Genomic DNA, 254,276 nt, shown 5'->3' with positions numbered 1-254,276 from the left:
AGTCGTTACAAACTAAAAGAGCCACCTTGTGCAGCAGTAATGCTGCATTCTGACAAGGTGGCTCTTTTAGTTCTGGGTGCTGTAACTAGAGAAATAATCAGTTTTATAATTTGTCAGAAATACCTGGTCTTCAGTCAAGGAGGCCGGAGTTTCCCCCCTGCTTCAGACGCCACACAGCCGTCACTCACATCCTGGTGCAGGCGCAGTGAGCACTGCCCGTCTTTCCTCATATGCAGCCCAGCTGACTGCGCCTGCGCGGCCGCCCTGCCTGTGATTCCCAGCCCCCCAGTGACTTATGATTTATTCACACTGCAGGGCTGGGAATCACAGGCAGGGCGGCCGCGCAGGCGCAGTCAGCTGGGCTGCATATGAGGACAGACGGGCAGCGCTCACTGCGCCTGCACCAGGCAGGGAATAAGAGCGCAGGCGCCGGCTATTTTCAAAACAGCGGAGAGGAGGAGGCGGCGCCAAGAAGATGTGAGTGACAGCTGTGTGGCGTCTGAAGCGGGGGGGTAAACGCCGGCCTCCTTGACTGAAGACCAGGTATTTCTGACAAATTATAAAACTGATTATTTCTCTAGTTACAGCACCCAGAACTAAAAGAGCCACCTTGTCAGAATGCAGCATTACTGCTGCACAAGGTGGCTCTTTTAGTTTGAAACGACTGGGGGGGGTGACAGGTTCCCTTTAACGACTGCCGATACGCCTTTTAAGGCCGGGGTCACACATGCGAGTGTGATGCGAGAAACTCATGTGAGTCTCTCGCATCAATAGCCGGCGCTGCACTCGGCAACGGAGCGTTCAGCTGCATAGAAATACAGGCAGCCGCATACTCCGGTCCAGAGTGCCGGCTAGTGATGCAAGTTTCTCGCATTGTACTCGCAAGTGGGACATTGGCCTAACAGTGCTGAGGAATAAGAGTGTAGCACCCCCCAGCGACGGAAAATCTCCGGGGTCTCGGCTACCACGAGTGCAATAAAGATATTTAAAAGAAAATCTCAATCTTTCTCATATAAGATAAATTAGTGACATACAGATGGAAAAATGGCCCCACAGACCAGAAGTGGATGATTTATTCATTTTATTTCAAGAATCTGGGCTTAGACTAGAATCACTTACAAACACCATTGAGCGCAGCAGTTTGCAGTAACACTGAAGTCTTTCCATCGCACATACAGGTCCTTCTCAAAAAATTAGCATATAGTGTTAAATTTCATTATTTACCATAATGTAATGATTACAATTAAACTTTCATATATTATAGATTCATTATCCACCAACTGAAATTTGTCAGGTCTTTTATTGTTTTAATACTGATGTTTTTGGCCTACAACTCCTGATAACCCAAAAAACCTGTCTCAATAAATTAGCATATTTCAACCGTCCAATCAAATAAAAGTGTTTTTTAATAACAAACAAAAAAACCATCAAATAATAATGTTCAGTTATGCACTCAATACTTGGTCGGGAATCCTTTGGCAGAAATGACTGCTTCAATGCGGCGTGGCATGGAGGCAATCAGCCTGTGACACTGCTGAGATGTTATGGAGGCCCAGGATGCTTCAATAGCGGCCTTAAGCTCATCCAGAGTGTTGGGTCTTGCGTCTCTCAACTTTCTCTTCACAATATCCCCCAGATTCTCTATGGGGTTCAGGTCAGGAGAGTTGGCAGGCCAATTGAGCACAGTAATACCATGGTCAGTAAACCATTTACCAGTGGTTTTGGCACTGTGAGCAGGTGCCAGGAAGCATGAAGTGCTCCAAAATCTCCTGATAGCTAGCTGCATTGACCCTGCCCTTGATGAAACACAGTGGACCAACACCAGCAGCTGACATGGCACCCCACACCATCACTGACTGTGGGTACTTGACACTGGACTTCAGGCATTTTGGCATTTCCTTCTCCCCAGTCTTCCTCCAGACTCTGGCACCTTGATTTCCGAATGACATGCAAAATTTGCTTTCATCAGAAAAAAGTACTTGGGACCACTTAGCAACAGTCCAGTGCTGCTTCTCTGTAGCCCAGGTCAGGCGCTTCTGCCGCTGTTTATGGTTCAAAAGTGGCTTTACCTGGGGAATGCGGCACCTGTAGCCCATTTCCTGCACACGCCTGTGCACGGTGGCTCTGGATGTTTCCACACCAGACTCAGTCCACTGCTTCCTCAGGTTCCCCAAGGTCTGGAATCGGTCCTTCTCCACAATCTTCCTCAGGGTCCGGTCACCTCTTCTCGTTGTACAGCGTTTTCTGCCACATTGTTTCCTTCCAACAGACTTACCATTGAGGTGCCTTGATACAGCACTCTGGGAACAGCCTATTTGTTGAGAAATTTCTTTCTGGGTCTTACCCTCTTGCTTGAGGGTGTCAATGATGGCCTTCTTGACATCTGTCAGGTCGCTAGTCTTACCCATGATGGGGGTTTTGAGTAATGAACCAGGCAGGGAGTTTTTAAAAGCCTCAGGTATCTTTTGCATGTGTTTAGAGTTAATTAGTTGATTCAGAAGATTAGGGTAATAGGTCGTTTAGGCTGGTTTCACACTTGCGTTTTTGTCTGCAGCGTTTTTTGCACAAAAAACGCATGCGTTTTTTTTCCTATATTTAACATTGAAAACGCATGCGTTTTTTTGCACATGCGTTTGGTCGCGTTTTCAAACGCATGCGTTTTTGGTCTGCATGCGTTCATTTTCAAAAATGCTACCTGCAGTATTTTCTTGCGCGTTTTTTTGCCGCGAAAAAACGCATGCGTTTTTTCGCGGCAAAAAAATGCATTGCTGTCTATGTAAACGCATGCGTTTTTAAGCACATGCGTTTGTTTGCGCTAAAAACGCATGCGTTTTTATAGAAAAAAACCAGAAAACACACTGAAAAGCCACCCACCACCATCAAGGTGATAAAGGGATCCTAACCCTAACTCTACCCCTAACCTCACCCCTAACCGTTTAATGAACATTTTCTGACAGTCATATTGCCACGTATTTAAGTGCCACGTATCACGTATTTCAGTGCCACGTATGCCACGTATTTAAGTGCCACGTATTTAAGTGCCACGTGCCACGTATTTAAGTGCCACGTGCCACGTATTAAAGTGCCACGTGCCACGTATTAAAGTGCCACGTGGCACATATTTAAGTGCCACGTATTTAAGTGCCACGTGCCACGTATTTAAGTGCCACATGCCACGTATTTAAGTGCCACGTATTTAAGTGGCACGTATTTAAGTGCCACGTATTTCAGTTGCACGTATTTCAGTGCCACATATTTCAGTCACGGTTAGGGTTAGGGTTAGGGTTTTCTTGTTTTTTCTTGTGTTTTCTTGTGTTTTTCTATAAAAACGCATGCGTCTAAAAAACGCATGCGTTTTACCGCGTTTACATGCGTTTTTCACACATGCGTTTTTTTTTTTAAACGCATGCAGATAAAAACGCAAGTGTGAAACCAGCCTTAGAGAACCTTTTCTTGATATGCTAATTTATTGAGACAGGTTTTTTGGGTTATCAGGAGTTGTAGGCCAAAATCATCAGTATTAAAACAATAAAAGACCTGACAAATTTCAGTTGGTGGATAATGAATCTATAATATATGAAAGTTTAATTGTAATCATTACATTATGGTAAATAATGAAATTTAACACTATATGCTAATTTTTTGAGAAGGACCTGTAGATGCTTATTCTCCCCTGTGGCTGCAGCAATAGTGCAATATGTATTGCAATCTACAACATATTCTTTTTTTTTTTTTTTATAGAACCCAAAAAATATAGATCGGTTGTAAAAAAAATATATATTTTCCCTGCAATATACGCCATACGTCTCATCAGATACGAACAGGTTAATGAGAAGGAAATGTGATGGTGAAATAGTAGATTTGATGCACACTATCCCTTCTCTTAGTACGGGTTCACATTAGCACATGTGTGAGCAGCGTATGATCCGCATGCGTCCATATCTTTAACATGGTGTATGCAGGGACATGTGTTTGCATGCGGCTGCGTCGTTTCGCAGTGTGCAGCGGTGTCAGTGAATGCAACATGTTGGTTTTTTTGAGGCATCAAATATTGCGCAATCATGCGCATGCGGAGGAGTGCTTAAAAAAAACACATTACTGTCTACGGGAACGCATTGGTACACAAGGACATGCGTTCAATGCAAGTGCGTACTTCAGACTGCGCACGTCCAGGAAATAATTTCATCACCTCCACCATGCGCATAAAAAACGCAAACGCATGCCAAAACACATTTATATGCATGCACACGCAACAGGTTTTTTTTGCGTCATGTGTAAGATGATGCAGAGGCGTAAGCATGCGTTTTGGCATGCAGATACGCTGCGCACAGAAACACTAGTGTGAACCTAGCCTTACCAGGGATACAATGTGCGGCACAATCTCCGCAGAATGTACGTTATGTAATACCAGGTGCTGCCACCCTGTGGAGATATTTGGGAACAGCACTCAGCTACTATTACTAGAGGCAAGCAGGCCTAACATGCAAATAAAATTATTAAAATGTAAATGGAAGCTGAGAGGACACTGGTGGCTTTACATCGCCCAGTAGAAGGGCGCACAGAGCATCTAGGCGGCAGCAAATGGTATCTGTAATCTGCTGTTGGTGTAGTGGTGGCTACTCCTGAACAAATTCTCTCTGCATTTTTGCTTCTCCTCCCCCATCCCTAGCTATGTTTCGGATAAAAGTTTTCTACCCTTGCCGTTATTTTGTCCTTACTTGAGGCCGTGGTCACACCGTCTTTTTCTTGCAATCAAAAACATGACATTTTAAAGCAGAAGCTTAAAAGAAAACTTTCCTTTTCTCCAGAGTTTTGTAAACCTGAAGCTAGTAGGCAAACTCGAAGCTATGTTTTTATTGTTATTGTCTGAACAGTTATTTTCCTGTCATTTCCCAGATTATTTGAACTCAAGCAATTAAGAAAACATTTTTTTCCCAGTGAAAACACTTTTCAAAATAGGCAAATAATGCCCAAGAATCAATCTTTTTAGCCTTCTATTATTATAGAACCATTTATGCCACGGCGCATTACATGTGAAACGGGGTGTGTATAATAAAAAACAAGGACAATAATCTTAAACAATACAAGTCATGACTGGTTCATGAGGATTCTGCCCACGAGGGCTCACAATGTACTTCTATTATAAGCATTTATACTACTTACATAGCGCCATTAATTTCCACTGGGCTTTATAGACATCATTGTCCCCACTGGGGCTCAAAGTGTATATTGCCTATCACCATGTCTTGGAATGTGGGAGGAAACCGGAGAACATACAATCTCCTTGTAGGTGTCTTGTGGTGGGATTTGAACCCAGGACTCCAGTATTTCTCATAGGTGCCCATGTGCTGTTCTAGTAAGTCAATAAATTAATGGACAAGTAAATAACTTTTCAGTGTTAAAATTTTTATTACAAAGCATGTAATAATTTATAACTTCACATAATGACATCAGATATAATAATAAAAAAAAAGAAAAAAAAAATAAAAAATAGGGAAAACATTCCAGGACAGATGAAGCTGGAGATTTTTTATTTTTTTTAACGAGCATCAAAAACAACCACTGAAAATTCATTAAGGAAAAGTAAACTAATAAAGGACAAAACAGAAATAGCTACAAGTTGTGGTGCCACCTCCACCCAAAAACTCCCCCAGTGCGCATAATACGGCATCATCAAATAGAGGTTTACTAGGCTGCAGAATTTACCATCAAATTAATGGCCGCTGTTCTTGCAGCTAAGGCTATATTCACACAGTTTTTTGGGGAATCAGATTAGATTCAAAATCCTTTTCAAAATCATTTGGTAAACTCTTCCTATTTATGTCTATGGGAAATCTACTATGTTGATTATATGATGAGGTTTTTTTCCCCCCAAAAAAAAGGTTTTGAGAAAAAAAAAAAAAAGTGGACGTCACTGAAAGAAACCTCTCCAAACTAGGCACTGTCCAATGAAGAGGCTGTGGAGAATGCTTCAGGATTAAAAAAAAAACCCTCCATAAACTAAGTAATTCCTATTTGGGTTTTTTTATTGCTTAAAAAAATATATCAGTGTGAACATAGCTGAAAATTGTGGTACTAACCGCAAAGTAGTGTAGCCAATTAACACTCCATCTATAAAAAAAACTACTACGACTGGGGGAGATTTCTTACCCATTGTACCTTATATACACCAAACAAAGGAGTTGTCCACTACACAGGCAACCTATATTCCCCATTATAAAATAGTCACAGCTATATTCACCTCCGCTGCAGGCGCTATTCCAGCAATGACTGCACAAGCTCTCTCAGGGGGTCGCATGGTGCCGTTTTGCCCCACAATCTCTGCAGCCTCTTTTGTGGCAAAACAGCATCACGCAAGCTCCAGGGAGCCAAAGCTGACATGGACGATACTAACACCAAAGGCTAGAATAGGCTGTTATCTTACAATGGGGAATATAGCAATTTACAGTAATCAGAGTAGTAGACAAGCCCTTTAAAAAAAAACATATATATATATTTTTATTTTTTTTTATTTAATTTTTTTTCTTCTCTCCAATGACCTGTGGGAAAATCAATCTGACTGGATTAAGAAGACCATTGTTTATAAAAAAAAACAAAAAAACACAACAACAAAAAAAAAAAAAATCAGGCGAATCAAGCCTGCAAACTGACTGTGCATCGCAAACGGGTGTAGGAGCTGCCTGGATCACGTGAACCATTACACTGAACTGCATTGTAAAAGGATACACCTCTTTGTTCTTTTCTTATACATAATTCTGTAGCCACATTCTCGACATCTGATTGGATCTCTGGCTTTTATTTCATTTTCTGTGTGACATTCTAATAGAAAAAAGGAAATAGCAGAAAGAAAATAATTTAAAAAAAAAAAAAGCATCAGCAATCAGATACAAGTACACAGCAAAACCAATCTCTGAGGCAAAGGAATCCATGTAGGATTGATTTTGACATAAGTATTAAAAACAAATTCAAAAACATAAAACTATGAAAATCGACATGGACACAATAACGTGTTGTCTGTGATTGTCCTCATGTCCTCCCACCCCTCCTCTTTTCTAATACCTGGGTAAAAACATGCAAATCATCAAACACCAAACGTGGGACTGTGAGAATTGTGTCTTTCCCAAGATATAGACTTCATGGAGCTACTATTTAAAGTGCTTGTGTCTCAAATGTTTCGGAAATATTAATAGCTAAGAAGAAAATGCGCACCCCCCACTACACTGACTGTCTATAGACTGCTGGAGAAAGCCTCACACTGCTCTCTGGGTAATCACCAGCCAGGTCAGTAATCTGTGACTGCTGCATGTGAGCCCTGAAAGGCTCATCTCCCAGCTCTTTTGTGTAGTTGGGAGGTAAGGAGATTTGTGTGGTTCCCATCCAGCGGTCACAGATTACGGACCTGGCCAATGGGCTGGAGTCCTGCAAATAGATTCTCCCATCTGTACTAATAAACCTTTGTAACCATTAAATATATAGACACATTTATTAGTCCCTTCTCATTGTGTAAAAAAATGTACATGACACGTCAAGTGTGGTTGCATGCAGCAGGGGCTCAGGAGCCAATTTGTACAACCGTCACTTGCCTCTAACGATAGAGACCCGAGCTAACTCAATTCTCTGATGTTTAACTGCTTAAAAAGGACGGTCCGCATAGAATGACTGATCAAACCAAGCACGGGCGCTCAGTGCACCCTGGAGAGGCCAATCATTTATATACTCCTTCCCATCTATCTCCACCTTTCTCTGTCTTTATGAAGCCAGAGCTGTCAAAGAAAAGGAGTGTGCTAGAAGGAAAACCAAGGAGGCGGGAAGGTGTATAGGAATGCTTGGCCCAGCCATGATGCACAGATCCTGTGCTTGGTTTGAACAGTCTGTGCTGACTGGGTCCCTTTAAAAATATTTTGTCAATCTCTGACAGCAGCAATTAAAGGGATTTTCTGGTTAAAAAACAAACAAAAAAAAAAAAAAACTGTTCCCCCAACTGCAGTTTAAAAAAATAAATATACTGTACTTTACTCACCCTCGCCAGGTCCAGCTCTCATTCTCAATTCCTGCTTCCGGTGTCTGTTCTGGCGTCACCTGAACAGGTCTGCTCATTGTGGAAACTTGCCTTAAAAGTGACTGTTGACAGTCACTGACTGGCTGCAGAGCTGTTGACATGACATCAGCACTGCAGAAAATACACCGGTAGCAGAAATCTGTGCTGGACCCAGGGAGATTAAACCAAAGTGCAACTAGGAGACATAGGGCTTTCTAAAATTGCAAAACCCCAGAAATGGAGAGATCACGTCACACGACTGCTCCCAAAGCGTCTGCAGGATGCCAAGGTGTTGCCGTAGGCTTTATACGACAGTGACATTACTAAGGCCCCTAGCAGTACTGACAACGAGTGACACAAGCCCCTGCAGGGACTCATACAAAAAATGTATATTTGTATCAAAAGTTCTGGAAAAGGGAAGATGAAGCTGAAAGAAAAAAAAGAAAACTTCAGTGATGAAGGGGTTAATACCCCAGGCTAAATGACGTCATTTCATCGTGCCCCCCCCCATAAACATGTAGACAAATGATCCCGGGAGAGCCCCCACTTCTCACCTCCACATATGTAGATCATAGGCTGCTGCTTCGGTGGCGGGGCGTCCTTCTGGGCCTCCATCTCTAGCCTACAATACGACAACAAGAAGGGTCGTCCACCATACTGACGAGACACGGACCACAAGATGTACAACACGGGACAAAGCGACATAAACACTGGGCCTACCGGAGACCACGGCGCTCACAGCCCAACGTGCGCTCCAAGAGGACTCGGTCGCAAAGTTATGACGTACTCGGTAATGGACACTGTACAGGGCGCGCTCATCACTGACGTCACTGTTTGGGCGGAAGTGCCGCGGTGGCCATTTTTATTGTGGGTAGAAATAAGTTTGTACTGGAAACTTTATTTTAAGGGTGTTGAGAATTCACTGGACGTTGGTCAGCAAGTGTGTGCGTTTATTACGTAGCAGTGTACAGACTGTGCGGCTCACAAGTACACGTAGTTTTCTATTTACAGCATGTGGCTGTAAACTGTAAGAAAGGCTTAGAGGTCCTGAGATCATAAAACTGTCTAACAGAAACCCGGTTGCCCATAGCAACCAATGACAGTTCAGCTTTCATTCTCTGCTGTGCTTTTAAAAAATAAAAGCTGTGCTGTGATTGGTTGCAAAATAAACCTAATATATGACTATAACACCTCAACGGTAGCCGGAGCACCTTCATATACAGTGCGTACTTTTAAGGCAAGTTTCCACAATGAGTCTTTGACCCTAAGTATTTTCACTGAGCAAAAAAAAAACAAAAACGCAGCGACTTACTGTTCCCGCAAAGTGTATGGGATTTATAGAAATCTCCTTCCCACTGTGCGTACACTGACCCGCGGTGCGCGTTTCACATCTGTAATATGTCAATCTCTTATGCTGCATAGGATATTCAAGATGCCGACAATTCCACACTCCTCCAAAATCAGGCAAGGGAATCACAGAGTTCAGAAGAGTTGCATACTTTATTCAGGGCTATACAACTACGCGTTTCGTGGACGTCCTGTGCACTTCATTGGCTATGTACCTGAGGAAGTGGACAGGACATTCACGAAAAGCGTAGTTGTATAGCCCTGAATAAAGTATGCAACTCTTCTGAACTCTGTGATTCCCTTGCCTGATTTTGGAGGAGCGCGGAATTGTCGGCATCTGGAATATCCTATCCAGAATTTTTTGAAGATCCTTCGCGGGTGCAGTGCCATCTGCAGCCCTCCTATCATACTTACTATATGTGTTGTGCATATTCACAACGTGTAAAGGTGAGAATTTTACCTTGCAGTAAACTAATTGTTATTTTGGTAACTGCGCCCCTCTCTTTACCGTTTCTAATCTCTTATGCTGTTACTCTTGAGTTTTGTCGGTAAATTTTCCCACAGAATTGCACTAACTGCAGAAAATCCACAGGTAAAAAAAAAAAAGTATGCATTTTTAGTGCGTTTCCACTGTGGAAGCACAATAAAACAGCATGTAATCCACACATGAACCGTTCGTCATGAATTTAGTCAGCTGGTTTGCTAAAATTAGGCAAAAAGAGAAAGCCATAAACTCTCAAAATTTTAACACAGTTTCACATTGCACCAAAATTTTGCAACTTTTCAAAGCTTTTTACGGGAGTAATCGGGACCTGTGTGTTAAAAAGATCTTTGGGGGTGCATTTTAACACATTCTTGTTATTGCTAATTTTCAATTGGGGTTGATACATTAACCCAAGTTACAGGAGAATTTCAGCTTCCTGCCTGCATAGCAGAAGTGTCTGGGTCTGACACTGCAGCCAATGCTCTTTTCCTACACCCTGCAATATTATGACCACTGGGTCAGAAGAATAATCTGTATACACAAGCACTGGTTCCGCTCTGTGCATACAGACATCGAGGAGGTAAACACGGTAAGGCTACTTTCACACTAGCGTCGTACTCGGCCCGTCGCAGTGCGTCGGGCCGACGTACCGACGCTAGCAGTGAATGCGCCGCACAACGGGGGCAGCGGATGCATTTTTCCAGCACATCCGCCGCCCCATTGTGAGGTGCGGGGAGGTGGGGGCGGAGTTCCGGCCGTGCATGCGCGGTCGGAAATGGCGGTCTGTCAGCAGCAAAAACGTTACATGTAACGTTTTTTGCAGCCAACGGTCCGCCACAACATGGACGTGTGGCAAAGCGTCGCAATGCGACGCTAATGCAAATCAATGGTGAAAAAACGCATCCTGCAAGCACTTTTGCAGGATGCGTTTTTTCAACCAAACGACGCATAGCGACGTGCAGTGCACGACTCTAGTGTGAAAGAAGCCTAATAAACCATGTTTCCACTCTCCGAGTTGTCTGTCAGAGTCTGACAGCTGCTCCATCTTGTACCAGATGATTACACTGCATTGACGTTTTAGAACATCAATGCAGGGCAATGTATGGACCGCTCAGATGTTGAGCAGTTTAGAAGTAGTCAGGCTACGTTCACATTAGCGTTAAGCTAATGTGCGTCGGGTTTGCGTCGGCGACGCAGCGGCGACGCATGCGTCATGCGCCCCCTATACTTAACATGGGGGACGCATGCGTTTTTTTTTTGTTGCGTTGTGCCACACATGCGTCTTTTTTGCCGCAAGCGTCGGACCAAGAAAACGCAACAAGTTGCATTTTTCTTGCGTCCGATTTTCGGCAAAAACCGACGCATGCGTCGCAAAACGCAGCGTTTTTGCGTGCGTTTTGCCGCGTTTTTGCGTGCGTTGTGCGTTGCGTCGCCGACGCAGCGGCGCACAACGCTAGTGTGAACTTAGCCTCAATCGGTGGGGGATCAGACTGATAAGACTCGCACCCGATCTGCAGAACAAGGTTCTTTTATCCCTTAAAGGGCTCATACTCGCCAGCGAGAAACTCGGATGAGTCTCGCATGTCAATACCCGACACTGCACCCAACACTCAGGAGCGGAGCGTGTGGCCGCATAGCTGAAGCAATGGCCAGGGGACCACCACGGTGCAGGAAGACTACTGTACACAAGATGAGGTGCAAACAACAAAGGGTAGATTTATTGGAAGGCAAGGAACGAAGTGAATGAGGAAGATGCAAACAAGGGTATACAATGGTAAAAGACAATTTACAACAGTTATAAATGTTATCTTTCCCGTAAAATAGCACGGTGCTCCAACTATTACAGACTCAAAATATGTCTAACCAGCAAATGTAAACAATAAACAAGTGATGATGCTACTCTACATATAACCTCCCTGGCCTTTACTAAGCAGGCCACACGGCTCCCGTGTAATGACTATTGAAGCCTACACTAGGCCCTAACAGGTGCACCAAACAGGAACAGACTCACGGTGATGTTGGAGAATCAGCTCCAGTCCCAGGGGGCCCCCAGCAGTCTAATATGGTGGTGCGCACGGCTTTCTGTCAGCTCTGTGAAACGTGGTCTTCTCCTTACTTCTGCATCCTAGGGATGCTCCTGGTAACTGTAAATCCCTTTCTCTGTATCTTCGTGGCTCTCTTGCAGCTATGTCAGGACACAGTTCTTCTCTCTTTCAGCTATCAGCACAAAAAGTCCTCTCTGCAGCAGCCTCAGTTTACACACGCTGCTCCAGCTCCACACCTGCACTCTGCCAAACTAGTTCATCACACCGACTTTTGCAGGGGAAAAGCAGAACATTCCATCACGCCTGACAAGGGGGTGCAGCCTCTTAAAGTGACAGCGTGTTCCTTACTGTCCATAACAGCACCACCCTCTTACATAGCAATACATGCAGCCGCACGCTACGCTCCTGAGTGCTGGGTACAGTGGCGGGTATTGACGTGCGAGACTCGGCCGTGTTTCTCGCATGTGTGATCCAGGCCTTAGGCTGGAGCAGCAGTGAGCATGTCCGACTGCCGCTCCATTCATTCCCTATAGGTTGCTGAGCTCTGTGATCGGCCTTTTCCAGCAGCCCTGTACAGAATGATTAGAACAGCAGTGAACATCTCACCTATCGCTTCATATTGTAACAGCTATAAGTACCCCCATCAAAAATAAAACAAATATCCACTTCTGCCGATCCGTGTCAGATCCCAGCAGTTAGACCTCCACCAGTCAGTAAAAAAAAAGGTTGTCCGGTGACCTCAAGTTAAGATGTTTCTGTGATTATCCTAAAAAAAAAAAAAAAAACTTTCTGTATTTGGTGAGTTTTTGATCTTGCAGATTTTCTACACAGATTGTGGAAATGAGGTTACTTGTGTTTTTGTTTCTTTTTGACATGTCATGTCTTAAATAAAGCTGCATTGTTTTTGATACTTCCTTGTATATAGCTTTGACAAAAAACTTTATTAATACAGTCAAATGATGATAATTTGTGGCTTGTCTGCATCTAATTCTATTCTATGGGGAAAAACATCTAAAGCCAGTCTCACACGTCCAGATAATTCCGGTACCGGAAAAATCGGTACCGGAGTTATCCGTGTCCTTGTGTCCGTGTGCTCACGTGGCACATCAGTGTGGCACACGTGCGGCAGCCGTGTGCCGCCCGTGTGCCGACTGGGTACCACACGGACCATGCAGGAGACAGCGCTAGAAATAAGCGCTGTCCCCTGCATCCGGTGCTGAAGCCGGAATTCATTCCTTCTTCCCAGCAGCGTTCGCTGGAGAGAAGGAATGAAAAATCATTTATTTTATTTGTTTTTGTGTTTAAAATAAAGATCCTTGTCACCACCCCCCTCCCACCCCCTGTGCGCCCGCCCGCTGGAAATAAAATACCCGGCTCCCTCGATGCTTCCTCTCAGCGCCGCAGCTTCTTCCTGTATGAGCGGTCACGCTATGGGAGGTGGAGCCGCATATTCATCACTGTAATGAGCGGCACCATGTGACCGCTCATATAGGACAAGCTGCGGCGCTGAGAGGAAGCATCGAGGGAGCCGGGTGAGTATTTTATTTCCAGCGGGCGGGCACACAGGGGGTGGGAGGGGGGTTGTGACAAGGATCTTTATTTTATACACAAAAAAAATAAAAAAACATTGATTTTTCATTCCTTCTCTCCAGCGAACGCTGCTGGAGAGAAAAAATGAATGGCGGCTTCAGCACCACAAGCTGGGGGGACAGCGCTTACTGTAGCGCTGTCTCCTGCACGACACACGGACGGCACACGGACAGCATCCGTGTACGGTACATGTTTTACACGGACCCATTGACTATAATGGGTCCGTGTGATACGTGCGCTCCCACGAACACTGACATGTCTCCGTGTTTTTCAAACGGACACACGGTCCGTGAAAACACGCTGACATGTGCAGAGACACATTGATTTTAATGTGTCTACGTGCGTCAGTGTCTCCAGTACGTGAGAAAACTGTCACCACACGTACCGGAGCCACTGACATGTGAAACCGGCCTAAAACTCAGTGTACCAGCAAGAGAGGTGGACGTCTTGCGGATTTGAAACACGCACCACAGATCAGTTTACGCAGCGTAAAAAAAAAAAAGCACAGTGGGCAGGAGATTTCTTTAAATTCAATCCTAAGTAAAACACGACACGTGAAAAACCATAGGAATTTTGCTCAGCATTTTTCCTGCCAACAATCAGCTGTACATACGCTACATGTGCACATACCTTCAGGCTCTGTGCACACAGTGAGTTTTTGACACTGTGCATTTTCCCTGTATGAAAAACGCAGCATCTTACAGTTCCAGCCTAGTGGGTGGGTTTTAGGGCTCATACTAATTTGTGTGAGAAACGGACGAGTGCAATCCGATTAAAAAAAAAAAAAATCGGATTGCACTCGGACCAATGTTATTCAATGGGTGACATCTCATCTGCGATTTTTTTTCTCAGCTGAAATCGGACTGAGAAAAAAACTGCAGCATGCTGCGATTTGCTGCGTATCTTGCACGAGACTCGCCAATGCAAGTCAATAGGTGCGAGAAAAAAAATTGCACGGCATACAGACCATTCGCATGCCGTCCGTTTTTTTCAGATACCTTACTATTCTGTGGCATAGAACACTGTAAATGGTCCTGTAAATGATTGTAGAAAAATACTTGCAGAGAAAAAAATCGCATTGCATACGGATGTCATGTGAGAAAAATCGCATTGTATTCGCATGACACTCGTTAGTTTTTTTCGGTCCAGATTACGGACCGTTTTTTTTTCAAATGGGTATGAGCCCATATAGAAATCTCCTGCCCACTATGCTACTTGTTTGTGGGGGGGGGGTTTTCGCAGCGTAAACGGACCTGAAATCCACAACGTCAATTTTATCTTGTGGGTCCACGGAGTTTTATTTGCAGATTCCTCCCATTGACTTACATTAGGTGCAGAAAATCTAGAGGTAAAAAACACAGTTGCGTTTTTTTGTGCGTTTCTGCAGCAGAAACACATAAAAACTGCATGTAACCAGCACATTACTATTTCAATAAAATTGTCAAAAACAAAACATGACATAACAAGAAGAGTCAAACATGATAAAAAATCATGTAAAAAAAAGCACTAAAAAAAAAAAAAGCAACCAATTTTCAATAATAGATGCAGAAAATCTACAACATCAAAAACTCACTAAGGCCGCAGTAAGGCTGCCGTCACACTAGCAGTATTTGGCCAGTATTTTACATCAGTATTTGTAAGCCAAAACCAGGAGTGGAACAATCAGAGGAAAACTATAATAGAAACATATGCTCCACTTCTGCATTTATCACCCACTCCCGGTTTTGGTTTACAAATACTGATGTAAAATACTGACTGTGTGAATGTTGCCAAAAGCTTATCATGGCAGCGTAGTGCACATTGAGCTGTGGTTTTCTTGTTTTTTTTTCCCCCTTGATTCTTTTCCTGCGTGAGAAGTTTCTGCCTGAAAATAAGCACTGATTTAAAAGAAAAATGATCAAAAACAGTGTAAAGAAAATAAAAAAAAAATAAAAAAAAAAGGACCAAAAATGCTTAACGTTTCTGGTGCAAATGTTTTTTGCTAGAACATTCTTTGCCTTCCATGAACCTACCTTTTCAAGATGCTAAAGTACTAGCTATGGTTCATCCCATCCAAAATAAATCGCCTGCTACTTAAAAAAAGAACAATAAAAAAAACTGCTGAACATCTAGTAGTCTGGAAATAACCAATGGACCTTCCGTACCAAAAGGAAGGCACAGGGGGTCTTGTCATGTGACCTGTGATACTTACAAATGTGAAACCAGGCTAATTAGTAATGCCAGGCTAATTAGTAATTCCAGGTTGTTGATGCATCACTTTTCCTAGATTCTTGGCTCAGGGGTAGATTCTGTTTTATTTGCTGGAGAAGACTTCAGGTGACACAAGGCCTATGGATATGCAGGTCGGCAAACCTCACATTTATATTGTTTGATGGAGTAAATGCAGATGTCTTGGGTGAAAACTGTCCATTTCCATACATTTGATATACATGTGTTGACTTGTTTTCCAGGACTATTTTTTTTTTTTATGCTGGTAAACGAGGTAACGGGAGGTTAGACCCATGATGGTTAAAGACTGATAGCGTCTGCTGAGGACTGGTCATCAGGTTTTTTTAGTCTCAGATTTTTCTCTCATGTACCCTGTAAAAAAGGGACATTACATTTTTGTGAGTACTCTGTGCATGTTTTAATGAATATTTGTTTGTAAAAAAAATCTGTTCTGGCTCATTCAGATGTCCAATTTTCATGGCTAGAACACGTATATTTTATAGGTTCATATAGTTTTATGCTGAAAAACGGACAATAAAAAGAAGGAAATCTGATCCACCGCATTGAAAAGCAGCATCCCCAGCTTGTGTTCACCTTCCTGACCAGTCCAAATCTTACAATTCTGACCACTGTCACTTTGTGGTATAACTACCACATAAATCCTACCGAATCCCAGATTTGTTTTCTTGTGACCTATTGTACTTCATGATAGTGGTAAAAATTTATTCGACATAACTTGTTTTATTTGTGGGGGGGGGGGGGGGGGAAGACATTTTGAAAAAAATTTGAACATTTTGAAATGTATATTTTGTATGCCTTTAAATCGGAGAGATATGTCACACAAAATTGTTAATAAGTAACATTTCCCACATGTCTACTTTACCTCGGAATAATTTTTTAAACATTTTTGTTAGGAAGTTAGAAGGGTTAAAAGTTGACTAGCAATTTTTTTTTTTTTTTTCATGTTTACAAACCATTTTTTTTTTTTTTTTTTTTTTTTTAGGGACCACATTACATTGGAAGTGATTTTGAGGAGTCTATATGACAGAAAATACCCAAAAGTGACACTTTTCTAAAAACTGCACCCCTCAAGACCACATTCTTGATTAAGTTTATTAACCCTTCAGGTGCTTTACGAGAACTAAAGCAATATGGAAGGAAAACATGAACAGTTTACTTTTTTCACAAAATTTTCTACCTTTTTTAAAGTTAAACCATGAAAATAAAAAAATCAAATTTTTCATCAAAAAAAGTTTGTTTTTTAGTCAAAAATTTTGACATTTTCATAAGGGTACAAAGGAAATTGCATCATATAATTTGTTGTGCAATTTCTCCTAAGTACGCTAGTACCCCATATGTGAGGGAAAACTACTATTTTGATGCATGGTAGGGCTCAGAAAGGAAGGAGTAACGTTTTGGAATGCAGACTTTGATGGAATTGAGTGTGGATGTCCTGTTGTGTTTGGAGAGCCCCTGGTGTGTCTAAACAGTGAAAACAGCCATAAGTGACCTCATTTTGGAAACGAAACCCATCATTGAATTTATCTAGATATGTGGTAAGCACTATTGATGAGCGAGTATACTTGTTGCTTGAGTTTTCCCCAGCATGCTCGGGTGGTCTCCGTATTTGTGAGTGCTTGGAGATTTAGTTTTTGGCGACGTATTGCAAGATGTATGGCTGCTAGCCAGCCTGAGTATATGTGGGGGTTGCCTGGTTGCTAGGGATTCCCACATGTATTCTAGCTGTCTAGCAGCTGCAAATCATGCAGTTACAGAGACAGAAACTAAATCTCTGAGCACTCACAAATACTTGGAGACCACCCGAGCATGCTCGGGCAAAACCGAGCAACAAGTATACTCGCTCCTCACTAGTAAGCACCTTAAACCCCCAGGTGGTTCACAGAATTTTACAACATTGATCTGTGAAAATGGGGGAAAAAAAAATATTCCCCACAAAAGTTGTTTTAGCCCCAAGTTTTTTCATTTTCACAAAATCGCAGGAGAAAATGGCCCCAAAATTTGTTGTGCACAACGATACCCCATAGGTAGTTGAAAATAACTTTTGAGGCCGCTTTCACACGTCAGTGGCTCCGGGACGTGTAGTGACAGTTTTCTCACATACCTGAGACACTGACACACGTAGACCCATTCAAATGAATGGGTCTATGCACATGCCTGTGTGTTTTCACGGACTGTGTGTCCGTGTGCAAAACACGGAGACATGTCCATGTTTCTCCGGCAGCACGGTCCGCAAAGCGTCCCGCACACGGAGAACAGTGTGCACTCTCCTCCGTGTGCACGCACCGCCGCATGAGAAACAGCGCTACAGTTAAGCGCTGTCCCCTGCGTGTGGTGCTGAAGCTGGCATTCATCCCTTCTGTCCTGCTCGGCTGAAAGCAGCGCTAGCAGGAGAGAAGGGATGAAAGATCAAGTTTTTTTTTGTTTAAAATAAAGTTTGGGGTCACCTCCCGCATCGCGCCCCATAGGGGTGGAGCCGCATATTCATCACAGTAATGAGCGGTACCACTTGACTGCTCACACAGGACAAGCTGCCGGCGCTGAGAGGAGGCATCGCGGGAGCTGGGTGAGTATTTCTCTGCAAGCGGGCGGACGCAGAGGGGGTGGGACGCGGGAGGTGACCCCAAACTTTATTTTAAACAAAAAAAAACTTGATCTTCCATCCCTTCTCTCCTGCTAGCGCTGCTTTCAGCCGAGCAGGACAGAAGGGATGAATGCCGGCTTCAGCACCACACGCTGGGGACAGCGCTTACTGTAGCGCTGTCTCTCCTGCACAGTCCGTGTGGTCCTCAGGCGGCACACGGCTGCCGCACGTGTGCCACACTGATGTGCCACGTGAGCACACGGACACGGATAACTCCGGTACCGTTTTCTCCGGTACCGGAATTATCTGGACGTGTGAGACTGGCCTTAGGCACAGTGCAAAGCTCAGAAGGGAAGAGGTGCCATATTGGAGTTCAGATTTTGCTTGAATGGTTTGAGGGTGCCATGTCACATTAGCAGAGCCCCTGAGGTGCCAAAACAGTAGAAGCCCCCATATATGACCTTTTTTTTTTTTTTTTTTACAAACTACACTCCCCAATTAATTAATCAAGGGAAGCAGTTAATCATATTGACACTACATGTTCCTCACAGATTTTTATACTATTGGACAGTGAAGAAAGAACAATTACATTTTAAGGGCTAATAGGAAAAAATGGACCTTGGTTTGTTGTAAAAATTTCTCCTGAGTGCGCCAATACCCTACATGTAAACTGGAAATACTTTTCAGGCACAGTGCAAAGCTCAGAAGGGAAGGCGTGCCATTTTATAGTGCAGATTTTACTGTTATGGTTTGTGGATCCTATGACCAACTGGGAGAGCCACTGAGGTGCCAGAGCGGCAGAATTCCTCCTTATAATTGACCTCATTTTACAAAATAGACCTCTTGATGAATTAATTTAGGGTTGCAGTGATCATATTGTCACCAGTAGTGTCACATAATTTTATACCATTGGACTGTGAAGAAAAAATTGCATTTTTACAACAAAGACTTTTTTTTTTTACATGAGTGTCTTCCAGTAGCAAGCAGCAGTGGATGTTACTGAATAATTTGCAAACTGCCATTGTAGTCACTAGCACGTTGTAGTGACCAGTACGTTATGCCCAGCTCATGCATCTGGATACATGATCCTGTAAATTAGGCGGGCTCTCATCGCTACAGAAACGCCAAACACATGGACGCTATATGTGGTTTAGGTACACTGTGGGGCTCAGAAGGAAGGGGGGCATTTTGATTTGGGAATGCTGGATTACTTCTGGGAGGGCGAGGAGCCATATATCTTTTCCAGAGCCTTTGTGCTACCAGTAACATGGAAGCCCCTAGATTTCCGTTAACAGATGACGGATCTGAGCCAGGGTTTGCTTTTTTTTTTTTTTTTTGTGGATTGGGTCGAAGCTTTTATTGGCAACATTTTTACATTATGTTTGGGAATCACATTTATCCGGTGCTCTACGCGGAGCACTTATTTAGGGGTTTCCATTTAAATCTCCAATTGACATAATTCAGAATTCAGATGAAACCCCTGAGGGATCCATTCACTATAATGAGGCAGCACAGTTACTCTGGACTCCATTTGGCCTCTGTTCAGCAGTGTCCTTCTTTTCAGAAGTGCACAAAACTGTGGTCGCAGGCACTTTTATGCACACCTAAAAAGACGCACACCGCTGGAACACAGGTTAGTCCACAGTGCCTCCATCTAACTCTTTATTGGGAATTTTCCACCGTCTGAAATTCCACTGAATTTTCCATCTGAATCGCATATTTCAAAGATTTACACCAAAACCCCGTTGTAAGCGCTCATCGCAGAGAGCAGGATAAATGTGAGCTGAGCCTTAGGCCTTTTTCACATGTCCGTATCTCCAGTACGTGTGGTGACAGTTTTCACATGTACCGGAGACACGTACACACGTAGACCCATTCAAATGAATGGGTCTATGTACATGTTAGTGTGTTTCCACGGACCGTGCGTCCGTGGGCAAAACACGCTGTCGTGTCTGTTTTTTACCGTCAGCACGGACCGCAAAACATCCCGCACACGGAGAACACACTTTGATGTCTTCCGTGTGACATGTATCGGCACCCGGGAAGAAGCGCTACAGTAAGCGCTGAAGCCCACTCTCATCATTCTCCCCTGCTCTGCTGGTGAGCAGAGGAGAATGATGAGCGTTACATTAAAGTCTGAATGACAGCAGGTAGGGGCTTTTGGGACTCTTACCCTCATCATCCAACACCTGCTGTTGCTAATAATTTTTGGGGTCAGTACAATTACAGCAATACCTCATTTTATATATTTTTTTGTTTTGTTGTTTTTTTTTGGTGTGCTTTTACACAGTAAAAACAATTGTATAGATAAAATGACTATTCTTGCATCGCTTTATTCTGAGAACTATAACTTTTTTTTTTTTTTACACTGATGGAGCAGTATGGCAGCTTGTGGTTTTTTGTTGTTTTTTTTTCGCGGGATCAGATGAAGTTTTCAGAGATACCATTTTGTATTTACATTCGTCTTGTTTAACGCGTTTTATTCCTCTTTTTGATTGGCGACATAATGAAAAAGCTTTTGTTTTCCCTTGTGTGTTTATTTTATTTTTTTAACTAGTAGTACAGTTTTTAATAATTATATATTCCTCCCATCAAACTTTTTATCCTTTTAAAGGGAACCTGCCAGCAAGATTGTGCTGAGTAACCTACAGTGTCAGGTTGACGCCGTTATACTAATTAAAATGATACCTTGGTTGATGAAATCCATCTAGTGGTTGTTGTTTATCCTCTTAACGACCAGAGGTATTTCAGTTTTTGCATTTTCGTTTTTTGCTCCCTTTCTTCCCAGAGCCATATACTTTTTTTTTTTTTTTTTTTTTTTTTTCGGTCAAAAGGGCCATTTGACAGCACGTTTTTTGAGGCAAGTTTTACTTTTGAACAACACCATTGGTTTTGTACTGGAAAACAGGAACAAATTTCCAAGTGCGGTGAAATTGCTACAAAAGTGTAATTGCACAGTTTTATGTTGTTGTTTTTTTTTTTTTCCATGTTCACTAAATACTAAAACTGACCTGCCATTATGATTCTCCAGGTCATTACGAGTTTGCAAATACCAAACATGTATAGGTTAAAAAAAAAAAAAAAAAGCTCCATTTTTCATGATCTGGGTCTGGGTAAGGGCCTATTTTTTTGCACGCCAAGCTGACTTTTTTTTTATTTATACTATTTTGGTGTAGAGACGATCTTTTGATCGCCCGTTATTGCGTTTTATTGCAATGTAGCGGTGACCAAAAAAACCGAAGTCTGACGGTTTGATTATTTTTTTTTCTTGTCACCCGGCAAAACCAAATATGTGTATATTTGTGTGTTTTTTTTTTTTTTTTTTTATTTGTTTTATTTTGAATGTGGCGAAAGGGGGGTGATTTGAACTTTTTATATTTTTTGTAATCTTTTTAAAACATTTTTTATTTTTCACTTTTTGCACGCTCCAACAGTCTCCATGGGAGACTAGAAGCTGCCGTACTTTGATCTCCTCTGCTACATAAAGGCGATGATCAGATCGCCTGTGTGTAGCAGAAATGTTTGCTTGCTATGAGCGCCAACCACGGAGTGGCGCTCATAGCAACTCGGCAATGACAAGCATAGAGATCTGTGATTGTCATGCCGACCCATCGGTGACTCGCGATCATGTGACTGGGTTACCGATGGGTGGGATTAGTGACGCGCTTCCAATAAGCGCGAGTGTCCAAGACTGACAGTGGCATTTAACTAGTTACTAGCAGCATGTGGATCGCGATGCGCTGTAGCATGATCGCATCTATAATGTCCATTTAATTATTTCATTTGGTGATATAAATGTATTCAGAAAAAAAAAAAAAGGTCTCTCAATGGAATGCGCAGCTGCATCAATTGGTGATCCGATAGATGCTACTGCGCAGGTGCTGCCGGCGCCATTTTGCTAGAGGAAAAAAAAAAGTTTCCACCAATATGGCGTCGCCAGTACCTGCGCAGTAGCATCTATCAGATCGCCGTTAGATGTTACTGCGCAGGCGTGGCTGGTGCCATTTTGAGAGAATTTTTTTATTTTTTTCTGAATAAATTTATATGGCTAAATAAAATAAAATGCATATTATACATGCACTCATGCTGCAGCACAGGGGCTGACACCTGCCTGCTGAATGATTATTATATATTTTTTTTTACATATATTCAGTATGTAAAATAGGGGGCAGGTCACTGATTGCAATATATTAATAGGATACAAACTTTGGGAGCAGTAATTCTTTAACCCCTTTACGACCTATAGAGATACATCATGGGTCACATCCCACTATTTGGTGAGGCCGCATCTTTCCCAGCACATGACAACTGATTTGATCACCTATCATGTGCCCCTAACAACCTTGGGTGGAATCGCGATCCATCCGTGGCTGTTAACATGTTAACTGCCGCTATCAATCTGACAGTGGCATTTAACATGCGCACACCGGAAGCACTTCACAAATCACACCCATCGGCGCCCCGTCACATGATTGCGGTGTGCCGATGGGTTGACTATCGGGGGTCTGCAGGAGACCTCCGTGGCTGTCATTGCAGATCTGCTATGAGTGGCACCCCATGGCCGCCTTCATAGCAGATGAGCACGACTGAAGCCCTGCTATTTGTAGCACAAGCGATCGGATGATCGTAGCTTCAAGTCTCGTCTAAGGAGACTATTGAAGCCAGTCAAGAGTAAAAAAAAAAAAAAAAAAAACCAAAACACAAACTTTTTTTTTAAATCACTTAATAAAGAACCTAGACATGTTTGGTGTCTATGAACTCGTAATGACCTGGGGAATCATAATGGCAGGTCAGTTGTAGCATTTAGTGAACATGGTTAAAAAAAAGAAATGAATTGCACTTTTTTTGCAATGTCACCACATTTGGAATTTTTTTTTTTTCCATTTTCGAGTACACGATATGGTAAAATCAATGGTGTAGTTCAAAAGTACAACTTGTCCTGCAAAAAACAAGCCCTCACATGGCCATATGGATAGAAAAATAAATAGTTAAAGCTCTGGGAAGAAGGGGAGCAAAAAACGAAAATGCAAAAAAAAAAAACCCCACAGAAAATCCAAGGTGATGAAGGGGTTAATGGTTAATTACTGCAGCTCCGTTTCCACACAGAATCAGGGGTGAGTGGTCTTCATGAATCGCCCCCATACACGTCTGAAAATCAGAGAACAGGCGGCTGGCATCAGTGTGCGGTCTGCGATTAACCCTGTCATGTGAAGGAGAAGCTATAGTTTTCCATGAGAAAATCACTGATGGTACAAGCTGACCAAAACGCCCATGGCTCGAGTCAAAAACCCTGAGGAAACTTGGACTTTTTTTTTTGTTGTTGTTGCATATGAAAAATCACCAAGGTCTTATGGTCTTATTAATGAGCTTTTGTAGGTCTGTGCACACGGATTTGGCGGCTTTGAGGCAAAACTGTTGAAAATCTTCAGAAACGTCTGTGGTAAATCCAGTTTTTGGAGAGTTTCTACTCCAAAAACTCCTCTAACTCCTGTGAAGTAAATATATTGGCGCTTTTGCTTAATGTGACCGTTTTGTCGAAGCTGCTTCAACCTGGCGACGCCAAAAGGCGCAAAACTGATTGCACCATTTCAAAAGTGTTTTTACACTTAACTTAATTTGCTCCTCTCGAAAAATAAAAATCTGCTGCAAAATCTCCATGTTTTGGATGTGGATCTGAAAATAACAAAAAAACACCCTTAAACTTTGTATTTTTTTTTTAAACATTGGCTTGCAACTAATAGTCTGCAGATCCCCAATGATGCGCTATGAGGAGACCTTTCTGAGCCCATGCGCGCCCCCAGTGTGCTGCGCGCTCCCGCGCCTCAGGCGGTGACGGTTGGGAATGGCGGGCGGTTTGAACGTCTGTGAGGGAAAGCTGCCGCTTGTGGCTCGCAGTTCCCATAGAGAGCGCCAGTAGCCACAGCCGCCGGATTGGCGTTGCCATAGGAAGACTGGCATGTGCTTGGGTCATTATTAGTGTGGTGAGGGGGCTGCCGTGTTATTCCTCGGTGTGACAGCGGCGGGCACTGACCGGCTCCAGCTTCTGCCGTCCTCTGTCTGCCACTGCTGTCTGCAGACCATAGGTTATTATGGAGGAGGAGACGCATGAGGCCGGCTGCTGGAGCTTCCTGCCCGGACTGAAGGTGAACGATGGGGGCACAGTCCTGTGTGGAGGGGAAGGATGGGAGTAGTAGTGTCAGGACAGGTGGGGGCTACAGACTGGAGACCCTTCACTGCGGCCGCCATGTCCCTAGCAGCGAGCAAGGCTTATTATGCCTAATACGTATACAGGATCAGTTCTTATTTTGTGTTTTCTTTCTTCAACACACACGCATATAATATATATATTTATTTATACTTTTGGTTGTTTTTTTTTACCATTTGGAATTCTTTAGCATTACCCCGTATATTATAAGGTAAAATGAACTGGGTCTTAAAAAAGAAAAACAAAACGAAATCTGGTACTGCAAAAAAAATTTTTATTTTTTTTCAGTACCAGTTTTCGTTTTGGCTTTTTTTTTTTTTACTACTTGGGGTTTGTGCACACGTTGTGGATTTCCTGCGGATCCGCAGCCTTTTTTTTTTTTTCCGCTCAGATTCGCTGCAAGTGATAAACAGTAGAATGTAAATCAATGGGGGAAAAATGCTGTGCTAATGGTGCGGAAAAATCTGCATGGCAAAATGCAGCAGATTAAAAAAAGACCATGTCCATTCTTTGTGCGTTTCTGCACCCATACCATAATAGAAATCCGCAGGGGCAAAAAAAAGCGCAGATTTTGATCTGCGTTTTCTGCCAAGAAATGCAGAATCTGCACAGAAAATTCCATAGTCTAATCCGCAACGTGTGCACATAGCCTGAAACTTCTTTTTTTTGTGTGTCACCGTTTTCTGAGCTCCATAATGGTGCACCCCCTGCAGCATCCGGCGTTGGATGATGCTGTCAGCGATAGTTGCATTAAATGGGTTAATGGCAACGTTCGGAGCTACAGGAGATCCTGTCACTTCCGTTGGAGGCGGACGTCGGCCAGGAAAGGGTTATAACATTCTCTTCCGTCGTCGTATGAGAACTTGTGTGGCTGTGCGGCAAGTTGTAGTCTTTCTAGTATTTTAGGGTTTAATTTTTTTTGTGATATTTTACTATTTTTACCCTTCACGTTAGGCCGCTTTCACACTTGCTTTGTATGACGTACGTCGCAATGCGTCTATTAGGTCACACTCCTCACATTGGTAAAACTGGTAGCCTGGAGAGGAAGTTAGTTAGTTGCTGGCTGAGCTTCGCTCAGGTAGTTGGTCCCTGATGAGTGGGATCCTGTCAGAGATCGAGGAGAAGGACACGGAGCTGTGCCTGCCCTAAGTGTGGCAGCTTCTAGGAAGAGAGACTGAAGGAGAACTGTATTGCAGAGAGGGTGAGAAGAAGTCATAGCAAAGGAATGGATACCAGGAGGGGAACAGCCCTACACAGGCTGCCTCATTCTGAGGCACAGGATCCCGGTAGCCGGAACACCGAGGGAGCAATGACCCTTTATGCCTTGCTCCAGAGACCGGCAGGACAGCTAATTTCACGTTACCTGCCCGCCCTACACCCAGGAGGCAAGGTGGCACCCCTTAGAGGCTGAGGCATGATAGTCCCTGTAAAACGCCTCAAGCCAGCGGTCATACGGGTTTGTCCTATCCATCTGGGGGACAGAGAGAGAGACATAACATCTACAACATCTGTGAGGACCTTATGAGAAGCTTAGCAGTAAGGGACTACAATACCATGGCGCTAGAGGAAGGCTACTGATTTCCACCTGGATAAGGGGACTCTGGATTTGCCTCCAAACCGGCCAGACTCTGCCTGCCCTGTGATCTGGTGCTCTGGACTGTGGATGCTGAAGCCACCAGTAAAAGGTAAAGAGACTGCAACCTTGTGTCCTCGTTCTTCACTGCGCCTCTCACCATTTAGCATCTACACACTGGGAAGCCCTGGGGATACACTTCACCTGTGGGAAGGTATACCATCTAGCTGCAATAACATCACCCCAGTGGATCCCTTAAGCAGCGTCGGTCACCCTGACCGAATACCACAGGTGGCGTCACGAACATTTCCCCTTTAAAGACCTTTTCCACGGACGTCCCTAGGGCCACGGACCGGGTCAGCCACCGTGACATCCCCCCCCCTGTGAACCGAAGGACCTGGTACCGAGTACCCCACTGCCCTCGGGGGCGCTCCAGAAACATAGTTTTAATACTAGCCAGACAGGTAGGTCCCTGGCAGCTTCCCCCGCTCACTCCCATGCTGACAGTAATTGTCAAGTCTGTCAGCAACCTGTGATCAGGTCACGTGGGTGCCAATTGACTGACATTTATTGGGTTAAACAGCCATGATCTGAGTTGGCTCTATTTATTGATAGTGATGGTTGCTGGCTTTACAGTCAGCACCCATTAGTGTGGAGCCAGCTCATTTCATGAGCCCACATTCATAAGCTGGTACCACTGGCAGACGGACTGAAGAGGCCACCTGTGCAAGAACAGTACGTTGGCCCCTTTGTGTCTCTAACAGATGCTGATTTGGAGATGGCAGTGGTTCACTTTATATATTCTGTTCCCCTGTGAGGTATGTCCGCTCCTGTTTCATACTTGACTTGTGACGTACATGGTTGTCATACGTCGGGAAGGGATGAAGGAAATTGGTATTTAACGTTTGCCTTCCAGGACACACTTGTGCATCCTATCCTAATAAGGTTGCATGCATTTTAATACATCTGACCCAATTTGAAGTTTCCTAAAGAATAGTGACGAGCGGGTTTTCTCAAGCACGCTTGGGTGGTCTCCGAGTATTTGTGACTGCTCGGAGATTTAGTTTTTGTTGACGCAGCTGCATGATTTGCAACTGTTAGCCAGCCTGAGCACATGTGGGGGTTGCCTGGTTGCTAGGGAATCCCCACATGTATTCAAGCTGTCTAGCAGCTGCAAATCATGCAGCTGCGTCAACAAAAACTAAATCTCCGAGCACTAACAAATACTCGGAGACCACCCTAGCAACGAGTATACTCGATCATCACTACTAAAGAAATATAATCGGTGCTGACCTGCCCCCAAAATTGAAGCTCTTTTTGGCTTTTTGATACCTGCATGCATACTGGATTTTATGCCGCCTTTCCATAACGTTTCCACATCAAAATCTGTATAGTACATCTAAATTCTGTAGTGGCTTTCACATTATGCGTTTCAAAAAGGAAATCTGCAGAAAAAAAACTGTCATGCTGTGGATTGAAAAATTTACACCGCAAATATGTTTACAATTTGGAAATTGATAATGGAACAGGCGTTTGAAGATGACCGCGCTGCTAAAGCAAATGAGAGGTTCCGCACTACAAGATTGATGCAAGTGCAGTGCCAGCAAAAAACATAGTTTAAAGCACTGCTCCAGCTCAGTTAAAAAAAAAATAAATAATGCCGAAGTGGTGCTTTAAAGTAGTTCATGCCCCTACTCTTGTACTCGCTCTCCGACATCTACCCTTTTTTTGGTGCTGCGGCGCCATCTTGTGACTGCAGGTTCTGACTGGCTAGATGTCAGAAGCTCCCTCAATGCAAGTCTGAGTGCCAGAACAAGGCTCTTGGTCTTGTATTGAGTTGTGACCTCCAGCTTGCTCCATGAAACACTGGAGCAGCCAGCCGGTCAAAATATGTGGGAAAATGAAAGTGATAAGATGAAGATGCCGTATAGTAACTATAAAACAGGGGATTTAGATTTTAAGCACCACTCCAGCGGTAAAAAAAAATGCTGCTGGAGTTGTTTTAACCCCTTTACCCCCCAAGGGTGGTTTGCACGTTAATGACCGGGTCAATTTTTCCATTTCTGACCACTGTCTCTTTGAGGTTATAACTCTGGAACGCTTCAACAGATCCTGTTGAATCTGACATTTTCTCGTGACATATTGTACTTCATGATAGTGGTAAAATTTCTTTGATATTACCTGCGTTTATATGTGAAAAAAACGGAAATTTGGGGAAAATTTCGCCATTTTCTAAATTTGAATTTTTATGCCCTTAAATCAGAGATGTCACATAAAATACTTAATAAATATCATTTCCCACATGTCTACTTTACATCAGCACAATTTTGGAACCAAAATTCTTTTTTGTTGGGCAGTTATAAGGGTTAAAAGTTGACCAGCAATTTCTAATTTTTACAACTGTTTTTTTTTTTTGTTTGTTTTTTAGGGACCACATCACATTTGAAGTCACTTTGAGGGATCTATATGATAGAAAATACCCAAGTGTGACACCATTCTAAAAACTGCACCCCTCAAGGTGCTCAAAACCATATTCAAGAAGTTTATTAACCCTTCAGGTGTTTCACAGGAGTTTTTGGAATGTTTTAAAAAAAAAAAACTTGAATATTTCACTTTTTTCACACAGAATTTACCGTATTTTCCGGCGTATAAGACGACTGGACGTATAAGACGACCCCCCAACTTTACCAGTTAAAAAATAAAATCTTCTTAAAAGTCGGGGGTCTTCTTATACACCCTATGTCGTCTTGTAGGGCCGGTGAATATGTGCCTTTTGGGGGGGGGGGTGATCCTGATGACGACGAGGGGGCGTCTCACAGGAAAGTGAGTATCCCCCATTACCTTATCATAGCGCTGCAGCGTGGGGTCTCTGTGCTGGGAGCGGCGGCTGTGGTGCGGCGGCTCCTCTTCTGCAGTGTGGGGCCTCTGTGCTGTGGGGTGGCGGCGGCGTATCTTTATGCAGTTGGGGCTCCTCCGGCATCTCATTAAAGCCTGGAGGCCCCGCCGGCAACTCCATCGGTACAATGCGGTGGCCTCCGGGAAAATGGCCGCTGCTCAGATTCAGATCTCGTCCCGAGATCTCGGGAGACGAGATCTGAATCTGAGCAGCGGCCATTTTCCCGGAGGCAGCTCAATAGGTGCGATGCGGTGGCCTCCGGGAAAATGGCCGCTGGGGGCTGCGCATGCTCAGATTCAGATCTCGTCCCGAAATCTCGGGACACGAGATCTGAATCTAAGCAGCGGCCATTTTCCCGGAGGCCACCGCATTACACCGATGGAGTTGCCGGCGGGGCTTCCAGGCTTTGAGATGCCGGAGGAGCCCCGACTGCATGAAGATACGCTGCCACCGCCCCACAGCACCAGAGGCCCCACACTGCAGAAGAGGAGCCGCCGCTCCCAGCACAGAGACCCCACGCTGCAGCGCTATGATAAGGTAATGGGGGATACAAACTTTCCTGTGAGACGCCCCCTCGTCGTCATCAGGACCACCCCCCCCCCCCCACCCACCATATACACCCGGCGTACAAGGCGATTCCCGGCGTACAAGACGACCCCCGACTTTTAAGAAGATTTTCAGGGGTTAAAAAGTCGTCTTGTACGCCGGAAAATACGGTACTTCTGATCCAATTTGTTTTATTTTCCTAAGGGTAACAGAAGAAATTGGACCCCAAAAGTTGTCCTGAGTATGCTGATACCCCATATGTGGAGGTAAACCACTGTTTGGGTGCATGGCAGAGCTCGGAAGGGAAGGAGCGCTGTTTGACTTTTCAATGCAAAATTGACTGGAATTGATAGGACACCATGTCGCGTTTGGAGAGCCTAAACATTGAAACTCCCCACAAGTGACACCATTTTGTGAAGAAGACCCCATAAGGAAATTATCTAGATGTGTTGTGAGAACTTTGAACCTCCATGTGTTTCACTACAGTTTATAACGCAGAGCCATGAAAATAAAAAATCCCTTTTTTTTTCCCACAAAAATTATTTTTTAGCCCCCAGTTTTATATTTTCCCAAGGGTAACAGGAGAAATTGGACCTCAAAAGTTGTTGTCCAATTTGTCTTCAGTACGCTGATACCCCATATGTGGGGGGAACCACCGTTTCGGCACATGGCAGAGCTCGGAAGGGAAGGAGCGCCGTTTGGAATGCAGACTTAGATGGATCGGTCAGCAGGCGTTACATTGCATTTGCAGAGCCACTGATGTACCTAAACAGTAGAACCCCCCCACACACACACACACACACACATACACACACACACGTGACCCCATATTGGAAACTAGACCCCCCAAGGAACTTATCTAGATGTGTTGTGAGAACTTTGAACCCCCAAGTGTATCACTACAGTTTATAACGCAGAGCCGTGAACATAAAATCTTGTTTTTTCCACAAAAATTATGTTTTAGCCCCCGTTTTTGTATTTTTCCAAGGGTAACAGGAGAAATTGGACCACAAAAGTTGTTGTGCAATTTGTCCTGAGTACGCTGATACCCCATATGTTGGGGTAAACCCCTGTTTGGGCGCACGGGAGAGCTCGGAAGGGAAGGAGCACTGTTTTACTTTTTTCAATTCAGAATTGGCTGGAATTGAGATCGGATGCCATGTTGCGTTTGGAGAGCCCCTGATGTGCCTAAAACAGTGGGAACCCTCCCCCCCCCCCCAATTCTAACTGAAACCCTAGCCCAAGCACACCCCTAACTCTAATCCCAACCCTAACCACACCCCTAATCCCAACACGCCCCTAATCCCAACCGTAAATGTAGCCCGAAACTAAGGGGGTGATGAAGGGGGGTTTGATTTACTTTTATAGTGGGTTTTTTAGTGGATTTTTATGATTGGCAGCTGTCACACACTAAAAGACGCTTTTTATTGCGATAGTCAGCTGACACCCGACCGCGATCGGCTGCGCTCCCCCCGTGAGCGCTGCTGATCGCGCTGGACATACTATCCCGTCACTGGGAATTACTAAGTCCCAGGTCACCTCGACGGGATAGTATGTCCTATGGGATTACGGGGTTAAGTTTTCCTTGTTAGACATCCAAAGATTTGCTGATGGACCTACTTAACCCCTTTCCGACATCGGGCGTAATAGTACGCCAATGTTGGACTCCCCGTTTGCTGCGGGCTCCAGCGCTGAGCACGCACATTTCCAGGCACATGACAGCTGATTTATACAGCTGACGTGCCAGAAACAGCTGCGGGTGGAATTGCGATCAACCCGTGGCTGTTAACTAGTTAAATGCTGTCAATCTCTGACAGTGGCATTTAACTTGCGCTTTCCGGAAGCTCGCTGGAAGTCCCACCCATCGGTGACCCCATCGCATTGGCATGACAACCAGAGGTCTCCAGCAGACCTCTTTGGTTGTCTTAGCCGGATTGCTATGAGTGCCGCCCGGTGGTTGGTGCTCATAGCAAGTGAGCATTTCTGCTACATACAGGTGATCTGATCGCCTGTATGTAGCATAGCCGATCAAAGTACTGCAGCTTTTTTTTTCACCATTTTATTAAAGAATCTATACATGTTTTGGTGTCTATGAACTCGTAATGACCTTGAGAATCATAATGGCAGATCAGTTTTAGCATTTGGTGAACATGGTTAAAAAAAAAAAAAAAAATTGTGGGATTGCATTTTTTTGCAATTTCACAGCACTTGGAACTTTTTTACCATTTTCGAGTACACAGCATGGTAAAACCAATGGTGGTGTTAAAAAGTACAACTTGTCCTGCAAAAAACAAGACCTCACATAGCCGTTTTGACAAAAAAATTATGCAAATTGTCTCTTCAGAGAGGAAGAGGACTAGAACTCTAGTGCCACCTATTGGAAGCAGCAATCCTAACAGTCAATGTCGACCCTTTAACGAGCCTTGTCACATGACTTAGGATAAGAGCCAAACCAGATCTCAATTTGCAGACACTGTTTCGGGGTACTGTCCCTCGTCAGTGCAAAGTGGAGATCTGGTTTGGCTGAGAGAGAGGTGTCTGACTGGGATTCAAGAAGTATCGTTTCTCTTTGCGGAGAGTGACTTGTTAAGCACGTCGAGATGAGACTTAAAGCCGCAGTGCTCCTCTGGGAAATACGCAAATTGTCTCTTCAGAGAGGAAGAGGACTAGAAATCTGGTGCCACCTATTGGAAGTAGCAATCCTAACAGTCTCCTTGTTAAATATGCTTATTTCGCACATTTATTTAATAAGGGCTCTTTACCAGATGCAATACTCTTAAAGAAAAATGTCATGATATTTTCATAACAAATGTAGTGGTTTATTGGATTGTCCACAGAAAAAAACACATTGCAGCAAAACATAAAATAGGTGACGTAGTTACAAAGAGATTGTCCATTTGAGATTCTGAATGGTAAATGGTGTCTGTCTTTGTCATGGAGTAGAAGTCATCAAGGCTACCAGCTGTTAATTTCTTCTGTGAGTCTGAAGTCTGTAGAGTGAAGGTGACAGCCCCCACCCTCCTAAAAGCCGTGGATTATATATGTCTCCTAGAACACGTGTTCTCGCTATATGGTGTTAACTTTACTCTGAGCTAAGTATACAGAAATAGCTATTGTAATGTCAGCGAGAGGCAGTGTTCAGTACAGAATTGAGAATAAGATTAATTATTAAATTGAATTATTTAACACTCCTCATCTCAACATGCTTAACATGTCACTCTCCACAAGGAGAAACGATACTTCTTGGATACCGGTCAGACGCATCTCTCTCAGCCAAACCAGATCTCCACTTTGCACTGACGAGGGGAAGTACCCCGGAACAGTGTTCTTCAAATTGAGATCTGGTTTGGCTCTTATCCTAAGTCATGAGACAAGGTTCGTTAAAGGGTCGACTGTTAGGATTGCTGCTTCCAATAAGTGGCACTAGAGTTCTAGTCCTCTTCCTTTCTGAAGAGACAATTTGCATATTTCCCAGAGGAGCATTGCGGCTTTTAAGTCTCCTTATCTCGACATGCTTAACATGTCACTCTCCGCAAGGAGAAACGATACTTCTTGGATCCCGGACAAAAAAATTAAAAAGTTTATGGCTCTGGGAAGAAGATGAGTAAAAAATGAAAATGCAAAAATACCTCTGGTCTTTAAGGGGTTACAGGGAATCTGTCACCAGGTTTTTGCTACCTAATCTGAGAGCAGCATAATGTAGGAAAATAGACCCTGATTCCAGCGATGTGTTACTTAGTTTACTGGGTGCAGCAGTTGTAATAGTTTTTAGATGTATATCTGCCTCATTTCCCTGATTCCATCATAGAAGGAAATTAGATTAGTCTGGCATGCCTTGTTTGCTACAAACCCAAGCTGGCTCTGGTTAATTACCGTATTCTTATCCAACTACTTGCATACATGCTGTTTAATAATTTGTTCAAATATCTCTCCTAGTATAGAAGCAAGGGCTCATTTCCACTTGCGAGAATAACGGACGAGTGCAATCCGACAAAAAAATCGGATTGCACTCGGACCAATGTTTTTCAATAGGTGACATCTCATTTGCGATTTATTTATTTTATTTTTTTTCTCAGCCGAAATCGGACTGAGAAAAAAATTCTCAGCATGCTGCGATTTGCTGCGAGTCTCGGACGAGACTCGCCAATGCAAGTCAATGGGAGCGAGAAAGAAAACGGACGGAATACGGACCATCCGTTTTCTGTTCGTTTTTTACAGATACCTTACCATTCTGTGGCATAGAACACTGTAAATGGTCCTGTAAATGATTTGTCAAAAAATAGTTGCAGAGAAAAAAAACAGATTGTATACGGATGTAAAACGGATGGTGCGATTAAAAATTGCATTGCACTCGCATGACAATCGCATACTTTGCATCCTATTTTTTCGGTCCAGATTATGGACCGTTTTTGTTTTCGCAAGTGGAAATGAGCCCTAAGGCTCACTGTCCTGTAATTTCCTGGCTCCGTCTTCTTTCCTATTTTTGAAGATGGGGACATTTGCCCTTCTCGAATCTTCTGGAACTCCTCCTGTTTTCCAGGATTTTTCAAAGATTCTGGCTAGTGGTTCTGCAATTTCTTCTGCCAACTCTCCGTACCCTAGAATATAGTTCACCTGAACCAGGAGATTTAAATTGGCTAAGTGTTCCCTCACCATCTCTGTTTTATGGATAGTGCGGATTATTTTATTTCCTTGATTTGCTTACACGGATGCAAAATAGGAATGTAAAAATTCAGATTGCTCAACCTCATTTTTGACCACTTTACCGCTTTCATCCTGTAAAAATCCTAAAGCATCTTTTGACTTTTCTTTTGCTTTGGACATACCCCCAAAATAAATATATATATATATATTTCTTTACTGCTTTTGGTCTCCCTTGCAAACCTTACTTCATTTCTGGCTTCAGCTCTTCTAACTCTTGCCTTGCATTCCTGGCAAATAGCATTATATTCTTCTTTAGATATGCCCCCTCTTTCCATTTGATGTATATTTCTATTTTCCTTTTTAGCAAGTGATTAAGTTCTGTGTTCATCCACCCTGGTCTCTGTAAATGCTTCCAATTCTTCCTTCTTTTTGGGTTGGTTACCGATTCTGCAGTGAGAATTTAATTTAGCAAAATCTTTCATCCTTCTTGACATTTCTTTCCTTTAGAACATCCAGCCATTGGACCTTTCCTACCATCTTTCTGAGTCCATTAAAATCTGCCTTTCTGAAGTCCAACCTTTAAAGTCTGACTCCTCGCTGGTCTTCTTCCTCTTGTAATCCAAAATTCGAGGATGGCTTGATCGACCTCCTAATTCCCAGCTACTAGTGATGAGCGGGTGTACTCGTTGCTCAGATTTTCCCAAGCACGCTCGGGTGGTCTCCGAGTATTTGTCTGCTCGGAGATTGTTTTCCTTAGCTCAGCTGGATGATTTGTGGCTACTAGACGGCTTGATTACATGTGGGGATTCCTTAGCAACCAGGCAACCCCCACATGTAGTCAGGCTGGCTAATAGCCGTAAATCATCCAGCTGCGGCAAGGAAAACTAAATACCGAGCAGTCATAACTACTCGGAGACCACCCGAGCAACGAGTATACTCGCTCACTACTACCAGCTACCTTTACTTTCTCAACCATTTTCTCCCTGTTGGAAAGAATTAGGTCAAATATTGCAGATCCTCTTGTTCTCTCTTCTACCTTTTGAAAGATAAAGTTGTCAGCAAGACCAGATAAGAATTTTCTGGACCCAGTACTTTTGCCTGAGAGAGATTCTCAACAAATATATATGGATAGTTAAAATCTCCCGTGGATTGCTTTAGTTCCTTTTTTTTTTTTTTTTTTTTTTTAAACAGAGACAACTGATGTAAAGAGTTCATCCATATCTTCAGTCTGTCTAGGTACCTATAGGAACAAAAAAGCCCTAAAAAATAACTTTTGTTGATATACAGTGCTTTTCCCACATATCATGCTTCAAACATAAAGATACCAAATGTAAATTTTTTGTGAAGAATCAACAAGTAGAACACAATTGTGGAGTTGACCGAAATGTAATGCTTATTTTAAATTTTTGTGGAAATTCAAAAACTGAAAAGTGGGGCGTGCCATATTATTCGGCCCCCTTAACTTAATACTTTGTTGCGCCACCTTTTGCTGCGATTACAGCTGCAAGTCGCTTGGGGTATGTCTCTATCAGTTTTGTACATCGAGAGACTGAAATTCTTTCCCATTCTTCCTTTACAAACCGCTCGAGCTCAGTGAGGTTTGATGGAGATCGTTTGTGAACAGCAGTTTTCAGCTCTTTCCACAGATTCTCGATTGGCTTGAGGTCTGGACTTTGACTTGGCCATTCTAAAACCTGGATACGTTTATTTGTGAACCATTCCATTGTAGATTTTGCTTTATGTTTGGGATCATTGTCTTGTTGAAAGACAAATCTCTGTCCCAGTCTCAGGTCTTTTGCAGACTCCAACAGGTTTTCTTCAAGAATGGTCCTGTATTTGGCTCCATCCATCTTCCCATCAATTTTAACGATCTTCCCTGTCCCTGCTGAAGAAAAGCAGGCCCAAACCATGATGCTGCCACCACCATGTTTGACAGTGGGGATGGTGTGTTCAGGGTGATGAGCTGTGTTGCCTTTACGCCAAACATATCCTTTGGCATTGTTGCCAAAAAGTTTGATTTTTGGTTTCATCTTACCTGAGTACCTTCTTCCACATGTTTGGTGTGTCTCCCAGGTGGCTTGTTGCAAACTTTAAACAACATTTTTTATGGATATCTTTGAGAAATGTCTTTCTTCTTGCCACTCTTCCATAAAGGCCAGATTTGTGCAGTGTACGACTGATTGTTGTCCTATGGACTGACTGTCCCACCTCAGCTGTAGATCTCTGCAGTTCATCCAGAGTGATCATGGGCCTCTTGGCTGCATCTCTGATCAGTCTTCTCCTTGTTAGAGTGAAGTTTTTTTGGGACGGCCGTGTCTTGGTAGATTTGCAGTGGTATGATACTCCTTCCATTTCAATATGATCACTTGCACAGTGCTCCTTGGGATGTTTAAAGTTCTGGAAATCATTTTGTATCCAAATGCGGCTTTAAACTTCTCCACAACAGTTTCACGGACCTGCCTGTTGTGTTCCTTGGTCTTCATGATGCTCTCTGTGCTTCAAACAGAACCCTGAGACTATCGCAGAGCAGGTGCATTTATACGAGACTTGATTACACACAGGTGGATTATATTTATCATCATTAGCCATGTAGGACAACATTGGATCATTTCAGAGATCCACAATGAACTTCTGGAGTGAGTTTGCTGCACTGAAAGTAAAGGGGCCGAATAATATTGCACGCCCCACTTTTCAGTTTTTGAATTTCCACAAAAATTTAAAATAAGCAATAAATTTCGGTCAACTTCACAATTGTGTTCCACTTGTTGTTGATTCTTCACCAATTATTTACATTTGGTTTCTTTGTTTGAAGCATGATATGTGGGAAAAGGTTGGAAAGTTCCAGGGAGCCGAATACTTTCACAAGACACTGTATATTAAGTCTAAAAAAAAAAAAAACATATGTAGGGGGTCCTAGTGAGATTACACTTATCTTAGCATTTTATATTGATAGGTGTTTGGCTTTTTGATTAGGGAATCCTGTAGAGCAGGGGTGGGCAACCTCAGGCCCCAGGGCCATTTACAGCCCTCGATGACCTTTATATCAGGCCCCGAGCAGATTCTCAGGGACCGTATTCTTGGGCAAAGAGCTGTATTTTGATTGCCACAAGCTCATTAATTTCTTCTTGCTCTGTTAGCACACACACACACACACACAAAATGTTCACTACTGAACACTGAAGGGCATGCAATGAAAGATCAAGCCCTGAAAATAGTGCCAGTCAGGATGTACTTTGTGGGAGGAGTTTGTACGGCCGGGTCATTCCATGTCAAGTGAACCAATGATTTTTACCACTATATTTTTAATTCTTTTGAGATTTTGTTATTTGGTAATAGTGTGTCAGAGAATGCAAAATGTGAAGAAAAAAAAAAATTCTAGATATTTTTTTTTTTTTTTTTTATTGATTTTCAAAGTTCGGAAAAAGTGCGAATTTCGGTGTTGCCTGCCTTTACATTTCTCCCCATAACTCAGGCTAGCAAAGAGAGAGAGAAACAAACACAAACACCATTCTACTCAGAACTGTACAGGCTTTCACCAGATATGTCACAAGAGTATCTTTAATATTTTACCTATGCGAACGCAAGAGCAAAACTTTAAAACGCATTTCCGAAAAAAACGTTTAATTTAAAAATTTGAAAAATTGCACATGTGCCTGTTATGCTCCTAGCCACTTCTGCACCAAACTACAAGTTGGGATCTTGATGGGATCATATTTTAAAAAATAAAACTATTACAGAGTCTGTTCAAAAATCTTGATTTCAGGTCTGTTCAGCCTGTGGTGTAGAAGTGTGGGGTCCATATTTACCAAATAATCCATGATTGTTAGATATTCCTGTATTATTTTATTATGTTCGAGCTTAGAAGCAGGAGAGAACAGAGGAGAAAGCTTTGTTAGGGCCCAACCTGAGATTGAACAGGGGTAGACGGTGAATGCAGAGCGGATGACAGGTCGGCAGCTCCAGCCTCCAGAGGCCGTATTCACACCAAATCTGAACACCCAGGCAACTCCTCAAATGGAGGGAGAAAAATACTCTTAACATCCAGTTCATGTATTGTACAAACCAGGACTACGAAGAGGAAGAGGAGAGTTTGTTATAACATAGGTTCTGCTTCCTGTAACCGATCACAGGGACTCAGCAATACCCATGTACATGTCATCCCATGTAGTGGAAATAAAGACAGTGATGTCCATGACGTGGTAGAAGGCGGCACAAGATCGGCCATGGATGACACAACTGGCTATGTGACCTGTGAATATAATTAGCGCTGACGGCTACTGGACTCTCCAAAGATTGTGAAAATGAAGAAGTAGAAGTGACTTTTCTGCACCTTCTGGTCCAGCACCGTCCTTTGTGTATCCAAGAAAACCAGACATTGTAAAAGTGAACAAAAAACAGATATAACTCAGGTGGAGCCGAGCACCATGACAGAGGCACATACTCTGACACAGAAGGAAACGGCCATTGCTAGTGAATGCTTATGGGCAAGATGACATTTCACCCACTAGAAGGGACACATTGATGATAGAAGGCCAGTGTAAAAACCTACTATTGTTTGATTAGTTCATATTTTATAGAAAGAGGATTTAACTACTGGACTATTCTTCTTAAACACTTCAGAAATGACATGTTTAGTGATATAGTAGAAAAAAAATTGTTCCATGTATAAATAGGTGGTAAAAATATTGGTTATTTTAATCTTGTTTTTAACATATAATTAGGATCAGACTGTATTTAGAAAATCACACTTGAGGATATGATCAAGTTTTTTCTTTTGGCTTGTTCAATGAATTCAGGTTGAAAATGCTGAGCAAGTTGTGTTATGATGATTAAGATGTATTTATTCTGGCACTTCGGTATTTGTTTTTTGCGTTTCTTTATTGTTACATATAAATGTTCAATGCAATAAGTTGTAATTTGAAAAGAAAAAGGGAAGAAACTCACACAAACATAAAATCAGATGATTCAAGGCTTAAAAAAAAATACAAATTTGATAGGTCCCAAGTTGAATCCCTGTACAAATATAAACAAGGACACAAGTAAAACACATGCATGTTTTCACAATTTTAAAACATACGTTTTTTTCAGAATTGCGCATCAAAATGTTTAATTTGATTTCACCAAAACAAAATATAAAAAAACAGTCTTGTGACATATCAAATGAAAGCCGGTACCGTTCTGAGAAAAATGATGCCTCTCCCACCTCTATATCTTAATTCTAGCCCGAGATATGATAAAAAATGTAAAGCCATACCAGGCCAAAATCTGCGCTTTTTTAAAACTTTAAAAATCTGTAAAAAATTAACTGATGAAGAAAAAAATTCTAAACTTTTAATTTGTAATTAACTAAAGTTGTACTTCATAAAAACAAAAAATAAAAATAATCTAAAGACGTCGGGTAAAAAAAAATATTCATATTTGGATCACTTGATATGGAATGACCCGGCCCCCGAAGGATGGTATAAATATCTAAATGGCCTTTAGTAGAAAAACGATTCCCCACCCCTGCTGTAGAGGGTCAATAAGGGTCAGTCGACGTGGAGCAGGGGTGCCATTTCGCTTGGGGTGCCATCCTCCGCTGTAAGGAAGTGACAACTATAAAGGGTAAGGCACTATCTATTCTCCCTAGTATATTTCATTGTGCTTGTCAATGTTTGGCGCTTAAACAATATTTTTTTCTTTTTTTTTTTGTTTGTTGACAGCACCGAGACCAGACACCCTGCTATCTATATATCTATATCTCAAAAATATAAATGGAACACTAAAATCCCACATCCTAGATATCACTGAATGAAATATTCCAGTTGTAGATCTTTATTCATTACATAGTGGAATGTGTTGAGAACAATAAAACCTAAAAATGATCAACGTAAGTCACAAATATCCTACGGAGGTCTGGAGTTGGAATGATGCCCAAAATCGAAAAAAGAGAGTTTTTTTCTTGAGCGGCCCTCCAAGGAAATCCCACACCATTACTGCCCCACTGCCAAACTGGTCATGCTGAAGGACGTTGCAGCAGCAGATCGCTCTCCACGGCGTCTCCAGACTCTGTGACGTCTGTCACATGTGCTCAGTGTGAACCTGCTTTCATCTGTGAAGAGCAGAGGGGGCCAGTGGTGAATTTGTCAATCCTGGTGTTCTGTGGCAAATGCCAAGCATCCTGCATGGTGTTGGGCTGTGAGCACAACCCCCATCTGTGGACGTTGGGCACTCAGACCATCCTCATGCATGGAGTCGGTTTCTAACTTTGTGCAGACACATGCACATTTGTGGCCTGGTGGAGGTCTTTTTGCAGGGCTCTGGCAGTGCTCTTCCGGTTCCTCCATGCACAAAGGCTGAGGTAGCGGTCCTGCTGCTGGGTTGTTGCCCAACTACGGCCCCCTCCATGTCTCCTGGTGTACTGGCCTGTCTCCTGGTGTACTGGCCTGTCCCCTGGCAGCGCCTCTGGACACTATGCTGACAGACACAGCAAGCCTTCTTGCCACAGCTCGCATTGATGTGCCATCCTGGATGAGCTGCACTACCTGAGCCACTTGTGTGGGTTGTAGAGTCCGTCTCATGCTACCACAAGTGTGAAAGCACAACCAACTTTCAAGTGGCCAAAACATCAGCCAGAAAGCATTGGTACTGAGATGTGGTCTGTGGTCCCCACCTGCAGAACCACTCCTTTATTGAGGGTGTCGTGATAATTGCCAATAATTTCCATCTGCTGTCTATTCCGTTTGCACAACAGCATGTGAAATTGATTGTCAAGCAGTGTTGCTTCCTAAGTGGACAGTTTGATTTCACAGAAGTTTGATTTATATTTTAAGTGTTCGCCTTATTTTTTTTTTGAGCACACACACACACACACACACACACACACACACACACACACACACACACACTCTCACACACACTCACACTCACACACTTAGGGCTTTTTTTTGTTCCTTTTGGGTTTTTTTGTTTGATAAAAGACCCTGTGAGATCATATTGGTTTTCTAGGTACCTATAGTAAACACCTACAATAGTGTCCTTTCTGTTCTCCCTGAATTCTTACCGAAACAGTTGCCTTGCTTTAGCTCCTGAATCCTCCCTCAGTCTGTACCCTTCCCGAACCCAAGGAAGAGTGAAGTAGTAGTGGACCGTAATACACCAACCAGACTAACAAGATAATGCGAACGGGCATAATGAAAAATACCAAATATACTCAGACAACAGCGGAATGCATTGGGGAGTGGAGGATGGGGTTATACCAAAGTAGGAGAATAATGGGAATTATCACACACTCAAAACCTAGCAACTGTCTTTGATAAATCTATCAAACGTCTTCTCCAATAATAATCACCAACAACCTCCAGCCATGCAGCAAAAGCTTGCTCTGACAATGAGTGCTAGACAGATCCCAGTTTATATAGGAGATGGGAGTGGCTAACAGTGCACAACTGGGAGCCTTAACACTCCAAGAGCTCCCACTGAGCAGATTAACCCCTGCACTGCCAAAAGAAACTTACAGTACACCATTTAATATGTGCTTCTAATCAGTGCAGGAGTAGGAGAAATCAGTCGCTGCCATCTTCTGGCTCCTCTCTGTTGCGGTAAGCTCGTGAAAGATTCCCTTCAAGTATAGAGAAGGCAGTGCTATTCCAGCCTTGCAGTCTCATAATCATAAAGTTATGGCATATCCTATATAGGCATACCCTTTCATGAGGTTTACTACTTTCTACCCAAATATCTACAATGCTGAAAACTATTGTCTTGATCTAAACAATCCTTAATTACCTTATTTTTAAAGAGGTTGTCCACTACTAATACAATTCCTTCTCAATCTGAATGTTTGTCCTAATAAAATAAAACCGCTTATGCTTGTATCCCATGCCAGCGTCTCTTCCAGCGGTGTCTGTACTCATTCTCCCGGGTTTTACATGATGTTATGTTGCATGAGCCCTTCCTTTCTTTTTTTCGGGGCATCTACGGGAGATCGAGTGCCAACGCTGCTAGAATGGCATCGGCACAAGAAGGAAGTGGTTTTTATTTTAACAGTGTCAAACATTCAGATTGAGAAGGGGTTGTACTAGTAGTGGACAACCTCGTTAACACTCCGTTGCATTTATTTTAACAATGTAACCCATAATGGAAGCAAAAACCAAGTTATCAGCTGTCCAATTTCTTTTCTATGACACTGACCGCTTTCAACGCATGCACATATACAGTGTTTTGATAAAGTTTTCATACTCCATGAACTTTTCCACTTTTTTTTTTTTTTGTTACACCCATATACACTCACCGGCCACTTTATTAGGTACACCATGCTAGTAACGGGTTGGACCCCTTTTGCCTTCAGAACTGCCTCAATTCTTCGTGGCATAGATTCAACAAGGTGCTGGAAGCATTCCTCAGAGATTTTGGTCCATATTGACATGATGGCATCACACAGTTGCCGCAGATTTGTCGGCTGCACATCCCAAAGATGCTCCATACAAGGCAGGATGGATCCATGCTTTCATGTTGCTTACGCCAAATTCTGACCCTACCATCCGAATGTCGCAGCAGAAATCGAGACTCATCAGACCAAGCAACGTTTTTCCAATCTTCTACTGTCCAATTTCGATGAGCTTGTACAAATTGTAGCCTCAGTTTCCTGTTCTTAGCTGAAAGGAGTGGTACCCGGTGTGGTCTTCTGCTGCTGTAGCCCATCTGCCTCAAAGTTCGACGCACTGTGCGTTCAGAGATGCTCTTAGGCCTACCTTGGTTGTAACGGGTGGCGATTTGAGTCACTGTTGCCTTTCTATCAGCTCGAACCAGTCTGCCCATTCTCCTCTGACCTCTGGCATCAACAAGGCATTTCCGCCCACAGAACTGCCGCTCACTGGATTTTTTTTCTTTTTCGGGCCATTCTCTGTAAACCCTAGAGATGGTTGTGCGTGAAAATCCCAGTAGATCAGCAGTTTCTGAAATACTCAGACCAGCCCTTCTGGCACCAACAACCATGCCACGTTCAAAGGCACTCAAATCACCTTTCTTCCCCATACTGATGCTCGGTTTGAACTGCAGGAGATTGTCTTGACCATGTCTACATGCCTAAATGCACTGAGTTGCCGCCATGTGATTGGCTGATTTAGAAATTAAGTGTTAACAAGAAGTTGGACAGGTGTACCTAATAAAGTGGCCAGTGAGTGTAAATGCACGTCACAATTTTCCGATTTATATTGAAATATTGAGAAAATCATGTATCATATAATTTTCTTTACACTTCTCAAATACTTGCTACCGTACTTTGTGTTAGTTTTTCCTGTAAAAAAAAAAAAAATATATATATATATATATATATATATATATATATATATATATATATATATATATATATTTTAAATCACCACTCCACGCTCCAGCTGTGGTTTTGTTTAGTTTTTTTATTGCATCGCTGGAGTGGTGCTTTAAATCTAAGTCCCCTGTCTCATACTCGTCTGTCTTCCCCTTTCTTTTCTAGTCCTCCTCCTACAAATAGAGACTTGCCGCAACGCATTGGAGGTCACTGTTCAATACAAGTCTATGGGAGCCTCGTTCTGGCTCTCATGGATTTGTATTGAGTGCTTGTGACATAGCTTCTGACTTCCGAACAGTCAGAAACTGCACTCACAATATGGCGTCGGTAAAAGGTGAAGACCACAGAGGGTGAGTATAAGAACAGGTGAAGGGAGCTTACATTTAAAACGCCACTCCAGCTCTGAAAAACAGAGTTGTGCTTTTAAGTTTAAAGGGTGTAACGTGGAAAAGTTCACAGGGTATGAATACTTTTTCAATGTACTGTACAGACAGCAGAACCCCCTATATCAACACATGCACTTAACTTTCATGTGACTGCCACCGTTATAATTGCTGTAGGTACTGTCCAATGTGTTACACCAATGATCTTAAGTCCATGGTAAGCAGATTTAGTATTTCTTGGCTCAGAAATAACAGATTAGACTTCCCATAGATTGCATGGAAAAAACACACAAATTTCTTATTTATTACATTTAAAAAAAAAAAAAAAAAAGACACCATCCTGTGGGCTGCCTTGCATATATCCGGCACGACTATTGTTTGGCACGTGTGTGTATCCTATGTTGACTGTTATAATGAGCACCATCAATTCCTACTTTAACTGTCTGGATGAAGAAAGTGAAAAGTTGCTTTCAATTGATTGAATTTATCCTCTAGTGCTGCCTCATTTGTTCTTTTGATTACTACACAAAAGGTGAGGGTATTGTCAAATTTGTAAAAAAAAAAATATACACAGAAAAGTTCTTTATACTGTACAACTTCATGGATGTATTTTCCCACAAACCTTTTTCACTTGTTGAAAGAAAAATCGCTGTGATTGAATGGAGCAGTGGTTGGGTATGCTTGCTGCTGTTCATTGTTTCTCTCAATTAGTTCAGACTGTCACAGAGCTTCCATTGAGGGTATGTTCCCACGGTCGGTCAGTAAGCGCTGTGGGTTGGATACTGCATACATCCGCATCATCTAAGGCCTCTTTCACACTTCCGTCTTTCAGCTCCAGTCACAATCCGTCGATTTTTGAGAATGCAGGACCCTGCAAAAAAATTTGCAGGATCCTGCATTTTCCCATAGACTTGTATTAGCGACGGATTGTGACGGATGGCCATCCGTTTCATCCGTCTTTCCATTACGTCCCTCAGGACAGCACTATGGAGGACGTCCTTCCTTGACCTATAGCGGGACAGGATCATAGAGAGGTTAAAAGGACCCTCCACCCTCCAGTGTTTTTTCCTGTCCCTACAGGGACGGACGTATGAGAGGTTGCTCCTAGAGCGAAGATAGGGGGAAGAGAATCCACAGGCTATCAAGTGGTCCGTGGCCGACACCTAACTGGGTAGAGGTCCCTCAGCTACCAGTGCTATACCAGATGGACTCAGAGTTTGGGGGTCTTAACCTTCCCTTTTCCTGGTCAGACGGACCGTGGCCGACTCTTCTTTGAGAGGTTCTTCAGCCAACAGTCAGCCTGTGCAATGGGCTTAGGGGGATTGTGCGGCAGGTCCAATCCTTTCCCCTGTCAAGTAGCCCAGGGTGGAAACTCCCCAGTGGGGAGTCCCTCAGCCCCAGAGACCAGTTGAGCGGATGGGCTCCTGGGTAGAGCCGCTTCCTCCCGGTGGGGGCTCTCGGCTCGGACGCCGACCGGCAAAACACCGCTACTCCCGAAAGTTGTGTGGTGGAGAAGTCCATTGTGCTTCCGGTGACGTCAGAAAGAGGCGCCGGCACATAGGATCGGCGTGCATTCTTTGATGGAACACGGAAGGGGGCACAGGCAGTAATGCAGCATTCCTAATGGGACGCCACTTCCTTCCACGGTAGGCTCTCGGCGTTACCAGCTCCCCCTGTCTTCTAGCAGGTATGGAGCCAGCACAGGTGAGTGCATGGTTTAATGTTGCATTGATGGCCTGGGCCTCTGGGCTGACTCTAGTCTCATGCCTTTGTGCCAAAGCTGTACCTGGAACCCATTTGCAGCTAGGCCTTGGACCTCTAGGCTATGGTAGGGCCATATGTCCAGGCTACATCTCATGACTGGACTTCAGTTAGTTGCAGGTCTTGTCTGCACAGAGCCTTATGATTGGGCTTCAGAGTGACTTTTTGGGAGCATGCTTTCCATTCTGGTTGAATAAGCAAGTGTTTCACTTTTCTTTGCAACCTAACTACTCCATCCAGAGGAGGACACAAGGTGTTAATTCAGCACATTGTCTCCATGAAGACTGCCCTCCAGCTGCTGCTCATTAATTAGCCCCTTCGGGTGGAGTCAGTCTGACAAATGAGATGTACTGTTCAGAGTGGAGATTTATCTGGAACTCTGATAGATGGCTCTTTTGCTTAAAAGTGTAAGTCATACTGCTTCTATGCATCATATTGAGTGCCTCCGTGCATAATACTGCATCATAGCGCCTCTATGCATTATATTGAGTGCCTCCGTGCATAATACTGCATCATAGTGCCTCTATGCATCATATGGAGTGCCTCCGTGCATAATACTGCATCATAGCGCCTCAATGCATTATATTGAGTGCCTCCGTGCATAATACTGCATCATAGTGCCTCTATGCATAATACTGCATCATAGTGCCTCTATGCATCATATTGAGAGCCTCCGTGCATAATATTGCATCATAGTGCCTCTATGCATTATATTGAGTGCCTCCGTGCATAATACTGCATCATACTGCTTATGCATCATATTGCGTGCCTCCGTGCATCATACTGCATCATAGTACCTCTATGTATCATATTGAGTGCCTTTGTGCATCATACTGCATCATAGTACCTCTATGCATCGTATTGAGTGCCTCTATGCATGATACTGCATCATAGTGCCTCTATGCATCATATTGAGGGCCTCTATGGCATCATACTATTTCATATTGCCTTTGTGCATCATATTGCTTCATAGTTCCTATATGCATCATAGCGCTTCATAAGTTGCTTCATGTATCATATTGCATTGTATTGCTTCATGGTTCCTATATGCATCATAGTGCTTCATTGTTCCTATATCATAGTGCTTCATATTGCCTTTGTGCATCATATTGCATCATGGTTCCTTTATGCATCGAGTGCTTCATATTGCCTTTCTGCATCTTATTGCATCATATTGCTTCATGGTTCCTATGTGCATCATAGTGCTCATATTGCCTTTATGCATCATATTGCTTCAAGGTTCATATATGCATCAGTGCTTCATATTGCCTTTGTGCATTATATTACAGCATATTGCTTCATAGCTCCTATATGCATCAGAGTGCTTAATTGTTCCTATATGCACCATAGCGCTTCATAGTTACTTCATGCATCATATTGCATCATACTGCTTCATTATTCCTATGTGCATCATATTGCATCATATTGAATCAGACTAATAGTGCCTTTGGACATCATATTGCATTATATTGCTTCATAGTTCCTATATGCATCATATTGCATCATAGGGTTTCGGTGCCCTTTGCCTCAGGGTGTATTATTAGTGTGTCGGGCTTGGTGCCTTTTTCGCCTCTGGCTGTGAGCCACTGGGTCAGACCTTCTGTCTGGTGCCTTGTTGTGTGGCCGCACATTGTATCATCGGCCTACCACTTCACATTTTTGTCTTGGGCCTCAACTCTGGATATGGAGTCCTTGTGTTTTGGACCCAGATCCAGCTTCTGCTACTTCATTCTTTACAACAGGGCTTAGTCAAGCAAACAGGCTTGAATTGGCTTAGTAAAATCTGCATTTCTTCTGTTTGGAACAGATCTCTCAGGTAGGTTCTACTTTGAGTGCTAAAGGCAAGTCTATTACATAATATTTTCTCTAGCCATGGAATATGGTTACTCCCACAATGGTAGTCTGGGTGTATAAAGATCCCTGAGAAGATTGCCTCTTGGGATATCTATGTGCGTAATATGCATATATGGACAAATAAGTTGACATACTTATAATATTTGGACTAACGACTCGTATAAATGCAGTTCCGAATAATTTCAAGTGTCTGAAGATTTTTACTAGCACCACCCCCACCACCTTCATCGATTCAGAGTCTGGACTCCCTGTGTCTAACATCAGTAAAACAGGAGTGATGATCCACGTTTCTCTTTCAGCGCTTCTAATGAGAAGCCCGACATTGGTAATGGCAGGAGATATTACCTGCCGGATGGTGTATTCCTTAGTTTCAATAATATCCAACCCTTACTTGGGGTTAGACATCTAAGGATTTGGAATAGACGTGATCTCCTGGATGAGTAATGTGCGTACATCCCAATGCTCTGCCATTATCCATGTACTAACTGTTATTGGTTTGATATTCCCGCAGTCCAGGACCTCTGTCCTGCAGGTCTCCTTATAATATGGTAAGCTGGTCTGTAACCAAGACTTAACCTGAGCCCAGAAGGACCAACGAAGGAACAATCCTGGGTTATAAGCACATGCAGCTTATTATTGGTCGGTACAGTCCTCATTGTGTGGTGGCTGTGACTTTCACCATATTTTGCTGGGCAATAAGGTTCTCTAACCCTATTCTGGGGCTGCGATGTCTATAAGTATCTATCACGATAAATAACTTGCTGTGGTTCATTATTGGTATTGGAGTACAATGGGTGTATCACACTCTCTGCTTCTGATGCTTATTACATTTACCACATTCATACTGAAATTGGCCATTATAGATGTATACCAGGCACTCACTACGGTGATTTTCTTTGCGGATCTCTTTAGATATCTTTTTTTTTTCTGATCTTTCAGATCCTTTATATATTTAGTCTGGTTTTTGCCTGGGACTTTGATTCCTGGGCTTCTGTACCCACCCTGGGAGAGTTGCTTTGGTATTCTCCATGGTGCTGTCCTGAGGGACGTAATAGGAAAAAGGGAAATTAGACTTACTGGTAATTCCATTTCCAGGTAGTCCCTCAGGACAGCACCCATAGTTCCCTCCCTTATGTTTCTGTTTTTAGGATTGTTCGGGATTAATCTACCGGCAGATCGTTCGTCCTTTGGGTCACCATGGCTCGAAATTAAGATGAAGCAGTTTAATGATTATTACAGACATGTTTGTAAGGGCACGTTTAGACCATTTATTTCCATCCTTTGGTGGTACTTTGAAAGAACACTGGAGGGTGGAGGTGGGAGGGTCCTTTTAACCTCTCTATGATACTGTCCCGCTATGGGTCAAGGAAGGACGTCCTCCATGGTGCTGTCCTGAGGGACTACCTGGAAATGGAATTACCGGTAAGTCTAATTTCCCTTTTTCACTGGATCCTGCATAAAACAAAAAAACGGTCCGTAGGGCAGAGAAAACGTTCAGAGGAACGTTTTTTTCTGCACGTCGGAAAATCGGTCAGCGACACATCCTGCACTACCCGTCACTGGCTACAATAGTAATAATGATGATGATTTTATTTATATAGCGCCAACATATTCCGCAGCGCTTTACAACTTCTAGAGGGGACTTGTACAGACAATAGACCTTACAGCATAACAGAAATCAGAGTTCAAAACAGATACCAGGAGGAATGAGGGCCCTGCTCGCAAGCTTACAAACTGAGGCCTAGTAGCCTATGGGCGTAGGATGCGTCGCTGCCTGTGGAAAGCAGGAATCCAGCGACGGGTCCCGTCTTTTCAAAGGGCATGCATGGAAGAATTTCCCGTCAGGGAAATTCTCTCTCGTTCGCTCTTTCTCTTTTTACTATTGATGCTGCCTATGCAGCATCAATAGTAACAAGATAGAATGTGAAAAATAATAATAAAAAAAAAAAATCGCAATATCCTCACCTACCGGCGTTCACACGCAGCGATGCTTCCGGCAGCTAGCGTTCATAGTAATATATTGCGAAATCTCGCGAGAAGTCGCGGTCTCGTGAGGTTTCGCAATGTAGTACTAGGAAAGCTAGCTGCCGGGAGCATCACTGCGTGGGAACGCCGGTAGGTGAGAATGCTGCGATTTTTATTTATTTATTTATTATTATTTTTTTAAACCTGGTTTGTGTTGTGTATGCGTTTTCGCAGCGGAAAACCGCTGCGAAAACACATAGACAACAGGTGCACACAGCCTCGACGGGTCCATCAGAAAGACGGGCCCAGTGCACACGTTTTCCACAATCTGCACAGGATCCGTCATTTCAACGTCTTGACGGATCCTGTGCAGATTTGGAAGACGGAAGTGTGAAAGTAGCCTAACCCGTAGCATCCAGATGTTGCAGCATAGTGGATGGGACTTCAAGAAATCCCATGCCCACTATACGTGCACCAACGCCTCCATGTTACCTGTGGAGACAGACATGTGGCGCGTCTCTTCAGACCACAGTATGCCAATTTATGTAGCTGAAACGCTCAGTCTCTGCTGCGTAAATTACCCATACATTTTTTATTAGATGCGGTAAAACCACATTATCTTCCTAGTCACATGTGTATTAAGTGCGGGACCGCAGCTTACTACGCATGTGTACTAATTTAAATAATGGTGAATCTTGTTTTAGCCAGAAGTACACGTACACTGCAATTCTCGCGATCAGCTGATCGTGAGAACTGCAGTGCACGTGACTGCTGAGAGCGGGGTTATCTCTGGTCATCAGCTTCAAGCTCAGCTGTGTTCTGGATGGTGGCATAATACCACCGTTCACCCAAAGGCATCCAGATGTAGCAGAGCTGGACTCTTCATGGGACAGTATGTATATCTTCTCGGCGGACAGGTAAGGAGTATTGTTGCTTTTTTATTTTCATTCCCAGGAGACAAGGGCATCGGTGGAATAGGCGATGCAGTAAGTATGGTTTAACTAAGATCTATTAAAGGAGGCTGTGTCATTATTTCAATTAAAATACTTTATTCTGGGTGTCTGTGTTTACCATATAACTATATGGTTAATAATGGATAGGTGTCTTATAGATGCCTCTCCATTAGTAATCTGTGGGCTTGATGTCACCTGACAATACAAAGGTGACACGAACCCCACTTGCCACCGCTACAGGGCAAGTGGGAATAGCCAGGTAAAGTTCCACAATTGGCACGTCTATGGATGTGCCAATTATGGGGCGGCTGTGGTTTTTTTTTTTTTAGGCTGCTGAGGGCCAAAATCCATGGGCCTCGCCAGCCTGAGAATACCACACCGCATCTGTCTGCTTTTTTCCTTGTTTGGTTAACAAAAATAGGTGGACCCCACACTATTTTATTTATTTTTTAGGGGATCCCATTATTTTTGCTAACCACCCAAGGTAAGCAGACCGCTGCGGCCTGGTATTATCACGCTGGTAAGGTTCATGGATATTGGATCCTTACCAGCCTGAAATACCAGTCCCGGTAGTCTGCTTTACTCTGGCTGGTTAATAAATATAGGGGGACCCCACTATATATAGATAGATATATAATTTTTTTTTATTATTTGTTAAAAGCGGGGAGGACATTTACATTAAACTGACCTCTCTGTGCTTCCCTCCACTTCCTGTCATGTACATCTGGCTGTTTCACAAGATTTACCATTATTTAAATTAGTATATGTAGTAAGCTGCGTTCTCGCACTTAATACGCATGTGATTAGGAAGATTATGCAGTTTGACCACATCTAATGAAAGTCTATGGGTAATTTACACAGCGGAGACTGAGCATCTGCTACGTTAGCATGCTGCGGTCTGGAAAGACGTGCTGCATGTCCGTCGCCACAGGGTGTCGGTGCACGCATAGTGGGCATGGGATTTCTTGAAATTCCTTCCACTATGCTGTAACATCTTGACGCTGCAGATGTACGCAGAGTTCAACCCGCAGCATTTACCGGCGGTGTGCACATACCCCACTATATCTACAGACGGGAAATCACTTTTTCTTCTTTTTTCCCCTCCCAGAAGCCAACTTTCAATTAGCTTTATTTCAAGTGATAAAAAAACACATGTAAAAATGAAGGTGACCTGCCAGTGTCCTCAAATGCAGATTTCACCTGCGTCAAATCCTGAACAAACACTAAGGCCATGTGCACACATTGCGGATTTTACCGCGGATCCGCAGCGTTTTTGATGCTGTGGATCTTCAGCAGTTTCCCATGCAGTTTACAGTACCATGTAAACCTATGGAAAACTCAATCCGCTGTGCACATGCTGCGGAAAAAAGCACGCGGAAACGCAGCGTTTTTTCCACAGCATGTCAATTCTTTGTGCGGATCTGCAGCGTTTCTGCACCCATAGACTTGCATTGAGTCGGGCACATCCGCAGCAAAACCGCAGATGCAAAAAAAAATCTGCGGTTTAGCTGCTGGTGAAATGCTGCAGATCGGTAGGAGGGAATTGTGTGGGCGGTGACTGTGTGCGTGTATGGGTCTGCGGGCTGTCTTTGGGGGTGTGTGTGCGTGCGTGCAGGCATCGTCTGATGGGACTATAAGTCCCATTGGGCTATGCCTGCTACAGTGACAGTGATTGACACATTAGCCAATGATGGGACAGTAGTAGTCCCATCATCAGGCTGTGTTGAATGTAAGAAAAAAAAAAAAAAACACATGCAACATATGACAAGTACATACAACACACAACATATGACATACAGAACATACAACAGTACATACAACGTACATACAACATATGACATACAGTATATATAGCATACAACAGTACATACAGAACTTGCAACAGTACATATACTGTATACAGTACATACAACATACATACAATATATACATACAACATACATATAGACATACAGTACATACATATAGCTACAGTACATACAACATAGAGTACATATTCACCATCACCTTGATCCCCGAAGCCATTGTCACTTGTAAAAAAAATATTAAAATTATAAACAAGCCGTGTACTCCCTGATCTGCAGAAATCCAAATAATACGAGTGTCCCAAGACGATCTCCCGTGGAGAGCAGTCTCATCAGCTGATGCAACCGCTCTCCAGGGGCTCCAGGAATACAATGACTGAAGGTATCCTTCCGCAATGTATTCCCCCGCCGCTGTGAGAAATAGTCCCTATTCTCACTTGTGGCACTGCTGTGTGGGGAAAATTCCCACGCAGCTTTGCCATAAAGTGAGACCCTGAACTCCGGTAACCTCTTCAGTGATGCACTGCAGGAGACATTGTCTCCTGTCAGTTTGTCACTGGAGGTCCTATAGAACAGTGACATCACCTGATGTCACTGTTCTATAGGGGAGATCGTCGTGGGACACTCGTTATTAATTGGACTACGGCGGAAAGTGAGTATACGGTTGGTTTACTTTTAATTTTTTGCAGGCGATCGAGTATGGTGAAATTAAGAATATTAAAATACTTTTTTCTGGCTGTGTCTTTTGTTTAACTCTTTCACTACTATAGGATTAATAATAGATAGGTGTCTTATTGACGCCTCTCCATTATTAACCGGGCTTAATGTCACCTTGCTAATGTAACTGTAAGGTGACATTAACTCCTTATTATCCCATATCCCACCGCTACAGGGGAGTGGGAAGAGAGGGGCTAAGTGCCGGAATTGGCGCATCTTACAGATATCCATGACCCCTCTCTAGGCTATGAATATCAGCCCGCAGCTGTCTGCGTAGCCTTTCTGGCTATAAAATATAGGGGGACCCCACGTCATTTTTTTTTTTTTTTTTTGGGGGGGGGGGTCCCCTTATTTTAATAGCCAGTATAGGCTACACAGACAGCTGCGGGCTGATATTCATAGCCTGGGAAGGGGCCATGGGTATTACCCCATTCCCAGGCTACAAATGTTGGCCTTCCCCCCTCTGGCACAGAAAAGTGCGAGGGAGCCCACGCCATTTTTTTTTTCCTTGTTTAATTAAAAAAAAAAAAAAATGTTCATTAATCAGCATCGGCCTTGCTATTATATATCTATGGATAAATCTATACATCTATAGATGGATATCTATGGATATATCTATAGTTATAACTATGGCTATATCTTTCTATAGATATATTTATAGATAGATATATCTATAGATTAAGTATCTGGCTACTTTCACACATCAGGTTTTTGCCGTCAGGCATAATCCGGCGAGTTTTGGAAAAAAAACGGATTCGTTTTTTTTCCGCTGGATCAGTTTTTTTCTCAGAGTTGTATTAGCGCTGGATTGCGCCTGATGGCCACACGTTTCATCCGTTTTTTGCCAGATCCGTCAAAAAAGCTGTTTCTGGCGGAAGGAGAAAACGTAGAGAGGAAGGTTTTGTGTTTTTTTTCGTTTTTTTCTGTGTGGCGAAAAAAAGCCCAGTGACTGATCCGGCGAAAAACGTATGAAACGGAGATGTGAAATGATGAATCCGGCCTCCGAATCTGGTTTTTCATGCATTTTTCCATTCAAATCATGCACATTTTCCATTTTCTCTCACAAAAAAAACAAAAAAAAAACGGATCAGTTGCATCAGTTTTTCAATATTTGCAACAGATCCCGTTTTTTCAAAAATTCGCCGGATCCTGCCTTATGGAAAAAACTGTGTGAAAGTAGCCTAACTATCCATATATCTATCTACATCTATCCATAGATTTACCTATCCATGCATATATCTATAGGTAGATACATAGATCTGTGTGTGTGTGTGTGTGTGTGTGTGTGTGTGTGTGTGTGTGTGTGTGTGTGTGTGTGATGGAGTGTGAGTTGGACAAATGTAAAAAAGGAGGTTGGACAAGAAATTACGTCACAATTTTTTATTTTTTTTTTTGCTCCATAATACATTATTTATTTAGCTTTCAAAAACGCACATGCGTTTTCTGCCAAGAGCTGCGGATTTAGTGCAGAAAAATCTGCATGCAAATCTGCAACGTGTGCACATACCCTAAGCCATTCCTGATCATCTGCACATACCCTGAGGTGTCAGAATCACCGAGCCCAATACATTGGATGGGTGAAATTTAGCTTGTGGAGACTCGCATCTCAAGATAAATAGACATGCTTGAGGTCTGGAAAGAAGCGCCACATGTCTGTCTCTGCAGGGAAGCCGCGGGTGCTGATGCACGCATAGTGGGCATAGGATTTCTTGAAATACCATCCACTATGCTGTAACATCTGAACACTGTGGATGTGCGCAGCGTCCTATCTGCAGCGTTTACTGACCGTGGGAACATACTCTGAATCCGATAGTTTATCTGAGCTAGTGCTCAGACACTCCTACTTTCACTTGTAGGACACTGATCCCTGTTCTCCTAAAATATGGGGATTTCAACTACGTTGCCCTGAGCACTGACTATTATCACCAATCTGGCACATTTGTGGATCCTTATTATCAAATATCTTCCAAACAATATGGAAAATAAATTATCAATCAATTGATTCATGGGGCAGATTTGAAATCCACAGCATGTCACTTTGTTGCACTTTTTTTTTTTTTTTACTTTTTGCACATGTAATACAGAATATCTTGTAAAAAGTGATACACTTGGCCAGAAGTAGGACTAAAAAAAAAAGAATTTTGTCCCATTGTTTATAAATCCATTTGCTAGAAAGTTGCATAACTTTTTAATATACACTGAGCTTTATATGAAGAAAAATAAATCTAAAGCTACTGAGAAACAAAAAAAAGGCATGGCAAAAACAGTTTACATGTAAGTATATGTTCCATTGTAATTCCGGATACTTCCCTAATGAAGAATATGAATGGAAACTTTCAGTGGATAAAAAGTCTGAATGAGTGGTGTCCGTTATTCTGCCATTATTCCTCCTGCTGGGATAGTTAGCCAACCTGCTGGGATATTTAGCCAATTTTCTTAGGCAGAACTTCCATTCAGAGGTTTCTGTGCAGCGGTGCTGCTTGTACTTGAGCAATACAAGTAAGCACATACTTTATTAGGTCGATTGAAATTTTTACTATTTTCTTTTCTGTACTTGACATATTTTACAACAAATGTAATATTGGTCAAACCTGTTTTACAGGCTTACAGAAGAAAGAAATCAGAAATGGCATACAAAAGATCTGTTTTGGACAGTCCTGCTGTGAATCAAGCAAGTTATGTAGCAGGTTCAAAGAAGCATGTTGACTACAGAAACCGCCTCATGTATTTATCTCAAGATAGTGGATACAATGAATCTCTTAAGGTATTCAGCTCGGACTCTGGAGAAAGGAGCAGTGATTCATTAGTTAGTGGAACTCCATCACAAGACTTGGAAAACTCTGAAAATGTAGATCCTACTTTGGAATGCTCTCCAATACGTAAAATCTTTCTGGAGCCTAGAGCACGCTCAAAGTACAGTAGTCAGGCTACAGATATATATGAAACGCCAAGAGCTGCTAAAAAAGACTTCTCATTGAGACGCAGACTCCTTCTTTCTAAGGCGACATCTGGTGGAAATTTGGATTTTGAAGCTTCAGACAGTTCGGCTGAAATGTTGGAAAAAGAGACAAAATTTCAAAGAGTTCCTAGTTTTGAGGCAGGCCTTTCCAATAACATCTCCCCAAGAGATGTAGCCTACAAACCAATAGCAACAAGCACATTAAAAACGGAAAGTGATTCTAGCATGTCATGTAAAAAGTGGAGACTGTCTTTTGCCCAGCAGAGGAGTTCTACCGTAGATGAATGTAAAGGAGACGCTCTTCCTTTTCCAGAGGTTGAAAACCTGTCTCCAGTTCATCACCCCACAGAATCACCTAACGACAGCATTCTGAGCAGTGATGAAGGAAACATTACAGAATTGCATGTCACACCTTCACGCATCTTAATTTCAGATGCCAAAGAAGCATTTCAGACTCCCATTAGTAACCTTGCTGCAAGTTTTCAATTTAATTTATGTACCCCAACTTGCACGCCAGTAACGGATCTAGAAAATTCGATAACGGAGGACAGCGCTTTTCATTCGCTTAGCCTGGACAAGTCGCAAGACTCTATAAGTGATCATGAAGGCTCTTTTCAGGAGCTTATTCAGAAGCAAAAAGAAGGCCCTAAATCCACTCATAGTAAAATTCGTCTGCGGAAACTAGATCGATGCAGGAGATTATCAACCCTGCGTGAACGAGGCTCTCAGTCAGATGTCGAGGAAGAAATTAAGGAAACTCAGATATTGAGTTCATTGTACAAATCAAAAGTGTCAAGGAACTCTGTAACCGAGGAAAGTGAATTCAGTTTTGACGAGAGCGCAAACAGTTCTCTCCTAAAGGTTGATGATTTAACAGGCACCCCTGCCTTGCGGGTAGTTCGTGATATGCTAGTAAGAAGCACCCGGAAAAGGGCTCAACAGGCCACCGTACAGGAACTTTTGGGCAGTCTGGATTATTCAGATGGATCTGAAGATGAACTGACAAGACTCATTGGCCGGAAAATGGGTTTGGAAGCAATAGATATTTTATCAGAGTTGAAATACAGAAATTTGAAGCATATAATAGCATTTATATTTAAAGTTTTGAACGTGGAGAGTATTTGCAGGTAAATGGGGAGGGAAGGGGGTTTATTTTTAAAATCCTGCATGCAATTGGTACTAAAGTAATTTTATCTAAGTTCTTAAAAAAATGGGCCCCCATTTAGTGCAAAATTCCTTGTATCTCTAGTCACGGTGAAGGGTTGAGCGGAGAAATCCTTTGCAAGGACTGAAGACCTGATTCATCATGAACACTTGATGACGCCACATTCGTTTTTTGCACACTTTACCAATATACAAGAGTATTTTCTTAAATTGAATACTATGTGAGTGAGGCCTCACAGGAGCGAGAAGAGGCGCTTGGACTTGGCCTGCTGGTAGTGCAGATTTGCCTTGCAGACTGATGGCCTTACTGTGAGTTCAACAACTCCTCATTAGTATTGAGAGCTGAGCTCCGCAAACTAGCAGTTCAGCTAGCCCTCTCCCTCTTGCTGCAATCTCACCCTCAAAGCATCCACAATGCACTTGATATATGGCTTCCACCAGTGAACTCGGACCAACTAGGACCCAAGCTGCTGAGGGAAGAGCAAGTAGATCTGTGCACATCACTATTGCATTTTTTTTTTTCTGCTCCGTTTTGTGACAAAACCTGAAGAATTTCCTAGTACCAGTAAAGTAAATGAGATCAATGAAGTCTCATACACACATTGCTTAGCTTTTCTGAGCAGATTTGAAGCAGATTTAAATCTGCAGCATGTTGATTTTCAGTGATTTTGCTGAAGATGGCACACATATTAATGAATGGGAAAATGCTTCAACAGCGCGTGTATTTTATGCTGTTTTGTTTTTCTACTAATACATCAGTATTTGCAGCAAATATTTCTGCTGCGAATAATGAATATATGCACATAACCTTAAACAGCCCTGTGTAGCCCATGGGTGGACTTCCATACTCTTGGTACGGGGCTATTCCATACCCTGGAAGAGAAACCGGTAAGGAAATGGGCAGGACCCAGGATAATGACAGGTAGAAGAATAAGTCTGGAGCACTTTCGTAGACCCCTTTCATCACCTTGGTATTTTCCATTTTTGTGCATTAGGTTTTTGCTCCCCTTCTTCTCAGGGCCATAACCTCTTCTTTTTTTTTTTTTTTTTTTTTTAATTTTTCCATCAATATGGCTGTTGGAAGGTTGGTTTTTGCGGTATGAGTTGTTCTTTTGAATGACCCCATTGATTTTACCATATTGTGTAATGGCACTGGGAGAAAAAAAATCCAAGTGCGGTGAAATTGCAAAATAAAAGCAATTGTTGTTTGGGGTTTTATTAACCATGTTCACCAAATGCTAAAACTAACCTGCAACTATGATTCTCCACAGGGCTGCCACTGGGAATTTTGGGGCCTCATGCTGACAAAATTTTTGGGGCCCCCTTGAAACGCCACCCAGGCTCCACCACAGCCCCGCCTCCACCCCTTGAAATGTCCAGTCCCATCGCTCTCTTGGAAAAACTCCACTTCTAACCAATCAAACATTAACCGTTCCCATCACTAGATCACACAGTGCCTCGCAAAAGTATTTGGCTCCCTGGAACTTTTCAACCTTTTCCCACATATCGTGCTTCAAACATAAATATATCAAATGTAATTTTTTGGTGGTGAAGAATCAACAAGTGGAACACAATTGTGAAGTGGAATGAAATTTATGTGTTATTTTAAATTTTAGTTTTCATCGCCGCAGCTGAAGGATTTACATCTGTTAGCCATCATAAGTACATGTGGGGGTTGCCTGGTTGCTAGGGAATCCCCACATGTAATCAAGCTGGCTAAAAGATGTAAATCATTCAGCTGAGGTGAGGAAAACTAAATCTCCAAGCACTAAAAATTACTCGGAGGACACCCAAGCGTGCTCGGGAAATCTTGAGTAACGAGTATATTCGCTCATCACTAATTACCACCACATAGTGACTGAATACTACAATACTGATCATTAATAAAAAAACAAATACAATACTAATATCACCTTAAGTGGCATTATACACAGTAGAGCTGTAATTAGTACGCAATGTCTGTGTACAGGTAATACAGTGATCACCGGTGACCTCATACACTGGAGCTCTGTATACAGTATAAGTGTACAGGTAATACAGTGATCACCAGTGACAATATACAAAGGAGCTCTGTATATAGTGTCAGTGTACGGATAATACAGTGATCACTAATGACCATATACACAGGAGCTCTGTATATAGTACATAGTGTCAGTGTACAGGTAACACACTGACTCACCAGTGATGTCTCTAGGTGAAGTGCTTCATCTTCGCTTTTCATTTCATCCAGCACGGACCGCCATCACTTCTTCCAGCCAGGACTTGTCTCCACTTGCAGAACACATTACTTATTTTTTTCTCAACTTCTACACTGCAACAGATGAAGAAAAAAGGGCAACATAGTGTCGCTCTGCACAGTAACAGGAACCCCCCCCCCCCCCATTTAAAACAGTATCCTCAAAAAATAAAATAAATACATCACTGCAGTAATATCCTTTAATTTGCCACTATTGTAATAATATGCCCCATCTTGGCTCCTGTGTATCTCATTCCTGGCTCCAGCCAAATGTTCTCCCATCCTGCCCTCATGAGTATCCATTCCACCCCATGTGATCGCCCCATGTGATCTCCCCATCCTGCCCCATGTGATCTACCCCATATGATCTCACCATCCTACCCCATATGATCTCACCATCCTGCCCCATATGATCTCACCATCCTGCCCCATGTGATCTCCCCATCCTGCCCCATGTGATCTACCCCATATGATCTCACCATCCTGCCCCATATGATCTCCCCATCCTGCCCCATGTGATCTACCCCATATGATCTCCCCATCCTGCCCCATATGATCTCCCCATCCTGCCCCATGTGATCTCCCCATCCTGCCCCATGTGATCTACCCCATATGATCTCACCATCCTGCCCCATATGATCTCACCATCCTGCCCCATGTGTCTCCATCCTTCCGACGAAACATATTGCGGCTTGACGCTTTCAATAAAAACTTTCTCCTTACCTGGCCGCGTTCCTGCGGTGATGTTACCTCCAGGCGTTTCAAGCTGACGTTTTTATGCATACCATTGTGGGGTAGATATGATTTTTTGATTGCCTGCTGCATTTTATTGCAATTTTTCAGGGACCACAAAACTGTAACTCTGGCTTCGATTTTTTTTTTTTTCTTTTCTTTATGCAATTTACCATTTGTCTTAAATTTTTTTTAGATTTTGATATCTCATGTTTCTGAACTCAGCAATGCCAAATATGTGTATTTTTTTATATTGTTAGTGTTTTATTTTGAATGGGTCAAAAGGGGGATGATTTGAACTTATATTTTAAATATATATATATTTATATATTTTACTTTTCACTTTCTTCAATAGTCTTATTTCAGTTTAAAAAAAAAAAATTTTTTTATTAAGAATAACATTACAATTGACATGTTACATTCTTGTTTTCAGTAAAGTTTTCCCCCCAAACGAACCCCGCAATCCCAACTTATCCCGCCCCCCCAATAAAACAGCCCAACTTGTTTAATAGCTCCGCACTCAAATCTATAGGATGACTATCCCCTCAGTTAGGACCATAGGTCACGTGTTATGTTTTCACCAATTCAGGGTCTTGATTCACCCGGTCTCTATAACAAACCTATCCCATGACAAGCCACGGAGACCACAGCTTATCGAACATTTCAATTTTCCCTCTTTTCTGATAAAACCCCTTTTCCAGTTTCAGGCCCTGCAGGCCTCAGCAGGAAACCCATCTACTCCAGGCGCCTTCCCATTAGCCATAGACTGTAATGCCCGACCCAGTTCCTCCTCCGTGATAGGAGCCTCCAAGCCCTCTCTATCTGCATCACTCAACCTCGGGAGCTCCAGTCCCTCAAGGAATGCCACTGTGTCTCCCACCGTCCCATCCACCCGAGAGGAATATAGGTCCTCGTAAAAATCCGCAAAAACCTCCAAAATCTCTGGAGTCTCAGAGACACTCATACCACTTCCGGAGACCAGAGAATGGACAAACGAAGTACTTCTCTGGGCAGAAGCCACCAGCGACAGCATGTGACCTACGGTTTCACCCTCCTGATAATAAGCCAGCTTCATGAATTCCCTCTTCCTTTCAGCTTTACCCAGCAAAATTTCTGCCAGATGACTTTGAACTGCCTTTAATCTCTTCCCAGCTTCCGGAGTACCCAGTGTCACCATCTCATCCTCCGCTGCCCTCAACCCATCAATCGCTGCCTTCTCTGCCTCTCTTTACTTCCGCTTACACCTACTAATGTCTCTAAACAGCAGCCCTCTTAAGTACGCCTTCATGGCTTCCCATACAGTAAGAGCATCTACACTCCCATCATTCAGCTCAAAAAATTCCACCAACTCCCTTTTTATCTTATCTAGATCTATACTGTGCAGCCAGTTAGGGTGAATCTTCCACTCTCTCCTGTTCACGGCCCCTGTCCCCATCGGCCGAAACTCCACCTCAATTGGACTATGGTCCGAGATGGCCCTGGCCGAATATCTCAAATCCCCTACCATCGTGTGCAACAGATGGTTGCCCAATGCCAAATCAATTCTGGATAGAGTACCATGAGCCGGTAAATAATATGAATACCCCCTTTCCCCAACATGCCTAACTCTCCATAGATCAGTCATACCCACTTCACGAATATAAGTCCCAAACGTAGTAATGTGTCCCACTGTCCTATTCTGGGAGTTTTTATTTTTATCCCAAAAGTCATCACATATATTATTAAGATCCCCAATAATTAGAAATGGTATCGGGCCCCAGCTTTCCACCCTCTCCAGCACCTCTCTAATTTTCTTACTTGAGTATGGAGGCGGAATATACATTGCCGCTATACACATCAACACTCCGTTTATTTTGCATTGCATCACCACATACTGACCATCCACATCCTCCTGTACCATCACCTCTTCATACTGCACTCCCACAGGTACCAACACCGACACACCCCTAGAGTACGTAGAGAAGGTAGAATGGTATGCCCTCTGTATCCAGCACCTGTTCAATACATCCACCTTTTCCTGCACTAAATGTGTCTCCAGCAGGCATATCATTGAGACCCTCGCCGAGTTTTATCCGCTAGGCCTCTTACATTCCAACTCAATATTTTAATGCGGTCCCCCATCATACGGCTCATCCTTCATAGTATCCACTTTTCCAAGTATGAGCTGTCTAATCCCTCCCACCCCCCCTACCAACTCCCAACTTGCCCCCCTAACCCCCCCCCCCCCAATACAACACATTCTACCTCTCATCAAGAGTTGGGCTCCACCGCCCATTGCAAACACTCCCTTACTTAACCCTCTCCATGCGCCTCTCGCTGCAGTAACAATCTGAATTTCCCACAGTTTTTGTTTTTTCCAACTTAAATAAACATGTAGAGAAATTACCAAACCAATTTGCAGTACCCGGCATAACCCACCTCCCCATACTTATTAATCGTTACTATCCCCTCCGGTCAATCACTCAATATGGCACAGCCGAGCCCTCAACCGCTGTTCAACCCTTTAACCAATGTGCCGTTAAACGCAAATCCCTCCTCCAGCAACAGAGAAACAACTCCCGTCCGGATCTCGCCGAGATGTCTATCGCCCTTTCCTTTAAGTTTTTTCGCATTAGTATCAATCCACTGGGTAGCGTCCTCTGGTGTCAGGAAAAAGTGGGTCTTATCAAAAGCCACCAGTCTCAACTTTGCGGGGAGTATTGCATAGAGTATTGCACTCCTAGTTCCCTCAGTCATCTCTTAACCCCAGTGAATTTCATCCGTTGTTTCTGGACTGCAGCAGAATAATCCGGGTAGATGGCAATCTTTTGACCTCCAGCCGTCAGATCCTCCATTTCTATAGCCTTTTTGAGGATAATGTCTCTGTCCCTGTAGTTCAGTATTTTGGCAAGCATGGTACGGGGATTCTCTCCTAGGGCAGGGGGCTGCGGCGGAACCCTATGAGCTCTTTCAACAGCAAATACTTTTGTCAGCACTGCGCCCCCAATTTTCTCCAGCAGCCAGCTTTCAACAAACTCTGTGGGGTTTCTCCCCTCGGTCTTTTCAGGCAGCCCCACTGTAGGTATATTATTCCTTCTGGATCTATTTTCCAGATCCTCATTCTTGGCAGCGAGCTCTGATATTGCTTGGGCAAACTTTTTCTCAGCTTTTTGCAGTTTAACTATGTGGTCTTCTGCCGTGCTCACCCTCTCCTCCACCTCTCCCATACGTCTGTCCATCTTTTGCAGGGCTGCATTAATCTGTGCTGTGTCCCCTTTTACCTCCTGCATCTGCAGGGCTAGGGAATTCAAGGATTGCTGGCACGAGGATATCAGCACAACAATGTCTCTGAGGGTCGGCTCCTCTTTCTGCATTAAGCCTTCAGGTCCACCCCCTGCCCCCACCATGATGCCTCTCTCTTTCCCCCTCTGTACCTCATGCTTTGCAGCCAGGGCTGTATCCTCCTCCTTATCAGCTCCAGTTCCTTGCTCTGCCTCCTCCACAGCTTTCCACTCTGGCATACTGCTGAAGCTTCGCCACCACCTCCGTACGCCGTTGACATGCGGCGTTCTCCCTGTCAGCTTCTTCTCTGACCTCGGCGCCATCTTGGCTGGCTCCTGCATCGCCAGCACCTGCATCCTTCTGCCTCCGTCTGGTCATTGCCTCTGATGCCGGATCCACCACTCAGCACCGCTTTGCTCCCCAGACCTTCAGCTAACCGGTTTGTGGCAAAAAAGTCTGGTAATCAACGTTTGCACAGGATATTTGTCCCTTTAGCAGCAGGAGCACTCTTCCCTGTGTCCAATCACATGGCCAGCAAGGACACGCCCCCCTTCAATAGTCTCCTTAGGAACCTTAAAGCTGTGATCTCCGGATCGCTTGTGTTACCCATAGCAGAGCTTCAGCCTTGCTATGTGTAGCAGAAATCATCGTCTGCTATGAACGCCGGCTACGATTTTGTGACATGCTTCTGGCACATACATGTTAAATGCAGCTGTGAGATTGACAGTGGCATTTAACATGCTAACAGCCACGGGTGGATCGAGATTTCAACCTGCGGCTGGACAGATCAGCTGTCTTCTCCATGAAAAGATGCGGGCTCAGCGACAGAGCCCACATGAAAGGGAGGCAGGCGATTTATGATGTATAGATAAGTCATAGGTCGTAAAGGGAATCTGTCACCACATTTGATCTATCAAATCTAACCCATTAATATGGGCATATAGGTTATAGACTGCTCATGTATGCCTCATACCAGATGCCTTGTTGAGAAATCTGCTTTTAACCAATTATGTAAATGAGTTCTTCCAGGCTATGGGAAGAACGCTGCCCAGAAACCTTCAAAACTGTTACCATGTTTCAGCGTCACTCTGTTCCTGTGAGGTTGGGTGCACCTGAGGAAATCTTGTGCATGCACATTCCATCACCCAACATTCCTCTTCAGTGTTCTGCGCTCCTATGGGCATAAGCTTCACATTCCTTCTGCGCAGGTGCCAGTCAGTCACGTGTGTTTCCACTCCAACCTTTCTCTAGTGCACTGAAACTTTGCACTACACAAGTACCAGAGACTCGCCCGCACAGAAGGAACATAAAGCCTATGCCCATAGGAGGGTGGAACGCTGGGAGGTGGAATGTGCACGCGTGATATTTCTGGACGAGCACTCAACGTCACAGGAACAGAGTGATGCTCTAGGAGGTGATATGTAGGATAATGAAGTGCGGATGCATTATCTTCTGGGCAATATATTAATATATTAGATTGCTTAAATATGGGGACAGATTCTCGTTAACCCCTACATTGCTCAACATTTCATTATTGAGGGTTTTGGGTCTGCCCTCCCATGTAGCCAATACGATGACTACACTACCAGACTACAGGAAAAAAATACATTTTATGAGCAGTGCTGTCACTTGTCGGCATATCATGGTGTTATCCATTACTTACAATGCCAGTCCTAGCTGAAGACATTTTGAGTAGTGTATAGATGTTTTCAGATTAATTTTTAATGTTGGGATTACAATTTCTCCCTGCTGTTGGAAGTCTGTTTATCCTAATACACAGCTTACTGTTTTATATTTTTTTTTAATGTATATTAAACGTAGTATATGCATTATTTTTTTTTTTTTTTTTTTTTTACCTGTTAGCATTTGGAAAGTTAGTAAGGAATGGCGTGAAATGATAATTCAAGATAAAGATGCTTATCAAAGAAGAATATCGTTCCTGAAGAAGGTCAAAGTCGAAATCGAGGTAATGAATACTTTACCCACCTAATCATCAGAAAACTGGCATAAAACACTTTAATATGTCGCAAAATTTAGCAACTCTTAGTGGTTTCACACCAGTTTTGTCTGACTCCACCAAAATGGGAGGAGCTGTAGAGGGGACAGGACATGGTGACAACCGCTTGCATAAGTCATGACGAGTTGTGGTGTACCTCATGCAACACAATTTTCATCCATAAAATGAATCTGACTCAACCATGCCCCCTCATCAAAGCAAGGCTCACAGAAGCTTTGCTGCTGTGGTGTTTCACTAACCAGTTCCTGCTCCTTCTAGATGGTGCTTTCACCTCCTGTTTGGCAAAAATCCAAACCATATAGTCAAATATTATGTGTATGGGATTTTCCATGTCTGAGCCTCTCTGCTCCCCTACCCCGTTCTCACCGTGGAACTGCGTCTCAAAGAAGCACTCCCAATCCAGTTTATTAGCTTCTCATAAATTCTATTCCGACTCACTGGCTCACACTGGGCTCTGAGGTGGAAGTGGCTTTTACCATGTACGGTAAATCTATGGAGTGTCAGAAGGATGTTCCATAGACTAGCATTGTAAGCAACTTCCGGCTTACACATAGATGTCAGGTGAGAAGAAAACCAAGTTGAACTGAAAAACGGTGATTGGTACTGTAAGTTTCTTACCACACTTACATAGGTGTAGCTACAGCATGGATGACAAATGTCTAAAATTATATAATAAATATATATATTCAACATCTTGAATTTGAAGTCTAATCCTTTGTTCTCAGGGGGACGAGCTGCTGTTAGTGGGGGCAGATTATTGTTACTATTTGTTTGCCGAGAAAAAAAGTGTATAGTGAGGGAGGAGTAGGCCAACAACTAAGATATGTGGCCACCATTTAGCTCAAATTATTGTTCATTTAAGTTAAAGATGCCCATAATATAAGTAACATCACACATCTGCATAATTATTTGAGCTTATTCACTTAAGCTCACTGAGCTCATCTTCACTGCTGCAGATGGTTTTTAGTAGGATATGTTATTATATTCACTAAATATGGTGGGAAAGTGCAATAAATACAATCAACATAGTCCAAACCATTCATCTCCTTTTAATTGTTCTTCACTTTCCTAGCAAGGATGCATTTTCTCCTCTGAAGATTCTGGAACCAGATTAAATCTCCTTAACAGATCCGCTCTGAAATCAGTTCAAGCACAAGCTGGATCTGTATTTCACACCCCAATTTCTTGTGGGATTTTCACACCAAAAGACACTGCTCCCATTCTTCAGTCTGCAAGCAAACAACAAGAATATGTAAAGGTCAGTGGTTTTGCTGGTTGGTACTCAAGGTGTTTGTTCTGTGCATGTACTAGTTATACACACCACAACATTGAAACTACAACACCAAGAAGGAAACGTGGAATTATGGAAATCACAGGATGGATAGACATGTTAATGATATGCAAATTGTGGAGAAAAAAAACCAAAACCTTTCATAACCGATTAATTCAGTATACTGTAAAGTATGAACGCCAAATGCAGAAGTCACTGCACTTACCAACTTTGGCTGCTATCACTGAGGTTACTAATGGTTGTCTGAGAAATGTTCTGAATGGACTTGAGCAAATCATCAAGATATGCTGCTGGCAGCTCCATTTGCAATTGGCGAGCGGTAACATCCCAGATAATAAAATACGAAGACACTGCAGGCCATGGTAGCACGTTAAGACCTTGCAGACTGCTCACAGTAACAAGAAACGTGACCTGTCGTCTTGTGACACTTTGGAGAAATCCATAAACTCTTGGATAGCAGCCAAGGCGTGTATTTCTGCAAGTGGCGCTCATGCTTGAGTACCGTCACACAGTGCAATTTTGATCGCTACGACGGCACGATTCGTGACGTTCTAGCGATATCGTTACGATCTCGCAGTGTCTGACACGCTACTGCGATCAGGGACCCTGCTGAGAATCGTACGTCGTAGCAGATCGTTTGAAACTTTCTTTCGTCGCTGGATCTCCCGCTGTCATCGCTGGATCGTTGTGTGTGACAGCGATCCAGCGATGCGTTCGCTGTTAACCAGGGTAAACATCGGGTTACTAAGCGCAGGGCCGCGCTTAGTAACCCGATATTTACCGTGGTTACCAGCGTAAAAGTAAAAAAAAAAAAAACCGTACATACTCACCATCTGATGTCCGTCAGGTCCCTTGCCGTCCGCTTCCCACTCTGACTGTCTGCCGGCCGGAAAGTGAGAGCAGAGCACAGCGGTGACGTCACTGCTGTGCTGTGCTCTCACTGTACGGCGGCACTCAGTCAGAGCAGGAAGCAGACGGCAAGGGACCTGACGGACATCAGATGGTGAGTATGTACGGTTTGTTTTTTTTTTACTTTTACGCTGGTAACCACGGTAAACATCGGGTTACTAAGCGCGGCCCTGCGCTTAGTAACCCGATGTTTACCCTGGTTACCTGGGGACTTCGGCATCGCTCCAGCGCCGTGATTGCAAAGTGTGACAGCAGTCTACGACGCTGGAGCGATAATCATACGACGCTGCAACGTCACGAATCGTGCCATCGTAGCGATCAAAATTGCACTGTGTGACGGTACCCTAAGTCGAGATGTTTTAAAAATTCTGATTCCATTGTTTTCATTATTTGCATATCAATAACAGATCTATCCATTCTACAATTTTAGCAGAGTATATGTACTTCTAAACTTACCTATCATTTTATAATGGTCTCCCTGATGACCACATTAAGTTATGAGGCATACTGATCTCTGTACTACGTCAGATGATTGTCGAAGGACAAATGTTGTCCCTATCTTCAAAAAATGAAAGAAGATGAAGCCAGGAAACTACAGGCTAGTGAGCCTTACTTGTATACCAGGAAATATCTTTGAACAAATTATTAAACAGCATGCATGTATAATTTAAACCAGAAGTTTACATACACTATATAAAAAGACACATATGCATGTTTTTCTCAATATCTGACATGAAATCAGAATAAACCTTTCCCGTTTTAAGTCAATTAGGATTACCATAATTATTAATATTTGCCAAATGCCAGAATAATGAGAGAATGTTTTAAAGCATTTTTATTACTTACTGCAAAGTCAAAAGTTTACATATAATTACTATGCCTTTAAACAATTCTGGACTCGGTTTCTTTAGAAACTCACTTTGGCACCTCTTTAAGGACACAATAGGTTTTCATGATAAAAACACACTCCAAACTATCTGCTAACAAATGAAGTAATTCGGCAGGAGTGAAATGCAAGCACCACACACAAACTACCGACACAGAAAGGCGGTACAGCAGGCCTATTCCCTAGTGGAGATGACCGGCAGTCGGCGATACCACTCAGTGCAAGAAGGTTTCTTGTCACTTAGGTTCATTGCACTCTCACTTCTCATGAACCAAAGTACAGTCAAAATTTCAGTACGGCCGACAGTCTTTTAGAAGTTACAGCTATCTTTCCAGTTAAAGAAGCAACTGAAGCTCCCCTTAGAACTTGCAGGTTATTTGGTGCTGGGCTGTGAGGTAGAAGGACAATGTGCTCATCTATAAAAGCTTGTCTTCACCCACCACAGACTTGCTGCTGCTTTATATCCATGTCTATGCACAGTGAGAAGCTGTCAAGCAAAACCCTATCTCTGAGGTTACACTCCTGTCAAACCATATTATCTCTTTGCTTTTTTTAAGAAAAACTAAAGGTACCGTTACACTAAACGACTTGCCAACGATCACGACCAGCGATACGACCTGGCCGTGATCGTTGGTAAGTCGTTGTGTGGTCGCTGGGGAGCTGTCACACAGACAGCTCTCTCCAGCGACCCAACGATCAGGGGAACGACTTTGGCATCGTTGAAACTGTCTTCAACGATGCCGAAGTCCCCCTGCAGCACCCGGGTAACCAGGGTAAAATCGGGTTACTAAGTGCAGGGCCGCGATCTGTAGCATCGCTTGGAAAACTGACTGACAGGTTGGTCACACTTGTGAAACAGTGTCTGACAAGTGTGACCAACTTTTTACTATAGATGCTGCCTATGCAGCATCAATAGTAAAAGATAGAATATTTAAAAATAATAAAAAAAATGGTTATACTCACCTGCAGACAGCCGATCTCCTCAGCGGCGTCCATTCCTATAGATGGTGTGTGTGTGTGCAGGACCTTCGATGACGTCGCGGTCACGCGACCAATCACAAGACCGCGACGTCATCGCAGGTCCTGCACACACACACACCATCTATAGGAACGGAAGCGGCAGCGTGCACCGATGAGAGGCGGGAAGACTCCGGGGCCATCAGAGGGTGAGTATATGACTATTTTTTATTTTAATTCTTTTTTTTTTTACCAATTATATTGTGCCCAGTCTGTGGAGGAGAGTCTCCTCTCCTCCACCCTGGGTACCAGCCGCACATGATCTGCTTACTTCCCGCATGTTGGGCATAGCCACATGCGGAAAGTAAGCAGATCAATGCATTCCTAGGTGTGCGGAATCCCCGCAATTCCGCAAATTTAATGAACATGTTGCTTTTTTTTCCGCGATGCATTTTTTTCTGCGAAAAAATCGCAACATTTGCACAAGAAATGCGGAAAACACTTAAAATAATGGGAGGCATATGTAAGCGGTTTTTATGCGTGTTTTTCCGCATTTTTATCACATTTTTATAGCGAAAAAACGCGGAAAATACTGAACGTGTGCACATGGCCTAACTTGTATTCTCCACTGTGGTTTCTGACAGAAAATCTGTCTGTTACATGATCTCGTTTTATCCCTGATTTTATGCTATGTGCACACGTTGCGGATTTACTGCGGATCCGCAGCGGGGTTTTTTCTGCGCAGAAACGCTGCAGATCCGCAAGTGATTTACAGTACAATGTAAGTCAATGGAAAAAATAAATGCTGTGCTAATAGTGCGGAAAATTCTGCACGGAAAACGCTGCGGATTAAAAGGAGCATGTCATTTATTTGTGCGGATCAGCAGCGTTTTTGTTCCCATTCCATTCCGTTACCCCGCAGGGGTAAAACGCATTAAATCCGCATAAAAAACACATCAAATCTGCACCTGTGTTTTCTGCCAAGAGATGCAGAATCCGCACGAAAAATTCCAGAGGCAAATCCACAACATGTGCACATAGCCTTAATATAGGTCCTTCTATATCAGAGGCCCACAACCTGCAGCTCACTGATTTTTCTCCCCTTTTTTCCAAGAGCAATTTTATTTGTCCGTCATCTTACCCATGTGATGGCTTGGATTTTTTTCTTGCAGGACGATTTGTAGTTTTGAATGACATGTGATAGTTCCCCAATGACCTTTTAAATGGTGCTGTCAGTGATTCATGTCTAAATTAAGGAATATGCCATTTATTTCTACATCGGATAGCCTCCACACAATCTGCCCAGAAACTTTTTAATGCATACCTTGGAGATGGACTTAGAACTTGCTCACACATTTCATGTTGATTCTGTTCTCAGGGGTGACTACCTGAAATTTAGAATTTGCGTGACTACTATTTTAAATGTTATTTTTTTCTGCAGATTGCCAAAACCTTATTCACAGATGAAGCTTTGAAACCATGTCCACAGTGTCAGTTCCCTGCAAAGTATCAGCCTCTCAAGAAGCGAGGGAAATGCAGCAAAAAAGACTGTGGGTTTGACTTTTGCATCCTTTGCTTGTGTGCTTTTCATGGCTCTAAAGAATGTAGTGGAGGATCAGGGAAGAGAGTCCATAAAAAAGATGTACTCCCTGGAAGTGCCCAGAGCAAGCGCAATTTGAAAAGACTCTAAACAATTTTATTTTTTATTTCTTTGGTAGTACCAGTTTTTCTTGTGTGGGTGGTTTTATGCCCTTTTAAATCTTGTCCAGCAATGTTTGCTTATTTTGCACATCCACATGGCTATTGTAAGAATTAAAGAAAGTTCATGTGGTTGGGAAGATTGCTGCACAACAGGGCAAAATGTATCACACACCGGAAATGTGTTGCAACTGTAGGTAGCACTTACTGCCGCTGTTTTGTATTTAGATTTCTTAAGTGTTACATGACATTCTAAGGTGAATGTTTGTTTTTTATTGTGTATACATTTTCTTCATATGCAGATGTTTTTCTAACTTATTTTTTAATTTATTCTTGTTACAATTTTTTGTTTTGATGCAATTTTTAAATAAAATTTTAAAAACCTCCATATTTTATTGTTACCTGTACATTACTAATCTGTACAATATTATACTCTGTGTGTCTTTCTTTTGTTGCTGCATTATTTCGCACATTAAATCCATGTTTATAGGTACCATACGGACCAGGTTTCTGTTTCCTGTGTGTGAATGATTTTTTTTTTTTTTATATAATGTAGTTCCAGATATGCGATCACCTGTCTAATATTCTGAATTTCACCAGTAAGTAAATTCAGAATTGTACTTTGTTCACAGCAGATAAAGATGCAGTTATAGTCCCTTCATGTGGGAGTGCCTGGATACCTGATAACACCTATAACTGAGCACCAATCAATGACGAAAGGAAAGGAAGCAGCTCTTGGGTGTTACTTTATTATTTAATGATCTAGTCATGCTCTGTTTACAGTGCTAAGTGGTAGTACATCGGCTCAAAGGACACGTAATATGGCATCTAATGTGCAAGATGTTCTGTCACAAGATAATTAATTACTTTGCTGTCCCAATAAAAAAGCACCCCTTACCCTATATATTTAATAACTATCGTGCTATTTAAGCAGCACAGGAACTTACTGTATGTCTTAGAAGGATATATTTATTTCATACCATGAGGAGCATGGTATTGCTGTAATATAATAGTGTTTTATGGTTAGGATTTTCTGCCCAAATAATATACACTGTGTCCTGCTATCTCCTCCCCATATACCAATCTTCGGCACATATAGACAAACACCCCAGAATAGATCACTTATTGTCACCACATTTGACAATATAAATTCCATACATTATTTAAAGGATTCGTTCTGTACCTAAAATATCCTTTTTATATATCTATCTTTACACCATAATCCATTTTCTAATTGGCTCTATTATTAAATAACCTACACTTTTCCCTAGCCTGCTAATTTGCTAAATGAGTTTTAATTTACTTCACTTCCTGTGACGCTTTGAGACGAGTGTCAAACATGATGTCAGAAGAGTCTGGCGCTGCACTCATTTCCTTGCATTTCTATCGCCTGCCCTGTAACAGCACCATCAGTTTCTACAGTTTCTTGCATTTACTCACTCTGAAGACGTTTTGATTTCACAAAGCTGACAAGCTGTGGGAGAGGTGAGTGCAGCTCCAGCACTCTGCTTCTAACTGTGAAGGAAGACCTAATCAGGAACCGGAGATGGAATCAGTGATTGACAACAGTGCTGCCTCACAGCTTCTAGCGCTGCCCTCAAAGGAATCACCATCAGGGAGCTGTTATAGAAGCAGTGAGTGACACCAGCGCTGCCCCCTAATGACTACTTGTTTGAGGGCAACACTGCTGTCCACTTACTACTTCTATCTCTGCCCCCTGACGACATTTTGCTTTACAGTTAGTCGACACTGCACTCTCCTCTCCCGCAGCTTCTATCAGCACTGTCAGAGGGCAGCGATGCAAGTGAGTGCCGCCCTAGCCTTCTGTGACATAATTTTTGTGACTCTTCTCAAATGAAACGTCACAAGAAGTGAAGTAGAAAAAAATATTTTATAATAATGTTAATTACAAAAGTGCTTAGGGTGTAAAGATAGATATTTAGAAAGGACATTTTAGGTACTGGACCAACCCATTAAGGATTCTTCCCAGAATTTTACTAGTCAGCTCTCTCCATTCCCTATGAGCTGCTGGAGACTGCACAGTACAGCGCTGTATTTCTAGCAGTGTGAAAATTAATTAAAAGAGCAGCTGAGGTCAAACATATGTTCAACTCCATATGCACAGCTCCATTTTTCCACATTACTGGGGTTTTTAGAAGTTGGACCTCTGTAATCAAGAAGTTATCTCCTATGCTACAAATAGGGAACAACTTGCAGTTCTAAGAATAAGGCCGGGGTTACACTTGCAACTGCAATGCGAGAAACTCGCGCCTCAATACCCGGCACTTGAGACCAGAGTGTGCGGCTGCATGTATTTCTATGCAGTCACATACTCTGGTCCCGAGTGCCGGGTTTTGAGGCGAGTTTCTCGCATTGCAGTTACAAATATGACACAAGCCTAATCCTTTTAACCACTAGATGACACAGACATTTCTGTGCTGTTGGTTTTCATACTTTCTAAGAGCTATAATTTTTCTTATTTTCTGTTGGCATAGCTTTTGTGTGCGTGCGTGCGTGCGCATACAATGACCCAAAGCACACAGCTAAAATAACAAAGGAGCGGCTTCAGAACAACTCTGTGACCATTCTTGACTGACCCAGCCAGAGCCCTGACCTAAACCCAATTGAGCATCTCTGAAGAGACCTGAAAATAGCTGTCCACCAACGTTCACCATCCAACCTGACGGAACTAGAGAGGCTCTGCAAGGAAGAATGTCAGAGAATCCCCCAATCCAGGAGTGAAAAAGTTGCACCATTCCCAAGAAGACTCATGGCTGTACTAGCTCAAAAGGTGCTTCTACTCAATACTGAGCAAAGGGTCTGAATACTTATGACCATGCGATATTTCAGTTTTTATTTTTTAATATGCAAAAATTTCTACATTTCTGTTTTGGGTTTTTTTTTCAAGATGGGGTACAGCGTGTAAATTAATGAGAAAAAAAATCAACTTTTTTGAATTTACCAAACGGCTGCAATGAAACAGCGTGAAAAAGGGGTCTGAATACTTTCCGTACCCACTGTATATATGTAATCAGTTGTAGCTTTGAATTCGGCCATTCATTTTAATATTTAATGTACTGAAAAACGTTCACAAAATCCAAGCTAATGAAATAAAAAAAAAATAAAAAAACAATTCTGCCATTGTCATTTTGGTCTCTGTTTTTATGAAATTCACTTTGCAGTAAAAATGGGCTGGTAAATTTGTGGTGGACAGTGCCTTTATGTGGGGCTGTATGGATGCTGCTGGTGTCAGGGAGCTACATTTCATTGATGGGTATAATCAGGGCCGGACTGGCCATAGGGCAGTTCTGGCAAATGCCAGAAGGGCCGATGGCAGTAGTGGGCCGCTTGAGTGTGCCGCTGTCGGCACTCTTCCCCCCGCTGTTGCGGCACACTCCCGGCCCCGCATTCAACTATACCACAGTTGAATGCAATGATGGAGGAGAGTGCGTCTGCTGACGCCCCCTCTCCCATCATTCCCCGCTCTGCCTGCCACTGACACTGCGGGTGCGCGATGACGTCATATCATCGCGCACCTGCAGTGTGACCGGGCGCCGGGCAGACTGCAGCTGCTGAGACCGGAGCCAGAGGAGAGCAGCGCGGGGCACGAGGAGAGAGGTGAGTAGAGTGTTTTGGGTTTTTTTAACAAAGAGTGATGAGTGGATTGTGGAGCTATTGGGGGGGGGGGACTGCCTGCCTGCCTGCATTCCATTCTATGGGGGCTGCCTGCCTGCATTCCATTCTATGGGGGCTGCCTGCCTGCATTCCATTCTATGGGGGCTGCCTGCCTGCAGTACATTCTATGGGGGCTGCCTGCCTGCAGTACATTCTATGGGGGCTGCCTGCCTGCAGTACATTCTGTGGGGGCTGCCTGCATTACATTCTATGGGGGCTGTGCTGCATTATATTGTATGGTGGCTGCCTGCATTACATTCTATGGGGCTGGCTGCATTATATTCTATGGGGCTGGCTGCATTCCATTCCATGGGCATGTGCTGCATTATATTCTATGGGGCTGGCTGCATTCCATTCCATGGGCCTGTGCTGCATTATATTCTATGGGGCTGGCTGCATTCCATGGGCCTGTGCTGCATTATATTCTATGGGGCTGGCTGCATTATATTCTATGGGGCTGGCTGCATTCCATTCTATGGGCCTGTGCTGCATTATATTCTATGGGGTTGGCTGCATTCCATTCTATTGGAGCTGTGCTGCATTATATTCTATGGGGCTGTGCTGCATTATATTCTATGGGGCTGTGCTGCATTACATTCTATGGGGCTGTGCTGCATTATATTGTATGGTAGCTGCCTGCATTATATTCTATGGGGCTGGCTGCATTCCATTCCATGGGCATGTGCTGCATTATATTCTAGGGGGCTGGCTGCATTCCATTCTATGGGAGCTGTGCTGCATTATATTCTATGGGGCTGTGCTGCATTATATTCTATGGGGGCTGTGCTGCATTAAATTATATGGGGCTGGCTGCATTCCATTCCATGGGCCTGTGCTGCATTATATTCTATGGGGCTGGCTGCATTCCATGGGCCTGTGCTGCATTACATTCTATGGGGCTGGCTGCATTCCATTCTATGGGCCTGTGCTGCATTATATTCTATGGGGCTGGCTGCATTCCATTCTATGGGAGCTGTGCTGCATTATATTCTATGGGGTTGTGCTGCATTATATTCTATGGGGCTGTGCTGCATTGCATTCTATGGGGGCTGTGCTGCATTAAATTCTATGGGGCTGGCTGCATTACATTCTATGGGGGCTGTGCTGTATTACATTCTATGGGGGCTGTGCTGCATTACATTCTATGGGGGCTGTGCTGTATTACATTCTATGGGACTGGGCTGCATTGCATTCTATGGGTGCTGTGCTGTATTACATTCTATGGGGCTGTGCTGTATTATAGTCTATGGGGGCTGAGCTGTATTACATTCTATGGGGCTGTGCTGTATTACATTCTATGGGGGTTGTGCTGTATTACATTCTATAGGGACTGTGCTGCATTACATTCTATGGGGGCTGTGCTGCATTACATTCTATGGGGGGCTGGGCTGCATTACATTCTATGGGGGCTGTGCTGCATTAAATTCTATGGGGCTGTGCTGTATTACATTCTATGGGGGCTGTGCTGTATTACATTCTATGGGGGCTGTGCTGCATTACATTCTATGGGGGCTGTGCTGTATTACATTCTATGGGACTGGGCTGCATTGCATTCTATGGGTGCTGTGCTGTATTACATTCTATGGGGCTGTGCTGTATTATAGTCTATGGGGGCTGAGCTGTATTACATTCTATGGGGCTGTGCTGTATTATAGTCTATGGGGGCTGAGCTGTATTACATTCTATGGGGTTGTGCTGTATTATAGTCTATGGGGGCTGAGCTGTATTACATTCTATGGGGCTGTGCTGTATTACATTCTATGGGGGTTGTGCTGTATTACATTCTATAGGGACTGTGCTGCATTACATTCTATGGGGGCTGAGCTGTATTATAGTCTATGGGGGCTGAGCTGTAATGTTGGATACAGCTGTAATTATATGTTATATAGTTGTGTTACACTCCCCTCACTTCTTGTAGCCTACAAGTGTACAAAGATATTATACAGTCACCATGCGACAAGTGGGCCTGTGTGACTTCAAATGCCAGGGCTGAATTTTAGTCCCAGTCCGGCCCTGGGTATAATGAACTCACAGATGATCTGCTCCGTATTGAAAGAATATGCTCCCATCACGCTGTGCTCTTAGATGTGTACTTTTCCAACACAACAATGATCCAAAACACATCTAAGAATACTTGTAGAGAGGGGGAGATAGCTCACTGTGTTCCAGGCACCTGGAAAGGAATGAAGTCCACGCTCAGAGCTTCCCTGGTCCTGGGCGTTTCTTGGAACAGAAATGGAGAAGGAGATTCTCCAGCACAGCAAGGAAGGTAAAACTTGACGTTGTACTTGTTAAAAAGACATGTTGGGTATACCAGTAAAAAATCCCAGGAATGCAGGACCGACGCATTTTGACTAGATAGTCCTAGTTATTCGCTGGAGAATCTCCTTTTCCATTTCTGATCTAAGGATGCCGTTGCATTTCTGAAGAACAGGGTGGAAGTGATTCACTGGCCAAATCTGTCTCCTGATCTGAACCCAACCGAACACCTTTTCTGTGGCCTCCCTGCTAACACCCTTGCACCTCTCCAGTCCATCCTTAACTCTACTGCCCGACTAATTCATCTCTCTCCTCCGCAAATCTCCTCACTGGCTCCCATTCCCTCAACGTATCCAGTTCAGATGACTAATACTGACCTACAAAGCCATCCATAACCTGTCTCCTCCATATATCTCTGAACTAATCCCCCAATATCTTCCCTCACGTATTCTCCGGTCCTCCCAAGACTTCTCTCGTCCACACTTATTCATTCCTCACCCAACCGCCTCCAAGACTTCCCCCGAATATCCCCCATCCTCTGGAATTCTTTGCCCCAACACGTCCGACTATCAACCACATTCGGATCCTTCAGACGGAACCCGAAAACCCACCTCTTCAGGAAAGCCTACAGCCTGCACTGACCCCTCTGCCTCCTCACCGCTACTGGAGCTACCGCCTCACCAACACCGGAGCTACCGCCTCATCACTATCGAAGCTACCGCCTCACCAACACCGGGGCTCCCGCAACCCCCGACCTACTGTCTCCTTCCCCACCATCCTGTAGAATGTAAGCCCGCAAGGGCAGGGTCCTCGCCCCTCTGTATCAGTCTGTCATTGTTAGTTTGATTACTGTAAGTGATATCTGTAACTTGTATGTAACCCCGTCTCATGTACAGCACCATGGAATCAATGGTGCTATATAAATAAATAATAATAATAATGAGGAATCCTGAAGAGCTAAGTTGACAATCGCTCTCCTTCCAGGCTCTAAAAGAGGAAAGAATGGGAATACATTAACTTTTCACTGCGTCGCCAACCTATTCATTCAATGTCCCGAAGATTTTGTGTTGTCTGCATTGAAAAATTGAGAACTGTGAATAGTCCCATATGTACCTGTGTGATGTCACACAGACTACCACCATATATGCGCAATCTTCACTTATAGAGGAAATGACTAAAATAGCAAATGTACTGTGATAATGCTCTATAGAGCTAGCACAATTTTTTTTAACAGTTAAGATGCCTCAACTTTCTTAAAATACTTTTGTAAAAGTTACTAATTGCTGACGTGAAGAGCTATGCCCGCAGGCAGTGGTCATGGATAAATTGTATAAACACATTGGAACATGAGGACAACCTTTAATGTCAGGCCTCATCACAATGACCATTGCTGCCAAGAAAATATTGCACCAGTCCTTACACATGTGCATTGTTTGGCTTCACCAGAGACACAGTATAAGGCCTCAGTAAAACATCTGTTGCTCATGCAGCGCCCCAGAGTCCTGGTCGTTGCAGTACTGTTGCTCCGCCACTAAGGGGGGCTATGGTACGTCTGATGGCACTGAAGGAGTTCATCTGACCAGGTATCACATACACCAATACATTTCACAGTCTGGCCTCCAGGGGGAGCTATTAGGCCACTCCTCACAGTCTGGTAAAACTGGGGGTTAGATAGATAGTTAGTTCAGAAAGCTGACTGGGTTGGAACCAGGCAACACCTTGTGGCAGAGGGTGTTGTAGGGGAAGATTTAGAGGGGTCCCTGTCAGGGGTGGGATCCTTACAGAGGCCTAGCAACCAGAGAGAACATTACGGGACCGCGCCTGCACTAGATAGCGGCGGTGCCCTAAGAAAGGACAAGAAGCGAGATTTATTGTGCTGAGTGAGAAACGAGATCAACGCAACAAGGAGAATACCAGTAGGAGTCGTGCTGTAAGACCGAGGCAACATCCTACTGAGGCACATAACCGGTGGCCGGAACGCCGAGGAAGTAATAGGTTCCAAGCCATACTTCAAACCTACGGCAGGACAGTCAGTTAGAGGCGGGCTGTCTCACCCAATTGACCTAGGAAGACTCAGGGGGGTAACAGGAGTGGGGCGACGCTGGAGTCCCGGAAGAGCTCCGAGCCTCCCCGTCATACGGGTGGATCCTTACTATAACATCTGAGGGACATTGAAGAACATCAGAATCGAGTTGTGAGGGAACACGAGAAACAGACACAACAGTTGTGGGGTACTATCCCGTAAGCACAGCAGGGGAGGACCACAACACACAAGTGCTAGAAGGAAGGCACAGATTTCCACCTGTGAAGGGAACTCTGGAGGTGCCATCGGACCGGCCGGACTTGCGCAGCCTGGTTAACCGTATTCTGGACTGAGGACCCAGAAGCCTTCAGTAAAGAGGTAAAGAGACTGCAACCTGGTGTCCTCATTATTTACTGCGACCGGCACTTCACCGCACCATCATCCTCACCATACCTCCACCTTCATTGTACGCCCGCCCCTCAGCAGGATCACGGACCGGGCCTAGCCACCGTGACAATCCCAGAACAGAGACTCAGAGGCCCGGTACCGGGTACCCCTCGGCCCTGTGACGGGTGGGGGCACTACACTCACGTAAGTGTGCGATCTGTGTTTTCAAAGGTGGAGCACGTAGCCATAATCATCTATAGAGCAGTTCACATGTCCATGTTTTTTTGCAGATCGAGTGGTCAGAAGAATAAAAATCATGTTTTAGCGTACGTGATTTGGGTGTATGCACCAATAGGGCCAATGACTGGAGTTGAGCAGACGGAGTCACTTTGTGCTCTGTCAGTCACCCTTTTCAGCAGTACCCGCCTAGTTGAGGCATGCACCAAAATGGAGTTGCCCATGTCTTGGAGCCCACCTCAAAGGCGGATATGGATGAAAATTATATCCAGCATTATGTCTCTGACCGACAATGGCCCGTCGCTGCATACGCTCAAATCCTATTTTGAGGGCTTACAACATATGCTCGACAGAGTCACTGGTCGTATGCTAAAACGTGATGTGAATGCAACCTAAGGGTCCACGAATATCACTGACAGCTGCCAGATGACATCCATGTGCTGTCTGTTTACCAGGTTATCCAACATACCTCGGAAAACTTCACAAAGCGATGCCATGACTTTAGAAGCTTCTGATAAACTAATTGACATCCTTTGCTTTAGGCCGGCCTCACACTAGCGAGTTTTACGGACGTATGAGCGCATAAACTACGTCCGTAAAATACGCATTACACACGGCCCAATGAATCTCTATGGCCCAGCTCCTATCTGCCGTATATTACGCATCCGTGAAATACGGTCTTGTACGGCCGTAGAAAATCGCAGCATGCTGCGTTTGTCACCGTATTGCGCAAAAAAATCGCCAATGAAAGTCTATGGGGGCAAGAAAAATACGGATTACACACGGACCAGCAGTGTGACTTGCGAGAAATACGCAGCAGTGTTAGTGAAAAGCCGGTAATTCAATTGTCGGCTTTTCCTCTCTCCTTCACAAACCCGACAGGATATGAGACATGGTTTACATACAGTATGGAATATTGTTGTTTGTTTTTTTTAACTTTGTTTCAGGACGATGGTCTTCAGGTGGATTAAGAGTCTAATAAAATATTACAACATGTGTCTTTATTTCATTAAAATAATTTGTAATAATGTGTGTGTGTTTTATTAACCATTTCGTACTATTGGATTAATAATGGATAGGTGTCATAATTGACGCCTCTCCATTATTAATCTGGCTTAATGTCACCTTACAATAGCAAGGTGACATTAACCCTTCATTACCCCATATCCCACCGCTACAAGGGAATGGGAAGAGAGAGGCCAAGTGTCAGAATAGGCGCATCTTCCAGATGTGCCTTTTCTGGGGTGGCTGGGGGCAGATGTTTTTAGCCACGGGGGGGGGCAATAACCATGGACCCTCTCCTGGCTATTAATATCTGCCCTCAGTCACTGGCTTTACCATTCTGGTGGAGAAAATGCCGCGGGAGCCCACACCAATTTTTTCCGCGATTTAACCCTTTATTTTACAAGCTACAGCGCCCAAATTTTGCACATACACACTACTAACATTAGTAGTGTGGAATCTGCAAAAAAAAAAAAAAAGGGATATGAGATGATTTACTGTATGTAAACCATGTCTCATATCATCTCGGGTTTGTGAAGGAGAAATGAAAAGCCGGCAATTGAATTACCGGCATTTCACATATCTCGCGCTGAATTAAATATAAAATCAGTATATATATATATATATATATATATATATATATATATATATATATATGTGTGTGTGTGTGTGTATGTGTGTGTCTCAATGACATATATATATATATACATATATATATATATATATATACACTGTATATATGTTTTAACGAACATTTGAGCACATAAATCCATTAGATGTCGGTTTTGCAAGCCTGCGAGAAAATCTCACAGTACGGATGCCATACGGATTACATACGGAGGATGCCATGCGCAAAATACGCTGCCACACCCTGCTTACGGAGGACATACGGATCACTATTTTGGGAAAATTTCTGTGTATTAAGGCCGTAATAAACGGACCGTATTTACATACACTGAGTGTAACGCCGGCCTTAATTGGGATTGTAAATAGGGCAGTATTTTAAGACCAACCTTCAAGGACTTCTTGCCTGTTTAACCCCTTCACAACATGCGCCATACATGTACACGGGGTGAGCTCACCTCATATCTGGGAAGTCATGGCTTTGTGTTAGGACCAGGACCTGCCTCTAACAAAAACTCCTGCGATAGTTAAACTCTGACATCTGCATTAGGCCAGTTTCACACGTCAGTGGCTCCGGTACGTGTGGTGACAGTTTTCTCACGTACCGGAGACACTGACTCACGTAGACACATTAAAATCAATGTGTCTCTGCACATGTCAGCATGTTTTCACGGACCGTGTGTCCGTTTGAAAAACACGGAGATGTCAGTGTTCGTGGGAGCCCACAGATCACACGGACCCATTAAAGTCAATGGGTCCGTGTAAAACACATACCGTGTGCCGTGCAGGAGACAGCGCTACAGTAAGCGCTGTCCCCCCAGCTTGTGGTGCTGAAGCTGCCATTCATTTCTTCTCTCCAGCAGCGTTCGCTGGAGAGAAGGAATGAAATTTTTTTTTTTTTTGCGGTTGAAATAAAGTACCCTGTAACCAACCCCCTCCCACCCCCTGTGCGCCCGCCCGCTGGAAATAAAATACTCACCCAGTTCCCTCCTCCCATAGGGTGGAGCCGCATATTCATCACTGTAATGAGCGGTACCATGTGACCGCTCATACAGGAGAAGCTGCGGCGCTGAGACGACGCATCGAGGGAGCTGGCTGAGTATTTTATTTCCAGTGGGCGGGTGCACAGGGGGTGGGAGGGGGTTGGTTACAGGGTACTTTATTTCAACCGCAAAAAAAAAAAAGATTTTTCATTCCTTCTGTCCAGCGAACGCTGCTGGAGAGAAATGAATGGCGGCTTCAGCACCCAAAGCTTACTGTAGCGCTGTCTCCTGCACGGTCCGTGTGGTACCCAGTCGGCACACGGGCGGCACACGGATGCCGCATGTGTGCCACACTGATGTGCCACATGAGCTCATGGACACGGATAACTCCGGTACCGATTTTTCCGGTACCGGAATTATCTGGACGTGTGGGACAGGCCTTAGGGGGCCACTGTCACCCCCTCCAGCCGTTATAAACTAAAAGAGCCACCTTGTGCAGCAGTAATGCTGCATTCTAACAAGGTGGCTCTTTTAGTTTTTGGTGCATGTATTCCCAAAATAAAGCATTTTATAACTTCTCCAAAATACCTGTCTTTCGCCAGGGAGGCAGGTCCTCACCCCCCTGCTTGAAACGCCACACTGCCGTCACTCAAATCTTCAGGGGCGCCACCCCCTCTGCGCTGTTTTCGCATGAAATCCGGCGCCTGCGCTGTGTAGTACTGTCTGGTGCAGGCGCAGTGAGCCGATGGATTGATATGACAGCTGGAGGTCTGCTGAAGACCCCCATTCTTGTCATTATGGAGCTCCTGTGATGTGGCATTGCTGTATATAGCACAAGCAATGAGACAATAGCAGCTTCAAGTCCCCAAGGTACTGAGGCAATACTGAGGCATTCCTGAACGTGGACACATACCCTAAGGGTGCGTGTCCACGGTCAGGATGGCCGGCGGTATCGCCGTAGCGGCGAAGCAGCTCGGCGCTAAGCCCCGCCCCCTTTCTGGGATGCGATGAAGCCGGATGTGTTAACTCTTCACATCCGGGATCATCGCTCTGTCCCATAGGGCCCTGTGATATGCCTTGCGAGGACGCTGCGTCCCCGCAAGGTGTCCGGACATGCTGCGATCTGAAAAGACGCGCAGCATGTCCGGAGTCGCAGGGAAGACGGAAGCGTGTTTCCACGCATAGTGGAGACGGGATTTCATAAAATCCCCTCCACTATGCTGGAACATCTGGACGCTGCGTGTTTGACGCTGCAGCTCTGCGCAGCGTCAAACACGCAGCGTTTACTGACCGTGGAAACTCACCCTAAGGGGACTAACAAGAACAGTGAAAAGTAAAAAAAAAAAAGTTTTAAAAAATATGAAAAATAACCGAAAATACTTAAAAATGTGAAATCACCCACCTTTTCCCCCATAAAAAAAAGATATTTAAAAAATATGTGTATTTCATATCTCCGAGTTCAGAAAAGACTGATCTATCAAAATATAAAAATAATTAGATCGGTAAACGTAAATGTAATTCAAGAACACCAAAATTAAGTTTTTTTGGTTGCTGCAATTCCCCAAAAAATGCTGTAACAAGCAATCATAAAGTCATATCTATCCCAAAATGCTATCATTAAAAACGTCATCTCATCCCGCAAAAAAAATAAGCAGTCACACAGCTCCATCTACCAAAACTGAAAATGTTACGGATCTCGGAAAATAGCAGAACAACCATGACATTTTTTATTGCAAACTTCAGATTTTTTTTCACCGCTAAAATGATATAAAAAAAATGCAAAATTGGACATGTTTGGTATTGTGGTAATTGTGCTGATGAGCAGAATCATATGGTAAGGTAATTTTTAGCACAAAATGTACACCGTATAAACAATTACCACAAAACAATGTCAGGATTGCTTTTTTTCACAATTTCTCCCCACTTGGATTTTTTTCCCGTTTTCCAGTACACTATATTATTATCATTATTTATTTATATTGCACCATTGATTGCATGGTGCTGTACATGCGAACAAGAATGGTATCATTCAAAAGTACAATATTTGATATATAATGATTTTTGCACATGCTCATTAGATGCTTCGATACAATAAATAGGCTCAGGGTTTGTTTCATTGTGGCTAATGTACGTGTGCATTTTTTTTACTATAGCAACAGGAGACTAAAATAGCCTCAGTGACCAATGTGAAAATTGCAAGATTTCTAATTTTAATTATTAATACAGATTGTGATATGGAATAAAAATAAATAATAAGTCATTTTCTGATGGTACCTTTGCTTTGATGACTTTAAAGGGAACGTAACGGAGTAATCTCAATCCTATATAAAATGTATAGGCAGACCAGAGAAATGTGCAGTATATAGAAGAAAGAAACACAAGCTGGTATAATCGTTGTCTCCGGTATTATGGTGACGTGTCACAGTCATGATCCCGATTGACCTAAGGCTAGGTTCACATTGCGTTATTGGGTGATCACTAACGGACAGCGTTGCACGGCGAAAATGTCACAATTAACGCCGTGCAACGGGTCCGTTAGCGCACCCATTGACAACAATGTTGTTCCTGCCTGAAGCGCTTCACTAGCGCGTGCCTTTTTCGGCTCGCGCTAGCGATGTGCCATTCCTTTGTGGCGCGCCTCGGACGCTGCTTGCAGCGTCCGCGGCGCGCCCGAGGTCCGTTCCCCACTCTCGCAGATCGGGGATCTGTGAGAGCGGGGACGTTAGCGCGACCCCTAAACGCGGCCCCTACAAATACATTGCGTTAGCGCAATCCGCTAGCGCTAAACGGATTGCCCTAACGCAATGTGAACCTAGCCTAAGAGAGGGAGTGTGGATCATAGGGTATAAAAATAGGGTTCTGGCCACTGACTGCGGCGGAGAAGACAGCCCTGCTGGGGCACCATTGTTGGCATTCCGCCTTCTCTTGCCCTATTATGAATCACAATGCCGGCTCCGGAATCATTGTGACAGAGGGAAAGCAGAACGTTTATAACCTGCCCAGACTAAGCCATGTTTTCAGCAAGGCAGTGGGAGGAGAGGAGCTCTCACCATTCATTACAACTGTGAACTCCATAGCAACATTCAGTCACACACACACCCAGGAAGAAAGGAGCAGCTCCTCCTGTACAACATCTAGGATTTTCTTCCCAGTCACCTGTCAGGATCCTCACTATGCGGATGGACCCCTCAATCAATTCTCCTGAGGACTGATCACCGCCACTCACCATGGGGCACAAGAGGCTGGCCATCGGTAGGCGAGGAATGCTGGGGCACTGTTGTATTGAGCTAGTACCATGCTGAGCTGGATATATAGTCCAACGGATAGAGAAGGATAAATGTTACTCCCAGATGCATTACTAATTACTTCCTGTAAGCTTTTTGTCTTATTCTGGGTTTTGATCGCTCACGTGATGACCACTTTTTAGTTCACTTTATATTGTAATTACACTATGTAACAAATTTTTATTTTATTTGTTTTTTTGTTACTGGGTCCAAAATGTGTTTTTCTAACCCGTTATGCCTAAAACAAATAGAAAATAGTTGTTGTTCCACAAAAACTTTACTTCTGTGATCAGGACAATGAAGACTCCTCAGTACTGAAAAGGAAAGAAGAATTTTCCTGAAACAAACTAATTTCAAAATTTAATTGTCCTGATCACAGAAGCAAAGTTTTTGTGGAACAACAAGTATTTTCTATTTGTTTTAGGCATAACGGGTTAGGAAAACACACTTTGGACCCAGGAACAAAAAATAAATAAAACATTGTTATAGTGTAATTTCCTTTTTTTGGACACAATAAATACTAAATTTTTCTGCCCTGTGGTCGTAAAATCAAAGTTTGTGCTGAATGTAGTTGTTTTTCCATAGTCTTTAAACATAAGCAGTTGAAATATTACACTTGGAAGCCAGGAACAAAAATTGTGTTTACATAGTGTTATTATATAACACTTTCCTTTCCATTATATCCGCTAAGATTTCACTAATTATAAGTTTCCACCAGATCTAAATGTTATTCCCTATCTATAGGATCAATCAATGATAACTTGCTGATCAATGGTGGTCCAACCACAAGGATCTCCAGTGATCTCGAGAATGGGTGGTGCAGAGCCACATCTGGAATGGACCTCCACTCTACTCATTCTGTATAGGCCGGCCAGAACCAGCGGTTGATGTAGCACTAGCACCCGTGTCATTACACACGGAAAAAAGTAAAAAAATAAAAAATAAAAATGATTGGAACACAAGTAAATCTCTCAATGCAAGTGTAAACAGTCTAGTTGGAATGTGACCGAGAGTATGCATATCACTTGCTTAGTCACATGTCCACTGCTCCCAACACTGGAGAATCCTGACAGACTGTGCACAATGTGAGGATTCACATGTCTACAGTCACATAGATTGACTGCAGAGTTGTAGATTAAGACCAAACAGCTCTTTAACCCCTTAACGACCGCCGATACGCCTTTTAACGGCAGCAGTTAAGGGTACTTAAACACCCCCCAGAGTTGGATTTTCTCTGGGGTCTCAGTTGCCGGGGGTAGCCGAGACCCCAGAGAACATGATTCGGGTTTTTTTTTTACCGACCCCGGGTTGCGATCGCCGGTAATTAACCGTTTACCGGCGGTCACAAAAAAAACCCGCGATTTCCCATTTCTCTGTCCTCCGATGTGATCGCACATCAGAGGACAGAGAAATGGGGTCCCCGATCGCCCCCCAATACTCACCTGTCTCCCCCGGTGCTCCTCGTGGCTCCCGATGGGTGCCGCCATCTTGTTCCGGCCAAAAAATGGCGGGCGCATGCGCAGTGCGCCGCCGGCCAGTACCTGGAAGATCTTTGGGGTCTCGGCTGCCGGGGGTAGCCGAGACCCCAAAGAACATGATCGGGGTCGGTTTTTACGATCGCCAGTAATTAATTGTTTACTGGCGGCCGCAAAAAAAAAAAAGCGATGTGTGATTCTCTGTCCTCTGATGTGCGATCACATAGGGGGAAATAGGGGGATTCGGGGACCCTGTTATACTTACCGGTGTCCCTGGGTCCTCCTGCGTCCCCTCCTGCCCGCCGGCTTCTTCATCCGGTAAGAAAATGGCTGGCGCATGCGCAGTGCGCCCGCCATGATCTGCTGGCCGGCCACTAGAAGAGTTGGGGCTAAATTTAGGGTTAGGGTTGGGGCTAAATTTAGGGTTGAGGCTAAATTTAGGGCTAGGGTTAGGCTTCTTTCACACTTGCGTCGGTACGGGGCTGTCGCAATGCGTCGGCCCGACGTACCGGCGCACGTTGTGAAAATTGTGGGGCTAGGGTTGGGGCTAAATTTAGGGTTAGGGTTGGGGCTAAATTTAGGGTTAGGGCTAGGGTTGGGGCTTAAGTTAGGGTTAGGGTTGGGGCTAAATTTAGGGCTAGGGTTAGGGTTGGGGCTAAAGTTAGGGTTAGGGTTAGTATTAGGGTTAGGGTTGGCATTAGGGTTATGTTCGGGATTAGGGTTAGGTTTGGGATTAGGGTTAAGGTTAGGGTTGGGATTAGGGTTAGGGGTGTATTGGGATTAGGGTTAGGTTTGAGGTTAGGGTTGAGATTAGGATTTAGGGTTTTGATTAGGGTTATGGTTAGGGTTGTTTTGGGGTTAGGGTTGTGATTATCGTTAGGGTTGTGATTAGGATTATGGATCGGGTTGGGATTAGGGTTAGGGGTGTGTTGGGGTTAGGGTTGGAGTTAGAATTGGGGGGTTTCCACTGTTTAGGTACATCAGGGAGTCTACAAACATGAAAGCCAATTTTGCGCTAAAAAAGTCAAATGGTGCTCCCTCCCTTCTGAGCTCTGCCGTGCGCCCAAACAGTGGTTTACCCCCACATATCGGGCATCATCGTACTCGGGATAAATTGGACAACAACTTTTGGGGTCCAATTTCTCCTGTTACCCTTGTGAAAATAAAAACTTTGGGGGCTAAAAAATCTTTTTTGTGGAAAAAATTTTTTTTTTTATTTTCACGACTCTGCATTATAAACTTCTGTGAAGCACTTGGGCATTCAAAGTTCTCACCACAAATCTAGATAAGTTCCTTTAGCGTTCGTCTCCTGACGAAGGGACAAAACACGCATTGGGGCGCTTGGGGAAGAGCCACACATAGCAGACCACCTCTCATGAAAGTGCTTATTACCTTTGTACACCTTGATTTAATCACATGGCAGTATTACTGACACCTTATTAGGATACCCTGGGAGTATCAGTTAATAGATTATGGTATACTGCACAACGTGGATAGTAGGTCAGGCATGTGTTGGATCATTTCCCCATTTGTACTAAGTAGTGACTACCATGGCTACATGTATTGATTTGTGATTGTTTGTTACTTGTGCATTTTATATGAACTGTGTTCAGATCTATTTAATAAAAATTGTTATTTTTAATACTAGCACAGTATACTGGATCCTTTATGTGTTTCTACTAAGTTCCTTGGGGGGTCTAGTTTCCAAAATGGGGTCACTTGTGGGGGGTTTCTACTGTTTAGGTACATCAGGGGCTCTACAAACGCAACATAACGCCAGCAGACCATTCTATCAAAGTCTGCATTCCAAAACGGCGCTTCTTCCCTTCCAAGCTCTGCCGTGCGCCCAGTGGTCCCTCCCACACATGAGGTACCAGCATACTCAGGACAAATTGGACAACAACTTTTGGGGTCCAAGTTCTCCTGTTACCCTTGTGAAAATAAAAACTTGGGGGCTAAAAAATCTTTTTTGTGGAAAAAAAAAGTATTTTTTATTTTCACGGCTCTGCATTATAAACTGCACTTGGGCATTCAAAGTTCTCACCACACATCTAGATAAGTTCATTGGGGGGTCTAGTTTCCAAAATGGGGTCACTTGTGGGGGGTTTCTACTGTTTAGGCACATCACAGTGGTCCCCCCCACATATGGGGTATCAGCCTACTCAGCATAAATTGCACAATAAACTTTGGGGTCCAATTTCTCCTGTTACCCTTGTGAAAGTAATAATTTTGGGGTGAAAAGATCATTTTTGTGGAAAAAATATGATTTTTTTATTTTCATGGCTCTACATTATAAACTTCTGTGAAGCAGTTGGGGGCTCATAGTGCTCACCACACATCTAGATAAGCTCTTTGGGGGGTCTAGTTTCCAAAATGGGGTCACTTGTGGGGGGGTTCTACTGTTTAGGTACATCAGGAGCTCTGCAAATGCAACATGACGCCTGCAGACCATCCCATCAAAGTCTGCATTCCAAGCGGCGCTCCTTCTTTTCCGAGCCCTGAAGGGTGCCCAAACAGTGCCCCCCCACATATGGGGTGTCAGCATACTTAGGACAAACTGGTCAACAGATTCTGGGGTCCAATGTCTCCTGTTACCCTTGAGAAAATAAAAAATTGCAGGCTAAAAAATCATTTTTGAGGGAAAAAAAAGGATTTTTTATTTTCACGGCTCTACTTTATAAATTTCTGTGAAGCACTTGGGGGTTTAAAGTGCTCACCACACGTCTAGATAAGTTCCTTAAGGGTCTAGTTTCCAAAATGGGGTCACTTGTGGGGGGCTTCTACTGTTTAGGCACATCAGGGGCTCTCCAAACGCGACATGACGTCCGATCTCTATTCCAGCCAATTCTACATTGAAAAAGTAAAACGGCACTCCTTCTCTTCCAAGCTCTGCGGTGCGCCCAAACAGTGGTTTACCCCCACATATGGGGTATCCACGTACTCAGGAGAAATTGCATAACAACTTTTGTGGTCTAATTTCTCCTGTTACCCTTCTGAAAATAAAATTTTGGGGACAAAAAGATCATTTTTGTAGAAAAAATGTAATTTTTTATTTTCACGGCTCTACGTTATAAACATCCGTGAAGCACCTGGGGGTTTAAAGTGCTCACCACACATCTAGATAAGTTCCTTAAGGGGTCTAGTTTCCAAAATTGTGTCACTTGTGGGGGGTTTCCACTGTTTAGACACATCAGGGGCTCTCCAAACGTGACATGGCGTCCGATCTCAATTCCAGCCAATTCTACATTGAAAAAGTAAAACGGCACTCCTTCTCTTCCAAGCTCTGCAGTGCGCCCAAACAGTGGTTTACCCCCACATATGGGGTATCGACGTACTCAGGAGAAATTGCACAACAACTTTTGTAGTCTAATTTTTTCTGTTACCCTTGTGAAAATAAGAATTTGTGGGCGAAAAGATCATTTTTGTGTAAACAAATGCGATTTTTTATTTTCACGGCTCTACGTTATAAACTTCTGTGAAGCACTTGGGGGTTCAAAGTGCTCACCACACATCTAGATAAGTTCCTTAAGGGGTCTAGTTTCCAAAATGGTGTCACTTGTGGAGTGTTTCCACTGTTTAGGCACATCAGGGGCTCTCTAAACGTGACATGGCATCCGATCTCAATTCCAGCCAATTCTGCATTGAAAAAGTAAAACGGTGCTCCTTCCCTTCCAAGCTCTGTGGTGCGCCCAAACAGTGGTTTACCCCTACATATGGGGTATCGGCATACTCAGGACAAATTGCACTACAAAATTTATGGTTAAATTTCTGTTTTTACACTTGTGAAAATTAAAAAAAAATGGTTCTGAAGTAAAATGTTTGCAAAAAAAAGTTAAATGTTCATTTTTTCCTTCCACATTGTTTCACTTCCTGTGAAGCACGTAAAGGGTTAATAAACTTCTTGAATGTGGTTTTGAGTACCTTGAGGGGTGCAGTTTTTAGAATAGTGTCATACTTGGTTATTTTCTATCATATAGACCCCTCAAAATGATTTCAAATGTGATGTGGTCCCTAAAAAAAAAAATGGTGTTGTAAAAATGAGAAATTGCTGGTCAACTTTTAACCCTTATAACTCCCTAACAAAAAAAAAATGTGTTTCCAAAATTGTGCTGATGTAAAGTAGACATGTGGGAAATGTTATTTATTAACTATTTTTGTGACATGTCTCTCTGATTTAAGGGCATAAAAATACAAATTGTGAAAATTGCAAAATTTTAAAAAATTTTCGTCATATTTCTGTTTTTTTCATAAATAATCGCAAGTAATATCGAAGAAATGTTACCACTAACATGAAGTACAATATGTCATGAAAAAAACATCCTCTGAATCAGCGGGATCTGTTAAAGCGTTCCAGAGTTATAACCTCATAAAGTGACAGTGGTCAGAATTGTAAAAATTGGCTCTGTCATTAAGTACCAAATTGGCTCTGTCACTAAGGGGTTAATAATAAAAAAAAGTGTTTTGGAAATACTATTTTTTTACATTTGTAATTTTTGGGAACACTATTTTTTTTTTACATTTGTAATTTTTTTAACTAACTGTATGCTTAATGATTAATCTAATATCTCGTTTCTTAATTACCAGGCCCACCCAATATTTCAGAGGATGATTTTGTAAGTATCTTATATATGTTTGTAAATATTGTCAGAAACAAAGATGATAATTTGTAGAAAATAAACCACAGATATTTTTTTTCCTTCCCAGGAAACATGTTGCATCTACCAGGGCAAAAGTGATCAGTTTTTGTTCTTATTTTATTCCTGCCGCTCTCCTAGAAATTGCGTTTCTAGTCTTTTTTTTAATCCGATGTACGATTCCATAGATAAGAGCCTCTTTATTTAGTGGTATTTTTTTATGATCTTTATCAAGTGTGCGTTGCTCACAGGATCCTCTGGGGCGTGTTCTTTGTCTGCTCTGCATTATCACCCTGTGAGCCACACCCACTTAGTAAAGACCTAAATAGAAAGTTCCATATCTCTGGAATCGTATGTCAGATTTGAAAAATAAAAAAACAACAAAGAAAACCCCACAATACTCAGAGAGCAGCAGAGTTAAAATAACAGCAATGAATGGAATTTACTGGCCTTGTAGTATCTACACCATCAGCATTGCTGAAATTTAGGGGCTGTGTTGCTGCTTTTGCTGTAATTTATTATTCTGAATATTGTACAGTAAAATATTTTACATTCCCAACTCCCACAATGCTCCATTTTATATTATTAGTAAATTAGGTGATGGTGGATGTGTGTTCCTAGGTTGGATTTTGTGTCTCTTCACTGATTATTTCCTTACTTTAAATACCTAGTAATGAATGCTAATTCATAGATGCCTGAAGTAATATTCTACCTACATCAGCGCCACATTGTGGTATTTTCTTTTGACCTTACAATAATCCCTAGAGTTTCCTATAATTAGTGCGATTTACCAGAGTAAGTTTTGGTCTAGTAAGCGCATACAGAGTCACGTAGAAGCACCTACATCTCCCTAGATACGGCGGCATTACAGAACCTTGCATTCCTGCACACCAACAATATAGCAAATCCGGTATTGTTATGTTCTCATGTCCTTTCAGTTGTAAAATTGCAAAGTGCTAGTAATAACAAGTAACTTTGCAATTTTCTTGCTACTAAAATTATTTTTGTAGTTTTACTATTTACTAGTGATGAGCGAGTGTACTCATTGCTCGGGTTTTCCAGAGCACGCTCGGGTGACCTCCGAATATTTATGACTGCTCGGAAATTTAGTTTTCATCACGGCAGCTGAATGATTTACAGCTACTAGCCAGGCTGAGTACATGTGGGGGTTGCCTGGTTGCTAGGGAATCCCCACATGTAATCAAGCAGGCTAGTAGCTGTACAGTATTCAGCTGGTGGGATGAAAACAAAATCTCCGAGCAGTCATAAATATTCGGAGGTCACCCGAGCGTGCTCTGGAAAACCCGAGCAACGAGTACACTCGCTCATCACTACTGTTTACTGCTCATTGCCTTAGGTGTCAGCCACCTCTTCAGTATGGCAGCGGTGGACGAACGTGTGTAGTGCTTACAATTCTAATTCAGTATGTTAAGGCCTCATTCAGACATCCGTTTATCTTGAGTGCTTTATGTGGTTTTGACTGATAGTACTTGTACCTGTTTATAGCCTGTTGGGCCAGATGTGACCATACACTATAAGAGGTACGAGTACTATCAGTGTAAAATTCAGATGTCCTTGATTTTCAGATGTTCGTGAAAATCGAGGAGACATATTCAATTTTGATCAACAAGGCAAGGCAAAGAGTCCGTGAAAGAATTGGACATTACTTGGATGACATATGAGTGTGTTACGATTTTCTTAGACTGTCACGTAAGAGAAGATGGAGGATGTTTTTCTTCTCCGCGTACAATAAAACTGGTGACACTCAGACCACACTCTGATCAAAGTCTGATCAAAATAATTGGTCCCATTTTTCTCGCATGTGAGAAAAACAGATGTTTGATTGAGGCCTAACTCGATCTGGGTGTGACACTGAGTTACTATTCACAGGCAAGTCGTGAGATAGAATAATCAGGAGGTCTGAGGTCAGATACCAGTAGGGCTTGTGGTACAGAGGGGCAAGACAAAGGTTTGGTCAGGTAACACTACAGGAGGGTACGTGAAGACAAAGGAATAAGACAAACCGATAATTAGAGGCCAAGTCCGGGATCAGGTACCTGATGTCAGAGAGCATAAGAAGCAGAAGGGATAATACACACGAATGGTCACAACAAATCCTAGATCTGGCAACAAGATCAGAGATTCATACAATATCAGACACAGAGCTAAGCACACTCACCTAAGCTGAGCTACAGCTGACAGTGGCCTGCTCACAGCCAGTCAGCTAAATAGCTTAGCAAATCACCACGGATGGATGATACCTGGAGAAACAGGCTAGCCCAAATTGAGCAGCAGGGCTGTCAATCAACATGCTAACAGCCCAGCACGCCCCAGCATCAAATTGGATAACTGGACTGTCACTCACAACACCGATAGTCCTGCTCACTCTATATCCCATAGGGTGGCTGAGCTGTCACTCACAGGGTCCCTAGGCCACAGTAAAGATGAAACCGTGACACTGAGGGCACTGATAGGTCACAATCCCAACCAACTTCAATGCCCCTGTGCTCGTCATGTACTAGAGGGGCAATGCTGCCTCTTCTTACAGTATCGGAGATTGCACAGTTTGGGCCAGCGGTGCAATGATGCTTCTAGCTTGAACTGTCTGTGAAGCAGAAGACCACTGCCCCCTCAGCAGGCCAGAAGCAGGGACCAGTGCGCTCCTGCAGAAGTAGATGGGACAAGCCCTGTAAAGGTGTCCATATGCAACAGCTAGATGTCACCCAGATGTCCTTTTGGCCAACAACTAATTATTCCACGCTACTCACTTTAAGCTCATGTATGAAAAATTTATTTCTCTGGAAGTCTCCAGCCAAAAGAGAATCAGGACACCGGTTGGTGGATTTGGTCAACTTCTGTCTAATGTCTTTAGGCACCTTTTAGGTTTTACATGAGAGGTATCTGGTATACTTAACAAAATTATTTTAAAGAAGTTGTTTGGTTTACAAAAACATTTTATGACAATTAAGATTATTTAAAGGGGGATTTAAAGGGGGACTCTTATTTAGGACCTTGTTTAGCAAAGCTCTGCCTGGAGATCCCAGTAACTTTTTTGGAGGGGCTGTCAAGAGCAAATAAGCTTTATAAGTTCTGTTAACCTATCAGAAAGAGGAATGCAGTATAACATTAATCATGTGGGTCAACTTGGCAAAGCTCCATTCACCCCACACATGATGGATCGCATGGAAGCACGTGAGACGTCTGCAAGGTGATAAAGGATTGCATAGAAGATAGATTATAATATTACTAGATGGCAGCCCGATTCTAAAGAATCGGGAGTCTAGAATCCATATATACTTTATTTATTCAAATGTAAGAATAATACAATTAATAAATAATAGTAAGAAAGAACAAAAAATGGCTGCACTCACCAGCTCTTGACAATTCTTGACAGTACGGCACATTTCTGATTGGTCGCTCGCGGCAGGCGGCAACCAATCAGAAAAGTGCCGCGCACCACGAAGGCATATATCTTTGTCCACCCTGAGCGGGTGTAGGACGCTGGTGACGTCACTTATCTCCGGACATTATCTCCGGACAAAGCCACGGAAGTTGGCACAAATTGCCGGAAGTAGTATTCTAGGCAATTATATATTAGATTTTAATGTTATCAGTGTTTACCTTTGAACGTTTATATTGTATTGTCCTGTCACCAGCCATGTGTACGATTATCGGCCGAAAGCCTCTCTGGAACCAATAATCACCCCATGTAAAGGTATCTTTATAAGTTAAAGATTCAGAATACTATGACTTTTATCATATCCTGAACAGTCAAGTTTTTTATGAACCGTTAAGGTTTTCTGGTTGAAGTAAAAAAAACTCTGAGTGTTTACAGTTTGAAACCATAAAATGTTGAAAAATTATGTCATTCTTGAGTATATCACTCAATGGTGCTCATAAACGTGTCAAATTTGATCTATAATATACTTTAATATACGTTACTTTAATCTTTAATATACTTAAGAACAGGGCCCCAGACATCACACAGGGGGTCTGAAACACCGCACAGTGGTCCAAAATATCGCTGTGCTCTGCCTGGGGCCCCATATGCTGCCTGGGGCCCCTGTGCTCTGCCTGGGGCCCCATATGCTGCCTGGGGCCCCTGTGCTCTGCCTGGGGCCCCTGTGCTCTGCCTGGGGCCCCATGTTCTGCCTGGGGCCCCATGTTCTGCCTGGGGCCCCTGTGCTCTGCCTGGGGCCACTGTGCTCTGCCTGGGGCCCCATATGCTGCCTGGGGCCCCTGTGCTCTGCCTGGGGCCCCATAGGCTGCCTGGGGCCCCTGTGCTCTACCTGGGACCACTGTGCTCTGCCTGGGGCCCCATATGCTGCCTGGGGCCCCTGTGCTCTGCCTGGGGCCCCTGTGCTCTGCCTGGGGCCCCATGTTCTGCCTAGGGCCACTGTGCTCTGCCTGGGGCCCCATAGGCTGCCTGGGGCCCCTGTGCTCTGCCTGGGACCAATGTGCTCTGCCTGGGGCCCCATATGCTGCCTGGGGCCCCTGTGCTCTGCCTGGGGCCACTGTGCTCTGCCTGGGGCCCCTGTGCTCTGCCTGGGGCCCCTGTGCTCTGCCTGGGGCCCCATATGCTGCCTGGGGCCCCTGTGCTCTGCCTGGGGCCCCATGTTCTGCCTGGGGCCCCTGTGCTCTGCCTGGGGCCACTGTGCTCTGCCTGGGGCCCCATGTTCTGCCTGGGGCCACTGTGCTCTGCCTGGGGCCCCATAAGCTGCCTGGGGCCCCTGTGCTCTGCCTGGGACCACTGTGCTCTGCCTGGGGCCCCATATGCTGCCTGGGGCCCCTGTGCTCTGCCTGGGGCCCCTGTGCTCTGCCTGGGGCCCCATATGCTGCCTGGGGCCACTGTGCTCTGCCTGGGGCCCCATATGCTGCCTGGGGCCCCTGTGCTCTGCCTGGGGCCCCATATGCTGCCTGGGGCCCCTGTGCTCTGCCTGGGGCCCCTGTGCTCTGCCTGGGGCCCCATGTTCTGCCTGGGGCCCCTGTGCTCTGCCTGGGGCCACTGTGCTCTGCCTGGGGCCCCATATGCTGCCTGGGGCCCCTGTGCTCTGCCTGGGGCCCCTGTGCTCTGCCTGGGGCCCCATATGCTGCCTGGGGCCCCTGTGCTCTGCCTGGGGCCCCATGTTCTGCCTGGGGCCCCTGTGCTTTGCCTGGGGCCACTGTGCTCTGCCTGGGGCCCCATATGCTGCCTGGGGCCCCTGTGCTCTGCCTGGGGCCCCATATGCTGCCTGGGGCCCCTGTGCTCTGCCTGGGGCCACTGTGCTCTGCCTGGGGCCCCATAGGCTGCCTGGGGCCCCTGTGCTCTGCCTGGGACAACTGTGCTCTGCCTGGGGCCCCATATGCTGCCTGGGGCCCCTGTGCTCTGCCTGGGGCCACTGTGCTCTGCCTGGGGCCCCATATGCTGCCTGGGGCCACTGTGCTCTGCCTGGGGCCCCATATGCTGCCTGGGGCCCCTGTGCTCTGCCTGGGGCCCCATATGCTGCCTGGGGCCCCTGTGCTCTGCCTGGGGCCCCTGTGCTCTGCCTGGGGCCCCATGTTCTGCCTGGGGCCCCTGTGCTCTGCCTGGGGCCACTGTGCTCTGCCTGGGGCCCCATATGCTGCCTGGGGCCCCTGTGCTCTGCCTGGGGCCCCTGTGCTCTGCCTGGGGCCCCATATGCTGCCTGGGGCCCCTGTGCTCTGCCTGGGGCCCCATGTTCTGCCTGGGGCCCCTGTGCTTTGCCTGGGGCCACTGTGCTCTGCCTGGGGCCCCATATGCTGCCTGGGGCCCCTGTGCTCTGCCTGGGGCCCCATATGCTGCCTGGGGCCCCTGTGCTCTGCCTGGGGCCACTGTGCTCTGCCTGGGGCCCCATATGCTGCCTGGGGCCCCTGTGCTCTGCCTGGGGCCACTGTGCTCTGCCTGGGGCCCCATATGCTGCCTGGGGCCCCTGTGCTCTGCCTGGGTGTAGGACACTGGTGACGTCACTTAGCTCCGGACATTAGCTCCGGACATTAGCTCCGGACAAAGCCACGGAAGTTGGCACAAATTGCAGGAAGTAGTATTCTAGGCAATTATATATTAGATGGGCATTTCCTGAAGGAAATACATGGTGCTTGAACAGCGCTACCAGCTTTACAGCAGCACTTTTCACACACGGGACTGGGGGGCGCGCTTACTTTTGCACCCGGGGCCGAGGGCGCGCTTACTTTTGCACCCGGGGGCGCACTTACTTTTGTACCCGGAGGCGCACTTACTTTTGCACCCGGGGGCGCACTTACTTTTGCACCCGGGGGCGCACTTACTTTTGCACCCGGGGGCGCACTTACTTTTGCACCCGGGGGCGCACTTACTTTTGGGGCCGCACTTACTTTTGGTGGGCGGGGCTCCTCGGCCTCCGATTTGGTTGGTGGGGCCCCTCGTCCTCCGATTTGGTGGGTGGGGACCCTCGGCCTCCGATTTGGTGGGCGGGGACCGGCCTCCAATTTGGTGGGCGGGGACCGGCCTCCGATTTGGTGGGCGGGGACCCTCGGCCTCCGATTTGGTGGGCGGGTACCCTCGACCTCCGATTTGGTGGGCGGGGACCCTCGGCCTCCGCTTTGGTGGGCGGGGCCCCTCGGCCTCCGATTTGGTGGGCGGGGTCCCTCTGCCTCCGATTTGGTGGGCGGGGACCCTCGGCCTCCGCTTTGGTTGGCGGGGCCCCACGGCCTCCGATTTGGTGGGCGGGGTCCCTCTGCCTCCGCTTTGGTGGGCGGGGCCGCTCGGCCTTCGATTTGGTGGGCGGGGCTCCTCGGCCTCCGATTTGGTTGGTGGGGCCCCTCGGCCTCCGATTTGGTGGGCGGGGACCCTCGGCCTCCGATTTGGTGGGCGGGGACCCTCGGCCTCCAATTTGGTGGGCGGGGACCCTCGGCCTCCGATTTGGTGGGCGGGGACCCTCGGCCTCTGATTTGGTGGGTGGGGACCCTCGGCCTCCGATTTGGTGGGCGGGGCCCCTCGGCCTCCGATTTGGTGGGCGGGGACCCTCGGCCTCCGATTTGGTGGGCGGGGACCCTCGGCCTCCGATTTGGTGGGCGGGGACCCTCGGCCTCCGATTTGGTGGGCGGGGACCCTCGGCCTCCGATTTGGTGGGTGGGGACCCTCGGCCTCCGATTTGGTGGGCGGGGCCCCTCGGCCTCCGATGTGGTGGGCGGGGACCCTCGGCCTCCGCTTTGGTGGGCGGGGCCGGGCCCCTCGGCCTCCGCTTTGGTGGGCGGGGCCGCTCGGCCTTCGATTTGGTGGGCGGGGCTCCTCGGCCTCCGATTTGGTTGGCGGGGCCCCTCGGCCTCCGATTTGATTGGCGGGGCCCCTCGGCCTCCGATTTGGTGGGCGGGGACTCTCGGCCTCCGATTTGGTGGGCGGGGACCCTCGGCCTCCGATTTGGTGGGCGGGGACCCTCGGCCTCCGATTTGGTGGGCGGGGACCCCCGGCCTCCGATTTGGTGGGCGGGGCCCCTCGGCCTCCGATTTGGTGGGCGGGGCCCCTTGGCCTCCGATTTGGTGGGCGGGGCCCCTTGGCCTCCGATTTGGTGGGCGGGGACCCTCGGCCTCCGATTTGGTGGGCGGGGACCCTCGGCCTCCGATTTGGTGGGCGCGGACCCTCGGCCTCCGATTTGGTGGGCGGGGACCCTCGGCCTCCGATTTGGTGGGCGGGGACCCTCGGCCTCCGATTTGGTGGGCGTGGACCCTCGGCCTCCGATTTGGCGGGCGGGGCCCCTCGGCCTCCGATGTGGTGGTCGGGGCCCCACGGCCTCCGCTTTGGTGGGCGGGGCCGGGCCCCTCGGCCTCTGCTTTGGTGGGCGGGGCCGCTCAGCCTTCGATTTGTTGGGCGGGGATCCTCGGCCTCCGATTTGGTTGGCGGGGCCCCTCGGCCTCCGATTTGGTTGGCGGGGCCCTTTATCCTCCGATTTGGTGGGCGGGGACTCTCGGCCTCCGATGTGGTGGGCGTGGCCCCTCGGCCTCCGCTTTGGTGGGCGGGGCCAGGCCCCTCGGCCTCCGCTTTGGTGGGCGGAGCCGCTCGGCCTTCGATTTGGTGGGCGGGGCTCCTCGGCCTCCGATTTGGTTGGCGAAGCCCCTCGGCCTCCGATTTGGTTGGCGGGGCCCCTCGGCCTCCGATTTGGTGGTCAGGGACCCTCGGCCTCCGATTTGGTGGGCGGGGCTCCTCGGCCTCCGATTTGGCTGGCGGGGCCCCTCGGCCTCCGATTTGGTTGGCGGGGCCCCTCGGCCTCCGATTTGGTGTGTGCTCTGCCTGGGGCCACTGTGCTCTGCCTGGGGCCCCATATGCTGCCTGGGGCCCCTGTGCTCTGCCTGGGGCCCCATATGCTGCCTGGGGCCCCTGTGCTCTGCCTGGGGCCCCATGTTCTGCCTGGGGCCCCTGTGCTCTGCCTGGGGCCACTGTGCTCTGCCTGGGTGTAGGACACTGGTGACGTCACTTATCTCCGGACATTAGCTCCGGACATTAGCTCCGGACATTAGCTCCGGACAAAGCCACGGAAGTTGGCACAAATTGCAGGAAGTAGTATTCTAGGCAATTATATATTAGATACGTTTTCTTATTTGCCTCTTGGTGTTTGCTATCTTCTATAAATCAGCACTGACCATCACTACCATGGTTTGTGTTTCACGCTCTGTTTTGTTCTATTTGCTTAGGAGGATTTCCTAGTAACAGATGAACTGCTCGTAGATTTCTTCAATGAATTCTTAAGTTTACCAGTAAGTAAACATGGCTGAATATCCCGATATTGCTCAATCCCCATGTACCTATTCATTCTGTAATACAATTACATACTCATATAATACACTTACTGGAATTGTACACTTACTTACATTGTTGATTTTTTTCCATAGTATTACACAATACTGCAGGAATGTAAATAGTCTGTAATCAAACCTGTCAGCAGACACAATTACTGTGTGAAGAACGTATCAGCTCACCAAAATACTTACATTCACTATAAAATAGTCATTCAGATCACCTTTTCTTAAAACTGCATTGTGCTGTTCCAAGTGTCATAACTAGAGGAAAAATTTGAACCTAGGCCCCCACCAGCACGGTGATCAGATGTACGGGCCCATGTAATAATGTTTTCCATACTTACCCCCATCCTGTAATAATGTCCCCCATCTAGTACTAATGTCCCCATCCAGGATCTTTCCTGTAATAATGTCTCCCATCCTGTAACAAGATCTCCCGTTCAGTAATAATGTCTCCATCTTGGCCCTTTCATGTAATAATGTCCTCTTCCTGCAATATTGTCTCCATCCTGGTCCTTTCATGTAATAATGTCCTCATTCTGTAATAATGTCCCAGTCCTGGCCCTTTCTTGTAGTAATGTCTTCATACTATAATAATGTCCCCATCCTGGTCCTTTCATGTAATAATGTCCTAATCCTTTAATAATGTCATTGTCCTGGCCCTTTCATGTAATAATGTCCTCATTGTGTAATAATGTCCCCGTGCTGCCTCTTTCATGTAATAACATCCTCATCCTGTAATATTGTCCCCATCCTGGCCCTTTCACGTAATAATGTATTCATCCTGTAATAATGTCCCCATCCTGGCCCTTTCATGTAATAATGTCCTCTTCCTGTAATAATGTCTCTGTCCTGGCCTTTTCATGTAACAATGTCCTCAGTGTGTAATAGTGTCCCCGTGCTGGCTCTTTCATGTAACAATGTCCCTGTGCTAGCCCTTTCATGTAATAATGTCCTCATCCTGTAATAATGTCCTCTTGCTGGCCCTTTCAAGTAATAATGTCCTCATACTGTAATAATGTCTCCATCCTGGTCCTTCCATGTAATAATGTCCTTATCCTGTAATATTGTCCCCATCCTGGCACTTTCATGTAATAATGTCCTCATACTGTAATAATGTCCCTATCCTGGCCCTTTCATGTAATATTGTCCTCGGCATGTAATAATGTCCCCATGCTGGCTCTTTCGTGTAATAATGTCCTCATCCTGTAATATTGTCCCCGTCCTGGCCTTTTCACGTAATAATGTCCTCATCCTGTAATATTGTCCCCATCGTGGCCCTTTCATGTAATAATGTCCTCATCCTTTAATAATGTCCCCGCCCTGTCCCTTTACTGTAAAAATGACCACCCATAACCCACTGTTCCCTTAACACCCAGCGTTCTCTTCCTCCACCATAGCCGGGATTGAGTAGTCTTCTGCAACTTCTGATTGGCGGGCGGCCTATATAGCTATTGTTCTGTCACATTGAGACCTGCGACTGTAACAGAGATACAAACCTTTATACATGTGCTTGATGTTTGATACATTCGCCATAAACTTCAGTGACGTTTATGATTTGTCTGTGATTTGGTTGTGAATGCCGCTCACTGCTTTAAACACAAGACATTAGTTGAAACGTTAAGACTTGGACAAGAAATGGCTCGCCAAGAAGTGTAGGGCTTTGTTTCATTCAATAGACCATTATCCTGCATAAAAATTATGGTTTTCTTGAAAGATGCAGACTTTTTCCTCTAGGTTTGTGTAACACCCCAGGTAACGGTTGTTACATTGATGTTGCCTTCCCTTCGGGGAGGGTGATATCATACTTGGAGGCAAGGAGGATTCTCTTTACCAGGTAATGCACCCACATTCAACACATTCCGGATCCAGGCCAGAAGGGGGAGCTCAGGAACTGGATTCTGGTCTGGAGGAAGAGTTAGGTTAGTTGGTCCAGGGAGACCAAAGAGACAGGAGTCGGTTGGAGGGAGAGGAGAGAGAGGGAAGTCTGAAACAGAGAGCAGACAGCGGAGCTGGCAGCCAGGATTGAGCTGCAGCTCCAGGAGAGAGGAAAAACCAGAGGGGTTGAAAGTGGTGGAGCTACTAAGGAAAGGAGCACAGTGGAGAAGGAAAGGGGCTCAGAGGGGAACGGTGACTGGACACCCTCAAAGCCAGAGCGCAGAAACCGGGCACCGGGAGCCCGAGGTCATGTTGTACTCCAGGTCACACAGCAGAACCGGAGGGCATAGGACTGCATGCTATTTGCCCACACCACACCTGAAGGTGAAGTAGCACCTGAAGAGCCCAGGTCATGATAGAGACCCTATAAAACGGCTCAAGCTGCCCACCATATAGATAACTGTCCCAGGACAGGAGAGAGAGGACTTTGCACGGAAGCCACAGGCAGCAAGGACCTTGCACACTAAAGCGTGTAGGAAGGCTTATGGACCTCACCTGGGAGAGGTATCTACTTTTGTCTCCAAGCCGGCCGGACCTTATCACCTGTTCCTGGTACCCTGGACTGTGGACTGCTACTGCCAGTAAACCAGGTAAAGACTTTACAACTCTGTGTCCTCCACTTATTTGCCAGCACATGGAGCGCCCCCAGACGCAGGGCTGCGGGGCACTCGGTACCGGGCCTCTCTGTCTCAGTTCTGGGGTTGTCACGGTGGCTTGACCCGGTCCGTGACCCTGCTAAGGGGCGTCCAATTAAAGGGTGTAGATGGTGGTGCGTGGTGCAGGTCGCGATGAATAACGAGGACACAGGGTTGCAGTCTCTTTACCTCTTTACTGAAGGCTTCAAGGTTCTCAATCCAGAGTACGGTTAACAGGGCTATAAGAGACCGGCCGGTCCGATGGCACCTCCAGAGTCCCCTTTGCAGGTGGAAATCTGTGCCTACCTTCTAGCGCCTGTGTGTTGTAGTACTTCCCTGCTGAGCACCACGGGATAGTCCTCACAACTGTTGTGTCTGTTTCTGATGTTATTTCCCACAACTTATGTCTGTTCTGATCTTCTTCTCCGTCCCCCAGATGATTTGGATAGGACGCACCCGTATGACGGGAAGGCCTGGAGTTCTTCCGGGACCCTAGTGTCGCCCCTCTCCCACAGTTGCCCCCTATGTCTTCTTAGGTGATTTTGGTGAGACAGCCAACCTAAAATCAACTGTCCTGCCTCTGTTTGAAGTATTGCTTGGAGTCTAATACTTCCTCGGCGTTCTGGCCACCGGCTACGCACCTCAGTAGGATGTTGCCTCGATCTTACAGCACGACTCCTACTGGTGTTATCTCCTTTTTGCTTTGATCTCGTTTCTCACTCTCCACAATAAACCTCGCTTCTTGTCCTTTCTTGAGACACCGCCGCGATGTAGTGCAGGCGCAGTTCCTTAAAGTTCTTTCCTGTTTGCTAGGCCTCTGCCAGGATCCCACCCCTGACAGGGACCCCCCTGAATCTTCCCCTGCAACACCCTCTGCCACAGGATGTTGCTTGGTTCCAACCCAGTCAGCTTTCTGTCTAACTTTCTGCCTAACCCCCAGTTTTACCAGATTGTGACCAGATTGTGAGGAGTGGCCTAATACATAGCGCCCTTAGCTCCCCCTGGAGGCCAGACTATGAAGTGTATTGGTGTCTGTGATACCTGGTCAGGTGAACTCCTTCAGTGCCATCAGACGTACCATCACTCCCCTCAGCGGCGGAGCATCAGTACTGCAACGACCAGGACTCTGGGGCGCTGCACACACACCATCCTTGCACACTCACCTTGGGAGCCCTGGGGACCCCACTTCACCTGTGGGAAGAGTCACCATCTTGCTGCAACAACATCACCCCAGAGGACCTCTTTAAGCAGCGTCGGTCCCTACTGACAGAGAACCACAGGTGGCGTCACGAATTTACGTAAACTATGCAAACCCTTTCAAGGACCTTTCCCCTCTCAGCTTGAGCTCCCAGGGCCACGGACCGGGTCGCAGCCAACGTGACATCCCCTTTAAGTGCGACAGGTGCTGAGTACCCCAAGCCCAGGAGGGCGACACATTTGGGAGTTGATTTTTATTCCATCTTCAACCCGAAAAAATGCAACTAGCTCATCTTTAAGAATACCAGCCCGTACCAGTACCCACCTCCACCTTGCTGGTGTCTGAGTTGGAGTGGAGGTCTTTGCCTGTTACTTGATCCAGCCACAGGCCCATCCATCTCGTCTGTCAAGAGTCACTCTCATCTCATCAGTCCATAAGACCTTTGAAAACTATTTCTTGGCACAGTCTTGACATTTCACCTTCTGTGTCTTGTTCAGTGGTGGTCGGTCGGTTTCAGCCTTCCTTACATCGGCCATGTCTCTGAACACTGAACACCTTGTACTTCTGGGCCTCCAACGAGGCTGCCTTTCTGGAATTTGACAGCACTGGAGGATAATTTTGATCGCTTCTTGATCGCTAAACCTTTGATTCTTCTCAAATCTTTGGCAGATAATGCCAAACATGTTTTTTGTGACCCTGTTGACTATTTTTGCAAAAAACTCTGGATAGCTCTGTGATCACTCCCCTTATATCTTAGCAATTTCAAGAGTTCTGCATCAATCTGTAAGACATGTGACAAATTTTGACTTTTCAGAGTCAGTTAAATCTATTTTTTTGGGTCATTTTTCAGGAGGAAAATTAGCTACCTAAGGGTATTTTCCCACGGTCAGGAAACGCTGCGTGTTTGACGCTGCGTGCAGCCGCAGCGTCAAACACACAATGTTCAGATGTTACAGCACAGTGGATGGGATTTCCTGAAATCCAGTCTCCACTGTGCGTTAAAAGACGCAGGCAGCAGGCCCGCGTAAACGGACATGCGGAGCGTCTTTACAGAACGCAACATGCTTGTTTACAATGCGGCGACGCTCCATCTCCACAACGTAAATTTACCATAGACTATCATTAGATGTGGTAAAACCACATCTACAGTAATGATTAGTCACATGTGTGATAACTGCGTAAACGCAGCTTACTACGCATGTCTACTAATTTAAATAAGGTCTTACGTGTCACACCGCTGGAAGTCCGCGTCCACTGCAGTTCTCGTGATAACTTAGCTTACCATGAGAACTGCCGTGCACGTGACCGGGGGTTATCTCAGGTCACCCTAGGCTGGTTCTCACGGTCAGCTGACCGCGAGTGCTAGAGTGTAAGTGATTGCAGGAGAGTTATCTCCGGGGGTCATCTACAGGCTCTGCTATGTCTGGATGTCAAGCATCCAGATGTAGCAGAGCTGGACTCATCTTGGGACTGCGTCGGACCAGGGAGTATACTGTTTGTTTATTTTTATTTTATTTTTTTCAGAAGATCGATGGCTTCTCTTGGATTACCAGTATAATAAAGATGGCAAAACTGTGTGGTGTTTTATTTCATTAAAATACTTTATTCTGCATGTGTGTGTTTTATTAACCCTTTACCAACTATAGAATTAGTAATGGTAGGAATCTTATTGACGCCTCTCCATTACTAAGTCGGCTTAATGTCACCTTACAAAGGTGACGTTAACCCCTTATTACTCCATATGCCACCGCTACAGGGCAGTGGGAAGAGAGAGGCTAAGCGCTGGAATTTGCGCATCTTACAGATGCGTCATTTCTGGGGTGGCTGGGAGCTGGTGTTTGTAGCTGGGGGTGCAATATCCATGGTCCCTCTCTAGGCTATGAATATCAGCCCGCAACTGTCTGCGTAGTCTTTCTGGCTATAAATTATAGGGGGACCCCACATCATTTTTTTGGGGGGTCCCCCTATTTTAATAGCCAGTAAAGGCTAAATATACAGCTGCGGGCTGATATTCCTAGCCTGGGAAGCTCCATGGGTATTAACCCCTTCCCGGGCTGCAAACATCGGTCCCCGAGTCACTAACTTTCCTTCTCTGGCACAGAAAATTGCGCAGGAGCCCATGCCATTTTTTTTCATTTTTTTTTTTTTTATTAAACACATTGCGTTTAAGGCCAGTGTCAGGCGTGCGAGAAACTCGCACAAGTCTCGCACCTCAATACCCGACACTGCCGCTGGAACTCGGACCAGAGTTCAGCTACATAGAAATACATGCAGCCGCAAGCTCCGGTCCCGAGTGCTGGCGGCAGTGCCGGGTATTAAGATGCGAGACTCGTCCGAGTTTCTTACATGTGTGATCCCGCGCTAACTCTTTATGTACCATTTTACTATGCTTATTACTAAACATCGGGCTTGGTATTATCTATAGGTATACCTATCTATCTATCTATCTATCTATCTATCTATCTATCTATCTATCTATCTATCTATCTATCTATCTGTGTGTAAACATTATTCTTCAATGGAGTATGTAAAAGAAGAGGTTGGACAAGGAAATTACATCACAATTTTTTTTTGTATATCTTGTTTTACCTGCGTCAAATCCTGAGCAAATACTGAGCCATTCCTGACTATGGAGACATACCCTAATAATTCTGCACACCTTAGGCCGCACCGTCCTCATTACACAAATACAAATCACCTGATCTGCTTCATACAATAAGCATTCAAGCCTGTCTCTCACAGGTGAAGTGTACCTACGATAAAAATTACAGACCTCTCCATTCTCTGTAGGTGGGAAAACTTTCAAAATTGGCAGTGTATCAAATACTTATTTAATCACTGTACATTATATGGAAATGGCCAACACAAGCCTCATGATATTAATCAAACCACCATTGTTTCCTCTGGAAGAGAGCTAATTTTGTTGCGGATTTATTGTGAATTCTCTACATGTGCACAGCCATAGACTGGGTTCAGATGGTCGTATTTCACAGTATACCGTATATGAGGTTGTAAATTTGGGTTATGTGACCCACAATCAGTCGGGCATGGACAGTGAGATACAGCCATCTGAATCCTGGCTGTAGAGATACTAAGTTTGGGCACCTAATTGGGCTCGTAACTAGTGCATCTTTGTATATTGTATTTTTGCAGACTTTCTCTGAAACAATCCAGTTCAACAAAATATATGGCGTTTTTGAAGTGGTCAGTAGTGTACCACATCTTTTGGAACAGCAAATTAAAAAAGTGTTACGTGATCTCCAGTCACCAAATCCCGTCTATAATGCAACCAGAAGTGTCTCTGGACGAAGCCCCAAAAAATCCTCTGTTATTGATGTAAAAATTGACAACAACTACAGTGTTATGGTAAGTGGAGGACATTGAGCTATGGGGAGATTTGCCTTATATTTTTTTAATTATTCATTAAAACAGCCAAATTGTAGCAATTGTTACAATGGGGAGAAGGTTAATTGGCTGCTGTTCAAGTAAATAAATTCCAGCTGCATGATGGCTAAGCACAGAAAGTAGTCACATATTGCACAAGAAACATAAAATCTAGCCTCTGCGCTGAAGAAGCTTGAAAACAGAAAAGTAATCCTTGACGGACCATGTGATTTTTTTTTTTTTGCCTTTGTGCTTTCATTTTTCCTCCCCACCTCTTTCAAGAGCGAAATAGTGAAAAAAATTTTTTTTAAAAAAACAAAACATAATTCTCCAATTGTTTTTTGAGTTTTGTGTTTTAATGTGTTCATTGAGCGGTAAAAATGACCCCGCAATATGTTTCTTGAGGTCATTACAATTTCGATGATTCAAAACTTATATTTTGATAGTTGAAAAACAAAATTCAGATGTTTGTAAAAAAAAAAAAAAATTGGTTTGTGTCGCTGTTTTCTGAGACCTGTCGGTATTTGCACAACAATTTGTAGTTTTTATTAATGTCATTTTTGGGAACCTACAATGTTTTGATTGCTTTTTTTTTGCATTTTTTTGGTGGAAATGCGGCAACGAAAAATGTAAAATCTGGCATTAGATTTTTTTTTCATTTTCACGTTCACGTTATGGGATGAATATTTTTGTATTTTATTAGTTTCTGGTAATTCTGCACGTGGCAATACCATATGTGTTTGGTTTTTTACATTTTACTAAAACGGGGAAAAGAGGAGTGATTTAAACTTTTAATTTATTTTTTATTTTTATGTCTTTGGTTTTTATATTTTAATTACTGTTTGTATTGAATAGATTTTTGCCTTTTCAATACACTGCAATTCAATTCTTGATGAATCAGGGCCAATGTGTTTGCCAGAGAATGGCTGGAGTCACCCTAGCATTTAAAAATTAAATCTCATGTTGATCGGATGAGTGTCATGCAGGTGGCATGCAATTTTCATGTGAGTACAATGCGATTTTTATCACCTAGCATCCGAATGACATGCAAATGCAATCCTTATGCAATGCAATTTTAACATTAGCTTTTACATAGAGTAATTCTCTGTCATTTAAAGATAATTTTCAAATGAAATATTCTTCAATACATATATAGAGAGTAGATAGATAGATAGAAATAGATATAAGTAGATTGATAGAAATATGTGAGATATATAATCAGTGCTTTGCGTGTGTAACTTAGTGTACATATATTTTAATAATAAATAAATACATTTCTGAAAAAAATGGTGTGAGATCCCCAAAATTGTATTAACCAGTAGAGGGAAAGCGGACAGCTGGGGGCAGATGTTTATAGCCTGGGAAGGGAGTAATACACATGGAGCTTCCCAGGTCTATTAATATCGCTCACAGCTGTATACTTAGCCTTTACTGGTTATTAAAATGGGGAATGCCCCTTAAAAATAATGTGGGGTCATCCCTGTAATTAATAGCCAGCAAAGGCTAGGCAGACAGCTGCAGGCTGATATTATTAGGCTAGGAAGGGGCTATGGATACTGGCCTCCTCCCAGACTCAAAACATCAGCTCTCAAACGCTTCAGGAAAGACGCATCCATAAGATGCTCCAATTCTGGCACTTAGCCTCCGCTCTTCCCACTTGCCCTGATGCTTTGGCAAGTGGAGTAATAGGGTTGGGGTTTATGTCAGCTTTATATTGGCAGATTGCAAGCCCAGGGGTTAGTAACCTCATAGTCATATTGTAAATAAAAAAACACCCAGAATAAAGTCCTTTACTTGAAATAAAGACACTGACACCTTTATTTTAAATAAAGCAAAAAAAATATATACTCACCTTGACACGTAATCCACTCAAGGCCATGTACCCCTGTGAAAGATTAAAATTAATAAACAACCATAATTCTCACTTCTCATACGTGAAAATAATTGTCCGATGCCCATGTCCCCTGTGAAAGAGTAAAACAAATAAACAACCATATTCCTCACCTCGCCGATGAGAAGATAATCTATTTTTCCCTTGATGAGTCTAGCACTGCTACATCTAGTTGTCAGGCTGAAGGCTGGCATGATGCGAGCGTTCAGCCTGCCAGCTAGCAGAGACACTGAGCTGTGCATGCTGGTGCAGCTCAGTGCCTAGCAGTGATGTGAGAAAGTTGAGCGGAGTTCATACCCAATGAACTCCAGTCACCTCACTGACGTCAGTGCGAGCACCATGGGAAAGTTCTTACGCTCGTGCTGACGTAAGTGAGGTGACAGGAGTTCACTGGATATGAACTCCGCTTAACTTTGTCAGTTCACCGCGAGGCACCATTCTACGCTTGGTCCTAGAGCCATTCAATATTATTTTCACACCCATTGACTTGTGTTAGCAATTGCGATCCGAAATGTTCATCCATTCGCACCATGCTGCGATTTTTTTTAGCAGTCCGATCGTAATACGAGCTGAAAAAAAAAATCTCAGATGAGCACCGAATCATTAAATAACATTGCTCCGAATGCAATGCGATTTTTTTATTGGATTGCATTTGGATGATTTGATCTCAAGTGTGAGCGAGCCCAAACAAAGAAACTCAGATGAATGGAAATGATTTTTAATCGCTCACATTTCTGCAGCAAAATCTGTTGTGTGTGTATCTACCCTAACCAAAATATTAGTTTGGATGCCGAAAGGAAAAAGGGCTACAGTACCAATATCTGTACTAAAATGCATTAACTTAGGAGAAACACATTAAAAAAAACATGGCAAAATCACAATAGTCCAATGATTTCTATTGTGTAATTGTAGTAAAAATGCAACAGAAAAAAATCTGTGTTTTTCCTTATATGTCTATATGGTTTATTCAAAAACATAAAATGCTCGTAATGCAAACACTAATAACTTGAAAATCTGTAACTTTATATATATAAATGTATTTTTTTACATTACTCATTTTCAAGTGTTTGAATCGGGAACAAGGTGTTGAATGGATCAAGAAGGAAAGACTTCCAGCATTTCTGAAGAGTGACTGCTATTCTGAATACAGGTACAGTAAGATGGAAAAAAAATCCTATTACTGTGACTATAATCTAATATAATTAAACTAGATGGTAGCCCGATTCTAACGCATCGGATATTCTAGAATATGCATGTCCACGTAGTATATTGCCCAGCCACGTAGTATATTGCCCAGTGACGTAGTATATTGCCCAGTGACATAGTATATTGCCCAGCCACGTAGTATATTGCCCAGTTACGTAGTATATTGCCCAGTGATGTAGTATATTGCCCAGTTACGTAGTATACAGCACAGAGCCACGTAGTATATTGCACAGCGATGTAGTATACAGCACAGAGCCACGTAGTATATTGCCCAGCCACGTAGTATATTGGCCAGTCATGTAGTATATTGCCCAGCCATGTAGTATATTGGCCAGTCATGTAGTATATTGCCCAGCTACGTAGTATATTGGCCAGTCATGTAGTATATTGCCCAGCCACGTAGTATATTGGCCAGTCATGTAGTATATTGCCCAGCCATGTAGTATATTGGCCAGTCATGTAGCATATTGCCCAGCCACGTAGTATATTGGCCAGTCATGTAGTATATTGCCCAGCTACGTAGTATATTGCCCAGCCACGTATGTCACAGGTTAAAAAATAAAAAATAAACATATACTCACCTTCCGAGGGTACCCTTGTAGTTCTGTCGCCTGTGTGCGGTGCAGGCGGCAGCTTCCGGTCCCAGGGTGTGATGACGTCGTGGTCACATGACCGTGACGTCACGGCAGGTCCTTCTCGCGCAGGCGCGCAGGACCTGTGAGGACGTCACGGTCACATGACCGTGACGTCATGGCAGGTCCTTGTCGCATACCATCCTTAGCACCGGAACCTGCCGCTTGCATGGAGCGTCGCGAGGAGCGGGAAAGGCGGCGGAAGGTGAGTATATAATGATTTTTTATTTTTTTTATTATTTTTAACATTAAATGTTTTTACTATTGACGCTGCATAGGCAGCATCAATAGTAAAAACTTGGTCACACAGGGTTAATAGCGGCGGTAACGGAGTGAGTTACCCGCGGCATAACGCGGTCCGTTACTGCCGGCATTAAGCCTGTGTGAGCCGTGACTGCGGGGAGTATGGAGCGGGCGCCGGGCACTGACTGCAGGAGAGTAGAGAGGGACTAATCGGACTGTGGCCGTCGCTGATTGGTCACGGCAGCCATGACAGGCAGCTGGCGAGACCAATCAGCGACTTGGATTCCATGACAGACAGAGGCCGCGACCAATGACTTTCCGTGACAGAAAGAAAGAAAGACAGACAGACAGAAGGACAGACAGAAAGACGGAAGTGACCCTTACACAATTATATAGTAGATCTGCAGCAATACCTAAAACATTGTAGTTTTTTTTACAGAAAATAGTTATACAGGGGCGGTTAGTGTTATGGTTCTCAATGGCAAGAGAACATAGCCCAGCAAACATAAGAACTAGCTCTTGGAAGGATGGAAACTAAACTGACCATGAACTAAACCTGCCGCACAACTAACAGTAGCCGGGTAGCGTAGCCTGCGTTTTATCCCTAGACGCCCAGCGCCGGCCGGAGGACTAACTAATCCTGACAGAGGAAAATATAGTCCTGGCTCACCTCTAGAGAAATTTCCCCGAAAGGCAGACAGAGGCCCCCACAAATATTGGCGGTGATTTTAGATGAAATGACAAACGTAGTATGAAAATAGGTTTAGCAAAATTGAGGTCCGCTTACTAGATAGCAGGAAGACAGAAAGGGCACTTTCATGGTCAGCTGAAAACCCTATCAAAACACCATCCTGAAATTACTTTAAGACTCTAGTATTAACTCATAACATCAGAGTGGCAATTTCAGATCACAAGAGCTTTCCAGACACAGAAACGAAACTACAGCTGTGAACTGGAACAAAATGCAAAAACAAACAAGGACTAAAGTCCAACTTAGCTGGGAGTTGTCTAGCAGCAGGAACATGCACAGAAAGGCTTCTGATTACAATGTTGACCGGCATGGAAGTGACAGAGGAGCAAGGCTAAATAGCGACTCCCACATCCTGATGGAAACAGGTGAACAGAGAGGATGATGCACACCAGTTCAATTCCACCAGTGGCCACAGGGGGAGCCCAAAATCCAATTTCACAACAGTACCCCCCCCTCAAGGAGGGGGCACCGAACCCTCACCAGAACCACCAGGGCGATCAGGATGAACCCTATGAAAGGCACGGACCAAATCGGAGGCATGAACATCAGAGGCAGTCACCCAAGAATTATCCTCCTGACCGTATCCCTTCCATTTGACCAGATACTGGAGTTTCCGTCTGGAAACACGGGAGTCCAAGATTTTTTCCACAACGTACTCCAACTCGCCCTCAACCAACACCGGAGCAGGAGGCTCAACGGAAGGCACAACCGGTACCTCATACCTGCGCAATAATGACCGATGAAAAACATTATGAATAGAAAAAGATGCAGGGAGGTCCAAACGGAAGGACACAGGGTTAAGAATCTCCAATATCTTGTACGGGCCGATGAACCGAGGCTTAAACTTGGGAGAAGAAACCCTCATAGGGACAAAACGAGAAGACAACCACACCAAGTCCCCAACACAAAGCCGAGGACCAACCCGACGCCGGCGGTTGGCAAAAAGCTGAGTCTTCTCCTGGGACAACTTCAAATTGTCCACTACCTGCCCCCAAATCTGATGCAACCTCTCCACCACAGCATCCACTCCAGGACAATCCGAAGATTCCACCTGACCAGAAGAAAATCGAGGATGAAACCCCGAATTACAGAAAAAGGGAGACACCAAGGTGGCAGAGCTGGCCCGATTATTGAGGGCAAACTCCGCTAAAGGCAAAAAAGCAACCCAATCATCCTGATCTGCAGACACAAAACACCTCAAATATGTCTCCAAGGTCTGATTCGTCCGCTCGGTCTGGCCATTAGTCTGAGGATGGAAAGCAGACGAGAAAGACAAATCTATGCCCATCCTAGCACAGAATGCTCGCCAAAATCTAGACACGAATTGGGTACCTCTGTCAGAAACGATATTCTCCGGAATACCATGCAAACGGACCACATTTTGAAAAAACAGAGGAACCAACTCGGAAGAAGAAGGCAACTTAGGCAGGGGAACCAAATGGACCATCTTAGAGAAACGATCACACACCACCCAGATGACAGACATCCTCTGAGAAACAGGAAGATCCGAAATAAAATCCATCGAGATGTGCGTCCAGGGCCTCTTCGGGATAGGCAAGGGCAACAACAATCCACTAGCCCGAGAACAACAAGGCTTGGCCCGAGCGCAAACGTCACAAGACTGCACGAAGCCTCGCACATCTCGAGACAGGGAAGGCCACCAGAAGGACCTTGCCACCAAATCCCTGGTACCAAAGATTCCAGGATGACCTGCCAACGCAGAAGAATGAACCTCAGAAATGACTTTACTGGTCCAATCATCAGGAACAAACAGTCTACCAGGTGGGCAACGATCAGGTCTATCCGCCTGAAACTCCTGCAAGGCCCGCCGCAGGTCTGGAGAAACGGCAGACAATATCACTCCATCCTTAAGGATACCTGTAGGTTCAGAATTACCAGGGGAGTCAGGCTCAAAACTCCTAGAAAGGGCATCCGCCTTAACATTCTTAGAACCCGGCAGGTAGGACACCACAAAATTAAACCGAGAGAAAAACAACGACCAGCGCGCCTGTCTAGGATTCAGGCGTCTGGCGGACTCAAGATAAATTAGATTTTTGTGGTCAGTCAATACCACCACCTGATGTCTAGCCCCCTCAAGCCAATGACGCCACTCCTCAAAAGCCCACTTCATGGCCAAAAGCTCCCGATTCCCAACATCATAATTCCGCTCGGCGGGCGAAAATTTACGCGAGAAAAAAGCACAAGGTCTCATCACGGAGCAATCGGAACTTCTCTGCGACAAAACCGCCCCAGCTCCGATTTCAGAAGCGTCGACCTCAACCTGAAAAGGAAGAGCAACATCAGGCTGACGCAACACAGGGGCGGAAGAAAAGCGGCGCTTAAGCTCCCGAAAGGCCTCCACAGCAGCAGGGGACCAATCAGCAACATCAGCACCCTTCTTAGTCAAATCAGTCAATGGCTTAACAACATCAGAAAAACCAGCAATAAATCGACGATAAAAGTTAGCAAAGCCCAAAAATTTCTGAAGACTCTTAAGAGAAGAGGGTTGCGTCCAATCACAAATAGCCTGAACCTTGACAGGATCCATCTCGATGGAAGAGGGGGAAAAAATATATCCCAAAAAGGAAATCTTTTGAACCCCAAAAACGCACTTAGAACCCTTCACACACAAGGAATTAGACCGCAAAACCTGAAAAACCCTCCTGACCTGCTGGACATGAGAGTCCCAGTCATCCGAAAAAAATCAAAATATCATCCAGATACACAATCATAAATTTATCCAAATAATCACGGAAAATGTCATGCATAAAGGACTGAAAGACTGAAGGGGCATTTGAAAGACCAAAAGGCATCACCAAATACTCAAAGTGGCCCTCGGGCGTATTAAATGCGGTTTTCCACTCATCCCCCTGCTTAATTCGCACCAAATTATACGCCCCACGGAGATCTATCTTAGAGAACCACTTGGCCCCCTTTATGCGAGCAAACAAATCAGTCAGCAGTGGCAACGGATATTGATATTTAACCGTGATTTTATTCAAAAGCCGATAATCAATGCACGGCCTCAAAGAGCCATCTTTCTTAGCCACAAAGAAAAAACCGGCTCCTAAGGGAGATGACGAAGGACGAATAGGTCCCTTTTCCAAGGACTCCTTTATATATTCTCGCATAGCAGCATGCTCAGGCACAGACAGATTAAATAAACGACCCTTAGGGTATTTACTACCCGGAATCAAATCTATGGCACAATCGCACTCCCGGTGCGGAGGTAATGAACCAAGCTTAGGTTCTTCAAAAACGTCACGATATTCAGTCAAGAATTCAGGAATCTCAGAGGAAATAGATGATGAAATGGAAACCACAGGTACGTCCCCATGCGTCCCCTTACATCCCCAGCTTAACACAGACATAGCTTTCCAGTAAAGGACTGGGTTATGAGATTGCAGCCATGGCAATCCAAGCACCAACACATCATGTAGGTTATACAGCACAAGAAAGCGAATAATCTCCTGGTGATCCGGATTAATCCGCATAGTTACTTGTGTCCAATATTGTGGTTTATTGCTAGCCAATGGGGTGGAGTCAATCCCCTTCAGGGGTATAGGAGTTTCAAGAGGCTCCAAATCATACCCACAGCGTTTGGCAAAGGACCAATCCATAAGACTCAAAGCGGCGCCAGAGTCGACATAGGCATCCGCGGTAATAGATGATAAAGAACAAATCAGGGTCACAGAAAGAATAAACTTAGACTGTAAAGTGCCAATTGAAACAGACTTATCAAGCTTCTTAGTACGCTTAGAGCATGCTGATATAACATGAGTTGAATCACCGCAATAGAAGCACAACCCATTTTTTTGTCTAAAATTCTGCCGTTCACTTCTGGACAGAATTCTATCACATTGCATATTCTCTGGCGTCTTCTCAGTAGACACCGCCAAAAGGTGCACAGGTTTGCGCTCCCGCAGACGCCTATGGATCTGGATAGCCATTGTCATGGACTCATTCAGACCCGCAGGCACAGGGAACCCCACCATAACATCCTTAATGGCATCAGAGAGACCCTCTCTGAAATTCGCCGCCAGGGCGCACTCATTCCACTGAGTAAGCACAGCCCATTTACGGAATTTCTGGCAGTATATTTCAGCTTCGTCTTGCCCCTGAGATAGGGACATCAAGGCCTTTTCCGCCTGAAGTTCTAACTGAGGTTCCTCATAAAGCAACCCCAAGGCCAGAAAAAACGCATCCACATTGAGCAACGCAGGATCCCCTGGAGCCAATGCAAAAGCCCAATCCTGAGGGTCGCCCCGGAGCAAGGAAATCACAATCCTGACCTGCTGAGCAGGATCTCCAGCAGAGCGAGATTTCAGGGACAAAAACAACTTGCAATTATTTTTGAAATTTTGAAAGCAAGATCTATTCCCCGAGAAAAATTCAGGCAAAGGAATTCTAGGTTCAGATATAGGAACATGAACAACAAAATCTTGTAAATTTTGAACTTTCGTGGTGAGATTATTCAAACCTGCAGCTAAACTCTGAATATCCATTTTAAACAGGTGAACACAGAGCCATTCCAGGATTAGAAGGAGAGAGAGAGAGAGAAAGGCTGCAATATAGGCAGACTTGCAAGAGATTCAATTACAAGAACTGAGAGAAAAAACAAAAAAAAAAAATCTTCAGCAGACTTCTCTTTTCTCTCCTTTCTCTGTCAATTAATTTAACCCTTTTTTGGCCGGTCAAACTGTTATGGTTCTCAATGGCAAGAGAACATAGCCCAGCAAACATAAGAACTAGCTCTTGGAAGGATGGAAACTAAACTGACCATGAACTAAACCTGCCGCACAACTAACAGTAGCCGGGTAGCGTAGCCTGCGTTTTATCCCTAGACGCCCAGCGCCGGCCGGAGGACTAACTAATCCTGACAGAGGAAAATATAGTCCTGGCTCACCTCTAGAGAAATTTCCCCGAAAGGCAGACAGAGGCCCCCACAAATATTGGCGGTGATTTTAGATGAAATGACAAACGTAGTATGAAAATAGGTTTAGCAAAATTGAGGTCCGCTTACTAGATAGCAGGAAGACAGAAAGGGCACTTTCATGGTCAGCTGAAAACCCTATCAAAACACCATCCTGAAATTACTTTAAGACTCTAGTATTAACTCATAACATCAGAGTGGCAATTTCAGATCACAAGAGCTTTCCAGACACAGAAACGAAACTACAGCTGTGAACTGGAACAAAATGCAAAAACAAACAAGGACTAAAGTCCAACTTAGCTGGGAGTTGTCTAGCAGCAGGAACATGCACAGAAAGGCTTCTGATTACAATGTTGACCGGCATGGAAGTGACAGAGGAGCAAGGCTAAATAGCGACTCCCACATCCTGATGGAAACAGGTGAACAGAGAGGATGATGCACACCAGTTCAATTCCACCAGTGGCCACAGGGGGAGCCCAAAATCCAATTTCACAACAGGTTAGACAGGGAATTTAATCATAAATAAATGACTGTTGCGGAGGGCATGGGGGACCTGACAGGTTCCCATTAATAATAATAATAATAATAATAATTGTTTTTGTTCTGTAATTACAGGCTTGCTAAGTTGCTGTCCCAGGTGAAAGTGAGTAATACAGGAGTGAGTCTAGAGATTGATGTACATTACCATCCCTGGACAGTGAGAAGAGTGGCAGCGGCGTCTCCATCCCCTGAGACTGAGAATGAGGACATTATGAAGAGGTTCTTTGTTACTCTTGGCCAAGTAAGGACTTTAAAATAGTTTTGTCATAGTTTACAGATGGAAAGAATATTTGCAATGTGCACATTTTTGGCAGTCTTAGTGTAAATCCACACACATCAAATTTGCTGTGGATTCTGGAGCAAAATCATAGGAATCCACAAGACTATTTTGTGCGGAGTTGCAGATGTAGATTCTCCTGCAGTTTTCACTTTTATTAGGTTTGATTGCAACAGTATACTGTATATACATCTAGAGGTAAAATCTAAATACCGGTAGTTGAAAAAAGCTTATTTCAGCTAAGCTAATTAAAGGGGTTGTCCAGGACTTTAACATTGATGGTGTATCCTTAGTCTGATAGGTGGGGGTGTAGCAGCCAGCAGCCCTGCCGGTAAGATCATTAGCGTTGGTCAGAGAGACGCGGCTCCCACACTGATGACAGTGTGAGCCCCAGCTGTGACAGGAGGTAAAAAGTTTACCTAAGGTCACAGGCGTCGACTGATGGGACTACTACTCCCATCTGCCTACGACTGCTCCCGCTACTAACAGGGAGAGCAGGTGGCAACTGATGAGAGTATTCATCAGCCAGCACCTGCGCTATAAATAATGAGTATTCATCAGCCAGCACCTGCGCTATAAATAATGAGCATTCATCAGCCAGCACCTGCGCTATAAATAATGAGTATTCATCAGCCAGCACCTGCGCTATAAATAATTAATATTCATCAGCCAGCACCTGCGCTATAAATAAATAAATAAATAAACAGCGTGGGTTCCCCTGTATTTTTGATAATCAGCCAGGCAAAACTGTCAGCTGCCGGCTGCAACCCTCAGGTGTCAGATTTAGTAAGGTTAGTTATCAAGAATAGAGGGGTCCCCACACCATTTTTTTAAATTATTTAAATGAACGGCATGGGCCCCCCATTTTTGACAACCAGCCAAGCTAAAGCAGACAGCTGGGGGATGGTATTCTCATATTCATGGCCCCCCAGCCTAAAAATAGCAACCCCCAGCCACTCAAATTCTGGTGCCTTGCCCAGCTCTTACAACTTGCCCTGTGGCAGTTGCAATTGGGGTTCATATTTGTTCGGTTGATGTCACCTTTGTATTGTCTGGTGATATCAAGCCCACAGCTTAGTACTGGAGAGGCGTCTATAAGATGCCTATCCTTTTGAAATTCTACAGGTATATTGCAAATAAACACACAGCCAGTATGAAGTCCTTTATTTGAAATACAAAAAAACACACTTTTGCTTTTTTATTTAAAAATAACAAACACAGTATTACTCACCTAACGCCCATTCTATTGAAACCATTGTCTCCTGTAAAAACACAAAAATTAAAAAACAACCATTTCCCTCACCTGTTCAACGTTCTGTCCCACGCCGTAATCCATGTCTGGGGGATAAATAGTTTACAACCTGGACGGCGCCAAGATGCGACTGTCCAGGCTGAGAACCACTAGAGAATGAGCTGCTGCGAGGGCAGCGTCAGTGACTAGCAGTGACATCATCTAGGTTACTGCAGGTCACTGAGGCTGCATTCCCAGCCGGGCCCCTAAAGTGCGGTAAACTTTTTACCTCCAGTTACAGTTGCTGACTCACGCTGCCATCTAACAGTGTGGGAGCCGCATCGCTCCAACCGGTGGTATTAATCTTACCGCCGATCAGAGCTGCCGGTGTTTCTCGTGCTGTCATGCAGATGGCAGCATGAGAAACACAAGGTTTTCGGGGGCCAAACCTGAACAGTAACACAGACTTCCAGGTGAAATCCGTGTTCGGGGTCCGTTCCCAAACAGTAGGTGTTCGGTACGGACCCTGAACTTTACTGTTCGGGTTCTCCCATCTGCTCACTAAAGAATTAACAAATTCCTTTAATAGAGTGTTTGCTATCTGTTTTCTAAATTTTTCAAATTCAAACCATCTCCATCATCCCCCTTTATAATTCTTTCATGCCCAGAAACCCAATCCCACGTGTGAAAACATTCACAGTAGTATATGCTTTGTTAGCATATTTTTTTCTATTTTGAAGTCTATTCTGTTTGTTTGGCTTTTAGTTCTATTATAGTTATTACTTCCTTTTTATATTCCGCTTCCTACTTATTGTTTATTTAGTCCAGCGATTCATTGGCTGTAATTTTTATTGTATTTCTGGTTTGATAAAGGCCTGTTAGGGCCGAACCATTGCTCCATCTACCTCATTTTTTGCATTGTCACTATGCGATTTTAAGAATGAGATAAAGGCTGCGTTTTGTCGATAAAGGTGCCTTGGAATCTTTGGAACTTCTATTTTTAGTTTTTCTTATTTTTTGGATCATGCCTTTTTTAGTGGAGCCAGATGATTGATTATTAGTTGACTAGTGGACTTTCTTCTTCTGTAAGCCAATGTTGTCACTGCTTTCATAGAACTACATATATCTTTTACAGGCTTCTTTTACACAGACAAAAGAATGGTTTACAATAGCAAAACAAAGTACAATTCTCAATACCACAAATTCGGGGTTTGGGACCATCGCCTGGGGTGATACTTGTAGCCAAGGTAAGAAACAATTTTCGGCACTTGTATATAGGACCAAACTTAAATGGTATGTCAAAAATTGTAGCAATTTTGCATTGCTCCAAAGACCAGAGTGTCTCCATAAATTATTACAACACTATGTGATTGTGTGCACGATGTGTTTCATTCCTACAGTTAGGCTATGGTAAGGCTACGTTCATAAGACTCTATTCAGTCCTAGTGCTGTTCATGGAAAAAACTGCACTCAGATCAATGTTTTTTAATTGGGCTTTTTTTCTTACATGGACCGAATGTCTGTGTGAAAAAATCGCGGCATGTACTAGTGTCTTCAGATTGTCGGGTGAAATACGTCTATTAAAGTCTGCGAGTGCACAAACAAATCCGACCCCATATCATTTGCATGGCATCCAATTTTTACAGATACATTGCAATTATTAAAATCGGAAACTGTATGTGCTTTTGCAAATTGTAATAACCGCTAATGTGTCAAACATGATACTGTTTAAATTGCATATCAATGGCAATACAGATGAATAATTGTTTTCTATGGATGACAAGTGGAATATTTTTTTTACAGGCTCATGTGAACATAGGCTGATTCTGATGTTTTTAGAGTGTGTCCGCTCTAACTAGGTGCTATCAAATCATAAGACTGCAAAGAATGCTTCAGGATAAAAACTCTTCTCAAGCTCTTTAAAACCTCTTAAAAAATGCTTAGGAAAAAAAGGCTCTGGTCACTTTCAGGAAACTCAGTTTGGCCATGTGCACATGGCGTCTTTAACCCAATAATGGTGCCATCAGAGTTTTTTTTCAGAGCAGGCTATTTCCAAGCAAATGAAGCTGCCCAAAGAATGAACATGATACTTCTTTTAACCACTCCAGGGTTTCCGAACCCTGATGCGGTTAAAAGTAGCAAAACACTGAACATGTGCCCATCAAGTTTTTTTCCCCATAGATATATATGTTGTAGCAAGGCCAGGTAATTAAGGGTTAAGTCCTAGTGTCACGATAATGTATAAAATTGCTTGTGATTTTCCTTGTTATCACACCTACTGGAACATTCCCTGGCTTGCCTGTAACACTACACTCTCTCCTCACTCCTTCCTTTCCCCCTCCTGTAGGAATATTAATTAGCAAGGAATGTCTTTGTCTAAAAACCCATGTGCTTGCTGTATGTGGGGGAGATATTAAAGAAGCCATAATGCGATGCCAGTGTATGATAGAAATATGACAGATACATATTTGGAACGTGCTTTGACAGAGCTTCGTTACAGCGCCTTTTGCTAAATTCTAGCACCAAAAAGAACCAAAGAAATGGATTTCTCCTGAACAGAGTAGAATAGCTAGTCCGAGTTTTGAATCATTAGAAAGCTAATTTCCATATAAGATGAGTGATGTGTGTGCCGTTATTCTGCTAGGTTCTCAATTCCAGTTATGATTATTATAAGTTTTCTTACCAAAATGTGCACCCTGGCAGCTAGGGGAGGGTGCAGGTAAACCAGCCCCTTTAGTGATGTCACAAGCCCAGAAGTATAAGTTACTGCACTCAGCCCAGCCTTCATTCTTGCCTGGGATGCTGCTGCAACAAGACTCTCAATGCATTGTGATGTCTGGCTCCTCCCACCAGCATGGTTAGCTTGGAATGATCTAAGAAATATGTGAGTGTTCATTTCTGTTTTAATCCTCTTTTTGTTTGTAATCGCTTTGTGCATACTTTGATTGTCTCCTTTATAATATCTTTTTTAAACTTTGCAAACACTGCCTACCTCTTTATGGAGTAAAATATAAAATTACTAGCTTGTCTCTTCCTGCTCTATCAACGAACTGTCGCTTCCTCTGAAGTGAATAACGCTACTGATTTGGGTTCCCTCCGGACTGTGAGGTGTACCATCATACTATATGAGGGTGTTGGGACACCATCATACTAAATAGGTGGACTGTGAGGTGGACCATCACACTATACAGGGGGCTGTGTGGGTCTGTCATATCGTATTTTGGCTATGGGGGATCTCAATAGTGTATGACAGATCTATCATACTGTGGGGTGGCTGTGGGGAGGACCAGCTTACTGTGTAAGGTGGTTGTGGTGGACATCATACTGTGTGGGGTGGCTGTGGTGGGCTGTGGTGGGCATGATACCTTCTGGAGGTCTATGGGATACATTATACTGTGTTGGGGGCTGTGGTGACCATCATACTGTATGAGATGGTTATGTGGAACATCATACTGTATATGTCCTGTGGGGTCCTCATACAGTCTGGGGGCTTTGGTAGACATCCGACTTTTTGTAGGGGCCTGTGGTGGACATCATACTGTATGAGGGTCTGTGGTGCCTCTCATACTGTATATTTGGGGCTGCGGTGGATATCATACTGTGTAGAAGGCTGTGGTGACAATCTTAATGTGTGGTGTGCTGTGGAGCATCATACTTTGTGTAAGGTTTGTGGGAAAATCATACTGTGTGGGGCCATCATACTTTGTGGGGGCATAATATTCTACGGGGTCAATGTGAAAAACACATTAGCACAACTGGAGGATGGATAGGTTCCCAAACCGTACAGATTTATGTAGAGAACTTGGCAGACACACCAGATGCTGAAGTATAGTATTTAATTCAAAAGGTAGATACATACAAAACCAGGCGTTTCGGTCATATAGACCTTCCTCAATGTACCGAGTGGTAATTGGTGAGTTTTAGGTGATCCCCCCCTGTAAGAAGAAGTAACTCAGCATAGATATCACTCGTATAGAGTGCTGCCAATACAGAGTGGCTATGTGGACCCTGTCCTAGTTAGTTATGTGGGGATTGTGTTTGGGAATTATGTGGGGAATTATCCCCACATAACTAACTAGGACAGGGTCCACATAGCCACTCTGTATTGGCAGCACTCTATACCAGTGATATCTATACTGAGTTACTTTTTCTTGTGGGGGGATCACCTAAATCTCAACAATTACCACTTGGTACATTGAGGAAGGTCTGTATAACCGAAACGTTTGGTTTTGTATGTATCTACCTTTTGAATTAAATACTATACTTCAGCATCTGGTGTGTGCCAAGTTCTCTACATTAATATTCTATGGGGGTCATGAATGGGGTGTCATAGTGAGTGAGACCACTCAGGGGCTTCAGTAGGAGCAAAATAACTGTCTTAAGTGCTGCAATACATTTCGTTCTACGTTTCTTAAAATGTTGGGAGATATGCTCTTTTACTGTGACGTGATAGGACATTTTTATAAAGGGCGCCAGTTATTTTTGTACGCCCCTGCTCAGGAGCATTATTACAATATAGAGGCACTGAGGGTCATTATTACAAGGAGGCACAATGGGGGAATAGTTATCATTATGGGGAAGCAAGGAGTCATTGTTATTAATATAAGAAGGCACAGGGATATTTTTATTATTATAGGGAGGTACATTACTATAAGAGTACAAGGGGGGCATTATTAAAGGAGGCACAGGGGAATTATTATAAGGTATCACAAGTTGTGGTTTGTGTAGAGATGGTAGAAGGTGGAGGGTCCTGGAAAATCAGTATAAAGTCAAGATGTTTGTGTTATAAATTTTGCAGGGGCAAATTATAGATGAAATAAGAGGTCATGGTGGTCTGGACCGAATGCAAAGGAAAAAGGGAAAATGATTGATAACAAAGAGCGAGAACCTGCACAATATACACATATATGCTCTGCAGAGCGCTGGTGTAAAGCAGATATTACCATTATATGGTCACTGTATGGTGGTACCAGTATCAGTCTTGGTACAGTGTTTTGGTTAGAGTTGTTGCCCAAGCTTGAAGCTAAAGTCTGCAGTGACTCTATGTGACTCTATGTGACTGCAGACTTCTGAATCCTCAGAGTTCGCTCGCTGTGAGAATTCTCCGGTGCTGGTACTGGGAGTTAGGGATCATGTGCAGTGTTGTAACTTGAACAGCATGGGCTCCAAAGCAAAAGCTCTAATGGGACCCTCAATTATTGAAAGTCTTTAATAGCATTGGTCTTTTTATATGGGCCAAATATACTTTTGGGGCCTCTAGGCTCCAGGGCCTGGGTGTGATGGCAACCCTTGCATCTACTGTAATTATGTGATTTGCAGACATGTGGTCACATGCTGACTAGACGTGCACGGCCTCGCTCAATACAAGTGAAATACACAAAGCTGAGTACAATTAGTCAGAATGTCGCAGAAGGTGTGAAAATCGCATACTTGCGGTCACATGATGGCCGCTCCCAATGCCGGCACTGGAGAATCCTCACAGTGTGCGCTATGAGGATTCAGAAGTCTTAGGTTACATAGACTTTAACCTCAACCTCTTTAACAATCAGTACGGTGGTGTTATCAATACTGTATATGCTGGTTATATTTGGTTATGGTTTGTTGATATTTGTCTGTAATATTATTATGTATTATTATTTTGATATTCTAATTATTTAATCTTATATAGCAATGTTATTGGTATTATTAGAAATATTGATCTTGTAGTAAATCTTGATTTCTCCAGGCAGGGTAATATTAATAATATATCCCCATCTGGTGCTCGGGGGCGGGAACACCATGGGCCTGTGTGATTTCAAATGCCAGGGATGAATTTCAGTCCCAGTCTGTCCCTACTGGCAAGTGTAGGGTGCATCACATTCACCTGTAGACCACAGGCCTCTGCTTTCTCTACGTCTCCCTCCTCAGGAGACGCCTCACATAACTCGGGGAACACAGTTGATTGTAGCAAGTAAACATCTATTGGGCACTTCAAGTTCTTCAGACTGTAACATGCAGTTTCGGGCACTTCTTTTTCCTTGTTTCTTTAGTACAGTATGTCTCCATCATCGCTGTCCATTCCTCCTGGACTATCCTCACGTTAAAGGGAGCCTGTCACCCCCCCCCCTGCGCACTATCGGCACTATCTTCAATGGAGCACGGTGACCCGCTGCACTGCACAGGCACCAGATTCACAGCCCCACAGTGTGAATACATCATAACACACTGCGGGGCGGGATCTGGGGCCTCCGCTACACACAGGCGCGATATTCTTACATCACCTTATGTAAGTTCCCGGGCAGCGCGCACGGTGCATGCCCGAGAACTGATTGCAGAGCGCAGGTGCCGGTGACATCATGAGAAAGAGAGGAGGTGGCGCCCGGAGGCCAGAGGGGGATGATGGACGGCTGCGAGGCGGTTGTGTCAGGGGGAGACAACATACCTCCCTGACTCAATAGAAGTATGGTGGGAAATTTGTAAAACTCATTATTTCAGCGTTCCTAGGGATAATAAACATAAGAGCCGCCTTCACGGAATGCAGCCCTAGTGCTGCTGAAGGGGGGGGGGTGACAGGTTCCCTTTAACTGGTTTGCCAGAGATTTCCTGTCCAGTCCCACAGTGCAGCCTTGCCTTAACGCAGTTTCACTTACACTTCCTCTGTACATTAGAGGATAAGGCACTCTTTGTAGTATCTGAACTGAGCCCTAGGCTCCGGACGTTGCATGTCCGCAAGAGATTCCAGTAAGGCCTCCCACTGCCTTGAATGATGGCTGCCCGCCATACTGTACTTCCCTATCTGACTATCAGGAAGTAGTCCTGTTTTTCTAGGGTTTTCCTCTCCCACTATGGGCCAGTCCCAAGCTTTAACTATGTCTGTACCTACAGTATGTAGCTGAACAGATCACCACTACAAACACGAAGTATTACATTTACATACATTACACATATTATAACCAGGCTTTGCCTGGCCCACAGGAGAACAGGAAAATCATCTAGTGGGTTACTGTGCAAGAGTGAGCCACTACCCTCTTAGTACTTGGCAATATATACTTGAATCACTATGTACAGATAAAGACGACATCTTATTCGTGGAACAATCTACCCAGTTTATTGGTATATAAACTTGTGATTGAGGATAATGTCACATTATCAGCAGAAAAGTGGTGCCCTGAGGTTGGTTACTGGAGGGCCCTTGGCACCCCAATCCTACACTACTTGTGTCTCTTGTATTCTGCGGCGCTGTGTCCTTGTCTTCAGTCTTCTATCAGGTAGTTTGTTGTGTAGGACATATGCTACTTTAGGGCACAGCCTCGGTTACACTTTTAACCCCTTAATGCCCGCCAATACGTCTTTTAACTGACCTGAGATATAAGAGAATGGCATCCCCATACAGGTGACAATCCAGCAGCTGACAACTTGCTGCATCAGCCACGATCAGTGTTTGCACCGCCCAAATCTGTTTGTCCTCTTAGATGCTGCTGTCAATAGTGACTACATCATATAAATGGTTAACAGAGTGTGGGGGCTTCGTCTGTATACAAATTGGTGCCCTCAGATCATGATTGTATGGTCCTGATGCTTGTGATGGCAATTCATGACCAAATAGTGGCCTTAGAGTCTGACGGCTGTTGTAACCTGTTCAGAAGTTAGCGTCATTTAGGAGATAAAATACACATTTTCATTCCTATCATGCCACTTTGCATTAATTCCTGAAAATCACCTGAAGGGTTAATAAACTACCTGACTGCAGTTTTCATTATGTCAGGGGGTGCTGTTTTTAACATGGTATAACTTTTGGGGACTTTTCAATATATAGGACCCTCAACGTCACTTCAAGCCTGGATAGGTCCCTAAAAAAATACATTTTGTACATTTCCCTGAAAAAATAAAAAAAATTGCTGCTACATTTTTAAACCTCCTAAAATGCTAACAAAATAAAATAATGTTTTACAAATGATGCTGATGTAAAGCAGACATGTGGGAAATGTTATTTATTAATGTTTTGCTGTGGTATGACTATCTGGATTAAAGGGATATCATTCAAAGTTTGAAAATTGCCAATTTTTAAACATTTTTCTCAAATTTCTGATATTTTTTATAAATAAACACAAAACATATAGACCTAAATTTACCATTATCATAAAGTATAATGTGTCACGAAAAAACAGTTTCAAAATCGCTGGGATTTGTTGAAGCGTTCCAGAGATATTGCCACAAAGTCACACTGGTCAGATTTAAAAAAAAATTGGCTCTGTCACTAAGGGGTTAATGTATGTTGGGACAGGAGTTGACATTATGATATCACAATGGGTGGAGATATATGTGGTCTGCCTTCTGTAAATAGCGCCCCCCTATAATTCCTGGTTTAACTTGTAGAGTATTGAGGGTAGTAATGATCACTCCTATCATTGGAACTGTGTAAAAAGAAAGTGAATACAAAAACTCCCATGACACTTTTATTATTTCTTTGCATTTTTTTTTTATTGGAATAGCAATAAGCAACACTGTAATAAAAATATTACCCTTTAAGAAATTAAACCATGATCACAATGACTCTCAGGTCAGGCCCTATACACAACACAGAACTAGCTGTGGGCATTGAGGACTGGCTGAGAGCCAGTGGATCGAAAGATCCAGAGGAAGGCGAATAAACCCCCCGGAGAGTTCTGCCTCAGGGGGGAAAAAAATTCCTTCCTGACCCCAGTTGTGGCGATCGGATATCTCCCTGGATCACATCTGTCCTGCTGCATATTGCTGTATATCTATATGTATTCTAAGCTCAGGAGAGTCGATTTGGAAGGGAAAAGATAAATACTAGTGATGAGCGAATATACTCGTTACTCGAGATTTCCCGAGCACGCTCGGGTGTCCTCCGAGTATTTTTTAGTGCTCGGAAATTTAGTTTTTATTGCCACAGCTGAATGATTTACATCTTTTAGCCAGCAAAAGTACATGAGGGGGTTGCCTGGTTGCTAGGGGATCCCCACATGTAATCAAGCTGGCTAACAGATGTAAATCATTCAGCTGCAGCAATAAAAACTAAATTTCCGAGCACTAAAAAATACTCGGAGGACCCCCGAGCGTGCTCGGGAAATCTTGAGTAACGAGTATATTCACTCGACACTAATAAATACATCTTGTTCTTAGGAGCTTACAATCTAATATACAATATACACCCTGCTCCTAGGAGCTTACAATCTAATATACAATATACACCCTGCTCCTAGGAGCTTACAATCTAATATACAATATACATCCTGCTCCTAGAAGCTTACAAACTAATATACAATATAAACCCTGCTCCTAGGAGCTTACAGTCTAATATACATTATGCACCCTGCTCCTAGGAGCTTACAATCTAATATAGAATATACATCCTGCTCCTGGGAGCTTACAATCTAATATACAATATACATCCAGTTGAGAGCATACAGAATAATGTACAGGTAAATGAGGGAGGGGAGTATAGGAGCTCACCACATTGACAGCTTGCGATCTTCAGTTCAGCCTGGAGACATGCCTGGTGGGTGCCGCACCCGTTGGTCATTACAGCGATACTGAAATGACGAGAGGGCATATGTCGGCACATCCAACCAGGAAATAAAAGTTGAAATGTTTATTTGTGTAACATTTAACAGAGCTTACAATCTAATATGCAGTACACAGGCTGCCCCTGAGAATTTACAGACTAATCTACACCCTGCTCCTAGTTTACAATATAATGTACAATATAGATGCTGTATAGATGCTGATGAAAGCATACAGACTAATCTACACCCTGCTGCTAGTTTACAATCTAATTCCATGACTACTTTGCTGATCTAATTAGCAATAGATATTCTGCTGCCAAAAGTGCATTTGCACTGCAGGATTACTGTGAACACGAGTTTCTTAGGGACGCTCGTTCACGATAATTGTACCGTCTACAGGCTGCAGATCATCCAATGAATGAGGAAAACTCTTGTTCATCAGGTGAAATAATCTTTTCTGCCTCACAAAAAGATCATCGTTCTCGGTGGCACATCCTCCACATCCTCTACATCCTCCTGTAAATAGGACATGTGCTGGCGAGAATATTGCACTGAATGATTTATTACAGATCGCTCATTGAACATCTGAAGTTGAGTCTGCCAGTGGGAATAAGCCACACATTGGGAAATTTAATGCATCACAAGGCTTCTAAACATCTATGCAAGGCCGGCGTTAAGGGTGCAAACTTGACACAAAGCAACTCCCTGCTTCTGCAGGCATTTTTCAAATTATGAAACACACTTTTTTCCCTCCAAATTTTGTAATCTGAAGGTAGCTTACGGAAGTGGCGACTACGGTGGAGCGAGGTCACAGGAGGCAGGGTCGTTGCTTCAGGAGGCTGGCAGAGGCAGCAGGAGTTGGCCGATGCTGCTTGTCCTAGGCTATCATATGATGACGGCGCCGGTGAGCAGAGTCTCCTTTCCATTGATTTCCCTGCTATGAGCTTCAAAAAATGGCTGCCGAAGGTGGCGCATGCGCAGATTGAGATGTCTGGAGATGAGATCTCGTCTTCCAAGATCTCATCTCCCAAGATCTCCGAGCATGCGCGGCCTCCGGCAGCGATTTTCCCAAAGCCCACCACAAGGAAATCAATGGGAAAGGGGACTCCACTCACCGGCGCAAACATCTTATGAGCGCCCAGGGCCAGCACCATCGGCCAACTCCTGCCGCCACTACCAGCCTGCTGAAGTAGTGACCCTGCCTCCTGTGAAGCTGTCACCCCAGCAAGCTACCCACTATGCGTGCACCGACACCTGCGGAGACGGAAATGCGGCGTGTCTTTCCAGACCGCAGCATGTCTATTTATCTTGTGGAGACGCTCAGTCTCCACAAGATAAATATCACCCGTACAATGTATAGGACGCGGTTCAATGAACACATGCGGAATCACCTGCGTTCAAAAGCCGGTAGTGCTTTGGACGGAGCGGACATGTGCTGCATCTAAAGCGCTGCCCATTACTGACTGTGGGGACATAGCCGTAGTCCACAAATTACATATGTATATATAAAATAGAGTTGCAGACTTTGAGCAGGCTTTGATCAGAGTGCGATCGAAGTGGCATCCGTTTCTCTCACAGGTGGAGAGAGGGAAAAAAAAGTTTCTCCATTTTGACAGTCTGAAAATCGGAGAGAATATATATAAATATATATGTATAAATATATTTATTTATATATATTTAAATGAATTCTATACTGTATAGTATGTATACATAGTGCTATAGAATTAATGGAGCTATGTAAGCAAGTAAAATAAATAAATATCTATGTTTTTTTGTGTATTTGTGCAATTCTATAAGCCTGTTCACAGAGTAGAATACAGGCTAATAGACTTTCTATCAAACCTGTACATAGATTTGAGCCCGCTCAGGCAGAGCTCTGTGCTTCTGTCTGTTGAGCAGCATGCTATAGAGCAGCTGTTTGGAGCGATCAGTGGGTTTCTCAGGACCCAGTCGCCCACTGATCAACTCCACATAAGGGCTCGTGCACACGACCAATTTTGTCATCTGAATGCCATCCGTGGTTTTGACGGATAGCACTCGTACCTATGATACTCTATGGGGCTGTGCAAATGTAGGATTTTTTCCTCGGACCCAGTGGTCCACAGAAAAAAATCGTAGACAAGTCAAAATTGGCAATGCAAGTCTATGGTCCCGTGAAAAAAGTGGACCCCACTTGGATGACATCTGAGTGCGATCCGATTTTCACAGACTGACATAATAGAAAAGGTGGAGAGACCTTTTTTTCCCCTCTCCACATCTGAGAAAAATCTGATGCCACTCTGATCAAACTCTGATCTGAGTCTGTAACTCTTTTACGCCAGTTGCCATTTAATCAATTCTGCTCATTATATCCTGTGGTTCCAGATCTGGTCATCCTGCTGGAATCAAGCCACTACGTTGTCCATTGTTTCTGTTCAGCCTTCCTGCTGCACCACCGTCATCTGTCCGTGCTTCATTACATCTGCTCATCTGCACTAGATGAGACATGACACCTATCATTACAAAAAAGAGGATTAAATGATAGGTCCTATTTAAGGAATCATTCTAATACACAAGAGACAACACATCAGAGATATTTGCTGACATTTTTTAGGGGTAAATGGTGCAGTTCTAAACATCACCACAAACAACCCAAAGGCGCACAAATGCGTGAATGGGGCCTTAGTGTTAAGTGAGCAGCTACCTACCGGGACTTGTTTTTCCTCAAGCTGCTCCCTCTGGGGACACAAGGAGGTTCAGGATAATAACTTTATACATTCTGTACCAATTGTGAGGTCATGTGATATCTATGATGTCATGTGCCCTGTGATGTCATGTCCCCTGTCGTAATAACGACCACTGGTGTGTTATGTATCAAGTTTCCAACATCAAGAGGAAAATTAATAAAACAAAATCACAGCCTCATTTTTAATTGAGTCATGACGCACGTTAAAACCTAAACATTTCCACCATTTTATTCTAACCCGTATCATCTACTGTTCTATGAAGTAAAGGAAAACACAGGACGCCATACTGCAATTCCTGATCACAATAAACTGTTAGCTCTCGGTCACCCCTGATCCTACAGGACCAAGACAGCTGACAATGGAGAACTGTAGCAGTCTGCAATTAAATTTGTTACGATAACGTTTTCACAACACAAATGGCAAAGCTACCCAAAAATGGAACCGAATGGAGTTGTCTCACCTGGCTCACCCCTTTCTACATGCTTTTAGAGTACATGGGTGTCACAGAGGGCAAACCAGACGATTGCTGAGGGTCTTCAAGACTAGTGACACATGATCAGTTGATCGCCAACAAGTCCTCATTTAGGGAAGCGGTTGTCCAGATTGGTAAACCCGGTTGGACAGAGCTCACACTGACTTAATAAAGAACCAAAATGTTCATATTTTCCTTGGAATCTAGTCAATCACAATTTTTTTAAATTATAGAATCATTATAACAATCGCAGGACACATATAACAGCAGATTTTGCTAAGATTTTCTTGTGAAGGATGTAGTTCTGAATCCGACGACTAACCCCCCATCCAGGGCCGGACTGGCCATCTGGCAATTCTGGCAAATGCCAGAAGGGCCTGTATGGTCATGGGCTGCCTTGTCTGCAACGTTGTTAACAGAATCGGTGTTCTCAAGACACCCATACTGCTAAGAGGTGTGATGGAGCACAAAGTTGCTGACTCCGTCACTTACCCCAGCAGGCCATGACCAGAAATATTAGAAATGTTGGTCTTGTAGAAAATCTTCCTTTCCTCCATCCAGGGTAATATTTGTAATATATCCCATCTGGTTCATGGGGACGGAGGCAACATGGGCCTGTGTGATTTCAAATGCCAGGACTGAATTTCAGCCCCAGTCCATACCTGCCGCCATCTATACAATTTGTGAGTGAGGTCGAAAGTGAAGAGTTCCCTACCTGGACTTGTTTCCTTCAAGCTGTCAGGCTCTAATGAAACAAGATGTCTCAGGTGTTGCACTTTGCACATTCTATGCCAATTGTGAAGTCATATGATGTCTATGTCTACGTTCACATTAGCGTTCGGCGCCGCAGCGTCGGGCGCCGCAGCGTCGCCGCATGCGTCATGCGCCCCTATATTTAACATGGGGGCGCATGGACATGCGTTGTGCTGTGTTTTGCGACGCATGCGTTTTTTTGGCCGCAAGCGTTGGGCGCAGCAAACGCAGCAAGTTGCATTTTTTTTGCGTCCAACTTTCGGCCAAAAAGGACGCATGCGTCGCAAAACGCAGCGTTTTACCGTGCGTTTTGTTGCGTTTTTGTTTGCGTTGTGCGTTGCGTCGCCGACGCTGCGGCGCACAACGCAAATGTGAACGTAGCCTATGATCTTTATGTGCTTTGTGATGTCATCCAAACTCCCTGTTTAACCCCTTCCCACCCAATGACATACTTTGAATTTTTGAACAGGTTATTTGGAAGCAACGGTGCAACCAATGAAGGGACAATGGTAATCATCCAAAACTACTCACCATTCTACCGCAGAAAGGAAATCTAACTATAGGGACGCACATATATCCAGCTCTGGCAAAAATTAAGAGATCACTGCAAAATTTTCAGTTAGTCTGATTTTTCTCTTTATAGGTATATTTTTGAGTAAAATGAAAATTGTTCTTTTATTCCATAAACTACTGACAACATGTCTCCGAAGTTCCAAGCAATACATTTTTTATTTATTTTCTAAAAATGAGAAATGGTCAAAATAACAAAAAAATGCATTGCTTGCAAACCTCAAATAATGTAAAAAACAAGTTCATAATTATTTAGAAACAAAAATACTAATGTTTTAACTCGTTAAAAGTTCAGAAATCAATATTTTGTGGAATAACCATGATTTTTAATCACAGCTTTCATGCGTCTTGGCATGCTTTCCACCAGTCTTTCACACTACTTTTGGATGACCTTATGCCACTCTTGGTACAAAAATGTAAGCAGTTCTTCTTTGTTTGATGGCTTGTGAAAATCCATCTTCCTCTTGATTACATTCCAGAGGTTTTCAATGGGGTTCAGGTCTGGAGATTGGGCTGGCCATGACAGGGATTTGATGTGGTGGTCCTTCATCCACACCTTGATTGACCTAGCTGTGTGGCATGACGCATTGTCCTGCTGGAAAAACCAGTCCTCAGAGTTGGTGAACATTGCCTGAGCAGAAGGACTCAACTGTTTTTCCAGGATAACCTTGTATGCGGCTTGATTCATACGTCTTTTGCAAAGAACAACCTGCCCAATTCCAGGCTTGCTGAATCATCCCCAAATCATCACCGATCCACCACCAAATTTCACAGTGGGTGCAAGACACTGTGGCTTGTACGCCTCTCCAGGTCTCCGTTTAACCATTAGACGACCAGGTGTTGATTGCTGTTTTTTTTAATTATTTAAATAATTAAATATTTTTTGACAACCAACCAAGCTAAAGATGACAGCTGGGGGCTGGTATGCTCAGTCTGGTAAGGGGCCATGAATATTGGCCCCACCAGCCTAAAAATAGCAGCCCGCAGCCGCCCAGAAAAGGCACATCTATTAGATGTGCCTATTCTGGCTCTTTGCCTGGCTCTTCCCACTTGCCCTGTAGCGGTGGCAAGTGGGGTTCATATTTTTGGGATTGATGTCACCTTTGTATTGTCAGGTGACTTCAAGCCCAGTGCTTAGTAATGGAGAGGTATCTATAAGATGGAAAGAAGGTAGAAAACTACAGACCCCCACACTACACATGGAGGGCAGGTAAGGAGTGACAGAAACCTGCATTACACATAGAGGGCAGGTAGGGAGTGACAGACCCTTGCACTATACACGGAGGGCAGGTAGATAGTGACAGAAAGGCCGGACTGGCTTTCTGACAAATGCCAGAAGGGCCTGTCTGGTCTTGGTCCACCTTGGCTGCTACATTGTTATCAGGATCTGCATCCTCAAGATGCCCACACTGTTAGCAGTTGTGACACAGCACAAAGTCGCTGGCTTCATCACTTACCCCAGCAGGCCACAGGCATCCCTTTTGTCTGCGACCTGCCGAGGCCAGTACCAACACGGTAATATGAAAAACTGTAAAGGTTGCACCATGAATTACCAAGAATGATTACACTAGAATATTGAAACTGCATTACTGCCATAAAATATGTTAAAAAGGGAATATAGCGTATATATGAAATATTCATCTGCAAAATTGCTATGAAAAATACAGTGAAAAAGAAGGTACTTAGCGCATAGGTTGGCCAATATATGTGAACCCAACTGCCACGTCGAGGCGTCCTTTAAAGTTGGGTCCCTGCCCTGATATTTCACCTTTCCTGGGCAAAAAAAGCAAAAGCTGTAATGGGGCCCTCAATTATTGTAACTCTTTAATAGCATTAGTCTTTTTATATTGGCCAAAGGGACATTTGAGGCCCCTTAAGCTCCAGGGCCCGAGTGCGATTGCAACCCTTGCACCTACTGTAGTTTCACCCCTGATCATTTTACCGCAAGTACGCAATTTGTATAAATGTGATCACGTGCTGACTGGATGTGCACGGCCACACTCAATACAAGTGAAATTCGCAAAAGTCATGACGACCCGCTCTCTTTGCCAGCGCCGAAGATTTCTCACCGTGTGCGCTATAAGGATTCAGAAGTATAAAGTTACATAGACTTTAACCTCAACCTCTTTAACGATCAGTATGGTGGTATTATTAATAAAGTATATGCTGGTTATATTTGGTTAAGGTTTGCTTTGTATTTGTCTGTAATATTGCAATATTATTATTTTGATATAGTTATTTAATCTTATATAGCAGTATTATTGGTATTATTAGAAATATTGGTCTTGTAATAAATCTTGATTTCCGCCAGGCAGGGTAATATTCTAATATACTCCACCTGGTGCTCGGGCGTGGAAACATCATGGGCATCTGTGATTTCAAATGCCAGGGCTGAATTTCATTCCCAGTCCGCCCCTGCTGATCTGTGTGTGGGTGGACATATACCTGCTGGAATATTTGATGTGTACCTGCCGGAGTATTGAACATGTACTTGCCAGAGTATTGACCTGCCGTATGTACTGTACTCTCTTTCTGTGTTTACCTTTGTACTGGAACACGTCTGTTTTGTGTTAAAATTCACCCGGGGTTTATGGAGCTAATAAACCTTGCCTTTTTGGACTAAAAAACGTTGCCTGTGTAAACATTGCCTACCTGAGTGAATCCCTACAATGTGGACAATCTTATGAATTTTTTTTTATTTTCAGGCAGTTTCTGCAGCGGACACTGCTTTAAAAAGACCTTATGTGCACCCAGCCTTTCTGAGGATTTTTCCTTTTCCTGTAGCAGTTTTGAAGAGTTATTTTATAAAGCTTTTTTTTTTTGCAGCCTTTTCACTTGAGAGTGCCTAGTTCAGTTTCAAAGGAAGTGACTGCCGTTTTCAAAACCTCTTTAGGGGGAAAATGCACTGACACTCCCCATATGAACAGTCGATTTCCCATGGAAATTAATAGGAAAAGTTTTCTAAGTGTTTTTAAAAAAATTGTTGAGGAGTATCTTGTAGTAAATCCGCTAAAAAAGAATAAAAAAAAACCAAACAACTCAGTATGACTATAGCCTAAGTGATTAACATTGCTTTTTCTTTTACCAAGCTTCTCAGAGTGTTACAAGTCACCAAAAACCAAGTCTTTCCCACACTAATAAGAATTCGCTGTCTGCCAAATCTCAGAGGGACGATAAGATAATGCAGGATACATGGGAGAAGGACGAATATTCTGTATCTATTGCACCTTCCCCAACTCCGAGCCCTATAAGACTTTATGTTGAGCAGAAACCAGAAGACGCTCAAGTTCCCGTCTTTCCAACCATGGAGGACTTTGCTTTTTATTATGTTGATCAAATTATGAAGTCTGCAGTTTACAAGCTGAACGGTAACCTTATGAAGAAAAGTGTGAATGAAGTGGATATTTTTGACTTGTCTCAGGTGACAATCCAAAAACTACCTAGTACAGGGGTCTCCTCTACCTCCTCTATTGAAGAAGAGTTTGATATCTTCGAGTCAGATAGTGAAGAATTGGACATTCCGGATACTTCTCATAAAATCCACGAATATTCCTATATTCGTTGCTGGGAAGAGTTTGAAAAGTTTAAGGCCTTTATTAGGGGAACTTCAGGAGAAAAACTTTTTTTGCTATGGATGGATATTGAGAGGTTGAAGTCTATTAAAAGAAAGCAGAGGTGAGTCTTATTGTTGTTTATTCTAATTATCTAATTTATATGGTGCAGAAATCTCATAAATCTGACAGTGTGACAGAAATAGTCCCATTCAAGAAAAATGTGTATGTTTTTCTGTAATTTCACAGGCCCTAGATAGTGGGATATGGGTCAGGTCTTGGGTCCAGACTCCAGGCTGTGTGTCTGGTGTTAAGTAGGAATAACGAAAAAAAAGACTTAAATTCCTTTTTTTACCTTATAGGGGCTGGGCTGGTCTCTACTTCCCGATTTTTTTCCATGCAATGCACATTGATAGTGCACTCTCTTACCAGGTCGTTACTTCTCATTAGAGGTGGCGAGGGAGTGCACTGTCACTGTGCATTAGAAAAGATATTGCACAGTGACAAGATCCTACTGAGCATCTGTTGGAATTGACAATCAACACATGCTCAGTAGCACAGGGACTAGCCCAGTTCCTGAAATGGACGTCATTGATGACGCTTTGTTTCAGGGTGGGGGCAGAGGCTATGGCAGTGACCGCAGCCTCTGCCTCTGATGACGTCTTGTTTGAGTATCCCAGCATGCACTGGAGATTTTCCAACAAAGTGAAATCAAGCAGGCAGTAGGTAAAAGATCCCCAAAAATATATAGATGTATTGTCTTCAATAACACGTTCCAGGGAAAAAAAACAAGTATGCTTGCAGCGCTTAATATATAGTCTTATAATAGTTGTAAGACTATTCTTACTGAGTGTGTTGGGGGACACTCGCTTGGCCGCGATATTCAGCACACGGGCACGGGTTTTTAAAACAAAACAGTCCATACGGTTTATTATGCCTCATAAACCATACCATGAGCAGTCCATTTACATACTGAACCAGGACATCACTTCAAGGTTCAGACCCTTTCTCTGTGGCAACTAAACACACTGGTCCTCACTGACCAGTTGCCGTGGGTTACCTCACAGTTCATGATACAAGCACCAACAGCTTATGGAGGTACCTTATGGGAGCTCCTGCTCCATCTGCTGACTCCTTGTCAGTCCTCTCTCCTGGGGAAACTGCCTTACAGGGTTCACCAACTTGCCTGGCCAGCACACAACAGTCAGTCCAGAGCCACCGAAGGCCGGTAGCTTCCCCAACACCGATCATCCAGGTCCACAGTCTCTCAGGTGCTCCAAGAAGACTCCACTCACAGGAGCTTCTAACACAGACTGTCCAGGACCATGATCACACTGTGGTCTTCAGAACGTCCATCCCACCTGGGACCGTCCAACACAGAGGCATGTGGCCTGTCTGGGTGCTATTCAGGACTTAGTCCAACACCCAGGCCACCAGGTCCAAACCATGTGCTTTCCAGGAAGCCTCCTCCCAGGTCTTCCAACACAGGCTTCCAGGACCTTGCACTTGGACCATTCAGATCCAAACACTGGAACCACACAGGAACCACACAGGAACCATGTGACCCATACCCTGGCCACATTATGTACCCGTAACCACACCCACAGTAATGGATCACATGGGCTGGTCACGTGATCCTGACATCACTGCAGGTCGATTCTCACGGCCTCAATACGACTCCGTGCACATACCGGGGAGACCATGCAGCGCCCCCTACCTGTTACAGGGGTCACTGCATCACATAGTGTTCAAAAATGGCGCCAAATACATGGGAATGGGGATAGTGAGGAGTAAAATCAAGATCAACATGTCCATAAATTAGTTTTTTTTTTTTACTGTTCACGTTTCACAACAAATAACCTATTGAATGAATTCTCCAGGTTATTACGGTTGGGTGGATACCTAATAAGTGTATGTATGTTGTTGTTTTTTGTGTTATGTGTGTTCTGAAAAGTATTTTATGTGCAGTGCTCATCATAAGTACACCCCCTTTGAAAAGTAAGATTTTGATCAATATCTCTCTCAACACAAGAATAATTTCCACAATTTTTACAAGACTGGTTTTAATATAATTTTTTTTTAACCCATAAAATTAAAGCAAAGTTAATAAAATAACTTGCACTGCAAAATCTTCAGGATTACTCAAATTAGATTATGCAAATATGAATACACCCCACATCAAAAACTACTACAAATAGTATTTTGCATGACCGCCACATTAGGATAGGTTCCCAGCAAAGAAAGTCGCCTTGCCGTGGCTGCTGGGCATGCATTAATTTGCATTTATTTATGTGCTAAGTATCTTAGATTTTTTCCCTATTTTCTAGAGCATTAATGTAATTGAAATTTGATATATTTCATGTTTACATGCTATAGTGTCACAGAGTGCAACGTTATTTGTTAATTATATGAAGAGATCTTTTATGATCACATTGTTTTTTTTCTATTGTCAATTTCTTGGAAAGTAGCTGGGGCTCTCAGGAAAAAAGACCCCTATTGTATCACACACCACAGGCAAAGCTTACCTGTGTGGGTTTGCTAGGACCCAGCAGCTCTGATGTGCCAGCACGAGATCGCAAGGTGTTACAGAAGCATTAGCCATGCTTGATGCTTCTGTTTACTGAATAGTGTTTACTTAGTGCTGTATAGACGGGAAAAAGAGAACACAGAAACAGTATTAAACTGCTTCTGTCTTCACCCTTGCTCCACGGCTGTGTCTGACGGCCTGCTAGACTGCAGGAGGTGCAACTGTAAGGAGCGAGACCTGCCAATGGCTACTTCCGTCATGGCGAGGTTTGCGTCACCATCCCTAAACACCCTATGACTACACTCCTGAGTGTGTGTATGCTTTGTGGAGATTTGCTGCATACCCTTTCTTAGGCCACAAATGGTATGATGGTAAGAATCAGGGAGGCCGACAACCATTTTAAAAAGATAAAAACTTTTTTACTTTAATTCTTGAACCAGATCTTCAACATTTGATAAATGACATGCATTTCTTTGTACATTCTTTCCTCTGCATGAAGCAGAGGCTCATACTTTAGTTTCATAGAAAATGCATATAAATATATTAATGTTCAGGTATGGTTACAGAGTGACAGGGTATTTTTTTCAAGAGCTTCGTATGTCTGACCTCCCACTGACCGTATCCTCCACTGCGTTGCAGCATCCCGTGCTCCTTCCTAGTTCGAATAGGATTCTTTCTAGACCTCCAGGACCGGTTTGACATGTCGCCGTCTAGCCCACTCCTTCTAGCTGCCTATCACGCCTCCTTCAGCCCTGTTTATGCTACAGCAGGTACTCACTGTTGGTGAATGACCTTTCTTATTAGTATAAGAGTCACACAGGTCAATGTTGGTCGCTGTGACTTCCCTTCTATCTCTGCACTCGTGCTGTTAGATGGTAATAGGCTTCCACAACACTCTTCTAAACTTTAACCCTTCCATTCCTCAGTCACTACACACTCCCCACTTGTTGCCTACTGATATCAACATGACTTCTTCATAAACTCCCTAACTAACCAGGATCTGGCTTCCTGAAATGCCCATGTAACTTCTTTCCACCTGGCTGACACAGTTCACCCTGTCGCAGCCTAAGGCTAAGTTTACACTTGAGTGTAGCGGGTCTACGTATGGCTGCGTAGTTCCTCCATTAAGCTCTGCCTACTATCCACCTACTTCTACATGCGTCCTGCTTTGTTCTACGTGCCTATGTTTAACATTGGATATGCAGGGACATGCGTTGTATGCGGATGCGGCGTTTTGACGTGCCCGCCGACCCCACGGGAATGCAACTGGAGCGCCTGGTAGGACTGTGGGGTACACGGAACCGGGCCGGTTCTTAAAGGGATGTGTCACGGCAGCGGTGACCTGGTCCGTGGCTCTGGGCGTCCAATTAAAGGGGGACTAAAGAATATTGGGAAATAAAGTCTAAAGTTAGTGATGCCACCTGTGGTACGCTGCCAGGGATGGCCGACGCTGCTTAAAGGGATCCGCTGGGGCCGATTATACTGTTGCTTAGTTGGTTTTGCTCCCCACAGGTGGAGCGGAGGCCCCAGGGCTACCAGGACAGTCTAAGAGGGGTTGTAGATGTTGAGGTGCAGGAAAGAATTGGAAGACACAGGATTGCAGTCTCTTTTCCTTTTACTGGTGAAGTTCAGGTACACAGATTACAGGTGATCTTGAAATCCGGGCAGCCAGCATGGAAGTGGTTCAGAATCCCGCTAGTCAGGTGGGGTTGGAAGCCTTCCTTTCTGCGCTGAATTCTATGTTCTTGGTGCATTAGCTTTCCTCAAGTCCCTCCCTCAATCTGTCCTTTTGGTGGAAAACTACCCGCATGGCAGGCAGCTCGAACCTTTTTACAGGTGTCCCTCTCTCGTGCTGACTCCGGGCTCTAATCCGCTGCTGTGCCTTCAGGTGTAGTTGTGGCCAGGAGACCTGCAATCTCTTGCCCTCCGGTTTCTGCTGTGGGGCATACAGTTCCCACACAATCTCGGACTCCGGTGTCTGGTTTCTTCCACTGAAACCTGGAGTGAGCCCAATTGCAGCTCCACTCCAGTTTCTCTCTCCTCCTGTGCTTCCTCTCCCTTCACTGTCTCACACAGACTGACCACTACCTCCTCCTCCAGACCAGAACTTATAGGCTACCCTGAAACCGGGTCTAGAGCTCCCCCTTCTGGCCTGGAGTCAGGAAAGTGTTGTATGCTAGTGTTACCTGCTAAGGGGACTCCTTCTCGCTTCCAGGCATGGCATCACTCTCCCCAGGAGGCAGGCAATACCACTGTGGCAACCGGATTCCTGGGGTGTCACACAACTTTTCGCGTTCCAGTGCAGTCAGCGTGCACGTCAAAACGCCACATCCACACGCACCACATACAACGCATGTCCCTGCATACCCAATGTTAATGATAGGTACGCAGGACGACGCAGGATGCATGCAGAAGTAGGCGGAGCGTAGGTGGAGCTTAAGGGAGGAACTATGCAGCCATACACAGACCAGCCACACGCAAGTGTGACCCGGCCTAACAGAGTGCTGCAGAGCACAGTACATGTAAAATCACATGTAAAACAGGTTTTTCCGATACATTAATACAAGAAGCCTTCAAAGAGGGTGTCGGGATGATTTCTCCACACAATGAGCAAAAAAATGCAATTATGATATGATTTTTTTCTTTATGATGTTTATTGTATGGAATAACTACTGTTTTATTTTCACAGAGTGGACTTCTATGGAGTGGCAATACCAAATATGTTTCTCTTTTTAATTTTTTTATTTCTTTATTTTTGTATTAAGAATAAAAGAGTTATTCAAACTTTTTTTTTATATATATTTTGAAAAAAAATGTAATACTTTTTTTTTTTTTTACTTTTTATAACCTCACTAGGGGACATAAACCTGCAGTCAATGGTAAAAAAAAAAGACAAGTGTTAATATCTTAAAAAAACGGCTGCAAATTTTAATAAGTAAACTGCAGAATTTGTTTTATTTCCAAGTACTAGCCAGCAATACCCATTTGTGAAAATGGGTATAACCATGTAAAGGAGCACATAAGGAACAAAACTGAAGAAGCCCATGGATCATATCACAGGTGTTGTCGTACACTTTAATGTTTATAGCAGTGAGAGCAGTAATAAAATATAAGTAAGATGTAGAATATACTGGAATAAAGTTATGGGATACTACACGTATGATTTATATGCCTGTCTGCATAAGTCCTCATACATATTGTAATGAGACATAAACAGTGTTTTTAATTCTTTCAAGTCATCTTGGCAAGATGAAAAACCTGTACATGGTGGTAACTGGTGAACAATACCTTTACGCTGAGGTCCTGGCAAGACTGAACCTTCTAGATACAAATCAGTGGCATGAAAATCATCTACAAAATGTCCAGAGTGAAATAACAAAACCTTTGCTCCTGTACTGGTAAGAACAGACAATGACCAAGTCTCTTCATCTTTTTTGTATCATCCTACACCCTTCAACGTTGAAATTGCAACACCAAGATGAAAAAGTTGTGGAATTATGGAAATCACAGGCTAGATAGACATGTTAATGATATGAAAATGATGAAAGAATAGGAACAAAATGTTAAAAATATCTCAATTTATTTAGTATGGAGTAACTTGACACCTACAGTACAGCTAACTGATATTCCCAACCCATACCTTAATTTTTATCTGTGCCTCTGGCTGTATTATCTGTATAATATTCTGTATGTATTTGTAGTTTCTAGTGCACCTTTCGAAAATTAAACTATCAATTAATTTTGGGCTGCTCTTTTATTTCAAAACCCAATTTCCCACGTCCGTGAGTTCGGCTAGTACTTATATGCTACCTGGGGTTGGTTTCTGACCCGATATAAGCTTGTTAACGGATCTGGCTTATATCTAACAAGGAACTGGTGGCAGCACACCATTCTGGTGTTATTAGGGGATCCTGGCAGTGATGGACCGGATATATATATATATATATATATATATATATATATATATATATATATATATATATATATATATATATATATACACTCACCGGCCACTTTATTAGGTACACCATGCTAGTAACGGGTTGGACCCCCTTTTGCCTTCAGAACTGCCTCAATTCTTCGTGGCATAGATTCAACAAGGTGCTGGAAGCATTCCTCAGAGATTTTGGTCCATATTGACATGATGGCATCACACAGTTGCCGCAGATTTGTCGGCTGCACATCCCAAAGATGCTCCATACAAGGCAGGATGGATCCATGCTTTCATGTTGTTTACGCCAAATTCTGACTCTACCATCCGAATGTCGCAGCAGAAATCGAGACTCATCAGACCAAGCAACGTTTTTCCAATCTTCTACTGTCCAATTTCGATGAGCTTGTACAAATTGTAGCCTCAGTTTCCTGTTCTTAGCTGAAAGGAGTGGTACCCGGTGTGGTCTTCTGCTGCTGTAGCCCATCTGCCTCAAAGTTCGACGCACTGTGCGTTCAGAGATGCTCTTAGGCCTACCTTGGTTGTAACAGGTGGCGATTTGAGTCACTGTTGCCTTTCTATCAGCTCGAACCAGTCTGCCCATTCTCCTCTGACCTCTGGCATCAACAAGGCATTTCCGCCCACAGAACTGCCGCTCACTGGATTTTTTTTCTTTTTCGGACCATTCTCTGTAAACCCTAGAGATGGTTGTGCGTGAAAATCCCAGTAGATCAGCAGTTTCTGAAATACTCAGACCAGCCCTTCTGGCACCAACAACCATGCCACGTTCAAAGGCACTCAAATCACCTTTCTTCCCCATACTGATGCTCGGTTTGAACTGCAGGAGATTGTCTTGACCATGTCTACATGCCTAAATGCACTGAGTTGCCGCCATGTGATTGGCTGATTAGAAATTAAGTGTTAACAAGAAGTTGGACAGGTGTACCTAATAAAGTGGCCAGTGAGTGTATATATATATAGTTCAAAATCGGAACAGCATCTCACATTACCAAACTGTAGTGCAGCGTCTTCCCAACCACTGTTGAAATGGTCTTTGGTAATAGATGAAAAAAAGAAAGACAGCACAAAAAAAAATTGAAAAAAAGGGCTTTAATGCCTGAACGGCGTGGCGACGTTTCGGATATCTTTATCCTTTTTCAAGCATAAAAGGCTTGAAAAAGGATAAAGATATCCGAAACGTCGCCACGCCGTTCAGGCATTAAAGCCCTTTTTTTCAAATTTTTTTTTGTGCTGTCTTTCTTTTTTTCATATATATATATATATATATATATATATATATATATATATATATATATATATATATATATATATATATATATATATATATATATTCTTGGCCTGGGACTCGAAATATATATACCGCCATCACTGCAAAGTGCCCCGATAACCAGTACGTGACAGGGCAGCCTCTCCGGTGACTACTTAACCTAGGTACAGTTACCTGACTGACCTGAGGGTAGGGGGGGGTGCCAGGGAGCTGCGACTGTGTAAGCTCCGTCACAGATTGGTGATGGCAGGGGTGATATCCGTATCCCCCTGTCCTCTCGTGTGTGTGTTTTCCTTACAAGCTTCACTTAACTTACATGCTTTGCCCAGTCTCAGTGAGACTATTAATGGTTGTATGAGAAATGTTCTGTCCAGCTGAATGTACTTGGGCAGCAAATCACCAAGATCCGCTGCTGGCAGCTCCTTTTGCAATTGCAACCAAAATCGTTCCAGATGTGTTCGATTGAAGAAAAGTCCAGCGACGCTACAGGCCTTTCACTGTGGCATAAGTAATATGCGGCCTGGGGTTGTCGTATTTAAAGATGGCTCCAGAGACACTTTGGAGAAATGGCCGAACCACTGGTTTTATTATCAGATCAATATAACATTGAGTTGTTAGTGTACCTGGAATTAAATCTAGAGGGGTCTGACTATTTTACATTATTCCATCCCACACTGTAATCCTGGAAGTAGGACTTGTGTGGAATTCCTTGTAAAGGCCTCTTTATGGTGATGCTCACGTGGTCTCCATATCAATCCCCGGCTATCATTGCATCCAAGACAAAAATGGGACTTATCACTGAACAGGATAGACTGCTATTCCAACCACCATTGAAATTTGCTCTGTATCATGATATCATTGGAGAGTGATGGCAAAAGGTCAATGGAGCACCTGTAGCTGGATGTCTGGCTCGTAGCCCAATCTCATGCAAATACCTTCTGTTGGTTTGTGTAGACACTAATATTTTAGGGTTGTAATGTGACATCCAGTTTCATTTCCAGTACAGAATTGTGCAGTCGTGAAACCAGTGGTACGGTCATTTCTCCGAACTGTTCCAAGAGTCATTTGTTTACTCAATAATGACAGGCCTCATGTTGCTGGTGCAATTATAAGCAGTCTGTATGGTCTACCTTAGCTATCATGACCTGCAGCATCCCCGGACTTGTTTTCCATCAAGCACATATGGAATGCAATTGGTCGGCAATTAGAAAGGGAGCTGCCAGCAGCAGATCTTGATGATTTTCTGCCCAAGTGCATTCAGCGTGGGAGAACATTCCTCAGACAACCATTAATAATCTCATTGACACTAGCTAAGGCATGTAAGTGTGGGAATTTCTCCACATGGCTCTCATACTCGATGCTTGAGCTGTTTTGAATATTTTGTTTACAATTTTTCAGGATTTGCATATCATTATTATGTCGATCCATCCTGTGATTTCCATAATTCCATGACTTTTCCTTTTAGGTGTTGCAATTTCACTGTTTAGGAGCATATGTTATAAAGCTTTGCTTCACTAGCTTAAACATCTCAATTTATTTTTAAGGGGTCCACGATTTTGTTTGTCCAGTTCTGTACTGGCTAATAAAGTTGGTACTGAACTCAAATTACGTTGTGACCGCCAGCTGAGGCCAAAGAGAGATGCTGACCCTTTTGCACAGACGATTACCCTACTACCTCTCAGACCCAAATCTTGTATGCCAAGAATTACCACCTCAAATTCTCCGGTAGGTGAACTGAAATTTGGTTTTATATTAGCTGATGAGACACAAAATATCTCAATATCACAAATCATCAATCAATATTACATTTCTAGGGCTTCCCAAGACCAATAATCTCTGCACTTGAAGCCAGAAAAACAATTCTGTTCCATGATCACAGATATAACAGTCGATTGTTTTGAACATGGATTATTACAGAGATGGCATTGAAATATTACATTTTCATTGTCCCATACACTGATAAACATGTCTAATCTAAGTAAGGGGCAGTTATATTTACCTGCTCGTTAGAATCTTTGTTAACGAGGAAGCACACAGACTGTTGACTTCAGACTAAAGTAGTTATCTCCATATTGATGATTATGCTTACAGTTATGCAGTGACATTTCATTTAGATTTTTATTCGCATAACCCATAACATTCACTATGAATTTTACCAATATACTATTAGCCAAAATTAACTGGTGTAATATATTAAATAGAGAAAGCTTCCTTAGCTTTCACAGTTTTTATAAGTTTCCCTGGCTCTGCTCCTGCACCAAATGCCTCTGTCAGACGCCGCCACTTCAGTCTATATTATATATATATATATATATATATATATATATATATATATATATATATATATATATTTATTTAATTTTTTTTAATTTATTTATTTATACTTATTCATACGCACCCACATCATGCTTGCCATGCAGTTTTTCTGCTAGCTACGTAGCAGAGACTGAAGTGGTAGTGTCTGACAGACGCTTGCAACAGGAGTAGAGCCAAGTAAGTTTATGACAATGGTCAATGTTAAGGAAGCATCCACTCCATTACCAAAATATATGTCTGTCGAGGCACTATGCTGTACAAATAGCTGGGAACAGCACGTTTGCTAGTAAACTTTCATATATTGCTTTGTAATATGCTAATAGTAATTTTTTTACAGGCGCCCAAGAAGAATCAAGCATATCCTAAAGTGATCAAAAGTGCCGCTTCACCTCGAATGTCTGGCCGACTGATATCTGCAAATTTATTGCAGCAGAAGAGACAAATAAGGAGCCTTCCTGGCAGTGCCACACAGGCTAATAAACACAGGTGAATTACTGTCCTTCATCTGACAACATGATGGCTAGCTCTGGGAGCCACTGGCTATTCAGCAGCTTCATCCTTGGGAGCATAGAAATAAATGCAACAGTCCTCAGATTACTGAGATCTATATACTGTGTTCTTTGAGTGTTCAGCTATAATGACATCAATTATTCCACTAATTTCTTCCAAAAAACAGTGATCACATCTAATTGTGCACATGCAAGGTCGATAAGGTGTCTACACTGTGGTATCTCCTTGTGACTATTCCCTACCGTACAGAGTTACCTTTATACCTGTGCCATATTGTCCATAAAAGAAGTATCTGTGATGCAGAGTGGACCTGAACATGGTTCTGGACTGCTTTATACACCTACAACACGAAATTGATTTAGAAAAGCTGACCTATCAGAGTAGATGTATATCATTCTGGGACAACATCTATTTCACAATCTGCTACAAGCGCATCTGACAGTGGCCCCATGTGTCATTAGTCTTCATTCTCCCACTCTCCTGGTCTTCTGCTGCTTTCATGTGGCCACTAGCACTGTTTTTGACAAAAACCTATGGTACTGCCAAAGTCTGTCTTTTCCAATCAGGGCGCAACTGACCCAGGATACTTTTACTACCCTCCCCCATGCCAATTTGCTTGTTCGTAAGTGTTCTTTTATTTTTGTCTTTTCTAACTTAACTTGTGTCTTGATTTTTGTCAACCGCCTGCCCTGACCTCCTTCTAGTCCACTGTATTCAGTGAAGTCTACCTGCCCTGACCCCATCTTTACTGATCTTGATTGATTAATCACATTTTGGATCTTGCTGTCCATCATCTGTTAGCCAACGAAGATTACTCTGTGGTTGTGCCTAGAGTAAACCCACCTGCCAAATCCAGATCGCCACACATGGTTTAATGGATAACTATCTGAGGGTCCCTTAATACTGTAAAATCCATATTGCTCTACATGGTTTAATGGGTGAATATGAGGGGTCCCTTAATCTACCTTCCTCAATTTAATCTTAAACGTGTTGCAACCCAAGGGACCCTCTACTTCCAAGTAGGCATTGTATTGGCCAAGAAATTAGAACTATCTCACTGTTTGTCATTGAGTTGGGGGGCAACAAATCAGACTAATTACCGGTAATTTAGGGCATCTTTTGGTCGCATGTGCACCAAAGTGAGAAAATATACTCCGATCATGGCCTTATAGTGAATCTGTCAGGCAGTAGTAGGTCACACCTCGCCAGCTTAGGTCCACCAACTTTGCGTGAAAATAACAGAACTGTGTTATAGAGTGGAGTAAATAAATTCTCAGGACCCCAGGCCAGTCACCACATCAGTATTCTGTCCTTCCTGGACAGGAGCCCTGTGGACCTCCTCCTATTTGCCGGCATCCACAACTCCTCTTTTGACTATCTGTCCTGTGTGCATCACACCTCTACAGTACATCGCGCCAAGCCGACAAATAAAAAGAGGAACTCTGGATTCCGCCAGGTAGGAGACGGTTCAGGCCTCCAGTCCAGCATATACAGAACACTGACCTGGCAGCTGGACCAGGGATCTGCAAATCAATTTGATATTCTCCTCTGGCCTACACAGGCACACAACAATTTTCAACTTTTATGTCATACTTTTCTGCATAAGGTGAATAATGAATTTCAGCCTAAGACTGAATACATTGCTTCACATTAAGTATGTGACAGATTATCTTATAGGGATACTCATATATTTTTTTTATTAGGACACAAATAATACCCATGAGCCCCAGGCCAGAAACTGAATGGACAAATGTTGACACAGAAAAAGACAGTCCAAAGTCTCATCGTACTGATGTGGAAGAAGATGCTGTATCAGTGAGTACACCCTTAAGAACATGTGTGTTTTTTGTCTGCTTAAAGACACACAATTTGTAAATAAGTAATTTATTTTATTGATTTATTTTCCATTGTGCTGTAGATATGATATTTTTTAATAATTTTTTCTTAATTTTTTTTAGGAAAGATTAAGAGCAAAGCAGTTCTAACATAATTTTTTCATTTTACGGTACTTATCGTGCACAATAATCGAAAATATTGTTTTATAGTACAGTCATTATGAATTCCGCAATACCAAATATGTGTTATTTCTATGGATTCAGTATTTTTTTTTATAATCACCTAACCATTTTTTTATTATTAAAACTGGAACATCATTTTATAAATGTTTTATTTTTTTACACTTAAAACTTATTTTTTACAACACTTATTGGTCCCAAATGGGGACTTGAACATGTGATCCTTTGATACTGTATTGTACAGTGTATTATCTAACCTATCAGACCCTGACCCGGTAAGAGCTGATAAACAGAGGCTAATGACAGACACAGCGGCCAATGTTATTCCTGCTTGATAGCAACCATCGACAACTCACAATCGCACTCTGGAGGTATAGATCGGCTGGCAAATGGAGTGATCTCATTTTGTTAAATTCCTCACTTGCTACTGTCACTACTGTCAGCAGCATCTGATGGGTTAAAGTGCTGGGATTGGTGCTAGGTCCGGTCCCAGCACATGCAGTAAGAACTTAACTGTTATGCAGTAGGAGCTCAACTGTGCATAACAGCGAGCTCCTGCTGCTAATGGCAGTGCCACGACTCCTCAACCCGACAACTGTTGTCATATTGCGGGAAATCACTTGCAATTAGAGTTGAGCGAATTTCTTCGGGTCCCCACTTATTTGACATGCTATAGTGCTTGCCGAACAAGCTGTAGAGGGAACCCGGATACATGGAGCATGCCAGCTGATCGGCGCCATAGCTGCATGTGTCGCACACAGGCTCTCCATGCATGTGGTGTGACAGTGACACAGACGCGACACTTGCAGCTGCGGCACCGATCAGCCGGCGCGCTCCATGTTTCCGTGTTCCCTCTACAGCTTATTCAGTAAGCACTATAGCTTGCCGAATAAGTGGCGACCCAAAGAAATTTGCTCAACTCAACTTTCAATCTTGATATACAGTTACATCCCTTTGTGTGAAGGGGTTAATATAAATTGGGTTACTGTCCAAAATACCAAGAAAAACATTGTGTTCACATCTGGGTGAAAGCCTTCATCACAAATTCCATCACTTTTATGAGAAAAATAGCGCAACGTGCTGCAATATATATATATTTTTTTAGATCTTTTAAGAATAAATAATTGCTATCTGACTTTTACACCAGGGGCTGTCCCAAGCCATTCGGGAAATGCAGCCTTAAAATAGTGTAAAAAAAGGGAAGATCTAAAGACAAGAGTAAACCAAGTCTTCTAAACTTTTGGTATTGATTGAGCATTCTTGGAATATGAGACTTTTCGTTCCATCAGCAATTAGTAATTGTAACAGGATTGTGTGTAAATAGTTGGAGGCTATACAGCTTGTTATAAATCTCAAATGCTTAAAGATGGATTATGGGGATCTCGGGAAGCGATGACTGTCTTCTTGAGATTGTAAGAACACTGCCAGGGTGGGAGTTCTAGCCCAGGTTCCATACGTTACTAGCATAAGCTGCTACTCTGGTCTCGTGCCACGGACGTGTCCCCCTGACAACTGTGCTGAGACTCTTTTCAATACAAACATTAGTATTAAACTCATGACCTCATAGGATTAGTTGAATGTACTACAAATAAACTCTTTGCCAGTACAAATAATCCATCCCCAAGTAAAATTTGATTCCATCAGTTTCTTAATCTGGATTTAGGTATTCCAAGAAAAAAAAATTTACATTACAAATTTTTGTGCTAAGTATTTTCACCAAGAAGTGTATGTATGTCAGGGAAGTTAAGATTGTTTGCAGGTTTGTTCTTGACTTTTAATATCTTCTGAGTGACTTCATTTTGTTGAAAATTAGAGTACACCCTGGGAAAAAATCTAAACGGCGGGGGTATCACATCACAAGTGTTTTTCATCAATTAGAGCTAAGCAGGTTTGCTTGTAACAGTTTGTAACCGTAGTGCTAGAGAACAACTTGTGAAAATCAGAGGTTATGGACATATGTTACTCCTCATTGGAGGAAGTAAGTTTTTATAGAAGAAACTCTTGGTTTGGCTTATATAATTTTTCTATTTTTTTATTATTGCCATAGTGTATAATTATCAAGGTATTATTATTTATCAAAGTACCCAACAGTGAAGCATGCCTCAAAAATATTGCCCAATGACACAGTTTTTGGTAAGCACTCTCTGAACTCGATGGGCTTCGGTTTACCTTCAAGCTTAATAACCATGAAACGTGTCCCCATCACTACAGACCAGAAAGACATATGAAGTGGAAAGGCTCATTTACATTACTAAACGACCACCGATCAGCTACTTGTTTGCCGACCACAGATGTGCACTGAACCTTCAGTGCGCATAGGCTGCCATTATTCTCAGCAGCATGATGCGCTGCCGAGAACAATGATTGATTTTTTTTTTAGGCAGACCAAAAGATAATTTCACTGAACAAACAAGGTGATTGGCTGCCTGTTAATTAATTAAGATGATCATTAAACAAGCAATTCCTAGAAACACTCATTCATGATATTCATGCAGAGTAAATAGACCTTTAGGCAAAAATTGCCTAATTGGTTTTCCCCCTGTGCTGCTACCTATGGAGCGTCCCCAAGGGCAGTGGGGTACTTGGGCTGGGTCGGACAGTTCTTAAAGGGGATGTGGTCACGGCAGCAGTGACCCGGTTCGTGGCCCTGGGCGTCCAATTAAAGGTGAAATAAAGGGGGAAATAAAGTTTATGGGAAATGGGGATTTGTTCGTGACACCACCTGTGGTACTCGGCAATAAAGGTGTTAGCCGATGCTGCTTCAGAGTCCGCTGGGGCTGATGGTGAAGCAGCAGAGTTGGTACAGCTCTCCAGAGGTAGAGCTAAATCCCAGGGCAACTGTATAAATAAATGATGAAATGATGGTGGTTGTGGTAGGCCAGGCAGGTGTTGTAGAAATAATGCAAAGACACAGTAAGGTGCAGTTTCCACTTTTACTCACAGTTCTCCAGTCCACAAACGCTAGTCAGATGCTGTGTTCTCCAAGTCAGTGGTCCAGCAAACTCCCAGATAGATTGGGATGCACCTTTCCAGGACTCCTTTCATATGCCTTTCTCTGGCTGTCTTACTACACTGGCTTTCCACTTCTCCTGCCCAGCGCCCAACCACAGTGTCCCAAGCCAGCAGCCATGAACCTGGTCGGGCGACATTCTCTGAGTCCCCTGGATTCTATACTTTTTGGTGAAGTATGGGTGGATGTGGCTGTGCTTCTTGCAAAAGCCACAGCCTTTGGTTTCTTAGCTGAACTTGAAGTATTTCACTAAGTTGAGGCTTGTCCCCTAGCTGCGACCTGGTCCCTACGCGCCTGGATACGGGCCCCACGGGTGGCTTCTGCACTTCCTGTGCCCCTAGGACCCGTTCTGTCCTTCTGGGAGCTTACTTCAATCTCTCCCTCTCAATTCTCTCTTCAGGCTGTCAGGAGCTGCAGACCCTCATGTCTGCTCAGCTCCACTTCTCTCACAATCTCTCTCTAGCCCCCTCTGTCAGGGAGCTCCTTCTTAGCACATCTTACTGCTTCTTCGTCCTCTCACAATCTGACTAACTTGCCCTCCTAATTAGCTCCTCCCCTACTGTACCTACCCCACCCACTCCCAACACCCATTCCTATCCAGCCTGGGATGAGACCTTCCTCCCTAAGGGTACGTCCAGGTGCCCCGACTAAACTAGTGTGTGTTGGATGTGAGTGTTAGAGTCCTGGGTAGTGCTCCCTCCTTACCTGAGAGTGGGATACCACACTTCTGGGTAAGGTGCAGCATCTCTGTGGCGACTGGACCCCATGGGCGCCACACCAACCCTTTCGCTCCCTGTGTTGTTCAAAGCCAAAATCAGCGTCTGCTCATCAGCCGGAGGTGACATAGGATTTCAGATGGTGCGAAACCTAATAGTCAAACACCCTCCCTAGACCTCTAGAAGGTCACACCATAAGGGCACCATATCACCATATGTGCTGTCGATATGGTCCATACATCTGATATGAATGTTAAAAAAAATCTTCACTTTGCCCAGCTAAATGGTCCAGAATAGAGATGAATGTCCTGACATTGAGTGAAAATGAAGTTTGTACAAAATTTCCAAATTCAATGGGGTTACCACATTTAGTGAGTTGCAGCAACTCAAGGTCACTTTTTTTTGGCCACTTCTGCATCTTGGGCTTGAAAACAACCTAACCTATGGCTCCCTCCACAAAAGGAGCCAGTTTCTGGCAAGCCAAACAACATCCTTGAAACATTTCATAATGCACTAGTACTCCTGGATGGCCCCAATAGAATAAACTCCAGGAAATAGTCTGTAAAGTACCGAGTAATATGATAAGCTCCTCATGGGTACAATGTCTTTGAGTTCCGGTTCCAACAGGACCCATGCGATGCGGCAAACCCAAAAGATGTGCAAAGATATTTCTTCCATGAAGCTTCCTTCCTCCACCAATGTATTCACTGCTCTCTTATGTGGCAAACAGGACACACTTTGCCCGTATCTGTTACACTTTAACACATCTATAGAATGTATATGTTCTAACTATTTTGGTTTAGGATGATACTTGAAATGAATTGGGTAATTTGATTGTAAGCCTTGTTACCCAAAAGATCTGCATGAATGAATATGTCTCGTGTACACTGTGTATTGTGATATTGAACCTTCCGTAATATTTGGAAAATTGTTAAAATATAAAAATGAAAAGGACCAGGCTCTTCCACAGATAAATCATGGTGTTTTGCTTGTTTATAGAGCGCAGATACACACTACAGTATACTGAAGAGCTCCAAGATGGAAGAAATGTTACGAGCCATGTTTCTCGACTCTCGTGCCGGTTATTTCTTTACAACATTTTGTGAGCAGTCCGGGAACAAGGTATGCTGGAGAGGAGCTTGGAAAGAACTACTTGTAATTAGACATTAGGTAAACACGGAGCGGGTTGTACCAGTACATGAGTATCCTGGTCGAGAACACTGTGTCTCATTATTATGGAGACAGGTCATGGATATAAGCCCAAGACTATGATAAATCATAAAAATGATTGAGTACGCTTTGTTGGTCTGAATGTTGTGTTCTAAGCTCTGCTACTTATTTATCCACGGTAACCTTCCTTCTTTCTCTGTACTATCCTCCTTTATCCATAGTCTTATAGCCCTTTTAGTTCAGCCAATACATACATGGGTTTTGTCACCATATCATCCAGTATAAACAGGATATTTGCTGCTGATAACATAATGTGCTGTATGTACAGAACAATCATATTAACAATCATACCATGCGATTCTGGTCAGTCTGCCTAAACAGGTCATCAAATGATCTCTCATCGTCATATCAGCCTGCATGGAGCCGATCGTTGGTTGTTTAATGGTCACTGTTGGCGCATCTAAAGGGGCAATTACTGTTCTGGCTGTGGTGGCCAGTAAAGCAATGACTTGTAACAATGTTTTCATACTCACATCTCACAATAGGTACTACAGGTTAAAGGTGTGGTCCGAAACACAAATTAATTTTCATACTAACTGCCTGTCTATTTAATGCCATAATCTAATCTATTTTATAGTCTACTTTTTAATTAAAAAGTCCCTATTGTTCTCCCTTTACTCTGTTTAACTGCTTTATTTTTTTTTTTTCTACTTCCTGATTAATGACGCTTTGTTTGAGAATTCCAGTGCATGCTGGGGTACTCAATCAAACGTCCTCAGGGAACAGAGACTGAAGTCACTGCCGCTGTCTACGCTCCTTCCTTGAAATGTATCTTCATCAGAAACCCTCATTTCAGGGGCTGGGCTAGTCCCTGCTCTAATGATCATGTGTCGATTGTCAATTCCAACACCTTCTCAGTAAATTGTTGTCACTGTGTGATGTGCACAATGGTAGTGCACACCGTCGCCAGCTCTAATAAAAATAAAAGAGGCGGCAGCAGAGCGCACTGTTAGTGTGCATTGTAAGAGGATTACCCAGCATGTAGAGACCAGCACCACCCCTGAAAGTGATAGAAGTTGACAGGGCAGCCATGATCTCGGCTTTTCCAGCATGCCAGGTAATCCTCTTACAACGTGCACTGACATTGCGCTCTGTTGCCGTCTCGTTACTTTTAATCGGAGTCGGCGAGGGAGCATGCTGTCATTGTGCACATCGCACAGTGACAAGATTTTACTGAGCATCCTTCAGGATTGACAATTGACGCATGCTCAGTAGACAGAGACTAGCCCAGCCCCTGAAATGAAGGTCACTGATGGCACTTCATTTCAGGGAAGGGGAACAGGCTGCAGCAATGACCACAACCTCTGCCTCCTACTTAGCATGCACTGGGATTCAGTAGTAAAAAAAAATCAGTTAGATAGTGTAGTGAGGAAAGATAGGTTTTTTTAAAAAGTTTATTAGAAAATAGATTAGATTATGACATTAAATAGATAGGGATTTATAATGAAAATAAATGTGTTTCAGATAACCCCTTTAAGGCTATATATCATGAAGTATTAACAAATTTGGGCAGGCTATAAAAATTGTCCCTACTGACCAGATTCTAAATGTTATTTTTAAGAAAAGAGGGTTCACCATCCAATTCACCATGGTCCCAATGTCTTCATGTTTAAAAAGATAAAGTTGGCCAAGGCCCCCAATTTTGATTTGGCCAGCCACATTTTTTATATAGGGCCTCCATAACAGATGATGTTGGGAAAAGAAGGATTGGGAATTTTGAATTTCAAAACCCGATCCCTTAGCTAACTCTGCAGATATGTCACCGGCAGAGCTGTGGTTTACTCTTCTCCGTCCATACAGAGCACATGTATGCTTGGCCAAACTATGCATGCATATGTTGGAAGAATTTGTTGAACATGCCTTCAACCCACATCATAAATATACCTCTCCAGTGGTTCCCTACCACTTGACCCCTTCCATGTTTTTAGGATAAGAACTGTGCCTTAGCCTAACCATACTTTGATTGAAGAAATGAGCCAGATCATCAAGAAAATAGTCTGTGAAAATGTTATTGACCCTATCACATTGATGAGAACTTTTAATGAAGATCAGATTTGTTAACATTAATCCCACTGCCCCCATAATAACACGACAGTGCTAACTCATTACAGGCAAGGGATATAAACCCTTTTGACTGCCCACATTTTTGTTTTCATTTTTGCCTATCCACTTTTCTGCAGCCATAACTTTTTTACCTTTTTCTCTGATGTAACTATACGGGGCTCTGTTTTATATCAGACAAATTGTATTATTTTTTAGTGCTGTTTTGGCGCACCCTTTCTTTTTGCAACGCAAAGTTAGAAAAAAAAACAATTTTTGCCTTAGTTTTTTTCTTTATATTTTTTAGTGTTCATGTTTCACATCAAATAACTTGATGAATTAATGATCTTGGTTATTACATTCCTGTGCATAACTAACACGTGTAGGTTGTTAGTTACAGTATTAAAAATATACTTTTTTATTTTTTCCTTAATTTTCTATGTATAAGTGCACATAGTGTGTGTGTGTATATATATATATATATATATATATATATATATATATATATATATATATATATACATATATATATATATATATATATATATATATATATATATATATATATATATATATATATATATATATATATATATATATATAATTGTCTAAGGGGTACTTCCGTCTATCTGTCGGCAACTTCCGTCACGGAAATCCCGCGTCGCTGATTGGTCTCGCCAGCTGCCTGTCATGGCTGCCACGACCAATCAGCGACGGCCACAGTCCGATTAGTCCCACCCTACTCCCCTGCAGTCAGTGCCCGGCGCCCGCTCCATACTCCCCTCCGGTCATCACTCAAACAGGGTTAATGCCAGCGGTAACGGACCGCGTTATGCCGCGGGTAACGCACTCCGTTACCGCTGCTATTAACCCTATGTGTCCCCAACTTTTTACTATTGATGCTGCCTATGCAGCATCAATAGTAAAAAGATCTAATGTGAAAAATAATGAAAAAAAAAAAACCTGCTATTCTCACCTTCCGTCGTCCGACGATGCGCTTGCGCCTGCCACCACCATCTTCCGCGAGACCGCTAAGTCACCTGGGTACTTTTGCAATGCATCCTGGGATCAGAAGATGGCCGGAGCCGCGCGCGCATTGTCAGAGCTTCGCTGGATCCCGGCGGGTGAGTATATAACTATTTTTTATTTTAATTATTTATTTTAACAGGGATATGGTGCCCACACTGCTAAATACTACGTGGGCTGTGTTATATACTGCGTGGCTGCTATATACTGTGTGGCCTGTGCTATATACTACGTGCCCTGTGCTATATACTACGTCGCCTGTGTGCCTGTGTTATATTCTGCGTGGCTGCTATATACTGCGTGGGCTGTGCTATATACTACGTGCCCTGTGTTATATACTGCGTGGCCTGTGTTATATACTACGTCGCCTGTGTTATATACTACGTCACCTGTGTTATATACTGCGTGGCTGCTATATACTTCGTGGGCTGTGTTATATAGTACGTGGGCTGTGTTATATACTGTTTGGGCTGTGTTATATACTGTGTGGCCACTGTTATATACTGCGTGGCCTGTATTAATGCATCGGGTATTCTACAATATGTATGTATGTATATAGCAGCCACATAGTATATAGCACAGACCACGTAGTATTTGTCTGCTATATACTACATGGCTCCTATATACTACGTGGCCTGTGCTATATACTATGTGGCTGCTATATACATACATACATACATATTCTAGAATACCCGATGCGTTAGAATTGGGCCACCATCTAGTATATATATATATATATATATATATATATATATATATATATATATCTCAAAAACTCTGGGGAACATTTCCCGTTTATAGTTAATTTTTTTCATTTTTTCCACTGTAACTGGGGCATCCATATACAGAGTTACAGAGGGAAAACAGCTCCATATAGTGACAGAAGTCACTACACTAGTGCTCGTTGAGTGCTCTCTAGCCAGCACAAAAAGAGACAGAAGCTGTAATAAATCACTTCTGCCTTCTCTCCAGTATCCCTGGCTGTGGCACAGGATTAGAGCCCAAGACAATTGCTAATTATTTTGTTAAAAAAATTACAAACATCTAAAGGGTTTTTGGTATAGATCTTCTTGTAGTCCTGGAAAAAAAAAAACAGAAACAGCACCACTCTTTAACATAGACTGTGTCTGGTGTTGCAGATCAATCTAATTGAAATAAGGAAAATGATCAGTAATACCTGACACCTATAAATGATTTCTGGAAGAAGAACCAAACCAGTATCGTCTAAGATTTGCATCAACGGCCTCTCACCCAGCCAACCAATACACCTGCTCTTTTTGATGAGCGGCTAGTACTCTGAACCAGCTGTCTACAGATGGGCGTTTCTCGCAGTTATAAAATTAATGATGTCTTCATAGCTAACAATGCGATCGATCTTGTGTTTCAGCTGTGGGAGAATGGTGTCCACTTCTGGTTTGATCTACAGTCCTATCATCACATGTTCTACCAAGAGACTCTACAACCTTTTAAACTACGCAGACATTCCCAAGTAAGTGGTAAATCTAAGGAACGGGATGTTGTATGCCGAGCATGAACAGATTGCATAATGCTCTTTAGATTTTATGACTCTTTTGAATTCCACTTAGGGAATATTTTCATATTTTCATTATTAGAGAGATGGACCCTTAAATGAACCCAAAACATATGATGTATAGCGCTATCAGATGTCACTACAGGATTATTAGATATTGTGCTTGTGAGTTTATCACAAATCATCAAATATATCAGCATCCAAAGACATAAAGGAAAAAGACACTCATTTTTATTAAGCAAATTTGCCAGCTCTGAGCAATAAATTACTGAATATAGATTATTATTGTGATAGAGGGATCAGTCACACAAGATTGTTAGAAAAACATTATGGCCCTAATTTATTAAAGGGGTTGTCTGGGCTTGGGCCAAAAATCTGCAATTACTTTGTGACTGCACAGTGTCCTGGTATTCCCAGTTCGAGCCAATGGTCACATCAGCACATGTTTGCGATTCGTACAGTTGCAGTCACATGCCGACTAGACGTGTCCGGCTTTTCTCAATGAAAGTCAATTGAGAGGGCCTGGACACATCTAGTCGGTATGTGACCACAAGTGTGCTGTTTGCATACATGCAATCATGTAACTGCCTGCTCATACCACAGGGAATACCGGGGAATTCGGCAGTCACATAGAGCGGCTGCAGTCTTTTGTCCACAGCCTGGGCAACCTCTTTAAAACTGGTGTTTTGTTTGCTAGTCTTAATGAAGGAAGTGCTGGACTAAGATGCTCCAAATTCAAGAGACATGCCTCTAAATGAATTTAGCGCATCTTGGAACTCCCGTGCGCCTCTGCCACATATGTTACTCCAGCCAGAGGTGGGTATACATTTGGTGCAGAACTTACACCACTTTCTTTTCATAAATGATGATACATTTATTTGGTGGTTTTACACCGTCACCATCAACTTTTCTAAAAGTTTTCAAAGCTGTCCAGAGCTTCAAATTATGCAACATTCCAAAATGCTGTCACAAACTCCTTGATGAATTGGGGCCTTTGTTTCTGGTCAGGAACGGGACTAGATCTTTTGGTGTCAAAAGCAGGAGTTTCAGAATTCTCCTCATTCTTCTTCTAATGAAGGGTCATTCATTTTATTACATGAAAAGTGCTCCTCATACCTGAAACTATTTATCAATTGATTTTATACAATAAATGTAGAAAAATGACGTTGACCGCACAGCCAAATATTATGCAATGATCTACTGCAGCTAAGCAAATCTTAATCAGACTGTATGAAGTCCACTGCCACGTCACAGCGAACCTCTTAGTGGGTCGCTTACCTGTTGAATGTAACGCAGTGAGGCAACCGTCACCAAAACACAATGCCAGCAGAGGGAACAACAGAGCTGGATCAGCGAAGACTGATGCTGAGGAGATTGAACAGCAATAAGTAATGCACCAGACCTGGAACAGTGATGACTGATGCATCAGAGCTGAAACAGCTTTGTTTGGTGATGGAAAGCTGAAGCAGCAGTGACTGATGAAGCAGAGCTGGAAAAGCAAAGACTAATGAATGGAACAATATTGAGTACTGAAGCAAAACTGGAACAGCACTGACTGATGTAGCAGAGATGAAACAATAATGACCGGAATAGCAGGGTTGTTGCAGTAATGGCTGATAGAATAGCAGAGTTATAACAACAGAGTGGAACTGATGCAGAGGATGTAGTGGTGGTACAGTATAACAGCAGGTATATTAATTTAACTACCTGAATACACAGATGACATCCTGCTGTTTCAACCATCTTAAATTACCCAATGAGATGTCTTCATTGGAGTGCATTGGGCTGCTGCGGCCAAGATGAGAGTAGGGTACAGCATTCGGTGATGGAGCTAGGAGAGGTGAGTAACAAAAAATAGATTAAAAAAACAACTATATATTGTGCCAAATTGGCATTTTAAGTTTCTGAACACTCATTTGTGTCAAAGTCCAATGTCAATTGAAATAATGGAGTAAGAAGCAAGAGCTGATTTGTACTCATTTTGTTGACCGCCCACCACTTCAAGGATCATTTTCTAATAGGATGAAAATCATTTATGACATTTCATTAGAATAAAGTAAAAGAATTGCAAACTGTCACAAATGACTTCACAGTAACTTAGTGTAATCTCTTCTGGTATATTTAGCACATTACAGTTGTATATGCCCTTATGAAGACTAAGTAGCAAGATCATTAAAGAGGTATTCTATATAAATGTTCATCTAGCCACTGGGGTCTAGGGACTAACATCTCTCCTTATGGAAAATGACATTTCTGAAATGCCGGTTTAAGGAGACTTATAGGCCATGCAATGCTCCCCTGGGAAATTTAACTTGCAAATTGCCTCTTCATAGAGGAAGAGGACTTAAACTCTAGTGCCACCTACTCGAAATAACAACCCTAAAAGTCAAAATTGACCCTTTAATGAGCCTTGCCACATGACTTAGGATGAAAACCAAACTAGAATTTCTATTTGCAGACATGTGTTATTCAGAGGACTCTCATGCCGTTGAATCAGACATCTTGCTTTGCACCAAGGAAGGGCAACACCCTGAAACAGTGTCTGCAAATATAGATTCTGGCTTAGCTTTTATTCTAAGGGTACTGTCTCACAGTGGCACTTTGGTCGCTACGACGGCACGATCCGTGACGTTCCAGCGATATCCATACGATATCGCTGTGTCTGACACGCTACTGCGATCAGGGACCCCGCTGAGAATCGTACGTCGTAGCAGATCATTTGAAACTTTCTTTCATCGTCAAGTGTCCCGCTGTGGCGGCATGATCGCATCGTGTAACAAAGGTTGTATACGATGTGCGCACAGTAACCAACGGCTTCTACATCGCAAATACGTCATGAAATTATCGCTCCAGCGCTGTGCATTGCAAAGTGTGACCGCAGTCTACGACGCTGGAGCGTCACGGATCATGCCGTCGTAGCGGCCAAAGTGCCACTGTGAGACGGTACCCTTAGGGGTTTGCAATGCACAGCGCTGGAGCGATAATTTCATGACGTATTTGCGATGTAGAAGCCGTTGGTTACTGTGCGCACATCGTATACAACCTTTGTTACACGATGCGATCATGCCGCCACAGCGGGACACTTGACGACGAAAGAAAGTTTCAAACGATCTGCTACGACGTACGATTCTCAGCGGGGTCCCTGATCGCAGTAGCGTGTCAGACACAGCGATATCGTATGGATATCGCTGGAACGTCACGGATCGTGCCGTCGTAGCGACCAAAGTGCCACTGTGAGACAGTACCCTTAGTCATGTGCCAAGGCTCGTTAAAGGGTCAGTATTGACTTTTAGGATTTCTGCTTCCATTGGGTGGTACTAATGTTCAACTCCTCTTTTTCTATGAAGAAGCAATTTGAAAATCTAGCCATTGGCACCTATCACAAAAATGGAGGATTTGTGCCCCCCATTCTCCCCTGACTGAAAGACCAGGTGTTAAGTGTAGCTGTAGTGTAGATCATGCTCTTGCCACGCCGCTCCGATCCAAGTGTATGACTGTGTATGCCCAAGTGAGAACCAATACAGAATCACTGACTTATCAATATACGGTATTTGTACTCAGCCTGCATGACGCTAAGTTTATGCAATGATTTGGATGTAAAATAAATCTGTAGCAAAAGTCAATTTCCTCTGCGGATTTTATCTGCAATTTTGGAGTAAGTGTATTTACATGCTCAGCAGCAAATATCTAAATGCTATAATTGAAAAGCAAATATTTATAGGTTCAGACTGAACTACTTTACAGCTAGCCAAAAAATATTATATATCTTTAAATCTCGGTCTTTCACTTATAACAAACCTTGCATACTTTGGCATCATTTGTTTCTTAAACAGGTCATGAAAGTTAGTGAACCTTGACACTTTCTTTATTACATCATTGAAAAACATCACATAAAAAGTGGGTTGTTTATATGGGATTTTTATGGCGCTAATTAAAATATATCCTGGAATAAAGTTCTCCTAGAGCAAAGCAAAGTCTTACAAGTTTAACAGGAAGCCGTGGATGGGACTGTGAGGCACTATTATACTACACTGATATTCCTATAGCAAGTCTGGTAACGTTCCACATCCTCTGTAAGACTTTATGTGCATTATGGCTAGTGTTATTATCCACTCACTGGCCACTTTATTAGGTACACCTGTCCAACTTCTTGTTAACACTTAATTTCTAATCAGCCAATCACATGGCGGCAACTCAGTGCATTTAGGCATGTAGACATGGTCAAGACAATCTCCTGCAGTTCAAACCGAGCATCAGTATGGGGAAGAAAGGTGATTTGAGTGCCTTTGAACGTGGCATGGTTGTTGGTGCCAGAAGGGCTGGTCTGAGTATTTCAGAAACTGCTGATCTACTGGGATTTTCACTCACAACCATCTCTAGGGTTTACAGAGAATGGTCCGAAAAAGAAAAAAAATCCAGTGAGCGACAATTCTGTGGGCGGAAATGCCTTGTTGATGCCAGAGGTCAGAGGAGAATGGGCAGACTGGTTCGAGCTGATAGAAAGGCAACAGTGACTCAAATCGCCACCCGTTACAACCAAGGTAGGCCTAAGAGCATCTCTGAACGCACAGTGCGTCGAACTTTGAGGCAGATGGGCTACAGCAGCAGAAGACCACACCGGGTACCACTCCTTTCAGCTAAGAACAGGAAACTGAGGCTACAAGTTGCACAAGCTCATCGAAATTGGACAGTAGAAAATTGGAAAAACGTTGCTTGGTCTGATGAGTCTCGATTTCTGCTGCGACATTCGGATGGTAGGGTCAGAATTTGGCGTAAACAACATGAAAGCATGGATCCATCCTGCCTTGTATGGAGCATCTTTGGGATGTGCAGCCGACAAATCTGCGGCAACTGTGTGATGCCATCATGTCAATATGGACCAAAATCTCTGAGGAATGCTTCCAGCACCTTGTTGAATCTATGCCACGAAGAATTGAGGCAGTTCTGAAGGCAAAAGGGGTCCAACCCGTTACTAGCATGGTGTACCTAATAAAGTGGCCGGTGAGTGTATATGCACCATGTCTTCCTCAATCACGTAGTCACAAGGGCAGGTAATATATGGGGAGGGGAGTTTTGACTGATTTGTGGCCAAGCACGTCTGACAATTTCAGCGTAATCTACCCCACATGTTGGGGTGATCTCTGAAGGTGAGATCTTAGCGATTGCCTGTCCCTGACCTAATAAATATGAGCCAAATGCATGCATAGAAGAAAGACATCGTACGCAAGGTCAGATGCGTGCTCCTCAAAAGCTGGCACGGAACTGACTTTATTAGTACAAAACAAAAGATCATGTAGCACGCAGGAAGAGGGCGTTGTATAGCTTCTCAGCAATGATTGTATCAGTCTGTGATAGGTCCCTGCTAGGTCTATTCCATATATGGTCTTCAGTGTATCCACCTCACATTCCAAGAATTCCAGGGCGTAGTTCCAGGATGTAGACGCCATCTTGCCACACCACATATATTACTAGCTTATGTAAGGTTAATAATTGATTTAATTAGCCATTCTCTCCTTCACACACAAAGGTAGTGTAAATTGTGACAAAAATGTAGCCCCTACCTGGATGACTTTTCTGGCTTTGGCTCGCACCTCTTTATAAATTTGGAAGTGAATCTTACTTCAGATCACAGTTTGTCGAGACCGGCATTTAAAGCGCCAGTCTTGCTGAATTGGGGCCTAGGTTTAGTATTCTTTCATGTGAAGAATAAATGATTATTAGACAGAAAGCATTCAGGGTGCCACTATTGGTACATTATGGTCAGTGGCATAACTTGAAACTCATGGGCCCCGATGTGAAAGCTCCAACGGGGCACCAAAATATTTTAAATCTTTAATAGCAATAGTCTTTTTCTATAGGCCAAAGGGACTTTTAGGGCCCCCTAGGCTCCAGGGCACGGGTGCGATTGCAACCCCTGCACCTGTTGTAGTTACACCCCTGATTATGGTACTATTGGGCATTAGTGATGAGCGAACGTGCTCGGGTGCTAACTAAGTGACTTCGGCATGCTCAAAAAATATGATTGAGTCCCCGCACCTGCACGTCTCGTGGCTGTTCGACAACCACATCACATGCAGGGATTGCCTAACAGCCGCGAGACATGCAAAGATTGTCTAACAAACAGGCAATCCCAGCATGTGTTGTGGCTGTCAAACAGCCACGAGACATGCAGCCACGGGGACTCGAACATGTTTTTCGAGCATGCCGAAGTCACTCGGTTAACACATGAGCATTCTCGATAACACCTTATCAGAGCATGTTCGCTCATCACTATTGGGCATCACTCAGATGTCATTGGCTTTTTTCGAATGCGCTAATTTTGATCATTGTGCTGGATCATATTTTCATCAATGTCACTTTTTTCCATTACTGCTTCATCATTTTTTCTTTCATACGACAAAAAGCTGATCGAGATTTCTGAAGCTTCTCATAGCAAAAAATATGAAAAAAAAATAGCACTAGGATGCCATCAGTGTGCTCTCCGAGTTCTTAACTAACCTGAATGGGCAAGTTTGATCCTTGACTAAGATCTGAAATGGACATCTTTTTTGTAATTATTTTGGGCCACACAGTCCACAAAATAAACATGGATGTGTGAACAGCCCCATAAGCTATAAAGTGTACGTGTGCTGTAGAAAAAAATGTATTGAACATGGACGTGAAAAACGGATGTCTGAATGAGATTGTCTTGAGCCGGGTTGACTGCTCCTGCGTTTTAGCAATTAATGAAGGGTCTCAGCATATGGACATTACCGATCAAAACTTCTAACTTGTCACCATGATATGTCAAAAGTTTTGTAAAACTGGAATTACACTTAAAAAAAAACATAATGCGCAGAAAAATAATAATGGCTGTATAAAAACAAGATAAAAAGTAAAAACACAATTCAAGGAAACAACATGAATTGTACAGCTGATTCCTCTCTCCGGCCTCTGGGTGACAGCAGATCTCTATATTACACAGTAATAAGCCAGTGGACATCATTATACATAATGTGACCCCTAAAATAAATCCAGGAATCCTAAACAGACCTCATGGCATCGCTCACATACGAGAATGTTCACAGACAGATCAGCCGCTTGGCCTGGATACTGACTTTTGTTCTCTCGATAGCTTTTTAAGCCCTTTGCACATACAAGATTTGTTTTCATTGGAACAAATGTGAGCGTTAATCTGATTCCTCACCAAAAGCGGCTGCAAGCTAAGCATTCACGATATCTGTGCGCCTCTGGCATAACACGGTGTCATGACTGTGAGAAAACTAATTACAATGACTTTAGATATCATAGGCACGTTACCAGCCTTCGTTCCCGGCTCAGAACATAAGTCTATAGAGATGTTCTTTGGCCTCTGGATATGGTTCAGTTTCACTCATTTTCTGACTTTTGACACATTTCTGGTGTCTTTTGCCATCGTTGTATGCAAAGAGTATGTCACTTTTTTGGAATATTACCAGTAGCTAAACATTAAGTTACGATAACATCCCCACGTCATGAAAACACAGTGGAACACCTGTTGCTGGGCTGCAAAATGGGTTCCATGAGATAATGGGGTCTGAAGTTCACCTACAATTGACTGAAAAAGGAAAACCATGTTTAATATATCTGGACAGCGCCATTATTTCATCTCAATAGATTACCTGGCTCCTCTAACTTATCACATAGGGTCCAAACTTGTGCTTTAGGCCTAATTCAGATAACAATTTTTCACGTACATGTTCTCTGTTTTTTCATAGAGAGAACACATACCCATTATAGACTATGGGGCTGTTCACATATCCGTGTTTTTTTTGCGGACCGTACATCCACAAAAAATAATCATGCAGTGATCAAAATGTTATACATCTGTCCTGAGCTCTGTTTCCTTCCCCTCAATCTGCTGCCCTCTGTTGTGCTCCACATTGGGTTTTGCAAGTTGCCTGGAGTAGATCTATAACATCATCTCCCTAAACCTATTTAACACCCATTTAGATACACACCTGTGTCCTGGGCTTGAGACTCTAGTCTAGCCCCATGTTTGGTGGCTCCACCATCTGGGCTTTTTGTGTTTGTGCTTGCCTTCATCCCTGCTGGGTTCCACTTCATCCATTCTGCTGATCTTGAGATTGCTGTTATACCAAGTCCTTGCTGCACGTGTGCCTTCCTGATTTTTGCATCAACGCCGTGGGTCCGTGTGCCCCAGACCTAAGGCTAGAGGATTCACCTCACCAGAATAGGCTAACACAAAATTACCCATACAAGTCTATGGGTCCAGGAAAGTCATGCAAAACACAAGGATACTCTCTGTGAGTCATCCATTTTTAATATTGTAATGCTTCAGAGAAACTTTGCAGTATGTTTTTTGCTTGCATATGAGAAAATCACTGATGGTACAGCTGACACAATGAACAAACACTGACGTAAATCTGACCCAGCATACTGATGAAAATCAGAACTTTTTTTTACATATGAGAAAATAACGGATGTCTCCCGCATGGACCCTGTAGCACCCTGCAACCGCGATCGTTACGCCCCTGATAGGATCTCATAAAAGAGCCTGTACCACTATGCTATAAAAAAGTAGGTGGAACTTAGTGCTGGGCACCTTTGCTCCGCTTTTTCAGGTGGAATCTGCTTGAAAAAGACCACTTGTGCACGTACCCTTAGACTGGGTTCAAATCATGACCTGGTCCCCATTCAGCACTCTCTTGGAGGCTTCTTTTTGAATATTTCAAAAAATGGTGATCAGTAGTTCCCTCAACATATCAATTGACATTAATTAGGCATACAGTCCAAAATATGCAACTTTAGACTCCGTTTGATCTTCTTTCTTGGCTAAAAAAAAAAGGTACTGGCTAAAAAAAAAAGGTACTACTGGAAAGGCGGTCAAACATTTGCTCTTATAAGAATCCATAGCCTAAGGTGTGTGAGCCTTATGAGTGATAGACATATTTTTATTAGTATTATTATTATTTTCTGGGACTCATCGCCCGTGTATTCGATCAGTTGGGCAGCGTGCATGAGCGGGTGTGTGGCCTGGGTTGGTGTGTGATTTATGCTCCCATTGCAGCATAGGACAGAGATTGAGTGCTGGACTGAGAGTGGGGAGATAGATTAACCCTTGCAGGCACAACCCCAAGTCACGTGTGAGAGCAGGCACGTGACGAATAAGTGACACCACAGAGTAGGGATCCGTGACAATTCTCTTCCCTCTCCACTCCATGTCTACAATCCCCACCCCACAAACTTTCACACCCTCGCAGAAATCTTAAACATCTTGACCTACATTCATTCTCTGAATCCCTCCTCCCTCTCACAGACATAAGTTCCATACACAATGCGGATGACGCTGCCGCTCTATATAACACCACAATAGCTGTAGCTTTGGAATCTGCTGCCCCACTTACACATACCAAAGCTCGCAAAATCAACAGACAGCCCTGGCACACCAGCCTGACTAAAGAACTGAGGCGAGCTTCCAGGGCAGCGCAGATGGAAAAGATCCCACTCCAACGAGCACTTCATCGCATTCAAACAGTCCCTCACTACTTTCAAGACCACACTCGCCACAGCTAAACAAACCTACTTCTCATCTCTCATATCCTCCCTGTCTCACAACCCTAAACAGTTATTCAACACCTTCAATTCTTTCCTCTGTCCCCCTGCACCTCCTCCCTCCCCACTTATCTCAGCTGAAGACTTTGCCTCATTTTTCAAGCAGAAGATTGAAAACATCAGAGACAGTTTTGGTCAACAACCCCCAGAGCCCTTCCTACCGACTTCCCAGCCCTCCACCTCCAAAACCAACTTCTCCACCATTAGAGAAGATCATCTCTCCACTCTACTCTCAAGATCGCATCTCACCACCTGTGCACTTGACCTGCTCCCATCCCACTTCATCCCAAACCTCACCACAGTCTTCATCCCAACCCTAACCCATCTCTTCAACCTATCACTAACAACTGGTGTTTTCCCCTCAAGCTTTAAACATGCCTCCATCACACCTATCCTCAAAAAGCCTTCTCTTGACCCAACCTCTGTATCTAGCTATCGCCCTATATCACTTCTCCCCTATGCCTCCAAACTACTGGAACAACACGTCTACCTTGAACTGTCCTCCCATCTCTCTTCTTGCTCCCTCTTTGACCGCTTACAATCTGGCTTCCGGTCACACCATTCCACTGAAACTGCCCTAACTAAGGTCACCAATGACCTCTTAACCGCCAAGAGCAAGCGACACTACTCTGTCCTCCTCCTCCTTGACCTGTCGGCTGCCTTTGACACAGTGGACCATTCCCTATTATTAAAGACCCTCTCATCCCTTGGCATCACAGACTTGGCCCTATCCTGGATCTCATCATACCTAACAGACCGGACATTCAGCGTCTCCCACTCACACATCACCTCCTCACCTCGCCCCCTATCTGTCGGAGTCCCACAAGGTCCAGTCCTAGGGCCCCTGCTCTTCTCCATTTACACCTTTGGCCTGGGACAGCTCATAGAATCTCATGGCTTTCAGTATCACCTCTATGCTGATGACACACAGATCTACATCTCTGGACCAGATATCACCTCCCTACTAACCAGAATCCCTCAATGTCTGTCCACTATTTCATCCTTCTTCTCCGCTAGATTTCTGAAACTTAACATGGACAAAACAGAATTCATCATCTTTCCCCCATCTCACGCGACCCCCCCAACGAACCTATCCATTACAGTAAATGGCTGCCCACTCTCCCCAGTCCCACAAGCTCGCTGCCTCGGGGTAATCCTTGACGCTGATCTCTCCTTCAAACCACATATCCAAGTCCTTTCCCCTTCCTGCCGACTTCAACTCAAAAATATTTCACGAATCCGTACATTCCTCAACCAAGAATCTGCAAAAACCCTAGTCCATGCCCTCATCATCTCTCGCCTTGACTACTGCAACCTCCTGCTCTGTGGCCTCCCCTCAAACACTCTCGCACCCCTCCAATCTATTCTAAACTCTGCTGCCCGACTAATCCACCTGTCTCCCCGCTATTCCCCGGCCTCTCCCCTCTGTCAATCCCTTCACTGGCTCCCCATTGCCCAGAGACTCCAGTACAAAACCCTAACCATGACGTACAAAACCATCCACAACCTCCTCCATATATCTGTGACCTCGTCTGCTGGTACTTACCTACACGCAACCTCCGATCCTCACAAGATCTCCTTCTCTACTCCCCTCTTATCTCCTCTTCCCACAATCGTATACTAGATTTCTCTCGCGTATCACCCCTACTCTGGAACTCTCTACCACAACACATCAGACTCTCGCCTACCTTCGAAGCCTTCAAAAAGAGCCTGTAGACCCACCTATTCCGACAAGCCTACAACCTGCAGTAACCACCGATCGACCAAACCGCTGCATGACCAGCTCTATCCTCGCCTACTGTATTCTCACCCATCCCTTGTAGATTGTGAGCCTTCGCGGGCAGGGTCCTCTCTCCTCCTGTACCAGATATGACTTGTATTGTTTAAGATTATTGTACTTGTTTTTATTATGTATACCCCTCCTCACATACAAAGCGCCATGGAATAAATGGCGCTATAACAATAAATAATAATAATAATATACTTAGTAATTTTTAGTGATGACTTGGAGTCAGACATTCCTGACTCATTAGAATTGCATGCCTCTTAATGAATCAGGAGCGCCTGACGAGTGGTGTGCACCTCACCACAAATCTCACCACATATCTCACTCTAGTCAGGGACTGGAATAAGATTTCTGGTGTAAGGATTGCCAGAGCTCTTCATGAATTAGAAGATCTGGAGCATTACACTCATGTTCCAGCCCCATGCTCTGCGTACTTTGGCGTAGCTAGGCAAAACTCACATGAAAACGCCAAAAGTTGCAATATTTTTGCGCAATGTCAAGTTGCATTTCAAATTTTGCAACTTATTAAAGTGTTTTATACCAGATTTCTGGTGAAAACACTTTGATGAACCGGAGCCAAAGTTTTCCCTTTCAGTCATAGCTGTTTAATGTCATACCTGGCCAATTTAAACAACGGACATAGACAACCCGTCGTTCAGCCTGCTGTGCAACTAAAAGTCTCATCAAGCCCCTCAAGTCATTGTAGAAGCACAGGTTACACACATCCGTTCTAAAACTTGAGCTTTCTCCACCCCTCTAAGCATTCATGATAGGTACAGCTAAGCGTCTAACTGTTGTCAAGTTTTTTCTTTCAGCAAAATACAAATCCCACATTGAAGTCACAGAATGATTTATTGACCTGAATTTGGTTTTCTCCTCCAGCTCATTTTTGGCACTTACCTTGCTCCTTCAGCTTCCATGGACATCGGTGTTGAGCGGAACATAAGGAAAGAGATTTACCAGAAATCTGATCCACCTTTTGAGGATTTATTCGACTTAGCTGAGGAATACGTCCTCACGATTCTACTCACCGCCTGGACACAGATGACTGAGTTAGACAGACAAAGCTTTGGGAAAGTATGTGTTTAACCATGTATGGGGCTAAATATTAACATAAAGGGTCACCGTACAGTACTGCGTGAAATACAGCTGGAGTGTAAATGGCCAGCGGTTCCATCCACAAACAAGACCAACCACTATGACTTCTTTTATACAGTAATATGGAGAAATTCTATTAACAGCCTAAACACCTGAGCTTCCGATTGTCCTACAGAAACAAACTTACAGATGTCTTCTACTTGTGCTTTAGGCTTCATTCAGACGTCTATGTTTTTCACATACTAAAAAAAAGTTTAATTAATGTTTTTGATCCAAATTTCATCAGATTTTCAGCAGAGTATCATAAGAGTTTGATCCAAGTTTCATCAGTTTAAGGCCGCATACCTATTTGCGAGAAAAACGGACGCGTGCAATCCGATAAAAAATCGGATTGCACTCGGACCAATGTTATTCAATAGGTGACATCTCATGTGCGATTTTTTTTCTCAGCCGAAATCGGACTGAGAAAAAAAATCGCAGCATGCTGCGATTTTCTGCGATTCTCAGATGAGGCTCGCCAATGTAAGTCAATGGGTGCGAGAAAAAAATCGCACAGCACTCACACCAAGCAAGTGCTGTCCGATTTGTGCGCATCGGTGTCCTTTGAAAAGCCGGTAATTCAGTGCGGTGTACAGTAAAATCACACTGACAGGTTACAATAGAATAGATATATACACATAGAATATGTGTATATATATATATATATATATATATATATATATATATATATATATGTCAGTGAGATATATATATATATATATATATATATATATATATATATATATATATATTTATATTTATGTTTCATAGATATGGAGCGCCCCCACGTAAGGGCAATGGGGTACTCGGTACCGGGTCCTTCGGTTCGGGGGGTGTCACAGTGGCCTGACCTGGTCCATGGCCCTTTGAGGGACGTCCAATAAAGAAGAGAGTTTTTATGGTTTTGGGAAAGGTCTTTAAAGGGGTAGTTCGTGACGCCACCTGTGGTATTCGGTCAGGGTGACCGACGCTGCTTTAAGGGGTCAGCTGGGGTGATGTTATGGCAGCTGAGATGGTGTACCTTCCCACAGGTGAAGTATGTCCCCAGGGCTTCCCAGAGTGGATGGTGAGAGGCGCAGTGAATAACGAGAACACAAGCTTGCAGTCTCTTTACCTTTTACTGAAGACTTCAGCATCCACAGTCCGGGGTACAGACCACAGGGTAGGCAGAGTCCAGCCGGTCCGAAGGCAAATCCAGAGTCCCCTTATCCAGGTGGAAATCAGTAGCCTTCACCAAGCGCCTATGTGTTTTTGTACCTCCCTGCTGAGCTTCTCGGTAAGGTCCTCACAACTGTTGTAGATGTTCTAGATGTTATTTCTCTCTCTGTCCCTCAGATGGTATGGATAGGACAAACCCGTATGACTGGTGGCCTGAGGCTTTTTACAGGGACCCTAGAGACGCCCCGGCCTCTACAAGTTGCCACTGTGCCTCCTGTGTATATGGTCGGGCAGCCAACGTGGAATTAACTGTCCTGCCAGTCTCTGAAGTAAAACGTAGAGACTATTACTCCCTCGGTGTTCTGGCTACCGGCTTCTGCGCCTCAGAAGGAGGCAGCCTCTTACAGGGCAGAACTCCTTCTGATTGTATCTCCTTGTGCTAAGACTTCGTTTCTCACCCGCTACAATACAATTCTCTTCGTGTCCTTTCTTAGGATGCTGCCGCACGTGGGGCAGGTGCAGCTCCGTGACCTTCTGTCTAGGCCTCTGACAGGATCCCACCCCTGTCAGGGACCTCTCTGTCTGCAGCTCTGTGATGTTCCTCCTTTCCCTCTGTCTGCCTGACAGGATGCTGCCTGGGTGAAGCCCAGTCAGCTTCTCACCCGATGTTACCTGGGCGAAGCCCAGTCAGCTTCTAACTCTCTATCCAGCCCACCAGTTTTACCTAATTGTGAGGAGTGCCCTAGTGAATAGGGCAAGGCTCCCCCTGGTGGTCTGGAGTGTGAAGTGTGGTGTATGGTTTGTGATACCTGGTAGGAAGACCTCCTTTATTGCCATCAGACGAAATATCACTCCCCCTGGTGGAAGAATAACATTACTGCAACAACCAGGACTCGGGCACTGCAGATAGATAGAAGAAAAGCCCATAATTCAATTGCCGGCTTTTGCTAAGTCTTTAACAAACCCGAGAGGATATGAGACATGGTTTACATACAGTAAACCATTCATATCCCTTATATTTTTACATATTCCTCACTACTAATATTAGTAGTGTTTGTGTGTAAAATTTGGGAGCTCTAGCAAAAATATCCCATACCTGTCCACGGTACAGTCATGTCCCACGATGTAAATCCATCTGAAGTGGTTAAATACAGTTACAACCAGGAGCGGTGCTAATGCAGCCGCTCCCGGCTGTAAGAGACTGGGGAATGAATGAAATGAAGGTAACGTAGCTTCGGGGACTTGCAGTGTTTTGGTTATAGACATTACCAAAATGTATTTTAAACAAAACAATTCAGATGCAGTTGAAGTTCAGACTTTCAGCTTTCATTAGAGGGTATTATCCACATTAAAACTGGATGAAGGGTTTAGGAGTTTCTGCTCCTTAATATGTGCCACCCTGTTTTTAAAGGGACCAAAAGTAATTGGACAGTTTAAATAATTTTAAATAAAATGTTCATTTCTAGTACTTGGTTGAAAACCCTTTGTTGGCAATGACTGCCTGAAGTCTTGAACTCATGGACATCACCAGACGCTGTGTTTCCTCCTTTTTGATGCTCTGCCAGGCCTTCACTGCGGTGGTTTTCAGTTGCTGTTTGTTTGTGGGCCTTTCTGTCTGAAGTTTAGTCTTTAACAAGTAAAATGCTGCTCAATTGGGTTGAGATCAGGTGACTGACTTGGCCATTCAAGAATATTCCATTTCTCTGCTTTAATAACTCCTGTGTTGCTTTGGCTTTATGTTTTGGGTCATTGTCCATCTGTAGTATGAAACGATGACCAATCAGTTTGGCTGCATTTGGCTGGATCTGAGCACAGTATGGCTCTGAATACCTCAGAATTCATTCATCTTGTGTCACATCATCAATAAACACTAGTGACCCAGTGCCACTGGCAGCCATGCATGCCCAAGCCATCACACTGCCTCCACCATGTTTTACAGATGATGTGGTATGCTTTGGATCATGAGCTGTACCACGCCTTCGCCATACTTTTCTCTTTCCATCATTCTGGTAGAGGTTGATCTTGGTTTCATCTGTCCAAAGAATGTTCTTCCAGAACTGTGCTGGCTTTTTTAGATGTTTTTTTAGCAAAGTCCAGTCTAGTCTTTTTATTCTTGATGCTTATGAGTGGCTTGCACCGTGCAGTGAACCCTCTGTATTTACTTTCATGCAGTCTTCTCTTTATGGTAGATTTGGATATTGATACGCCGACCTCCTGGAGAGTGTTGTTAACTTGGTTGGCTGTTGTGAAGGGGTTTCTCTTCACCATGGAGATTATTCTGCAATCATCCACCACTGTTGTCTTCCGTGGGCACCCAGGTCTTTTTGCATTGATGAGTTCACCAGTGCTTTCTTTCTTTCTCAGGATGTACCAAACTGTAGATTTTGCCACTCCTAATATTGTAGCAATTTCTCGGCTGGTTTTTTTCTGTTAAGGATGGCTTGATTCACCTGCATGGAGAGCTCCTTTGACCGCATGTTTACTTCACAGCAAAACCTTCCAAATGCAAGCACCACACCTCAAATCAACTCCAGGCCTTTTATCTGCTTAATTTAGAATGATATAACGAAGGGATTGCCCACTCCTGTCCATGAAATAGCCTTGGAGTCAATTGTCCAATTACTTTTGGTCCCTTTAAAAACAGGGTGGCACATGTTAAGGAGCTGAAACTCCTAAACCCTTCATCCAATTTTAATGTGGATACCCTCAAATGAAAGCTGAAAGTCTGAACTTCAACTGCATCTGAATTGTTTTGTTTAAAATTCATTGTGGTAATGTCTATAACCAAAATTAGAAAAATGTTGTCTCTGTCCAAATATATATGGACCCAACTGTATTCTATTGTAACCTGTCAGTGTAATTTTACTGTAAGCGCACAGGAATTGCCGGCTTTTCTATCTATCTATCTATCTATATCTATCTATCTATCTATCTATCTATCTATCTATCTATCTATCACATATATATATGTAAATATACATATGTGTGTGTTTTGAAGAATATTTCGTTGTAAAATGATGTGTAAATGTCAGAGAACTGCTGTATGTAAAAGCTCATGTTAAAATCGCATTGCACACAGATTGCATACGGATATAATACGGATGTAATACGGATGTCATACGGATGTTGCGATAAAAAATCGCATTGACATCGCATGACAATCGCATGTTTTAACTCCGTTTTTTTGGTCCGGAAATCGGACCGTTTTTTTTCTCGCAAATGGGTATGAGGCCTTACTTAGACCTGAAAAAAAATATCTCCACCTTCTATTGATCAGTCTGTGAAAAGCAGACAGCACTTGGATGGCATTCAAGTGCTGTCCAATTTTTTTTTCACAGACTCATGGACTTGCATTGCCAATTTTGATCTGTCACTCGGATGTCTCTGCGATTTTGCACAGACTGCTTGGTCCAACAAAAAAATCAGACATGTGAAAACCACGGCTAGAACTTGTATGTAAAAAGTAGACGTGTGAATGAGTCCTTATTTTGGTACATTCACATGTACATCATAGACATGTACTGCAGCAGTATACAGACCAGTAGTAGCCTATGTGCTGGTCCACATGGACAGCTGGTATTCCTGATAAAAAAATTGCACCTTGCGCTAGTCTGGCCTAGTTTTCAGACCAGACTATTGTATATTATATGTAAATCGCCCTCAGTTCCTGCAGCTGTCTGCCATTCGGACGAGTACACGGAGACAGTCGTGTCTGTAATTTGTGGATTGTGATTGGTCCATAGGTTCAGCTCTTGTCAGAACTTAATCTTACATTCTTGTTATCAATATATCCAGCAAAAGAGCTGACCTTGTAATGCTACTCTGCTGGAGCGGAAAGGTGACACCAGGAAATTCAGGGGTGGGCATCATTGCTATGAGTAGTTGGTGCGAATTGATGCTCATATCCCATTCCATCCGCTACGACACGTCTATGGTCACTGGACTGGAGCAGGAGAAGCTCCTCTTACTTGCCGGCATCTACAGATTTCTGATCACTGGCTAATCTAAAGAAGAGCCGCAGATGCCAGGGGGTAAGAGGTGGTACTGCCTCTCACGTGCAGCTGCCACAGTCTGCTGCCGTGGTGGATGGAATGGGACTCGCAAATCGATTCACACCGACTCTTCTAGTTGGCCATTTAACAGTGTAAAGAGTTTTTCGCTTGTTTTATAGTGAGAATTACTACTTGGTACAGTCAGCTGCTCCACATCACATCCCACAATAGTCCGAGTAAAATAACTGCTGTTAGCAGAGCGCTGACAGATTTATCATTATAAACACATCAGGATTTCTGTGTCACAACAATGGACAGATGGTCTTCACATTCGCTTGTCAATGTATCCCCTGCACTGGCAGAGAAGTCGGCAGCATTTCTTCATGGCTTTGTTTTATTCCTTTTATTAGGTAGAGCTGGTTGAAGGATCACGACAGCTGGAGTCAGCGAACTATCGAAAGCTGCAAGCTCTGCAACAGGAGAAGGCGTCCAAGAAAGATGAGGTAAGATAATAGCTTTACCGCATTAGTTTGGAGAAACGTTCTCCAAGTTTTTCATGTAAAAGGCAAAATATAACATTTAGGATTGAATATTTACCAAATGTTTTTTTTTTTTTTTTTTAAAGAGTAAAATCCGTGTTCGGAAATTTGGTTGCAAAATATGAGCTCTGTACAACTATGTTTTGTCCTATATTGTACTTAATATAATCTAGAGTTGTTTGTAAGTTTTCTTTATTTTTTTTACAGATTTTATTTCTGTTTATTTTAATTTTTCAATAAATCATTACAATTATTTACAAAGAAAAAAAAAATCTCACACTGGCAGTGCTCGGATCAATGTTAACTTATGTGTTAGTAGAGCAGTTGGTGGTGAATGACTGGTGGTGGCACCAGACTAGCGCCATGTAAATAGCACGCAGCGCCTGCACCCATCCCCTATGCGGATGAGCACACCGAGCTGCACATACTGTATCACGTCCACAATCTGCAGTCGTAATTGGTCCAAAGATTCTGCAGTTGTGTGATCTTGGCTTAAGGGTGACCTATAGAATCTGGATTGGAAAAAAAGCACAAGTTTGTGTCTGTAAAAAAAATGAATAAAAAATAGTTGTTTTTTTCCCATCATATCCTGTATGTAGGGAGTAGGTATAGAGAATGTCAGTATGCCCAGAATTCACGAAGGTTGCACGTCCCCAACACCATTATGCTGGCTGCATAGCAGCATACATGGTTCCTCAGAAGTGTTGTACCTTTAGGAGGTGTTGCGGAGGGCTGCGTACGTCCTCCGTGAAGCTCCACCCACCGCCGCACCTCCTCCGGTCAGCTCCGCCTACATCAGCATACAGCGTGTGTACCCTATCTTTACCATTAGGTACGCAGGCCATGCCGATGTATGTGGATGCCTCCGCATGCGTCGTTTTGACGGTGCGGCGACCTGCGCCGAATGCAACGAGTTGCAATTTGGTGCTTCACGGAGGACGTACGCAGCCCTCCGCAACACCTCCATCCGCAAATGTGAAACCAGCCTAAGCCAGCCTCTTTCTCAGGCTCTGCATGGGCTGTGATATAGAAGGGGGCTGGCTTTACTATTGAATATTGATGTAAATATTACGGTATATATAAATAAGTAAACGTTTATACTGAAGCATTCAGCGTTTTTCCACAGATCCATAAACATTCAAAAGTCCATCAGATCCCGTGTTACAGTAATATTCTTCATATTCTTCCCTACAAGCATTACTTCTTTGGGAGCATACCACTGTATTACAGCGTCCTATGCCTAAGACACCTCTGAACCATTTTCTGTTGAGGACGTTGAATGGTTTTGATTCCAAAGAAACATTTTCATGTATTTTTTTTCTTTTTGTAAGTATTGTTTTATCGGTAGTAGAATATCAGATGGAAAACTGAATGTGTAAAGCCTCTTACGTCAGAGGTCAGACTGCTACACAATATGTTCTTTTGCAGTCCAGTTTTTTTTTTTAATCACCTGAGTAAATATGTGAAGAAACAAACATCATTGACGTTGCAAAGAATCCAAGAAACATCATTAAATTAATCTCCCAGATTCTTTGGAGCAGATGTCATGCGTGAATGACAAACATAATGTACCGAAAATCACAACAGTGACTGCGCCGCAACGTCCAAACCGTATAATCCTTTCTTATACAATCAGATTTCATACTCGCAGAAACGAACAACCTCATTTATCATCTTCTTTTAATGGCAGTCAGTTTTAAATTCATTTAGTAAAAACAGTGCTCGAAATCCCATGAAACACCCACATGGGCATTAAAAATGTCAGGAACCCAGAATATAATCTGTAACTGTATCTTGTTGTCTGTAGCGCTGACTGCCAAGACCTCCCTATAAAAACAACACGTATAATATAAATCACAGTGATGGATTGTGCGGCCTGATATAGTTGCGCTATACATAATCAACTATTACGGAACAGATGTCCACCGGTGGCAGAATGTGCACAAAGTCTTATGTTAATGCAGTCTATCATGTTTGCTAATTCTACAGTCGTGGGCAAAAGTTTTGAGGCTGTCACAAATTTAGTTTTTTCACCGTTCGCTGCTTTAGTGTTTTTAGATTTATTACTCATCTATTTCTATAGTTACTGAACTACAATTCTCAGCATTTCATAAGTTTTTCAACTTGTATTGATACTACTGTATGTTTAGATACAGTAGGGAAAATAAGTATTTGATACACTGCCAATTGTGCAAGTTTTCCCACCTACAAAGAATGGAGAGGTCTGTAATTTTATCGTAGGTACACTTCAACTATGAGAGACAGAATCTTAAAAAAAAAAATCCAGAAAATTACCTTCTATGATTTTTACATAATTAACTTGCATTTTAGTGCATGAAATAAGTATTTTACACAACAGAAAAACAGAACTTAATAGTTGGTACAGAAACCTTTGTTTTCAATTACAGAGGTCAGATGTTTCCTGTAGTTCTTGACCAAGTTTGCACACACTGCAGCAGGGATTTTGGCCCACTCCTCCATACAGATCATCTCAAGATCTATTAGGTTTGGGGGCTGTCGCTGAGCAACATTGAGTTTCAGCTCCGGCCAAAGATTTTCTATTGGGTTTAGGTCTGGAGACTGGCTAGGCCACTCCAGGACCTTGAAATGCTTCTTCCAGAGCCACCTCCTTATTTGCCGTGGCTGTGTGTTTCGGGTCATTTGGTCATTCAGGTTTTTCTTTTTTAACACATTTGCAAAAATGTCTACATTTCTGGGGGGGGGTTTCAGTCAAATGGGGTGCAGAGTGTACATTAATGAGAACAAAATGAACTTTTTTGAATTTACCAAATAGCTGCAATGAAACAAAGAGTGAAAAATTTAAAGGGGTCTGAATACTTTCCGTACCCACTGTATCTCCTTAAAGTTCCTGATGATCCTATAAATGGTTGATTTAGAGTGCAATCTTACAATCATCAGTGATACAAAGCAACGGTTACTGCACTTGTTTCCTTGTCGGTAGCCATGGTTAACAGAAGATGACAATGATTTTAAGCCCCAACACCCTTTTAATGCAACTAGCATGACAGTGATTTCGGATCTGTATCCTACTAAAGCTTTCTCCTGAGCTAAAGGGAAGGTCGCTGAAATGATGTAAGCAAGTGTTTTTGTGGCAGGGCTGAAAATGAGTCGAAATTGGCTTTTTGTGATTAAGTTAATTTTCATGGCAAGGAATGACTGCAATTTTCTTGCAATTCATCTGATCACTCTTCATAACAATGTAGAGTTAATGCAAATCACCACTATAAAAGCTAAAGCAGGAAACTTTGTGAAAACCAAAATTTGTGTTAGTCTTAAAAATCAAAATGGGCTCCCGAAGACATTTGACTGTGGTGTCTGTTTTTCCAAGTTTACAATCTCTCCATTACCTTAGGGCCGAGTTCAGGTGTATTTCAGTCAGTGCTGTCCATGTGCTCAGTGAACAGCCTGTGCACACCAGTGATTTGTCACCCAGACCCACAGTCAAAGGAAAAAGTGGGGAATACACTGCTCTGCTCTGTTTTTATATGGCGGTCTGAACCTGTTATAAGCAGGAATTCATCTTCTCAGTTGCGCCTTGCACCTGATCAGTAAATGCGCCATCTTAGAGGCACTAAGTGCAAGCCACCCCTGCTAGGGAGGTCCTAAGGGCCCGGATATTCTTCATCCACTCTCAATAAGGATGCGGGCATTACAGAACCCTTCCCAGAATGCTGTCACAGGGTAGCTGGCAGTAGATAGAAGAACCTGGCACTCAACTTAATGCTTTGTGAGAGGTTTTATTTTGTAGTACCAACAAAACGTTTCAGTCCCTAAATTCGGGACCTTCATCAGTTACGTACTTGTGGGCTTATTGGATAGAGCCCAAAGGGGATTAGGCTGTGTCTGTATGCAGGGCAGTAACCTGGGCTTTAATGCTGTAAAAGTAAATGCGCTTGTAGCTGCGTGCTTCATGTGTGCTCCTGGCCCAGACGTGGAATCCACCGCTCGTCTCCGCGTCTGGGCCAGGAGCACACACGAAGCACGCAGCTACAAGTGCATTTACTTTTACGGCTTTAAAACCCAGGTTACTGCCCTGCACACAGACACAGCCTAATCCCCTTTGGGCTCTATCCAATAAGCCCACAAGTACGTAACTGATGAAGGTCCCGAATTTAAGGACCGAAACGTTTTGTTGGTACTACAAAATAAGACCTCTCACAAAGCATTAAGTTGAGTGCCAGGTTCTTCTATCTATTATCTCATGGTGTGGGAACCTACCTCAGCACCCCATTAGTAGTGCGCACATATTTATCTCCAGTACAGGGTAGCTGGCGTCTGACTCATACAGGGAAAATTGACCTCCTGTTTCTTCATAGAGCTTAGAAGGATTCAACTAGTCCATTTTTAATCCCGTAATGTCATAGACTTCATGTACAACAGAAGAATTAACTGGTAGAAAGGCAAAATGAGCAATTGTAAGTGCATCGCCCCCATGGGGCCTTGGGGTACTCGGTATCGGGTCCTGCGGTTAACAGTGGGATGTCACGGTGGCTGACCCGGTCCGTGGCCCTGGGACGTCCGTATTAAAGGGAAAGGTCTTTAAGGGGAATGTTCGTGATGCCACCTATGGTATTCGGTCAGGGTGACCGACGCAGCTTTAAGGGGTCCGCTGGGGTGATGTTATGGCACCTAGATGGTATAGCTTCCCACAGGTGAAGTATATCCCCAGGGTTTCCCAGTGTGTAGATGGTGGTATGGTGAGAGGCGCAGAGAAGAACGAGGACACAAGGTTGCAGTCTCTTTACCTTTACTGAAGACTTCAGCATCCACAGTCCAGGGCACCAGATCACAGGGCAGGCAGAGTCCGGCTGGTTTGGAGGCAAGTCCAGAGTCCCCTTGTCCAGGTGGAAATCAGTAGCGTTCCCTTGCGCTGCGGTGTTGTAGTTCCTTACTGCCTAAGGCTTCACATAAGGTCCTCACAGATGTAATGTCTTTCTCTCTGTCCCCCATATAGGATAGGAAAAAACACGTATGACTGGTGACTTGAGGCGGTTTATAGGGACTCTAGCATGCCCCAGCCTCTAAGGGGTGCCACCGTGCCTCCTGGGTGTAGGGGCGGACAGGTAACGTGAAATTAGCTGTCCTGCCGGTCTCTGAAGTAAAGCATAAAGGTCCTTACTCCCTCGGTGTTCCAGCTAGCGGGCTTCTGCGCCTGAGAAGGAGGCAGCCTGTGTAGGGCTGGTCCCCTCCTGGTATCCTCTGCTTTGCTATGACTTCCTTCACGCTCGCTGCAATACAGTTCTACCTTCTATTGTCTCTTTCTAGGAGCTGCAGCTTTGAGGGCATGCACAGCTCCGTGTCCTTTCTCCTTCGTTCACTTACGGGATCCCACCCCTGTCAGGGACCAACTAACTGAGCTGAGCTCAGCCAGCAACTAACTAACTTTCCCTACAGGCGACCAGTTTTACCTATGTGGGGAGTGTCCTAATAAATAGGAGCAAGAGCACCCCCTGGTGGCCTGGAGTGTGAAATGTGTTGCATGTTTGTGATACCTGGATGCAGTTATCCTTCTTTGCCTCCAAACGCAGTATCACTCTCCCCAAGAGGAAAGCAATACTACTGCGACGACCAGGACCCTGGGTCGCCGCATAAGTAAACAGTGCTATATAATATGATGATTGCAATAAATTAAGAGGATACAAAATTCTGATGGGAGCAGTGCTTTTTTAATAAAAAAAAAATCCAGATAAAGAGCCTCTCATACATTGTTTTCTGTGGCAGTGGACGTGTCAGTTCTCTAGAGCAGGAATCCACTTTTTATCCAGTTCACTTTATTAACATCCAGTCAGAAAACCCCATTCTTTTATATATGTATACATTCTTGACAACGTTAATAAAAGTAATTCTGTAGATTTTGGTAAAATGTTTAATATTTTATTTCTGAAGTGGAATGAAATTAAGTTCATTTTGCAGAATCGAGTCCACAAGTCTACGTTTGTTCCACCTCCTGATGTTCCTAAAGAGCCCAATCTCTGGGAGCTGGTACCTGAAGAATTCAGAAATTACAACATGGACACATTACTCCGGAACAGGATGGAGCTACAGCACTTCCTCTCCTTTCTGGATGAGCATTTTGCAAGGTAAAATATTATAATTTACAGTGGCATGTGAAAGTTTTGACACCCCTAGTCAAAATTACTGTTTTGTGAATAGTTAAGGAAGTTGAAAATGAAATGGACGTATCACTCATGGTGCCTCATGCTGATTGATGGTCCCCACCACCTCTCAGATAATATATAGTCAACAGCTCTCCTTTTACCAAACCCCTTAAACTTTTGACCCAACAGAGCTCTTCTTCTACCCTTATTACTTTATCCCATGCTTGCCCTACGTGGCTGAGTAATGAGTCAGTGTGCCCATGCCTCTGCTGTGGGCTTCGTTTATCCTATTCCCTGGACAACGAGCAGCAAACAATAAAATACTGAAGCAGTGGTATCTTGAAAACAGTGGCAAATTTTAATAAAAATACATTGCAAAATTACTCATTTTTACAAGAACTCTTCAAATGTACCCATCTAAGATGGGAATAACCCTTTCTGTCCCATATAGATATCTGCAAATAAACAACACTACCTATATATGTAACTGCAGTTCATGATGCAGTACTCCTATCTGTGCTACATTATTGTGTACTTACATATTTTTGACCTTATTTTCTACCTTCACAAGAGACCGGCAATGGACATTATTCCAATGTAAGAATGTATTTCTTTTGGACGTTTATTTTCTTTGCAGTTTTGCCAGTTTACCAAGACCCATAAATCATTCTTACATTTTTTATGTGTCTTATAACATGAAGCTTGTCATAGTGAAGTGCCCAGTAAATTAGAATTGCTGAAACATAGTAGACTCAGTTACCATTGCTCAATAAGAATTAATAATGAGCCACTAATTCCCCAATACCCATTTTATCTCTGTCATACAGAATAAAAACATCTGCCCCCAGCAGACTCCGCCACATAATAGAATCAGTGCCAGGATATTAATTGGCAGCCATGTGCTACATTAACCCTGCGCAGCTGACATCGGAGAGGGATGAAAACGGCTACACTGTTGGATTGCTTTCTTTGGCGGAAGATATCTGATCTGCATTTTCCACACTTTGGTGCTACTATGTAACATTTCTCATGGAGTAATAGGACAAACTGTCTCACTGATGTATCTGACACCAAAGCAGAATCTACTGCAGTCATAGCCATGTGAGACATCTCATAATTATAGCAGGATTTAGACACATTCTGCCAATGGCAGTGATCTGGGATTTCAACTTTTCAAGTAATGAAGTTTCTGTTGGGGATAAGTTAAAAAGAACTTTGTTATGTAATGTTGTCCAGCATGGAAAGTTATGAAACTTTGAAAAATTGCCTTATTAGGAAATTTGTCTTCATTCCCATAAACAAAAAAAATGTAGATGTAAGCGGTTTCCAAACTCCTGCTTTTCCCCAATCTACAGTATGTGCCTACTATCAAGGATAACAGCCAGGGGGTGGTGTGCAGATCCCACCGCTGCCACCAGTTATCAAGGATAATATCTGGGGGGTCACACAGATCTCACCACTGTCAGCAGTCTGTCAGGAGAAAGCAACTCTACTGCCTCCAATTGTCCTGCTTCCTCCAATCGTCAAGACAATTATGCAATTGGCTCATGAGCGATGGACGAGGCCGCGGCTGCCTCCACTACTAGGCTGGTTATTGGGGATCTCATAGTGACTGTATGGTATATACACCTCTGATTTCAACGCATGGAACATATATACCCCTGTATGGTCACTGCCAGCAGCCGAATAACAATAAAAAAGGGACCACTAATAGCTGCCACTACCAATCGTTTATACAGACTGATTGCACAGATAGCGTATGGCTTCAAGGGTGCGGTTTGCAGAGCAAGGGGAACAGAGAAATTAAATTCTATATTTCTGCTTCGCCTCATTGGGGGACACAGGACCGTGGGTGTATGCTGTTGCCACTAGGAGGCTGACACTAAGTTAATACAAGCGTCCGTTTCCTGGACGCTTGTTCGTTTCTAGATTGTGTGCGGCCCCTGCTAGCCGACTCTTCCCGTGTAGGGGGAGGGTCAGATGTGCGAACACCACGATCCCCAGAAGGAACATTGAAGGATTCAAGCGACAGAGATGAGACCCACTCAGGGGGACTAAGGACACTGGGCTCAGTGTCAGTGGGGGGCTCACAGGCTTTGCAGAGTGGCGAACTCTGAGCTTTTGGAAATGCAGACTGGCAGGAGTTGCATGAAGCGAAAAAGACTAAGAGTCTTATGGGGCTTTTTAGGTGCCTGAGGCTGGGACATGATGTACTCCTATGTGCCCCCTTAATCAGGGTTCCCACAGAGGAAAGGATACTGAAAGGGAGAGAGAGAGCTAAAGCAGCACTCCTTACCCAGGTCCTGTGTCCCAGCCACAAGAATCACACCCTGCGTCACTATCCGGGCAAGCAGGAGGCTTCCTGAGCATCTGGAGGCCCTGTCAGCTTGCGACAGGGTGTAGGAAGATGGCCGACGATATTGCATGGGCAACTCTCGTTCAGAACGAGAAGCGCCAAAAATGTGGGCGGGGCCACCTGTACACATCATAAAATTATTATTCTCAAAAGCTATCTATCAGCCTGGCGTATTGGATCTAGTATTTCTTTAAGTAGGCCACAATATAGAGAGATGGTCATTAGCCCTTTTATTAAATTAAAATTGTACTATGTACAGCTTCTCTTCTTCGGTCACAATTATCACATATTTGTGTGTTCTTTCATTTCTACATAGCAGTGGTTTTATTCTGTTTTCTTGCATACAAGTTGTTGTTGTCTTTTTCTATGCCATTTTCCCTTGTTTGTTGTCAGTTTGTTCACAAAACTTTGTTCCTTTTGTAGCATGGATCTCAGATGCTGGTTGGACCTTGAACATCTCAGAAGAGGTTCACACAAAAATAAGGAGGAACGGCTAGAAGCTTCTAAGGATATAAAGGACAAATACTTAAATAAAAAATATTTCTTTGGACCTAACAGTCCGGCCACAAGTGATCAGCAGGAGCAGGTGAGACATTCCTCTTCCAAGGAACAACATGTTGCCATTGTGGTCTTCCATTTCGGAGATTAGTAGGATCTAATGATCATTAAGTATAAGTTAAAGCACCCTTGAAACAAGGATGCTGTTTGACAATTCATATGAACCAAGAATCTAAGAATGCAAAACTTAAAGGGAATGTTCATAGACGATGGATTTGCTCCTACTGTGCACTATATACCGTATGGGAATAAACATACTAGAAATAGGAGGAAACCAATATGGCTAAATAGAGCTGTAAGGGGCGCAATAAGGGACAAAAAGAAAGCATTTAGAGAATTAAAGGAAGTAGGTAGTGATGAGGCATTAAATAAATACAAAAAATTAAATAAATTCTGTAAAAAGCAAATCAAGGCAGCAAAAATTGAGACAGAGAGACTCATTGCCAGAGAGAGTAAAAATAATCCCAAAATATTCTTTAACTACATAAATAGTAAGAAACTAAAAAATGAGAGTGTTGGCCCCCTTAAAAATAGTCTGGGTGAAATAGTGGATGAGCATGAGGAAAAAGCCAATATGCTAAATGACTTTTTTTCATCAGTATTTACAAAAGAAAATACCATGGCAGACAATATGATCAGTGATAACAAAAATTCCCCATTAAATGTCACCTGCTTAACCCAGCAGGAAGTACAGCGGTGTCTAAAAATCACTAAAATTGACAAATCTCCGGGCCCGGATGGGATACACCCCCGAGTACTGCAGAAATTAAGTACAGTCATTGATAGACCATTGTTTTTAATCTTTAACCCCTTCCCGACATTTGACGTACTATCCCGTCGAGGTGGGGTGGGCCCGTATGACCGCCGACGGGATAGTACGTCATACGCGATCGGCCGCGCTCACGGGGGGAGCGCGGCCGATCGCGGCCGGGTGTCAGCTGCATATCGCAGCTGACATCCGGCACTATGTGCCAGGAGCGGTCACGGACCGCCCCCGGCACATTAACCCCCGGCACACCGCGATCAAACATGATCGCAGTGTACCGGCGGTATAGGGAAGCATCGCGCAGGGAGGGGGCTCCCTGCGGGCTTCCCTGAGACCCCCGGAGCAACGCGATGTGATCGCGTTGCTGCGAGGGTCTCCTACCTCCTTCCTGGCTGCAGGTCCCGGATCCAAGATGGCCGCGGCATCCGGGTCCTGCAGGGAAGGAGGTGGCTTACCGAGTGTCTGCTCAGAGCAGACACTTGGTAAGCCTGCAGCCCTGCACAGCAGATCGTCGATCTGGCAGAGTGCTGTGCACACTGCCAGATCAATGATCTGTGATGTCCCCCCCTGGGACAAAGTAAAAAAGTTAAAAAAAATTTTTTCCACATGTGTAAAAAAAAAAAAAAAAAAAATCCTAAATAAATAATAAAAAAAAAAAATATATTATTCCCATAAATACATTTCTTTATCTAAATAAAAAAAACAAAACAATAAAAGTACACATATTTAGTATCGCCGCGTCCGTAACGACCCAACCTATAAAACTGCCCCACTAGTTAACCCCTTCAGTAAACACCGTAAGAAAAAAAAAAAAAAAACGAGGCAAAAAACAACGCTTTATTACCATACCGCCGAACAAAAAGTGGAATAACACGCGATCAAAAAGACTGATATAAATATCCATGGTACCGCTGAAAACGTCATCTTGTCCCGCAAAAAACAAGCCGCCATACAACATTATCAGCAAAAAAATAAAAAAGTTATAGTCCTGAGAATAAAGCGATACGAAAATAATTATTTTTTCTATATTTTAGTTTTTATCGTATAAAAGCGCCAAAACATAAAAAAATGATATAAATGAGATATCGCTGTAATCGTACTGACCCGAAGAATAAAACTGCTTTATCAATTTTACCAAACGCGGAACGGTATAAACGCCTCCCCCAAAAGAAATTCATGAATAGCTGGTTTTTGGTCATTCTGCCTCACAAAAATCGGAATAAAAAGCGATCAAAAACGGTCACGTGTCCGAAAATGTTACCAATAAAAACGTCAACTCGTCCCGCAAAAAACAAGACCTCACATGACTCTGTGGAGCAAAATGTGGAAAAATTATAGGTCTCAAAATGTGGAGGCGCAAAAACTTTTTTGCTATAAAAAGCGTCGCTGGTTTCACACTTGCGTTTTTGTCTGCAGCGTTTTTTGCACAAAAAAACGCATGCGTTTTTTCCCTATATTTAACATTGAAAACGCATGCGGTTTTTTTGTACGCGTTTGGTCGCGTTTTCAAACGCATGCGTTTTTTTTCTGCATGCGTTCATTTTCAGAAATGCAACCTGCAGTATTTTCTTGCGTTTTTAAGCACATGCGTTTGTTTGCGTTAAAAACGCATGCATTTAAACACACTGAAAAGCCACCCACCACCATCAAGGTGATAAAGGGATCCAAACCCTAACCCTAACTCTACCCCTAACCTCACCCCTAACCGTTTAATGAACATTTTCTGACAGTCATAGTGCCACGTATTTCAGTGCCACGTATTTCAGTGCCACGTATTTCAGTGCCACGTGTTTCAGTGCCACGTATTTCAGTGCCACGTATCACGTATTTCAGTGCCACGTATCACGTATTTCAGTGCCACATATTTTAGTACCACGTATTTCAGTGCCACGTATTTCAGTGCCACGTATTTCAGTGCCACGTATTTCAGTGCCACGTATTTCAGTGCCACGTATCACGTATTTCAGTGCCACGTATTTCAGTGCCACGTATTTCAGTGGCACGTATTTCAGTGCCACGTATCACGTATTTCAGTGCCACGTGTTTCAGTGCCACGTATTTAAGTGCCACGTATCACGTATTTCAGTGCCACGTATTTCAGTGCCACGTATTTCAGTGCCACGTATCACGTATTTCAGTGCCACGTATTTCAGTGCCACGTATTTCAGTGCCACGTATTTCAGTGCCACGTATTTCAGTGCCACGTATCACGTATTTCAGTGCCACGTGTTTCAGTGCCACGTATTTAAGTGCCACGTATCACGTATTTCAGTGCCACGTATTTCAGTGCCACGTATTTCAGTGCCACGTATTTCAGTGCCACGTATTTCAGTGCCACGTATTTCAGTCACGTTTAGGGTTAGGGGTAGGGTTAGGGTTAGGGCTAGGGTTGGAGGTAAAGTTAGGGTTGGGGCTAAAGTTAGGGTTGGGGCTAAAGTTAGGGTTAGGGTTTGGATTACATTTACGTTTGGATTAGGGTTGGGATTAGAATTATGGGTGTGTCAGGGCTAGGGGTGTGGTTAGGGTTACCGTTGGGATTAGGGTTAGGGGTGTGTTTGGGTTAGGGTTTCAGGTAGAATTGGGGAGTTTCCACTGTCCAGGCACATCAGGGGCTCTACAAGCGCGACATGGCGTCCAATCTCAATTCCAGCCAATTCTGCGTTGAAAAAGTAAAACAGTGCTCCTTCCCTTCCGAGCTCTCCCGTGCGCCCAAAAAGGGGTTTACCCCAACATATGTGTTATCAGCGTACTCGGGACAAATTGAACAACAACTTCTGGGGTCCAAGTTCTCTTGTTATCCTTAGGAAAATAAAAATTTGGGGGGCTAAAAATCATTTTTGTGGGAAAAAAAAGATGTTTTATTTTCACGGCTCTGCGTTATAAACTGTAGTGAAACACTTGGGGGTTCAAAGTTCTCACAACACATCTAGATAAGTTCCTTGGGAGGTCTAGTTTCCAATATGGGGTCACTTGTGGGGGGTTTGTACTGTTTGGGTACATCAGGGGCTCTGCAAATGCAACGTGACGCCTGCAGACCAATCCATTTAAGGCTGCATTCCAAATGGCGCTCCTTCCCTTCCGAGCTCTGTCATGCACCCAAACAGTGGTTCCCCCCCACATATGGGGTATCAGCGTACTCAGGACAAATTGGACAACAACTTTTGGGGTCTAATTTATCCTGTTACCCTTGTGAAAATACAAAACTGGGGGCTAAAAAATCATTTTTGTGAAAAAAAAAAGAATTTTTATTTTCACGGCTTTGCGCTATAAACTTTAGTGAAACACTTGGGGGTTCAAAGTTCTCAAAACACATCTAGATAAGTTCTTTGGGAGGTCTAGTTTCCAATATGGGGTCACTTGTGGGGGGTTTGTACTGTTTGGGTACATCAGGGGCTCTGCAAATGCAACGTGACGGCTGCTGACCAATCCATTTAAGTCTGCATTCCAAATAGCGCTCCTTCCCTTCCGAGCTCTGTCATGCGCCCAAACAGTGGTTCCCCCCCACATATGGGGTATCAGCGTACTCAGGACAAATTGGAAAACAAATTTTGGGGTCCAATTTATTCTGTTACCCTTGTAAAAATACAAAGCTGGGTGCTAAAAAATCATTTTTGAGAAAAAAAATAAAAATTATTTTCACGGCTCTGCGTTATAATCTGTAGTGAAACACTTGGGGGTTCAAAGCTCTCAAAACACATCTAGATAAGTTCCTTAGGGGGTCTACTTTCCAAAATGGTGTCACTTGTAGGGAGTTTCAATGTTTAGGCACATCAGGGGCTCTCCAAACGCAACATGGCGTCCCATCTCAATTCCAGTCAATTTTGCATTGAAAAGTCAAATGGCGCTCCTTCCCTTCCAAGCTCTGCCATGCGCCCAAACAATGGTTTACACCCACATATGGGGTATCAGCGTACTCAGGACAAATTGCACAACATTTTTTGGGGTCCAATTTCTTCTCTTACCCTTGGGAAAATAAAAAATTGGGGGCGAAAAGATCATTTTTGTGAAAAAATATGATTTTTTATTTTTACGGCTCTGCATTATAAACTTCTGTGAAGCACTTGGTGGGTCAAAGTGCTCACCACACATCAAGATAAGTTCCTTAGGGGGTCTACTTTCCAAAATGGTGTCACTTGTAGGGGGTTTCAGTGTTTAGGCACATCAGGGGCTCTCCAAACGCAACATGGCGTCCCATCTCAATTCCAGTCAATTTTGCATTGAAAAGTCAAATGGCGCTCCTTCCCTTCCAAGCTCTACCATGCGCCCAAACAATGGTTTACACCCACATATGGGGTATCAGCGTACTCAGGACAAATTGCACAACATTTTTTGGGGTCCAATTTCTTCTCTTACCCTTGGGAAAATAAAAAATTGGGGGCAAAAAGATCATTTTTGTGAAAAAATATGATTTTTTATTTTTACGGCTCTGCATTATAAACTTCTGTGAAGCACTTGGTGGGTCAAAGTGCTCACCACACATCTAGATAAGTTCCTTAGGGGGTCTACTTTCCAAAATGGTGTCACTTGTAGGGAGTTTCAATGTTTAGGCACATCAGGGGCTCTCCAAACGCAACATGGCGTCCCATCTCAATTCCAGTCAATTTTGCATTGAAAAGTCAAATGGCGCTCCTTCCCTTCCAAGCTCTGCCATGCGCCCAAACAATGGTTTACACCCACATATGGGGTATCATCGTACTCAGGACAAATTGCACAACATTTTTTGGGGTCCAATTTCTTCTCTTACCCTTGGGAAAATAAAAAATTGGGGGCAAAAAGATCATTTTTGTGAAAAAATATGATTTTTTATTTTTACGGCTCTGCATTATAAACTTCTGTGAAGCACTTGGTGGGTCAAAGTGCTCACCACACATCAAGATAAGTTCCTTAGGGGGTCTACTTTCCAAAATGGTGTCACTTGTAGGGGGTTTCAGTGTTTAGGCACATCAGGGGCTCTCCAAACGCAACATGGCGTCCCATCTCAATTCCAGTCAATTTTGCATTGAAAAGTCAAATGGCGCTCCTTTCCTTCCGAGCTCTGCCATACGCCCAAACAGTGGTTTACCCTCACATATGGGGTATCAGCGTACTCAGGACAAATTGTACAACAACTTTGGGGGTCCATTTTCTCCTGTTACCCTTGGTAAAATAAAACAAATTGGAGCTGAAATAAATTGTGTGTGAAAAAAAGTTAAATGCTCATTTTTATTTAAACATTCAAAAAATTCCTGTGAAACACCTGAAGGGTTAATAAACTTCTTGAATGTGGTTTTGAGCACCTTGAGGGGTGCAGTTTTTAGAATGGTGTCACACTTGAGTATTTTCTATCATATAGACCCCTCAAAATGACTTCAAATGAGATGTGGTCCCTAAAAAAAAATGGTGTTGTAAAAATGAGAAATTGCTGGTCAACTTTTAACCCTTATAACTCCGTCACAAAAAAAAATTTTGGTTCCAAAATTGTACTGATGTAAAGTAGACATGTGGGAAATGTTACTTATTAAGTATTTTGCGTGACATATGTCTGTGATTTAAGGGCATAAAAATTCAAAGTTGGAAAATTGCGAAATTTTCAAAATTTTCGCCAAATATTCGTTTTTTTCACAAATAAATGCAAGTTATATCGAATAAATTTTACCACTAACATGAAGTACAATATGTCACGAGAAAACAATGTCAGAATCGCCAAGATCCGTCAAAGCGTTCCAGAGTTATAGCCTCATAAAGGGACAGTGGTCAGAATTGTAAAAATTGGCCCGGTCATTAACGTGCAAACCACCCTTGGGGGTGAAGGGGTTAAAGACTCCATAATAACAGGGTCTGTACCACAGGACTGGCGTATAGCAAATGTGGTGCCAATATTCAAAAAGGGGACAAAAACTGAACTCGGAAATTATAGGCCAGTAAGCTTAACCTCTACTGTGGGTAAAATCCTGGAGGGCATTCTAAGGGATACTATACTGGAGTATCTGAAGAGGAATAACCTCATGACCCAGTATCAGCACGGGTTTACTAGGGACCGTTCATGTCAGACTAATTTGATCAGCTTCTATGAAGAGGTAAGTTCCGGACAGGACCAAGGGAACCCAGTAGATGTAGTGTATATGGACTTTTCTAAAGCTTTTGATACGGTGCCACACATAAGGTTGATACATAAAATGAGAATAATGGGGATAGGGGAAAATATGTGTAAGTGGGTTGAGAGCTGGCTCAGGGATAGGAAACAAAGGGTGGTTATTAATGGAGCACACTCGGACTGGTTCGTGGTTAGCAGTGGGGTACCACAGGGGTCAGTATTGGGCCCTCTTTTTTTAACATATTTATTAATGACCTTGTAGGGGGCATTCAGAGTAGAATTTCAATATTTGCAGATGACACTAAACTCGGCAGGGAAATCATTACAGGGGAGGACAATTTTATATTACAGGATGATTTATGTAAACTAGAAGCTCGGGCTGATAAATGGCAAATGAGCTTTAATGGGGATAAATGTAAGGTCATGCACTTGGGTAGAAGTAATAAGATGTATAACTATGTGCTTAATTCTAAAACTCTGGGCAAAACCGTCAATGAAAAAGACCTGGGTGTATGGGTGGATGACAAACTCATATTCAGTGGCCAGTGTCAGGCAGCTGCTACAAAGGCAAATAAAATAATGGGATGTATTAAAAGAGGCATAGATGCTCATGAGGAGAACATAATTTTACCTCTATACAAGTCACTAGTGCGACCACACTTAGAATACTGTGCACAGTTCTGGTCTCCGGTGTATAAGAAAGACATAGCTGAACTAGAGCGGGTGCAGAGAAGAGCGACCAAGGTTATTAGAGGACTGGGAGGTCTGCAATACCAAGATAGGTTATTACACTTGGGGCTATTTAGTTTGGAAAAACGAAGACTAAGGGGTGATCTTATGTTAATGTATAAGTATATGAGGGGACAGTACAAAGACCTTTCTGATGATCTTTTTAATCATAGACCTGAGACAGGGACAAGGGGGCATCCTCTACGTCTGGAGGAAAAAAGGTTTAAGCATAATAACAGACGCGGATTCTTTACTGTAAGAGCAGTGAGACTATGGAACTCTCTGCCGTATGATGTTGTAATGAGTGATTCATTACTTAAATTTAAGAGGGGACTGGATACCTTTCTGGAAAAGTATAATGTTACAGGGTATATACACTAGATTCCTTGATAGGGTGTTGATCCTGGGAACTAGTCTGATTGCCGTATGTGGAGTCGGGAAGGAATTTTTTTCCCCAATGTGGAGTTTACTCTTTGCCACATGGTTTTTTTTTGCCTTCCTCTGGATCAACATGTTAGGGCATGTTAGGTTAGGATATGGGTTGAACTAGATGGACTTAAAGTCTTCTTTCAACCTTAATAACTATGTAACTATGATAGTAAAAATCACCGCATATCCATCAGAAATGTAATTATTAAGTCATTTAATTAAATTAAATCAAAACAGACTTTCGGAGAGACACAACCAGGAGTATTGTTGGTGAGGTATCTGTATGACAGCTAGCGACTATCCAACTAATTCGAATAGGACCCATGTAAGAAATAGGACCCATGTAAGATATCCACTGACATCGTACCATTATCTCTGCAACTGTACCATCCAATGCGTGGTTGCGTCTTTCCACACCCAATGACAGATCGGCACAAGAGTATGGCTGGAGAGACACATGAAATAAAATGAATATACATACTTTAACCTGAGCCCTTTGATGTCTGTGACAGCCTCTGCTAGAGCTGTTAACCCCATCACCATTCTAAACCAAAAAATTAGGTCCTGACCTCTAACCTACCTTTCACTTGCAGGACATTTGGTATTAATTCACAACTACCCTAAGAAACCACAAATATTCCCTAAAGTATTCCCAAGATGACTAGTTATTAACCCCTAACCACTTCTAGGAATACTTTCACTAACCCCTACCTTACCCTACCCTATGTAAAATAAAAAAGTCCAATGTTTTTACGTGTAGCAGCAAAATGAGTAAAATTAGTATAAATCTTGCCCTGGACACCAACAAATAAAGAAATGCATGTTTTATTTCCCAGGTCATGATGCTGGCGGGAGGCTGGGGTAAGCTTCTACATGATCGTCTGCCATTAATCGTCATAACTGAGATACAGAAATACGTCCGTATGAGGATCGAGAAGAAATGGCTACCCTTGTATCTGGCAACTGAAGAATTTAGAGAACGCCGGAAACGTAAAGTAGGATCAGCATCTTATCCTTTGTTATTGAGACATGAAATTATGACTCAACTTTTTAAAGATGAATTAGGAAAAGTGGTGCAGTGTTTTTTTTTCTAATCACTGTTGCTTTTATATAGAGAAGATTAATGATTGCAAAGCAAAACTATATAAAAAAGGAAAGAAGACAAATACGAGAGATAAACAAGAATTGGTAAACACACTATTGACACATATTGACCCATTGACACATTTTCATCCTCCCTCATAGCCTTAGTTCTTCGCTCCAAGCCTTGAGAGGTAGAGGGACATCTCACTCCTTTCATCCTAAACCTGCATTCTAACAAAATCTGCCTTCCAGAAGTCATTCTCAGCTTCGATCTCCAGTAGTGTACCATTGTCTTGCTTCTCAGCTTTATGCTGGCCAGGGGATGGTGCACCCCTGATGACTGACTGTTTGGACCAGTCGCATAGCTGAGCTATAAGCTATAAAATTAATAATCCCTCTGTTCTCGAGAACGTTGCTCATTTTTTAATAAAAGGTACGGTAAGGTGCAAAGCTATTTGTTTTCAGAAGCACTTTGCAATTTTACCCATTCACAAAGGTGAGGCAACCCCTTTGACACAAACTCGAATTCTGCAGTATGTGAGATTAATTAGAGATGAGAATTTCTCTGGACTTCTTGGCAAAAATGTCAGTAGCCAGAAATGACTATGACCAATAGATTGTATTTATTCGAATACACACACTTCACATAGCCGTTGTACCAACGATGGTTCAGCCGATCGTTCGGATGGCAGTTACGACCCCGGACTCTCCCTGACACAGAAGCACTCACTCAACCGAGCTTTCCCGTTTTCTCTATGAGAAGGCCCTTGTCAAACTTTTTTGGTGGTGGCTTATCTCTTGTACAACAAGAAGATTGGCAGTTTGGAATCAGACATGCCAGATCCTTATCTCCGATGACAATTTTCTTTCAGAGGAAAGTCGGGGACCCCAATACATGTTAGACTGTCAGCCGAACCCATCGACATTGGCACATCCAGCCGCTTTTAGTCTAGTGTCTAGGGGGGTCTTCAATGGGTTAATCTATAAATATTTACTTGGTTTATGTGTTTTTCCTCCAGTCACAGATGAAAGATGTGGTGGAAGATGTCCTATTCCAAACAAATAAGAAGAAGTTGGGAGTATGGAAGGTAAATATACTTGACTTCTAAATCTAGGCCGTTCCTCGCTATACTTCCTTGTTTTCCACAGCTTCTTTCAGTTGCTTGATGTTAATTCCTGTATCATTCTTAATAGTGTCCAGCCAACGGGCCTTCAGTCTCCAATTTCTTTTTAGCATTGTCCATTCTGAGCAGCATCTCTTTCTTTTCCCCTCAAGACATATCCAAAATAAATCAGTTTCCATCTGATGATCTTGAAAAAAAATTATACTTATTGCTTTATTTCATCTATACATTTTGTCATATCGTATTTTTTATTTTTAGTTATTGCATTTGTAAGGTGCAAAATGCATGAAAGGGTATTTTATTTGTTTAATCTGTGACACTTGTGTATAAGAAATTACTAATTTTCTTCAATGACAACTATGTACAGAAAATTACTCATTTTTTTATGTCTTTGATAATTATGTATAGGGGATTACTCATTTTCTTTTATCTGTGACAAATATGTATGGGGATTACCGTACTCATTTTCTTCTGTGACTGCTATGTATAGGGGATTACTAATTTTCTTCTATCTGTGACTATGTATAGGGGATTACTCATTTTCTTCTATCTGTGACTATGTATAGGGGATTACTAATTTTCTTCTGTGACTGCTATGTATAGGGGATTACTAATTTTCTTCTGTGACTGCTATGTATAGGGGATTACTAATTTTCTTCTGTGACTGCTATGTATATGGGATTACTCATTTTCTTCTATCTGTGACTATGTATAGGGGATTACTCATTATCTTCTATCTGTGACTATGTATAGGGGATTACTCATTTTCTTCTGTGACTGCTATGTATAGGGGATTACTCATTATCTTCTATCTGTGACTATGTATAGGGGATTACTCATTATCTTCTATCTGTGACTATGTATAGGGGATTACTCATTTTCTTCTATCTGTGACTATGTATAGGGGATTACTCATTATCTTCTATCTGTGACTATGTATAGGGGATTACTCATTTTCTTCTGTGACTGCTATGTATAGGGGATTACTCATTATCTTCTATCTGTGACTATGTATAGGGGATTACTCATTATCTTCTATCTGTGACTATGTATAGGGGATTACTCATTTTCTTCTATCTGTGACTATGTATAGGGGATTACTTATTTTCTTATGTGACTGCTATGTATAGGGGATTACTCATTTTCTTCTATCTGTGACTATGTATAGGGAATTACTTATTTTCTTCTGTGACTCCTATGTATAGGGGATTACTCATTTTCTTCTATCTGTGACTATGTATAGGGAATTACTTATTTTCTTCTATCTGTGACTATGTATAGGGGATTACTCATTTTCTTTTATCTGTGACAATTATGTATAGGGAATTACTCATTTTCTTCTATCTGTGACTATGTATAGGGGATTACTTATTTTCTTCTATCTGTGACTGCTATGTATAAGGGGTTACTCATTTTCTTCTATCTGTGACAATTATGTATAGGGGATTACTCATTTTCTTCTATCTGTGACTATGTATAGGGGATTACTCATTATCTTCTATCTGTGACTGCTATGTATAGGGGATTACTCATTTTCTTCTATCTGTGACTATGTATAGGGAATTACTCATTTTCTTCTATCTGTTACTATGTATAGGGGATTACTCATTTTCTTCTATCTGTGACTGCTATGTATAGGGGATTACTCATTTTCTTCTATCTGTGACTGCTATGTATAGGGGATTACTCATTTTCTTCTATCTGTGACTGCTATGTATAGGGGATTACTCATTTTCTTCTATCTGTGACTATGTATAGGGGATTACTCATTTTCTTCTATCTGTGACTATGTATAGGGGATTACTAATTTTCTTCTGTGACTGCTATGTATAGGGGATTACTAATTTTCTTCTGTGACTGCTATGTATATGGGATTACTCATTTTCTTCTATCTGTGACTATGTATAGGGGATTACTCATTATCTTCTATCTGTGACTATGTATAGGGGATTACTCATTTTCTTCTGTGACTGCTATGTATAGGGGATTACTCATTATCTTCTATCTGTGACTATGTATAGGGGATTACTCATTATCTTCTATCTGTGACTATGTATAGGGGATTACTCATTTTCTTCTATCTGTGACTATGTATAGGGGATTACTTATTTTCTTATGTGACTGCTATGTATAGGGGATTACTCATTTTCTTCTATCTGTGACTATGTATAGGGAATTACTTATTTTCTTCTGTGACTCCTATGTATAGGGGATTACTCATTTTCTTCTATCTGTGACTATGTATAGGGAATTACTTATTTTCTTCTATCTGTGACTATGTATAGGGGATTACTCATTTTCTTTTATCTGTGACAATTATGTATAGGGAATTACTCATTTTCTTCTATCTGTGACTATGTATAGGGGATTACTCATTATCTTCTATCTGTGACTGCTATGTATAGGGAATTACTCATTTTCTTCTATCTGTGACTATGTATAGGGAATTACTCATTTTCTTCTATCTGTTACTATGTATAGGGGATTACTCATTTTCTTCTATCTGTGACTGCTATGTATAGGGGATTACCGTACTCATTTTCTTCTATCTGTGACTGCTATGTATAGGGGATTACTCATTTTCTTCTATCTGTGACTGCTATGTATAGGGGATTACTCATTTTCTTCTATCTGTGACTATGTATAGGGGATTACTCATTTTATTCTGTGACTGCTATGTATAGGGGATTACTCATTTTCTTCTGTGACTGCTATGTATAGGGGATTATCATTATCTTCTATCTGTGACTATGTATAGGGGATTACTCATTTTCTTCTATCTGTGACTATGTATAGGGGATTACTTATTTTCTTCTGTGACTGCTATGTATAGGGGATTACTCATTATCTTCTATCTGTGACTATGTATAGGGGATTACTCATTTTCTTCTATCTGTGACTATGTATAGGGGATTACTCATTTTCTTCTGTGACTGCTATGTATAGGGGATTACTCATTTTCTTCTGTGACTGCTATGTATAGGGGATTACTCATTTTCTTCTATCTGTGACTATGTATAGGGGATTACTTATTTTCTTCTATCTGTGACTGCTATGTATAGGGGATTACTAATTTTCTTCTATCTGTGACTATGTATAGGGGATTACTCATTTTCTTCTATCTGTGACTATGTATAGGGGATTACTCATTTTCTTCTGTGACTGCTATGTATAGGGGATTACTCATTATCTTCTATCTGTGACTATGTATAGGGGATTACTCATTATCTTCTATCTGTGACTATGTATAGGGGATTACTCATTTTCTTCTATCTGTGACAATTATGTATAGGGAATTACTCATTTTCTTCTATCTGTGACTATGTATAGGGGATTACTCATTTTCTTCTATCTGTGACTGCTATGTATAGGGGATTACTCATTTTCTTCTGTGACTGCTATGTATAGGGGATTACTCATTATCTTCTATCTGTGACTATGTATAGGGGATTACTCATTTTCTTCTATCTGTGACTATGTATAGGGGATTACTTATTTTCTTCTATCTGTGACTGCTAAGTATAGGGGATTACTCATTTTCTTCTATCTGTGACAATTATGTATAGGGAATTACTCATTTTCTTCTATCTGTGACTATGTATAGGGGATTACTCATTTTCTTCTATCTGTGACTATGTATAGGGGATTACTCATTTTCTTCTGTGACTGCTATGTATAGGGGATTACTCATTATCTTCTATCTGTGACTATGTATAGGGGATTACTCATTTTCTTCTATCTGTGACTATGTATAGGGGATTACTCATTATCTTCTATCTGTGACAATTATGTATAGGGAATTACTCATTTTCTTCTATCTGTGACTATGTATAGGGGATTACTTATTTTCTTATGTGACTGCTATGTATAGGGGATTACTCATTTTCTTCTATATGTTACTATGTATAGGGGATTACTCATTTTCTTCTATCTGTTACTATGTATAGGGGATTACTCATTTTCTTCTATCTGTGACTGCTATGTATAAGGGATTACTCATTTTCTTCTATCTGTGACTGCTATGTATAGGGGATTACCGTACTCATTTTCTTCTATCTGTGACTGCTATGTATGGGGGATTACTCATTATCTTCTATCTGTGACTGCTATGTATAGGGGATTACTCATTATCTTCTATCTGTGACTGCTATGTATAGGGGATTACTCATTTTCTTCTGTGACTGCTATGTATAGGGGATTACTCATTTTCTTCTGTGACTGCTATGTATAGGGGATTACTCATTATCTTCTATCTGTGACTATGTATAGGGGATTACTTATTTTCTACTATCTGTGACTGCTATGTATAGGGAATTACTCATTTTCTTCTATCTGTGACTATGTATAGGGGATTACTCATTTTCTTCTATCTGTGACTATGTATAGGGGATTACTCATTTTCTTCTATATGTTACTATGTATAGGGGATTACTCATTTTCTTCTATCTGTTACTATGTATAGGGGATTACTCATTTTCTTCTATCTGTGACTGCTATGTATAGGGGATTACTCATTTTCTTCTATCTGTGACTGCTATGTATAGGGGATTACCGTACTCATTTTCTTCTATCTGTGACTGCTATGTATAGGGGATTACTCATTTTCTTCTATATGTTACTATGTATAGGGGATTACTCATTTTCTTCTATCTGTTACTATGTATAGGGGATTACTCATTTTCTTCTATCTGTGACTGCTATGTATAGGGGATTACTCATTTTCTTCTATCTGTGACTGCTATGTATAGGGGATTACCGTACTCATTTTCTTCTATCTGTGACTGCTATGTATAGGGGATTACCGTACTCATTTTCTTCTATCTGTGACTGCTATGTATAGGGGATTACTCATTATCTTCTATCTGTGACTGCTATGTATAGGGGATTACTCATTATCTTCTATCTGTGACTATGTATAGGGGATTACTCATTTTCTTCTGTGACTGCTATGTATAGGGGATTACTCATTTTCTTCTGTGACTGCTATGTATAGGGGATTACTCATTATCTTCTATCTGTGACTATGTATAGGGGATTACTTATTTTCTACTATCTGTGACTGCTATGTATAGGGAATTACTCATTTTCTTCTATCTGTGACTATGTATAGGGGATTACTTATTTTCTTATGTGACTGCTATGTATAAGGGATTACTCATTTTCTTCTATCTGTTACTATGTATAGGGGATTACTCATTTTCTTCTATCTGTTACTATGTATAGGGGATTACTCATTTTCTTCTATCTGTGACTGCTATGTATAGGGGATTACTCATTTTCTTCTATCTGTGACTGCTATGTATAGGGGATTACCGTACTCATTTTCTTCTATCTGTGACTGCTATGTATAGGGGATTACTCATTTTCTTCTATCTGTGACTATGTATAGGGGATTACTCATTTTCTTCTGTGACTGCTATGTATAGGGGATTACTCATTTTCTTCTATCTGTGACTATGTATAGGGGATTACTCATTTTCTTCTATCTGTGACTATGTATAGGGGATTACTCATTTTCTTCTGTGACTGCTATGTATAGGGGATTACTCATTATCTTCTATCTGTGACTATGTATAGGGGATTACTAATTTTCTTCTATCTGTGACTATGTATAGGGGATTACTTATTTTCTTCTATCTGTGACTGCTATGTATAGGGGATTACTCATTTTCTTCTATCTGTGACAATTATGTATAGGGAATTACTCATTTTCTTCTATCTGTGACTATGTATAGGGGATTACTTATTTTCTTCTATCTGTGACTGCTATGTATAGGGGATTACTCATTATCTTCTATCTGTGACAATTATGTATAGGGAATTACTCATTTTCTTCTATCTGTGACTGCTAAGTATAGGGGATTACTCATTTTCTTCTATCTGTGACAATTATGTATAGGGAATTACTCATTTTCTTCTATCTGTGACTATGTATAGGGGATTACTCATTTTCTTCTATCTGTGACTATGTATAGGGGATTACTCATTTTCTTCTGTGACTGCTATGTATAGGGGATTACTCATTATCTTCTATCTGTGACTATGTATAGGGGATTACTCATTTTCTTCTATCTGTGACTATGTATAGGGGATTACTCATTATCTTCTATCTGTGACAATTATGTATAGGGAATTACTCATTTTCTTCTATCTGTGACTATGTATAGGGGATTACTTATTTTCTTATGTGACTGCTATGTATAGGGGATTACTCATTTTCTTCTATATGTTACTATGTATAGGGGATTACTCATTTTCTTCTATCTGTTACTATGTATAGGGGATTACTCATTTTCTTCTATCTGTGACTGCTATGTATAAGGGATTACTCATTTTCTTCTATCTGTGACTGCTATGTATAGGGGATTACCGTACTCATTTTCTTCTATCTGTGACTGCTATGTATGGGGGATTACTCATTATCTTCTATCTGTGACTGCTATGTATAGGGGATTACTCATTATCTTCTATCTGTGACTGCTATGTATAGGGGATTACTCATTTTCTTCTGTGACTGCTATGTATAGGGGATTACTCATTTTCTTCTGTGACTGCTATGTATAGGGGATTACTCATTATCTTCTATCTGTGACTATGTATAGGGGATTACTTATTTTCTACTATCTGTGACTGCTATGTATAGGGAATTACTCATTTTCTTCTATCTGTGACTATGTATAGGGGATTACTCATTTTCTTCTATCTGTGACTATGTATAGGGGATTACTCATTTTCTTCTATATGTTACTATGTATAGGGGATTACTCATTTTCTTCTATCTGTTACTATGTATAGGGGATTACTCATTTTCTTCTATCTGTGACTGCTATGTATAGGGGATTACTCATTTTCTTCTATCTGTGACTGCTATGTATAGGGGATTACCGTACTCATTTTCTTCTATCTGTGACTGCTATGTATAGGGGATTACTCATTTTCTTCTATATGTTACTATGTATAGGGGATTACTCATTTTCTTCTATCTGTTACTATGTATAGGGGATTACTCATTTTCTTCTATCTGTGACTGCTATGTATAGGGGATTACTCATTTTCTTCTATCTGTGACTGCTATGTATAGGGGATTACCGTACTCATTTTCTTCTATCTGTGACTGCTATGTATAGGGGATTACCGTACTCATTTTCTTCTATCTGTGACTGCTATGTATAGGGGATTACTCATTATCTTCTATCTGTGACTGCTATGTATAGGGGATTACTCATTATCTTCTATCTGTGACTATGTATAGGGGATTACTCATTTTCTTCTGTGACTGCTATGTATAGGGGATTACTCATTTTCTTCTGTGACTGCTATGTATAGGGGATTACTCATTATCTTCTATCTGTGACTATGTATAGGGGATTACTTATTTTCTACTATCTGTGACTGCTATGTATAGGGAATTACTCATTTTCTTCTATCTGTGACTATGTATAGGGGATTACTTATTTTCTTATGTGACTGCTATGTATAAGGGATTACTCATTTTCTTCTATCTGTTACTATGTATAGGGGATTACTCATTTTCTTCTATCTGTTACTATGTATAGGGGATTACTCATTTTCTTCTATCTGTGACTGCTATGTATAGGGGATTACTCATTTTCTTCTATCTGTGACTGCTATGTATAGGGGATTACCGTACTCATTTTCTTCTATCTGTGACTGCTATGTATAGGGGATTACTCATTTTCTTCTATCTGTGACTATGTATAGGGGATTACTCATTTTCTTCTGTGACTGCTATGTATAGGGGATTACTCATTTTCTTCTATCTGTGACTATGTATAGGGGATTACTCATTTTCTTCTATCTGTGACTGCTATGTATAGGGGATTACCGTACTCATTTTCTTCTATCTGTGACTGCTATGTATAGGGGATTACTCATTATCTTCTATCTGTGACTGCTATGTATAGGGGATTACTCATTATCTTCTATCTGTGACTATGTATAGGGGATTACTCATTTTCTTCTGTGACTGCTATGTATAGGGGATTACTCATTTTCTTCTGTGACTGCTATGTATAGGGGATTACTCATTATCTTCTATCTGTGACTATGTATAGGGGATTACTTATTTTCTACTATCTGTGACTGCTATGTATAGGGAATTACTCATTTTCTTCTATCTGTGACTATGTATAGGGGATTACTTATTTTCTTATGTGACTGCTATGTATAAGGGATTACTCATTTTCTTCTATCTGTTACTATGTATAGGGGATTACTCATTTTCTTCTATCTGTTACTATGTATAGGGGATTACTCATTTTCTTCTATCTGTGACTGCTATGTATAGGGGATTACTCATTTTCTTCTATCTGTGACTGCTATGTATAGGGGATTACCGTACTCATTTTCTTCTATCTGTGACTGCTATGTATAGGGGATTACTCATTTTCTTCTATCTGTGACTATGTATAGGGGATTACTCATTTTCTTCTGTGACTGCTATGTATAGGGGATTACTCATTTTCTTCTATCTGTGACTATGTATAGGGGATTACTCATTTTCTTCTATCTGTGACTATGTATAGGGGATTACTCATTTTCTTCTGTGACTGCTATGTATAGGGGATTACTCATTATCTTCTATCTGTGACAATTATGTATAGGGAATTACTCATTTTCTTCTATCTGTGACTATGTATAGGGGATTACTTATTTTCTTCTATCTGTGACTGCTATGTATAGGGGATTACTCATTATCTTCTATCTGTGACAATTATGTATAGGGAATTACTCATTTTCTTCTATCTGTGACTATGTATAGGGGATTACTTATTTTCTTATGTGACTGCTATGTATAGGGGATTACTCATTTTCTTCTATCTGTTACTATGTATAGGGGATTACTCATTTTCTTCTATCTGTGACTGCTATGTATAGGGGATTACTCATTTTCTTCTATCTGTGACTATGTATAGGGGATTACTCATTTTCTTCTGTGACTGCTATGTATAGGGGATTACTCATTTTCTTCTATCTGTGACTATGTATAGGGGATTACTAATTTTCTTCTATCTGTGACTATGTATAGGGGATTACTCATTTTCTTCTATCTGTGACTGCTATGTATAGGGGATTACTCATTTTCTTCTATCTGTGACAATTATGTATAGGGAATTACTCATTTTCTTCTATCTGTGACTATGTATAGGGGATTACTTATTTTCTTCTATCTGTGACTGCTATGTATAGGGGATTACTCATTATCTTCTATCTGTGACAATTATGTATAGGGAATTACTCATTTTCTTCTATCTGTGACTATGTATAGGGGATTACTTATTTTCTTATGTGACTGCTATGTATAGGGGATTACTCATTTTCTTCTATCTGTTACTATGTATAGGGGATTACTCATTTTCTTCTATCTGTGACTGCTATGTATAGGGGATTACTCATTTTCTTCTATCTGTGACTGCTATGTATAGGGGATTACTCATTATCTTCTATCTGTGACTATGTATAGGGGATTACTCATTATCTTCTATCTGTGACTATGTATAGGGGATTACTCATTTTCTTCTATCTGTGACTATGTATAGGGGATTAGTCATTATCTTCTATCTGTGACTATGTATAGGGGATTACTCATTATCTTCTATCTGTGACTATGTATAGGGGATTACTAATTATCTTGTATCTGTGACTATGTATAGGGGATTACTCATTTTCTTCTATCTGTGACTATGTATAGGGGATTACTCATTATCTTCTATCTGTGACTATGTATAGGGGATTACTCATTATCTTCTATCTGTGACTATGTATAGGGAATTACTCATTTTCTTCTATCTGTGACTGCTATGTATAGGGGATTACTCATTTTCTTCTATCTTTGACTATGTATAGGGGATTACTCATTATCTTCTATCTGTGACTATGTATAGGGGATTACTCATTATCTTCTATCTGTGACTATGTATAGGGAATGACTCATTTTCTTCTATCTGTGACTGCTATGTATAGGGGATTACTCATTATCTTCTATCTGTGACTGCTATGTATAGGGGATTACTCATTATCTTCTATCTGTGACTATGTATAGGGGATTACTCATTATCTTCTATCTGTGACTATGTATAGGGGATTACTCATTTTCTTCTATCTGTGACAATTATGTATAGGGGATTACTCATTTTCTTCTATCTGTGACTATGTATAGGGGATTACTCATTTTATTCTGTGACTGCTATGTATAGGGGATTACTCATTTTCTTCTATCTGTGACTGCTATGTATAGGGGATTACTCATTTTCTTCTATCTGTGACTGCTATGTATAGGGGATTACTGTACTCATTTTCTATCTGTGACTGCTATCTTTAGGGGAGTACTCGTTTTCTTCTATCTATGACAGCTATGCATAGGAGATTGCTAATTTGGACTTTTCTCTTTAGCAATTGGACAGCAAGTGGATTACTTCCTCCAAAGAAATCATAGCTTTCCGCAAAGCATTACTGAACTCTGTGACGGCCAGCCAATTTCAGCGCTTTATATCTTTAAAGGGGGATTTTCTTGAAAACGGACTGCTATTCTGGCAAGAGGTGCAGAAGTATAAGGTGAGATTGAACCAATTGTTTTATTGTCATCGACATCACACACGAGCACAGAGGAAGCACCGACAAGTCACTCTGCCTTAGCCAGGGAATTTAGATATAAGACTGCAAGTTAAATCTTTGTCCCAAGTAATGAAAAGCCTAGATACAACTCATTGTTTGTTCTCAATCTTCTTGTAGGCCACTTTCACATGGCAGTATTTTGGTCAGTGTATTGCTGCAATATTCCTAAGTCAAAATCACGAGTGAGTCTAAAATACAAAACATGCAAACACTGAGCAAAATGCTGCCATGTGAAAATGGTAATGCAGATGTAAAAATCCAAGTAAGGCAGGATTAGCTACATCGATGGTGCAGCATGTGTACGTTTGCAGATCATGTCCGCTCATTTACTTCATATTGGAGTGTCCCTGCTATTCATGTTACATATGAGCACTCAGTGTACCCAGATGTCTTCATGCTGCCCTGGTCCAGCGTCCGGTCCTCCGAGGCACCGGTCTTCACTTCTGTGCTAGGCATCTGTGGCTCCTCGGCCCGGCATCGCTAGGCCTCACATGATGTATGGCACATCGCAGCATGATGTCACAGGACCTTGTAAGTGTGAGAGTTGCCAAAGATTCCCAGCACAAGTGAAGACCGGCTACTACGAATTGCTCATCTCTTCCTAATATCATTTTTTTTCTGTTACGTGTCCTTCAGGAATTGTGCCACTCGCACTGTGATGAGTCTACGATTCAGAACAAAATTACTGCTATCATCAACTGTTTCATCAACTCCTCCATCCCTCCAGCTCTGCAGATAGACATTCCTCCAGAGCAAGCACAGAAAATTATAGAGCGACGTCGGGATCTTGGACCATATGTGTTTCGGGAAGCAGAGGTCAGCTGAAGCAGATGAATACATTAGTATGCTTGAGTTATAGGAGCGGGCCTATATATACATGAACCTTATATTGAGGCTCCCCTGGGAAGTCTTAGGTGTAAATTCTGACTTTCAATCAACACTCATAGTGCCGCGGCATATAGTGACAACATATGGCTTCTACTAATAGAAGGGTAATAAGTGGGGGCCTTATTCACCCTAAATCCATAGTGAGCCAACGAGAAGGGGTTTCATTAACCCTTTAAAAGGAACCTGCTACCAATTTTCTCTGAATAACCTAATCCACCACTTTTAAGTAATTTTGATCAGCACTCCAGTAACCTGTTCATGTGTGCTCAGTTCCCCCACATATCTAAGAAAATACTTTTTATAATCCTTCTGTGCCATATGCAAATCGGTCCAGTCCGATGGATATCATTGGTCGGTGCTCGCTGTCCCTCTGCAAATCACCAATCCTCCTCCTACGTCATCCACATGGCCTGTTGAATCGGCGCAGCTCCTGTTCTCTGCTGTGCAGATGTGTGAGCTGAACAAACTGTGGATAAGGTAGGAGATAGCAGCTACATCAATCAAGGCAGGAGGATGGCGATTTTGGGAGAATGAGGAGGCGACGAACACAGACCAATGACACCCATCAGATCGGGCAGCGCCGATTAGCATGTCGTTCTGGAGAACAATGTATCTTCTTTTATATGTCGGGGTGCTGTTCAAGACTACTCAAAGGTGGTTGATTTAATTTATATAAGGAAAATCTGGTGACGGGTTCCCTTTTAAAGAGAGGAATTATAATTATATTTTATATTATAATTATATATTTCCACTGCTTTTGTAGTTCGTTATGAAATACAATAATACAATCAGAATAAATAATAATAATAATCTTTATTTTTATATAGCGCTAACATATTCCACGGCGCTTTACAGTTTGCACACATTATCATCGCTGTCCCCGATGGGGCTCACAATCTAAATCAGAAACGTATTGTAGCATAGGCAATGTACAAGTCTGATATATACTGAATAGATTCATAGGCTTTAATTGACTTAAGTTGAAAAAAGTGTGGAACTCCTGCACATAATCAGATAGTAAGGATCAACACCCCTTTTTTTCATTGTATTCTAAAGTGTAGTTAAAGTTTGGCACGTACTCCAGCGCTATGATACTGACATGATCGGAGCTACATGTAGCTCAACTAAATCTCTTAGAAGCATCGGTGGGGCATGATAGTGGCTCTTAAAAGACTTTAATAAAACATCCATTTACCCCCCCAAGTCCCACCAGCGACTTGATCACAGGGTGGCAATACATTTTCATTCCAGCTAAGGGCCTACTGAAGGCCCTCGTGTCTGGAATATTAGAACCTCTATGAAGGTTATGTATTGAGTTTGCAATCAAGCCTATTCAATACATAATTTAAAATGTAGTAAAAAAATATATATTTTTCTTTAAAAACACACGTTTTATATATATATATATATATATATATATATATATATAACAAGTAGAAAAAGGAAGGCAGCACTCCAATTCTTGTAAAAGTGAAAAAGCTGTGACGTTTATTTCAGACCCACATCATGCGACGTTTCAGCTCACACTGAGCCTTTCTCAAGCAGTGGGAGGTTACAAATAAGGTGCTTATATACATGTGATCCACAATCATTTACATATCACATAGCCATATTAGTGTTTACAGTGATAATTATATAATAATTTATATATAAAATTCCATATGTGTCTCTTTAGTATACAAAGTGCATAGTGCTAAGGTGCTCTAATGGACTACCTTAACTCCATACTTCCTCAGATATTATCATTTTTAGTCTGTTTCATTTATGTTAATTGTTCATCTATTTCCATAATGATTCATACTTGCAAATATCAATAAGTTTTGGCGCTTACCCTACCAGATGAAGTGAAGCCACATGGAGGACTGTATGAACGCCGAACTCAGCGTTCCCTATATCTTACTGCGCATGTCAGAATATCCACTTCCTGGTACGCAAGCCAGTGAGATTCCAGAGACTGCCTATCCTTTGCGCCTGCGCATAGATACTTTATCAGCGCCACACCACCATTTTGGTTGTGGCATTCCGGCATATGTTACTTTCTATCCAGCACATAAGTGCATAGGCACTATATATACCGCCCCACCATCTTGGTTGTGGCTGCGGTGCACGGCAGTGATACTTTTAACTCTTCTATTAATCTTTTGATTTTTTCACAATGTTATTTAGGCTAGTTATCAAATTCACTTTCGGCTAGCCGGACAACACCTTATTCAGGATGTCTCCCGCTGCCGATGAGCCTCTACGCCGACCCATGTCCTTTTCAGGTCACATGATAACCGCAGCAGGACCCATATAAGTGTATCGATATTAGGACTGAAAAAAATTGCTTAGACTAAAGTAACTGATATTAACATTTTATTCATGCCATACTGATATACTTATCCACCCATTTTTGTATTATTCTCTATATTTTAATCTCACTGGCCAGCAGGCCAATTCTTTTATTCTTTACTTTTTTTCTTTTTTCCTTTATTTCTTTTTTTTCCTTTTTTTCCTTTTTATTGATGATAAGGTATTTATAAAGATTAAACCATACATGTCCTCCTCTGTGGATTTCAATCCATAAATCAGTAGGGCAAGGGCCTTTTTGTTGAGGATGGAGTCGTATCTAAAAAAATATACAAACATTACACTTATTAAAAAAGAAGCAATAGAACAGTCCACATTCTATATATTCCATATCATATCTCAAAGTGTATAGACACCGAATCTGAGAAGCATATTATTTTAAGGTTGCACCATACATTAATGAATTTTAAATTCTACATTTAGGCCTTTCGGCTTCAGTGTGTCCAACTCATAGATCCAACGAAGTTCTAGCTTTTTCAAGAGGTATGTTCTGTCCCCCCCCTACATGTAGCTCAACTAAATCTCTTAGAAGCATCGGTGGGGCATGATAGTGGCTCTTAAAAGACTTTAATAAAACATCCATTTACCCCCCCAAGTCCCACCAGCAACTTGATCACAGGGTGGCAATACATTTTCATTCCAGCTAAGGGCCTACTGAAGGCCCTCGTGTCTGGAATATTAGAACCTCTATGAAGGTTATGTATTGAGTTTGCAATCAAGCCTATTCAATACATAATTTAAAATGTAGTAAAAATATATATATTTTTCTTTAAAAACACACGTTATATATATATATACAGTGCCTTGCGAAAGTATTCGGCCCCCTGGAACTTTTCAACCTTTTCCCACATATCATGCTTCAAACATAAAGATACCAAGTGTAAATTTTTGGTGAAGAATCAACAACAAGTGGAACACAATTGTGGAGTTGAACGAAACTTATTGGTTATTTTCAATTTTTGTGGAAATTCAAAAACTGAAAAGTGGGGCGTCCAATATTATTCGTCCCCTTTAACTTAATACTTTGTTGCGACACCTTTTGCTGCGATTACAGCTGCAAGTCGCTTGGGGTATGTTTCTATCAGTTTTGTACATCGAGAGACTGAAATTCTTGTCCATTCTTCCTTGGCAAACAGCTCGAGCTCAGTGAGGTTTGATGGACATCGTTTGTGAACAGCAGTTTTCAGCTCTTTCCACAGATTCTCGATTGGATTGAGTTCTGGACTTTGACTTGGCCATTCTAACACCTGGATACGTTTATTTGTGAAACATTCCATTGTAGATTTTTCTTTATGTTCGGGATCATTGTCTTGTTGGAAGTCAAATCTCCGTCCCAGTCTCAGGTCTTTTGCAGACTCCAACAGGTTTTCTTCAAGAATGGTCCTGTATTTGGCTCCTCCATCTTCCCTTCAATTTTAACCATCTTCCCTGTCCCTGCTGAAGAAAAGCAGGCCCAAACCATGATGCTGCCACCAACATGTTTGACAGTGGGGATGGTGTGTTCAGGATGATCAGCTGTGTTGCCTTTACGCCAAACATATCGTTTGGCATTGTGGCCAAAAAGTTCGATTTTGGTTTCTTCTGACCAGAGCACCTTCTTCTACATGTTTTGTGTGTCACCCAGGCAGCTTGTTGCAAACTTTAAAATTACACTTTTTATGGCTATCTTTGAGAAATGGCTTTCTTCTTGCCACTCTTCCATAAAGGCCAGATTTGTGCAGTGTACGACTGATTGTTGTCCTATGGACACACTGTCCGACCTCCGCTGTAGATCTCGGCAGTTCATCCAGAGTGATCATGGGCCTCTTGGCTGCATCTCTGATCAGTTTTCTCCTTGTTTGAGATGAAAGTTTAGAGGGATGGCCGGGTCTTGGTAGATTTGCAGTGGTATGATACTCCTTGCATCTCAATATGATCGCTTGCACAGTGCTCCTTGGGATGTTTAGTTTTGGAAATCATTTTGCATCCAAATCCGGCTTTAAACTTCTCCACAACAGTATCACGGACCTGCCTGTGGTGTTCCTTGGTCTTCATGATGCTCTCTGTGCTTCAAACAGAAGCCTGAAACTATCACAGAGCAGGTGCATTTATACGGAGACTTGATTACACACAGGTGGATTATATTTATCATCATTAGGCATTTAGGACAACATTGGATCATTCAGAGATCCACAATGAACTTCTGGAGTGAGTTTGCTGCACTGAAAGTAAAGGGGCCGAATAATATTGCACGTCCCACTTTTCAGTTTTTTAATTTCCACAAAAATTTAAAATAACCAATACATTTCGTTCAACTTCACAATTGTGTTCCACTTGCTGTTGATACTTTTACCGTATATACTCGAGTATAAGCCGACCTGAGTATAAGCCGAGACGCCTAATTTTGCCATTAAAAAACTGGGAAAACTTAATCGACTCGAGTATACGCCTAGGGTGGAAAATGCAGCAGCTGCTGGTAAATGTCAAAAATAAAAATAGATACCAATAAAAGTAAAATGAATTGAGACATCAGTAGGTTAAGTGTTTTTGAATATCCATATTGAATCAGGAGCCCCATATAATGCTCCATACAGTTCATGATGGGCCCCATATAATGCTCCATACAAAATACGCCTCATATAATGCTCCATACAGTTATGGGCCCCATAAGATGCTGCATACAAAATACACCCCATATAATGCTGCACAAATGCTGATTATGGCCCCATAAGATGTTCCATACAGACATTTGCCCCATATAATGCTGCACAAATGCTGATTAGGGCCCCATAAGATGCTCCATACAGTTATTTGCCCCATGTAATGCTCCATAAATGCTGATTGTGCCCCATAAGATGCTCCATACAGTAATTTGCCCCATGTAATGCTCCATAAATGCTGATTATGCCCCATAAGATGCTCCATACAGTCATTTGCCCCATATGCTGTTGCTGCGATAAAAAAAAAAAATCACATACTCACCTCTCGTCGCTCAGGCCCCCGGAACTTGCTATATTCACCTGCTCCGCGTTCCAGCGCCGGCCGCCACTGTGTCTTCCCCGTCCTCCGCACTGACGATCAGGCAGAGGGCGGCGCGCACTAATCGCGTCACCGCACCCTCTGACCTGAGCGTCAGTGCAGAGGATGCAGAAGACGCAGCGGCGGCTGGCGACGGTGGAACGGGGAGCAGGTGAATATTGTGCACTGCTTATACTTACCTGCTCCTGGCGTGGTGTCCTTGCTTCCCCTGCGCCGGCAGCTTCTTCCTGTATTGAGCGGTCACATGGTACCGCTCATTACAGTAATGAATATGCGGCTCCACCCCTATGGGAGTGGAATGGGGTCCATATTCATTACTATAATGACTGGTACCATGTGACCGCTCACTACAGGAAGAAGCTGCCAGTGTCGGGGAACCAGGGACCGCACCAGGAGCAGGTGAGTATGCTTAGACAGCTCCCGCTCCCTCTCCCCTGCCGACCCCTGGGTATGACTCGAGTATATGCCGAGAGGGGCAATTTCAGCCTAAAAAAATGGGCTGAAATTCTCAGCTTATACTCGAGTATATACGGTACATTTGCTATCTTTATGTTTGAAGCATGATATGTGGGAAAAGGTTGAAAAGTTCCAGGGGGCCGAATACTTTCGCAAGGCACTGTATATAATATATATATTATATGCAAAATATATAAAACTTCCTTCTCACCCCTAAAGGGGGTGGTCTTTATTGTCATTTCTCATTGTCGGGTCCTCTACCAGAGGCCTGGGAGTTTGAGGGTTCTGCACAGGATCTTAGTTGTTCCCAGCATTGCGCTTTTCTGTACAGAGAGCTCAGATGTTGCTCCCAGGATCCGTTGTAGCCATTCTTCCAACTTAGGGGTCACTGCTTCAAGTTCTCCTATCACCACCGGAATCACTGTTGCCTTTACCTTCCATATCTTTTCCAGTTCTCCTTTGAGGCCCTGGTATTTCTCCAGCTTCTCATACTCCTTCTTTCTGATGTTGGTATCACTTGGCACTGCCACATCTATTATCATTGCTGTCTTCTGATCCTTGTCTACTATCACAATGGCTGGTTGGTTAGCCAATACCTGCTTATCAGTCTGGATCTTGAAGTCCTGTTGTTCCTGTATACAATTCCCCCTACTTGGTTGTGGCTTTTGGTATACTCTGTTCCTGCTTGCGTTTTGCATCCTGCCACTATGTGTTGGACTGTTTCTGAGATTTCTTTGCACAGTCTGCACCTTGGGTCTTGTCTTGTGTGGTACATTCCTGCTTCTAAGGATCTGGTAATTAGTGCTTGGTCTGGTGCCGCTATGATTAGTGTGGGTGTGTGTGCTGTCTCAGAGTCCAGCTTTCTCCAGTCATTGGTAGGATTTCTCCGTTATCTGTCGATGGTACATCCCATGCAGCGGCTTGCCATGGCGCTTCATGTTCTTATTCTTCCTTCCAGATCTGTGGTTGTTTCTGCCTTAGGCTTTCTCTCAGCATCTCATCTTTTGGTGCCATTTTTCTGATGTATTCCTGGATACTCCTTGTGTCATCCATGATGGTGGCTTGGGTGCTTATCAAGCCTCACCCACCCTCCTTTCTGTTGGTATACAATCTTTGGGTGTTAGACTTAAGGTACCTTCACACGAAGCGACGCTACAGCGATAGCGACAACGATGCCGATCGCTGCAGCGTCGCTGTTTGATCGCTGGAGAGCTGTCACACAGACCGCTCTCCAGCGACCAACGATGCCGAGGTCCCCGGGTAACCAGGGTAAACATCGGGTTGCTAAGCGCAGGGCCGCGCTTAGTAACCCAATGTTTACCCTGGTTACCAGCATAAAATGTAAAAAAAACAAACAGTACATACTTACATGCGTCCCCCGGCGTCCGCTTCCTGCTCTGACTGAGCGCCGGCAGTAGCAGGGCACAGCGGTGACGTCACCGCTGTGCTGTGCTTTCACTTTCACTTTGCGGCACTCAGTCAGTGCAGGAAGCGGACGCCGGGGGATGTGAATGTAAGTATGTACTGTTTGTTTTGTTTACATTTTATGCTGGTAACCAGGGTAAACATCGGGTTACTAAGCGCGGCCCTGCGCTTAGTAACCCGATGTTTACCCTGGTTACCAGTGTAAAATATCACTGGTATCGTTGCTTTTGCTGTCAAACACAACGATACACGGCGATCGGACGACCAAATAAAGTTCTGAACTTTATTCAGCGACCAGCGACATCACAGCAGGATCCTGATCGCTGCTGCCTGTCAAACTAAACGATATCGCTAGCGAGGACGCTGCAACGTCACGGATCGCTAGCGATATCGTTACAAAGTCGTTTCGTGTGAAGGTACCTTTAGGGTGGAGACCTCCATGCATTGTGAGGAGCTTTTGTGTCTTCACATCTGCAGCTTCCATCTCTTCTTTTGGCCAGCACGCTATGCCAGCAGGGTATCTGATAACTGGCAGGGCATATGTATTGATGGCGTGGATTTTATTCTTCCCATTGAACTGACTCTTCAGGACCTGTCTTACGCTTTGATGGTATTTGGATGTTGCTGCTTTCCTTGCCTCCTCATCATGGTTACCGTATACCTATATATAATGTTTCATAAGAGATTGTTAATTTCACATTAGGCGGCGATGCTGTAGTATTACAGTATATTGTGTAGGCAATCAAGCAACATAAGGTTCAAGTTCCCTAATTTAAAATGTAAATAAACATTAAAAAAATATGTAAAACGAAAAAGGCCAAACTGCGGCTCATTGCCTTCTTTCTGCTGAGGTCTCATTCGAGTGTACATATGTATGGGAGGTGAGCAGAGGTGAGCAGAGATAGCCGTTGACTAACCCAACATTCTGCTGATGGCTGGTTATTGCAAATGGCTGACTGAAATCTGTCAACTTTTTGCAATTGTCTAAAATACAAATAGACAGTAATAACTGTGAATGTATCTGTGCACCTAGATGACAATCTTCAGCATACTGTTCAAGTTTTGGCCCGAATTCTGTGAATTCCGGAATCGTCTGACAGATGAGAAGATTGTTCCCCACCTGGAGCGGAAGAAGGCAAGGAAAACAGAACTGATGAAACAGAAGATGAAGGAACAAGAGAAAGTCGCCAAGGTGGGTAAATCTACATCTAATATGTAGAAGGACACATTTTTGGGATGCACGGAAAGAGTCAGGTCCCTTAGCGTACGTTAACGCTTTGTGCGCATGTGCCTGCAGATTTGTGGCAGATTTCAGCCTTTTAAATTGAAAAAGGGAAATTCTGGAAAGAAAATCTGCAAAAGAAATTGACATTCTGTAAATTTTAACTTCCACAACACAGGTCAATTTTTATGCCAAAAAACATTTGCAGCATGTGGATGAGATTTTGGTGTAATTTCATCCACTTTGCTGCTATTTTTAATTCGCAAATTAGGACAAAAAATTTCAGCATTTCTATCCTGTGTTTACATATCGTTATGATACGAATTCACTGTAATTTTCAGGACTTATACAAGGGTAGAGTTATTGTTATTATGAAACCTTTGAAACATTTTTATACACAGAAACATCTTGAGTTAATTGTATTTCTAAATAGACATTTTCTGTCCGCGACACTGGCCAGATCTTTAGCCTCTGCTTTAGTTTTCTGTCTTTTAGGTGGATTGTATGACCCTTTTGTTGGTCCAGTATGAACACCGGAATATTTTAGAAACTATAAATGATTAATACAACTAGAATCTGTCATTAATAGTGATGATCGACTGTGTTCTAAGGTGTTATCGGAGCATGCTCGGGTGCTAACCGGGTGACTTCGGCGTGTCCAAAAAATATGTTCGAGTCCCCATGGCTCTTACCATTTGACTTTGCCTCTTCTTCTATACAGAACTAATATTTAGCAGAAAAATTGGATTTCCGGCTTTATTTGCTGAAGATCTCCACACAAATTCTCAATAGCCCAGTATTCAAGTCTGGAAAATTGTGAAGGATAATGCAAAACTCTTCTCATTTCCTTCCCATAATACTTTATGTATTATACTTTAAAAGAAACAAAAGCCTGTTTTACATTTATGAAATATACAACCCCTTATCAGATTTATGGTTCCTTCTAAATTAAGGGCAGGACATTTTTGAATTTTGAAATCTTTACTTCATTTCTTCCCTTTCTGTATAGTTTACTTTCTTCCTAATATATCCGCCCCCTTGTCTCGTACCTCTCTCACTGGATGTTCTCTACTTTATCAGTCGGTGATCAGTGTATGTTCTTCTAATTGCTGCAAGAAGGACATAACAAGGTTTTACTTTAATGGAAGTTTAATCGTAGTACATGATACACAGTTGAAAAAAAAGTGGCGTTGCCCCCCCCCCCCCCCCCATGTTTTCGCTGATTTTTTATAGCTTTGTGGGTGAAATAGAAAGTTTTCTGTGTGTTGCTTCTTTGATGTGATCTCAGCTATGTTCTACATTTACATCAGCAGCAACATGAACATGACGGCTCAAAGAGAAAGGGCACCTATTCAGACTTGTATGATGACAATGACAGTGCTTACAGCGACGAGACATTTTCTGGCCGCGACACTTTTGAACGTAGCAAACATGTGAGTACATTTCATTATACATTATTGTCTACAGTTATAGATGGTGGTCACTCAAGTGGTAGTATTCAGGGGTGTACCTGGTGGAGAGATAAGAGGGGCATTTGCTCTGAGGGCATCCGGCAGGGGGATACCTTCGGGCCACCTTGTGCGGTGGTCTGAAGTGTCTTGCCGGCAATGTTACCTCCCCCAGGAGTGAGATTCAACCGTTCTCTGGGCCGAGTGTCAAATTGACAGCCGGCTCAGAGAAGATGTAACACACCGGCTCCCAGTTTTCAATTCTATTCATGTCTTTCAGAAGTCTCTGTGGTAGTCATTATGCTTGCAGTTTCATCGATGGGTTCCCCACTCAGGACCTCCCTATGTAGGCCAGAATAAAGAAGCACTTCAAGAAAGCACTCCAAACTTAAAGGGGTTGTCCTAATTTTGGAAATTATCCCCTATCAATGGGAATAACTTACTGATCAATGGGGGTCTGATCACTAGGATCCAGCTGGGGATCTGACTGCTGGGACCTCTATTTAGATGGGTCATTCTCAGAATCAGTGGGTCAGGCTACCAGAAGGTTATCACCTATGGATCCCGGTTAACTTACAAACTTGGTCCAACAACTTTAAGCTGTCCTCGCAATACATAGATGGCCACTATTAAATGGCTGCAATGTAAAATTACATGTATACTGTCGCAACCACTGAAGAGGAAATTCCAGGTTGACAAAATAACCTATTTCTCAGGGATTTTTTAACCTGAACCTGAACGATCGCTGATTACTTCACTGTCTTCAATTTGAAATGTGTCTTTGGTAACACAACCATCTATGATACTTGGTCTATGCAGAAAAATGGAGCTCTTACTGCTACGGTATATACTTTTATACAGGTACAGTAGATATGACAAAATGTAAGTGATAAACAGAACACCTACTAACGGACGGGGCCTCATGCATCTGCATTAGTACAGAAAAAACTGCAGCTATTAATGTTACAGGACAGGAAACGGCTCCTAATTAACCATGATTAACATTTCTGATTATATGATGGAATGACAAGTGATGTTTCATTACCCAAACTCCGTTTTCACAGCTGCGTTGTCCCACGCATTTCTCTGCCAGTCTGCAGTAATCTGTCTCTTCCTTTATAAACCAGTTACCAGAACCCATCGGTTGTAGCTAGTGACCCCAAGTGAATACTTGGCACATAGAGGGATAGCTACTTTGGGATTTAACGCTTTTGATGGTGCACTAAGTATGTGTTTAATGTACATTTTACTGTGTAACACTATCTATGTATTGTATTTCCTAGTTTTTTATACCTATTATAGTTAATTAGTTAACTATGTCACTGCTCACTTAGATATCGTGGAGATACTCAAAATACCTGGAAGCTTTGGAGCGGGAAAGGATGCTTCTAAAGATACAGCAAGACTTGGAAAATAAAGCGAATTCAAGTGTCATATCAGGTACGGTACAGAACAATTCGAGCCCATAGGGTGGTCCCAATATTTACACTTATCCTGTAGAAAGTGTTTCTTCACTTCACTGGGACCCTCACGATCTTGACAGCAAGTGTCCTATGTCTCCGGTCTGAATGTACTGGTGGTCGGTGTACACAAGGCCACTTCATTCCAAGCCTTTGGGGCTGACGTAGCTGACTACTGTACTTGGTTATCCATCTACGTCAACCCCATAGACGTTGAATGGAGCGGCAGCATCCATACATAATCACTGCTTTATTCAAACAGGGACAAAACCCCCGCTCTCATGATCAGTGGGGGACTCAGTGATTGTACCTTCAGCAATCAGATACTTACCACCTATTATTTAACCCCTTCCCCACGTAGGATGTAATACTTTGTCCTACATGGAGTCCACACATAGCGAGTGAGCTCAGGAGCCGGCTGGCAACTACCTGTGACAGCAGCGACTAAGCTTGTTCCAATTGCTGACTGTTATTTATCCATTTAATTGCCACTGTCAATCTCTGACAATGCCATTTAGATGGGCCGATCTGTGAGGCTGGCTGGCACCTGCATCGGCTTCATCATTCACCCAGTGATATCAGTGACATGGCCGTGGGGTGGGTGTCTGAGGATGGTCATGGCAGCCCTGGTCTTGCTAAAAGTCCCATCACAATCATCTTAGTCCCCCTATGAAGCTCAGCCGATGACTGGCCTTCATAGAGGTCACTATATGCTGCAATAAAGTAATCAAATTATCTCAGATCAAGTTCAAGTCCCCAAAGGGGTCTAAAAAAGGTAATAAAAAAATTTGGATTAACCATTTTTCCTCTTTAAATATAAAGAAATAACAAATGCATATTTAGTATTGTCATGTCTATAAATGTCTGATCTATGAAAATATAAAATATATTAACCTGTATAGTAAATAGTGTAGAGATAATAAAAATCAAAAGTTTAGAATTTCATTTTTTCCCCTAAAAATTCAAGCAAAATGAATCAAAACGTCATAAGTTCCTCAAAAGCGTATTAAAAGGAATATGTGAGCAGTTTTTTTGCAATGTTATCTGACAGCAGCATGATGTAAAGGCAGAGACCCTGATTCTAGTGATGTGTTACTTAGTTTACTGGATGCAGCAGTTGAGGTAGAATCACAGTTTTCTCTGCTGCAGATCTCTCAGAGCTCGGAATGCTGAGCCCTGTATAACCCCATCCACACCTCTGATTGGTGGCTTTCTATGTACATTGCTTTTTGACAGAAAGCTGCTAATCAGTGGTGGGATTGTTGTTACACAGCGCAGGAGGGCTACATTGCACAAAACACCTAGTTCTCCAATGATAATCTCCTACTAATAAAACACTGATTTACTTGAAACAAAAACACTGCCTAGTAAGTGACCCATTGCTGGAATCTGGGTCACTGCCCCTACATCATGATTACATAGCAAGGGCCCGCTGACAGATTCCCTTTAATAAAAATGTCAGCTCACAGCACAGAAACAAGCCTTTCCGCAGCTACATCAAAAGAAAAATAGAAAATTATGGGTCTCAGAACATAGGAACACAAACACATTTTTGTTTATTTTACAAATTTACAACATTTTTTTCACCACTTTAAAAGGGAATGTGCCATCAGGAAATGATCTATTAAATCATTTTTTTTTGTGTTAAATGTATTGTTAACATTTTTTTATATTTTTGTTTCTATATCACAACTTGTATTAAACATTTTAACTAAAATCTTGCAATTTTCACACTGACCAGAAGGGCTTTTATAATTCCCTTCACAACATATGATGTACAGTTATGTCAGATGTTGTGTCCTTGACTTTAATGCTGGTTCGCACACAGAGTCTGCATCTTTCATGGTAGATGATGTGCCTTTAACAGCGGCAGGCAGGAGATTGTGATTTTCACTATACATAGCAGTGCATCAGTTTGCACTATGTATAGTACATGTGATCAGATGATTGCAGCTTCCCGTCCTATAAGGGGGCTATTAAGCACAATAAATAGCAAAAAAAAGGATTTAAAAATGTGAAAACAATAAAAAAAAGTCAAAAGTTCAAATCCACCCCCCTTTTGCCCCATTAAAAATAATACAATAATAAAAAAAATACAAACATTTGGTATTGCTGCTGTCATAAACGTCCGATGTATCAAATATAAAGTAAAAGAATAGAAACGGTAAATGACGTAACAAGAAAACAATTAAAAAAAAACAAAACGCTAGAATAACTTTTTTTTTTTTGCAATTACAACGTGACAATAAGTGACAATAAAAACATTGTATCTACCCTAAAATGGTATCAGATACAATAATCAAAAAGCACATTATATGTAAATAGGCCGAGAGCATGGTGGTTAACAGTCTCCCCAAATAGTAAAGATAAATAAACCAAAGTGGAGTACTCCAACAATATGATAAACACCAAGAAAAAAGGAGAAACTATTGAGCCGCAAAAAGTAAAATCAAAAAGGATCCTTTATTAATTCAAATAGAACACAAGAAGTATGTAACCACAAAACAAATAGGGGAATGGAGGAAACAGACAGGTACACAAAGGGAGGGTTGCAGGTCCACAATAGGACTTGGGAAAGCAAAAAAGCGAGTAGGCAGTCATGTGTATAAAAAGTCCAGCTCCAATATAATGTCACAAGAGAGCGTATCCCATATGAAAATACAAAACATTTAGTTACTGCCCACACACACGTTACTGCAATAAGGTGAAAGCTTGCCCATTGTCAGTCCGGACCCAAAGCAGCCTCTCCACGACCCCTGACGCGCGTTATCAAAGGGAATTGAGGACCTAAAATGATATCAGTAAAAATGTCAGCTCAGGATGCAAACCATAAGCGCTTACACAGCCCCATATCCTGAAAGTTTAAAGCTGCTGATTTTTTTCTTCTTTACCATTTCACTGCACTTGGAATTTTTTTCTATGTTCCTCCATAAAGCATTTTTGTGTGTTCCGACAGTGGGGTTATGGCTGTTTTTTTCTGGGATTGGTGAGATCATGTCTCATATGTTTTGTTTTCTCATTACTTTCTCACTCAGATGTCATGTCAATCTATAGTGTGAAAACTGATGAAACGAAAAGAACTGGCAAGACCGTCAGCTCGGCCCCCCAGTCCAGACCGGCGCAGAGAATGTCATCAGCTGCAAGAAGATAACACTGCTGGGACTGCAGCTCAGGCTGGATCATGGCCGTCATCATTTCATTAAACTTTAATTCCTTGCTGACTCAACTTTGTATCAGAATAATATTAGAATCAAATCTTTGCTACCCCCTTGTATCTTACATCCCAAACTGTAAAATTCTTTGAAAATCTATATTTTATATTTTTATAGTCATTATTTTACATTTTCTCTATTGTTCGCCTGCAGCAGTGATGTCTCTTCAACAGCGCTGCAGCTAATCACCAAGCTAGGCGGCTCACATCGTCTACATCATCAGAGCTGCTGAACTCAGTGATTTTGACTGCAAAAGTGATGGTGACGACAAAACACTGGCTCATCGGTGGAGACACAGCAAGGGAGCCGGGAAGGGAAAGAAAAGGTTTTCTACACCTAACTGAGCCTCTGGGCTAAAGATTGGTGAAAGTGGACAATTCTTTTAAGTCCCAGACTCCCTTTAAAAAGTGCAGATTAGGTCATGGGAGTGCCAGTCGGAAGCTAGAAGGAGCCCCTTCCCTCTCCTAGCCTTCTAAATACTGCGATTCATTGCTGCATTTAGAGGGCTTAACAGCCAGAGGCAGTGGGGGCATCGCTCCTGACTGTGACAGCCGGTGTTTGGCTATCATTTAAGCTGAGCTCTCGGCGGCGAGGGTGAGGCTCCTGTGCCCTCACGATTGCCAGGACGTACCGGTACGTTCATTTGCGGTAACGCACTGTAAAATAGGACATACTGATAAGTCCAATCTTGGGAAGGGGTTAAAGGAGTTGTCAAGTTGGAAAGTTATTCCCTATCCTTAGGTGGTCAGACCCCGAGGGTTTCCAAGAATTGGAGCGGCGGTTAATTATCCGCATTACCGTTCCATTCATTCTTCATGTGAGCACCGGAGATTGCTGAGTGCAGCGCTCTGATGATCTTCAGCGTTCCTGTATGTGAATGAATAGTGCACTAGTGTGGATGATCATCCTCTGCTTCATTCGCCTCAGTTCTCAGGATCGGTGGGGACCATGGCGATTAGACCTCCAGTGATTGGAAAGATATTCTCTATCCTGTGGATAGGGAATAACTATAAAACTTGAGACATCTGCTTTAAAGAGTATCCAAACTCTTGGGATATTTTTTATGTTTTATGCCCATTCTGAGCAGATCATGGGTCACTTGGTTCTGAGTTCCCCACCAGTCCCTAAACAAAGACCTCCTAGAAGACTTGCAGTTCAGGAGACAGAAGAGCATGCACTTAGTGCAGAGTGGATGCTGTCTTTAAAGCAGGTGACGAGCTGATTAGGAGGGTCTAACTGGTCTCTAGGAGCCAGAACTCTTTGGTAGGGCATCAAATACTTATTTTTCACTGCAAAATGCAAATAAATTGAATTTATATAATGTTATTTTCTGGATTTTATTTTTTATATTCTATCTCTTAATGTTAAAATGAACCTAACCTTAAAATTATAGACTGTTCATGTCTTTGTCAGTGGGCAAACTTAAAAATCAGCAAGGGATCAAATAATTATTTCCTTCACTGTAAGTGATTAGTAAGTAAAATGAGTTAATAGGTTCCATACAATTTATGTGGAGGTGGACCAATAATACGGTGATTGGAGAGCGGTTACATCAGGGATGCAACCGCTTTTCGCGCCACCCGGAACACACTGAGCAGAGTGTGAGAAGCATTGTCTGTGACCGGCGGTAACCTTAATGATGTCACCGCTGATCACAGGTAGAGCTTCTCATGCTCTGCTCAGTGTGAGGCGGCTGGCATGGAGAGTGGTTGCATCACTGATGCAACCACTCTCCTAACCATCCGGATGGTCGTGGGACATGGCCATTAATGGATTATCGACGAATAGATGAGTATAACTTTACTTTTTTATTTTAATTGTTGGTGAATAAATGGGCAAAAGAGGGCCTGGGTGTTTGTATTTCAAATAAAGGATTTTGTGTATTTATTTTAATTAAAGGACTTTACTCTGTGTGTTTATTATTATTATTTTAATTTATTTATATAGCACCATTGATTCCATGGTGCTGTACATGAAGAGGGGTTACATCAAAACAGATTCTGGAAATATTTTTGAGCTGGAGGTGGCGAGAACTTGGATGTGTGGCATGAAGGACAGGGCAGAGTCAAGGGTTACTCCGAGGCAGTGGATTTCTGGGACAGGGGAAAGTGTAATGTCATTTTTTGTGATGGATAGATCAGGTAAGTAAGGTACGTGAGATGGAGGAAAGATAATTAGTTCAGATTTGTCCACATTGAGCTTGAGGAAGCGAGAGGAGAATAAGGAGGATCTGGCTGATAGACACTCTGGGATTCTGGACAGCAGAGAGGTGACATGGGCCAGGAAGGTAGATCTGAGTGTCATCAGCATATACACTCACTGGCCACTTTATTAGGTACACCTGTCCAACTTCTTGTTAACACTTAATTTCTAATCAGCCAATCACATGGCGGCGACTCAGTGCATTTAGGCATGTAGACATGGTCAAGACAATCTCCTGCAGTTCAAACCGAGCATCAGTATGGGGAAGAAAGGTGATTTGAGTGCCTTTGAACGTGGCATGGTTGTTGGTGCCAGAAGGGCTGGTCTGAGTATTTCAGAAACTGCTGATCTACTGGGATTTTCACGCACAACCATCTCTAGGGTTTACAGAGAATGGTCCGAAAAAGAAAAAAAATCCAGTGAGCGGCAGTTCTGTGGGCGGAAATGCCTTGTTGATACCAGAGGTCAGAGGAGAATGGGCAGACTGGTTCGAGCTGATAGAAAGGCAACAGTGACTCAAATCGCCACCCGTTACAACCAAGGTAGGCCTAAGAGCATCTCTGAACGCACAGTGCGTCGAACTTTGAGGCAGATGGGCTACAGCAGCAGAAGACCACACCGGGTACCACTCCTTTCAGCTAAGAACAGGAAACTGAGGCTACAATTTGCACAAGCTCATCGAAATTGGACAGTAGAAGATTGGAAAAACGTTGCTTGGTCTGATGAGTCTCGATTTCTGCTGCGACATTCGGATGGTAGGGTCAGAATTTGGCGTAAACAACATGAAATCTTTGGGATGTGGTGGAACGGGAGATTCGCATCAGGGATGTGCAGCCGACAAATCTGCGGCAACTGTGTGATGCCATCATGTCAATATGGACCAAAATCTCTGAGGAATGCTTCCAGCACCTTGTTGAATCTATGCCACGAAGAATTGAGGCAGTTCTGAAGGCAAAAGGGGTCCAACCCGTTACTAGCATGGTGTACCTAATAAAGTGGCCAGTGAGTGTAGATGGTACTGGAAGCCATAGGACTTTATGAGTTGTCCCAGGCCAAAGGTATAGATTGAGAAGAGAAGGGGTCCTAGGACTGAGCCTTGAGGCACACCAACAGACAGAGGGCAAGATGAGGAGGTAGTGGGGGAGTAGGAAACGCTAAATGTGCGGTTGGTAAGGTATGAGGAGATCCAGGATAGGGTAAGGTCTTTGACACCAAAGGAAGAGAGGATCTGTAGTAGGTGGCAGTGGTCAACTGTGTCGAAGGCAGAGGGCAGGTCTAGGAGGAGTATAGAGAATTGTCTGTTAGCTTTGGCTGTAAGTAAGTCGCTCGTAAGTTTAGTCAGGGCAGTCTCAGTGGAATGGTGGGAACGAAAGCCAGATTGTACGTTGTCAAAGAGCGAGATAGATGCAAAGTGAGAGGAAAGTTCAGAATGGACGTGCTGCTCAAGGAGTTTGGAAGCAAATGGGAGAAAAGATATGGGGCGATAGCTTGATGAAACGCTCGGGTCTAGGGATGGCTTTTTCAGGATAGGTGTGATTGTGGCATGTTTGAAAGCAGAGGGGAAGGTACCAGAAGTTAGTGATAGGTTGAAGAGATGGGTTAGGGATGGGATAGGTGTGGTGGTGAAGTTGGGGAGGAGGTGGGATGGGATGGGGTCAAGTGCACAAGTGGTGAGGTGTGATTTGGAGAGGAGATGAGCAAGCTGTTCTTTAGTGATTTTGGAAAGAGAAGTTATAGGCTTAGGGCATTGGTCTGGTATACAAAGGGGTTGTGGTGGTCGGACTTGCTTTGTTTGGTTTATCTTATTTTTGAAGTGCATGGCAAAGTCCCCGGCAGAGATTAGGGAAGTCGGTCGGAGGGGGCAGTGGTGGGCAGAGGAGGGAGTTAAAAGTGTTGAACAACTGTTTGTGGTTATGTGATAAGGAAGATACGATGGATGTAAAGTAGGCCTGTTTAGCAGAGGTGAGAGCTGATTTGAATGCGAGTGTTGCTAGTTTGAATGTGGTGAAGTCATCTTGCGAATGCGCTTTTTTTCCAACGCCGCTCTGCAGTTCTGGATACTTGCCGAAGCTTTTTAGTGATGTTATTGTGCCAGGGTTGTCTATTGATTTGTCGCACTCTGCTATGCATGACAGGGGCGACCGAGTCTATGGCTGATGCAAGAGTGGCATTGTAGAAACTAGTGGCAGTGTCTGTGTTGTTGAGTGAAGATATGGAGGACAGTGGTAGAATAGAGTCAGAGAGTGTGCGAGTGTCTAGATGTGCGAGGTTTCTGTGGGGTGTGCAAGTTGGTGGACATGGATGACAGGTGAGGAGGACAGTGATGAGAACCTGAGTAGATGGTGGTCAGAGAGTGGGAGAGGGGAGGTTGTGAAGTTAGATAGGGAGCAGAGATGGGTGAAGACCAGGTTTAATGTATGTCTGTCTGTGTGGGTGGCTGAGGAGGACCACTGAGTAAGTCCAAAAAATGAAGTGAGTGACAGGAGTTTGGAGGCTGCCGACTGGTGGGTGTCAATGGAGATGTTGAAGTCACCCATGATGGTGGGAATGTCAGCCGAGAGAAAGTGAAGAAGCCAGGTGGAGAAAGGCAGTGGTCGGGCCTGGAAGTCGGTATAAGACAGCCACTTGGAGGTTGCAGGAAGAGTAGAATCGGGCAGAGTGGACTTCAAAAGAGGGAAGCATAAGGGAGGGAAGAGGTGGGATTGGGTTAAAGGTACAGTTGGAAGAAAGGAGAAGGCCCACTCCTCCACCATGTCTGTTGCCAGGGCGAGGAGTGTGGGTGAAGTGGAGGCCGTCGTAACATAGGGCAGCAGGGAAGGCTGTGTCAGAGGTTGTCAGCCATGTTTCGGTGAGCCCCAGGAAGGAAAAATTATGAGCGGTAAAGAGGTCGTGAATCACATGGAGATTATTGCAGACTGAGCGGGCATTCCAGAGTGATCCAGAGAGAGGGAGTAGGGTGGTGGGCATCAAGGGCATGGGTTTGAAGTGGGCGAGACTTCAGGTGTTTATATTGGGTTGGGAGCGATAGGAGGGGGTAATAATAGGAGGTATGAGCTGTGAGAGTCCAGGATTGGGAGATATGTTGCCAGCAGTGAGGAGAAGGAGAGTGGGTTGCTTGTTTTATGTTTTTAGTAGGAGAGATGTGATGTTGAGGAGGAGGTCTGCGGAAGAGGTCAGGTGGGGAGGCCAGAGGAAAGGAGAGATTATTATTTGGTTTGATGGTGCTGGGGTATGTGGATAGTGAGGAGTAATGGAGCCAAAACTGTTAGGTCATATATCAGCATGATGAGAGTGTGGGGGAAAGAGAAAGAAATTTAGTACATTTAATAACATTGGTTAGTCGTATCTTCTGTTCACGTCTGGTTCATTTCTGGCATATTTCTGCATACTTAAAGAGCCATACTGTTTATTACATTTGACTACGGGGTTAGTAATGAGGGCGTCTGATAGATGCCTCTCCATTACTAATCCATGGGCATGATGTCAGCAGCCATAAAACAGCTGACTTCAACCCCACAACTATTACCCCACTTGCCACTGCTCCAGGGCAAATGGGAAGAGCTGGGCAAAGCGCCACGAATTGGCGCATCTTATGGATGCATCTTTTCTTTTTTTTAAACTCTGTTTATTAAATGCATTGTAGTACATACAGACAATGATATCCAACAAATCCCATGAATTTAACTCTTAATAAAAAGAAAACCCCCCTCCGTCCGTGCACCTTTACTGAGGTGGCTGCAGGCTGCTATTTTTAGGCTGGGCAGGGTCATTATCCATGGCCTCATCCCAGTCTGAGAATACCAGCCCCCTGCTTTAGCTTGGCTGGTTATCAAAAATGGGGGAAACCCCACACCATTTAAAAATTATTTTTTTTTAATAATTAAAAAAAGTGCATAGAGCCCCTTTATTTTTGATAACCAGCCAGGATAATGCTGACAGCTGAGGGACGTAGCACATAAATGTCAGCTTTACCTGCGCTGGTTATCAAGAATAGATGGGACCCCATGCCATTTTTTTTTCACATCTATTTATTTATTTAAATACACTGGAGCTGAGTTCTGCAAGACACGGCTGCTGGGAACTCAGGCGACATCAGTAAGGTTATCTCGTTATCTCAGTTCACAGTGCCCGACTCTCACAAGGGCAGGGCTGCTGTGAACTGAAATTACTTTACTGCAAGGTCACCTGAGTTATAGCAGCTGGCTCTCATGCTGTGCAGCGCTAGTGCTGGCACTCCGGCATTCATCAGTCCGGCACTCAAGCTACCGTGAGACCCGGTAGCCGTGAACTCATGTACCGACCATAAAACAGATGATATCAACCCCACAGATGATATCAACCCCATTTTCCAACACACCAGGGCATGTGAGAAGAGCTGGGAAAAGACATACACCTTTTCTGGGGTGGCTGTGAGCTGCAATTTTTAGGCTGGGGAGGGCCAATATCCGTTGGTCCTTCCCAGTCTGAGAATACCACAGAATTTTATTTTTTTACAAGGATTTAGAAGCAGATTTTACTGCAAATCCACATAAAAATGCCTAAAATACTCTTGGTATAAGCTTCCTAATAGCTTTACTGCAAAATAATAAAAGTAACATGAAAAAACAGCACTGTGTGCACTAAAAGAGTTTTTCCCATTAAAATCCGCATGTCATGTGGATTTAGGAGCATAATCTATTTAGTCAAAAAAACTCAAGGTGAACATACTATTAGAATGCTCATTTTTTATGTAAGAATCCTGTAAGTAGAATTTGTACCTAACAGACATTTATGGTATATACTTTCAATATGCCACAAATGTTGCAGAAGTTAATACCCCTTTAAATTTTAGTGTGACCCCCGGATTGGTTCAGTATGACAATGTGGCCTTTGGACCAAAAAAGGTTGTGCACTCCTGGTTCAGGCTAAGACAGATGGTGGCACATCAGCTGAATACAGTATTCAGATATTTACACCTGATCCCCAGTACCATTCCACCAGTCTCTGTTCATTCAGTGTGCCTCCAAATGTACTCAGCTCTGCTATACTGCTGGGCTCTGCTACACCATTCAAGTGGAACTCTTGACTTATCTGTGCTGCCCTGCTTACTCAGCTCTGCCATTCCAGGATCAAAGTGTCTTCCAGCACACTCAGCTCCACTCAGGGGCATACATAGGAATCATGAGGCCTCATAGAAGAAGTTCTAATTGCCCCCCCCCCCTTAAAAAAATAAAATATATTCAGCGAGGTAATAGAGGATCATACCTCACAACTATGCAGCTCTTACAAAGTCATTTTCCTACTATTGAAGCCCTTATATTCCCCCATAAAAAATTATGCTAACAAAAGTGCCCCCCAAACATAGCATGATACTCCCGGAGTGAATTGCTCCATAGTACCCTCCACATGCACAATATAATAGCCCTACTGTACTATCTCTGGCAAAGTATGGTGACCCCAATACAGTATGATGCCCCAACTGTGACCCTAACAGAGCTCTCTATACAGTATGAATGTACAAACACAACCCTTCACAGACTACGACGGCCCCAACACAACCATCCACATTGTATGATGGCCTCCACTAGCCCTCAAAACAAGATGATGCCCCCCACAAAACCCTCCAAAAAGCATGATGGACCCCACATAGCCCTCCAAATAGCATAATGGCCCCCACACAGACCTTTAAACAGTATTATGGACACCAACATAACCTTGCAAATTCTATAATGATAATGGACCCCCGCATAGCCCTGCAAACATTATAATGGCCCCATCACATAGCCCTGCAAACAGTATAATGGATCCCCACATAGCCTTGCAAACAGTATAATGGTCCCCACATAGCCCTCCAAACCATATAATGGCCCAACACGTAGCCCTCTAAATAGTATGATGGCCCTAATATAGCCCTCTAAATAGTAAAATGGCCTTCACATAGCCTTCCAAATAGTAAAATGGTCCCCACATAGCCCTCCAAATATTCTATTGGCTCCCACATAGTATAATGGGCCCAACGTAGCCCTGAAAATAGTATAATGACCCCCACATAGCCTTGAAAACAGTGTAATGGCCCACCACATAGCTTTGCAAACCATATAATGGCTCACCACATAGCCCTCCAAATAGTGTGATGATCCCATATAGGGCTTCAAATTGTAAAATGGCCCCACTTAGCCCTCCAAATATTCTAATGGCTCCCACATAATATAATGGGCCCCACATAGCCCTGACAATAGTATAATGACTCCCACATAGCAAAGCAAACAGTATAATGGACCGCACATAGTTTTGCAAACAGTATAATGGCCCCCACATAGCCCTGCAAACAGGGTAATAGCCCCTACATAGCCCTACAAACAGTATAATGGCCCCCACATAGCTCTGGAAATCATTTAATGGCCCACCCCATAGCTCTCCAAATAGTGTGTTGGCCCTCATATAGCCCTCCAAATAGTAAAATGGCCCCCACATAGCCCTCCAAATATTATAATAGCTCCCACATAGTATAATGGACCCCATATAGCCCATCAAATAGTATAATGGCTCCCCACATAGCCTTAGTATAATGGGTCCCACATAGCTCTCCATATAGAATAATGGACCCCAAATAGCCCTCCAAATATTATAATGCCCCCTGTACATTGCCTTCCATAAAGTATAATGGTTTCCACATAGCCCTACATGTAGTATAATGGGCCCCACATTGCCTTCCATGTACTATAATGCATTCCACATTGTCTTCCATGTAGTATAATGTGACCCACATTGTCCTTCATGTAATTAAATGCACCCATATAAAGTAAATTCACTTAGCATTCTTATCCAAAAGATGTAGGTTATTTTATTGTTTCAAAGTAGACTTGCAAACAATGTCAACGATGCTAGGAGGTAAGACTTTGAGACGTTTTGACCTTTCCTTGGTCTTTATCACAATAGTTGCCTACTGTAGAGGAGAAAGGCACTACCATACCTATGTCAGTGGCATCTGGCCACTGCACCCCACATTGTCCTCCATGTGGTATAATGCACCCACATGGTCCTCTATGTAGTATAATACACTCCATATTGTACTCCATGTAGTATAATACGCTCCAGATTGTCCTCCATGTAGTATAATGTGCCACATATTCTCCTCTATGTAGTCTAATATGTCCACAATTCTTCTCCATGTACTACAATGCACCCCACATTGTCTTCTATGTAGTATAATGCACCTCACATTGTCTTCTATGTAGTATAATGCACCCCACATTGTGCTCCATGTAGTATAATGCGCCCCACATTGTCTTCCATGTAGTATGTTGGGTCCCACATTGTCCTCCATGTAATATAATGGTTCCAGTAGTCCTCCATGTAGTATAATTCTCCCCAGATTGTCCTCTAGTATACAGTATAATGGGCCCTAAAACGTTCTAATTGATTAAAAAAAAAAAAAACTCACTTTTCCCTGGTCCCTTGCTGCTCTGGTCTCTGCAGCCAGTGTTCTGAAGCGTCGTACATCTCAGTCCAGAGGGTGCCGAGTAGTGACTTCACCGTGCCCGCTGCTCTGAGACATCAGAGCTCAGGTGCATAGGGAGAATGATGGAGGAGGGATTGTCAGATGACACTCTGTTTTTCCTCATTGTTTTCAACTGTATCGGCATCCACTCATGGGCCCAACAGTGGCCGTGTGGCCTGCTGACATTGGCGGTATGCCACTGGCATTCAGCTCCTGCAACCTCTGTTACTACAGCTGCCATCCAGCCTCCATGGCCTCCTTTGCTCCAGTTGGTTCTCCTCGTTGCATCAATGTCATCAGGTCATGCTGCATTCAATCTGCTCATCCAGCCACCTGACCAGGTGAGCCATAAAAGTACAAAAATCTATTGGACGTTTAACTGATGTGGAGGTGTCTAATTTCCATGGTGCAAATGTGATAGCAACAGGACCAAAAACATTTGTTTAGTGGAAGTAGTCACCTGATCCCATAAGTCATTTACCAGTTAGAAAAAAACAATTGTGTTGGATCATACTGGTCCCTCAACAGAGAAGACCACAGCGCCATACACTGTTATGGCCATTTGCAGGTACTGCAGCTTAATTCTCTTTCACTTGAAGATTTGGGTTACAGGCCGACATTGGCTGCGACACATGCCGTGCGAGCAAAGATTTCTATGTGTCGCTGCTACATAAAGTAGTAATGCAAAACAAGTGAATACTGTTGCGTTGTGACCCCGAAAAATTGGAGCAGGTTGCATTTTTTACAACTTGCTTGTCATGGTCACATCACCCTAAGGCTTTGTGCCCACATTGCGCACATTGTGCCCACATGTATTGAAAAAAAATGCATGAAAAACGCGTCAAAATCCACATGTGTTTTCCTTGGCAAGGGTGTGCGGTTTGGATGAGGAAAAATCTGCTTCTGTTCTGCAACGTGGGCACAAAGCCTTAATGTCGCAATGTGACCCCATTGTACTGTGATGTAGCATAGACATATTTTTGGCAGCACAACCTGTGTTGAGGCCAAAGTTGTAAGCGCAGTCTAATGGTAGCTGAGCTGCAGTACCTGAAGATGACCACTACATGGTGTAAGGAGCTGTGGTGATACAGCTGTGTACACTCTGTACAATCGACATCTGTTTCCTCAAGTTGAGGTAATGGTGTTTCGTCATTGTCAGGTATTACTTGGTCTAATGTCTCATTTCTTCCTACTTTGCTAGATTGATCTATTGACATTATAGTAACACAGAATAAGACACCATGTCCTACAGCGGATTTTCCACACTGTGTAATTGTACTTTTTTCATGGATTTGAGGAATGCATTGATTTTGTTCTGTTTTGGTACGCTTCCCCCAAGATGATTTTTGTGAGGACAAATTGCAATTTTCCAGGTTACAGATTACAGGATGAGAAGATCATTACATACCGAGATACACAACCAGGACCCTGAGAACAGATCTCGCCCTTTACTGATTCATAGTTTCCAGTGATTTATTACATCTTGTTCTCACCATAGCTCATCTTTTGCCTCATTACTGCAAGTTTTCCTAGCACAAAAGGCATGAATTAATAAGTGTATTATACCTTATGAATAATAGCAGATTCTCTATGTTCCTAAATGACCTAAGCAGTCAGGTGAACTTCTGAGTCCTGGCTTTGGGTACAAGTCCTCTGCTCAACCTTTTCTATAGAACCATTGAGGAGGAGAGATGACATAAAAATATATCACTGAAAGGTCTTTAAAGGCACATTGACTAACAGTTTCTTTTGATAGCACAGTTCAAGACTCTTTACAAAGGCACATTGAGTCGTTGCATAAACTTTTGTCAATAAAAGTGTAAAAACTTGAACATGAAATGTTGATAATTGTACTTTGTTAACCATAAAAACATCCAACCAAAAGATCTAAAAACACTGAAGCAGCAAACTTTGTGAAAACCAAAAGTTGTGTCAGTCTCAAAACTTTTGACTATAGTTAAACTGTAGATGCAATATTTTGGCTATTTTTTTTTATATTTCCATATAATTAACCATTGCACAAAAACAGCAACCACAGTGACATTATATTTTTAATGGAACAAGAAAAACATTTTTTTTGCCATTGTTAACATCTATAGAAACGTAAATTAAAGTCTTGTTTATTTTATATGCATTTCCAAAGGATAAATGTATGGGTTGTTCCAATATGGCTTCTGTTGGTTTATACTACCACAACTTCCATTCCAAGGTTATGAGGACGACAAACTGTGGTGGCTCCCATAGATTTGTTTGGAAGTAGAAACTGGATGTAATATAGGTTCACACTGCCCAAAAGGGATTGTGGGAGCAGAGCCAACGGTTGCTGGAGATGCCACCCCATAAAGGGTGCACGGATGATACAGGAGCTGGCTAGCAACTTATAGTCTGGAGGTCAAGCACAAAGCACTGGCCCAGGAGTGGCAGACCATCCTTATGCTGGGGTCTAATGTACCATTCGGTCTGTATGTGTGATGCACATCCGATATGCGGTGGCTAAGAAGACACTTCTTAAAAGCCAAGACTCTTTCTGCTATATTAATAGAAATGATTTCCAAATGAGTTAATTATTGTTAATGGCTGTACAGTTTCTGCAAACTCATGCAGCCATTAAAATAAACTAGCAATTTGCAATTCAGTCCTAACTAAGGGCATTGTCCACTACTAGGACATCCCCTTCTTGATCTAAATGTTTGGGTTCAATAAAATAAAAAAACCTATACTCAAATTCCATGCCGAAGCTGTTACAGCGGTGTCGGCACTTGGGGTCCTTGGGCACCCATGTGATGGTTGGTACACGTGACCCCGGCCCAATCAGCGTCACTCCAGTTTTATTCCCTCCTTCTTTTCTGATGCCTTTATGTTCTCTGATTTCAGGCAAAGGAACTGTCAGTGAAGCAGGAGGAGGTGATGCTGGGTGTAGGATAGAGCTGGAGTGACAGAGGCTTCAGATCTACAAATAGCACTTCAGCCTCCTTTTCATACTAATTCAAACCTTAATTTATAAGTAATGGTAGAACGGATTGGCCATGCAGGGCCGCCATCAGGGCATTACTGTCCTGACTGGCGTATGGGACCCAGTGGGCAGAGGGGGTCCACACCAGACCCCGTCTCATCTGCTCACCGGGCCCCTACCGGCAGGCTAAACTGGGCCCTTAGCGGCACTGCGGCAGCAAAGCTATTGATGTGCGGGCCCGTGCCTGCACGTCAATAGTTAACAGCCGCCAGCCAATCGGAGGTTGACAGCTGATGTCATTCGCAGCGCGAACGTTGCCGTCGTCTGATGTCATTGTCAGTCACAGCGAGTGCGCGCTTCAGCTGAGTGGAGGGAGCTTCGCCTTCGCCGCAGGAGCGCGGCCAGGTAAGAACTTTTTTTTTATTATTGAGAGCGGTGATCCGGGGGCCCCCGGGGCAGAATGCTGGAGACACTGGGGCACAATGCTGGAGACACTGGGGCACAATGCTGGACACACTGGGGGCACAATGCTGGAAACACTGGGGGCACAATGCTGGACACACTGGGGCAGAATGCTGGAGACACTAGGGGCAGAATGCTAGAGACACTGGGGCAGAATGCTGGACACACTGGGGCAGAATGCTGAAGACACTAGGGGCAGAATGCTAGAGACACTGGGGCAGAATGCTGGAGACACTGGCAGAATGCTGGAGACACATTGGGGGCAGAATGCTGGACACATTGGGGGCAGAATGCTGGAGACATAGGGGGCATAATGGAGATATGGGGCAGGATTGGATCATGGGGCAGGATGGATACGATGGAGACAGATGGTGCAGGATGGGGAGATCATATGGGGCTGAATGGATACTCATGAGGGCAGGATGGGAGAACATATGGCTGACGCCAGGAATGAGACACACAGGGGCCAGGATGGCGAATATTATTACCATAGGGGCTAATTAAGGGATATTATTACTGCAGTGATGTATTTATTTTATTTTTTGAGTATACTGTTTTAAATATGGGGGTGGTCCTGTTACTGTGTAGAGTGATACTATATCGCCTATTTTTTCTTCATGTGGTGTAGTGTAGAAGTTGGGAAAAATTAATGTGTTCTACAAGCGGAGCTCGAGATAACTGTGTTATTTCCTGCAGAGACGAGTCCTGGCTGGAAGAAGTGATGGCGGTCTGTTCTGGATGAAAGATGAAGGACTTCACCTAGAGACGTCACTGGTGAGTGAGCATTACCTATACACTGACATTATACACTGTACACTGTATACTATATACAGAGGTCCTCTGTATAATGTCACCAGTGATCACTGTATTACCTGTACATTATATACAGACCTCCTGTGTATAATGTCACCAGTGATCACTGTATTACCTGTACACAGACACTGCATACTAAGTACAGATCTCCTGTGTATAATGGCACTGATGATGATAGTATTGTGTTTTTTTTATTACTGATCAGTATTGTATTATTCAGTCACTATGTGGTGGTATTATGTGGTCAGGACATGGTGTTGCGGTATTTGTCCCTTGTATGTGCTATTTGGTCACTATGTGGTGGTAATGTTGAGGGAGGATCTAAAGTGATCCTTCACGGTTAACTCAGTGATTTCCAAATTAATCTACAGGGCGTTGCCGGCAACTGAAAATGACCAGTCGGAGACGTGTGCCTCTGTTTGGGGGGGATCAAGCAGATCTCTCTGGCCCCCGTTTATTGTGTATGACTTTTCATAGTCATAGAAATTACACTTCAACCAATCAGCATAAGAACACGCTCACAGTTCTTAACCTATAAGAATGCAGGAACAGTCTGTGCGTCAAAGTTTCGTAGAACAATACACCCTCAGTCTCATGTTCTGTTTAGATTGCAACATTCAAGGTCTCATAACAGCTGTAAACTTTAGCCTACTAACAAAATTTATCTTAGAACAGCAAAATGGAGTCGAAAAGCACAAAATGGAGAATCTTTCTTAATTTGTCCCTTCACATTCCCCCCTAGATAAATTTTGTTAATTAATGTCCAGCATCAGAGGTACTATCCCAAGCTATAAGCTCGAGGGGTACTGGTCTTCACATGGCTGGTGCCTTGTTACCAGCCATGGCTGTTGCGGCGTACCCGTCCCCCCTGTATACTATAATTTTTTTACGAATAACAATTATTGATAACAGTAGTGGGGATCTTTTGAAGATAGCCATGCGCTTGGCTTCAACTTCTTCATTAGATAACTTTGTGAAATCGGTGTAGAGAAGAGCGGGGGTGGCAATGCTTTTGGTTTCATCATTAGTTGTCTTAGTGCAGAATTTCCTAATACAGAAATACACCAAAGAACAAGTTTTAGTATTACATACATAACAAGGATAAAGGCAACAATATATAACAAACTTTGCAAGATTCCAGCTATCCAGCCCCCAAGTCCCTCAAACCAATTGGCTGGATTAAGAAAGGAGAAGGTGTCTGCCCACAACTGTCCTTATTACGGTCATTGTCTTTATCATATTAATCTCTGAGTCTTTGAATATCCTCTAACTTTAACTTCATAGTACTATTGGGATCTATATAATGACAGCAAGCGGGTCCAATAACCTGACACATACCACCCTGTGCTGCTGTTAAGTAATACAGTACTACAGTATATTAATTAGTGACTATGATAAGTTGGTTTTGGACAGCAACAGTAGTATTAAATATATCCAATAAATCCCAAATTTGATCATCTAGAAAATCTGTGGCCCTAAACAATTTATCCCACATTTGTGTAATCATAGGGTAAATGGAAATAGAACTGAGAATTTTATTGGCTGTACCCATCTGTACTACTAATCTTTCATGATATTGTACAAACTTATTATTCAAGGATATTGGGGAATTTAGGCTGTCCCATGTGGTTACCAATATTATTATATGGAAATACGAAAAACCAAAACATTATGTCCCCTTATTTGCTACTAGTCTGTTTGACCAGCTGGCAGGGCGATGCGTGGATCCACGTCGGCCTTCCTTCCTTCTTTACTGACATAGGAGTGATACTGAGGACTTGGTAGGGACCGTCATACAAGGGTTCTAGTCCGTGTTTTCTGACATGGCTTTTCACAACCACAAAATCACCAGACTTCAAGTTGTGACAAGTGTCGGTTTCTGCTGAATCTGGAAGGGAAGAAAAAACTAAAACATGGGTGTTAGCAAGATTTTTACTAAGCTGAATAACATATTGAATAGCAATGTCAGTTTCTTCTGACAACTACTGAGACTGGAAATTTGCAACTGGGGACCTAGCACTGAACAATATCTCATATGGGGACAGGCCATGTTTTGCCTTAGGGGTAGTACAAATGTGGTACAGTACAATGGGTAGGAGCTCTGGCCATGGAGCCGTAGTCTCCTGCATCATTTTGGTAAATTGTCCCTTCAGTGTGCCGTTCATCCTCTCAACTTTCCCACTGGATTGTGGATGGTGCGGAGTATGGAGGGCTACAGAAAATCCAAGCATTATCAAAACCTCCTGATACACATGAGAAGAAAAGGCCGGAACTTGGTCACTTTCGACGACTTCTGGAACACTATATCTGGATATGACTTCCTTCACCAGTTTCTTCGCTGTAGTCTTTGCAGTCATGTTGGTAACGGGGAATGCTTCTGGGCAACTGGAGAACATGTCGACAACCACCAGACAATATTCATACCTTCCACACTTAGGCAACGTGATGTGGTCCACTTGGAGCCTTTGGAAAGGATAGTCGGGCTTAGCAAGGTGCTTCGGGGGTACACATTGAAGTTGACCGGGATTGCAGGTCTGACAGGTATTACATGCACGGTTGAGTGCTGTCAGGACTGTATAAATACCTGGCGCCCAGTAGAATTTTTGTACCAGGGCTAGAGCCTGATTTTTTATTTTTTTTTCCCTCGATGTGTGGGCCCATGTGCCCACGAGGCAATAGCAGGGTACATCCACTTAGGGAGACACACAAGTTGGTCCTTTTTCCAGAGACCGGTGTCCATACATGCTCCATCAGCCTTCCACTGCTTCACCTCTTCCTTTGGGGACATTCTCTGCATCGTCATTAAGTGGTCTCGCGGGGTCCGACAGAAAACCTCAGTCTGTCGTGGATCATCAGGTTCCTGTAGAGTCAGTGTTTCTTGTAACTGTTTACGCTGAGAGCGTGTGGTCACCATAGCTGGTATGATCATTTCAATGGGTAGGAGAGCAGCAGCTTTTGCTTGCATATCTGCAAAGGCGTTACCAACAGTGTGTGGACTTTTCCTAGGACCGTGCTCCTTAACTTTGATAATGGCCACCTGGGTAGGTAATTTGATTGAGTCCATGAGGGTTTTAACAGCTTCAGCATTCTTCACTGGAGTCCCGGCGGTGGTAATAAACCCCCGATTGGCCCATAGGGCTCCGAAATCATGAGCAATACCAAATACATACTGTGAGTCCGTGTATATATTAGCCCGCCTGTCTTTGGCTTGAACACATGCAGTAGACAGAGCCTGAAGTTTTACCTCTTGTGCTGACAGTAAGGCTGAGTTCACACGTAGCAGAATTGCCGCGGAAATTTCCGCGGCAATTCTGCACCTCCTGCCGCGGGTATATCGCATGCAGAATTTGCATGCATATACCCGCAGAAAACTAGCGTTTTGCAAGCATAATTAGCTTGCAGAGTGCTAGCGTTTTCCAAGTGATCTGTAGCATCGCTTGGAAAACTGTTTGACAGGTTGGTCACACTTGTCAAACATAGTGTTTGACAAGTGTGACCAACTTTTTACTATAGATGCAGCCTATGCAGCATCTATAGTAAAAGATAGAATGTTAAAAATAATTAAAAAAATAAAAAAAAGGTTATACTCACCTGCAGACCTCAGCGGCTTCCGTTCCTAATGCTGTGTGTTCAGGACCTTCCATTGACGTAGCGGTCATGTGACCGCGACGTCATCGCAGGTCCTTCACACACACCTCGGAAGCCTCTGAGAAGGTCGGGCCGCCAGAAGGTGAGTATATCGCTATTTTTTATTTTAATTCTTTTTTTTTTACCACTTATATGGTGCCCAGTCCATGGAGGAGAGTCTCCTCTCCTCCACCCTGGGTACCAACCGCACTTGATCTGCTTACTTCCCGCATGGTGTGCACAGCCCCGTGCGGGAAGTAAGCAGATCAATGCATTCCTATGTGTGCAGAATCGCCGCGATTCCGCAATTTTAATGAACATGCTGCGTTTTTTTCTGGATTGCGATTCCGCTCAGGAACAAGATGCAGCATGTGCACAAAAAATGCGGATTGCAATCTGTTACATAGGATGCTTAATGTTAGCGGTTTTTTCGCGGTTTTATAGCGTTTTTATAGCGAAAAACCGCGAAAAAAAAGCAAAAAATTTGCTACGTGTGCACACAGCCCGAGGGAGGGAGGGAATGCAGTTCCGTGCACTACAGTATCTTCCGTAGTAACAGTGTATCCGGTGTGGAATCTGCCAAAATCATCAGCATATCTTGAACCATCTTTCAGGGCATTGTAGAGAGGTTGCATTATGCGGGATGCGTGCGGTATCCACTGACAACAATACGTACATAGTCCAAGAAAACGCTGGAGTTCAGTCTCATCTTTCGGAAAAGGAAGGGAGCTGACGGCTATTTTTCTTTCTTTTGTGAGGTGTCTGACACCCTGAAGGAGACAGTGACCCAAAAATATCACTTGACCAAGGCAGAACCGAAGTTTTGAGGCCGAAACCCGACAGTTCAGATCTGCCAGATACTTGAGGAGGCTAACAGTGGCAGCAATGGCTTCCTGCTCTGTTTGTGCACACAACAAAAGATCAGCCACATACTAAAGCAGCGTGACATAGGGGTGTTCTAACTGCCAGGGTAAAAGACACTCGCCCATATTTTTTGCAAACTGATTGGGACTATTTTGGGCCCCTTGTGGCATAACTGTCCACGTCAATTGTCATCCCTGATAAGTGAATGCAAACAGAACTGGCAATCTGGGTGTAATGGAATGCTGAAGAAGACATTGGCAAGATCGATGACTGTGAACCAAGCAGCATCCTGAGGTATCTGGGACAAAAGAGTATGTGGATCAGGCACCTCCGGGGTTTCTAGAACAGTAGCTGCATTAACTGCCCGTAGATCTTGTACCAGCCGGTACACAGGGGGTTGGCCGGGTGGGGGCTTTTTCTTAACGGGAAACAAAGGCGTGTTACATGGGGAAACACGGTACCATTATCGAGTAACGTTTGTATTTGCTCCTTGAGGCCCCGCTCCTGATCATGTTTCAAAGGGTATTGATGGACTTTGGGAAAAGGGGTACCAGGTCTGAAAAACACTTTTACTGTTTCTACAGGCATTATTGGGGGTGGATCTGGGCCTATCAAGGCCATCATAACCGTAGGAAGGGCATGTAGGATACAGGGGTTATATAATGTAAAAACCATCTGACCATCATCTTGGAATTGTATTCTGGAGCGGAACTGTGATAATATATTTGCCCCCAGTAAATTTACCGGACATACGGGAGAGATTAGGAACTGAACAGTAACCTCAAGGAAAGGACCCACAGGGTTTTGTAAGGGTATATTTATTGGGTCTGCCATCTACTCTAATTAAAACAAGCTCTTGATCTGAGAATTGACATGGCGGGGCTGGGGAGTGAGATTCCCATACATAGGGTTAAAAGGGATATTGGAGTATGAGACTGGATTTGTGTACAGTGGGAGGAGGGCAGAAGCTGGAGTCTGTTACATGGGCCACTGATAAGGAACGGAGCTGCGTCCTTGTAGCTTGTAGCTGCGGTGGGGGCTGGAATTAGAGCAGGATTCGCTGCGGCTACTGGTTTAACCTTTTAATTTCCCTGCTGATGCAGAATGGGCTAAGTTCTGAAAACCTTTTTTACTACTTTTAATGCATCATCCGGAGTGGAAGTCTCAATATCGGGTCTAACGGACATTATTGCCTCTTTCAATTCAGATTTAAGGCCGGACATTAAAGCTACTACAAAAAGGTGTGAATGGGCTTTTTGTTACAATGAGAATCCCAGATCGTTAAATGCTACCATAAGACGCCCATAGAACTTCTCGGCAGTCCAGGATATATTGGTGCCTTGGGGTTAAGGGGCATAGGGCTTACAGTTGGGAGTAGAGGCTTAATTTCCTGGGGAGGGACCACATTATCTAGCAGGGAGACCCCCTCTCCCAAATTTTTGATTGTTTGCTTTCCCGACACATTAATCTCAGTCACTTTCTCAGTTCCTTCTAGTACCACAAAACATCCAGTTTTTTGTCATAGTAATAGACAACTTTCCCTTTTCAACGTGACAAAACAATCAGAATTCACGTCCTCAGTTGATCCTCAATTTGCTATATATCAACCACTCAACTTGAAGCAGGTGAATCTTTTACCAATCTTTCAATCACACTGATAACTGTCATGATCTCTGCAGGCAGAGATCATAGCAAGCCTATAGAGGGACAAGCTCTCGGAAGATGGAACTATACTGACCATGAACTAAGCCTGCCGCGCAACTAGAAATAGCCAGGTAGCATTTCCTATTTAAAGCTAGATGCCCAGCTCTGGCCTAAGACCTAAATAGCTAGCAGAGGGAAATATAAGACCTGGCTCACCTCTAGAGAAATATTCCAAAGAAGACAGTAGCCCCCCACATATAATGACGGTGAGTTCAGATGAAACAACAAACGCAGCAGGAAAATAGTCTTAGCAAATTTGAGGTCCGCTTACTAGATAGCAGAAGACAGATAGTATACTTTCATGGTCAGCAGAAAAATACTAACAAAACACCATCCAGAGATTACCTTAAACTCTGGCATTAACTCATAACGCCAGAGTAGCAATCCCTGATCGACGAGAGCTTTCCAGACACAGTAACAAAACTTCAGCTGCGAACTGGAACAAATAGGCAAAACAAAACATGGACAAAAGTCCAACTTATCAGTAGTTGTCTAGAAGCAGGAACAAGCACTGAGAGGCATCAGATAACATTGTTGACCGGCAAGAAACCACCAGAGAAATGAGCTTAAATAGCGACACCCACTACTGATGGAATCAGGTGAAACAGGAAAGAGGATGACAAGTCCAATTCCACAAGCGGCCACCGGGGGAGCCCAGAATCCAAATTCACAACAGTACCCCCCCCTCAAGGAGGGGGCACCGAACCCTCACCAGATCCACCAGGGCGACCAGGATGAGCCCTATGGAAGGCACGAACAAGATCAGAAGCATGAACATCAGATGCATTGACCCAAGAATTATCCTCCTGGCCGTAACCCTTCCAGTTGACCAGATACTGGAGTTTCCGTCTGGAAACACGAGAGTCCAAAATTTTCTCCACAACGTACTCCAACTCACCCTCAACCAACACCGGAGCAGGAGGCTCAAGAGAAGGTACAACAGGTACCTCATACCTGCGCAATAACGACCGATGAAAAACGTTATGAATGGAAAAGGACGCAGGGAGGTCCAAACGGAAAGAAACAGGATTAAGAATCTCCAATATTCTATAAGGGCCGATGAACCGAGGTTTAAACTTAGGAGAAGAGACCCTCATAGGGACAAAACGAGAAGACAACCACACTAAATCTCCAACACAAAGCCGAGAACCAACACGACGATGACGGTTGGCAAAACGCTGAGTCTTCTCCTGTGACAACTTCAAATTGTCCATAACCTGCCCCCAGATGTGATGCAATCTCTCCACCACCGCATCCACTCCAGGACAATCCGAGGATTCCACCTGACCGGAGGAAAATCGAGGGTGAAACCCCGAATTACAGAAAAACGGGGACACCAAGGTGGAAGAACTGGCCCGATTATTGAGGGCGAACTCTGCCAATGGCAAAAAAGCAACCCAATCATCCTGGTCAGCAGAGACAAAACACCTCAGATATGTCTCAAGGGTCTGATTAGTCCGCTCGGTCTGGCCATTAGTCTGAGGGTGAAAAGCAGATGAAAAAGACAAATCTATGCCCATCCTAGCACAGAATGCCCGCCAAAATCTAGACACAAATTGGGTATTGATACTTAACAGTGATCTTATTCAGAAGCCGATAATCAATACATGGTCTCAAAGAGCCGTCTTTTTTTGAGACAAAGAAAAACCCAGCTCCCAAGGGAGAAGAAGATGGACGAATATGTCCCTTTTCCAAAGACTCCTTTATATATTCCCGCATAGCAGCATGTTCCGGCACAGACAAATTAAACAAACGACCCTTTGGATATTTACAACCCGGTATCAAATCTATGGCACAATCGCACTCACGGTGCGGAGGTAACGACCCAAACTTGGGTTCGTCAAAGACGTCTTGATAATCAGAGAGGAACTCAGGGACTTCAGAGGGAATGGACGACGAAATAGAAACCAAAGGTACGTCCCCATGAATACCCTTACATCCCCAGCTCAACACAGACATAGCTCTCCAGTCCAAGACTGGGTTGTGAGACTGCAACCATGGCAATCCCAGTACCAAATCGTCATGTAAATTATACAGCACCAGGAAACGAATAATCTCCTGGTGATCCGGATTGATACGCATGGTTACTTGTGTCCAGTATTGTGGTTTATTATTAGCCAATGGGGTGGAGTCAATCCCCTTCAGAGGAATAAGAGTCTCCAAAGGCTCTAAATCAAAACCACAACGATTGGCAAAGGACCAATCCATAAGACTCAGAGCGGCGCCAGAGTCAATATAGGCGTCCGTGGCAATGGATGACAAAGAGCAAATCAGGGTTACAGACAAAATAAACTTAGACTGAATGGTGCCAATGGAAACAGACTTATCAAGCTTCTTTGTACGCCTAGAGCATGCCGATATAACATGAGTAGAATCCCCACAATAGAAACACAATCCATTCTTCCGTCTAAAATTCTGTCGCTCACTCCTGGACAGAATTCTATCACACTGCATACTTTCTGGCGTCTTTTCCATAGACACCGCCAGATGGTGCATCGGTTTGCGCTCCCGCAGACGCCTATCAATCTGAATAGCCATTGTCATGGACTCATTCAGACCTGCAGGCAAAGGGAACCCCACCATAACATCCTTAACGGCATCAGAGAGACCTTCTCTGAAAGTTGCCGCCAAGGCGCACTCATTCCACTGAGTAAGCACAGACCATTTACGGAATTTTTGGCAGAAAACTTCAGCTTCGTCTTGCCCCTGAGATAGTGCCATCAAAGTTTTTTCTGCCTGAAGTTCCAAATGAGGTTCCTCATAAAGCAAGCCCAAGGCCAGAAAAAACGCATCCACATCGCGTAACGCAGGATCCCCTGCTGGCAATGAGAAGGCCCAATCTTGAGGGTCACCCCTGAGCAAGGAAATCACAATCCTAACCTGCTGAGCAGGGTCTCCAGCTGAACGAGACTTCAGGGACAAATAAAGCTTACAATTATTTCGGAAATTCAGGAAGCTAGCTCTATTCCCTGTGAAGAACTCCGGCAAAGGAATTCTCGGCTCAGATACCGGAGCATGTACTACAAAATCTTGTAAATTTTGTACTTTCGTGATGAGATTATTCAAACCCGCAGTTACACTCTGGAGATCCATTATTGTCAGGTGCACACAGAGCATACAGAGATTAGGAGGAGAGAGAGAAAAAAGACTGCAGCAAGGCAGACTGGAGGAAAAAAAAAAAAAATTCCAGCAGACTTCTTATAACTCTCCTTTCTCAACCTGGGTCTTTAACACTTTAGGTGGTCCGGTCAAACTGTCATGATCTCTGCAGGCAGAGATCATAGCAAGCCTATAGAGGGACAAGCTCTCGGAAGATGGAACTATACTGACCATGAACTAAGCCTGCCGCGCAACTAGAAATAGCCAGGTAGCATTTCCTATTTAAAGCTAGATGCCCAGCTCTGGCCTAAGACCTAAATAGCTAGCAGAGGGAAATATAAGACCTGGCTCACCTCTAGAGAAATATTCCAAAGAAGACAGTAGCCCCCCACATATAATGACGGTGAGTTCAGATGAAACAACAAACGCAGCAGGAAAATAGTCTTAGCAAATTTGAGGTCCGCTTACTAGATAGCAGAAGACAGATAGTATACTTTCATGGTCAGCAGAAAAATACTAACAAAACACCATCCAGAGATTACCTTAAACTCTGGCATTAACTCATAACGCCAGAGTAGCAATCCCTGATCGACGAGAGCTTTCCAGACACAGTAACAAAACTTCAGCTGCGAACTGGAACAAATAGGCAAAACAAAACATGGACAAAAGTCCAACTTATCAGTAGTTGTCTAGAAGCAGGAACAAGCACTGAGAGGCATCAGATAACATTGTTGACCGGCAAGAAACCACCAGAGAAATGAGCTTAAATAGCGACACCCACTACTGATGGAATCAGGTGAAACAGGAAAGAGGATGACAAGTCCAATTCCACAAGCGGCCACCGGGGGAGCCCAGAATCCAAATTCACAACAGATAACCAAACAATCACAAGTTTCCTTCTAAAACTAGGCACTATATTTCACTTTCAATTTCCAATTTCAATTTACAATATTTCTTTGTACTTCAAAACAATGTTGTCGCTTTAAACAAAACACAGATCTACCAGCGCGTACTACACCAAGAAAATACAGAGAGACTTAGAACGCAGCTACGTGCCCCCTCCATACCAGAGACACAGCATAGATAAGAAAATCGCAACATTCCTCAGCACAGAAAGGAGAAAGCAATAGCGCAGCTGTTTGACCCCTCCCATCTAGTATCTTAGAAATTTACAGAAACAGAATACAGTAGTTCTCAGACTTAATTAATTTCTACAAAACCTTCATCACACAATTCACATACCAGAACACCTTAGAAAAACCAATAATTAAGAATATTTTCCCCATCTTTGGGATAACAATATCTGATTCATCACACAAATTCAAAGTCTTCTTCTTCCACGGAAACTGATTCTCCTTTAGAGCTAAATATCCTTACTTAAGTTGTGTACAAAACTAAAACGGCCGTATAATCTATTCTACCGGGTTTACCTGTCCCCCACTGGGACAACCCAAAAAACACGGTACTCAGTGAAAGGAGGAGGGCGTCGTCTCAAACTAGCCCTCCGGACACCTCTGAAATACACATATATATCTATATATTCCTGAGTTACGCATCCTACCCATCTTCGATCACCTCACCACGCCTGATTCTAACAGTGATCAGGAATTCAGGATATTTTGACTATAAAGAGAATTACATCACTGGTCAATCCGGGGTGTCCGTCCCTTATGAGGTACGGTTCGAGCACTGGGCTGCCAACGGAACTACACCTCTATATGATTCCACCCAAAAATCACCCCACCATCAGGGACAAACCTCAGATCCTCTTTGCAGCAACAAACACAGGAAAACCACACCAAACGGTCAGTCTGGACAGTATAACTGCCAACTTACCGTGGTTGTTGTGGGGGATGATCAGTCCCAATTTTCCAGTGCCTGTGTCCGGTCCGAGGGTCCTTTGTCTTGTTGTCCTCCGGGGGGCAGAGGCGTTCCTGTTTGGGGCCCCACGTTTCGGGCGCCAACTGTTGAGGGAGGATCTAAAGTGATCCTTCACGGTTAACTCAGTGATTTCCAAATTAATCTACAGGGCGTTGCCGGCAACTGAAAATGACCAGACGGAGACGTGTGCCTCTGTTTGGGGGGGATCAAGCAGATATCTCTGGCCCCCGTTTATTGTGTATGACTTTTCATAGTCATAGAAATTATACTTCAACCAATCAGCATAAGAACACGCTCACAGTTCTTAACCTATAAGAATGCAGGAACAGTCTGTGCGTCAAAGTTTCGTAGAACAATACACCCTCAGTCTCATGTTCTGTTTAGATTGCAACATTCAAGGTCTCATAACAGCTGTAAACTTTAGCCTACTAACAAAATTTATCTTAGAACAGCAAAATGGAGTCGAAAAGCACAAAATGGAGAATCTTTCTTAATTTGTCCCTTCACAGTAATATGGTGTCTGGTCATGGTATTTGTTCCTTGTATGTGATATTATTCGGTCATTGGTGGTAATGTGTGGTCTGGTCATGGTGTTGTGGTATTTGTTCCCTGTATTTGATATTATTCGATCACTGTGGTGGTAATATGTGGTCTGGTCATGGTGTTGTGGTATTTGTTCCTTGTATGTGATATTATTCAGTCACTGGTGGTAATATGTGGTCTGGACATGGTGTAGTGGTATTTGTTCTTTGAATGTGATATTATTGGTCATTTTAAAAATTTAAAAATAGATAAAAATATACCTAAATTGTATTGCATATTTTAACAAATATTTAATAGGTTACAGTAGAGTAGGGCCCGGCCAAAAGTGTCTACCGTGTTATGGTGGCGGCTTAAAAAATCTTTTGGCCAAAACAAAAGCTGCCGGCTGTATGTGTGATCTGGTGATGGGAACTGTTAATGTGTGATTGGTGAGAAATGGAGTTTTTACAAGAGAGAGCGGTGGGACTGTGGACAGTTCAAGGAGTGTAGCGTGGAGGCGGAGCTGGGTGGTGCCTGGGCGGAGTCTCAAGGGGGCCCTGAAAATTTTGCCAGTATGGGGCCCCGAAATTTCTAGTGGAAGCCCTGTGGCCATGCAAAGGTATTGCTGCACCTGTCTTTGAAAGAACTACATCCACTTATACTTGGCTACAGATTTTTTTTTTTTATAAGGAAGGGTCCATCAGTTAAAAGTTTCCAAAAGTGTTGGATACAAAAGCCATTTGGTCTCTCAACTCAGTTAATAACAGTTGACACTTCAGCACTTTTCATCAGAAATCAAGGGTGTAATTTTCAGCACAATTACCAGTTGGAAATCATGGGCACATGCCCACGCCTTCACATATTGCAAATGCAAGCTCTGGTACTAGTAACACTGTAATGTGTCGTGAATCAGTACACTCTGACACAAGCTCCGGTGATAGCCTTGTATATGCTCACTTGATCAAGGTCAACTTCCATCCTACACATGTCGAAAATGCTTCCCTGACCTCTTGTATCACCTAGAGGAGGTAAGAGGGCTTATTACAAGTTCTCCCCACCCGGTATGGCGCAGCAGAAAATAACTCCATACTGCACCAACAATTACTAGGGATAAAGTGACTCATTCGTTGATTGTAAAACAAATTACAATTTTGTGAAGGAATGTGAGATATCATCCACCATTACCAAAATGGAAAATACTACATGCAGCCCTTTATTTAAGAAAAAAAAAGTTCAGCAACAATTAGCAGAAGGAACAGAATGCTCTCTGAAATACAGGTAACAATCCAAATCTCCAGTACAGCCAAGCCTGGTCATAGCCCAATCAAGAACACATCAAAGCACGAAGATTCATGCTGGAAACTATGATATCAGCCCCTAGTGATGGAAGAAGTTCTCAGAACACTGATCCCACTCACACAAGCTTATGATAAAGGTGTAGTCATGTCAGACGCACATGAGATCACGTCCGTTCCCACATCCTTCAATCAAGTCATAAAATAAACTGTGAGACTTGACGTGCAGAGTAAGGTTCATTACCATCCGCCATGCATCTCGGCTCATCAACTGGGAATGCGACACCTCAATACATACAATAAAGGCGTTTATTAATTCAATAGCTGGTAATGTGTTTATACTACAAAGTAGCAACACCAAATCTTACCCAGATGTCTTGTCTCTAGGAACAAGATTTTCTCCAGGGGGCGAGCCATTAGAACCTTGGTCTATCTCTATGGTGCTTATGTTGATGCTCCTGAGCTAGATCTATTCCGCCTCATATGAGGATCCAACTTTCTGGGATCCCTAAATATCAATAATGCAACCCACGTCTCCTTGTCTCACTATCGCTAAACGCTCCATAGTGGCTTGCGTGATGCCTTCCGTGTGTTTTTCAGTTTGGCATAATAATAATAATCTTTATTTTTATATAGTGCTATCATATTCCGCAGCACTTTACAGTTTGCGCACATTGTCATCACTGTCCCTGATGGGGCTCACAATCTTAATTCCCCATCTGTATGTCTTTGGCGTGTGGTATGATACTGGAGAAAACCCACACAAACACGGGGAGAACATACAAACTCCTTGCAGATGTTGTCCTTGGTGGGATTTGAACCCAGAACTCCAGCGCTGCAGTGCTAACCACTGAGCCACCATGGCATCAGTTTTTCTCTTCTTGTTTGACAGTAAATAGCAGACAGCACACATAAGACGTGGATGAATTATTTTTTCATGTATTTTGTATTATTTTTTAATTACATTTTATAAATAGAATATATAGTTAGTGTTTGGTGGCGCTAAGTGACACTCTGCTGTAGATCCTTGCTGCGACACCACCAAACCTCCACTAACGGTTTGTAAATGATATGTATGTGCTAGTTTTTTAGCTTCATGTAGGTAAATTGAGGCAAGTGACAACTTAATAGAGCTAGGTAAGGAGTTTAAGCAGTGTTGCCTACCTCAAAAATGAGTCATTTCAGAACTGGAAGGGTGCTGCCGTAGTTCCCAAGAAGCTCCTGATAGATCAGTACAATCCAAACTGGTGGCTGCTCCGGCCGGTAGCAACCACCTGCAACAACTAACCTCCGGGTAAGGTCAGGATCCTGTGATCGGACGCCGCGTGGAGAAGAGCGGTGAGTCCGTATGGTGCGTAGGACCTGCGATACGTCACAGGTCACGTGACCGCTGGCCCGACCCGCGAGTGAGATAGGTACGGAGTGCAGTGAGGATCAGTCGGCCAACGCGTTTCGGAGACGCATGTCTCCTTCCTCAGGGATCCTGTTCAAGCGCAATGTAAGCGTGAAATGATCGTCGTCTGTATTTCCTCCACTGTTTTATCTGCCTGCTGTTGGTATGATGATGCCACAATAAAGGATTTTGTTGCACGGGACGGTATGTGCCAATCCGCTTTCTTTTCTATGGAGTAATAGTATATGTAAATAACATAGGATAATTAGCTAATATTGTTTTCATCGAAAAGAGGTAAAAGCCATCCCACCCTGAAAACATGTACCCCAATTGCAATGGTACCTAACTGTTTACATAGATTTCCACAGGTGGGTGTCTGACCAGTCAGAACCCCAGTCCTGGTCTGCCCTTATCTATTTTTACATCTGCTGACACATAATGACATGAACTACAATATACAAAAAAGTTGCATTCTATCGTGCTAAAGCATGTCAATGTAAAATATATGAAATATGAATAGCAATACGGCTTTTGAATACTAGAAAAAAATTAGACCCTTTGCACATAATTTGGCCAAATCATGCCTGCCCATCAACCAACGTCAAGGTGGTCTCAAAAACTGATGGGTCCCTATCAATGTGAATACCTCTCTTAGGATGATGTCTGAATTCCTGGGTGAATGTGGACACCTCTCTCAGTAAAGCCTACATTTATGGGTAGGTAGGAACCTGCTGTAATTAAAATCACCACATGTTGAAGGATGGAGTGCTCGGTCAGTAAGCTAACATACAAATAACAAAAGACTGGCACATCCAGACTAGTGTAAATAGTGTGCATACCAGGAGGAGTTACCTCCATATACAATATAAAAAAGAGTTGCACTCTATCGTGCTAAAGCATATCAATGTGAAATATATGAAGTATGAATAGAAATACGGCTTCTGAATACTAGAAAAAAATTAGACGCTTTGCACATAATTTGGCCAAGTCATGCCTGCCCATCAACCAACGTCAAGGTGGTCTCATAAACTGATGGGAGACTTCTGGTTGTCATGCCAACCCATCGGTGACCCGCGATCACATGACGGGGGTCACCGATGTGCGGATTTCCGTCGCGCTTGCCGGAAGCACGTGTTAAATGCCGCTGTCAGGGTTTTACAGTGGCATTTAACAGGTTAATAGCGGCGGATGGATCACGATTCCACCCACGGCTGTTAGAGGCACATGTCAGCTGTTCAAAACTACTGACATGTGCCGGAAATGAATGATTGTTAACCCCTTTCTGACATCTGACGTACTATCCCGTCGAGGTGGGGTGGGCCCGTATGACCACCGACGGGATAGTACGTCATACGCGATCGGCCGCGCTCACGGGTGGAGCGCGGCCGATCGCGGCCGGGTGTCAGCTGCATATCGCAGCTGACATCCGGCACTATGTGCCAGGAGCGGTGCCCCCGGCACATTAACCCCCGGCACACCGCGATCAAACATGATCGCGGTGTACCGGCGATATAGGGAAGCATCGCGCAGGGAGGGGGCTCCCTGCGGGCTTCCCTGAGACCCCCGCAGCAACGCGATGTGATCGCGTTGCTCCGAGGGTCTCCTACCTCCCTCCTCGCCGCAGGTCCTGGATCCAAGATGGCCGCGGCATCCGGGTCCTGCAGGGAGGGAGGTGGCTTACCGAGTGCCTGCTCAGAGCAGGCGCTGGTAAGCCTGCAGCCCTGCACAGCAGATCGCAGATCTGACAGAGTGCTGTGCACACTGTCAGATCAACGATCTGTGATGTCCCCCCCTGGGACAAAGTAAAAATGTAAAAAAAAATTTTTTCCACATGTGTAAAAAAATAAATAAAAAATAAATTCCTAAATAAAGAAAAAAAAAAATATATTATTCCCATAAATACATTTCTTTATCTAAATAAAAAAAAAACAAAACAATAAAAATACACATATTTAGTATCGCCGCGTCCGTAACGACCCAACCTATAAAACTATATCACTAGTTAAGCCCTTCAGTAAACACCGTGAGAAAAAAAAAAAACGAGGCAAAAAACGACGCTTTATTACCATACCGCCGAACAAAAAGTGGAATAACACGCGATCAAAAAGACAGATATAAATAACCATGGTACCGCTGAAAACGTCATCTTGTCCCACAAAAAACGAGCCACCATACAGCATTATCAGCAAAAAAATAAAAAAGTTATAGTCCTGAGAATAAAGCGATACCAAAATAATTATTTTTTCTATAAAAAAGCTTTTATCGTATAAAAGTGCCAAAACATAAAAAAATGATATAAATGAGATATCGCTGTAATCGTACTGACCCGACGAATAAAACTGCCTTATCAATTTTACCAAACGCGGAACGGTATAAACGCCTCCCCCAAAAGAAATTCATGAATAGCTGGTTTTTGGTAATTCTGCCTCACAAAAATCGGAAAATGTCATGTGCCCGAAAATGTTACCAATAAAAACGTCAACTCGTCCCGCAAAAAACAAGACCTCACATGACTCTGTGGACTCAAATATGGAAAAATTATAGCTCTCAAAATGTGGTAACGCAAAAAATATTTTTTGCAATAAAAAGCGTCTTTCAGTGTGTGACGGCTGCCAATCATAAAAATCTGCTAAATAACCCGCTATAATAAAAGTAAATCAAACCCCCCTTCATCACCCCCTTAGTTAGGGAAAAATAAAAAAATAAAAAAAATGTATTTATTTCCATTTTCCCATTAGGGTTAGGGCTAGGGTTAGGGTTAGGGCTAGGGTTAGGGCTAGGGTTAGGGCTAGGGCTAGGGTTAGGGCTAGGGTTATTGCTAGGGTTATTGCTAGGGTTAGGGTTAGGGCTAGGGTTAGGGCTAGGGTTATTGCTAGGGTTAGGGTTAGGGCTAGGGTTAGGGCTAGGGTTAGGGCTAGGGTTATTGCTAGGGTTAGGGCTAGGGTTAGGGCTAGGGTTAGGGCTAGGGTTAAGGTTACAGTTAGGGTTGGGGCTAAAGTTAGGGTTAGGGTTTGGATTACATTTACAGTTGGGAATAGGGTTGGGATTAGGGTTAGGGGTGTGTCAGGGTTAGGGGTGTGGTTAGGGTTACCATTGGGATTAGGGTAAGGAGTGTGTTTGGATTAGGGTTTCAGTTATAATTGGGGGGTTTCCACTGTTTAGGCACATCAGGGGCTCTCCAAACGGGACATGGCATCCGATCTCAATTCCAGACAATTCTGCGTTGAAAAAGTAAAACAGTGCTCCTTCCCTTCAGAGCTCTCCCGTGTACCCAAACAGGGGTTTACCCCAACATATGGGGTATCAGCGTACTCAGGACAAATTGGACAACATCTTTTAGGGTCCAATTTCTCCTGTTACCCTTGGGCAAATACAAAACTGGGGGCTAAAAAATAAGTTTTGTGGAAAAAAAAAGATTTTTTATTTTCACGGCTCTGCGTTGTAAACTGTAGTGAAACACTTG

The 254,276-nt window shown here is 43.2% G+C and overlaps 3 protein-coding genes across 10 annotated transcripts; 2 read left to right on the top strand and 1 right to left on the bottom strand.

Annotated features, from left to right (window-relative positions):
• Positions 1 to 5,385: 5,385 nt before the first annotated feature.
• POLR2K (RNA polymerase II, I and III subunit K) lies at positions 5,386 to 8,893 on the bottom strand. Its single transcript, XM_077270912.1, has 4 exons — positions 8,759 to 8,893; positions 8,593 to 8,660; positions 6,727 to 6,819; positions 5,386 to 5,562 (listed from the first exon to the last, which is right to left on the bottom strand). The coding sequence occupies exons 2-4, from the start codon at positions 8,651 to 8,653 to the stop codon at positions 5,540 to 5,542; spliced, it is 177 nt and encodes a 58-aa protein (XP_077127027.1). The 5' UTR covers positions 8,654 to 8,660; positions 8,759 to 8,893; the 3' UTR covers positions 5,386 to 5,539.
• A 6,713-nt stretch (positions 8,894 to 15,606) lies between these two features.
• Positions 15,607 to 71,421, top strand: FBXO43 (F-box protein 43). Of its 2 annotated transcripts, none has more exons than XM_077270895.1 (5): positions 15,607 to 15,846; positions 55,526 to 57,009; positions 65,139 to 65,241; positions 66,365 to 66,550; positions 70,777 to 71,421. In XM_077270895.1, exons 1-5 carry the CDS (start codon positions 15,835 to 15,837, stop codon positions 71,023 to 71,025), a joined length of 2,034 nt encoding a protein of 677 aa, XP_077127010.1. In that variant the 5' UTR covers positions 15,607 to 15,834; the 3' UTR covers positions 71,026 to 71,421. The 2 variants fall into 2 exon arrangements, with proteins under 2 accessions (XP_077127010.1, XP_077127009.1); XM_077270894.1 differs by lacking the exon at positions 15,607 to 15,846 and adding an exon at positions 24,077 to 24,457.
• Positions 71,422 to 85,208: 13,787 nt separating this feature from the next.
• RGS22 (regulator of G protein signaling 22) lies at positions 85,209 to 224,107 on the top strand. 7 transcript variants are annotated; one of them, XM_077270890.1, is made up of 26 exons: positions 85,209 to 85,475; positions 91,567 to 91,595; positions 100,278 to 100,340; positions 107,307 to 107,519; positions 110,493 to 110,578; positions 117,809 to 117,974; positions 120,377 to 120,488; positions 136,361 to 136,946; positions 142,586 to 142,747; positions 146,113 to 146,293; positions 147,222 to 147,370; positions 149,098 to 149,209; positions 154,135 to 154,257; positions 158,819 to 158,920; positions 171,225 to 171,419; positions 177,040 to 177,132; positions 183,103 to 183,269; positions 186,067 to 186,229; positions 195,035 to 195,193; positions 196,301 to 196,369; positions 206,819 to 206,980; positions 207,677 to 207,856; positions 216,210 to 216,368; positions 217,712 to 217,831; positions 219,181 to 219,286; positions 222,342 to 224,107. In XM_077270890.1, exons 1-26 carry the CDS (start codon positions 85,451 to 85,453, stop codon positions 222,455 to 222,457), a joined length of 3,798 nt encoding a protein of 1,265 aa, XP_077127005.1. In that variant the 5' UTR covers positions 85,209 to 85,450; the 3' UTR covers positions 222,458 to 224,107. The 7 variants fall into 7 exon arrangements, with proteins under 7 accessions (XP_077127005.1, XP_077127004.1, XP_077127003.1 ...); XM_077270889.1 differs by having other exon boundaries at positions 217,709 to 217,831; XM_077270888.1 differs by having other exon boundaries at positions 183,091 to 183,269.
• Positions 224,108 to 254,276: the final 30,169 nt, after the last annotated feature.

This window comes from Ranitomeya variabilis, chromosome 6, assembly GCF_051348905.1.
Source record: "Ranitomeya variabilis isolate aRanVar5 chromosome 6, aRanVar5.hap1, whole genome shotgun sequence".
NCBI classification, from domain to species: domain Eukaryota; kingdom Metazoa; phylum Chordata; class Amphibia; order Anura; family Dendrobatidae; genus Ranitomeya; species Ranitomeya variabilis.
The sequence above is the reverse complement of the archived record's forward strand: the minus strand, read 5'-3'. Positions and strand labels throughout refer to the sequence as shown.

Bases quoted from the DNA above. Each gene is read 5' to 3' on its own strand.
- FBXO43 (XM_077270894.1), top strand. From the start codon at position 24,404: ATGGAGGAGGAGACGCATGAGGCCGGCTGCTGGAGCTTCCTGCCCGGA. The intron at 24,458-55,525 runs GTGAACGATGGG...CCTGTTTTACAG, and splicing joins GCTTCCTGCCCGGACTGAAG to GCTTACAGAAGAAAGAAATC. The intron at 66,551-70,776 runs GTCAGTGGTTTT...TTTTTTCTGCAG, and splicing joins AACAACAAGAATATGTAAAG to ATTGCCAAAACCTTATTCAC.
- POLR2K (XM_077270912.1), bottom strand. From the start codon at position 8,653: ATGGAGGCCCAGAAGGACGCCCCGCCACCGAAGCAGCAGCCTATGATC. The intron at 6,820-8,592 runs GTGAGAAGTGGG...TTTTTCTATTAG, and splicing joins TATGATCTACATATGTGGAG to AATGTCACACAGAAAATGAA. The intron at 5,563-6,726 runs GTATCCTTTTAC...ATGAATTTTCAG, and splicing joins TAAGAAAAGAACAAAGAGGT to TGGTTGTTTTTGATGCTCGT.
- RGS22 (XM_077270887.1), top strand. From the start codon at position 85,451: ATGGGGCACAAGAGGCTGGCCATCG. The intron at 110,579-117,808 runs GTACAGTAAGAT...CTGTAATTACAG, and splicing joins GACTGCTATTCTGAATACAG to GCTTGCTAAGTTGCTGTCCC. The intron at 206,981-207,676 runs GTGAGATTGAAC...CGTGTCCTTCAG, and splicing joins AAGAGGTGCAGAAGTATAAG to GAATTGTGCCACTCGCACTG.